Below are 288358 nucleotides of genomic sequence, written 5' to 3'. Positions count from 1 at the left end.
AGCCGCCCCTGGAGAGCTGCAGGGGCATGAGAGTCCGGTCCTGGCCTCTCGATCCCTGATGATGCTGTGTCCCGCGCCGAGTCCCGTCGGGCAAACTCGTCGACCGCTCCGGTGAAGTCCGACCTGCTGAACACGTCTTCGAGGAGGTAGATGATGTTTACTAGGCCAGGCTCCCAGGAGGCTGTGTGGGGCAACGCCTTTTCCCCCGGAGGGTTCATGGCAGGTGACGGAGGAATCTTGTAGCGCTGTGACCGTGAAAGCGGGACCATCGCAGTTTTCTGGCCGACGTCGGAATGATGCTGTGCCCTCAGCAAATGGCGCAGAAACACAAGCGAGCATTGTTTTTGATGATGATGATGATGTCCTCGGGCTCCGATCAGCGTTAGCGCGAGGACTGGTTCTTCTTTGTCGTCGCTTTGGCCACATGTGATGGCACGTGCCAGAAGCTTTAGGCGGTAATTTCTTTGGGTTGTTCAGCGGCACTTTTGAGTTCGGTGCCTTTAGAGTTTAAGGAACACTAAAGACCAAGCTGCACCTTCTGGGTGTGCGCTGCCCGATGGCCTAATGCGCAACGGCGCAGTAACTTGACTCCTTCCAAAACGTGAAGATGAAAACGCGCAGATGAAAAGTAACTCAAGTTTATTGTCATTTGGGAAGGAGAAGTTTCAGATCCCAGACCTGTACCTCCCGCTAGGATAGTGATGAGATGCCGGCCACCAGGGTAAGCATACACGTGTCATTTGAATAGGAACACATCCAATATTTTCACCGGACGCGGATGGCTCCAATGATACTTGAAAATGTATTCCTTCTTCGGGCGCTTTACATTGCATATAATCCCCCCCCCGTCTTCTCATCCCGCCGTTGGTGTCGCACCACGGTTGGCGGGTGGCAAAGAAGTGGGAGGGGAAATTCTCAACCCCCCTTGTAGTGTACAGGAGGGAGAAACCGCAAGGTACCTATCACGGGAAGAACCCTATCACCGGCCAAGGTTAGTGTACAGAAAGAGCCAGCGGCGACCTGCCACCTGCCAACCGTGGCAGGTCGCAGCTCGCTCTTCTGCATGGAGAGAGGGAAATGCCCCTCTCCATTTGTATGGTACATGTGTGGTTGTTCATGGCAGCTCGCCGCGAGGTTCTTACGCTATCGCAATGTCATAGCTAATGACAATTAGGTGTCCTACAAGTTGTTAGATAGAAATTGCCGCGACCGGCAACATCTTTTCGTTCCTTTTTGTATTCGTTCAATAAAACTCTACTACTGCGACTACGTATGGAGGCGTTTCCGGGCGTATTTCCGAATCTGCCGTTGGTTTAAAGTTCAGAGCACCTCATGGTGCGCCGCGATTTGCGTGAAACATGGTTGTCAGTACTGGAAAATGGAGACGCGGAAACGCACAAGACGAGCCCAAGACTGTCCCCGTGTGCGCGGTAAAAGACCAAGAAATGAACGAGGTGAACGAGAAGCGATAGACAGAACAGGGCAGGAAACTAAAATGTGTGTTTTCCTAAACGAAGTGCGCAAAAATAGAGAACTACAACCAGCCGGCGACGAGGTGTCGCCCGTCATTTGCCCGTAAATAAGAATGACGGACCACTGCAATGCAGGGTTCTCTGTTCCGTCACAGAGAACCCTTGTATGCCAGCACAGTGGACGAAGAAGTCGCATTTGTCGAAGGAGAACGCGAAAGGGCTTTTATTGGAATTTTCATTGCATGGCTTTGAGGGCACGCATTTCAGTAATACTCGTATTTGATTTTGCAGAGACTGTCATTACGGCCCGATCTACGCACCGCGCTAATTTTTCTAAAATGTCCAAACCTGCTCAGGAGCCCTTGAAGGAAGACGCTGAACGCTGGCGACTTGTTCCAAGAATGAAGGCTTTATGTACGCTACTTACAAAACTTATTTTAAAAAATTGCTGGTGGTTTAGCTCCGGTTCAACCTAGTAAGACGCGACAGCTTCACATGTTCAGCTTGGTAAATCTCTTCATTCAGCATACTTCATACTTTGTAACTTCGCAGCTCGACGAGCCGCTACAGCGGGGTGTTCGTCTTCTTCCATCGGGCTGCATATGGCTTGGCGGCGCTGCGCGCTCCTCCTTATATTCACAAGTTATGACGTCATCAGTCACTTATATCACGTCATGTCACACATGCGATGACGCCACTTATCACAAGACCACCCTCTTTTGACCTTGACCTTGGGTACCATGGGCTCGGGGTAGCACACTCTAGTAACACCATACGCTCTTCATGGTTTAACTTCTGGCTGGCTGCGAGGTCAAAACTGGAAGCATGACGACCTTGGCGACCTAGTGAAGCTATCGCTCCAAAATACGTAAAAGTGATAAACAAACTAAGCACACAATATGCCGTCATGAATGTTTTGGTCAGTATCCCCGCCTGTCACGCGGGAGACGGGAGTTCGATTCCCCGACGGGGCGAATTTTTTTTTTACTTTCTTTCGCTTCAAGGTCAAAACTGAATTAAAGCACGGCGACCTAGGCTCGACATGGCCCAGTAAAGCTATCGCTTCAAAACGCGGGGTACGTATACAAGCACGAAGCCTGGCGCGCCTTGCACCAGCTCTCAGTAACGAACTCCATTCCCCGTTCTTGGCCCTTCCGTGCACGGGGCAGCTAGAACTCTGCTCGAACAGCTAGAACTAGCGAACTCTGACGTGATGACACCTTTCTCTATTGTTACTGGTCCAAAGTGACATCACGACCACGAGGTGGCGTCAGAATCCTTGAACAGTCTGGTAAAGTCGCCGCTTCAGACCTTGCTCGTTGCTTTTGCGGAGGAAGGTTGGTTAGAAGGAGCCATGGGACCGGCGCCCTGCAGGCATACGAAAGCAAATGTGAGGGACCAGACAGTTATCCGAGTTTGTGAAAGCCTGTCCGATTGACTCACAAAAGGAGTGCACGTGCCCCACCACTCGCGCATAAGAATGCGAAAAAGCGGAGGCAGCCCCGGCCAGGAGACGCTGAGCCCACATTGGATAAGTTTTCCAGTGACTATACGTGCAGCTAGAGTCACTGGATAAGTTTTCAGAGTACCGCGATCCATCCTTTCCTCTCCATCGGATTTGAAAGCTTCATGACTACCCCTGCCTGACGTTCCCAGCACTGTAATCGCAACCGTGGTTCCTGTGTATCTGCCTTGTCAATGCCGTTATCATAAATGATATCCTAAACTTCTGCGTAGTTGGCCCAACTAACTTCGTTGACAGTGTGAGCGGGCACTCGAATAAAACGGGAAACTATAATTTTTGTAATTCCTTCAGGCAACAAGTTGCACATGTATGCTGGTCCTAGAGGAAAGCCCAGAAGCTTTGGGAACTCGGCGCTTTATGGGAATTCCCTGCAATTGTTAGCGTCTGCTTGTCTGGCAACTTTGGGCCGCGGCGGCCATATATCTTCCGAGCCCGGCGGTAGGGTGCCTACCGGCGGCGCGTGAACAGGGCGTTTACTCGGGCCAGCTTGAAACCTACCTCTCCTCTCTATGGTAGTTGAGAAGGCGCTGTGCACATTTTCTCGTCACCCTGGGACGAAGCGCTTTCGGACGTGAAGCCCGCTCCACCTTCTGACAATGGCAACGCGGTACTCTGAAAACTTATCCACTGACTCTACACGCACTGCAGCGCCCTCCGTTGAGATGACCCGAAAAATTGCAGCGCAGCAGGGTCGTCGAGTCGTTTCGCTGCAGTGTTTTTTTTTACGTGACCGCGGTGCGTGTTCGTCTCCCTTTATTCACAAGTCCTCAACGCCGTCGCTTTCCAAGTAAAAAAAATAAAACGACCATGCATCAACTATGGTGCGCTTTCAAAAAAAAAAAATATCGCTCTTTGAAAGCTTTTTCCGCGGCTGAAGCGTAAAGAAAGGTGAATGCCTGGCTTCGTACGTTCCTGGCGTTGAGCAGACAGTGGACAGTGGTAATGTGCTTGTGATAACGGGATGCCGCCGTCTCTTCGCTCGTTGTACGCTCCCCGACCGGCGCCTGGAGCACTCGCAGTTGCTGTGTACAAACGCGTGAATGGGTCGTCTGCGAGTAAAGACTGCACCCTTCCCTCCCCTGTACAGCAGGAACAGAGATGTCGCCGCTACTTCAGCATAGTAGCAGACGACTTTGGGCTGTTGCTTATTTGTGAACTCCCTTTCATCTTGACAACGCAAGAGATGCCACCTCGAATTCCCCAAATAGGCAAAAGGTCTCTACACTTCTACAAGAATAAGCGAGCGGAATGGACGCAGACTGAGTGTGTCGGAGACAAAAAGGGGGACAAGATGCGGATCCATTCGACACGCGATGTCCTCGGTCAAGGACCCTTGTACATGTGTGTGCGTGTGTGCGTGTGTGCGCGCGAGCCGACCAGGCGGCAGGCGCCCGAAAGGGGTTCCCGTGGCCGTCCCCTCGCGACCGTCCCTGAACCGGGCGGCAGGCTTTGAGGTCGGGCAGCGCGGTTGCCCGTCGCCGTTTTCCGGGAACTCTTCGACTGTCCAAGGTCGGAGAGGCGGGAGCGGCGGCAGAAGAGGGAGAAAGGAAAACTCGGCCAGGCATCGAAAGGACAGTGCTTTGTGAGACGCTAAACGGGAAGGTCGTGCTTCCAATCTCTCTGTAAAGTTTTCTTGTTTTACCATTCGGCCAATTAAACCAGTTGTTAAGTTTTACCGGAGTTCCTTCATTGTGAACGAAACTAACGAACGCGTACGTAGAGGACGTACTCTCTCACGTACAATAACAGAGTGAAGAACACATGACGACTCGTCGTCCTGTGTTTTTGGCCCAGTATGCGTCGATTCCGCTCTTTTTACTCTTGTAACTGCGTGCCAACTAGACCAGCTCTCTACTTTATTGAGTATCTAAGCCTTTGCGACAAGGCGTCTACGATTGTGCTCGCGACTTTTCAAACTTTTTTATTTCTAAGCGTCTAGAGCTGCTTGCACGAAGTCCGTGATGCCGGCAACATTCCAAATCCCTACTTGACAGAATGGCAGGCCTATTTCTTGGCAAAAAAATAATAATCATGAAATAAAGACGTCGCGGAGTTTTACGGTGTGCATAGGAAGTGCTGTCTGGCGCTGTAACTTTTAGTGCGAAAGTACCGCTTCACGAGGGCAAACCGGCTGACCGGTTTGTGTGAAGCTTGGTCTTGACGGTGACCTTGGATAAACCGTAAATAAATATAAATATTGCCGCGACTGGGATTCGAACCCGCGCCGGCGCGACCAGATTAGTTTCGCTGGCTGCTGCACGATAGCGCTGTGCTATTTTTTTTCTTTATTGCCTGTAGCGCTATGCTATCTCCGAGCGCATCTCGTGTTAAACTTCAACACACACTCACGCTGTGCATTGCATATCGTCTTCTTCATCAACCAATACTGCTGTCAAACTAATATTCGCGCTTTGATTTATGTGGCGGCAGTGACAGAGAGATGTGCGCTCATCGCGTTGCCGTGGACAACGCTTGGCGTGAACGTTGTTCATTTTCAGCCCTGGAAAAGCTGGGACGCATGTGCCGCCTGGTGAATGATGTCAAAAAGAGGAATATGTGCAAAATTAAGCACACAAAACCTCTCGTTAAATGTGAAGTTGTGTAGAGCATCCTCCTCGCCCGTAGCAGACGGTACATCGGACAGACGGGACGCTGCGTTAGCGAACTCTTGCTCGAGCATCGCCGGACAGCTCGTTCGTTAACTGGCGGAGGTCATCTAGCTGACCGCACTCGCCGTTCCTCACACAAACCAGCATGCAAGGCGTTTTTGGAAATGACACGTGTGATGCGCAAGTTTAAAGGACAACTGCAGAACTTTTTTGAGAATTTCGCGATATTCAAGGATTCAAATCAATACAGACTGTAGGTAAAGCATGCCAAGTGTTTTTGCAGTAGCATTTAAAATAGCGACGTAATCGACGACTGAATTTTGCGCTTTTCCTCGATGCACCAGAAGAGTGCAGAGAAATTCAGCGTGACGTCACAGAAGGTATTATTTCAAATTACTGCTGTCGTCAGCCACACCCTGCCCTGACTCACTAGACGCTGCCAAACAACTCTCGGCAGGGTTTGCCTTCGGTGACGTTGGTTTTTTTCATTCAAAGCAGGCGTTTGTGCTTTGCAATTGCATCGATACCTTCGATGACATAATCATGCGCCCCCCACTTGGCGCTGCGCGCTGCGGAGAAACTTGAACGGCGTCCGGATTTTAATCAGCGATTACTTCACTATTTGAAGTGCTAGCCCAAAAAGACTTCGCATGCTTTACCTGCAAGTTTCACACATTCGATCCTCTCAAGCTCGTTGATTTGTAAAACCTATGCAGTTTCCCTTTAAGACTCAAAAGAGCCGAGAAATTTTTGAAGCTTTCAGTATATTCAATGACGAAGAAAACTGCGTCAGCGGCCCTTCTGCGGCGCAACGCAAAAAAGAAATAGATTACTTCAAAGCAAACATGTTGGTTCAGCCAGGTAGGCTATAGATAGAAGATGCGCCGATGTGGTAAACATGAGTGGCATGGCACTCGTGCCTTTTGAATTTGTTTTGATGTTGTATTGTTATCTGGTCGCGGATTACTATCTCTGTGCGCCCCCTTTGTACATAAGTGCCTCTTTGTGGAATAAACCTCAGTTGAAGTCCGGCGGTCGTCCTGTCTCCTCTACCTTCGTCCATGTCTTTCTTCGCCGCTGGAAAGTCTCACAATTGTACTGGCAACCAACTAGCTCCACTTTCTACGCTTAATTCGTAAGCTCCCTTTCTCTGTTTGAAGCACCATAGCATCCGCCCGCTTTTCAGCGGGCTTAAAACATTCGCGGCGCAGAACCACGCAGAACCAACGGGTGAAAGATGATGAAGACGACGGTACACAGCGTAAGAGGCTACCAGTTAGAACACGCAGAGCAAGTTTTGTCGGCTAGATGCTCCGCCGGCCATCCATGTAGTGCTCGCAAAGGTACAGAATGAGGCCTTGTTTCGCGTGCACCGTGAACAGCATCACCTTGGCGAGCAAAAATTTGCATATCTGCGGAGCCAGCCGTCCTTCATATGCACGGTCTCTGCAGTTGTGACCTCTGTTACGATATGAGCCACTGTCAGGGAACGGCTGTCCTTCGTGAGATTCAGGTGTAAAGAAGGTCCGGTCACCCAGTCTGCGTGCTGCCACAGTGGCAATCCTGGCTGCCTCGGCATGTCATTGCACGATAGCCACCCGTGTTTGGGCAGTACCGCTATACCGAATCAGAATCCTGCCCCCCCCCCCCCCCCCCGCCCCTATTGCAGTAAAACGGGGGGGGGGGGGGGGGGGCTTGCCAGGGATGACGTAAGGATGATGGTGGTTCGATTGGTTATGCAAGACCTCGGGCTACCTCGGTTACGGCGCTTTCGGGTGCCATGCCCTCGTCCCGTATGACAATCACAATGCTGCGGTGACTGCGAACCGCGGTGATGGCCTACTGGTCCAAGGCATCAAGATACGAAGGTGACCTCTTTGCACTGCCACTGCATGGTTTGAATCCCACTCGGGAAATGCAAGTGACTGAGAAAAACCTTGAAAAAGTGGAAGAAAGAAACTTTTATTTTTCGTTTTTTTTTTAAAGCCCAGAATAGGAGAAAAAAACAGCAAAATTTTCATACAGAGTTATCTGCACAATCTCATCTCACTGCGACCCGCCGCGGTGGCTCAGTGCTTACGGCACTCGGCTGCTGATCCGAAAGACGCGGGTTCTGTCCCGGCCGCGGCGGCCGAATTTTGATGGAGGCGAAATTCTAGAGGCCCCTGTACAGTTCTATGTCAGTGCACGTTGAAGAACCCCAGGTGGTCGAACTTTCCGAAGCCCTTCACTACGGCATTCCTCATAGCCTGAGTCGCTTTGGGACGTTGAACCAATAAACCATCATCTCACTGCGCCCTGCAAAAGTTTTAAAAAAGCTGTTAAGGAGTTTGCCAAGCACCTGGAGCTGTCCACATAGTGGCAAGGTCTTTGCAAAAACCAACCGCTGACGTCAGTCGCTTGTCGTCATGTCCAAGTTCTCATATCATTTGTGTTGTGTGAAAGAAACTGGTCGCAGTTCGGTAATGCGCATACGAAGCTACGCAACATGCTTGCAAAAGAGCGCCTGCAATAACTTGAGCACGTGCACTCGAATCTCAACGTGGGAACAGGCGAACAAGAAAGCGTTTCCTTACCCAGCAGTGACGAGCCACACTGATGCAGTTCTTTGCGTCGACTGTATTCTAGGCAATATGTGACCAACTTTTTCTGAAAAGTCTTCGCAGCTTATCTGGTTTGCTTAAAATATAATTCTTTACTGGATTATGAGCTGCGAAGTAAATGTGCTTAATGAAATGCGTTTTAATATTATTCCAAAATTTTGTAATTTTCTAAAAAAAGGGGAAAAAATGTTTTCTTTCCGATCATTCCAAATTTATTGAAATTTTATACATCTCTACTCGGGACCGAAGTTTTTCTTCTTTTTTTCTGCTGGATACCATTCGGACCGAAAGTTTCGCAATATTGCGGATAGATTCGGCTTTATGTTCAGCTTTAGTCCTCAGCTTCACATCCAGACGTTGTTAGTCTTAATTGGCACAACCGGAGCTAAAAGCATTCAATATTTAAAAATAGGAGAATGCTTCATCGTAAAAAAGCGCATCCCTCCAAGAGAGCTTCTCCGCACCTTGATTAAGTGTGCGGGAAAGCTTTCTTACGGGGATGCACTTTCTTGCGCATACAGGAAAGCAGGGCACATTCGCGTATTTAGAGGAAAGGATTCTGTGCACCAGTTCATGCAGTTGGTATACCAGCCTCTCTGCGAAAGAAGCGAGACGAGAGAAAGAGAGAGAGAGAGAATAAAATGTGATACACATGTAATGAGGATGATGAGCGTTAGCTATGGAGACACAATTTTGTTTCATCCCATTTATTTATCGTCGACACCACTGATGATGCAGGGTGCTCCACCTTTCCTTCAAGTTTGTCGTCCTCGGCGCACCTGAATTCCGCGAAATCCAGCGCGCGTGGACTGCAGATAGCAGGGCAACAGCTCTGCTGCTGTGCACATGTTTCGAACGTCTTCTTTCGTTGCGCCTCTTTCCCTCTTCCTTATTTCACTTTATCCTTCCCTTCCCACGACGCGGTTTGCCGCAGGAGTGAAAGAGCGCCCGTTCTTTCTCCCCAAGAACAAAAACCCATTCATTTACTATTGAGGAAACAGCGCTTTGACACAGGGCACAAGAAAGTGTGCACAACGTGTCTATTCGCTGTTTTCTCATTATGACCTCGAATCTGCGCAAAGACCACATACAAACGGTCGCCGAGACCTTCACGTTTAACGGGACACTGAAAGCAATATAATAGATCGTCGTCTTTTTAAAAGTCGTGTATTTCCGTTGTGAAACTTCATGTTTTGTGTCTTTTGGCAATTTTCAGTGCGCTTAGCGCTATAGTCTGGACGCATTTTTGTTTTCTAAAAAACGTTTGTGTTTCCCGCGCTATCAAGTGGGTTATTCGTGACATCACTTTACACTGCTCTGCGTCAAGAAGCGAAACCCGAAGCGGTTGAAAGCAAAAAAAAAAAAAATAACGTGAGATAAATGTGTGAAAGTATGAGGTGCCTATGTATGAGGTGCTTTGCTGTTCCCTCCTGCAACTTGCAATCGCGCCTGTCGCCACAGCCAACGGTGAAGCTTTTGACGTTCCTGAGTTCCTCGTTTACACGAGCTGTCGACTGATATCGCCATCATGACATGATGTTTTCTGTGTGTAATCTACGTCCGCAATGCTTTCCGCTGGCGCCGAGCACGTATCTCACCGCTAAGCGAAGCAGCCGAGCCGGCGGGGTACATCGCTTTTTGCGGCTGGCGGGAGCTGCACAACAACCCAATAAGTAAAGTTAGTAATGTTTAGACTTATTAACGAAGCTAACAAGCAAATATCATTCTTACAAACTATTTTCCAAGATTGTTCCACTGTGCTAAATAAAATTCAATCACATATGCAGTCAGTACGAAGTGAAACTCGTGAGTATTTTCATCTTACAATATCCAGCAACGAAAGGGTAGTGAAATATGGTCGGCATAGACATTTTAATTTTGTAGTTTAAATCAAAATATTCCCTCACTTTACTGTGACTCTATAATTATACCAGGAACTGAAGGGTTTTCAGGGAAATTTGAAAGAATTTTGGCTACGATAATCTTTTAAATGCTATTAATTAAATTCATTTCAAACAACTTTTTAATTCCGGAAGGTTTCAAGACGCAAATAAAAAGAAACCCTTTGATATAAGTATGAATTTTCTCTGACGATAGCAGAAATATGAGGATCGACCGATGAACATTGTGAGAAATGTTTATCGTCAAGTTCTTATTCCATCGTGTCACATTATCGTCCTGCAAACTTCCCTTAGCGGATACTATCTTGGGAAATGTTTGTAGCCAATAAGGTGGCAGCTCAGCCTCGCTACGCCGTCGACACTTGCATGCTTCAACAGCTTGTGTTTCACAAGTGCTGTGACGTCGACGTCCAGGCGACAAGAACTGCACTGAGGCGGGCGGCCGTTCCAGCCGCTCTGAAGAGCGCGCCAGACATCGGTTGTGATGTCATGCCGCGATGTGGCGCCAATGTTCCGCTCCGTGCATATAACCTATTTCCACTGGAGCGCGCGATCTCGGTGCCCACAACATTCCCATCCCAGAAAAATGGGAAAACAATGGATTAGACAGGTGACGTAGTGCAACAAAATTCGTGCTCGACGATCCATACACGGTACACCCCCTCCGCGGTGGCTCAGTGGTTGCGGTATTCGACGCGAGTTCGATCCCGGCTGCGGCGGTCGCATTTCGGCGGTGGCGAAATGCGACCGCCGCGGCCGAGGCCCTTCACAAGAGGCTCGTGTATTTTGAGATGTCAGTGCATGTTAAAAAACTCCAGGTGGTCGAAATTATTCGGAGCCCTCCTCTACGGCGTCCCTCATATCCTGATTCGCTTTTGGAGCGTTAAAAACTATACTTGGTACAGAGCTCTCCGGATATGCCGAACCTCTTGGCTAAGTAAGGGCTCCCGGGTGCGAACGCATATTTTTTTTCGACATTATTATTCCGTGCCCCACGATGCTTTGCTTAGCGCGGTTATTGATGCGGCAGAATACAGCCCAGTGTCATTTCTGAACAACTCTGTACTATTCGTGCTGTCTTTCGTCCACGCCTGCCAGGTTTAAAGATTACATATTTATGATGAAAAAGAAAAAAAGTGGATGCCATATTTTCTGCTTTTATTTTGGGAATGCCCCGTGTTTTTAGATACGTAGGCGACTTTTCCATCCATCTCTGTCGCTTCAGTCGCACGTCATATTTTAGGCATATTAATGCCTGCCCCCCTGACCTGATGTTTACCATATACTACCGCTTGTCACTTCCATTAAATTTTGACACTTGTACCTTACTTTTAGACAGGACGGACGTTTATGCTGGATGCATGCACCGTGAACGATCAGCGTTCCCCTCATTATTCCTCTCAAATGAATAAAAAACAAGACACAACACCTGCTGGAATCTTAGACGAAAATGCTGATCCCATGCATACATCAGGCGTCCTATCATTTAAAGAGAGTCGCAAAGAGACACATAGTGAGGGTTGTTTTCTTGGCGCCAAGCAAACTTTCTGTCCTCACGAATTTCAGGCAACATAAAGAAACAGAAACAGTGCACTACTAAATACACCACGCAATTCATCCAGTGTGCTACGGCAGTGGTGCGTTCAATATGCATAATGGGAGAAAAATATTAATGATAGGGTTAGAAAATATTGTTTGTTTTCGTTGTAAAGGTAGATGGGCACCTGCCGTGTTACTGCTGTAATTTCACTAGTTGATTATTAGACGTGATGGCCGTTGCTCGCACAAAAATGAAGCTTAAACAGTAATTACGTGATACCTGTGAGATCAGAAAACGGATCATGCATTTTGTCTGTGAACCTTCAGTTTTTCTTATAGCAAATGATTCTTTTTTTTATGGTTTTGGGTTTTGAACATTCCTGTGATGTGCGATATGTAGACGAGTTCGACCTTTTCGTTCTGACCCATGGATGGCCTTATTCCATGCAAAATACATTGTGAAATAATAAATTTAGTTGCTAGTCCAGTGCCGTCCTGTCTACGTCTCCTCTTGTCCCCTCATGCTTTTGCTGGACTCAGCCAACCAGCTGTAAAGCACTGACTCACTCCGCAACTACCCTTTCACTGCACTACCTTCACCACAATGTGGGCGCATAGAAGAACGAAATGAAAATGTTTTATTTCCTTCATGCAACACTATATCTTATTTACGACGCAGGGAAGAGCCCTGTGACCATGGCAATAACTCTGCGGCATGTTGTGATTGTACCTCTGGCTACGTGGGCCCGATCAAGCAGCAACCATAAACAGTCGACAAGGCCGACAACCTCGCGACGGCGGCGGTGCAGTGTGGTGCTTGTGATGCCCCCCTCCTAGCCTAAGTGGATTAGGACAGCGGACTTCCTTGAGCGGAGGTGACCACGGCAGCAGCGGCGAAGGCCGAAGATGCGAAGGGGGCTTATGGGGCATTGGTAGCGGCAAAAACCGCAGCGGAAGCGGCGGCGGTGTGGCGGCGCCAGTCAGGCCGAGTGTATACCCTCGGGTCGCCGAAAGACAGAGGGGTGCTACGCACAGTCACGCTGGCTGTTAATTGAAGACGGACAGAGGTCTCATGTTCTGGACATCCGGCGGGGAAGCACGTTCGCTCACCTGCTGGTAGACTGCGGGAGATTCATATCCAGCCTTGTCGGACTAGTCAGCATCTATCCCTTCCCATCGACCAATCTGCGAGAGAGCGGAACAGCCCGCACCACCCCTGCTGTGGGTGCTAACACCAGCGTTCACTTCGGTCCATCCGACTGGACAGTGCTCTTCGAACCTTATTCCCCAGTCAGGGGTCTGGGGAATCCGAACCATCTTTAACTCCGCTCTGAGTGTGGCCGAGAGAAGCCTGCTAGCTCCCGTCGACTCCGGTTGACGAAGAAGTTCCCTCCCACTGAGAGCCATTCTCAGTAGCTCTTTGTAAATAATGTAAATAACTGTATAAAGTTTTTGTTGCCTTCCTCCTAACCCAGTCTCCCATCCTCCTCGTTCCATCACCGGTCCGGCCATGCTACCCGGGTCGCAACAGGCAGCTTTGCTGAGGTATACCTTCGGCTGTGGTAAATGTGTTGTGGTAACTGTGTGCGGTAACAGTGCCGTCGAACCCGAAAAGCTGGCTAAGTTTGAGGATCCTCGCCGACTAGATCAAGTGCTCTGGTGCTTCAGCCTTCTGACGTCTCGCCAAGAAGTATACTCAAGATGGAATCAGAAGAAACACGGACGGCGGCTGGAGACTTCGGAACCTCATCTGCCGCCAAAGAACTGCCGCAGGACAGCAAGACACTTGCAGCGAACACGCTCACCGAGGGGGGTACGTGACTCGCCAAGTTTAAAGTTTCCTGCTTCAGGCTTTGGCATCATAAGTGGCGAAGACCGTTCCTCATATGGCGCCTTCGGTGACTCGAAAACGGTGGTCACAACTCGCTGGCCTCTTGAGATAGCTGGCTCCATGACCAGAGAGAGCTTCGCGTGCTTATGCTCCTGCAAAACACATCAAGGTGCCCAGGCCAAGTGTACCAGGCCGCCCAAGTTTGTGCAGATTGATGAAGCTCTCAAGGAAGAGTATAGGGGTCCTGAGATAGTGCCGTCCTTCGTCGAAGACAGCGTTGAAAAATTCAGTGGGCACTTTGACTGTCTAAAGTGCGTAGAGGTGAAAGCGTTTTCCGCACCACTTTGACATGCCTCTGTGGCACTGGTGACGTCACCACTGGATGACGTCGCACATAATTAAGGACGAAACACTAATTAGTAGCTAATTAGTGATTAATGGCTCAACATTAATTAACTGTTAATTAATGACGCTTAAGGTTCGCCTTTAGGAGAGGAACGCGACAGCGTGTTGTAGCGCTGCCAGGGAGTCCACGGAATGCCACCACCCGTTCGAAGCGATGGCTTGCCCTTTGAACGCAACGCTTTTTGAGGAAAGGAAATGGCGCAGTAATTCTCTGTCATCTCGGTGGACACCTGAACCGCACCGTACAGGAAGGGAGGAAGTGGGAGTGAAAGAAGAAAGAGAAAAAGGGGCCGTAATGAAGAAAATGAAAATTGTATTGAAAGGAAATTACGCAGTAACTGTCTCACATATCTCGGTGGACACCCGTCAAAAGCGTGACACCTCTGCTGACAAGCTTCTGCGGACAACCTTCTGTCGACAGTGATGAGGCATTGAAGGCTTTCGCCTTAATCCTTAGTGCTTGCAGGTGCTTGGTTATGAGATCAACTGTGATGTCTTGGTGGTACCTGCGTGCTCGTCACTGGTGAGGCCTTTCCACGTGGGGGGATTTGGCCAGTTCTAAGGTTAGGTCTGTAGGCGTGGCAAATGCGCATTTGAGGGCGCGTTTGGCTCAGGTATGTCGCTGACTTGCTCGGGCGGAGGGTCGGCAGCCTGGTTTGCCAGCTTGCCCACCCAAAGCTTGCCGCTAATCTTTTCAGAAAAATGGAATTGACGTCATCTCTGTGGCTCTTGTACCGATCGGTGAGTGCATGATCAAGATGAAAAGCTCTAAAATTCTTCAGCAGGTGCTCAAGTCTCTAACGAATCACTATTTACAGTTCTCTGAGGTGCCACCGTTCGGCCGTAGAGGCATTGTCTGCAAGTCCTCTGATATTGCTTGCGCTACAGACCTGCTCTAGTGCAAAATTTTTGACTCATTGCCGGTGAAAGCCTTCATCCCGGAACAGCTCGCATGCTCCAAAGGTATTGTTCGTGGGGTCGACCCAGCATCTTCCCCGCAGGAAATACTGGAAGAGTTTCAAGATGCAGGTGTGGGGGTTCTTTCTGTCTACCGGTGCAGTATAGAAGTAAACGGTTTGCGCGTACCGACAGAATCAGTCATAACAACTTTTGCTGGCTCCTCCTGTCCTTCTGAGCTCAAGGTCTGGCCGATAGTGTACCGTGCGGACCCTCTACAGCCCCGTCCTCTCCAATGCTACAACTGCTGGCGGTTCGGTCACAGTGGGAAAGCGTGCAAATCAGCGACGCGCTGCCGTCTTTGTGGTCAAGGTCATTCAGCATACAACTGCGCCTTTGATCAGCCCCTGTGTTGCCTCTGCAATTCCAGCCACTCAGCTGATGATGTCAACTGTTCGAAACGCGCCGACGAACAAAGCCTGTTAGACATAATCCAGGTGAAGCGATGCTCGAGAGCAGATGGTTATGCACTTCTGGACCGGAAGAATAACTCATACGCTAGCCGTGCGCGATCTTCTGTTGGAAAACTCGAGTCAAGTGTGACTGCTTCTATAGTGTCCTCAGTAGAACAGGCTCTTTGTGTGGTCGTCGAGCGAATGCTGAGCACTTTTACTGAGGCTTTATCTCAACTTGTAGCAGGCCAATCTGCGCTTCCTCAATTCTGTTCAGGCGGCGACGTCTGCATCTCTTCCAACTTGTGCTGTTAGTACTAGTCACTCCATGTCGCCTCCTGACGCATCCCAAGTCCCGCCTCCCACCAGCGCTCCAGATAGTGTCTCTAGCGTAGATATTTGCACCACGGTTGTTGAAATGCTATGCCCTACCCAGAAGCGTCGAGCTATGCCCTACCCAGAAGCGTGTCCTCACCCTCGAAGACAGTTGCTCCGCAATCCAAAACAAAGAAAGGACCCTGAAAAGTAACCCCCCAGTCTGATGTGCTGAAAGAGGCTGTTGCTGCCTCTTTCATCAGTCAGTAATCATGGCGGGTCTAAAAGTTCTTCAGTGGAATTGCCACTCTCTACTTACTTCCCTTCCAGATCTTGAACTACTTCTTCGTAGACATGCTGGACCAGATATAGTGATTTTGCAAGAAACGTGGCTCTCTCCAGTTAAATCATTTTCAATGAAAAACTTTCGTGTTTTCAGAGTTGATCGCGTTACCGGCAGGGGCGGCGGTAGTAACTATGGTCTCTACAAAAATGTGTCACCGGGCCTCTATTTCGCAGAAAATTATGCTCCCTGACTGTGAACTGTTGGCGGTCGACATCTCACTTCCAGAGTGCGCCAAAGTTAATATTGCAAACGTCTACTTCCTTGTAGGCGTTCACAGGACAGACAGTTTGGATAGCTTACTGAGCAACGCAAACAGTATAGTCATCGCAGGGGATTTTAATTCGCACCACAGTACCTGGGGTAATAGTTCAGACTCCTGCGGCCAGCTTCTTTGGTCATGGAAGGCCATGCATGCAGTGCGCTGCTGCGATTCCGGAGCAGTAACCTTTATGCGAGGATCTTATCGTTCAGTCATAGATTTAACATTAGTTACTCGTGGGGTTGGAGTATCTGCATGGTCAACCGAGGACTCGGGTACATCTAGTGGCCACTTTTTTAATATTCTATCCTCTCCCCTCAGAAAAAGTGGGGCGACCATGAAATTTGTAAATCACATTTCGTACAAAAAATTAATGTCTGCCTCACTTTAGTTAGCTCGAGTCGAGCAGAAAGAGCTCAGTAGACCATTTCCTTTCTGCAAGATGCTGCTGAGCATTCTGTATTCTCCGTGTGCACTTCAGCCCCTGACAGACAGCCGTCTCCATGGTGTACGGAGGGTGTAAGAAAGCTTATCGTCGTCGCAAAGCTGCCTGGAAAAGCCTTTCCTATAATCAGAGCCCAGCTAACTGGATAAATTATAAGTTCTCTGCATCTTTCAAACGAACTGCCAAAAAATGGCCTGGCTTAGCTTATGGTTAAGCCTAGGATGCGAAGCATACCGCCGGCGGAGGCTGCGCGTCCGCAAGCGAACGCACGAGTTGAGCCCCAGATTTCACAGCTGTTGTGACGTCAGCGCCCCTAGCGGAAGGAGCGGGAGTTAGGCCGCCGGTGGAGGCTGCGCGTCCGCAAGCGAGCGCACGAGTTGAGCCCCAGCTTTCACAGCTGTTGTGACGTCATATCACGTGGTGCGCCGATGTAGGTCAAGTGGTAGCTACGCGGCCGCGCGCGGCGCAGCAACTAAGAGCTCGGTTGTGCGGCTAGTATGCTTCGCATAAAAAGCCAAAGAGGACCATAATCAAAATTTAAATACGTATCTCTCCAGTCCCCAGAATAGGAAGGCTGTATATAGATTCATGGCACACAATAAGAACTCTCTGGCCGCCAACCGCACTAAGTCAATAGTGTTGTCTCCTCAGGAGGCTAAGCAAAACCTTGAACGTATCGCTCAGGGGCTGGCTGCGTTTCCAGATGCAGAAAACAGAACCTTTATACACACTCGCCCAAAGCTCGGACTATACTGAGGTTGATGTGTTGGAGCTCTTGCCAATTGTTTCCTCAATGCAGTCTGCCGCCCCGGGATCTGATGGGGTTACTGTGGGTATGTTGAAGACTTTAGCGCAAGACTTCACCACTCACCTTCTAGATATCGATAACGCGTCATTGGAAAAAATGCGGATTCCTCAGTGTTGAAAGATTGCGAAAATAATTTTGCTTTTGAAGAATGCAGAGAATGGATTTCAATTAAACAATATACTGCCAATTGCTTTAACCTCAAATTTAGTCAAGTTGATTGAGTTGAGGCGACACAGTCGCCTCACAAAGCATGTTTATGCCGTAAAAGGCCTCAGCTCTGCGCAGATTGGCTTTCGTCGCGGTTGTTCCATATGGACCGCGCATGTGGATCTAGAAAGCCGAATCAGACTCTCAATGCGCAAGAGGGAAGTTTTGGCCTTGGTGACACTTGATGTTGCTAAGGCTTATGACAGCGTGGAACACACGGTCCTTCTAAACAAACTTGCACAGCTACATCCACCGCACTACATTTATGCCTGGATTTGTGAATTCCTAAAAAACAGATTGTTCTTCTGTACAGTCGGATCTTTCTGTTCTAATACCTATGTATACAATCCACAGGTGTGCCGCAAGGATGTGTTCTGTCACCGCTGCTTTTTAACATATTGTTTCGGGACATCCACGTTTATCCCAACATTACAGTTTTTGTATACGCTGACGATATAGCTTTTTCGCCTCAGAAAAGAATATCCATGCTCTTTACCAGTCTTTGCATACCTGACTGCTCATGAAGATTGGTTGGACCAAATTAATTTATCGCTTAATGTCGGCAAGTGCGGCGTGCTGGTTTTTCCTCCAGACACCCCTTTGTACATCTCGCTAGTCTACCGTTCCACCCTAATTCCGCAGGTGGAGTCGGTTAAATACTTATGAGTTACTTACGACCCAAGTTTGGACTGGCGCCAGCATATTAAAAATAATGTTATTAAAGGCGAACGTGCTCTGGGCCGGTTGACACGGGTAGGCAATAAAAATTTTGGCGTGCGTCGCGACACCTTACTGTTTCTCTGTAAGGCTTATATGAGGCCAATTGTGGAATTCGGTTGCGTCTCTGGTAGCGCATACTACCAGCTGCACCCCTTAGCCTTATTGGAAAGGCGTGCCCTACGGCTATGCCTCGGGCTGCCAAAATCAGCTTCAAATGCTCTCCTTTATCTGGAAGCCCGTACTCCCGATCTATATTCCCGCTTCCAACAACTCACGGTGCGTACTTTCCTCAGGTCCTTTGACCTGTCCCCCGGTGTTCATACTCCCATTTTTCTATCCCACCCACACCTGTTTTTCTCTAATCATTGGCCACGTTATGAGCTTCCGCAAGTTGGGTTCACGCAGAACCTGTTAGCCCCACTTCAGGTCGATCTGACCTCCTCGCAGCGAGTTGCTGACACGCAGGCTGATCACGTCTTCTATTACGACCATATCTTTCCGTCCCATGCAAAACACATGCCCGCAAATATTCTAAATGGTCTCCTTGCTGAACACTTACAGCATTTTCCTCATCATGCTGTTCTCTCCACCGTTGCTTGCGGGAGCTGTGAGAAGGCGGCGATTGGGATATATTCACAGGATCTGGCTTTCAGCTATTCCGTTCGTATCCCTGAGTAAAGTTGTTGCCGGTGGTGTTGGTCCGGTGGTTTCCAGCAACTGGATGCACCGCTTGAAGTGCTTCTCGATGAAGTGACTTCCAGGCGAAGCGATTCAGAGAGAAACGATGAACTTTTATACAGGCTATTTACAGATGGGTACAAGATTCAGTACGGCCAAACTATCCGCGGCCGGCCTAGCCGACCGCCTGCACAGAGGCGAGGGACACCACGTCCCAACAGTCGAACTGGCGCGCCTTGCACCAGCTCTCAACGGCCGCTACTCCGCGCTCGGCCCGACCGAGCGCCTGACAGCTACGAGTAGCTAGAGCCAAAAGCCCTCGGGCGCGGGTCTCCTCGAGACTCCACTGCGATTTTCCCGCGCCCCTTTCCACACGCAAAAATAAACAGTGCTACAGCTTCCCGCCTGACATCAGTTTTAACGAATAAGAAAGCTCAGAACTGATGTCAGCGCCTTTTCCCTCACCCCGAAATTCCTCCCTACGTGGCTGCGCAATCCTCCGCCAAGTGGAGCGGAGGCGCGCCAGATGTGTGGGGCCAACGGCCACTTTCAGCTCCTAGCCGTGCTGGCCTAGTATACCGCCCGTCGCGTAACGCGACGAAACCGAGACCGTTCTCGCTTGTTTATGGCCGGCAGCTTCTCCCCCCCGGGAGGCAGGATTCCGGGAAGATGGGGGACAGGAGCCCAAGGTCGATGTCGGCAGAGAGCCCCGCCATCTGGAGTGGCAAGGGAAAACGCAAGAACGAACGGGGAGACCAACCGAAGAGCATGGGCGTTCGAGCCGCTCCTCCCCTTCCAACGGCACGCACTAAAACAAAACAAACAAAACGAAACAAAACGGGGCGCGCAGCCTAGTCCACTCTCCTCTCGCGGAATGTTCGTAACACATGTACAAAAAAAGGCGGCAGCGTGCCGAACCCTACACCCTGATTATACGCCTGTATTTTTTGCAGAGTTTTTGGCTCTTGGTTTGGCTCTTCTTAAAATTCCGAGGCATGTAGCACCGGTACTTATCCCTGCAGACTGCCTTTCAGTTTTAGTCTCTCTCCAAACTTCCGGCACATTGACGCGTTCCCTTAGGTTTTTTGTTCCGTGCACAGTAAGGGGGGTCCGCTTTGTCTGGGTACCTGGTCATTCGGGTATCTATTTAAACGAGGTGGCTGACTTATTGGCAAGGTCAGCTCTCACTGCCCCTGTAATCTATCCCGTATCTCACCTCATTCTGTTGGAGACCTCCCGTTTCCAGCGGTTCCAACATATATCAGCCAGCTTAGGTGATCCGTTGCTGAATGCCGTGGATTTTCAACATTTAAATTTCCCATTGAGTGTCCGATCGTGTAATTCAAGGCTGTGTGAAGTGTCCATGACGCTTTTGCGATGCAGAATCCCCACCTCAACTTGTACTTATGCAGATGCAGGTTCGCTATGACAAACCTTTGTAACACATGCGGAGAAGTTGAGAGAATAGACCATTTTCTCCTTTCCTGTCGGCGGTTCGCATTTCAGAGAAAACAGTATTTGGAGGTCCCTCTTTCAAGGTTAGGACTCCCTTTGTCTCTGCCAGTTCTGTTCTCGTTTGGTGCGAGCGCCACGGGATTCTCGTTAAGCACTATTAGCGGCTACCTTCATGATTACATTATTGCAACTGGTCGCTTACCCTGTTAACTCTATATAAAATTCCACCGCATGTCCAAAAAGCGTATTTTATTTTATTCCTGGTATATCTAATTTGTTTAATTTATTTTAAAAATTTTACCACTTAATATATTTTCTAATCTCAGTCATTCTACTATTCTACTTAGTTTTTTTTTTTTCCGCCCATATGCCTCGCTGGCATTCACCATCGTACCTTGGCCAAATCCCCCGCGTGGGTATGCGCCATGCTTACTGTAAAGAAGAAGAAGAAGTTATGAAGCGTCGCAAGGCCGGCCGCAACACGGGTCATCACGGGAGTCGCGGGCGGTTTGCAACCGGCGGCGACGAGCAGTCTATCGGGTTCCAGCGCTACCCGGAGAACAGCAGGAGCTGGAACAAGATCAAGGCAGGCTCCGAGGCTTCTGCCATGGCGGCCGCTGCGGAGCGGTGCTGCAGTGAGGCCACGGCCACTGCCGCTACTCGGGCGCTCATCTACGACTGCCCCTGGTGGACGTACGACCAGGGCCCGACCGACAGCAAGGACACCAGCAACGTTGCCCTGGCCAGTTGCGGTCAAGCATCCGCCACCTGTGTGACCGCCGCCGCCACTGGAATGTCTAACGCCGCAGCCGTCTTGCATCCTTGGTCTACCACCCTCTGGGCGGCTGCGGCTGCAGCTGAGACCGGTCTTCGAAGTGCCCACAGGCCAGCGGCAATCGGTGCAGTTGCGGCGCCCGTCGACAGCAGCAATCCCTGGGCACTTTTCCTGGCCATCGCCCAGTCCTTTGTTGGACCCAAGAAAGAAGCCGCTATGCCGCCGGGAGATGACCAATCCGCCGATGAAGTGGCGCGCCAACTGGCCCGTTCGGACACCGACTTCACGACGCTCTACATGGAAGGACAGCCCCGCAAGCCGTCGCTCAAGCAGCGCTGGCCTCCTGTGACCGAGGTAGACGCCACCGGCACGACCACAGCCGCGGCGACTGCCGGGCAACAGCAACGACGTTCTAGCGGCGGAGGCACAGGTGCGGGCTGCGATAGGGGCTCCCTGTCCTTCTACGAGTTCCCCATGAACGAGCAGCACGAGGCACTACCACCCCAGCAGCATTCCCTGAGCATGGAGGCCCTCGTTGGATCCAACCGACTCGACGCCAATTCGACTGCAGCGACGGGCGATGGGGAGCGGAGGCCTGCAGAGGGCGAGCCCATGCCTGTACCGGCTGAAGTCATGAGTCTCAATGGATCCCAGGGGGCCCAGACTCCGAACGCTGAGTACTACGAGCTGGAGCTGTATGCCCCCGTGAGCAAGAGCGGACCAGCGGTCTGCGCGGTGGTGGTTCCATCTCATTCGCTGGCCGAGGGAGACGGGGCCAGGGAAGGCGAGGTCCTGGTCGATGCTGGACCAGGCGGCTGCGTTACTCCCCCAGAAGAGCCGTCGTGCGCTGACAAGAAGGTCGCGGAGGGTAGTGTCAAGCCCGTGGGCAAGATCCGCAACAGGTTCCGCGATTTCTTCTGGAAGCACAAGTGATGGACCGATTCTCAACGCTCGGTCGCTATCTTTTGTTGCCGCTTCTCATCCGCCCTGGAAACCAGCCTCTCGTGAATGCTTCTTCTCGTATTCGAGAGGCTGCTTCCAGACCAGGCAGTTCTTTTTTTCTTTATTGCTTGTTTTCTCGTTACTTCGTGGCAGTTTTCGCGTCTGCTTGTTACCTTTAACCTTTGTTTTGTAAGCTCTCGCAGAACATTTGTTTTGTTCATACATACATAGGAATTAAGGAAGCCAATTTACAATCTTAGAAACCAAGGAGAGCATTGGAGAATATTTGTTATTGTTTAAATTTATGGTGTTAATCAAAAGGAAAAAAGAGTTGTAATCATTTTGTTACTAAAATATAATTAATTAGAAAGTAGAATAAAAAAATTTATGTGGTTTATCTCTGGTTATACCTGGTTGGTTGCGAAAGCAATAGAAGCAGTATAGCAACTCGATTCAGATATATACTCTACATCGGTGACTTCCATGGCGAGACTCCTCGAGGAGCGCGGCACGACCGGCTCCTCCTGGCTGCGGGGGAGAGAGCAAGCTGACGTCACACGTCGCCATAGCAATGGAGAGGCTGACGTCACACCATCTGTTAGGCGCGGCGGCGGTTCCTCGAGGAGCAGGGGGGTCCACGGACCACGCGACGAGCGGTTAGACCTGGCGTAGTATTGCTTTCGCAATACAACAACCAGCTGACTACGAGTAGAATCCGAACACACGCCCTCCGTATGTCGCGTATGGTGCTCTGCCAACTGAACACTGGCGGCAGCCCTCAATTCTTCTAACATCAAACGTTGGACCAGTTGGTACCGATTCAGCGTGAAACAGCGCTCACCAAAAAGACGAAACAAAAGGATAGAGCAGGACGAAATAGAAGTGATCGTTTTCGTCCTGCTCTATCCTTTTGTGTTTAGTCTTTTTTTGTGCGCGCTGCTTCAGGATGAATACAATCTACTTTCGGGGGTACTATGTTGCGTGTAACCTTACTTCGAAAGTGTTCACCAGCTCCCCCCTCGTCCATAGCTGCGGACATAAAAGGTCTTGCATTACCGCGAGCGTCACGTGGAACGTAACAAATGGTGAAGGCGTCAGCTGTGCGAGTACCCCCGTACGCTACCTACGGCATCAAGACCGTCAGAAGCGAGGGCATCGACAGAATACCAGTTCCTAACCACAAAAAGACCACTCTCACTGAAAACAAAGCTGTTGTAATGTAGAAAAGAGCAAGAATCAAAATACGAGTACCGCCGCCTCAGGCCAATCTCGCAAGTACGAGCGCGATTTCGAAATAACCGAAAAACGCAACGGATCTCTGAGGCTGAGAAATGTGCATAAATGTTAAGCGTTTGATCGATAACGAAGTATATAAATATTGTTTTGAAACCGCTAGCGCTCTTTTATTACATGAGGAAGACAGAAAAAAAGACAACCTCAATGTTGGAAGCCAAAGAAAGCGCATACTTGACGCCGCAGCAGGCGGCCAGCTGAGTTTATGTATGTTTGAGTGCTTCGCGGCTATGATATCTGCGTGCCCGAGTGGTTTCGCGACGCGCCTCGATTTACAAAAGCGGAGCAGCAGAGGACCCCCCAAGTGCCCCTTTAAGTGCTCCTCGGACGAAATTCATGCCGCGGCACGCACATGCGACGAGGAATACCACCTGTGAATAGCTAATGTTACACAAGCCTCCACATTAGCAAACGCACCACTCAGCTAGTGCGCTGGGCTGCATAACCAGCGCTACGAGGACCATTATTACGGAATTTAAATATGACCGCACGTACCAAGTCTCTACTCATCAGTCGTGACTGTGGCTCGGCGGTGACAGCTGTCGCGCCCGTATCTTGGCTTGCTGCCAACGTTGGCGACTCCCCGGCGCTCGGACTATCTTGCCAGACCCGCCGCCTCAGCCTTCAGAAGCGTCACACGCTGTGTGGGGTGGAGGTCGTTGAAGTGCAGGCCGCAGTTCTTTGCGAGAACTTCGTTGTCGGGATCGGGAACGGGATCCAACGTAATGCTGGTGCAAACGTGAACGAATTGCGACGGCGGCTGATACAGGCCTTCAACGTCCAGCTGGCGGAGTTTTCATTTCGGCTGCTGTGCTGACCGCTCGACGCCAGCAATCACTAAGTCCTAGTTTAGGTCACTTTCCGGCTATTTTGTCATCAGAGAGTACAGAGTTTGATTCAGAGCAGTGGGAAAAAGTTTTTCAACTTTGAATCCAAATCTCTTAGCAATAAATGCATCTTTCGCTGCCGGAGTAACGACAACAAAGCCACGAAATGCCGAACAATCGGATTGTGCTTACAAAAAAAAAAAAAAATTGACTGAGTTGTCCTGAGTGTCCCTTCAAGCTATTGAGCAGACAACGGTAGGTAAATGAGGGGCTCTTTATGGCATATACGAAATAAGGAAGCCAACATTCACCGAAACCAAACAATGCATAGGGGAATGTTTTTAAGGCGAGAGCCTTTAATGCCTCATCATTGTCGACAGAAGGTTATCAGCAGAAGCTTGTCAGCAGAGGTGTCGCGCTTTTGACGGTTGTCCACCGAAGTATGTGAGACAGTTACTGGGTAATTTCCTTTCCTCAAATACAATTTTCATTTCCTTCATTACGGCGCCTCTTTCTCTTTCTTCTTTCACTCCCACTTCCTCCCTTCCTGTACGGTACGGTTCAGGTGCCCACCGAGATGACAGAGAATTACGGCGCCATTTCATTTCCTCAAAAAGCGTTGCGTTCAAAGGGCAACGCATCGCGCCGAACGGGTGGTGGCCTTCCGTGGACTCCCTGTCAGCGCTACAACACGCTGTCGCGTTCCACTCCTAAAGGCGAAGCTTAAGCGTCATTAATTGGCACTTAATCAGGGTTTAGTCATTAATCAGTAATTTGTCATTGCTTAGTAATTAGTCATTAATTAGGAGTGACGTCACCAGTGTAGGAGTGACGTCATCCACTGGTGACGTCACCAGTGCCACAGAGGCAGTCAAAGTGGTGGGGAAAACGCTTTCGCCTCCACGCACTTTAGACAGTCAAAGTGCCCCTGAATTTTTTGTTTGTTTCTTGAATTTATCAGTGGGAAAGGTAGGTATTGTAATTATTTAATGGCGAAATTTAATTCATTACAAAGAAGAATAAAAACACAACCAGACGCCACTCCATCAGTTGGTATAGAGCACCGTACGCGACACACGGAGGCCGTGGATTCGGGTCTCACTGGTTTCCTGCTCCTTGCCATCTTACGGAGTTCGTGTAATACCCCTGTTACACGGGCACTTTCGATCCTCATTGAGTCAATGCTCATCGAACTCAATGCAGATCGACGGTTGTCACACGGCCACTTTCAAGCGCAATCGAGCTCGATCCTGCTTGACTCGATGCCGACTCCTCAAGAGTGCTTGAGGTTCCAAGCACAATCGAAAGCACTCTCGCTCTCACGAAGCTATAAAAATAAACACTAGTTAACAAATCAAAACTACAACTGTTGTTATTGTAATTGATTAAAATGCAAGACAGAACATTTCCAGGCACTATGCCTGCTTATATGCAAACATATTTATATATAATCTCGGCACCACGCTCCAAGCTTCGCCGTCAGTGTAAACAACAAAGATGGCGTCCTCCTGCTCGTCGACGCGCAAACTGTGGAGCGAGCGCGAGACAGCCGCTCTCATCGACTGCTGGCTAGACCGACTAGATAATTTGCGGGACCAGAAGAGAAACGCCGTAGTCTACGTAGAAATCGCGGAGGCGTTGCAGACCCTCGGGTTCCATCGCACAACAGCAGAGGCACAGAGGTGCGTCGCACGTCTGGCTAGGGATTTGGCTGCCGCTGCCCCCGACTGCACAGTGTTGCCGGACATCACCTTGTTATGGCTGTTGGAGAAAAATTTGGCGCCACCTGACACACATGAAGGAAACTTCTCGAGGAGCATTGAAAATGCCCGTGTAGCACCGGATGTTTCGAGCGTGCTCGAAAATCTCGATGCAGATCGAGTTCAATGAGCATCGAAAGTGCCCGTGTGACAGGGGTATAAGTATTGAACCACGCCTCTTCTCACCCCGTATCAACAGTCTTCCCAAGTCTTTCTGCCCCGTTGTGCGCGCCCAAATGGCGCGTGCATGATGCGTGTTCGTCCAGCCTTAGGATTTCGCCCACAGTATATAGTCCGCAGCACCACTGTTCTATATTTCACTGGGTCGCCCTTTTGCCTGAACCTAAGGATAGCACGCGATCCAAATGGAAGGGCTTGAAAGCCTCGCTTACAGTTCTAGTGCCTTTCCTCTGCTTCTCGAGCAGGCGACCGCCTTCATTGTATGGTAATACGATCGCACGATTGACCGCGTCCGCATTCTGGTTCGCCTTCCCAGAATGGTGTACAGTCTGAGAATTATTCTCGTGAAGGAGCAAGATCCCGGCCACTCTAGAGTTGGGGTCCTTGGCTTCACTAGCTGGCAGTCGCTGAAGGCTTGGAATTGCGGAACTAGGGGTAGCACCAGAATTGTCTTACCGCCTACATTACTGCCAAGGAGTCCTGCTTCGCCGTCCCACATACGTTTGTTGCTGCGCTGGCACAGTATGCGTGCGATAGCGTGGCACCAACAGCGTGTTTTTGAGCGTTAGTCACCTATCGAAATGATTTGTCAAAATCTATGAGGAATGGGAATCTCTGTTTGCCGGTTATTGCCGGTGTTTGCCGGTGTTTGCCGGTTTTCGCCGGTTTTATTAGACTAGCGGCCGCTACCCTTATGAATGTCCCGTGTGATGTCCCGCAGATCGCCTTCAAAAATAGCGCTGTAGATGATATCATCGGTGTAGACGTGACAAATTTCATCGAGTGATTAACCTTGCGAGAATTACATCGGTGGTTCCTTGCCAAACATCGCGGCGCTATTCACCAGCCGCATTGGCATTCGGTTGCATTTTTTGTTGTGGCGCACAGGAAAGCTCGAACCCGGGCTCCATTTGGTAGCGTGTTGCGTCGTCGGGCTGAGGACAGTCGGAAACTTCGGAGTTTGGGAAACGGAAACAAGCGGGTTTAATGGCAAGAAACTATTTACATACTGAAATGCAAAAGAGCAAAGAATCAAGAAAAAATTTCAAGAGTTCATAACGTCGTGGAAAGAGAAGTTTATTTTTTCTAATGTCAACAAAAAATACAAAAATACAAAGCAAAACTGCTGAACTCAAAGTTCTAATCTTTCAAGCACATGCGCAGTGACGCAGCACTGAGCATGTCAGTAGGGCAGTAATGAGGCCGACACTCGACCGCAGGGCGCTGGTTAAATACCCTAAGGCTAGCTCCACCCCTTCACCAGGTGGCATTTCAACACGACGCACAGGTCGGCACAACACAACACAGCAAACGAAGGCACCTGTTGCAGAGTCCACACGTGGGAATTTGGCGAGGAGGAAACGCAAGTCTGCGACTCCTTCGCACTGCGGTGCAACATTACTGCGAACAGCACGTGTCTATCGAACACAGGTGTGGCATGATGGCGCCGCGGCCGCAGCTGCGCTGGCTTCCTCTGATCCGTTCCGGCTCCTCTCAGACGTGGTTAATCCCTTTTTCCCCGGTCATCTGTCCATCGACGGTCGCTTCTTGCGGGGACCAAAGGGACGGTCGCTCGCACCGAGCCGAGCGTGGAAAGAACTCCACAAGCAACTTCCCAGGCAGTCAGCCTTTTTTTTCTTCTTTTTTTTTTGGTGGGGTCATCGTGGGGTCAAACGACCGCAAGTGGAATCATGAGACATTGGAGCACATGCTCCTTCTCTGTACCGCTTCTGCAGTGCCGCGTCGCGAGATGCTCGCGGCCTACAGGGCGCTGGGAATCATCCCGGACAGTCTCGAAGCGCTCCTGTGGCCGCGCGGCAGTGCGCGCACCCGTGACAGAACAATGGTGAGCCTCTGTGCGTTCATCGAGCAGGCGGACTTGACTCCCCGCTTGCTCTACGCCAGGTAGTGCACGCGTGACACGAACGCTCCGTGGGTGCTACCTCGGACGGTATACGCGGCCGGGCGCCCCACCCCGGCCGCTAGTGCAGTGTGCCGCGCGCGCGATTAGTCCGAGACAGGACGCTACGTGCGCGCGGTTATGTACATACAGTTTACTTCTTGTGTGAGTGATTGTGCGCAGTGGCCGCTCGCGCGCACTTATTTTCGGACAATGCTTGGACATTAGCGTGCGAGCGGCGCGAACTTGATTACTTTTGTATTTTGTAAATAGTGTACAAAGCTCTCCCCTGTCCTTTCTTGCTGTCGCTCCCCTCTATACTTCTCCTCACTATCCTCTCCCTTTCCCTTTCGTTTTCGCCGGCTGCAGCTCGGGCGCTTAAGATATTAGATAGCAATTGCCGCGGCCGGCAACACTCTTTTGCTTCACTTTTTTTTCTTTTTTTTAATAAACCACTACCACCACTACATCTTAAATGTCCAAAATCGGTGTTAGATGCCATTGTTCGTGTCCTTGTCTTGGGGGTCCATTATGATCTGCTATAGTTGCCGCTGGCCATATCTAATACCGGCAAGTATGTGGCCTTTTCTAACTGCGCGTGCACCATGCTAGGCACAGGGATAGACCTGCATCACCGTGTTTAAATCACGGTAGTTTACCCCAAACCTGTGTCACACGTCGAGCTTCCCCAGAGTTGGGGCACCCCGAGGAGATGTTGAGTGGTCGATGATACCAGCCCTGTGCAGTGCATGCACATTATCTTCATTTGTTCTGTTTTTGAGGAGGGTATTCGGTACGCTGGGCGGTACACAGGTGGCGCATCGCCTTTGCAGATTCGGTGCTTGAGAGCCTCAAAGCAAGAGCAACAAACTATTCACGTCCTCCTCTCTCTTGACAGTGTTCACCTGCAGCACAGCTTCAGACACCTGCTCGTCCACCGATGACCCTGCGACTTTGTTCTTCAGCAAATATGTATCTTTCGGGTCCAAATTCACGACCCTCAAGGGCACTGCACCGTCCTCCTGCGGGACAGAGTGTGGGGGACCCAGCCAGCTCATTCGCATCAAGATGCGAGACCTTCACAATTTTTATTTTACCCGGTGGTACGGACGCAGTTGGTCTGCCTATCAGTAGTACTAGCTCATGCGCGCAACTAGCGTCCTGAGGGTATCTTCGACAAGAGTGACGTGAGTAATACCCTTTTCGCCAGCGGATGCAGCTAGATGCAGCCGTTGCGACAGCGTATTGTCTCCGGTCCAGTTGGAAATCGGCTCGCGCTCCTAACTTCACTGTAGGACTCATTCGCAAAACAAACGTTCGACTTATTGTTCGAGCAGGAGGTCTTGTCCGAGGAGCCCGTCCACGGGCAGCGAGAGGTCGCCCCCACAAACGACGATTTTGACCTCGCCGCTATGTTTTCTCATGGACACAGGAATTTGTTAGCGGTCGAATAGCCTCCGCTACTCCCGTGCTGCTTTCCTGAAGGCACTTTCTTTAACTAGGCTCACCTTTAAACTTGCGGCCGCTAGGCATCACTGGTGTTGCCAACGACACACTCGCCAATCGGGCTAGACTTCACGCAAAACTTCACCGCGGCAACAGTCCAGGGGGCTAGTCGACATGAGAGAAGGCAGCCGCTGCTGCAAAGAGTCTTCCGTCGAAAAAAGCTTTCTGTCTGTTTTACTGCGGATTATTATGGTTAAAGGGTGCTTCATGCGTTCCAGAAACAAGTGCAAAAAAAATATTAAAATCGGAGCTTGCTAGCGAAAGTTTTTCCACTTAGAATTTCAAAATACAAATATCAGAGGCCGCGTGCGTACCGTAGACAGGGCAGGGGCGACTGAATCAACAAAGGAGACTTCCCAATCTTTTTTTTGTTGGTAGGATTAAAAGGCTACCACCAATCTCCCCCCCCCCCCCCCCCCCCCCCTCCGAAACCTTATTTCCTGCCCGGCTTTTCTCTTTTTCTCTTCCCATTTTTGGCGAAGGTGTGTCGGCCGCCTCCACAAAAGTTTGAAGCGAAATGGAAAGTGTGGCCCCTATAGCTTTATTCTTGTAGTTTTCGTTCGTTTTCACTCCTTTATTTCAGTTTTTGTTGATGTGAAAAGCTTACAGCACTCAGAGACGACATATTTTGATTCATTTCCCGAGTATAAAGGAACTAAGGTCAAGTTAGACGCCCCAACCAATCAAAAAAGCAGCGTCCACTCCGGCTGGCACCTCATTTCCGCTTGCGCACATCGTCACTGCGCTTCGATACCATCGGCTCGAAACGAGCATTTCTCGAGAAGATTAAGATATTAAATATTACGAGTTCGGCAATATCCGTGAGCGTTCAGGCATCGCAGTGTCCCATACTGTGCATTCAAAGAATAAAAGCCATAGGCTTAATTAACGCCGCAGGGCCCCTTTAAGTGGCGATTACATCCGTGGTAATACGGATCACCAGCGCTAGCTGATCGACGTTACGCATGAGTGTATGACTGTTTTTCTATTTTTTTTTTTTTTGCGAAGGGGGGGGGGGGTTGCAACGAGTTGTTTATGGTGTGCCAATTGCGTTGGCAGCATGGACTTTAGTATCTTGCCATGCAGTGCGTTTGCGGTCAGTGTAGAGAAAGCGTTCGTCCTCTGTTTGGCCCGCCGCACTTTTGTGGCTGCGGCCTCCCGCATGCTTGCAGCGATCAGAGCACGACTCTTCGCCTCAGCTACATCCATGACCCTCCCGCAACGCGACTTGTGTGCCTCGTCGCCTCTGGCGGCTTTATCATAACTTCTGCGGCTGCTACTACTGTTGAGATCGGCGTCAGCGGGTCTCGCTTGGAAGCAGCCAGCACACATATTTCTCCTGGGTGGGTCCGAGTACCTGCTGACAACTAGACGACAATTGGCCCCAGGCCTGCCGTAATGGGCCACCAGGAGAGGGCTCGGCCCTCATGTGGCTGCAATCAACGTGCTTTGCTGCGTCGGAGTGCGGCCGTCTTCGACTCAAAGGAACGACGGGCCGAAGTTTGGACACAAAAGCGCCCAATTCCCGGTGTCACCTCACGTGCCGAAAGCCATCGCAGCGAGCAGTCGGGCGTTATCTTCCCCAGTCGACGCGACCAGGTCTGAAGAGGTGTTGTTTCCGGTGTTGCCTCACCTGCGTGCCTGCCCCACGAGTCGGGTGTTATTAAGCACAGATTGCGGCAACATATGTCGACCAGCTGGCCATGGAACAACCCGCGCTGACCTACCGCAACTTACGTGACCTCGCCGGCATTCTCCTCACTCAAGCTCGAACACGTGACGGGGGCGTGTCTACAAGTGAGAGAAAGTGTGAGATTGTGCGCGAAAGTGATCATTCAGGCTACTCCCCCCTGGGCGGGTCCGTCCTCTACCTAGGGACTCTAGTGAATGAGAACCCTATATAAGAGCGTAGCAGAGAGTCTCTCCCGTTTGCTCTTACGCTTGTAAAAATGTAAATAAATCCCACTCGTAATATTTCTCCCATCACCAAACTCTTTCACTCGACAGCACTCCTGTCCTGATGGTGGGAACGGGTGTCGACTTGACCGCGGTTCCGTCAAGCAGCAGTAGAAGCAGCGACCTCCGAACCCTCATCATCCAACACTACGCAGGCGCGCAGGACTCCGCGCCATTAAGTCAACTCCGGGTGTTTTCTTGAAAGGTGCCTCAAGGCGTTTTGGGACGACGACTCCTTTCGTTAACGCAGAAATAGGGGTTAGATGGTCGACGTAGCTTGAGTGCATTTTTTTCGGCGCATTTAGAGTTGTACGCAAGACAAGCGAGGGAAGCACATACATGAAGCGCCTTTCTGTCGGCGTATATAAGCGGCTGCCGCCAGCCCATCAGCAGGTCGCTTCAAAAGGAGTAACTCACCTGTCATTCGGCTGCTTCGAGCGTCAAACACGTCTATTTCAACAAGCGCAAGGGTGTTTTCCGCCGAGTGGAAAGAGCAAAATCGATATTGCTGCGTCACGTTCTCAACAGGATTGACCCAGCGCATGACGTCGCAACTGCTACCTTGTAGATGGCTAAATGGGAGACCTTTATAGTACTTACATTTTCATGGCTACTCAAAGGAAAGTGAGTACGTCGGCAGCAGCGTGAGATCCAGACATGAACCAGACGACAGCGCAAAGGAAAAACCTCTTCTCTGCCACTTATTGGACGAACAAGGCGCCGAGACGCAAGAAAACCTTTTTGAAGGGACATTGCAGACAACTCCATCCGATTTGTGTTCAGCAGCAAAGGACGTATTTATTGGTGAGGAATTTGGAGTTAAAAAATTGATTACTTTTTGTTTTCCCGGCTCTCTACTCGAACTCCTCCTGACGTCGATGATGGCGTCCAGTGAACGAGATCAGCGTATTGAGGGTTTGGCAGTGCCGTAGAGCCTTACAGATCCGGAAAGAAAACGCTCGATGTCGTCGCCGTAAGTTTAATACCTTTTTGTAATAAAATCCTGTGAGTCTTCTCTTAGCCAGGCACTAATTTACTTCTCTCTTTTTTTGTGTAGTTTAGACCGCAATTAGTGTCTTTTTGGTGGTTGGCTACCGTTTCGTCACTGCGGTTTGTGTGGGAAGGTACTCGTGACATTTTAAACAAGCATGTATGTACACAACTTCTTGGTTGTAAGACTCCACCTCCTTACACACACTCTTTCGTCAGCTGTATAATATACCGCATGAAACGCATGAGATCATATGTTTCATATCAAAGGTTAACGGCAACGTTCTGCAAAGGTCGGTTTTGCTTCTGGCCCCACCTCTCGGGTCAAATAAAACGCGCTTGATTGTTCTCATTTAATTTCATGGTTCCCTCTTTAGCTTGACTTATTTTATTTTTAAATAAAAATTAAGGCTTGCTCTTACGCGGGATTGAGCCCCCGCGCCCCCATTCTCTGACCATGCTTCAGTTCACGCGTGGGGGCGCCGTGGTGCGCGGTCGGAAGCTTCCTCCCCTGTGATCTGACCCGCAACTTGCACACACACACCTCATGTCGTCAAGGCTGACGACGCAACTAGCCAGCCCGGCCTTCCCGCTCCTCTGTTCGTCGGTGTGTGCGGATGGCAAAGGCTTCCTGCAAGCACCTTCAGCTTCGCCTTCCCCATTTTTTTTTTAATGCGATGTTGATTGCCTCAGGGCATAAAACGGCATGTAATCATAGACAAGGCGTGCATGACAACATGCCTCATCTGACGCCCGGAACATAACCTCGGTTCTGTCATGTAGACGCTGCGACTGTCTGCACGTGCTGTCCTCGCGCCGATTCGACAAGACAAGCCGCTTTTTTTCTAGCCTTGATTAAACTTCGCTTTGGGAGGCACAACCAAGGATGGCGCGGTTGTGTTGACAGCAGCAGTGCCCACAGACAATGCAGTGGCGTGCGCCGTAGCGCGAAGAACGTATATTAGAAATTTTCGGTTTGCTTCAACCTTCCTTGTAACATATGTGAGACAGATGGTTGCATGTAAAAATTCTTGCTGACGTTGACAAAACATAAAGACGCGACTACGTTCTGCCTTATACGTGTAAAGAAGAATACAGGAAAAAAAAATAGTACATTCAGGCGGAAGATTGCATCAGCCTCTCTCTGTCTGCTGGCCGCGTGCCCTAATGCACGCGGCCAGCAGACAGAGAGAGTGGAGACATTATATTTCATCTGTTTTGAAAAGCCAAAGCTATGTACATTCTAATAAACTATAGTACACTATCGTAAAGAAATCCGGATAAAATTTTTATCATCTGTGAGTTTTTATTGCGCACCAATATCTCGGCAGACTTTAGTGGAAGAAACAGACATAACCTCGATTTTATTCCTTTACTTATCCTTTGATTTAAGCCAGGTGCTCCCAATGCAACAGCCGCCGCGGTGGCTCAGTGGTTACGGCACTCGGCTGCTGACCCGAAAGACGCAAGTTCGATGCCGGCCGCGGCGATCGTTTTCGGTGGAGGCGAAATTCTAGAGGTCCGTGTGCTGTGCTGCGGTCGAAATTTCGCGGAGTCCTTCACTACGGTGTTCCTCATAGCCGGAGTTACATAAACCTAACGCAACAAGCCATAAATTTGGTATGGTATGGTATGGTATGGTATGGTATGGTATGGTATGGTATGGTATGGTATGGTATGGTATGGTATGGTATGGTATGGTATGGTATGGTATGGTATGGTATGGTATGGTATGGTATGGTATGGTATGGTATGGTATGGTATGGTTTTACGTCTATAAACTGCTCGTGTGCTAAACGCCATGCTGTAGTGGAGTGCCCCGAAACGATTTCGAGCACCGACATCACCCAGCACACGGCATTGCTTATATTTCGCCTCCATAAAAACGCGGCCGCCACGGTTGGAACTTGGTCGCGCAACTCCGCGGTCATGCCGCAAACCTACATGTGATCACTTCCTTATATCCCGACTCAATGATCGTCGTGTGTAAGCGAGGACGGAGGCGCTCTGAAACCTCGTTCCTGCATTTATTGACTTGCTATGTGGCCGCAATTTTACTCAAGTTGTGCAGGCTGGGAACAGGAATCTTCGCCCAGTGGTACACTATACGGGCATTTCTGTACATTTTTTTCCCATTAGAATGCGGCCGCAGCAAGAGTAATAAACGCCACAGCCAGGCTGAGCAACCGCGCCGGATAAAACTTGTTTCGTAAGAATCAGAATAAGAAATAGAAGTTGAGGTTCTATTAGCACTGATTTACTAGAGAGTCCAGCCAGCCCATCGGCACCACGACTGCTAAAGTGGCTGGAAGAAGACGTGGACAGGATCACATTTTAAATACACATCTTTATTACAATGATCTCAAGACAGGACTGACACCTTGAATGTGCATACATGGCTGTCGCCGCATTACTCGGAGCGACTGCAATGAAATCGCGCATCTGTGGTTAGTGGCACGGAAGTATTTACATTCGTTGCATGCATGCCATGCAAAGTACAACGATGTGCGATGTGTTCAAATTCTCGTAACTGCATCGGCAGTTGAGGCAATTTGTAGTGAAGCACACCGTTTGTGATAAAACAGGACGCACTACCACCTGAGCGTTTTGGGTTACGTAAGGCTCTGAGCAGTGACACAATGCATAAACAGCTCGTGCTATGAACCTGTTAAACCGATTTCCTACTTTTCAACCATGCTAATGAGCTCAGTGAACACGCGCTGCTGTTGTAAGCAACAGGGTATGCAGCTGGATGTGGCGATCTAATGGAAGTATATTCACCGGCTGGGCCCCTGCCCGGCTAATCAATGATAATGGAGTACATGCGTAGTTGTGATGAAATGTGAACTGTATGAAATATCTTGTTGGCGTTTATTCGATAACATTCAGAGGTAACAGTTAACTGAACCAGTGATATGTTCATTTAGAATTGCCATGCAGGATACAGTGATTTGAGAAATGCGAAGCAATATTTAGTTACAATATTTCGATCTGGCGTCTGATGATGTTGATGTTCTCGTTTTTTTTTAATATAAAATCGGATAACAAGAACACAGCCGCCATGGAGGTCACGGTGTAAAGGAACAAAATGACGATGGCAGATGATGAATTTGCTTTCGCAGAGAAAATGACGCACATTGTAGCCTTGCTTTTCCTGTAGCAATACAAACGCATAATCGTTAAATTAGTGTGAGCAACGCACTAATAGCCACAGCATAGGCACCGCCGAAACGTCTTGAGCAGTTTATGCGAAGCATAACGCGCTGTAAAAATGTGCGAGACACGGCGACGAAATAGCCACGACACACGAGCACAGCCAACTGTTAGGCGAATCCGTCTTTTGTTGGCACGTATGCGGGTGCATCCGCACGTATCGCGCATATTTTTACAACCCTTCGTCCTTTGCATGGAATGACTACTGCAGCTGGCCCCATTAGATGCTTTGCTAGCGTTGGGGTTGTGCCTCAGTGGTATAGGAACAGTAAGGACGGAAGAAGCAACAACCCCTCCCCGGACGTCCGAGCCAGTGATGTGCCACGCCGTAACCGAAAATTCCCTCAAAGTTCCCTATTTCAGACCTTTTTTTTTCCTGCGGCGGTGAAAACTCAGTCAATTTGGAAGAAAAGTCAAGCAATTTCGGTTCTTAAAATTCCCTGAAATTCTGCAAAAATTCTCTTTTCGTCAAATTTTACCCCCAAATTCTCTGACTGAGGGAAAATTCCCCGAATAGAACATCACTGGTCCCAGATTTCAACACCGTGGAAAAAAAATGTGATGCAGCGCCGCGAGCGGACAGAGCTCCAGAGCGTGCACTTGGTAGCTCTTCCCGAGCTCCGTGGACTCAGATGGACGTGGTGCGGTCGGCGATCACTTCTTTGTTCGCCAGCTTAGCCATGGCCGTGATCTGGGCCTTGTCCAAGTCCTCGGTGGTGATGGGCGGCGCCTGGAACACGTTCTCGTACACTACGGCGGCGATCACGCCTCCGAGGATGGGACCCACCCAGAAGACCTGCACGACAAGTGCAGCGGACGACTGTTATGACGTGAACAGGTACGCGGTCGTCAATACACTCAAGCCCACCGTCTCGCGATGAAGGTGGAACCGAATGACCCTCCGTGGCAGCCTATACACAGCCTAACGCGAAGTTCACCCCCTAATTTGGTCTTTGTAGCGTACAAGGCTAGCGTCTATGGTTGCGCTTCTTGTATATACAAAATGTACCTGGTCCTGACTTCGGCCTGCAGTCGCAGACTGAAATTACGCGTTGGTACGCGCAGAACGACTCCTGGTTATCATTTGCGCGCAGCTGTCTATAGCGTTGGCTTCGTTCGTACCCGAGGACAATTCTATTCCATTCGTTTTAAATTATGTACGCCGTCTTCGCATTTAGCATCAAGCCAGAGACTTCCCGCGCTGAGCTCCTGTTGGCAAACCGGTCCCTTCACTTGCGTTCGACAGCTGTTTCCCCCGTCTAAGTGCCCGACGATGTGTACGTGGTCACACTTTCAATGTTTGTTTGATTTTTTTTTCGACTGCTCCGAGGGCACCTTATTAAAAGATAAAGAAAACATGTGGAATTTCTGCAAACTTACAGTGGATACAATGTTCTGCCGTGGCCATTGTAAATGTACTAATAAGAATGCAGTCTAAGAAGTGAATGTAGGAATTTTGACCGCGTGACGTCAATACTACAACGTATGTTAAAGCACTTTTTTTTTTCTGAATGTTCTCTGTACCTTCCCTAATTTTACCTCCTTAAAATGATTCCAGTGAATTATAATGGCAGGTACTAGACTCTGGCGACAGTTTGGTCTGCGAACTGCGGGACGATTTACGCGACAACCACAGTATCCAGGATCGTGCGCAGAAGATATACTGCATTGAAGCCTGTATTAGACTGGAACGACAGCGCAAAAGTGCGGGCTTTTCCTTTTTCCGTGGTGAAACCATGCATGCTTCCCTGTAAAGTTTCCTTGTTGCGTCGGTCTGCACTCCCGAGTACTTTCCATCGAAGCGAGTGACAAAACCTCGGCACCAGATAGACGCACGGAACAAAGCGTTGTCTATCGATGCTGCGAATCCAGAATTGGCTGTGCGTAGAGAATCTAAATCAAAAACGTTTTCCTGCCCTCCTTTTTTACTTGCGGCTCAAAGAGCGAAGAATTCTAACACTATCCATTGAATTGAAAGCCAGCGGCGTCGCCTAATTCTGTTCTTCGTGTTGAGAAAATTGATGTTCGCTTACACGCTGCCTGGAATTCGCACTGATGTGCAATAGCTTGCACTATATCTAATTGACTTGCATGAGCGTCAGCACGGATCCGCTATAATCTGCTTTTGGCGTGATAAGCTTCAGTCTGAGCCGGCAAAGCTTTGCGTCAATTCTCAGTGAAGGCGCATCAAGCATACTCGAAAGAAAACGCCAAACAAATCGTAGTTTAGCTTATGCTGAGCAGGCAACGGCCTTGGGCGACGCTTGAAAGGCCTTGGGACTTCCCAGAAAGCTACATCTCTGGCACCGTTGTATGAAGCATGAAGCCATATTATGCAGTTTAAGTCGTTAACCGCGAAAAGGCTACATGCGTCGCCTTTGTGGTCTGTTTCCCTCGCTATAACCTATACCTTTTTTGAAAGCTGCACGCAAGTATAGCAGTACAGAAAGAGCCATTTTAGAAAGAAAGAGCGAGGTACAGTACAGAAAGAGCGAAGAGCTGCCTGGCCCCCTTTTTTCTCGAGCCACTCCGCAGAATTCTTAATTAAGGGACACCGCTGACCCTGCATCGCATTCGGCGCCGATGGCTTCTGGCATGGAAATTATCTAAGGTCCCTATAGTCGGAGCCCGGTGTCGCATAAATTGCATTCTCTATAGAGTATGGAGCAGGAACGCTGCCGTTAGTTATGTTGTCAGGTATTACTCTGAGCTACGTTTTTCTCGAATAAACGTTTTGATAGGACTGCGAGGGTAGAGGCGATTACGTTGTGGCATGATGCCAATAACAGACGAGCTGGACGTACGAACTGGCGCTTCTAGAGATCGAATGAACGGTGCCCAGCCGGGAGGATCGCTCAATAGAAACGACAGCACTTTTGCTTACCCAGTGGTCGTCGAACATTCCGGACATCACCGCCGGGCCGAAAGACCGCGCCACGTTCATGCCGGCCCCCGTGTACCGGACCTGGAAGACAAGGCGAAGATCATGAGCACCACTGCCGCGCATAGGGCGCATGCGCTGATCTTGGCGTCCTAGCTCTGACAGTTGGACAGCAGTGGCCGATTCGTGGTCCGCGAAGTGACGAGAGCATGCTGGCTGGAACCCACTACAGCGCGCGCGCAACACTATAGGCGAGACTCTAACACGCTTGCTCAGTGATGCCAGCCGAATGCCTAGCAGCGAAACAGAACTGTAAGCGTGGTATGCAGCTAGGGCGCAATCATCGGACAGATTTTCGAAGCACCGGATTTTTAGCATGCAAGTCATCAAATCAACACTGCGTTGCGGAGTTCATGCCGCCGTGAGTGCAATGGCGCTTCCAATGGGCGGTCCGGAGCAGCTCTCGGAATCCGCGAAGGAGCAAGATATCCATTGCGGTTCAGTTAGAACCTAGGACCTGAATTCAAATCGTCCATTGAGACACGCTATTCGGTTTCACGGAGCAAGGAAACTTGCTCCGGATCGCCGACTGGAATTACGCCATAAGCGCGTGGCTAAATGATCAGCGTAGAAAATGCATATACGCAGTTACTCCGGAACCCCAACTCAAATGAACGTCAGAGCAGCCGAATGAGCTGGAAGATTTTTTTTTTTTTTTTAAGCGATGAAGCGCTCAAAAGTTGGTTTCGCGACGGTCAAGTGATTTGATGGGAATCGTAGCTCGCAAAGCAAAGCTGATTGCTAGACGAGAGTTTTCAGCTCTCGTTTGTGAATGTAGAAGAGCCTGCCATTCTAGAGTGCGTTTTCTAGCTGCAGCAAAGAAGTTTGGTATAATTTAAAGATTACAGACGAGCACTATTAACTTGCTCGACCACTTTGCTCTAAATGCCATTTATGACGAAAAAAAGTATTAAACCAGGTATTTAAACAAAATGGCGGAAATTACACAAGCAGGAATTTGGATTAAGCGATCACTTTTGTATCGAAATTAGAAGACTGGAGAAAAGCGGCCCTTCGGCCCGCCATTTGGACGAAAGCAGCGGGCGCTCGTATACGATTACAAGCAGTTCGAATACATAAACAGAATACACCTTGGCCTCTAGACAGATGAGCCGTTTATGGAAAAGGCAGTCCCTGCGTCAGCATTCATTTCGCGTGCATCCCGTGATAGGCAGCAATCAATGTAACCTGTGGAGAAACCCAGAACAATTATTGTCGTGAATTCCTGCCACAAAGATTGCATTTGTTTGGTCCACATGTATGCGTGTGTGAGGCAACGAAAGAATGAAGCAATGGGTCCGATAAAACAGCTAATTGCGTCAATAAGCCGCCCACATATGACGTATGCGCAACAGCTGCATGTAAAAAGATCCTCTCATCACTATACGGTCTCGTTAGCAACAAAAAAGAAGATGGAAAGAGAGGGGCCGAGTAGAAAGCCAAGAAAAGAGAACGAATAACCGATGAAAGGCTGAATAACAGCAATTTATTAGCAATATCGTTATACCTAGCCATAAACCAATGAGGAGTCAATCAAGAGAGAACAATAGAATTCTAAGGTAAACGCACGCCGTACCCTGTGTGGGCGGCTATTTCGTCCCGGCCTGGCATTCAAAGTGGCGTACGAACGGAAGCGCGATTGATGGCGACGTCGATGGCGGAGGCTACAGCTCACCGAGTATGTGCGTGCCTAATGCGTGCGCGTACCGGTACAGAGGCACGAAGCAGACCTCTCACTGCCACAAGGACGACACCGAACGAAGCGGCGGCGGAGCTGCAGAACCGAGCGATGCAGTCACGGGAGCGATTCGTTTTGTCGTGGCAGCTCTGCCAAGGTTGCCGCCGCGAGAGTGCACGGACGAAGGTCGAGGTCACCGAGCCATCGCCGCCGCGTTCATGCCTGCCGTCTTGGAAGCTGCGCACATCCTGTACTTTGAGGTTAACAACGCGCATTGCGGATGTCGGGAGCATCATTGGGCCAGTTAAGGACAGGTCCCAGGGGCGCATATTCTCCGACCGCCCACGGAAGGCACTCGTAACCCCTTCGTGGGAGGTTTTGTTTCTCTCCGGCCTTTTCAAAAGGAAGTGAGTGGACGGAACCTTTCCGCTAGCAGTAAAATTCGAAGCATATAGGATTGAGTTGGATGCGTGATATGCCTGGCGTTGAGAAGACATGCTTATGATTATCCCTCTTATACCGATATCCGATAGATGACCTTATTTTGGGTATAGGGTATCACCGTTGTAGCACGTGGTATCTGAAAACTTCCGCGTTCGTCCGCTTGCCAATGCGAATGTTTCGTAGCAGAGATTCTCGCTGCACGCTAGGGCTTGCGAACGCCATTATAATGGCATGCAAAAAAAAAAGTGACTGACTGATTCGGATTTTGAGACTGCAAAAGTGTTAGCAGCCCGTCCTTCGGTGCCTTAGATAAAGAACTGTTATCCAGGTGTTAACCAGATTTCGCCTCGGATGACCACGTGACCCAAGTGGGTCGATCCTTGTGGGCTTGGAGTGAGCATTCTGATGGTGGGCGGAAGGGGGCTATACATTTCTCTCGGTGACCCTGAAGTCTGGGATTTTCTTTTTATATACATACGTCATCTGCTGCATGCGCTGTTGTCCGCTTGCATGCAGTTATCACCACAAACCTGTTCCCCGAACTGGCAGCCTTCGTCACTTCAGCATACCGATATTCGAAATGGAGATTGATCGGGAGCCCATTAAGAGGAAATGAAAACGAAGCTTGTGGGACGAGTATACACAACCTGCTACCGCCCACTGCTGTGTGACGACACGATTCACTCGAATTCTCTTCACGCCGTTACGTATCGAGCCTTATGTAGGCTGGCGACGCCCACAGCAGGGCAGTTGGCGCGGGACCAGGCGAGGCGGACAAGCGGAAAGCGGAGCTCAGGATCGCGTGTTACCCGAACCGATCGGGTCGCCTGCTAGGCGCTGCCAAAGAAGCAGCGACAGCCTCAAGGCAGAGAGATTCCCGAGTGGCGCAACGTGGTGACCGCATTGCGTAAACACAATTATGACCTCCGCATTATGCTTTATTTTGCGGGCACGGCTCGCTGCGTCGTTGGCACCTGATTTCTAAGATAAGCTTGCGGACGTGTGCTTGTTTTGCCGGTGTGGTTCTTAGTATGCATGTGCGCGCATGGTTCAGCCGGGCACGGTCGAGTAACATGGGCCATCCGTGGTAAACAAACAACGTCCACACAGTTGATCTATGTTGTATACGTGCAAGAAGTTGGCAACGAAGACGCGAAGGCGCCGAAAAAGCGTGTTTGTGTTCGTACCTCCAGCAGCCATTGTCTTCGCAAGACACAGCGGATCATTGGTTTTTAAAAACAGCCGTTTTTTGTTTGTTTTTCCGGTTAGGAGCGCGCATGTACCGGAGTGTTTGTGCTCAGAGTGTAGTCGTATGTCCCTGGTCTCACTTTCGTTGACAAGACTGCGCATTGACGTGACTCGAGAATTTCTTTCCAAAGGACTTGCAAAGAGCTTGGACCAGTGAATTAAACGTTCATGTCGAAGCACAATAACGGTTCATTTGAACTGGGCGCTCATGTACTACGGTTGGATAAGCGGATCATATCTTTAAACGCTCTGCACTGCAGGGGTTTGCACAGCACCTCAACTTGACGAACGTTACTGGCCGTTGAGAGAGTGTCGTTGGGTTGCCCGGGGCGAAGGCCCTCTCGTCTTCTAAACACGGTAATGATCTATGCCATGTCACTAACCTTGTATGCGTGCGTCCATGAGTAAGTGCCTGCGGCGTTTGTGCGTCACTCCATACTTAACCATTTGCATTTGGAGTCTTGCCAAGCGTAAAGCCAGGCAAGCCTTTCCAATCAACGTTACAGACTTTCAGTCTGGTTGGTTATCTGACCTGTTATAAAAAATAGAGGAGGTATAAATACCCTTAAACGTGTATCTACTTGCAGTTACCTGCTAGTGTAGCAAATGCATGCGCTTACAGACTCGAAGGGCTCAAGGGTATGTAAGGCCGCCGTTCATTTCCAACAACATTCCTTTTTTTCTAAGTATTGGAGTGCATGACGCCTGCACCCGCCGATGCTGCATTCTATTGGAATTAGGGAGCTCCCACCACCCAGTAGAGGGGAAGACAGGGTCACTGACGCACCGTCGCCGTCTTGGCGGGAATTCCTGACGCCGGAGGCACACTCTTTTCTCCCACGAGGCGCGAAGGGCGAAAACGAAAAGCGTGCTTCCATGCCGCTATCCCTCTGCAGACGTCTTTCGACATGGTTCCGAACACCTGCATGATGGTCCCGCAGTACAATGGGGCACTCAGGCGAGAGCCGGACTGTCAACGCACTGGCGCCGACTTGTCAAAAGGGTTACACTGGCTGTCTCCAGAAAGGCGCCTGACGGCGTCTCTTTGGTAAAGCTAAGCGATACGTGGGTGCCAGGACCGTTCCTTATTTTGTTCCCCGAATGCCCCGTCACCTTGATATAGCGGCTTCGTGGCTCTTTCCTCTCCTTTTGGTACTGAAGGACAACGAGCAGGGATGACAGCAGGGAGCGCATCAATGTCAACAATTTTACTAGCAACGCGAGAGTGGGGGGGGGGGGGGTGCAGAAGCAGCGCCATCTTGAATTCTCAAGGCCTGCGCGCTTTCCTTTTCCCCCGCTCTGACGTCAGCCACTTTGACGGCTGCAGGTGGCAGTTGGGAAGAAAGCCCCCAACGGGAGAGGGTGCGGATACCCTCACCGGAGAGAGTGCGATGTGGTATCTGTTTTTGATTTACTCTGTGTTGTTAGTGGGACCCTGGGTTTAATGCTGAGCCCAACCCACAGGGTAGTTCCCACCTCGCATGACATTTTTGATTGGTGAATTGATGCTCGGGACGGGCCATTGAAAATGTCCGCCCCTATTCATTTGTTAATTAAGGCTTTAAAAACACAAGTGAACGAATGAAAAAGCAGTACAGTCCAGTCTGAGCGTGGGCTCCATGCTTAACCAGTTCAGTCGACGAGCAAAGTAGCGCAAAGTTTGTTCTTTTTGGAAATTCATTTATGTGCCTCACAGGTTTACTCTCTGTATATAATATGCTGTAAACATATTTTCTGCTGCCATCTAATACAAGCACGCCTCCTGGTCATCTTCATCCACGCCGAACTACGTGATTAGAAGGGTTTGAAAACCTTCCTGAAGGATACGAACATTCAGAATTCTACTGGGCACACGGCATTTAAAGCGGAACAGGGGAAGTAGTAAAGAGGCAGTTGCTCCTACTACCAAGCAGGATTTGAACACCACTGTGCGTTATTCCTCTAGCGTTTATCGAGACAGCGACTTGTCAGAGATTTGTAATCGGTTGATGAATATGCACTTCATGCCATTTTTCCACAACAACGGAGCTGGAACAGGCGGAAAGATTGGATTATTTTCAAAGGTGGTGTTATGTGGCATGATGAAAGCAAAGGGCTGTTTTTTTACCATTCCGCGTCACCTTAGCTTGAGCGACAGCTCGGAGCATCGTAAAGGGCCGCCATTTTGTTAATTTTACCTTGACGTCGACTGAAATACGCTGAGCACAAAAGGCCGACCTGATTCGGTTACCAGAAACCACTGCTGAGACTCATGATAAAGCGCCTCAGCTTCAGTGTTCAAGGGGTCTGAGCGCCAAATTCCAGACTCGGGGAAGCGTTTGCTCTTGTGAAACTGGAAACATATTTCATGCACTTGCGTATTGCGGCCTTTTGGATTTCCTTTCCGAAGACTAAGCGGCGAGATTAATCAGCTTGTTCATCTACCCGTTTAAGGTTTCTAACTAATCACGCGACATGAACTATCCCTTCGTTGACCACAAATAGTGGCAAGAGTTCAGCTTAGCGCGCATAGGTATATACTCAGAAAAAGATCTTTGTTCTCGAACCACTTTGCGTGCCATGTCTATGCCCGATATCGAAGAGAATAAACGTTAGCCAGCAAGTTGTTTGTACCTGAGCTGATGTCATAGGGTCGCAGTGGCAACTGACAACGCCCGAGCAGCAGCGGTGAATGGCGCGGGGACTGCTCATGGGTGCTACCTCCAACGCATACGCGCTACTTACGTGGGCTCCAAATGGCCGTCTCTGGATGGTCACGCGAAAAGAACGCTCCTGACGGCGCCTGCTAAGAGGGGATGCTCACGAGACGGAGCGGATAGCAGTGATCAGTAAAGTAAGAGAAGTAAGCCCGAGCTAGTTCGAGCCCAGCTCCGCCCTATGCTGTCGTCACACGCCCTCTGGACAGATGCGCCCACCTCGTTTCCAAATGATCGAATGTGCGCACGACTGAAGATACAAGATACTTTTTCCTCATGCAGCTTGGCGGTATGGCCACGAAGTCCCGCACCCGGAGGATATTGCCTTGTGATTCCCGCTTAACACAGAAAAAAAAAAGAACTCTGCCACGCTTCTTGGATGGTCGCAGAACCGCTTTTAGAGGCGACCAGCAGGTATTTTGATGTGAGAAAAACTAAACTACGAACGAAATGCACAACCTTCTCACAAGAAAACAAAAAAAAGGGGGAGGGGGGGAAGAAAGCAGCGGAGGAAGACCGGAGCGTACACACAGCAATGCAAGCATCGAAAAACCGCAGGCGATAGTCAAATCCGACGAAAGCTAGACATTGATTAACACTGCTCTGTAGGTCTTCGAGCCGAGTAGGCTGTCGGGCTGAAAACCGGCTGTCGGGCTCATGTGTACGTTAGGGGGTCCAGCTAAGTGACCGTCGAGCCAGGCTGGACCAGCCAGACTGCAGAGGGTGGGTTGACTCGCAGCCCCAACCGCAAATCACACTTCACACTTTATCACGCTAGGGTACAGCCTTTTCTGCAGGGGAGAACAGAAGCGGGCGCCGGTTTACTACTCGTGCGGTCGCGCCTCGCAGGGCGTGCCGCGAGAGTCGACTCGCTGGTGTCGAGTTCATGTAAACCGACAGTCATCGAGTTGGTTGACCTTGCTCAACTCGACCCCTGACTCGGCCCGCAACGTCGGAGAGCTCTGTCCTGGGGAGGAAGCCTTACAGCAACAAGTCAATAAGAATGGACCCCTAGTCTAAGAGCACTTGCTGCTGGGCTAGTTGGTTTTGGTCCATATTTTAATAGGTTTTAGGCGCAAAAAACAGACAGACACATAGGTAGGTAACAGGGCGAAGGAGCTTCTTCCTGTTACCTACCTATGTGTCTGTCTGTTTTTTGCGCCTAAAACCTATGCAAACAGAATGGACCCCCACGTAAATCAAGCTGAAGAAAGTTCAGCATCAGCACACAGTGTTATGAGCCGGCCATTGTGATAGCAACTGTCACAGTTTCTCATTGCCGCTGTCGCAGCGTATTATGTAGTCTCAGTGTTACTCTCCGTATGAAGCCGCGATACCCACGTTGTTAACGCATCGCGGCAAGTGAAAGTGAGCAGAGATAAGGAGCCAGCACAAACAGACGCACTAAAATACGCGTGTGCTGCGCTCACAGAAATGAAACTGTGATACGTCCACGTCGTCATTACAGTCAGTCGCGTGCAAGCTGTCTGTATGCTCTCGCTTAGTTTCTCTGATATTCATCTTCTGATTGTCAACAAAGAATTGATGGTTCGTCGCTTCACAAGTGAAGATTAGTATACTCCGCGCCGATAATTTTGGAGGACCAGAACCGAAGCTCACGATTATCTCGCAATGAGCGTGATTAGGCGTGGGCGTAACGTTTGCGTAGGTGAAGATTTTTCATCTTTATTTCTACATCTGCCAAGCAATCACCATTCGTTAGGCTCAGCCAGTGGTCACTTCACTCGTTCGTCATTCGGTTGAACGGCGCGAACAACCAGTTCTCGGTAGTGCTTCTTTTTTATTTTCCCCCTTTCATCACTTTGTGCGCAGCACACAGAATACTCCTATTATTTTCATTCTTCGTGCACGCAATGTGGACGAGGAAAGCGCACATGACCAACCCCACCCTCCCCCATTTGCTTGTCTGAAGGCGCTTACGCATCTACAGCCACATTTGTGTTAATGCCCGCCTGTCTTGTGTAATTGTGATGGGTTGTGGCAAGCACGCCTATATGGGCAGAAACCCTCCGGTATGGAGACGGATTGAGCAAGCGTCAGGCAGCATCCCAGAGAGCAGATTCGCGAAATGCGCTAACCACAGCTTCGCTTCCCTCCAGAAGTTTCCCAGAGCGCATTCTCCTGGCACTGGTCCATCAGCAGCGACACGGCGTCATGTCTGCCAGGTGAGGAACAAAAAAGACAAAGTGGTGGCGGCGGTGACTAAAGCGCGCCTCCTCTGGCGAGTAAAAGCTACTCTGTTTGCTCACGAGACCCTGAATGAGTGCAGCCAGGAAAGAGACGCGTAACGCGGTCGGAGGGAAAAAGGCTACAGCATGTGCGACGCGCGCGCGATTGAGCAACCGACTAACGACGACGTCGGCGACGAATAGAAGCTACACCAATGAGTGAAGCCGCGGGCGCGCTTTTAGCGATTCAAGGTCGCGAGGGCTAAGCTCTTTCCGCGACGGCTAGATGGAACGTTCCAGCTATACGCCGCGGTGTGATTGAAACGCGAAGCTTTCACTATAAATTGGTTCAGAGGCGCGTCGTGTCAGCGTGCGCGTGACGTGGCCAGTGTGCCATGACGGGCTTTTCCTTAAGTGGTCGGCTCATTTACAAATGAGTTGTCGTGTTCCGAGAACCCGAGTGGGAGGGGCAGGGCCTTCTCACGCGGTTAGAGTTTGCGCCTGCAGCTTGTGGCCTTTCCTCGGCTTATCGCCAAGGCCATTTCAGCGCGTCTTTCGGAAACCACGAGAGTTTAGCGGTAAACGCTAAAGCAATACGCAAGTGATGTGTACCGCCCTTCCCTTCCCCCACCAGTTTAACTCTTCCGTTTGTAAGCGATAGAGGAGTTCAGTTTTGCACTGGCGCAGTTCTAAGAGCGCCGTCGCCGGGTGCCGCCGTTCGTCTTGCCGTTATCGCAGCTGCGTTTGTCACCGGCGTTGCAATAGCTTACCGTTGCAGCGCCGTTTCTTCGCCGCCACCGTATTCCGGAGGAAGCTATCGACTTTCGGCGTGAGCACGCGACTCGTATACGTGGAAATTTGGCAAACTCAAAAGCAAACCTGATTATCGCGAGCCCTCACTTCTCCCCTTGCTATTCTGCATTCAAGGGTGAAGAGACAAGTAACACCGTGAACGGCTTACGCTCGCAGTTTTGAAGAATGGCGCGCATTTCGCCGAGAACTGTCCCGCGAACAATTTATCACGCATGTGAAACTGTTTTTCAAGACCTATACATATCTCCCTCGTTTTTTTCTTTCTTTTTTCACATTAGTCTGTACTAACTAAAAGACGTAATTCATGATTATATGACAATGAACCCTCTGTGATTAACACGCCTGACATAAAAGACAAAAGCAAGAATTGAAGGTTATGTGAAAAGCTCCATTCATACATACGTTCATGCTACATGCACCAAAATAAGCTGTGTACACAGGATTCCCACAGCACTGGCTGGTAATTTGAGTATCACAGTAGCCTGGTTCTGCCCGTTCTCTGTGCCCCCTTCCTTGCACACGTAAAGCATGACAGTGATTGAAACTCTTCGTCGCAGCTGCCTCGAGCACGGTGCTTATCTTCGGGCGGCAAGGTTGCTTCGTAACTGGCTGTGATAAGCACGGCATATATACACTTCTTGTGCTCGGTTTCTGCAGATGTTGTGACCATATCGCGGAATCGACCACCCGCGAATGATTACGAAATTTCAGCGTGTCTTGAAATCTGCAAAAAAATTATCTTGTGGCAAAAATTAGACATTTTTAACGATACTTGGCTACCCTCTCTACAGCTGGTATTGCGTCTGCGACTTATAGCGTGCCTCTAGCACAGAAACATAGCACAGCCACTGCCCCTAGCACCAGGTGTATACGCGCAGATAGAACTTTTAGCATACAGCAGCGGCATGCCAAGAGGAATGCCGAAACGTTCTGTGAGTTAGAAGTTTACGAGAGAATTCGTATACAGGTCTGACGGCCGTGACGTGTAGGAAGAGGTGCCTGGGGAAAAATTTCACGCCGTGTACACTGCGATGTCAGTGAACGTTAATGAACTTCATGCGGTAGAATTATCCGGAGCCCTCCATTACGGCGTTCCACAAAGCCTGAGTCAGTTTGGGACGTTAATCCTATAAAGCCAAACGAATGCGTCATAATCCTAGTTACTGAACCATTTAAAGCTATGCACATTTTTCAATAAAGCGCGACTACGCTTGGAAGAACTGATAAGACGGCATAACAAGGAACAAACAAGGATCTTATATATAGATCGGTCCCAGGAACCTATTCTCTTCGTCCCTTTTATACATTCGCATGAAAAAACATCGAGAGTTAGCGCTGAGTGCGCGAGCGCAACTGCAACGTATCAGCATCTTAGGCTGATTGCGGTGCCATTAACTGACAATCGCTTGGCGATTAATATAAATAAGATGACAGCGCACGTAGGGCTACTAACGTCATTAGAGCAGTGATGGCTCGAGCACTGCCAGATTGCATTCTCCTCATCACCTTGAATACGCCTGTTTTTCACGCCTCGTTTCACAGCAGCTTTGAATACGGAATCATGTATCATTGCAAACTCTCGGCAGCTGCATGTGAGATGTCGAAGTGAGCGTGCCGGGAACGCCGCTTTGAATAAGGTATATAATGCAGACCTCGGTTCCGATTAGGGTTCTCAGCGTGTACCCTGCGGGGCGTCACGCGGGATAATTTGACGCTTGCCACGAGAATAGCGCAAAGTGAGCCAATCTTCGGGCACGTGGCGGCCGTGCGAGACTCCGAGAGGATTCCTGGGGCCCAGTGTCGCCGTCGGCGAGCCTTGAACCTCAAGCGCCCCTCTCCTCGTGCCTGCATGCGGCGCTCCCCTCGCGAATAAGGCCGACGAATGCATTGCAGCCAGCCCGTATCTGTGTCGCCAAGCTTATAGCATTCCGATGCGCGAGCAGCTCGGAAGAGCGATGCGAAGGGAGGGATGTCACCCGACGCGTAAATCAGCGGGGACCGAAGTGGCGGTCCCTGGACGCCGTTGCACGGTGTGGCATCTCCGCGGGCTCTTAGATCGGGCGGCGGCTCCAAAAGCGAATGCCGCAGCCGTGACCTACTCGGGGAAGAGCGCTGCCTGCCTCCTTGTGTGCGCACCGCGCGTTTCTGCTTTGTGCACCTTTGAGATTGCGTTTTCGGGCGCTTCCTTAATTCTCCGGCGGTCCCAAACTGGTCCCATATATCCAAGCCGGCGGCGGCAGCCTCAGAGGGCACCGCTCGCCTCCCGCAAGCGCGATTAGCTCGCCGGAACGACGTTTCCGCCAAAAGGCCGCCGTTCTCATGGGCTGCGCATCTTACTGGGTTACGCCGGTTAGGCCTTGTTGAAACGAGCTGTCATTAACCAGTGGTGGTTTTTCTTTCCGGAACCACGCAGTGGACGCGATGACAGGGCCTCTTCAACCGGCGGCGGTTCGCACGCAAAAAAAAATGAGCCGTAATGAGGCGAGCCGCGAGCTCTTTCCGCGTCTCGGGATCTGTCTTCTCGGAAAGCCGGGTAATCGCGCGCCATTAAAGGGACGCCGCGCAGGTGGATGCGGCGACCAGCGAGTGACCGCGAATCGTCGGTTTTCCCGACTGGATGACCACATTCGAAGCGTAACCATTTCACGCTATAGCTACTCAGGCGGCGTTAGGAGAAGGCGCCGTTAGTCCCTCGACAAAGAAGGGGCCCCATCTAAAGAGTATTTAAACACCGCATTGCTTCATTTGGTTACGGCACTTAGATACTCGCAAAACGCGCTCCAAACAGAATAAAATTCACTCCAAGAGGTCACAAATCGCTGTGCTAAGAGCACATATGAGCATGCTTGCACGGAATCGTGCTTCCGTTAACGTTAGACTATTCATACATACTTATATGTATAGAGAGAGACTGCCAGAAGTTCTCGGGCCGTGTTAGTTTCGTTTAAATCCTTTTTTTTTTCTTTTTTGCCGGGGGTGGGGAGTTATAGGCAGGATGCTGTGCATTGCACCCTGCTGGATCCACATGCGCCCAAGAAAAGGTGTGGCGAAAATCTGCTCCTGATATTCCCGAGCATCGGTACTGAAGTTTCTTAGCACCACCGAGCGCGCTAGGTTGGAAGAAAAAATAAAGGAAATAACAAGGAGCAGGATAGCCGGCGTGCGTGCGCGCTTATACTAAGAGTTGAACTCCAAACGATGTTGGAAGCGTAGTCCGATGCTTCGCTGAGTAGCGGGGAAGATACTAATCGCATTTTCAAGGCTCGCAGTCGCAGATGCTCCCGCTGAACGAGCGGTAGCTCGGGTTAAATGGCCCCGTTCGGCCCATCGGCTGCCCGCTGAACCATCGAGAGAAACACCCGAGAGAGCCAGTGCTCGACACTGGCCGCGCTTCCGGCGATCGGGGCCGCGCAACAATCACCCCGAAGTGTTGTGGGCCAATTTGTCGGAGGAGGGGCCATCCTCCGCTGCGCTCTTTGCCTGGAAACCGAGAATGCAAAGCGGGCGCGAGATAGAGGGAGCCGTGCTACGCGACCCAATGATAGATCGCGAGCTCGGGCGAGGACAAGGAAGCGGTCCGGCAAGGTTGGGTCCGTGACCGCTCTGGTCGGGGCGCGGCCGCCAACCCTTCTTCTCCACGGCGGCACCGCCGCGGTGCGCCCTGCTGCATGCACTGGCTCCCCGGTGGCCCCCCGCGCGCCTCCTCCATTTATAACCGAAATAATAACAGCGGAGCCCTCGAGCCAACGGCCCCGTACTCGGCCGCTTGTCCCCGCCTTTGCTGGAAATGTAATTTCGCCTCGGTAATTGTCAGTGCGTTCTCTCTTTGTTCTTTCGTTGCCTGACTATTCGGCAGGGTTCCCATCTGGTTCTACGCGTAACAGCGCATCCTAACGAAGTTACGCGCGGTCGTCACGGTGTTTTCCAATCTCTCTACTCAAGGGAAACAGTGAGTATAGCCGCTATTATTTCCCTACCGTCGCTTCTCTCTGCGCTGTAAGTATAGCTCGCAGTTTTCGAGGTTGCTAATCTTACGACAGCCTCTTGTATATACGAGGTAAAAACTACAACTTCTCTCCACTACTTACTATCTTATCCAAGTTCTTGCCTTGAAATTCCGTGACGCCTCGTACCAATTTCTTTCTTTGTTCTTGAACTAGCTGTATAATCGCTATCGCACATGACACAGAACCCCGCTCTTTCTCCAGTCATTCAAAAATGCAGTGCGCCGCTAAACTATCGCACACTGTATTTATTCAGGAAGTATTCCTCTCTGACATACTTGTTTACTTGTGCGGCCAATGTGATATTTACGGTATGTGTTGGCTGTTGAGATCATTGCACGCTAATCGCAACTTCTGCCTAATAAAACAACAATAAGGGTCATTAGCGGAATCCAGTTTGTGAATGCGTTTGGACATATACGTGGAAGCCCTGCCTAATGGCATATTTGGCAGGTATTAAATACCTGTCAAATAATTAGGATGCTACATAGTGCGACGCTGCTCTCCTGAGTAGTCCATTGCCTTCCCCCAGGCCCCTAAGTTCGCAGTTAAGCCAACGTTCGCTGATGGTAAAAGCAGTGAGCCGCCGCGGTGGCTCAGTGATTATGGTGCTCGGCTGCTGACCCAAAAGACGCGGGTTCGATCCCGGCCGCGGCGGCTGGAATTTCTTTGGAGGAGAAATTCTAGAGGCCCGTGTACTGTGGGATGTCAGTGCACGTTAAAGAACCCCAGGTGGTCTAAATTTCCGGAGCCCTCCACTACGGCGTCTCTCATAGCCTTAGTCGCTTTGGGACGTTAAACACCATAAACCAAACCAACCAACCAAACCAAAAGCAGTGCTCGGCATTATGAGAGGCAGTCAGACATGGTAGTTCCCGTGTCGGTAGAGCTGAGCAGTGCTCGAATATGCGCACCGCATGCTCGGCGCGAACCGTTACGATCAAGCCGCCGCAATACATGGATTCCGGCCGCATCTCACGAGAAAAGCTTTACGCGTAGCTTTGTCGCTCGTTTTCCTTCCTTTTCCGCTGCCGTGTAGGCTATGCCGAAATCATCGGGCTGATCTACGCGTGCTCGCCTCCAACCTGTTCGTATAATGCGCCGACACAGCAGCTTATAGGGGCTCCTATGTCGGGACCATAGTGTCTACGGCTGCCTCTTCAGGCGGAGACAGTGGGTTTATCGCTCTGCTGGGGTGACTCGACGCGCAGTCGCGACGAGATTAGATAGTGCAGACTTACGCGCAGGCATCTCGACACTCTTTCGGTGTCCAGTTTCTCGGTGGCCTGACGTCTTCACCCGCTTCTCATTCGTGTGGGGAATCAACTGCTTAGGCTGCCACGAGCCAGTGAAAACAGTAATGCGGATCGAAGTTTTTTTTTGTTTTTTTATTTGGAATGCTTGGGACAAACCTCGTAAAAAAAAAAAAGAAAAATGAGATCACACGGACAGCATTAAATTCAAATTCACGCCTGATGGAGCGAGCATCGAAAGTTTTATGATCGACAGCCGTTCCACTACATAGTATATCTAAGGGCTGCTTGCTTTTCGGGGAGGATTTCGGACCCTTTAGAGCGCTTCGGATTTTTCTGAGCGCGCTGAAACTGCATGCGTGAAACGCAGTGCGGTTTTAGTCTCCCTCTGCGTTTTCAGTAAGGGGACCTCGGGAAGGTGGGGCGGGAGGGCTCATACTAAGTTGTGTCGTGTCAACAAATGGCGACCGCGTGAAGCACAGATAGGGCAATGACTGGGGCAGTTTGTGGCACTGCGGCTGCTGGACGAAAGAACAGAGGGCCTTGACCAGCAACCACTCTGTGAGCCCTTCCTTTTGCACGAGGTTCCCGCCCTTGTATTCTGATGGCGCACATCCTGTCATGGTTATTGGACCGATTGCTGGCTGCTCAGTATGCACTAGTTCGACCATTCTTCAACAACGAAAACAAGAATATAGAAAGGAAGGAGGCCCACAGACTACAGTTGGATAGCAATGCGGTGCTCCATGTGGCTTAATAATTCACGGGGCGTAAAAAAAAAGGGGGGGGGGGCAGTGAGGGAAGGAAGGTTGGATTATACATTCGGCTTAAAAGGAGCCCCTCAAGCCCACCCTCGATTCCATTTGTCAGCGAGCACGTTTTCGTGACAGCCGGGCGGCTCGGAGACGTGCGCGAACCCCTCCGGGGTCACAGTTGGGACGAGGGAGCGAACTCTTAACGCGAGCAGCGGCGACACCCGCGGCGCGCGGTGACCCGCGCCAATGGTCCCCCGCCGCCGCCGCTCGGCTGGCAGCCCGACATTCCCGTGCGGGGTGAATGGTTGCAGCGGCCAGCGCGTATACGGCCGCGCGCGCGGACCGGTTCAGACACGAAGCACGCTTGGCGCGACTGCCGCAGCTTCACTCGCGCGCGATAAATTCCTGTCAGCACGACGAGCTGGCAACGGCTGGCTACATAACCTGCGCAGGAAGTGGCCAAAGAACCCAGCAACGACAAATGTTCCGTGTTTCTGCACGCCCCCGGACAGCCGACGTGCGAGATCGGTGCGCTCGTGCGCATATATATCTGGCGCGTTCAGTTTCCGACCTTCACCGGGGCGCCGCGGGTGCAGATGCCAACGTGCGAGGACGGCATCTGCCCCCTCGCAGCGGGCGATGCTCTCAAGCTCTGGCAGAAGCGCTCCGCGCATCGTTTCTAGCTCTCGTGGACTCGTACAGGCAGCTTCGACTTAGGCTGATGCAAACTATTCAGAGTTCACGAACTGAATTTCATCCTTTCAAGCGGCGGGCGCATGCGAAAGGAGGTCTCTCGAGATGGTCCGCTGCCTCTGCCGCCCTGCTCTGTCCCTCTGTTTCTGTCTACACACCTGGATCAGCGCCCGACCGTGTTTGAAGGCATTTCTGTCAAACAAGGCCTCCGAAGGGCCGCGCACTGCCCGCCTGACCCGGCTGCAAGCGTCGCCGTGCTACCGCTCCCAGTTTGCCCTTGTTGCTGCTGTAGTCGACCGCCTCATTTCTCTTCGCATGCGCGCGAGACGGTGGACCCCCTTTTCGCCCGGTGTTTGAACAGCGGGATTCCGTTGACCGGCGCGCAGGCTAGCGACACCCCGTGCTGGACTGCGAGAGAGAGATAGCCGAGCCGAGCGGAGGAGGAATACGCGTCATGGCTTCGTTTCCTTACAGGCACACTGCGCAGAAAGCTCCAGCAAAGAAAAAAGCTGTGCACAGACAATATAAGCCCCGTCGTTAATCGCGATGAGACTTTTTTTTTCGCACTTCACTGGCTCTGCTGTCCATCAGCGAATTCTTTGCAAGATTGACAGCGCTGCTGTAGAAAACACTTAAAATTCAAAGCCTCGAGGATTGAGAGCTAGGTCAGTCGTACGCTCACAAATCATGCGTTCGACCCGCTCCACTCGGATAAGTACCCGCTGATACGATACAAGTGGATAGCGTGCTTAATAGACAGAAGCGGAATGAGGACACTGACCTACCAAAGCTTTTATAATATGGCTGAAGCATCGCTCAGCAAGGGCAAAACATGTTCGTGTATAGAAAGAACACGTGCGATCGTTTTCGCCGCCAGCCAGCGCCACGTATGTACTTTCATATCGAGCTTTTCACCATTATTCGAAAAACTAAATAAATGTCCGATCAGTACTCTTAACGCGGAGTCTCGAGCTCAAGGACAGCACCTCTCACGCTGTATGAACATAACATAATTAGCAGTGTATTCTAAGTGGTGCGGCATGTTTCCTGCGACCATCTCATTATACTGCCAAAGTTGCCCCGTGTAGTTTCGTTATAAGGAATGCTTAATCACGCGCTAGCTGGTGTCTATCCCATGAACTATATATACAAATAAGAAAAAAACCAGCCGTCCTTGGAACCAAGTAAGACCACAGGGAATGTTGAATGTTGTTACAATTTTTACAACGTTGTTGATTAAACAAGAAAACTTCTGCCAGCATATAAATTGGAACATGCTCCTATTATTTCCCTCATTCAAAAGAGTACTGGTCTGAGTGACTCTGGCGCAGCCAATCCTCGATGCCTAGTGCTGCGTCGCAATAAAGTTTTCTCTCTCTCTGATGCCAAGCCACCCCGCCTGACTCTTGTCTGATGATATGAAATAGACTTTCAAAGCGCAGTTCACAACCAACTTGCGTAATACTCCACTCAGGATTAAAAAAATATATAGAGTCCACCACCCGCACACAGAATTTCATATCAAGCCACCAAGTGATATAACAGAGCGATGCGTTAAAATGTTTGTCGCATGAAGCACGATGTGCGAGAGGCCGCACCCTTTTCTCGGAAAAAACTAGCACTCGCTCTTGAACGTGCTGTGGAATGTTGTGCACACTGGTGTGCATATGTAGGCCTTGCGCACCATGCAAGGCCCAATCACGTACCACGAATGTCGCAATTCTCGCCGCTCAACCGACGCTCCACTATGTACGTGTGCCAGCAACTAGTCACTTCTCAATCTGGCCTGCAGTGACTAACCGTGACCCATGGCAGTCAAGGTAAACAAGCTGTGGTCTGCGCAATATGAGCACGCAGCTACCGCCCCTCCTCCACTTCCCCCTTTTCTAAACCGGGTACCAGAAGCTCCGCATTCGAGGAGCAGCATTGCACTAAATTTAGTTCTACGGCACCGCAACAGCCATGGCAGTACGCTGTAAGCACAATGGTGAACTTGGAAAAGCCAAGCCTTATGATATTGCCGAAAACTTTGCCATCTGAACTTAGCGGTAAATCGGCCATCTCAAATGGCGGGAAAGCGAAAATTCGTCGGAACAAATCCACCCAAGCGTGTGAATTCGCACGTTTTCCATCACAATACGCCGACAGGGAGGGGCGTCACTCGCGTGGATAAACCCCGCAACAGAACTAGGTCACTTCGTCTGTAACGTGTTTCGAGGTGGTTAGCTGCTGATTTGGAACGGCCGCCCCCCCAGGTTTCTCCCAAGGCCTTGGGCGGCTTTTTTTTCCCGGCGGCGTCGCCGCTAATCGCGCAGGGACAGCTCGGCGAAGGAGAGACTGAGAGGGCGGAAGAAAGTTGGCAGCACTGCTAGACAGGCAGACGAATAACGCGTGTAAACTCCCAGGAGACGTCACCTTCCTGGAGGGTCCCCCGAGTGCAAATGATGCGGCATGCGAATGAACGAGAGATGTTGGGAGAAGTGCTTTGCCTTGACGCTGACTAGCTTTGCTGGAACGCAGCAGTTGCATTCGTTTCTTCTTTTTCCTTGCTCTTTAATGCATAGCTGTGGTTCTGGCTTGCCTGACTTCGAGCATGCGCTAGCTGCCGTTGTAGATACTGTCCATTCTTTTGACCCGTTGCATTCTGTGTATGAAAATCAGCATACAAGCACCAGCGAGGCCGCGCTGCTCCGCGTGGCTGAACGTAAAAATCTGTTGTAAAACTTCCGTGACGACTGTTCTAATTTCGAAAGTAATGCTTCTGTATTTTGAATTCCTGAATAGGTGGACGTGCACGCAACCAGAAACAACTGTTTAGTGGCAGATGTTCCTTTCTTTATTTTTCGTAGACTGATCGTAGCGCCTCGCTCTATAATGGCTTCAATTATTCTTCAAGTGGACGCGTTAAAAAGCACTACCGGTTGCCCTACAGCTAACGGAACGCCTTCTAACGCACCTGAGAGGGCAGGTGTCTAGTCGTTGAACACACGTGTCAGTATGCCATATTTTTGCGTGTAGAGGAATACCTTCGAGCCTTGTTTACACATTTGAAGCGCTCCTGCGGCAATTAGACCGACCCTGAAAAAGCTCTACAAGGCCACGTACGTGCTTACGAAGAAGCCGCATTTCTTCTGGACCGACGGGCATTTGGGCGAAAGAAAGAAAAACGCAGAGAAGAAAACAACACATCTCGCATGTTTCCTATTGCACACACGCGCACAGCCCTCGGGTGTGCATAAGAATGCAGCCCAAGTACCAACACGCACGCCCCTGAATCTATTAGCTCTCTCTGGGATGAGAAAGCGTAGCACGCAGTGGCTTCCTACTTGGCCTAGCTGCCAAGGTTTGCTGTTGCAAGACTGAGTGCTTAGCTGCATGCATGCGCCCTCGTTGGTGCCAGGCTGTGGAGATCAAGGGAGTGCAAGAGCTGCTTGCATGAAGTTGCAGTTACGCTGCACGCCATGGCTCCTTCTCTTTGTGGTTTTAAGCGTTGAACGAATAAAAATATTCCTTTTGGAGAAAAGTCTTGCCCCATGCTTTGGGACGTGTCATCGGCGCGAAACTAGATTCACTCCCGAATTTGGTGACATCTAGAAAGCTGAGACTTTGTAATGCGCGACAACCACGCTTCAGGGCAACACCCGGACTTTTACAGTAAGCAGCTTTGTACTTGAGACCGGATACCTTTTGCAGGTTGCGCACCAGGGACCGTGTTCCCTAACTGTTCCTTTTCCAACTCACCCTTTCGATCCTTCATAACTGGCAACTGCCGTGTGTGGCGTTACAGGGTTCAGAGCGAGTGAGGTCGTTCGCCAGCTCTGGTACCAAAGGTGGTGCTGACAGATGGGGAAAAGACTAGTTGCAAAACATACCTGCACATACCTGCACATCCATGTTTTCGGTTTTCTTACGCCTTCAAGGATTTATAAAAGACATCAGGTTCAAGTTGTGGGTAAGGGTTCGAAGTTTACTGGGGCTATTTCTGCAGTCTAAGTCCATTGCTGCAGTAATGTACCATGGCGCTGAAGTCCGCCCCAGAAGTGTGGAACCTTCTAAGAACACTGCCAGAAGTTCAGATATTCTCTGAGGTTAGAAAAATTACCCTATTTTTTTGAGTTCCTGAAAAGTAAGAAGCTAACACGGTTCTCTAGAAACTCTTTAAATGCGAATACTTCCATCAGTATTTCCTCCGCGCCTGTGCGCTCACCACAAGCATTTTCATGAACCTGACATTATAATGTACACAAACGAGCTCGCCGATATCTAAGTAGCAACACGATGGGTCTTCGACGCCGACAAAAGTGCCATGACGGTTCATTTGAAACATCTCCTGCATCAGCGGCTACAATGTCTTCCTTTGTAGCGACTGCTGCAGCTGTATCATCAACGGCAAACACGGACACCGCATAGGAGCTCTGGAAGCGCCCGAGGAGCCTGTCACCGTGTGTGCGGAACGCGATGCGCGCGATACGGAGTCCATGGCAAAGGTTTCGCAAAGGTGTGAATGGCTCACCGCAAAGACGTGGCAGGTGGTGACCGAGAGGCCGATGGCCAGCGGCGCCGAGCCTTGGACGTCGAGCCGGTTGGCGTCGCAGACGCCGAACACGGTGAGCACCAGGATGAAAGTGATGCAGGTCTCGACGCCGAGCCCCATGAGTGGCGTGACGCCCTCGCCAAGCCCCGTGCCGCCCAGGGCCCCTTGGCGCGCCTCCGGCGTCACGGCGCGCAGGATGGCCGCGCCCGTGATGCCGCCGATGAGCTGGCTGCAGAGGTAGAAGAAGCTGCGCAGCAGCGACACCCGGCCCACGGACAGCATGCCTATGGTGACGGCAGGGTTCAGGTGGCCGCCGCTCACGTGGCCCAGCGCCTGCACCATGGAGGCCACGGTGATGCCGAACCCGATGGCGATCTGCACCATGGTGGCCTCGCCCTGCGGCTTCTCGGCCGAGCCCCAGTTGATGCACGAGCCGCAGCCGATGAGCACGATCACAGCCGTGCCGATGTACTCGGCCACCATGGCCTTCCAGAGGCTGCTCGAGGCCGTCACCTCGTCGATGCCGCAGAAGGAGCGAAACTGTCGCACTCGGCCCATCTTCTCCACGTGGCTGCTGCTACCGTCGCTCTCAGTGCAAGGGGCTCGCGCAGACTGGCGTGAAATGGGCTTTGCTGGCCTCCGACCGCCTCAAGTGGAACAGAACGCGATGTAGTCTCTGAAAGAGACCTCTCTGACAAGGTTCTCGCCCGGGGAAAAGAGCTCTGAAAGCGGTCGATGCGCTCGGCGTGGCCGCTACTTGTCTCGAGAACACTTGACGGTAGGATTCTGCGCGCGTAAACGACACCGGTGCAGATCCGATAGCGAACGGACGATTTCTCAGACAGCTTTGATAAAGCCGGAGCCTGCGAGTCAACTTTTAGTGGTTGCCCTATCTTTTGCGCTTCTTTTTTTCATTTGCGCTCGCCCTCTCCCTCGCTCCGCCGGGAGCAGGAATGGATACGCGGAGGGACGCGCGTCTTTCCTCCTCTTCGGGCTCTCCTCGTCTGGCGTCACGTGACCTTGGCAACGTCACGCCGCGAGTCGAGACACTCGACCGAGGAGGAAGACAAGCTAGAATTGATCTGAAGCGGCCGGCGAGAATGCTAATCGTTTTTTCCGTAAGCGGTGCGGCGGCCAGTCAATGGGAAGGTGTGCTCTCTCCATTTCCAGCATCGTCGCTCTCCTCATCCTCACGACGACGGCACGAAAAGCGGAGAGGAAGAAAAAAATAAAATAAAGGGGGCAAGAGACGCACTGCGCTCCCCTGCTGCTCCCGCTTGGCTGAGGACTATTCTTTATTTGCTTTCTTCGCTTCTGCCCACCCTCTCCGATGAGCAAGCGGGATGGGAAACACGATTGCGTTATAGCTGGGCTGTGGTCAGCGATGTTCTCGGAATAGATGCCGCTGATTTGCACCGGTACCTGAAAGGCGGCCGGGCTAACGGTTTAACAAGGCGCCCCGCGGCTCTCAGAACACCGCATGCGTAAGCCGACCCCAGCCTACCGCCCTTGGCAGCGTGAAGGCCTCGTTCCCCAGTCACGAGACTTGCCCGTCGAGAACGTCATCATTCCCGTGAGCTGCAGGTAATAAAGCTGAGACAAAACGAACGTCAGGATTACTTCCTTTTCTTTTCTTGCGAGGAATAATAACCAAGTCACGGAGAAAAGTGGCAATGCTTACTCTTCCTAGATTTACCATGCGCGCGTTTATGAGTCTTACTTATCTTAAAAAATACAACTCAGGGTAGGCGCTACACCTTTGCAGCTTGATTTAATGCATGCATTTCTATTATTATTTTTTTTCGTGACCTTATCCTTTATCTCTACACCTCGCATGGCTGCGAAACAAGCAAGCTCCTTACGAGAATTCCTGTGTTTATACTCTTTTGCGCAATGCTTTCCGTGTGCTGCTGACTCGTAAATTCTTGGGCGCGCTATGTTTTCACACAGATTGCACGAGCACATAAAGCAAGCGCGCAAACTTGCACTTCGCTGCCGATTTCGCGGAACCCCCGGTTCCGCGACGGCTCTAGGCGCTGTTTATTGCCGCGACGCGCAACCCTTATGCTAACTTAGAACGCAGCGACGACAGCCTCCCCAAGATGCGCGCGCATTCTGCTCTTAATATGGAAACCGGAGCCTAATCGTGTAGCTGGACACCCGTACGCGTTGCCAGTTTGTCCACAAAGAAGCGGTCAGCCTTCTCCTCTTTTTTTTTTTTTTTCCTATTCCACGGCTTTCCACTGTCCCCTCCCAGTGTTTTCTTTTTATGGGACACGGACGTAACCTCCTCGGGATATTGGGTATATGTACATGCCGCTACCTTGGCAAACTGTGCAGCATTCCCCTGGCTGTTGGGATGAGCGATTGCTTTGCCGGGTTCTTTTCTGAGCCCAACGAGAGGATACGGAGAAGACGGCATTTCCGTAGGCACACAGTACGGCGGCGACATGTATTTGCCTGTGCGTCTATTTTCCTCTCAGGGTCAGGCCGAAGCTGCGCAGGGAGGTGAGGACGAATTGCAGTGATGTAAAAATAATAAAAAAAAGAGCGATATGTTACAGAAGAAGGCGAGAAATGGCTACTTGGAAGCGTTGGAGACTGTATGTCACCTTGTAGTCATAATAGCGTTAATCTCCATTTGCAACAGGGCAGAAAATAGAGCTAGTTTGCAGTCGATCAAAATTTTTGCAGGCGTGCATAGTTTGCATAGTTTGCAGGCGTTCATCTCGAAAAAATGCATTCAAGATGGTTTTCAAGATCAACGTATACTAACTAACCCAGCTTTCTTCCCTGTTGCTGCTAACTGCTAGTACAGTGAACCCTTTCTTAAGCGCTTTGTCCTGGGGTTTCGGTCTGTTAGCACTCTGCCCTGTGGTTTTCTTGCGCTCTTGTCTAGAAATTAACGCCTTTGTTTTTTCAAGGTGAATTTCCCAATCGATACATGTACATCATGTCCCTTGTCTTGTTATCTCGGGAAGGTTTCCATGCAAATGAAGTTTTGTCTGTGAATGAAATCGATAGCGAGAAAATGGGTCTAGTGAGGACAGATAGAGAATGAGGTAGATTTTGGATTGCTTTCTTGTAGCGGACGAATGAGTTGATGCGAGGTTCTCAGATAAGCGACGGATATTCGAGTTTTGAAGGTACAGTGTTTTGTGAAGCAAGGCTGGAGCCAGAGAAAATTTTCAAAACAAGTAATTATGCGTGCGTTAAACGCTGTCCAATTATCTGGTTAATGTGGATTTCGCAGAGCAGCACCTTGCGGTGGCGTTGCCCTTTTAACGCGATAGCGTTAAAGCTCCCGTCGTGCAAAAAATCCGGCGTCGTCGTCGGCGTTGTGAGCGGAAAATCTCCGGACAAGCAACCGAGGTCACGTGACCTTGTGGCGTCATCACAACCTGCCCACAGGACTGTCAGCAAACTGACCATCGTGGCAGGCGGCAGTTAAATGAATGATTGGTCGCGAAAAGTTGCCCCGTAAGAGCAACCTGGGTCGCACAAGACAAGCCCCACAGATGGCAGCACCTGCCATCGCGTTTAACCGCTGCACCACTGCGCCGGAAGTGGCATGAGGGCTCCGAGGGATCTATGAATGTAGAGAATGACAGATTCCGCATATATGGGCATTGACACATCAAAGCTATCGCGTTATACCTTCAAGTCGGAGCTTAAGAGTCTCTTCCATTTTTTTTCTTTTCGCTACACAATGCTTGAACTCAAGACGACGAACAGCACAACAGCGACGACGTATTTTCTGCACAACGGGAGCCTTAATGATACCACATTAAAGATGCCTTCCTTTGTTCACCACTTATGAACGGTCCGTTCTCAATGTCCATGCGTAAAGGCTAAACAATGTGTTGTGGAATTCCGTTACAGCGCTCCCTTTCACAGTCTTTCTGCACAGTCTTTCTGCACTGCACAGTCTTTCTGTTCCTGCTTCTGATGTGCTAGCATATTTCTCTAGTGACGTCCTATATATAGCCCTCTTGTAGTCAATATGGCTTCCCTGCCTGTGAATTTTTTGCTCGCTGGTATTACAGATGACCTCCAGCCACGGAAGAAAGACACGTAGAATGTTTCACGTATGATTTACGTTGTATCGGCTGCCTAGGTGGCTTGATTTGAGCTTGATCAAGTTCAGTAGAATGTTAAGCGTCCCTTGTGGCGCAATTTTCTTGTTCATGGAGTAAAGGGTGCAATTTTCCATCTAGAACCACTTCTAGCTATCCATTAAAAAAAATTCAAAAAATAATAAACGTCTATGGTCGAGCGTCACCTAAGCTAACCAGTAATTTACCGATGCAGAAGACACGGCGATTCCGCGTAAAGACTGTAATGGAATTCTAATGTCACCTGTCTGAAGCGTTGCTGCAATCCGTAATTGCAGGGCGCTCGGCGCTTCTTTTGTTGTCTCAAGGACTCTTGGCCCTTGTACGTGGCGGCCGAGTGACAAATTTCGCTTCCTGTTCTTTATCATCGGACGGCCGTGCCGCCATACCCCGAAGGGCGTTCGCTAACAAGCAAACCCAGTAGCAGCCTGTACTCCTTGTCCAAACGCATCGGAGCGGTGCCGGAGCAAGACCACCATCAACATGCTCCTGTCGCTGATAATGATACCGTTTGGTCCTGGCTGTCGCGCATGAAGTTCACTCTGGACCTGCAGGTACAAACTCTTCGTCGTGAACTGGCCAGAGTTTAAACTGGCGCGTAGAAAAAGGATGGTGTTCTCGTTATTTTGTCGAGACTTTTGTGTTAACCGTCGACTGTCCAGACGCAGTTAGACAACGAACGTGTTCGCATGGCTACATTCGAACATGGGGTTTCGTGGAATAGCTCCGTAACGTTTCGCATTCAGACCGCTAATTATCGTGAAAACTATGCAATAACAGATTTAAGCCCCAAGAAGACAGGGCTTCGTTCAAAGAGGAAAGGGGGGGGGGGGGATATAACAGAATATACTTGCACCATTTTTTTCTGACGAAGCCAAAAAAAGAGCAGCTCAAGACGACTTAATTGTGCTGGAACAAACTTTACTTGAATAACTTTCATGCTACAAGGCCAAAGCTAGGGATGCCGCATGAGGTTCTTCAACAAGCACTGCAATCGCGTTACTTGGGCGTTTCTACGATGTCCATCGTAGAGGAGTGGGCTCCGCTGCCTGGAGTTGAACCTATGACGTCATGCTCAGCAGCAGAATGGCACACGCGCTGAGCCGTACAGTAGCAAGGCCTCCTGACAGTAGGCAGTGCCACAGTGGACACTCGATGCAGATGTACACAGACTTTGGTTTCTTCGAAACTGAGAGCGACTGGGATAGATACGATCAAGAAGCGCGAGCGCGTGCAATAATTTCTTCTCAGAAAAAAAAAAAAACGTTGTGAACTGGAGACGCATTTTATCATGTTTGTGAGTACTGTGATAAAACTGCTCTGATAAAACTGATAAAACTCCTCTGCTCTCTCCACGTCCTCATCCTTCCATGATAACCGCCTTCAGGACGGTTCTCGTGATAGCCACCCTCCGATTACGCCTTCCTAACCCTCCTCCTGCTTCAGGAGCAACTACCCTCCGGATGGTTCCCGTGACAAAGCACCCACTGATTACGCTGACGACGACGACATGCTTACTACTACGACGACGGCGCGAGACCCCAAGAGCAGGCGCTTAACAGCTGTCGCTGTAATCTCTGAGCTGCTCACTCTTCTTTCCTCATTTTTTTTTCTAAAAATAAATCAGATATATGAACCGGGAAGATTCAACGCTGGGGCAGTGATAATGCTCTTTTTTTTTTCAAAGTCATTTTTTTTATTTCATTAACCAATGGTATATGTGCTGAAGCAAGTTGACCTTGGACTACAAGCAACAAGGAGATTCTTAACGATCCCGAAATTTTTTATTCGTTGGGCCACACTGCAAGGGAAGTATTAAGATATTGCTGGCTATAAAAGCGAATCAATGAATCGAGCTTTACGACGTCGCGTTGTGGCAGTTCGTGCACCTTGGTGTTTCACATGCGCCCTGAGAGCGCTTTCCGCAGCGTTTGGTCCAACGCATTCATTACTTGGTGTCTGCTATCACCAAGAAAAAAATTCACATGTGCCTTGAATTCCATTTGCGGATTTTATATTTGCGTTCGACCTGTAGCAACTGCGTAGTATTGAAAGCCAGTAATTATTTTCCAGCACAATCATTCAGTTCCCCATTTTTCTGTGCCACCGCCGTTGTATTTATTGCTGCAAACTCCCAGCACCTTCTTCGATGGCCTCGCTCCTCTTTTGCCGCATTCTTTCTGGGAATAGGCAGGCGCAGCATGTCCCCTTTCCGCTGTCAGTCGCAAGCCTGCCCATTCCTGCCTAATGTTTGTGTTAGCAACAGTATCAACGGCAACAGTAATAGTATTCATGACAATAATAGCAAATAATGCGCACTCTGTCAGTTGCGTTAACTCTTCCGAACACATGCTGCGGTTATTGGGTTGGCGGCTGCTTCCGTAAAGCACAGTGGTCTTGCAACTTGGAATCTGGAAGTCGAAAGTTCTATACCCGGCTTGACCAGCTCTGCATGTTTTTTCCTACTGTGACACTTCATGACTGCGACTACATGAAACGCGTCGTAAGGCATCTCACGCCTAAGAACAACTCAACAGGAGGAAAATAATGACAGGAATACTTGGATTGTCTCTTTCTTTTTGCAAGATATTCTAACGCAATTAGCTTCAGAGTAATTGCGAACAGTTCAGGGCACTTTACTGAGCTCACTTACCATTTAATTTTTTTTTTCTAATTTCTTATCTCGACTGTAGTGATGCACCATGCAATTACTTTTCAGTGCACTGTCTGCGAAAAACTCTTGTTGCTCTTGTCTCTCATCACGGGAACACCGTGCTGCTGTACGCTGTTCGGGCATCAGACTTCAGCGAATTGTTCGCCTGTTAACTGCACCGATCCTCGGCATGTGTTACGAATGGCTGGACCTATAATATTGCTTTGAACTTATGAGCGAGGCCTGCATGCGAGGAAGACAAAAGCTGTCGTAAGGAGGCCTTCGTATACCGATTGTTTCGTACCCAAGTCCTTTTTCGGTGCTACATTAATACTCCAGTTTGGAGGTAGAAACCGATGTAAAACGTGGGTGGATAGGCCGCCGTTTCTACCCTCAGGATGACTCTAAGTCGCTGAATAGTTTGCAACGTCTTTGAACTCAGAATTGCCTCATAATGAGATAATGGGTGAATGCAGAAACAACATGATGTCGTAAGTACACCGTGGCGTTGCATAACGTGGCAACTACGTTGCATAACGCACACGGCAACAAATAGTGGCGCCAGTTATTGCCATTGTGGACTAGGAGCGTGACAACATCGCAAAACAATGGATACGTATTGTTAATCGTTAACCGGCGATGCCAGAGGACCGCTTTCTGCGGCGCCCCACAATGGGCGGATGTTGGCCGAATAATCTGCGCTGTGTTCTACCTGTGCCGAGCAAGCTCTTCCTTCCATTCGTGTTCTTGCCTTTCCCCCCGCTCTGCATTACAACGAGTTCCCTTTCTCAGATGCCGGACGCAGTGTTGCGTGGCTTTACAGCGATTGGTTATACAGGATCGCTGCTGTCACGTGTTAGAAATGCAGCGGGATCCGGGCGCCTGCCTCAGATTCCCTTACTCTTTTTGAGCGTCTAGTAACCGGTAGCAAATCCCGAACTGACTTCTTATGGTCGTTTTGCAGCGAAATCCAAAGAAATACGAGGGGAACCTCAGATATGGAATGGCGAAAGCATTGACTAAAGATTCCGTTCTTCTTTCTCGGGCGTACAAGCAGTAAATCACGGTGGAGCTAGCTATACTAATCTTAAGGACAATATAATGCATTGATGACACAGCCCGATTACCGACCAGGAAACAGCACCAAACGAGCGCGAGTGTTCAATGAGGGAGATCGGAGTGCAAAAATTAGAGATGATGGAATGGATTGATGCGGGGGAAATGCGATAGCACGCATCTTTCACTCGCCAATCTAGTTCAGTTCTGATTCTATTCCAAAATGTCTTTCATTTTCCAATGTATTCCAATCCTAACTCTAATTCAATTCCGACTACGCAACTACGCAAAATGTGCAACATGCGTAGATCGCGGCCAGTCCTCATATCACTACCTACCGCAAGCTTCGTTTTTGCACAGATAGTTCTTCGGGAGGCTGTATATTTTGCATGTAAGCCTGCTGTTGCCCGAGTAATTTTTTTTTTTATAACACTATTATTGCTTCAAGGCATACAGGGAGGCAAGGACGCCTTAGGTGTGTGCAGAAAAGCGTCCATCTTGAGTCATTTTCTTAGGCATTTTCATTTTTTTCTTAGTCATTCTTCGCCTGGCGTCTCCCTCCTCTCCCCTACAAGTGGAGATAGGGAGGGGGATGGTTGGCAGGCGGCAGGAGGAGAGAGGCAAATCACCCTAAAACACCACCTAGCAGGTAGACTTCACAAAGACGACGCCGACGGCGATGGACAGTTTTCGCCTTCGTGGCCCTCCTAATGCTGCCGCATAAAAAAAAAAAAAGTTACTGCTATACTCATCTTCTTTCGGCTTAAAAGCCATGGTTTTTGTGTGAAGCCTGCATCCCTTAGTGCCTCCTAGCGGATCGGGCACCTTCCGAGCACCCTTCAGGAGCCTCCTCTGGATCACGCTCTGGTGGACGCACCTCCGGACACCTACAGGTAAAAATGCATCTCCCACCTACGAGCCTCTGCCCACACATCCACACCCCTCTAGAAGCTTTGCCCGCCATAAAGCCCAAGCAGCAGTGGAACGAAGAGAAGGCTTTGAAATCAAACTAAAAGACGAAATGAAAAGCGATCAGTGTAAAAGCGAAACGTATACAACCACTATTGCTAACGCATATTTGTCGCATCACATTGTGTGATTGGTTGCGTATTTTTTTAATAATGAAAAACAAGCAATTCGAGTAAATGAGAAGGTTCGATAACCCAGCTCATCGACTGAAACGAGTGCGAAAACAATGCGAGTTGTTCGTGTGAGTGGAGAGAAGCAGAGCGTGCGAAGCACGGCTGAATCCCGCTCGCGCTCAGGCAACTTTCTGGGCGTTCGCGGCGGGCGCAGAAATCAGTGACTTCTCGAGCGCCCCATTCGTTCCGTGAAAGACGTGTGCGGCTGACTGTATGGTCCTCGCTACTGTCTAAGGCGGTTGCCAGTGCGTACAGACGGCAGCAAAAGTTTACGGGATGCGTCTGCTCGGGAACAAGTTTATTGTCTGAGCGATGCCTCGCTAACCTGTCGACTAGTATTGATACCAGCGGATGGAGAATGCATATCCCCGCAGACTTCATTAAGCCGGGTACACACTGGCAAGTCGCGCTGGTCGCGCGACAGGTTTCAGTTCTTTACGGTTCTTCATCGCTTTCGTAGTTCTGCGACGCCGCAACTAATCGACCCGTAATCGGTCGCGCGTCGTCTGCGACTCGTCAGTGTGAATGTGCCTTTGCAGGCATTTCAGGCGATTCGCTTGCATTACTTCACCCATAAACTTCTGTCTCAGAGAGGTAATAAACATGCACTGCTAAGGACGGGGCATATTTCTTTCCACCACCAGCCCCGCCTTACCTTTTCCTGCGTTTTGCGAAACAAATTGTAATTAAAAAAAAAAAAAAGCTGGAGAAGCGGAGTACACGCCCGGAATCTGTCACTGATGTTGGCCGGATGTGTAATTCTCCGGGAGCTGTGATAACTGCAGAGAGATGGGTGTGACGAGGTGAATGCAGCGATGGAAGGCTGCAGGAGTTACCAGCTCGTCTTGCGCTGTGTGCCAATTGGAACGACAGTGCTTCCTTAGTGCAATGGGGTTCTTGTACGGCGTAAGGGAAAAGCCAGCCCTGACTCGTCGAAGACTTCCACCACTCTTTTGCCTGACAGTACGAGCGCATGCGTAAGACTTCCCTGCCGCGGCTGTAGCGTCGAATCGCGTCGGAATTCAACGGCGCCCAGAAGACCTCCGCCGACGGCGACCTGACCGTGAAGGACCTTGGCGGTGCACTGTCGTCACGGTGCCAGCAAATGGGACTTTCGAGTGAGTCGACGTTGGCTACGCAGCGTCAGTTCGCTTAGATGCTTCTTTGAAGCTGCGCGCCAGGCTGCGAAGGCCAGCGTACAATCAATCCGGAAGACCGGACGTGCGCCCACCGTGACGCATCCTGCAAGTAAACCCGAACGTCGGACTCTTACGATCGCTTCTTAGCTATCTGCACGCAAGAAGCTTGACTGCTACGTGCTACTGCATTCCGAGTACGTAATAAAGAAAGAAAAATATGCCTTTAATTCATTCATGCGTCAACAAGTAGGAGAGGGCTCTATTGAATCGCGCATAAAAAGCAATTACGCTTGATTGTAAAAGCCCCGTGTTTTTCGCGTGTGAAATTAAAACAGTCGAGGTCAAAGTCACCGAAATTGAAGCGGAAAGATTTTATGCAGAGGCGCCGAGAGAACGTCGCACAAGGGGATACCCATCGGAAGAAAACCCGACTTATAAACGTGCCTCCAGCTCTTAAGCTCTACGCAAAGAGAGAGAAAAAAAAAGAAAAACCGAAGGAAAGTAAATGCGCTTGAAATAGAATACGGCCGTGCGATGCGCAATTCACGTAACGTAAAAGGGAAATAAGCTTAGGAAACTATGCGTCCTGTGCGGCTGCCAGCGACGTATATATCTGCGATTTCTGCCCCGAGGTATGCTTGGTCGTTGCGTCCGAGCACGTACCGAGGAATAAGAATGTCTGAGCCAACCTATAAGTCGAAGGGGTCAGAAGGCATTAACGCCGTTAAGAAGCTGCTCATTGAGTGCTAACATTGCATGTGAGGTTTAGGAGCCATGAAGGCGGATAAATGTGAAACAAACGTAGAGATAAAGAGAAGAGGTCGCGAGTATCGACAATAATCACGATGCCCACCACATCGCGTGGCTAGCTGTTCATGTATGCAGTGGACGCGCTCTAATCCTCCAGTTGGCTTCTCTCATAGTGCGTCAACACTTAGGTATAAGGATGAACAACGTTACCAGTGGAGATAACAATCAACCTAGGCTACTACTTCGACCTTTACTTATTGTGCAGGCTTGGCGTATTTTCAATGACGAATCGTCTTATATATTTAACCTCAATATCTTTACAGAGGCTCATGTACTGTTCTTTAATGAGCACAGGTGAGCTGGCCAATGACGCCGTTAGCTGTTTTAGTATCAGCCTTCGTAGAAGTATTTTGTTCATGCTACATATAACGAACACTTAGTGAAAAGCTCACAACGAGCAAAAACAGCCAGAACTAAATGTTTGTTTGTTTTTTTGGTGTAATTCCTAAATATACCAGTAAATATATTAGTTTTAATTGGAAATATAATTTGGAAGAGGATAGGGCAAAGCGTTTTGCAAACCCTGGTTATCACGCTCATCATGGAAATGTCCCAAAAATTCAGACTTCGCTGTCAACTAGATTAGCAAAAAGCAGATTCCTAAGTATGAACTCTAGCTAAATAAATAAATAAAGACCTTGTTGCGTTCTATGACACATAAGCAAATAAATAAATGAATAAATAATATGTAGCAGATATGTGAACTTCCGGCATGACGTGTATATACCGCGCGTATCTGACAATACATTCATTGGTGTTCTTTAAGTAGTTCGTCCAATGTTTCGGGGAATCAACCAAGGTGAAGTAGATATATAATATGAAAGCTATTACTGATTATTGTCCACTCAAGCTCCGCCACACGGCTGCAAAGGAAAGCTGTAGAGCTTTCACAGAAACTTCGTAGTTAAGAAAAAGTAAATGTTAATTTGCGTAGTTAGGCAAAGTGCGAATTAGGTACGCTCTATAACTTCGGTTTTCACTTCGGTTCCGGTGTTCGGATCCATTGTTTCTCAGATGGCGTTCGGATAGCGATAATGGGGTTAATGCGCATATATGCGTAATTGGTCATTCTCTACTTAACACTCATAGATCCCTGGGAGTCCTTATACCCCTCCTGGCGCAGTGGTGCAGCGATTAAGCTAGGCTCTATTGCCCTGCGATGGCAGTATCTGCCATCGGGAAGGCTTGCGAGACCCAGGGTGCTCTCCCCGAGGAACCTCTCGCGACCGGTCATTAATTGAACTGCCGCCTGCCATAGTGGGAAGGTGGCAGGCTGCCCATCGCCCGTTGGCAAGGTGGGCAGCCTGTTACAAAGGAGGCTTCAGACAAACACACAAACAAACGACGGCTTAATGCGGGGAATGGCCATTGTAAGCGCTAGCGCACCAAAATTCGTAGTGGGACTGTCATGGTTTCCTTTTCGAGTTGTTGATTAATTCACTCTCGCCCTACCATCTTTTATGCATCCTGGTTGGTTAGTCGGCAGAGCGACTGCCCCGGAGAAGCGTGGTCCCGGGTTCGCCCCCCGGACCAGAACAAATTTTTTCTGCACAACTACAAAGTTTCTGTGAAAGCTTGACAGATTTCCTCTGCAGCCATAATGCTGCGCTTGGGTGGATGGCAGTGAGTAATTACTTTCTTATTATAAAGTAATTCCATTTCAACAACTGATAAACATTTATTTTATGGTGTGTGTTAAGAATATCCGTCCAACCTCTTCAATTTCGATTACGACCAGCCGATAGGAACAGTGCTCGTCGTTGGCTCTCCCTAGTTGCTTTGAACGGTTTCCGTTGTGTTTTTCTTTTTTTTTTTCGTTGTCGTTGTTCTTAGTCCCCTGGTTACCTGAAGTCTACGTTGCAGAAGCCATCAGCATGAGATTGGAAAAGCACGAAGTTGGAACGCTTGATTGCGTTATCTTCACCGCCAACCGTAACCTCCGATGACGACGTAACCTCATCGCTACGTTGAATGATTAGCAGATTTTTACGTATTACGATTTTTACGTACCGTAGTGAAGGGCTCCGGTTTAATTTGGACCACCTGGGCTTCTTCAACGTGTGCCGAGAATTCATTACGCCGGCGGCCGCGGCGAACGCTCGCTCAGCGTGACAGTTTGAGCGTGTTTGGTTACGCATGAAGGCACTTCTGTAGCGCACTCACGAGCGCATAATGGAAGTGCCGAATGCCGCCAGAAACACGAGACCGGCAGCTCTGTTTCTGTGGAATGAACGATTCAGAACTGCAAAAATGTAAATCGTGGGGTTGAACGTCCCGAAGCAACACATGGGCTTTGAGGGATGCCGTAGCGGAGAACTCAAGAGTAATATGGACCACCTGGCGTTCTTAATGTCTTCTGACATCGCAAAACACGCGAGCGTTTTTGCATTTAGCTTCCATAGAAATGGAACTGCCGCGGCTGTGATTCGACCCCATGATTTTGGGATCAGTGGCCGAACGCCAAAGCCACTGAGCCATCGCAACAGGTCGATTCAGAATTGAGTATTTAATCAGCGCACAAACAAGAATTAATGATGAAGTCAATTGTTACCAGTTCTAGGACGGTATTTTTTAACCCATGTCTAGGACCACGCTCCCGATATTATTAACGCGTGAGAAGACACTACCAGGTGGTCGTGTATACGTCTTAATAATTATTCAATGGCCTTGAAGGGAGCCTACAGTAATTATTCAAGGTCTAGACATGTGGTGGTTCACAGGACAACCACGAAGGACAATGACGAAGGCGTGCGGCTGTGCGATAAATTTACATGGCGGCTCTTCTCCATTAGGGTCTCCGCATCGCATTAGTCGACAGGATCGAACACCATCAACGCTATGTCTACACAGAAGAAAGCGAACATCGTTCCAAAGTACAGTGGAACCTCCGAGGGCATCCCTGCAGACAAATGGCTGCGTAGTTTCGACGTAAAGACACCCAGCGGTGTGGACGGAACGGGAGAAGATCCATCACTTCAGTGCATGCATCGAAGGTGAGGCCGTCCGATGGTTCATCACTGAACTATTTGACAAAGGGGAATCTTAGGAAAGGATCAATCAAAGCATGTTGGAACGCTTCGGGCCGCCCGTGGGAGACCCATTTCGCGAGTTGATCCGCTGTTGCCTGAAGGTAAGACAAATCATCAAAAAACTTATCTGATGAGAAGTCACTTGGTCGCCTTGCTCGCCTGCCTGAAGGACGCCCACACTGTGTCGGGTCTGACAGACAGACTACCCTCGTGAAGCGGAGTTCGCTCTCACCGGAGGGAGGATGTCCACACCAGCGCAGTGACTTCCAGCAGCACGTCTTGTTGAATCATCGCTGCAGTTTGCTCGCGTCAAACATTTCTCGACCGTCCCAGAGGCGACAAAAGGTCTAGCCATGCCTACGACAGGTCAGTGGACGCCTGCACTCCCGCTACATGCTCCGGCTATGAAATGCTAGCATTGTGAAATAGCTGGTATGTCACGTCAGATCCACTGGCACAACGAATTCCACGTGGGGAAAGCATCTCTGCTCTTTTCGTAAAACATGAAGGGAAACGATTAGAGCGACCCAAAGCTATATTGGTACGGTTTCATGCATTCAGCGATGGCAACCGAGCCAAAGCAACTCTTTATATCGTAGCCAACACTACTTGTAGCAGTGAGTTAAAATATTCCCACATTACCGTACAACAAAAATAAATTTGGGTCGCGTAAAAGTGAAAATAGAAATCGCAAAACTAACAGGAACAGTTGAGGCGCTTATCATGCGAAGTATAAAAACTGAACTGTTCCTTCGCTCGGGCAGTGCTTCTCTTTTCAGCCCTTCCTTGGATCTCACCAGGTTAATACTATATCAAGGAAGCGAAGTCGTCCATCCTCCCCCACATTATCCCAAGCCAGTTTTGGAAAGCAACGCCTCTTCCCTACCAGTAGTGGTCATTGACTAAACACAGTTACAAGAATAGGAACAAGCAGCTTTGAAGAGCTTATCTGAAGCCTACAAAAACATTTTCTCTAAGGCTCAAATGGACACTGTATGCATAGCAACCGAAAAACACAGCATTGTACTGAGCAACCCCGTTCCCATTCATTCAATGACCATCGTATCGAAGCTCTTCGGCTGACAAGGCAGAGACTTAAAAGTGGAAGCTCTACCTAAACAAGGCGTGCTGCGTCCCCCTTCGTCCTCTTGTGCTGCGCCTGTTACTCTAGCAGAAAAGAAATGCAAAGAAAGTACTCACTTGTGCATCGACTATCGCAAACTCAGGGCCTTGACAGCCCCTAGACTCTAACCTATCCCACGTACTGATGACATTCTAGACCAACTGCGAACGCCGCAATATTTAACAACTTTTTATATCACTTCAGGATATTGGGCTGAGCCCGGAAGACATTGAAAAAGCAGCATTCATTACATGAACGTCGCAAGTGGCCTGTGATGTCTTTGTATCGAAGAACACAAACAGCGATATTTTAAAAGGCTGTTAAATCTGTCATCACAAAACTTAATGTGAAAAATGCTATAATTTATTTCTATGATACTGTCGTATATTCTGATACATTTCTTGAGCACTTAAAACACCCAGAAGAGGTTTTTAGAGCACTTAATGTGGAAAACAAAACTGAAACGTAAAAAGTGTCGCTTCGCTCAAACAGCGATTGGCTATCTCGGGCACAGAATTTCTAAAGGTGAGGCGACACCAAAACACCAAAGCAATGTAGAAGCCATTCGCTGTGTCCCAAGAACAAAATGCCAAAAGGATCTACAATGTTTCTTGGGAATTTTAATGTTTACAGGCAATATATTCCACATTTCAGTACATTTATACTTCCCCTAAGGGTACTGCTCCGCAAGGACATAAAACTGGAATGGGACGTTCATTGCGAACAATCGTCCAATGAAAAGAAAAAAAAAACATGCCTGGCTGAGGAAGCAATTCTGAACATCTTCAGCTCCCACAAACCATGTACGGCGTTTGGAGCTATTTTAAAGCGACCGTACGTACAACGAAGGTAAATACCAGCTTGTCACATGCCATTCTCGGAAACTACTGAAACACGAAATGAACTACGCAATAAGTGAGCTCGGATGTCTTGCCATAGTCGACTCTGGGGATTGGTGGTGCCATTACATCCATGGAAAATCGTTCACTGTCACCACCGATCATGCCGCTCTACGACGGCTTAAGAACATCAAGAACGCTCAAGGTCGCTTTTTAAGGGGTCCTGAAGCTCTCTTGACATAAAATCCACGTCAGACATCAGAAAGGTACGTAGCGACAGTATTGAAGCGGATGCGTTTTTTAAAGCCGAAAATCAAGACGGCCATCCGGAATTGAAAGAAAATATACGTTCCTCGAACTTCTGGATCTTCTCAAGAAAACTTTCCAAGACTTACAAGCTTACTAAGAAAACTTATTAAGTTGCTGAAAATCACGCGTGTTTTCTGTTGTCTGCCTGATTGTGTACATGTGGTCTTGAACAAGAATGTTATATGGCCGGAATTGGAACTCCCTTCTTTTGAATTTGATCAGCACGGTTCCATTTGTAGAGTTCCTTGGAGTGTTCACCATCATGTCCTTACTGCCTTGATCATTTTCCAAGGCCTAGCTAAAGCACAACGTGCAACTGGCACCGAGTCGCATGTTGCGCGAACGGTGCCGGCAGTCTCAGTTTCGCCATCGACATGGATATTAGATTTTCGTAGTTGTAAGCAGCTATGCAGCTGTGTGCAACATACGTAGAGTAGATAACCATGCAGCTGCCTAAAAAATAGGGTGAAAATGCGAGCGACACCGATTCGCACTCGGCGGCGCCACTCTGTCTGCAAAACCCACTCCAATTCGCACAGTCGGCAGCGCTTATTCTGCTGCGGTCCGTAGCGAGTTGGGGATTAGCGAGAGCCAGACGCCACGTAGTACATCGAACGAGGACCGCCCAGGAAATCTGTGATGCCATTACAACTACTTTAGAGGCGAGCTCTATAGCCTGAATGCTTGGGTAGCGTAGGTGTGGAAGGTCATATTATCGGTCAGCGGACGAGTAGTGCGCGGGAGAATAGAACAAGTGCGCGCACATCTGAGGGACAGGAGCAAAGGCGGGCAAAGCGGATAACGGTGGCGAGTTGGTTTGCATCCATCGCGGAAACAGTGACGCTACTTCCACGGCGGTAGCAATCCGGCGCTTTTTATGAACTCTTTTTTAACCTGCAAAAAATATTGCAGAACCAAAGATATCTAGTCGTGAAGAACCTGCGTTCGGTACACAGGCACATAGCGTGAATGCACCATGAATGAATATCTGAAGATGATTGTTTAAAACTGCACCCCCATTCCAACACACACACACAAAAAAATAAGATGCATACAGACACGCACAACAAACCTTCGCGACAGAGAAGTGCGCCTCGATGACTGCCTAAAGAAGGAAGCTGTCTGAAAGGGACTGATGTTCTCTTCAGTTGATCCGTTTTTAATTATGGCTATGGAACACTTCGTACTACCCCGGGTTTGTTGCTCACGTCAGTTGAGAAATTGTTACCTCCAAACATACGCAAAGGCATTTTCTGCATCATCAAGCTAGACTTGGCGTGGCGTTTCCTTTTATTTTCGCAGTAGTTGCTAGGAAATAAGGTCACATCCTTCTTTCTTGTACCTGCGACTTTGCATACACTTACAGTGACACCTTTCGCTGACCTCCGACGGGGATACTAGATGCAAACTATCAGGCATGAATTTATGCGTGAAGGATATAAAGCAGGAGGAACTAAGCTACGTCAAGAAAATCGCGAAACCTGTCTTTGCACTGAGAGCCCGCGTCCGCTTCAAGTTCCAGACCGCACCTCACGTAAGTTACCTCAGAAGTCAGCCCCGCCACAAGGTCTTCGCAGCCTGAGGACTAAACGCAGCGGAACAGACACGTGAGCGGGCGAGGTCACCGACCGGTATTGTTTCCGGCGCCCAAGAGCAGCCGATTCCTGCAGTGGCAACAGACGGCGGTGGTGTGCACGGCTTGCAAGACGACAGCGCTTCCGGCTTATCGTCATCGCCATCTCGCCGGCAGCCAAACCGCGTTCCTCTCCAGCGAGCCAACAATGCAGGAGCCGGAAACGCATCAAGAGGCGAGTTGGCCTCAAGGCACTCCTCGCCGTCGCGCGCATCGGCAGTAACGTTGCGCCCACATGGGTCTGAACGGATAAAGCCTCTAAGGGCCGCCCGATTGCCTCTGCTGAGGCCATGGACTTGCACGTTTACGGCAGCAACGCGGGGAGGGATCGGGGTCGCAATGCTTTGTTTCGAGCGCAGCGACAAGGAAGCCAATATGTGGCTTTTCCCTTGAGTGAAGGACCACCAAACCGGCGTCCTAGTCACGACGAGATCCGAGAGGGACCGTCTTCGTGCGCGTTGCGGCAAGGACGTTTCGGCACAGTGACTGCATATTTTTTAGGGGAGTGTTGTTCGCTCAGTCCTCTATTGTACACAGCTCCCCTTGTAACTGGATCTGCTTTTGAGTAGCCTGTCGGACACCTGCTTCACACCCTCACAGAAATTTGTTCGCACAGTCTATAGACGGTCTGCGAACTGTCTATTGAAAGTTTTGTGAGGGCGTTGTTCCTTTGCTTGCCAAACAGACAGGTAAAGGACAAGGCGAGCTCGAGCAGAAACACAGCTTCGAATGGAAGCACGGCGAAGCAGTTCGTACTACTTTTTTTTTTCTTTTACTGCCAACTGTACGCAGTACATCGTATACGGCCAGATTGCTGCCGATCGGATACTGTACGTGAACTGCAGAATGCTGGTAACTGTTTTGGCGCTATTTAGACAACGTTACGTTAAGGTGCATAAGATTTTCATTATTCGATTACGTCTTTTCAGAAAAAAACACACAAAAAAACGCCCTCTTATTTTCCTCATGTAACTGCGACCTTTCGAGCAGCAAATGGGGGCCTTTTCAGCCGTAGTCGTTAATATACGGGATGATTTTTTTTATAATTTACAAATTTCACTTGAAAAACTATGAGAGATACGTCGGTCTGGTTTGTTCAGCTGGATTGTGCAGCAAGGCGGAGATTATGTACCTCATAAGGGCCAATAATTAGGTGATTAATTAACTGAAATTAACTAATAAACTATTTTATTTTTATTTTAGGACGCAAGGTTATATTGCGAAATTGTTGGCCGTCAACATCGAAGGTGAGCCCTGTTTTAACTTTTTGAATCGGCAGTGTGGTTCGAAATATTGAACGTCAAAAATACGCATTTCAGAGCTTAGTGAGTTGGCTTTTCCGCACTATCTAACTATAAAATGGCGTCGCTGCGCGTGGTATCGTCGCCTGAGTCAAGATAACTTCTCCTGCATCGTCAAGTACACCAACTGCGCCAGTATTTGATGCATAAGAAGTGCGAGAGACGCCATTTTATAGATACGCAATGTGGGAAAGCCAACTGAGCGAGCTTTCAGGTGCGTACTTTTGACGTTCGATAATTTGAACCACAGTGCCGATTAGAGAATTCAAAAACAGGGCTCACCTTCGATCTTGACATCCATCAGTTTTTCAGTATATCCTTTCCCCTGAAATAAAAATAATAAAGTTTATCAGGTAATTTTAGTTCATTAATTGTTTAATTATTGATCAATATGAGGTACATAATGTCCGCCTTGTTGTATAGTCCAGCTCAGGCCGCACCGACGCATCTCTAAGTTTTTAAAATATAAATTTGTAAAGGTTAAAAAAAATCACCCTTGAATTATATCACACCTCTGAGACGAATATATTTTCTACAGTGAAACCAAAAAAAAAAAAAAAACACCTGTGTCTAATTTTTGCTCTCAGGTTCTGTCTTTTGTTGTTTTTTTGTCCCCACGTTTTCAGTCCATCCCTGGCCTTCACTGACCTTCATTCCCTTTCATTCACCAGAAAAAAAGATGAGAAAAGTGTCGTAAAGTTTCAGGTCAAAAAGGAGTAAACTTGCAAGGGATAACGTTTAAACGCGTGAGGCGCAGTGCAGAAGTCGCCGAGGGATACAACGGGGGGTAATTAAATATCTGTGCTCGCTTCATCCCATCAAAACCAAAGCAAAATTTCCCTTTAATTGTACGTGAGCAAGCCCGCTGCTTCGCCATGATGAAGATTGGAAGTACTGAATACCGCGTTGAAAAAAACACACGAGATAGCATGAGCGGACTTAAAAGTCTCCCCCCTCGCACGAGTAAAAAATTTTCCCTGAGAAAGCGTACTGGCCGTTTCTTTTTGCAATGAAAAAAATTCAGGGAATATTCAATGCAATTTTACCTTTCATGCATTGTCACAGAACATTTTTCACTATCTTCGTGCTAAACGACTTTCGAAGAAAATTAACTTGTTTTCATTTACTTTATGCTCTGAAATGTAATCGTAAAATATTGTCTTTTCTGCGTGTATTGTCATTCTAGTAACCTTGTATAGAGTGCAAGGGGTATACCTGTGTGTGCTAGGATGCGACATCTAGGACGTTCTGACGGTTCGCGTGCCAGCGTGTATTACACTTTCCATTCCGCGCGAGAGGCGTGAGCACACCTGAGTGTGCATGGACATGTGCATCTTCCGGGACAGTCGATGCAACTGTTTGTATTACGACACCATCACCTCCCACTTTCACTTTACCTTTCTCTTTCATTACCTTCCCCTTTCCCATAATGTAAAGTGTTGTGGTAGGGTCTAGTTTCCTCCAGCCGAGCTCTCCATCTTTCCTGTCGTTAAATTACTCGTGCTCTCTCTTTTTGTGTGGCTTTAGTCAATGCCAGAAGCAACTGTCTGAAAATGCTGTCACACACACAAAAAAAAGAGATTTAAAGGTTCGTGTTTGTGCACCCTTAGGCCACAATTATTGAAGCGGTGCTAATAAACAAACGAACACAAGCACGTTTGATAGCACACTTCCAAGAAGCGTTGGCGAACTTTTCAATTTTTTTTTCGAATTCAAAATATATTTTGGTCATTATTATGATACATACTTTCACGACGAAGTGTTGCTCAGAATTTTTTTGTATATGCTTCTTCACTGCAGAGCACTAAGGCATTGCTGCAAAGCAGACCAACACCCGCGTTTTCAAGTTCGGATCAGTGCGTTTACTGCTAATAGTAGTTAGGGTGACGTGGTAAATTAACGTGCATATAGTTTGCGTGTATTATCCTTCTGTTTTGATAATTTCCTTCGTTCCTGACTGGTTTTTTTTTCTTCAAGATCAAACAATTTGGTTTTCAGAAACAAAAATTTATAGAGCAGGCATTTTTGCATGCAAAAACCACATAATCCAGAATTTAGAAAAACAGCTTTTCACAGTTGGAGTATTCTTGGACTTTAAGAAAGCTTTTTATTCGATTAATCATGATGTCTTGCTCAAGAAGTAAGCCTGGTATGGTGTTAGAGGAGTTGCGCATGCGCTAGTTAAAAAGTACCTCGGCACTCGAAAGCAGTTCGTTTCCCTACATGGATCTCGTTCTGAGTGCCTTGTCTTAAACTGTGGAGCTCCTCGTGGGTCATTTCTGGGTCCCACATTATTTATTTTTTATTTCTTCTTTACATTAGTGACATAGTGAGCATCCCAAATGCACCGTACACTATGTTATATGCTGACGACACGAACGCTTTCTTCTCTGGGAAAAACATGAAACATGTTTTTAACGCAGCTAATAGTTGGACGGGTCACATCAAAAGCTGGTTAGCCGCAAATTGCAATTAAACTATAATAAAACGATCACAATATAATAATTAAGCTATCACAATAATAATAATAATAATAAACTATAATAATTTTAACCAGTGTGTTATAATTAGACCCAAGCGAAAGCAATTTACGAGCAACTACGATCTGAAATTCGGGGGTAATGGTATTGAAAATACCACCTGCATTAAATGTTTGGTCATAAGGTTTAATGAGTACCTGTATTGATCGATCCACGCTGAATCCCTTCGAGGAGACATTCGCAGAGCGATAGGAATTATAAACCTGTTGGAGCACTTTAATCCATTGGGCCTGAAAAAGCAACTGTATTACTGTCTAATACACTCACGTCTGCAATATTCGCTTTTGGTCTGAGGCACCACCACCAAAACAAACCTCGAGTCACTTTTCAGGCTGTAAAAATGGCTGTAAGATCCATTTGTAACCTCGACTTCCTTGCGCACACTACGCCGTTTCTTAATAAGCTTGGGATACTTGCTATAGACTACCTATTCTTACATAAATTATTGCTCGAAGCATTTTATCTCAGACAGAGTGCCAAAAAACTAGCAAGACTTTCACCACACAAAAGAAACGTAATGAGACATGAAACAATTTCTGTACCACTAATACGCACAAACTACGGAACACAGGATTGAATTTTCAAACACCCACCATATTAAACATTCACCCGACTGTTCTAGAGAAGCTGGAAACATGTCATTCTATCGCGAGTTTAAAAAGAAACGCGCGAAAAATTATTTTCTTGCAAAACTTTTCTACATGACATCCTCAAAAGGGTTTGACAAAGGCTTTCATTTTTGTTTCTTTGTAATTGGTTGCTAGATCACTGCGTTCTCAGATGTTGTTTATTGTGGTTTTCTCTCGTATATTTTGAATGAAATTGCTATTTGGTGTGCTGTTTTATTCTTCCCTTCTTTAGTTACTTTTTTCCCCCTCGGAGAGTGTATAAATGTTTCGGGTGTTGTGACCTTTGTCAGGCAAGAAATATTTCCTTTTGCCATAGCACCTGAGACTTCTGTATGTCTCAAAGGACTAAGAAGATTAAAAAAAAAAAAGATGTGGCACGGTCCGTGATGACTTTGAAGAGCCATAGCGTTAAAAGATGCAAAGCTCCGATAAAGCACGTGCACCACAGTGCGAATATCATGAGTGGAATTTCTGTCTCGCTTGTGCTGGAGCCTTCACCAAACGAAGGCGTTCGGGCACTGAAGTCCGTTTTTTGCGCGACGCTTTTGAGCTCAGCGACATCTGTCGGAGCGCGCGGCATGTAGGACGCCTTAAGCCGCCGGGACTTCCAGACAGCTTGCGTCTTATTACCCGCCTAGTTGAGAAAGCTCGTGAAAAACCCAGCGTGGTATTACTGACTGAATTCCCCGCACGAAAGACTTTCCACAGACCTTGAAAGCTGCTGCGTTCATTGAGTGGGGTGACTTTCTGCATCCATAATTCTCATTAAGAACAGCATTTTAGCGTCAAGAAATAGGTGTGGCGAATTTCTACATTTTTTTCTCTCTTACATTTCTCGAATACATACGACTGCTCTCTAATCAGAGCCACACCAAAAGACTTCGTATAAATTGTAATACAACAAGAATGAAATATCATTACAACCCTGTTGAACATGCGGCCATGCGCGAACGTTAACATCACGCTGTTCGACCGATGAAACGGGAAATTAAAGGCGCTCAGTTTAGCTGCAGCTCACGCTCAGCGGATCGGTTCGAAAAAAAGAAAGAAGCGAACGCTTAGAAGCTGAGTATGAGCTCATCAAATCTCGTTTGCTGCTTCAGTGAGAACCCTATGAATACTTGTAACAAATAGGCTACTGCATGTGAACTGTTTATTTCTTACTGACTGCTGAAGCTGGGGGACATATCCTACATTTAAAGCAGTTCAGTGGTAGAGACGCGTCGCTGTTGCCAGAAGCTGTTTAGTAGTGAGCGCAGCACAGCGGACCAGGGGACAGGAGTGAGAGTGTGACGTCACATTCGCTTGCACTGGCCCTGCTATGCTGAAACCGGCGGTTTCGTCACATTCGCTTGCACTGGCCCTGCTATGCTGAAACCGGCGGTTTCACTGCAAGGCCCGCGCGCAAAGCCTGCCTAGTGAAGAAAAAGATTTTTTTTTTTTGTAACTGCTGTTTACTAGGTGTGGCAACGTAACCCAACGCACACGAACAGAAAAACTGTTTACCCGTTCTAAGTTAATATCCTCGGCCAGATTTCACTGGTCGATGAAGGGCACCGATCCTATGGTTTACATTTCTAGTTTCGGCTTCACAGGACGGTGGCGCCATCTAAGTGAAACTTTGAGAATGTTGCAGCAGCTACAGGCCCACTGTCCTCTGACGAGGTACGCGAAGCGCCGGCATTGGATTGTATGGGTGCGAAAGCTCTCTAAAGTATTCGTTGAAAATCCTTGCTTTCTTGGGAGGTGTCTGGTCCGATTAGATCCCCGTGGTTCCCGTCAACGTTCTAAAAGTAACGCCTGCAAACTTGGGTGAGCCTTCGTTATGCTGCAAGTCGAGTTTCGATCGCCGCGTCGGCTTTCATTCATTGACACAACGTGAGCGCCGGCAGAATGAAACTCCCCAACGAGAGCAACAAATTCGAGGTGAGCAGCTCTGGTCTTCAAGGAGACCGACACAAATGACGCGCTGATCCTGTGCGTCTCTTGGTTTCGGTCTAACGTTTTTCTCCTTGCGATCTTCTGTGTAGATTGTGGCTTGGCGAACCTCAAATACGGCCAATGCAACAGCGGGCAAATGCACTGGAACAGCTTGAGTTGCGAGAAGTCGAAGGCGTTTGAACGCGCGCACACACAAAAAACTTCTAATGCTGCATTGTCCTTAGCCGCGGAAGAGCGGTCGTCTTCCGCGTCTTTTTATTTGGCGATAGAAAACGTCACCACTTTGTTCTCGAAGCGACTTTAAACAGACGCGTGCCAAAAAAAAAAAAAAAACTTATATGCGTATATACAGAAAAGAAGAATCACTAGCTCATGACAATTGCTCGATACTTCAGTTCCGTCTGCGCGATTCATTTTCTGCGTCCTGAAATCCGTGATTTGATATTTTGGACATTGGCCAGCATTACTCGTTCATTGCCATTTATGTTTAACCACAGAAAGTTCGAAAAGGGAGTTTTTTCGCAAGCAAGTTTGACCAAAGCATACAGAAGCGAGCGCGCAGATAAGTGCACTTATCCGTTTGCTTCACTTTCTATGAAGGCTAATTTTGGATAATTCCCTCCTCGCCTATAGCTGCCGGAATCAACCACGGAGCTGACCTTTGCGGAAAATATTAATTTATAGAACTGTCCACGAAGCCGTTATTTCTTTGTGACGGTAGACCGGCAGTCTAAGTGCTTTGCTGAGCCCAAAGGATGCGTGTCTTTAGCTGCACATTCTCATTTTCTACTTGTTTTTTCTTCCGGCTGGGGTGTGCTTGCAGCTGTGCCTGCAACAAAGCTGCAGCCAACCGCGTTGCCGTGATTGGGGATCCAATGACCGCATTATTTTCCACGCTTTCCGCACCGTTCACCGTGTTTCACTTCTCTAGTTATGCACAGTCTGAGGCCGGGTATTCACAATTCACTCGCCCTTTGGAAAGGCAGCCTTGCTTGGAGCGAACGGCCCAGCGAGCCTGTCTGGACATCGCAGGTTATTCCCTCATTGTTGGAGATTCGCCAAGAGGGCAGTTAGAGCAGTTTAATTCAAGAGCGAAACTGTGACACGTCAGAGCGCGCCAATTCCACGCGGGGGCAACGTATCGGGGTTGCGGCAATCGGAGGCGTTTCTTCAGAAATTAGTTTACGAATATGAAAGAAAAAGAAAAAAATGTTAAAAACAGCAACATAAAGCTAAGTGCGGCCACGCCCACTGGTTATGTTAGCAGCGTGGAAGGGCGTTAGCACCTCTCTCCGAGACATATCATGCCCGGGACCTACTTAAAGTGGGTCCTGCGACGAGGTGCATGCGAGGGCGCAGCTACGCTGTGACCCACATTGATATAGACTGCAGCTCATAGTTCGGAGCCCTTGCGTCTAACATCCATCATTGACACGAGGTCAAAGATAAAACGCAAGAACTCTCTCGTCAGCGACAAGCGCTCCTGTAACACATCGGCGCACCAATTCGCGCTTACTTCGCATTTGGGGTGTATATACTCTCCCGCATCGTGCACAGCCAGAAGGAGAGTAATTGGCGGAGGCTTTTGTGGACTGTCTTGTATTTTTTCGCCTACTGCCCTCTCGAGTGCGGGGCAGCGTGTGCCACGTTCCCACGGTTATGGCGGGAATAAGTGTTAAACCTGCAGATGCTAGAAAGGAAAGAGGCAGGACGTAGCGCGGTTGAATACTGGAACGTAAAATTCAGACTACATAAGCTCAGCTTGTAGCCCAGTATACCCTGCGGTACGGGTCGCCGTGCTTTATTTTTCATCCCTTTTATTCTGCCCTACCACAGCGTTTGTAGATAAGGCCGGAAGAAGCAACCGTCGCTCTGCGCGTTGCAGCCCGAGTCTGCGAGTGTTATCTCACCCGGTGTACGGTGTCATGGAAGCACTTCTTCCTGGTGCCGTCGTCACTGCTTTCACTGCAAGTGCTGCGACCAGCTAAGGTTCGGGCGCGGGCCGCCCCTCTCTGCAGTTCTCTGGACAGTAGCCAACGCTTGTAACGCCGCTTTAAAAAGAATCGGCGAACAAAAAAAAAAAGAGAAGCAGGGAAGAGGGGGAATCGAAACCTGAATAGTGGTCCTTGGTCGTTTGACACAGATCACACTGCCCTTTATTCTGCTTCCTTGCTGGCGTGTCCGTAGGCTGCGAATGAATGCAAATAATAGAGATTTAGCATACTGGAGACGTGTTAGCGGAGACGTATACCGGTCTTACGTACCGAAGCTGCACATGCGCAGTGGTGATCGGGCAGGACCTCTGGACCTCTACGCGTGCGCAACAAGCGTACGTAAGACCGGTATACGTCTCCGCTAACACGTCTCCGGTATGCTTAATCTTTCTATTGCTTCAATAGCTTTAGAGCTTCTTGGCTGTGAAAACCTGGCGGCAATTTCTTCATCAAGAAACCGCACCGCTCACAGGGAAAGCAGGGATGGTAGAGAGAGAAGAGGGAAAAAATTGTGGGCGAAAAGGAAGGATTAGCTTCACTATACAATAGTACAAGAAGCCGCGCGCACAGTACATGAGGGCTTCGGTTTATTTAAAGGGCACTCATCGCACCTGCGTCATCAAGTGCGCACAGCTGTTATACGCTCCTTAACGTGACATTTCATGAAAGATTAATAGTTTTTAAAGCTTCTTTGAGTTAGCGAATGTTTGCAGACGTTTCTGCAAACGCTGGTGTGGGCGCACATACAAAGCGTAGTTCGTGTGTCCACGCCTGTATGTAGTCGCGGCGTAAATGCTGGTGAATATTGCGTTTGCGATTCTATTTCTTGTGCACTGACATTTCGAGACGCAGGGTACAGCCAGTCAGTCAACTCTCTATCCCCCCCCCCCCCCCCCCTCCCTTGCATTAATTTTTTTTTTTTTGCACCAAACTCATTCCTTTCCACACTAACTTACTCTTAGGAGAGGGTGCGATATAGTAGACTTACCGCGAGCTGTCAAATTCTTAAAAGAAGGAATGTCTTAGACGAACTTTAACGCTTTAATAATAGTTGTCCGTCTGCATAACAGTGAGACGTTTCCAACCCTGCGTTTGGCGCATGATAGCCTCAGTTGTTTTTGCGCCATAAAACTCAACACACGCACATTTTTCCCTGACATGCCAGCCTGCCTAGAGAGGTGGTCGCAAATGGGGGAAAAAAATAAAGAATTTTCACGCCCTGAAGCTACGGCCGCGCCATGAGGCACCCGCAGCGATATAGAGCTTCGGATTAATTTCAGCCTCCGGGGCTCTCTTAACGTTTGCCGACGTTTAGTCGCAATGGCATTTTGGCATTATGTCAGAGTTGAAATGCGGCCTCCGCGGTCGGGATCCAAGTCGCGACCTCGTGGCGGTTGCGGAGGAAAGGCCCCAGGGGGAGGGGGATCAGAGAAAAGACAGCAGGACTGGACATGCTATTTTCGGACGAGACGCGAGGGAGAGTGCAAACATTTTGCAGAGCAGAAGCGGAGCCTGTGTAGAGTTTCGTAAGGAAGCTGACTGCGTCGAGAAAGTGAGAGAGAAAGTTAAAAAAAAAATCTTTGCGACACGAAGCGTGTGCGCATGCTGCAAGCGTACTATATGAAAAAAAAAAAAAAAAAACTTTCGTAGCAGTGTAGCGGTGCAAGAACAAGACCAAGAATCAGAACAAGGGTCAAAAAACAAGAATCAAATTGAGTAATCGAGAGGCGTACATAGCGCTCATTTCGCGAAGCGTCCACTCACGCAACAAACATATATCTAGTGGGCCAATCAGGTATCAGATGAATAATTCAGGCACCCTCCGACTGGTAAAAAACAAAACAAAAAGCATCGCTGTCATTGTATAACCTGTGCTTCGTGGACCTCGAAGCACTCGCACAAAAATACCGTGTTCCGAACTGCTTTGCACCGCCAAGACCAGTTCCACGGACCCGCCGCGGTGGCTCAGTGGTAATGGCCGGTGCTCGGCTGCTGACCGAAAAGACGCGGGTTTGAGCCCTACTTCGTTTTTCAATGGAGGCGAAATGCTAGATGCCTGTGTACTGTGCTATGTCAGTGCGCGTTCCAGAACCACAGGTGTTCGAAATCATCCGGGGCCCTACACTACGGCATCCCCTGTAGCCTGAGTCGCTTTGGAACGTTAAACCCCATAAACCATAAACCAGTTCCGCTCAGCAATGACCATTTGTAGAATTGACAAAAAAATGTTCTGCTGCGCTTGCAAGCCACCTTAGTGAGCACAGGGGCGCCCAGACGTACGAGTCAGCGCAGCGGTCACCTGCGTTACGCGACTCAGTTGCACCGACGAGGTTGCCGAAACCCGGCAAGCGACACCTTTTTCCGGCAACAGGTACACCGCCTTGGTCGCCATTCAGTTTACGGGCACGTTTTAAAGCCTGGCCTCGTAATCCGCACCGACTTCCTTTTTATTTTCTCCCTCTCTTCGGGTTTCCCAGCACTTAGCGTGCGGTTTCGCTGTCTGCACTGACCTCCGTGGATACTTGAGATGTCAAGAAGATGGGGTGATTTGCGAGGGCTTCAGTGTTTAAGCTGCACGCCTGGAGCGCCCGTGGTCAGTGCGCTCGCTGTGTGACGGCTGGGCTTCCTCGAATGGTCTTGGTGCATACTCTCTGCGCATGCCTTCGTTGGGGGCTCGAGTCCGGCAGTTCTTTTACGCTTAACACATGCTCGAAGAGGCGCGCTTTTGCTCAGATCATTTGGATTATAATCGCTCGTTTTGTGCATATGTGAACTTCTGCTTGAAGAAGTAAATTTGCTGTGCCCATTTAGGCCTTTTTACGTAACCGATTCTTTGCTCTGCTTCTTTCGAGATAGTTGAGCCATTTTTTTTTTTTTTGTATTCAGAGCCCATATCGTTGGAGCTGCGCAATCTGAGCTCTGTCATACTCAGTAAAAAAGAAAAACAGCTTCTAGGAAACTTTTTGGTCTGTATTCTGCCCTGCGTACTTGCAAGCAAACGACGGTAAAAATCACAATACCCAACGAAAAAGGCGCACTTAAATATAAACCGCGCGCACGCACGCACACACGCACGCACGCACGCACGCACGCACGCACGCATGCACGCACGCACGCACGCACGCACACGCTTCCTTGAAGACCTGAAGAAAAGAAGCAGGCTTTTCTCTTGCGCAATCAAGCTCTTTATTCACAGCAGCAGCACGTTAGACGTTAGCCTGCGTACTGGAAGGGGGTGCTTTGGCGGGGAAAAGCCGCTTCGTCCTTTAGTTGTATCGCCTTCAGCGCCCACCTGCGCTTCCCGCCTCGGTTTGTCGAGACCAAGATGCTGAATCCCTACAAGCTGCATCCTTTTCCGGCGATGTACAGTTGCCGTCTCGCGAGGGTCGCCGTTCAGTTTTTTTTTTTCTTGCATGTTTTAAAGCCTGGCGTTCGTATCCGCGCCCATTACTTTCCTTCGCCTCTCGGTATTCCCGCCGTCTATCACACGCGCAATAGACACGTATGATTTACTTCATGGTTTTTGTATATGTAAAACTAATGAACTTTGATACCGCTGGAATCATGCGAATAGTTCCCTTTAGAAAACTGTGGTGTGTCCGTAAAGCAAGCAAGCAAGCAAGCAAGAAAACAAATGATCGACGCAGTTTTTTACCGAAGAAAGTACATCTTTTAGTCATTCCGAACGCTTTTCGCAAGCTCCGAAGGAAGCGCGCGAATAATTTGCTATGGAGAACCACATTTAGGCCGCTAGGGATGCACTGGCAGCTATTCTGCGGCCGCGCTACTATAACTGCTCGACGTTTGACGTGCCTTTGTTAGCGATCCATTGTGTGAAGGGAGCGCTTCCGGGCGCAGGAAATTCAAAGCTCCGCGAATTTGCTGCTGACGTATCGGATTTCGCACGCTTTCTTTACAGTGTAGCCAAAAGCGCTTTCGTAACAAAGCTATGCCGCAACGAAATTTACGCGATTTGAAGTTTTCTTTGACGCTCTGCAACATCACTTTTTTTTGCGTGTATCTTCCTCGAATCAAAATTTCATTAGGCTTCATCGGTTCACTACAATGAAGCTTACAAGAAAACACTCATGCTTCCTGCATTCTACCGCGAGCAATAGTTTCAATAGTTACAATGCTGCAGCCTTTGCCGGTTCTTTTCACTCGCTCGGCTTACCGTTTACTGGGGGACCCTGCCCAGTGCACAGTTTGCTATTCAGAGCTGGGGTTGTATACAGGGTTGTAGTAAGAGTTTGCTGGTCCCTTTGTAATTTGGGTTCATGTAATACTGATATGGGAGAGGCCATTGTCCTGCAGTGGGCGTACTCAGGCTGATGATGATGATGACGACTCTATCGTCTGCAGGCCTGATCCGGCACTCGCTCGTGCGCATCGACACGCTATGCTTGACGCCGCGTTTATCGTAGCCCGCGACTGTGCGCTAGTCAGCGACATCCGGACAGAGCTGTGTCGCGACTCGCGGGTGCTTGAGTGGACTCGTTAGTAGGTCGTAGCATTGCTTAATTCAACGTTTGTCGTGAGCCGTTCCTAACCATTCTTTGTTTTCATTATTTCGCCATATCCTGTACACGACGGCAGCGCGACAGCTCATCTGAATATCTGCGCATGGAGCGGATTCGCGGTTGCCTCTGCTGGTGATGTGGGGCTTCTTTTCGCTGTTTGCTATCATTCTTTACACGCCGCAAGCCCCACCGACTGTGTCGTGTTCAGAAGTGTGTCCTCCTGTTGCAGGAGGTGCCATTTTCCGTGTCACTCAGGCTGTCTCTTCAAGGTGCGTGGCAGCGAACGAACTGGCTGTCGTAAACTACTCTCGCGCGTCGGCTGGACGCAAGCCCGCAAGGGCTGGAGGGTTGGGGGGAAAGGGTAGGTAGAGAAAGGAAGCCGAGCCGACGAGAGTGGAGTGCGTGACCGTCTGTCGAGCGTCCAAAGAGGTCGACCTGTCCTGTGCACTCGTGTTGCGTGTCGCCGTCTGGGTGAGTTCGGCAGTGAGCCGCGCTATCGCTGCCTATCAGCCGGCGTCGTCCCCTCCAGTTCCGGCGCTTTCAAAATAGAGGGAGGGGAAACTCCTCCACCCTCTTCTATTTTCGCCAGGGGTCATCAAGCGGCCACGACCGCACTGATTCGCAAACAATCTTCGTTGCGGCCTGAGTTATGGCCCCAGGCCCTTCCCATTTTGCAACGCTCAGGGAAGCCCTGTTTCGAAAGTGTTTTCTTTGTAAAGTGTTTTCTTTGTAAAGTGTAAAGGGTTTTTCTGTTAAGTGTTCTCTGTAAATGATTAAGTGGAGGTTATATCTAGCACCGCATACCTAACCCGATTCGTAATTGTTGGTAGCATATATCACATTCGTTTGTTTTTAATTATTATCGCTGTCCGTAATAATTATCTTCGTTGAGTTTCGTGCTGAAACGCTTCCGATCCGTGTGAGGCCGTACGAAACCTCGCGCTCAATTCATTCTCTGCTGCGTTTCTTCTGCCCTCGACAGGCAATTGAAAGGAAGACTTGGTCGCTCGATCGTTGGCGACCGTGCTGCTGAGGACGATGACATGTCGGCAGAGCGCCGGTCCCACGCAGCAGCTGCGACTCGCGTTCAGCAACGGGCATTGATACTGCCACTCGTCGCGCACATACAGCAACAACTCCATTTGGAGAGGCGGCTCTGCAGTGCGCGTAGCTCGCCGCGTCGGATTGCGGAGCTCGTGGGCGCGATTTGAGGCGTGTGGGGCGCCGCATCAGACGCGGCCGTTATATAGTCTTCTCAGTGGCTTGAGACTAGCGAGCGTGGCAGCACGCGCCAGCGGCCCCTTGATTCGAGCGCTTGCCTGACCCGCGAGCGGTGTTCAGCTCCGCCATCCAATGGGTATGAATGGAAGCGTTCCGCGTGGCTTCGCCTAGTGTGTGTTCTCTGCGCTGCCACCTCCGCTGCGTAACGCACGCACGGTATATACGCGTGCGTAACTATATATACGTGTCGGTGTCGTTTCTACAGGGAGGAGAGAGCTCTTCTCCAGATGGCAGCCGCGCCTCGTCGGCATGAGACTTCGAGTATGGGTTCATGCTCTATCTTACACACGAAAGTGCACGTTAAAGGACCCCAGTTGGTCAAAATTTCCGGAGCCCCCCACTACGGGGTCTCTTATATAGCCGGAGTTGCTTTGACACGTTAAACCCCAATAAACCAATCTATCTTACACGCGTACACGATGAGAAGCTTGACGACAGATACTCCCTTAATCACGGTTAACGGGAACACGGGAGCGTCTAGCTTCGCGTACTACCAGCGCATTCGTACGTGTCAGAGGCCGCTCGCTCCCGTGTTTCCGCTATAGCCGAGATTAAAAGACAATAAGAGCACTTAATTCAGTGACTCGCGGGCACACTACAGGTTAGCCGGATTCTCTTTCGCTGAATCATCGCTAGCATGTCTAACTGTTTTGAAGTAGGTACAAGGGAACCCATTATTCTGATCGAAACTGTGCGCAGACGGAGTGTACGAATAGAGTAGCGCATGTGTTGCGCCTATGTCTGTGCCGTTCTGCATGGACGGAAACAAATGGAAGGCAGCCAGCTCAACCGGATGCCGTGGGGCGGAGCGAAGTAGCAGCACAGGATGCGCACATGTGTCCCCGCGATATGTGAGCTGCCACGAACACGAACTCACTGATAACGGGGCAGTCTCTCCTCAACACGGCCGAAGCAGCGCAGGCGCAGGCTGCTCTCTGGAATCCACGCAGAAGCGGTTCCACGCTGGAACGAAAAAGCCAGCATGCACAGCAGGACCCGTGGTTGACTTCCTTAGATGCGCTCAGCGTTCGCTTTATTTTTTGAGCTACAAAAGGGGAGTATTTTTTGCTCCCTTCTTGTGCTGTGCGTGGCGTGTGTGCTTTTAAGCGTGCTTTGTGTGTATGTGTGTGGAGGGGGGGGGGGGGGGGGGGGGGTTGACGTCCGAAAGCGGCTCAGGCTATGACGGACGTTGTGATGGAGGACTCAGGAAAATTTCGACCACTTGGAGTTCTTTAATGTGTACTGACATCGCACAGTACACAGGCCTCTAGAATTTCGCCTCCATCGGAAATGCGACCGCCGTGGCCGGGATCGAACCCGCGTCTTTCGGGTCACCAGCCGAGCACCATAACCACTGAGCCACCGCGGCGGCAGCTGTCTTTTGAGGTCGTTACAATGCAAAAATGATAATAGTCTTGCATCCTAGCTATGCGGTTTAGTATACAATTCGCGTGATTTAATTGATTCGCTACTCAAAATCAGTGATCATTTTCAAGTGTCTAGCAAACAGGCCAGCATCATCCGTTGCTAGATGGTTCTGGTAACGTTAACGTATTTTGAACATTTGCAACATATATCCTAAGCGCATAATATTATGCGTTATCATCATCATCGGCCCAACTACGTCCACTGCATAGCAAAGCCCTCTCCCAGTGGTCTCGAACTAATCCTGTCCTGCGCCTGCCGCGGCCAGCTCATCTCGGCACTCTCTGGGCTGCTGCTATGTTTGCCCTCCTTTGGAGTCCACACTGTTACCCAAAGAGACCACCGGTTATCTTGCCTTCGCATTACATGCCCTGACAATCCTCTTCTGCACCTCAGCTAGGATACGCTAATTCGAGTTTGTAACATCCCCAACTCACTCTGCCCTCTCCATAGGTCTCTGCGCTCTTCTTAATTTGCATGCAAGCTTTTTCGTCAGCCGCTAAGGTTCTGTCTCATAAGCGAAAAAATTCAGGGGGGCGCTTTGTTGACCTAAAGCGCGGTGAGGCGAAAGCCTTAAGCGCGGTGTTGCTGCTTGTGTCACTGATGTGGGCTTAAGATGTTAAGCTTCGCCTCTAAGAGTGGAACGCGGCAGCGACTTGCAACGCTGCCAGGGAGTCCACAGAACGCCATCGCCCGTTCGGCTCTACGAATTGCTCGTCGGTAAATCGGTTTTCATGGAAAGGAAATGTATCTGTCTCGCATATCTCGGTGGACACCTGAACCTCGCCGTAAGGGAAGGGAGGAAGATGGGACTGAACGAAAACACCGTATTCACTAGACGCGCCTTGGTTCATTCCAAACCATCGAGCTGGCATTCGGCCAATTTCCTACTCGGTTTCATTTATTTATTTATTTTACTTGGAGCATCACTATACCATCCCTTTAATTTTTAGCATGGTTACTGGCCAAAGTACCATTGGCCCCGTTTGAAATTCGTGCACTGTGACGTCACGACCATTTCGACCGATTGAAAAGCGTGACATTTCTGTCAACAACTATTGCTTGCAACGATGTGGCATTAAAGGCTTGCGCATTAATACTGGCAAGAAACAGCTTCTATACTTAGAGTACTTTCCTCTTGAGGGATACTAGTGAGCTGCTATTCATGAACTGTGAGTACCTGCACTGTAAACATGAATTACCATATATGAGCAAGTGAAAAAATGGCGGACGATGTAGCGTGGTTTGGCCAAATGCTAATTAGGTGCCCTAGCGCTTCGGTTACGGTTGGAGGCTCGGTTTTCAAGATTACGCATGGCTCCGGACAAAGATCGACGAAATCGAACTTAAGCGCCGCCTTAAAGGTGCACTAAAGAGGAGTCTGAGCTCGCCTTTTTACCGCGGGAACTCGACCTGCACGTTCCGAGCATTCTTAGAAACTTCCAATTATTGCCATGTGCGGCCAATTTTCCTAATTTAAATCGGATTAAACGTACCGACTCCCGCCTTTATTTGAACTCGCCGCAGACGGTAGGAGGAGTCAACTAACGCGTGGAGTGCCTTTCAGGAAGTCGCGTGGCGGCTTCGCTTTCGCTTTTATTTTGTTTTTTTTTTTAGGTTTCCGTGAATAAAGAGATCCAGTCAGAGACATGAAGCTGTGCGATTCATGTTTTCGCAATACAATAGAACTGCTTCCGTCTCTGCATTAATGCAGTCGAATTCCATACCAACCCTTCAGTCCTGGCGCAAGTTTCTTCGTTTGAAATTCTTATTTTTGTTATTTAACCATAAACTTGGAATTAATTCTTCGCCGTATCTTAATCTACAGAACACCAGACAAACCCGACACTCCCACCCTCTTTCTCTGACCCCGTACTTTGGAAAGACTAACTTATTTCAGCACTCTTTCTTTCCGCAAACCATCAGTGACTGGAACAGCTTACCAGCTCTGTGTGTACGGTCTCTTTACCTGATACGTGACCATTGTTAGTTTGTTTTGTTAGTTTCTTTTTCTTTTCCATGTCATTTCGCGCTGCTCGTTTTCTGCTTGCACTTTGGTATTATTGCTCAATTTGTGTTCTGTTCTGTATCCACTCCTGCTTGGGCCTCACGGCCTGCAGTAAGCCATAAATAAAATAAATAAATAACATAGTTGCACGTTATGCCCACGGAAATAAAAATAGGTGTGGACTCTTTGCTTTCGCCAATCGCTACGTATCACTCCGCTGATGACAGAGTGGCAAGGCGACACGGCACTGGCTGAAAGCCACTCCACGCGTTGGTTGACTCCTCCTACCGTCATCGGTGAGCCCAAAAAAGGCGGTAGTCGTGACGTTTAATCCGATATAAATTAGGGAAATCGGCCGCAGAGAAAAATAAATCGAAGTTTCTAAGGATGCTCAGAGTGTGCAGATCCAGTTCCCGCAGGAAAAAAGTCGAGTTCAGATTCCTCTTTAGTGCACCTTTAAGGGTATGACGCGGTGGTGTTGATGGGTTAATGCTCACACATGCGGAGCTGGCCATTTTCTACTTAGCATTCATAGCTCCCTGGAAGTCCTCATACCACTCCTGGCGCAGTGGTGCAGCGGCTAAGCGATGCAGCTCTGCCCTGCGATGGCAGGTGCTGCCGCCGGTGGGGCTTGTGAGACCCAGATTTCTTTTCCCGAGCAACCTCTAGCGACCAATCATTAATTGAACTGCCACCTGCCACGGTGGGCAGATTGTGATGGCGTCTCAAGGTCACGTGACCCAGGTTGCCCACCTGCCACTAGGGGGGCCACCTAGTTGGAAGGTGGACCACCTAGGTGGAAGGTGGGCCACATATAGGGCAAATCGCCCATAACCCGATGGGCAGAGGGACATTACAGACACCGGCTAAGCGGCTGAGTGGAACGTGTAGTGCTAACTCACTAATAGGGAGTAAATAGTTTTTAGCGCACTCCCTTTTAGGGCCAGGGTATGTTGCTGAAGTCCCGGGGTAGATTTCGATCACTAAATATACGGAATGCTTACCGTTGGTTACGACGGCATACTCCCAACTAAAAGTATAGTGACTTGTTCTATTTGTCAACGGAAGGAGACTTTTAAACATTGCACGAGAGGACTTGTTTGTTTGTTTACGGGGTCTACCGTCCCAAAGCGACTCAGGCTATGAGGGACGCCGTAGTGAAGGGCTCCGGATAACGTGCTCTGACATCGCACAGTGCATGGGCCTCTAGCATTTCGCCTCTATCGAAATGCGACCGCCGCGGCCGGGATCGAACCCGCGTCTTTCAGGTTAGCAGCCGAGCACCGTAACCACTGAGCCATCGCGGCGGCACCAGATGACTTGATGTTAGCAGTTAAGGGAGATTGAAACTTCGGTTAAAATCTTGACAACTGCAAAAACTTCCCATGTTTTGAAGAGGGGATCTTTTTCCGTTGCCAACCTAAAGTATTCCGTATTTTTAGTGATGGAAATGTACCCCAAGGCTTGGGCAGCATACGCAGCCCCTATAATTGAAAGAGAGTGCGCCAGATTGCCGTTTACTCCTTTTTACTCCGTTATTGGGTCATTCGTGTTCACAGTGTACCAAATAATCTCCACTCCGTTTTCAACGCGATAGCGTTCAGGAGCTTATGTCGCAGAAACTTCGGTGTCGTCGTAGTCGTTGACCATGAGCGAAAAATCCACGAAAAGTCGCCAGAGAAGCAACCTATAGGAGGAATGTGGCCCACCTATGTCGCGTAACTATAAGGCGTCATCACAACCTGCCCACCGAATTATGTGGAAACTGAGCACTGTGGCAGGCGGCGGTGTAAAACAATGATTGGTCGCTGGAGGTTGCTCGCCAAGAGCAACCTGGGTCGCGCAAGCCCCACCGGTGGCAGCGCCTGCCACCGCAGGGCAGTGGCGCATTGCTTACCGCTGCACCACAGCACCAGGAGTATAGTATCAGGACTCCCGGGGGGTCTATGAACGTAGAGTATAGAATGACCAATTCCGCATATGTATGTGGGCATGAACCCATTAACGTTATCGCCTTAAGTGTCCCCTCCAATTTTATTCTCCTGGCTGTTTTCTACCATGGTCCGAAGCGTAATTGTAATGGAGCTTTTATGCCGGGAGCAGCCCGGCATCACAGGCTTCAACGAGTTGTACTAGCTAGAAAGTTACTCTGTGGCGGCCACTTTATGAAAACAGTCGATTTCTAGTTTGTTTCCTAGGTTGGAACGAAGTAGGCATCTTGAGCAAAAGGTCTTTGATGAGGTGTTTACCGCCTTTGTTACAATGAGTCGCATCCGTTGACGGCGAGCAGCGTAATTTTCGTGGTCATTTCCTACATCGTGCAGTCGCCCGTGCCCGTACGGGTTTGTGGTTGTTGGACTGTTCTGCCCAAAACTGCCGGCGAGAGCCGCTTTGGTCGCGACGGAAAGGAGGCATGTCGTGGCGCGCTAAGCGCGGCCGAGTCACGCGGACGCGCGTTACGTGCGGCTTCGACATAGCGCGGACACTCATGCGTCATGATAAGCGATGGCGGGTGGCGCCATCGCAAAATATCCACGTGTTTTGCGGAAAGACGCTGCTATCAGTACGGGGAGTTGTAGCTTCAGCGCAGGCTGCCTGCTGACACCCTCATCTATTTTGTCAGCGTGGCGTATGAAAATGTCAAATCACATGTGTCGCCAAAAGTCGAATGCGAGACCTTTTTGTAGCATGTCCTGTTTACGGGCGCTGCCGGTGGCATTTCTCATATTGGTGGCAGGACGCCCCTTTGGAGGCCACCGCCATGTCGTGTGGGGCTCTCATGGATTCTGTGTTTGCGCAAGACCTCCCTTCGGCAGCATATCTCGGAGGAAAAGCGTTGTTTTGAAAACTCTCTATCCGCCTATGCCGCAGCGTCCTCGGTGCTACCGCTCATGAATCTCAAGGTTCGAAGAAAGAAAGAATGCGAACGCAGCTGTGGCGCGCTTGTTAACCCGACCGCGCCGAGGGGGGAATGGGTGGCCGTGACTAGTGAATTGAAAGCCACCTGCATCGGCGGAGAACGCGAAGGCCTCGCCTCTTCGGGCGCAGAGTGCGTTCGGCCGCGTTTTAGACACGCTGCGCACAGCCAACGCTGTTTTTAATCATGACGTCGTCTTTCGCTGGGACAGCGCGAGATGTGAGAGGAAACGACGTCCCGCAATGCGTCTCCGAGTACTGCGCACAGGCTGCTTTTCTGCTCTTTCTTTGTTGTTATTGTTTTTAATTTTCTTTTTGAACGTTATGTTCATACGTTTAAGCCGGTGCCGAAGCGCCAACCGAAGACAACCACGCAGGAGACGAAAACAGTACTGGTGCTAGTTCCGTCTTTTCCCCCCTACGTCCTTGTCTTTAGTTAGCGCCGGTGCACCTCTCCTCTTGGTATACAGTGCGCGAAAAATTCCTTGCAGGCTGTTAATGCCTTGCTTCGCCTATGATCGCTTCTGGCGGAGAGCCTCCGTGACGTCGCTGGTCTTCCCCGAAAGGGGTCACCTCCACTCAGCGCTTGTGTTCGTTGCAGTGATTGCGTGGTCATTGCGTCGAACATGTCTTTGATGCGCCCACTTTTCTCGGAGTGCGCCGGGTTTCCACCAGCCGTAAAAAAGCCCTCCCGTAAGCCCTTGATAGCCAGCTCTGTGCTTTCTTTTTGTTCCCTCACCACCTGCGCTCGCCAGCACGTACGAGGGGAGGGTATACTCGAAGAGGGGCCGCAGCCTTATTGAGGTCGCCAAGGAGAGGAGGAACGCGTCGTCTCGGCTTTTCCACCTTGGCCCATCGTCACGTCTGGCGCCTCGTTTACTGACCGAGCGTGGGCGCCGGGGAGCCCATTCGGGAGAAGGTGAACTCCATCGACGCCTTCCTTTTCCTGCGAGAGGGTTCGGTGACTGGGCTTGATCGTTCATTTCCGTGGAAACAGTGCAAAGCCGGCCACTTCGTGCGTGGACGTGGCTGTGTCGCAAGTGCGTGTAAGCGCCATTTGTTTCTGTTTTTTTTTTCTTTTCTCCTCAAGCGTGAAATCGTTACATGACCCCACCGCGGCGCCGCCAAGCGTCTGCGCGAAATTCTGTTCATCCTCACGTGATGTCATTACCCTTACGTGCGGCAACGTCCCAGGTGGCGTTTTCTGCGGGGGTATTATTTCTGTGCACTCTCATAAGTAGCAAAAAAAACAAAAGCCCTTACGTTAGGCAAATGTATTTGTACTGCACCGCCAGTGAATAACGTGATCAGAAAGTTCTAATAAGCAGTTGCTTATAGAGATATGGCAAGATTTGCAAGTAAATCTTTCTTTCTTTTTTCGTTTTGTGGGTTTAGCCAAGGGGCGCTCGCTTCATGTGTGCGTACCTTATCATATGACGCGAGAATGCATGCAAGCAATGCGTCGGAAGCGCGACACAGCGCGATATGTGTGATTTCTCAACGCGCGAGGAAGCCTAGAATGAAACGGACGTCAGTGGGTGCCTGTCAGCTCAAGCTGATATCTCTGAATGATGGAACAAAAAATGCGGAGGCGTGTCTGCTGATGCTTCGATGGTGCAATTAGGCGCGGAGGATGGACTGCGTTCTTTTAGGATGAATGTGGTATAATGCTGTAATCGTGATATATAGGCGAATAGCAGTTATTTAGAATGGTGGTGTGCTTTCGCGGCGTAGTGTGTGTCGTTTATAAAGTGTGTGTGCAGGCAGTATGCTTGCCATATTTGCGCCTGCGCTCGTGTCCTGGAACCGTCCACTAGCGGGCATGTCCACTTCGGTCCGCGTCGATTGGTTGGAGCCCCAGGAAATGAGGAGACGACTGCGTGACGACAGCTGATCCGTCTTTTCTATCACGCCATCTCGGCTGAAACCTCACTTGCCAGGCTAGTGTAGATCGCCATTCACTTCTAAACGTTGGTCACGGAGTGCTTTTCGGACGTAACGTCACGAGTTTGAATCGGGTGGCGGTCCATTTCTTTTTTATCCGACGTTATCGCCAATAGATGCGTCTTTTGTTGCCACACAAATATGAGCACAGCCAGAAAGCCACAGAATTGGTTTTCACTGAGAACAGAAATTGGATGGACCCTGTACGCAACTAACGCTATTCGAGGCGGCGGCGGCGTTTCCCGTTCTTTGTGGCGGGAAAACGCCCGTTTGGACATGTCCACTTCGTGGGAATTTCTATAGCATGGACCCAGGTGTGGAAGGCGAGGTAAACCAGAAAAAAAAAGAACAGAAGGCGAGGTTTCTTTTGTTTCTTCGCACTTTTCCTTTACTCACGTGAAGTTTTATCGTTGCGCGTTACGGAATCTCCATTTTCCGGGTGTACTCTGAACAGCTCATTTGTGCTGACAGAAACGCACGAGCACGAAGCTGCGGTATGTATAGGATATCGCGGGCGCATGCAGCTTTCCAGTTTTATCAAAACGCGTTCAGCACAAACATTCATGCTCAAGCATGTAGGAAATCAAAGAAGATAATGAGCAGCGCAGAGGCTGCTGGCAATTGCGTGAAGTTAAATAAAAACAAAAGAAAGAAGAGAAGCATGTTAGAACTGTCCAGTGGTGACGGAAGTACCGTGAAAAAAGGTGTTAAGTCTGCGCGAAACAGGAAAATGAACATTTTTTCTCATATTAATATAATTTCAGCGCGTTGATACGACGTATTGTAAAATAATGCGGGCACTGCCGGCTCAGGTTTTGAGCTGACACAAATGTTGTATACCACGTCGGCTGAATCATTCCGCTACTGTAGCAAACTGCTCTTTTTGGAGTTCTGTGCCTCTCTCCGCTTAATCACTGAGACTCCTTGTTTAAGTATCACACGAAAAAAAAATCTTTTGTGTGGCGCTGATGTTATTATTCTTGAAGGTTTACTAGACCGCCGGCCTTCCTTGACGTCGAAAAAATTGTTCGTTTGTTGAACGCGTAACGCATCAGAGTGCTCTGACGGTCTTGTCGCTGTTGGCGTAAGCAGAACTTGCGGAGTCTTCGTTGAATCTGTTTCTTTTTTTTTCCTCTTCCAATGCTTTAGTTGAGTTTCTATGGCTTGTTGATTCATCCATCCATTCATCCGCTGACGTATTACAAATGTGAATAATGGAGAACGCGGCCTGAGGGGTGACATCCGCCTCGGTTCACCACGCCGGCTGATTGGCTGCATGCTTGTGTGAGCTCGGTACGAGACCTTGCGTCGCTGTTGCGCTACCCGTCGACATTCCCGGACACGCACGTGGTGGTGCTCAGACCCCGGCTCGGCGCGGCCTGCTGTAGCCTGCGCGCTGCGAGCGGGAGTTGCATCGGAGGCAAGCGGCACTGCTTATACGGACGGTCGTGTGTCTTCGTGAAGGGACGACGCGGTAAATATACGCTTCGGCGGAGTTTATTTCGGAAATACTCGTGAATTGTGCTTCAGATTTTTCGCTAAATGGTTTTGACGTCGACTCGCACGAATGTAACGAAATGTTAAGAAGGAGAAAAGTAGTCAAGCTCTTGGTGAAAGGTCTGTATTTCGGCTCAAGGCCCTAACGTACGTACGTACCATTTAGCGAGATACGTGAGCCGTTAAAAAAAAAAACAAAACTCTACGGCGCCAGTCATTGCTTAACGGTCGCTGAAATTTCCCGCGTGTAATTCTGGCATGGCCTTCAGCGCTGTATGTACCGGTTATCGCCGTAACACATACGGCGGAGTTTTTGGTTACGTAATTGCGGGTAGCGCAACGTTCTTGGCGTAGTGGGAGGGTAAAGAAAGGGACACCTTGCAGCGTCCTGCGTTTGGGACCAATTATTGCTGGCGCTGATTCAGTGTTTCAGTGGGGGGGGGGGAGAGGACGGCCACCGTCGGATGGTCAAGGCTTTAGTTCGCGCGCCGTTTCAAGGCCGACGCGTTCGGCAGTTGCGCAAGGTGGCTAGGACTGTGTTGTGTGACGTCACTTAAGCGCCGAGCCAAGTGACGCGCATCATGCTGGCTGTGACGCGGCGGTCTGCGTCACGGCGACATCTTTGAATGCGCCTGCGGGGTTCTGGCGTCAGACCGCTGCAGCTGTCGCTCGAATGCAGCCACAGCTTGCCGTCGTCTGGCACTGGCTCATGAGCGCGCGTAGGTTACGACGAGGAAGATTTTCATTCGAAGCTTTTTTTCCCTCTGTGTTACGACAGTCTACCTACGCACCGTTGCACGAAGCGTAGGAGACGCTTAGCGCCTTCCTCAGAAACGAGAGAAGCAGCATTTGAATGCTTGACTTCCGTCACTGAGGATGTGGAGGAGGAGGGAGAGTCCGGCTCAAGCGGAATTCAGAGACGTACAGTCTTTGTCAAAAGTAACCAGGCTGCATAATTTGCTTCTAGCTCGAACAGTGGAGCCCTTACAGCTTCCCTGAAGCTGAAATTGTCGTTAAAGGTAAGGACTGGGAGTCTTCTTACCTTCCAACACCTTTCGATATTTAGGAAAGCCACAAGGGCTCTACTATACAAGCCAGACGCATACCATGCAGCCTGGTTACTTTTGACAAAGACGGTACGTCTTTTGTGCGCACTGTGGACAGTGCGCGCGCTGTATACTTACGGATGCGCGAATATGCGAAGCCAGCAATAATTTTCCAGGCGAACAACGCGGGCAGGAAAACATCATGCATCCAGGCTTGTTGCGATGCTTGTCGGGGTAACCTGTGCGAGCGTTCGGAACATAGCCCACTAGATGGGGCGAAGGGGTTCGATAGTGATGATGGAGCATTGAACTTTGCATTCTCTGCAACACCACCAAGTGTCGAAATAATGAACGACGACAGGGTCAGCATTTTCAGTTGCATTGTGCAGTGAACGGTTTCGCCGATGAAAGCCGCACCTGTTCTGATTTTTCACTACAGTGAAATAATTGCACTTCGTGCGTAATAATTCAAGATGAACGCATTGCCCAGTGAAAATGCTCTACCTGATTTCTTCGAAAAGTTTTTGTTATCTTATAGTGTTGTGAAGAGAAAGGAAGTCGTAAAGTAAGTCCGCATTTAATGTTTTCACGGGCGCCACTTTCTCGAACAAAAGTAAATGCAGCTTTGGTGATGCCATTAAGCAGACACACATGACGGAAGCCGACAATCACCGAAACCAAGGAGCATACGTTTTTTTTTAGTTCGTGTTGTTAATTATTTGAAGGTTAATAGTGTAATTATTTTATCGCTTAAAAATTATTGATAAGAAAGCAGAAAAAAAAACAACCACATGCGGCCGCTCGGATTCAAACCCACGACCTCTGATTTTCGCGTCCGCTGCTAGCTATACCAACTGAGCTACGGCGACGGCTGTCCATTCGGCTGCTTTCGGGGGTATTTGTATGGTGAAACAAAGCCTTGAGAGTGTTCACCAGCGCCACCCTCGCCCATAGCGACATTTCTTTGTAGAGAAATCTTGTACTCAAGGACTAGTTTGCAGACTTCATGTGCATCTTACAGGGTATGCGCGTCATCTCTGTCTTGAGTTCACCACCCACGAAGCTGAACTCAAGGCTTGCTCCTCTACTTGCCCTTTTGGAAACCATCCTTGGTGTTCGCACATCTGACCAAGTACAAGGGACTGTGAATACAAATGATTGTTCGGCTCACTGCACTAAGTGAATCATTCGTAAGGGAGAAGGAATACATTCAGCCCCCAGTTTCGCTACAAACGTTTTCTCTTCCCACCTTTTCCCTTTATTCCTCTCTCCCAGTGTAGGGTAGCCAACCGGGCACAAATCCGGCTAACCTACATGCCTTCCCTTCCTTCTTTCTCTCTTCGTACCACCGCGTCACAGCGGATAATCGAACGGGGACATCTGTGCGCCAGCAAGCCAAGGAAAGGCGAACACGTAGCAGGGGGTGGCAGAGAGTCACGTGGGCAGGATAGGGTGAAGAAGTCTGCAGGGATAGGCTGACCCAGCTGGCGCGGACAAGACGGACTGGAGATCCATGGACGAGGTCTTTGACCAGCTGTGGATGCAGATAGGCTGATGATGACGACGACTGTGATGATGATGATTAAGTGATAGTATACAGGAAGACGTCGCGTTCTTAAAGTCCATCTCGGCACGCGTTTGCGCAGGGCGACCATCGGAGGCACGAGTCTTGCTGGAGGCTTGTGTGGCAGCCTCGCTCCTGGAACGTGGCATCGGCAGCGGCTCTTGTTCCCGGGCGTAGCACGGCGGTGGGTTCCCCTAGGAAGACATCGTGTTCCTGGACCTGCCTGCTCTGAGCGCGCCTTCAGAGTCCGCTGTCATCCGTGGCACTCCAGGGACGCCACGTTGCTCCGCCACGTCGCCGCTCATTAGGTGAGGAAATGAGGTCATACAGTAGTTCTGTGGCGCTGCCATCAGTAAGAGATCGGGCTGTCACTGCATAAGTTTTCGTCATTGGCTGCGCTCTGCAGCGCTAACGCTGCGCTTTCGTGCGGACAAAGCACACCTCTGTGACAGTTATGATATTGGCGAGTTAACCATACAATACCATGCATAGGCTGGCACGGTGAATATACTGTTGTCCTGACAGCCCAGAATCGCAGCACGTGGAGCCGAAAGGTATAAACCCGCCTGTGCATCGGGGCGATTTTTCTGCCCGGTTTGAGCACCCCGTCAACAACCCGATCAATCAACACTGTCGTCCAGACTTGTCCGGGACACTCCTGAGAGCTGAGCTCCGCAGCGCTGCGGTTTTGGGGGGCAGCGCAATTGTCTCTCAGCGTGTGCACAGAGCGTGCCGAGTGGCCGCCTTCCGCTGTGCGCTGCGTTCGCTAAGTCGTTCGCTAGGGTCTGTTCCTGGCGTAGGGAGAAATCAGCGCTGTGCGTGCTGTGTCGTGCACGATGCACACAAGAGGCATGGCACGTCGTTAGCCAACGGCAGGTGTCACTGACGCACTCAAGTGTATTGACATGCCTACTATGCTGAGTCTTCCTTTTCATATACATATGGATTTTTACGAGGGACTCGAAAACTATACCGTGCATGCACGACGTATGGTCGATGTCCGCCTGCAGCGGGATAGGCACTCCCGTGAATGGGCACTTGCTGTCCCCATGTACGGTGGCCCGAAACGAGTGCTTTTTCGGCATTGGGTCGTAATGCGACAGCAAATAAATGTGGTTCTTTCCATATAAACGTTCGATAAATTACCGGCTATTGCGCGCGAGCCTAACAATTGGAGACGCTATTGCTACCGCTCTTTTGCGTAAGTGGATCGCCTGACACCGCTTTTCAATGGCGTGAGCGGCAGGCACGGCTGCGACTGGTCGTTTAACCGCGCGGTTTGTGTTGTTTATTTTCTTTTCCTCCGCAAGTGAGTCTTTTCCGGTCGACGCTTATTGTTATCGGTATCCGCGACGAAGTGCTTTTCGAGCCTTGGAAACGGCCGCTTTCTGCGAAAAGAATGAGGGTTAATGGTGCAGGCAAGCTGGTTTTCTTCTCATATTCGATGTTAACGATCGAGTCGGCGTTTGCTGAGCTAAATGAAGAGACACTGTCCTTTTATTTTCGTGTACGCCCTTTACCCAACGGGAACTCGTGGCTCGCCCTTCTGTTTATCGTTTCGGAAGTCATCTTTGGTGAGGTTTTCAGGATCGAACTTGCGCTTTTTTCCTCATTTGACCGAGTGAGCTAAAAACCCTGAATACTAGTGCTTGCATGTTTTGCACAACATAGTAAGCTAATGATTCGGAGCATGGCGGGTATACATGCAGCCTCCGAATTTCGCTACTCTTTTTTTTTTCCGTTTTAAGGGGCACTAAAGGGAAATAGCAACCAATGCAAGACACTACTCTAGACGGGTCGATTATTCATCGGGGACGCTACACAGTTTTTTTTTTTTTTGCGCGGAAAGGTGGCTGCGTTGCTGAGAAAATTGCAGATAAAATTCCCGATATCCCCCCCCCCCCCCCCCCCCCCCCGATTCACAGGCCCCTATACGGGGGAATGTTACGTCATTTTGATGACACGCGTTCGTCAGAGGTGGCCGGCCAATCACAAGCGCCACTTCCGAGCAGGAATGCCGTTGACGCGGTTTTTCACTTGCTGCGTACAGCGCCTACACGCAGGCTGAGTGCACAGCATGCGCTCACGTTTGTGTCTCGTCTTTCTGTCAGTCTTCTTGTTTGCGCTGTTTTTATTATGAGACTCTGCGCATGCTTGATTGCGCTCACCGCGCTGTTTTCCTCATATTTCGGCTGTACTTGCCCATTGACGGCGAAATAGCGTTGCACAAGAAAGCGTTGAACCAATCGTGGCCGGTGAAGAATTTACGTCATCAGGTGCTGTTGCTGGAACCTGCGAGGGGTGTCGCCACAAGTACTTCGCTTTTGCGCGATTTTTTTTTTTTGGCTTATAAAAACTTTATTTTTGGTTCCAACATATTTGCTATCACGCGACACTAACCTGTATTAATCTATCTTGACTTACATCCCTATTATTAGTAGCCGCCGCGGTGGCTCAGTGGTTATGGTGCTCGGCTGCTGACCCGAAAGACGCGGGTTCGATCCCGGCCGCGGCGGTTGAATTTCTTTGGAGGAGAAATTCTAGAGGCCCGTGTACTGTGCGATGTCAGTGCACGTTAAAGAACCCCAGGTGGTTGAAATTTCCGGAGCCCTCCACTACGGCGTCTCTCATAGCCTTAGTCGTTTTGGGACGTTAAACCCCATAAACCAAACCAAACCTATTATTAGTGCACATGGGAGCAAGCCATGATATAACGCGATGATTCGCCGCTTGTTGGCAAAATAGCGAGATGACCGTATGATGCGAGCCTGAAATCTACAGCGTTGTTCTTAAAGGTCAATAAAACCCAGCGGAGCTCAGAAAAACGATTTATGACTGTACGCTTTCGGGACAAACACGAAAAAAACGGCGTTTGCCTTCAAGTATCATAAAATTGCGGAGATGATTCCACGCGCATATCCCAGCGGACATATCATGGGGATAAACTGGAAGAAGTAATTCACTTATGTGCAAATTATCTGCAAATGATATGAAAGTTAGAAACCTCTTCAGAGGCCTTTTATTTGCGAGGGTTCCACCTTGCCTTTCTTGTGCTGTATTAATTTTAATGGAACCTACAAGCCACTGAAAATTGTCCCGTCGGTTCGTACACAAAGAACCGTTTCTCCGTGTCTTTAGTTTCCTCTTTTGGCAGATGCCGGCGCCACCTGTCCAGTTGCTCGGCTTGCTTTGCGTTTCAGAGCCTGTTCCCCGTTTCGACGGAGTAGTTTACATAGCTCTCACGCGGACACACAGTCTGGAGATGCCAGGGTTGAGTTGCGTACCAGCTCGTTTCAGATGAAACGCAGAGGTTTTCCTATAAGGAGATCAAATTGAAAGACGCAGTGCGGTTGCTGAAACGCTGCCGAACTTCTCGCCTTGCTTGAAAAGCATGAAATATGTCGCTAGAAGCACATGTCTGTCGCACTGCGAGATTTTGATGTCGTTTTTATCCATCAATAACAGCAGTCACACTCAGAGCGCGTTCTGAATCCGCCTAGCGTGCAACATGGCCGACACAAGCCGACGTATACTTAGCATCACGTGTCCGGCGTTGCAGTAACGCAACATCGGACGAGTGGAGTCACGATAACGATTATGGACTTTGTACTGTCAGCCAGCAACTGTTGCTTTGTCGTCACGCAACACAGCGGCACTCCCTCCGATACACTACTTGTCATCAGGTAACGGCAACGCAACCGCCTTTCACACGCAAGCCCTCGCCTTGTCGGCGCCGGTATCTGCCTCTTTCCGCTGCGCTGCCCAACGGCAATGCTGATGCTACGCGCTTTTTACGGCATATCACGGTTCCGCTTGAACCGTTATAGCTTGAACGAGTCGCGTGTGTAGCGCGCTGTGGGCGGGTAAGTTTCATCGTAAGTGGGTCAATGGATTTTTTCGCGTCATAGGCAAGCGAGCGGCCATCAGGCACGCTGTTGTGAAGGGCTTCTGATGGGTTTCGACCGCTTTCTCTTTTTTCTTGGTGTTCGCTTTTGTATTCTGTTGTAAGCGTTTTCTATTCGGCCCACCAGGCGTTCTCTTTTGTTGTGGTCGTAGTCTTTGGCTAGACTGACTCATGAAACTTCTGTGATTTGCAAACTGCTTTGCGAGAATCCTACGCATTTGCTTTTTTTGTTTTTCAAGGAATCGTAGAGCTGGCAACTTGATTGCGGGCAGCAGCGGGCGGGCAGTATATAGGGGGTCCGAAAATACTACTGCATTAAACAATGAATTTCCGCGATGCCAATGCATGTCTAACGAGGCGCGGTTACTTATTAGTCAGCCAGCAGAATATGCACGGTGCGTGAGTTTTCTGAACTGATGGGTTCAGGCAATGTATGCAAAAAAAAAAAAAAACCCTCTGGGCTCTTTAAGTTTTTTTCCTTAAGCTATGAATGTTGCAGCGCTTAGACTCAGGGACGTATTCGATCTCGCCTTCGCCCCTGTTCCAAAGCGCTACTTCATTCATCGCGAGACACCAACTCGCCCATGCAGCTAGCCTTTATAGCGGTCAAACGCAGCGCAGAAATCACAGGTACAAAATTTCTCTTTCGCAGTGTCCGTCATCTGAAATTCTCCGCCGTTTTCCGTCTGCTTGCTCCTACGAGGACCACCGGATCATCGTTTCTTTCGCTTGGTAAACCTATACTTTCGACACTTTCCCGAAGGGGCCTGCATGCGCCTGCGGCAGCGCGATGAGTGTGTGGACGCTGACGTCACACGGGCGGCTGGTGTAAGAAAACACCAATCAGTCGTAGAATCCGCCGTAAGAGACGATGGATACTTTCTTTTGCGATTTATTTTTCGTCGGCGTAGACGTTTGTTCCTGTTTTGGAACACACTGGTTTTTCGGCTAAATGTGCGCGTGTTCGCGACAAAACTTCGCCCCGCCAGTGTTGGGATTGGATGAAGAAAGTGCGCCTTATAGAAACTAATGTAAGCAAAGTGTTCCAAAATTATTCTCTCATTCCACGGTGCACCTGTGATGGTGCCTATTTGTTGACCACTTGCGACTACTTGTAAAAAAAAAGAAAAATTAGGGGCCATCAATTGGAGTGACGCGGAGGAAATGCGATAGTATTCTTGTTTCACTCAACAGTATATTCCAGTTCTGCTTAGATTCCAATTTCGATTCCATTGTCTTTCACTCCCCAATCTATTCCAATTCTGATACAATTCCAATTCCGACTATGCAACTACGCAAGCCCTGCCACATTGTTAGATCACGGCGAGTCCTCATACCACTACCGGCGCAGTGGTTAAGCATTGCACCTTTGCATCGGCGGGTATCATATTCGGAAAAAAAAATCAGAACTGGATAACTTAGCAAGTGAAAGAAGAATGATATTGCATTCAATTCGCATCAGTTCTATTGGTCGCCCCCCAAAATTTTATTTGCTTACTCATTCTTGATCCGGCGTCTCCCCCCTTTTCTCTGCAAGTGGAGATGGGGCAGGGGGACGGTTGACAAGTAAGGCAGAAAGGTAAATCCCCCTATACACCGCCTGTTAGGTACGCGAAGGCTTCGCACAGACGCCGACTCCGTCGGACAGTGTTCGCCTTCATGGCCCTCCTAATCATATCGCGTTAAAGTACGCAGCGTAACTTCGATGTTGATACAGATTTCAAACTTCACGTAGGTGAGTGTTATGACGTCGAACGTACCACTCGCAGCGTCTAGGCGCTCAGTCAGCTTGGTGTTTCTCCGAATCGCACGAGCTTCTCGTGTAGTTCGACGCACTGCTGCGTGCGCTACATTTGCCCACAAATACGGGCGTTCAAACTAGACAGCTGTACATGGAAGTCAGTTCTCAATCGGCACTATACGAGGTCTGTTAGACAAGTATCCGACCTTTGGCCGAAGAAAAAAAAAACTGGCATAACTGTAGCGTTGAAAACCTGGTCATCTTCAAAGTAGTCTCCTTGGGACTCCACACACTTCTCTCAGCGGTGCTGCCACTGTTGGAAGTATTCCGAAAAGGCCCCTTTCGGAATGGAGTTTAGATGAGCTGTCGTTGCAGCCAAAATGTCCTCTCTTGTCTGAAATCGCGCTCCTTTCAATGGCCTCTTGATTTTGGGAAACAGCCAGAAGTCGCAGGGGGCCATATCAGGAGAGTAAGGACTCTGTTGAACTACAGGAGTCTGGTTTTTCGCCAAAAAAGCCTGAATCAAGAGCGAGGAATGTGCAGGAGCATTGTCGTGATGGATGCGCCAATTTCCTGTTGACCTCAGCTCCGGTCTCTTGCGCCGCACAGCATCACGTAAGCGACGGAGGACATTCCTGTAGTACTCTTTGGTCATTGTTTGACCCTGTGGGGTGCGTAGTCGTGGTGTGCCACACAGCGGGAGTCAAAGAAAGCAGTTAGTATCACTTTGACGTTGCTGCGCATTTGGCAGGCCTTCTTTGGTCTTGTTGACGTGGAATGCTTCCACTGTGACGACTGGGATTCGGTTTCCGGGTCGTCCCCGTACGCCCAAGTCTCGTGACCAGTGATTATGGTGTTGATGAAGTCGGAGTTGCTGTTTGTGGAATCCAGCATGTCCTGTGGGACTTCAACACGAAGCTGCTTTTGCTCCACCGTGAGCAGTTTCGGCGCGAATTTCGCCGCAACTCTCTGCATGGCGAAATCTTCGGTGATAATGAAATGTGTAGAAAAAGTGCTGATGTCCACCTCTTCCGCAATTCCTCGGATAGTCACACGACGGTCCCTCATCGCCACAGCGTTTACTTCGGCACTGACCTGGTCATTTCGGCATGTTGATTGCCGACCGGAGCGTGGCTCGCTCTCCACCGATGTGCGGCCGTCTTTTAACCAGTTGTACCACTGCTTAATCTGTGTGCTGCTCATAGCATCGTCACCGAAAGCCGTCTGAATACTCCGAATGGTTTCCACTTGGCTGTCGCCCAGTTTCTGGCAAAATTTGATGCATTAGCGCTGCTCCAGTCGCCCCGTCATTTTCCTTGCAATAAAAAACCGACGAGAGCACTGCGCTCTTCCTCGGATACTTTTCTAACAGACCTCGTATAAGCGAGCCGCGCATCGTAACAGCTGGACGATGGCGCAGGTGGTACCCCGGCCGGCTCCAGTCGGCTATGTCCTGCGTCCGCGGGCGCCCCGTATATTTGCAAACACATGAAGTTTGCCTTGTCGATCGCAACGCCGTAACACAGCCTTGTGAGAGGAGCAAGCGTTTTTTTTAGGCGCACCCGTAGTGCTTTTCCACGCCAGTTGCCTGTGCATGCGTGCAGGCATACGCGTCGCAGGAGTGAGCTTCGGAGCTCCGTTAGTTCACTTTAGCTCCGTCGAAGCCACACGTGGCATGCGTCAGCTGACCGGCCTACGTAGAGAGCACCTAGGCAAGGAATGCTGTCCGTCAAACATGCGCCTCTAATTGTTCAGAGTGTGGTCTCGCGTTTGTCGCGGCTCAAGCGGCTAGCGGCGCGCACTGAAACAATTGAAGCGCCGCTTGGGCACTTCCTCCATCGACGCAGTCGCCAGGCCCAAGGATACGCGCTTACCGCTTCTCTGTAGTACTCACTGGCCACGAGTCATCGGCTGGCCGGTGAGCTTCTGCATGTGGCGCTGGTAGCGGCTAGAGACGACTTCGGGGTCGTTTTCGCGAAACTTATCCTGCCTACGTGGAAGATCGTCGTTAGCTACGTGACCATTCCGATTGGCCAGCGGTGCGCCAAGTTGAAGTTTTAGAATACAGCTTCTGGTAGTCGGCGTGCTCGCTGTAGTGCAACAACAGCCGAGAAGAATGACAGGTTTTATATTATATGGAATTTATAGAAGCGAAACATTTGGCATAACTTTTTATTTACTCCGCTACGTTGCGGTCTTAGAAGCCGGCAAGCCGAAGCACCTTCTTAACTAAGTCAGGTCGCACCTCTTGAGCTGAAGCATGTCGCATCGCTGAATCCGATCGCATCGGTGACTCCGATCCTACCTACGCACTCCGGTCGCCCTCAGTATGGCGCCACGCGCTGCTGCTACTGTCTTGTGCTCAGCTTACCGAGTACTGTTCATCGTGGCGTTGGTTTTTCTTTAGCGCCTACCGCAATTACCGAGTCCAGAGATTGAATCCCGGCCGCATTTTGCCTGCTCTGTGCTGCGTATTGTCAGTGAAAAGAATCTGCAGCCCTGCACTGCGGCGCCCATCATGTCCCCGCGTGCAGCTTCGGGAAGTAAAGACCCACATACCATACCATACCATACCATACCATACCATACCATACCATACCATACCATACCATACCATACCATACCATACCATACCATACCATACCATACCATACCATACCGCCACCGCGATGGCTCAGTGTTTATGGCGCTCGGCTGCTGACCCAAAAGACGCGGGTTCGATCCCGGTCGTGGCAGTCGAATTTCGATGGAGGCAAGCTAAATTCTAGATGCCCGTGCACTGTGTGATGTCATGATAAAGATCCCCAGGTATAGTCGAAATTTCCTGAGCCCTTAACCACGGCGTCCTTCATAGCCTGAGTCGCTTTGGGACGTTAACCGCCCTAAACCTAAGTCAGGTCTAAACCTTAATTTCTACAAAGTGGCCTCAGCATATTAATCATGCACATGCTGCACATACGAGATATCTCTTATAGGGCTGCAGGCTTAATATACAACAATATATGTGAGCGATCTGCGCTCGTGTATGAAAGGAAAATGAAAAATGCTTTGCACTGACACGAGTGTGGCACTCTCGAAAGCGCGGGTCGGAAGATGTGCTGCTTGGCTCACATCGGTTCCGGTGATAACGAAGTGAAGCATGTGTGATCAGGTGGTTTTGGTGCGGCGCACGCCCCATTTATTTAGTTACGCGTCCATTTCCATGGACGAATGTTGTACGTGATAAGGTCGTGAGAATGTAGTGTCCTTTTTCAAGAACTAAACGAAGAATTAAAAGCTGTTGTAACGGGCTTACCTTGGGTTATTTCTCAAGAGCTCCGCCCTCGTCCACTTGTGGCAAGTTCATCAGTCGCTTCTCCGTAGAACAATCTTGCCAGATATACAGCTGTTTGCTTCCTGAAATACGTTGTGGAAACGTTCATGTGCTTTGTCCTTGATACCAGCACTCTAACGTCAAACCTCGCATACGACTGTATACCAGTTTTTCTTTCGACGCCGAAGTCGCGGTCTTTCAGGCAGTTTTCAAATTGTTGCAATTTCCATTCCTGTTTAGTAGTGGGACATTTTGGGCCTGAAAACTGGCTGCAAAATGTTCGGTTCGTGTTCGCATTTATTGCCGTGCCATCGCTGTTCTAATCGTCTTCTTTCGACTTCGAAATGTACTATATTTGCGTGAGCAAGGTGTGTTGCTGGGCGATTTAGTTGGGGTACATCTTGAGAAAAACAGCGCTTGCAGACAAAGGATCAGAACAAGAAGGACACACAACAGCGCAGTTGTGTGTCCTTCTTGTTCTGGTCCTTTGTCTGCAAGCGCTGTTTTTCTCAAGATATATTCGCGTGCTCCTGTAGGTACCCTTTGTGCCGCGATTGCAGCTTTCTGAACAGTGTAATTAAATCAATAATTAAAAAGCCGCGTTGACTGTGTGGTACGAGCACATGTTGTTTAATTGATGTGTGTCAAATAGTGAGCTAGTTTATGCATCGATATTGATTATTTGGTGCTGGTATGTTTGTCCTTGGCATCAAACACCTTTACCATACCGTGTACCGTGTTGCCGTTACCGAAGTACCTAGAGCCCGCCTACCACTGTTGAGCACGCGCTGATTGGTCCCGATGCTGCAGGCGCGCGCGCAGCTGCCTACGTACCTGGCGCCATCTGGCGCCGGAAAGGCAATTTGCGCATGCGCATTGGCTGCGTGCGGGCTCTCGGTACTCCGGTACCGGTAACGGCAACACGGTACGCTAAAGGTGTCTATTAACGTTCGTCCAATAATCGCTAAGTGAGATATCCATGGTTTCAAGCTGCCGTTTATTTGTCATTGAAGGCATTGCTGCACTGTGCAGCCTCGTGCCTTCATTCAAACTAGAGTCACCGTGTTAAGCCAAGCGGCAAATGGGCTATATCCCTGCTTTGAATTAAAGCTTACTCGCGGGGCGGATCCGTACGCGCCCCAGTCCGTCGGTCTCGCATTGACGCTTCAACTGCACGCGTCTTTGTTTCCGAGCCACTAGGCGCGCCAGCGGCTTTGTTTGCACACGCTTTCCTGTGTTTGCACAATGCGTTTTTGTTTTGTTATTCTTTGCCGAACTACGCGCGGTGCACCGTGTCCCGGCCCATCCATCGATTTATCGACGTCAGCGAATATTCCTGTCGTCTGTGCGGCAGAGCTCGGAGTCACGTGACGGTCGTCGGCGTTGTTCAATGACAGCGTGTGCGTCTCGGTATTGCCCGGCAGGCTGGATCTTGTTACGTACAGCCACACACACACATACAGACACACGTAGCATATGCATGCGAAATCTACCAGGTCGTGTCCTGCATTCGCTCAAGCTGCATGGTCGCGGCTCGTCCCTGTCCGGTGCGGCGAATCTCTGTTGTCTGGGTTCTGGTGGCTGTGACCCCGTGTGGTGAAACTCGGTAACCCCGAAACTGCGTCCTTCGCACAGTGACACAAAAACGGCCCTCACGCTCTTGCTTTCCCTGCTTTTTATGTGACCCGTATGACGCAACAAGCATCCTGTGCGTCGCTGTATAGATGTACGGATAGATTGGCTGGACCAATGACGTCTCCTTGACAACGGTATGATTGTTTCCTGGCACATTCGTTTTAAGCGGTAATTCACGGTGATGTGCAGTACTCTTTTTGCATTTTTTGTTCACAACTTTAACGCCCCCTTTTAATTTCATGTGTGTGTGCGGCTTTCGAGTGGTTCGTCGCAAAGAATTGCCATTTACGAGGTAAATGTTGAGAGCTGCGGCTATAGCTTTACTGGGGTCGACAACTTTGAGAGCGAATACGCTAAGGCTTTGATCAGCGATTAATTTCTTAACTTAATAATGGGTCTGTAGTCATCCTTCGTGCGAGGAGCGTTTTGTCCTGCTCCCATAACTTCCTGCATTTCTCTTGCGCATGTAACTGATTACGCATTTTCGAAGGAACGTACCACGCAGTGCTGACACGGGTCTGAAACTGTCGCTGGCAATGGGTTGTGAATTTTGTGATGCGTTGTAGGGGAATCGCATTCGGTGCTTGACAGCGTTTTCTGCAGCACAATTATGATCAGTATTGGGTGCAGCTCCGCGCGATTTAAGTCAAGTCGGCTCTCTGACGTTGCGCTTACAATGCGCCCGGAATACTTGTCGGCTATCCGTCAGTACAGAGACGTGCAAGAGAGGCGTGGTCGTTTTGGCCGGTGCTGAAAGGAGCATCTTTGAAAGGGCTCCGAGGACAGCTACATTCAATTTTTGTTCTCTAGTGAAAGTCTGGTGTAGTGATGTTCGCTTGGCACCAAACGACTCATTTAATGCCGAGAAATATGTATTTCAGAATTTTCTCGCTACCGGATTCAATGTCGTGACGTCCACAGGGAAATGAACGCTGTGATCACCGTTTTGAAGTGAATGGCGGCACAGGCTAGCCTCTGGGATCCGCATAAAAGCATGTTGACGCAGCGCAGTTTACTTTCGAAATTGTCCGGTGATGGCGACACCTGCATCTCATTTTGTGGTGTTTGGTTTAGTTTGGTTTATGGGGTTTAACGTCCCAAAGCGACTAACGCTATGAGAGACGCCGTAGTGGAGGGCTCCGGAAATTTCGACCACCTGGGGTTCTTTAACGTGCACTGACATCGCACAGTACACGGGCCTCTAGAATTTCTCCTCCAAAGAAATTCTAGCCGCCGCGGCCGGGATCGAACCCGCGACTTTTGGGTCAGCAGCCAAGCACCATAACCGCTGAGCCACCGCGGCGGCATTTTCTGGTGTTTTCCAGCTTGTAAAAGCCCCGTTTCGAATGAAGTACCATCTTTTTTGTTACAATGCGGTGACCTGTCAGCACAGGTCAACTTAATTTGTCCTCGGTGCTTTTTATGACTCCTTTCTGTGGCAGACGTGAGGCCTGTGATAATCGAAGACGAATCGATTTTGCAAGCTTCCCGAAACGAACACGGCCTTGGGAGATACGCATCACCCGAACGTTCCTTGTACCCGCGTCGTTGCGAAATCGAAAACCGATCTCTCGAGTGGCAGCAGGATTCGGCGCATGCGCTCTTCCTGCGGCCTCTGTTCTCGAGCGAGCCCAAGGCTAACTGAGCACGTGGCTGCCATGCGCATGCTTTGCCGCCCCCTGCGCCGGGCTTCAGTGAACGGCATGCGTTCCACTCTCAAGGCCGACACAGGGAACGCTTTGTCTTGCAACGCCTCCCAGCCGGATGCCGGCTTCGCGTCATGTATGTTCGGAAGCCAACCGTGATTCGTGCCGAATTGATTGGCACGAACGCGTGCGTGCGTACGCGCCCGAGCTCCGGGCGCGAGTTCTCGGAATTTCCGTGCTTTACCTGCCAGGGGACCCGTAATTCGCCGCAGGCACGTGCTGTGCACGGCGCGTTTCTTTGTTTTCCATTTTTGCCTTGATTGCCTCATCGCGTTAGACAAACACTGGTGTGCAAATCGAATTTCTCGCTTTGCCAAATGCGTTTCGCGGTGTACAACTTTCCCTTACGCGCCGCCCTCTGGTAGCTCGCACGGGAAGCATTAGTGGTGAGCGGTGATCACTGCTCTCGTGCATGCAGTCTCTCGGGCATCGCCGGTCGGGCTGCGTTCATTGGCTCTCTGTCGGGGAACGGTGCAGCAGGGAGGCTCTGCCCGAGGCGGCATTCCGGGAAAGGATTGTTGAAAGTTATCTCGGCGTGTCGACCAAGTTGTGGTGTGACTGCTCGTCAACCGGTTGGCAACCAAGGCTTATCGGTGAGGTTGTTTTGCTGCGCTGCTCTTGCAAACACTGTGTGCGTGTACTGTGAAGCGATTCGATCTGAGGTGGTCTTCTAATCACCTTATAGCCGATAACCTAATCACCTTATAGCCGATAAGAATTGAGGGCTTTCGCCCTCAATTCTTATCGGCGTAAAACCACAGCGCCGACAGGAGTCGCTCAAGGCGGACAGAAATAACGTAGAGGAGTGGGTGCTTTTGTAGTGCATCTGAAAAACGACTGATTCCAAAACCGACTGTGGCTTATCGCACAATAATGGCGCTTGGGTTAGATTAGATCTTTTAAGATCACTTACGAAGTCGAGGGTTTGACGGAAATCCGTCTGGTCGGGGGTGTACATGAAGAAGGCAGAGCACCGACCAAAAATGAACGTTTAAATGACGTTTGAATGACTTACACAGCAGCTTGTCTCAGGTCTTCACCCTTTCCTTTGCAAACAGACAAGGTTCCTTCGCACGAAGAGTTCTCTCGCTAGTCCCTGAACCATCTTTCCGTTGCCTTTAGCTGGCTGTATATTTTTTTTTTATTCCACTGGCCTCAGCGGCCGCTCCTCTTCTGAGCAGACAGCATCCGTGCGTGCTTCAACGAAATCTGTGGTGCTGATGTGTCACTACGGTGCAGTCCTGTCAGAGTTACTTGAGTCTGTCGTACCTGCTCTTGCCCTTTCAGAGATGCTACAGATGATTTCGTACATTGCGTTTTTTTTTTTTTCAAGAAACCGTAGCTCAGTCTTAGACTGCGTTCACTGCTTTTTATGCACATTGAGATACATTGTTTCCTTCTTATCCTATTTTGAGAAAAGAACTACATTGCGGACACCATTTCCTACCTTCCCGAGGCAACTGGCAGTGTTACCCACGGAATTATTGTGTGAAATAAGAAAGAAAAGAAACCTTACGGCGTGTTCCGGGTGGGATGTAAAGGTCGTACGCGTTACTGGGTTTGGTCATGCTGGCTGAGCTACTGCGCGACTGAATTAAGTTCTTACGGGAAAATTCGCATCCGTATTGAAATCACTTACGTCGTTGCTTGCTTCATCAGACGCCTTAACAAAGTCAGTTTTCCGGATGAGTTTATTCATGGCACAGCGCTGAAGTTTGAAGCTTAATGAATGTTTCGATACGATCAGACTAAGCACAAAAAGTCTGACAGACAAAGGTGAGGGGGTAAAGGGCTCGTTAGGGCACGCGTACGGACGAAGCCAACTGTCAGTGAAAGCGAGGTGAGCATAGGTAAATGTTTTTTTTTCTTTTTTTAATGGAAATGTTGGTTAGAGGAAAAAATCATTTCCGTAATCATTTTTAGGCAGGAGTAATTTAAAAAAAAAAATGTATGCCCAGCTGTCCTGGACATCAACTAGTGTCACCTGTTGGCCGCCAGTATCGAATACCGCGTAACTCATTATTGCCGCATGTCACGTAAATTGTTTGGTAACGTAAATCACGCCGTGATTATAAAAATAAATGCCGCTTCTAATCAACACTTCCTTACAAATGAAAACATTCCCCCTATCATTTCCCTGGTTTGAATGAGTGTGGGCCTCTTTCGTACGTACAAAGGTTTTTGATACTAGTACATGAGGTCCGTGCGTTACCTACCATCAGAGGAACATCGGAATTGTCTAGCCTGACTGCTTCAGCGCTTGTGTCGTGTGGCTCTTTGTCTCTGCACCTTGCGTAAGTGACAATATTCGTATCCAATCGTGCACCAATTAGCTGATCTCAGCGCTCTGGAACCGTGCTTAACGTCAAGTAGTTTATAGTGACTTTCTTGGTCGTTAGATTCTCCAATTTTCCTGCAAATCCCTCTGGCTGCATGCAGAGAAGCTGACAATTCGTCACTGTTCCAACTTCATTAATGAACGCGACAGAACGAGGTGAAAAACAGCATAATTACAATGTGCACGCACATCTCCCATCGCCCTGCTGTGTTTCTGAGCTAGATGAGCGTGTAATGGGAGGCAGTTATATTGGGATAAGGTTTGGAGAGGCATTGCGTTGTGCCCACTATGTTCCCAACGAATGCGTTCACATGTGCACGGAAATTGGTTCATTGGCAGCACTTCTCGGTCACTGACGAGCCCGTCATGAACAGGCTATAGTTTCTGAGAGCTTGGTCGTGAGCGCTGTTTCAGGGCTACAGCTGCTAAAATCTTCGCCATTCGTGCAGTGAAGGTTCCCTAAACGTTTATGGGCTTTTGGTTAGCTCCAGTGATGTCTGTTAAGCGGCTTATCATTCACCGTTGTCGACTCGCAGTGTCATTGATCTTTCCCCGCACGCCGTCAGGAAGCTGGCGGCAGCGCCGTGCGCGGCGACTCTGGAAGTGAGCGCACACTGCATGGTGCGTAGCTAGCCTGTGCAAGCGCTCCCTTCTTGTATGCTTCCCGTGTTTTCGGGTAAGGCGACGGGTTTGTTTCTTTGTTCCTTTTTTTTCCGACTTATCGCCTGCGGTGGTTTTTGTTCCGCTCGAGCCGCCTTCTTCTTGCTGCTTACCGCTGAGCTGGCGTTTTCACGCCACTGACTCAAAGCCTCCTCAGCAAAACAAGGCTGTTGCGTTATCGCGAGGAGGAGGCTAAGCGGGTTTTGCAAGTTCCAGACCACGCTTATATGTATCAGCGGCTTCCGTAGATGTCCATATAGGCCCGCAATCCTGACTGCACAGCTAGATAGCAAGTGCGCGAGTCTTGGATCGTCTTGCGGCGTCGGTTACGGCGGTCTCTATTGAAAAAGGAAAGTCCTCGGACCGAAGCGTGGCCACCAGCAGCCCACGGTGAGCCCGATGCTTTTTAATGCGAACGCATTACTAGTCCCATCATGAGAAAATCCGGCGGCGTGCGTGTGTGTGTGTACTCGCAGATGGTGCAGAAAATCTCATGGAGCGATGGCAAGAACAGTAGGGTGATGTCATCAAGCGGCTGTATAGGACGCACACAGCAAGCGCCATATCAGACAATCATATAGACGCTTTACAGCGGCGTATCATGGGGGCTGCCATCTTTGATCACGTGATCACGCCGCCATTACTCGCCTCCTGACCGCTCGGCGCGCGCCTCGTCGCGACGGCTGCTGCGTCTGATGTTTCAGTTCCGACAGGCAGTGTTTCGGCTGAAACAGTTTGGAAAGGAGTGAAAAGACGACACTGTGTTTGGTCCGAAGCTTCGAAGGACATGTGAAAACCCTAATTTGATGACTTTAGGCGTGAAAACGTGATCGGGCTTCATGTCGCGAAGAGCCGCTGAGCTCTCCGTCTGTTCGAGGCAACGGGTGGATCGCCTGAATGCCGCGCAAGGCTTTGCTTAATATTTTTTTAGTGTTATTATCTAAAACAGCAAGGTTTAACGACCCTGCGGCTGCGCAGGTCGTTGTCGTATTGTGTACATGCATGCGGAGACTGCTCTAAAACGCTCACATGCACATCGTACTCATTTGTTTACAACCTGTTAAAGGTGCTTAGGAAGCCTAAAAATATTTTCTGTTGGTTTGCTAAACAAAGGAAGGCGACAAAAATAAATGAACAAAGAAATGTTACCCAATCATGTAAGCAGTACCATGCATCAAAAAACCTTCACAAGCCTGCATGCAATCGTTTACAAGGATTCCGCGATATATTTGTGATAACGCGCTCATGGCAGAGCGTTCACTACAAGAAGTTCACAATTATGTCAGCCTCACATAGTATAAAATTGTGGTACGCTCCATGCTCGATATGCGGACATGAAAATGCTCGAGGTCTTGTTGGTTGTAAGCAATCAGCCGTAGTCACTTCTAGTGACTGTCTCGCATGGATCGTGAGGAAGTGACAACCGCTGAGCACAACAGCCGTAACACAAATGCTTTATTCCGGTTGTGGTCCACGAAAACCACGCTATTTGGAGCGAAGTTCAACAGTAGCACCAAGGCGGTGTGTAATACACGAACTGACGGTAAGCGTTGTCCGCTCGCACGGCTATGCACTGCACAATATGCAGTAGCGTTAGCCGTCTTTTTTTTTTTTTTTGTGACGTTTCGGTGGCGGGACAGCTTGTTCATGCGGCTATGTTGCGCACTTACCCTCGCAGATTTTCCAAGATCGAGACCTTTCTTTCTATATTTGCTGTCTAGCGCTGGCGAACATGTGTGCTGCCTTCGCCCGTTCGGAAAGGGTGGATGTCCAACGGGCGCGAACAGGGGCAGTACGTCCTAGTGCAGTTCGGTTCCGTAAAGCTCGCAAACGATCGCATCCCGCCCCTTTAACTGTTTGTCGCAATTCTCGCAATCCACAACAGAGCACGTATTTTCTCTTTCCACATTTCCACTGCTGCGTCGAGGCATACACGCCGGCGACTTACGAGGAAAGTAATGGCGCCGTGTTATGAGCGCACCTGTGGCGCCATCTGGTCTCAAACAGAAGAACTGCGCGCTGTAAACGGTCTATACATGTCGGTCGTCTATATATACCCCCCACTGGCCGACCTCCATGTGGCGCCAGTTGCGCCAGTTTTCTCGACTACATTCGTACCAAAATTGTGACGTAACTGTGTGTCGTACAGCGTTCCGGGTGGTGTCATATACGATTTCTCGTTGCATATGGATTACATGTGCTAGTCAAGTTGGAGGCTAGCTAACGACAACGATTTGAGCCGACGATGTATGTACTTCAATTGTATGCGTTCCCAGACTCTTTGTCTCTTCCTTTAAGGCGCGGATGAGGTGTGCACCGAGATTTGGGACAGTTACGGCTCCGTTTCCTTTCCTCAACAACCAATTTTCGTATCAAAATTGCGATGCAGCCGTTCGTCGTGCAGTGTTCCGGGTGGTGTCGTATACGCGCGCGCGTTTGTGTGTTTGGGTGGTATGTGTGTGGGTGGGTGTCAATGCACCCAGGGACAGTAATGCTTTCAAATTCCCACACGTAAGCAGTCTTGGGTGTTTCTGCCGATTGTTTTTTTTTTTTTTTTTTTTTGAGCCATCAGGGGCGCGTCATTTGGAACTCTCTTCCATGCCTTGCAGTGCCGTGGCGGTTGATTTGCTCGGGTGTATTACAGTAATTCGTCAAGCCCAGTGCTGCTTCTCACGATGGTGCAGCAGAGAAGATTAAGAAAAAAAAGGTGCTCACTTTTGCTTCCATTGCTTTTTACCATTCACACTACCGGCGGCCACGTCCGCGGGGAGCGGTATAGCGCAGACGAAAAGTAATTTCTCAATGTGCAGACGCTCTTCTCTAAATGCAATCACGGCTATCGAAGCAGGAACCAATAAGCATGGTGTGTCCGTGTGAAATCACACCAGCGATCATACAGCCTGCGCATGCCGTACCTCCACAATTGTTCGGCAACGCGTACAGCGGGTTAGGACGGCACAGCCTGCTCCGTTTGCTTCTGTCCGCACCTGCAGCTATTTTTCGAATTCACGTAAAAATAAAAATATATCCGCTAGTGCAATTTCTGTGCAGTTGTGTTGTTTACTGCCTGGCAGCTGAATGGAAGTACAGACATTTACAATCCACGCTGGGGCGCGGCGCGTTGTAGCAGAGTCGTTAAACGTTGTAGCAAAAAATCGTTGCAGCAGAATCACTAAACGGGCAAGTTGGTCAGGATAAGAGGTCATGTGTATGAACACCGCCACACGAATGGATCGTGTCGCGCGGCGCTGAACTCTCCTTCCCTCACGTACCGATCGCAGCAGCATGCTGTGGCGCCGTCGGAGTGGGTCCTGTATTTGAAATCGCCGTCGACAAAAAACTGCGGCATGCCCTATCGAGCTCAGTGCCAATCATTCGACAAGTATTCGAAAACTGTAGAACTTATTCGATTAGTTTCGAATAACTTTGAACATGCGCTGTTTGATTAGTTCGCCGAATCGAACAGAAAGGTATTCGGTTCGCTATTCGGCACTTTCGAATATTTGCGTACCCCTAGACTCCTGATGAATCCCGGGAGAACCTCTGCGAATATCAGTTTTGTGCACCACAAGGTCAACTTCGCGTGCATCACGTCGCCGGGACGTCAAGCATCTTTTGTGGTTATGGCGGAACTTTCACTTACGGACTACGCTGCGATGGCTGTTCAAATGCTGCGTGCTCATGAGTTTGTTTGAAGCCTGGTTAGTGAAGCAATATATGCTGGCCCGATATTTACGAATTATGCAGATAAAGCGGGGCGCTTCGCAGCAGCAGGCGTGTGTAGTGTGTGGGCGTTGGATCTTGGGCACAGCCGCATTTCTATGAAGGCTGGGCGTAAAAACACCCGTTTGCGGTGCGATGCCGGTGCGCCTACACATCTGCAGGTGGTCGACCTCAATCGCGAGCCTTCCACTACGGCGCCTGTCGTAGCTGTGTGCAACTTCGGGACGTTAAAGTTGTACAGACACAAAGTTCAGACTCACAAACTACGGCGTAAGGACATGCCTTCCAGCAAGGTTCAGTCGCTGACGCTAAGTGGAAAATAATACGATTTTTTTTACATTTCCATCGGCACAAAAATTGACATCGAGTGACGCGTTTGCGTGAACTGCCACATATACTGTGACATTTCCGTACCCGTCTGTCAACAATCGGTGACATAAAGGCTGTTTGTCTGCGACGCCGACGGGCTGGCCGGCCCAGTCTGTCACTGTGTGTCGACAACGACGCCAGCACAACCGATCGACGACTGTTATCTAGCGACGCCGACGAAACCGGTCGCCCAACCAGTCCTCGGCAATCGAAACCTTTGAGCCGATGAGGTGGCGGACTGAATAGCTGCGCTTGTACGCCCTATGCGTATTGGAAATAAGTGGAACGAGCGACTACATTTCATAAGTTCGCACTTCGACATTCACCAGCCCTCTTCAGCTAGTAGTGTGTGTGCGATGTCAGCCTTTGTAGAGTGCGAATTCTCAAGTTTTAGCGAAGGCAAGTGGCCATCGAGTGTAGATTTGGCAACAGTGACCTGAAATTGGCGATCGCTTACGTCTTAGGAAGCACATACAGTGAGCGGGAAGCGCCAGTGGTAGATAATGTCACCTGGTCTGCCGAACAATGCTGAATGGGGCTAGTAGGGGTTGTCGACGTCGCTTATGGACAACAAATTAGGCCATTTTAATTAATGCAAATCGTCGCCGATTATACTTCCGGATAACGCATTGGTCACATCGCAGAAAGCGGATACAATGAGCGAGAAGCACCGGTCGGTCTGAGTGGCAAACCCGGCCTCTGGCAGGTGGGCGATCGCATTCATTAGCGCTTCTTGACTGCTATCGCAATGCGTAACCAATTGTACAGCTGCAACAGGTGCAAAATAGTAGATACTACCTGACGTAAGTAGAGTACAGCTTCCTTTCAGTATGCCTAGCAAACGAGCGGTAGCTGTCTGTGCAAAGCTATGTACACAACATGTAATAGCTCTGCAGTGCAGTCGGCAGAGGTGCATTCCTGGTGGACGTTCGTACTCACTCAGTAATTACTGAATCGTGCAGTATTACCTTTAAGCACTCATTTAGCCAAGAGTTGTAGATGTGGCGTAGTGAAGGCGGCGACGGCAGTTGGTCACTGCGGACCGACGCTTGTGCGGCAGACACAAGAAGTTTGCAGACGACCTGCCGAGTAATATGTGAACGCATGCAGTGGGAGAGGTTCTCCGCAGTAGCTTCCGGTCCCACTGCTCTGCGCATGCTCGTAGACGCTAGCGGCATTTGGCTCACCGGGATATTTTTCAATATTGCTAATAATACGGTACACGTTCCGCGGCGTCCTGTATTACTCGCTGACCAATTACAAGAGTGAACAAAATCAGCTTTCTTAGGTTTTGGAGAGCATCGCGGCCCAGCTGCCGATTCAGAGGCAGAACTCGCGTTTTCGGCCAAACACTAGCCAAACTAAATAGGAAACCTCGTCTTCCCGGCATTCCCGCGGTGGTTGAAACGCTCTTCCAAGAAACTCGCACAGACGGCGGCGTCCCTCTAGGTATTATGGAGAAACTCTGTGAACCCTGGTACCCATCCAGTATCCCCGTCCTTGCTGATGATGGTAGTGGGCGCGTCCTCTGAGTCACGTATTGCTCTGCCGCGGGTCGAACCTGGAATTATTATTCGGTCCCGCTGACAAAGCTGGAGCCCGGGGTTAAAATTTATTGTCTTACTCGGAAGACGGGCAGAAAGGCGACGACGACAGTGACATATGACTGCGCGCCGCTAGTTGGAGCGAGCGACAACAACGACCTGTTGGTGGCGCGAGCAGACGTACTACACATGATAGTTTTCCGAGCCCACGTTATCATTGCGCTGCAGCCGGGTGAGGCCGTCATTAGACACCATCCCGGTGCGCTGACCGAAACCGAAACTGACAGTGAAGATGGGCTTGTTATTTCTCTTGCTATTTAATTTCATTGACATGATTGCTATATGCGTGTGTAGAGTTTTTCAAGGCAAAACTAGTGCCACTCAAAAACTGCATGTGTCTTAAACCCTGAATTCCATACCAGGTATGCAGTGTGCGCGGTCAGCTGCTAGAGGTTGCCTTTCACCGCTAACCGCGTCGCGCTGCTCGTCTGCGGTGTCAGGGTAAGCAGCAGGACCTTGTAAACAGCGCAGGACCATAGCAGCTTTCACTCTTGATTATGTTCCGCATGGGCAAGCTCCAACGCTGACGCAAAGCGCCTGTTGCTGACAACGGCTCGGCACAGCGCACTGACGGGCGCGTGTGTCCATAGGCTATCTTCACGGGGATCTGTTAGGGGGCGATGAGTGGCTCACGCTGCCGTGTTCGCCTCCACTCTTATTGAAGCTGTAAGTATGCCATTATTGCAAACTATAGACGCAACAGAGCTAGATGTGTACTATGTGGGAAAGTTTTACTGCAAGCAGTGTCGCCCTAAACCGCAGCCAGTGTAGCGTTACTTCTAGGCTGCATGTTGGGTTGATTAGGCTCTCAGCAAACGGCGTCGGCTTAGGAACGTTACGTTGCACTGAAAAAGATGGTTATATATCAGGTCGCTTCGCAGATGTCTCGTATTACCTCTGAATGCTTTGCAAAAACGTCATTTCCTCATGCATGTTGTCGTTAACCTACCTTTTTTACCCCCGTTAGGCCCTCGAACCAACCTTTTTTTTTTCGATGAATTCATTTCTCTCTCTCTCTCTCTTGTTAACCAGCACAGACGACGTAGCCGTAATGCAGAAAGTCAACACAAGCTTGCGCTGCATGGTAGCTGGTCCAGACACCACTCTTTCATTTATTGTTCTTTTTAACCTTGCTCGATTTGTTCCCATATTACCTGCGTGGCCAGTTTCCTCGAGGGAATGGTGTCATCGAACTCGATGCGACTTGTAGCGTTCGTTACACATCAAAGTTTTCAAAGCAGGACGACTGCCGGCTGTCCTTTCCTTGGCGAAACCGAAGTTTTCCTTGGCGAAGTTTTCCTTGGCGAAGTTTTCCTTGGCGAAGTTTTCCTTGGCGAAGTTTTCCTTGGCGAAACCACAATACTGACCAAACACAGTGAGGCATTGTAATACGCATCGGTATTCTCACGAAAATCGCAAGTGTGCTAACTGCGAACACTAGCAAGATATCACAGCTGAACTGAAAATTCTCGATTAAGCCACCTTATGGTATACGCGTTGGGGAGTGCCAGTGTCTACTGGGTAGGCGCTCCGTGTTTCTGTCGTCATTATGCACCGCCAAATTAGGCCATCGCTGCATGCTTCCAGCAACGAGACTTTCGATGTTGACTGTTTATACTGTACCAGAGTTTCTTTCCCTGAAGGCAAAGGAATATAACCTGTACTTTAGCTTCCATTTACTGGCAGCGGGGTTACCTGTATGGAATCATTGTAACGCGCTTCTACTTAGTACGTGTCCCGCAAAAATTACAGGCGAAATAGCCGGGCGTCAGACAGTGAGGTTACCCGATGAAATTAGGAAGTTTGCAGGTATATAGGGAGGCTGGCAGCTGGTACAGGACAGGGTTAATTGGAGGTCAATGGGAGAGGCCTTTATCCTGCAGTGGACGTAGCTGGGCTGCTGCTGCTGATGATGGTGATGTGATAGTAGCGAAAGAAATTGCAATTTCCGCGGCCTGCGTTCTTTCGCACGTATGCATTTCCTTTGTCTCGTTGTTCATTGCGGCCAGATAAATAAGCAGGTTGCTCACGCCGCGTAGTTTTTGGCACAGTGTGCACGCGTGTTCTCCAGTCTTTATGCGCCCAGTTTATCTGTGGCGCACGTTGACCTTTCTGTTCGGATAAACAGGGTCGGGTGACTTGCGTAACAGGAGGGAAAAATCTATCGCCTGTTTTCGTTGCATTGTGTCTTTGGACTTCGCGCTGAGATAGTGACACTCGGCGGAGTGTTGGTAAACTGTCGCTTAGTTGGTTATTTCCGTCTGAAAAAAGAAAAAAATCCTTCATTTCCCCTCGTGATGTGAAACGGCGGCCACCTGCACCATGTAGGTTTTGTTCCTGTAGTCACATTGGGGACACCCATGGAGTCGCGTAACTCTAATTTAATCAGAAACTGAGGGTTTAATCCTTCCTGTTGAGGGTAACTAATGGTTGCTCTCATGCGTAATGCGGTTCCGTTTACAATATGCCGTTGCCGTTATAGACTTCATGGACGCTGATATGGCGAGCGCTAATCAGGGCTAAGAAACCCTTTAACTGTAGTGGGTAAAATGTTCTGCGTTCTGCTAGTGACAGTGAAAGACACGAAGCGTCATTGTCAAATTTACTCCATAGTCTCATTGGTTCTTACTGTTCGCTCGCACGCACGCACGCACGCACGAACGCGCGCGCGCACACACACACACACACACACACACACACACACGTACATACGTACATACATACACACATATATATATATATATATATATATATATATAGCATATATATATATTGCTACATATGTATATATATGTAGCAATATTATATATATATATATATATATATATATATATATATATATATATATATATATATATATATATATATATATATATATATATATATATATATATATATATATATATATATAAACGTAATTCGGTTGACACACGGCAGAAAAACAACAACTTTATTCTAACGTTTCGACCAGGGTCTGGCCTTCGTCAGAGTGATGGGGTACAGGCAAAAGACAGTTTATAAGGGAATGTACGCGGGGAGGGAACATTCTGATTGGCGCATCGCAGCGGCAAACACCTCAGTATGAATCGCCAGTGAATGATAAATGTAGTAAAGAAAGCACAGTCAAAAATTACTAAATCATCGTGGAGTATAACTGCAATCACATTGTGAAAAAAATGTAAATAATACAAAAATGTTTTGGTCGTAGCTGAAATGCACAAGAAAAGGCGAACAGCAACAACAACAAAATAATAAAAAATATAACAAAATCATCAGACACGAGGACACGGGTGAATACCACTTTTGATTAAACAACGCCTCTTGTGAAAGGGTATGGTACGTACTAAGATGCGGTGCTATTTCAGAGATAAGCCATTTACTAAAAAAGAAAAAAGCGGCGCTAACAATAAAAAGAGGACGAAAATGATCAGTGTAGATGAAACACGGCATGATACTATGAAGTGTTGCGGTTATGATGATAGACAAGTCAGCTTCCCAACATTTTCATTGAGACCGCAAGAAACAGTATTAAATTTGTGTATAAAAAATGATTCACGAACTTCGCGTTCATGATGGGTCTTGAAGCCTGATTCCAGTAAAGTTACTTGAATTTTTTCGAAAGGGTGCTTAGTGTTGTTCACATGTTTAGAGATAGGAAGGCTAGGCACTGTCTTGCAATGAGCTTTGTGATTATTGAAACGATATCTGAATGGTGTTTCTGTTTGGCCAATATACTGAATTTTGCAGACTGAGCATTTGAGCATGTAGATTACGTTTCTGGTATCACATGAGTAGTTTCCCCGAATTTTCACTTTGAAGTTCGATGCAGTGCTGGAAGCCGTTACTGATGTCATCATCTGTGAGCAGACTTTGCAACGTGATTTATTACATGGATGACAGCCGATCGACATACTTGTGCTTGTTTTAGACGAAGTGAGAATGTCACTGAGGTTTTTGCCACGGCGATAGACGACCCGGGGAGCTTGTTGAAAAATGTGTTTGAGTCGATCACTTTGCATGAGAATGACATGGTGTTTTTTCAAAATGCCCGCGACGTTTGGAACCGATGCTGAGTGGGTTAGTACCAGGTTGATATGCGAGTGATGGGATGGTTGGTGCTTTGCTTTGAGGAGTGCCTCACGGTCAAGAAGGCCTGCGCGTTCTACAGCGTCGTTTATTAATTGCGCAGGATATTTTCGTTTAGTCAGGGCGTTTCGGAGGTTAGTACAGTTTCTTTCGAAGTCGCGCTCGTCAGAACATATCCGTTTAAAGCGGACGGCTTGTCCATATGGGATGCTAGTCTTCCAGTGTTTAAGGTGGCTGCTTTCGAAATGTAAGTATTGTGGTCTGTCACTGGGTTTCCGGTATAAATCTGTGCTAAGTTTGCCATTCTTTATTGAAACTGTTACATCTAGAAAACTAATTGTGGTTGCCGAGTAAGAATGAGAGAATGTAATGGCCTCATGCGCGTTATTAAAACTAGAGATGAATGATAGAAGTTCAGCTTCACCATGCTCCCAGATAAGAAAAATGTCGTCAATGAATCTTTTGTAGTAGAAGGGCCATCTTCCAACCCTCCGGATCGCAACACTCTGGGCTCTGGAGCCTCCACTTCTAGAGCAAAAGCTTCCAGGACCAACGCTACGTCCGTTCCAACTCCAGCCGACCATGCCTCGACCGAGGACAGCTACAACCTACGAAAGAAACGCCCAAACACCGTAAGAAAACCCGCCTGTTGACTAAGAAATTCGCTTCCTGACGCCAGTTTTTGTCCCATATACTCAGACAAATTCCTACGCATTAGAAAAGTTGTTGAAAAACGTATTCGTTCGCAACTTCATGTTAACACTTTAGAAAGTTATGTAGCATCCTCAACTGCTCCGCGTGGTCTCCGCGTAAATGTCAATCCAGCAACGTCAAAACTGTCCGTCAGCAACGCTGCAAAGTGGGAAAACATTTCAGCAACGGCTGCTTTGGGATTTACGCGTGTTGTTCTCGATCACCACCGATCAACCCTAAATTCACTAACAAATACAGAGAAGCAATTGCTCAACCACTCTAATCTGTCTTCCGAAGAACTAACCGCCCTTGAAGTCTACAAAGACAAGAAGTGGGCCGAGATAAATGCCATCAAATCAAGAAAGCTTTCGCGCGACAAAATATTTCCCTCCACGCAGTGCCAGCCTCTGCTGCCACTGCCATCTCTCTTGCAAAACTCAGTTATCAATCTATCAAACTTCACCTTGACTCCTGATGACGAGAGTGCCCTGTCACATGGTCTAAATTTCTGCCCCGCGTCCGGTGGGTTTAATGAGTTTCAACTGTTCAAAGACTTAGAAAATTTTGCCCGCAATATGAGACTTAAAGAATACTTCCATGACCGTCCCCAAGATCCGAAACGAGATGAAAATTTGCCGTCGCAAAATCACTGGACCCCCCCTACTCAGAGAGAAAACTGCCTTGACATCTACATTAAGGCAGTTCAAAAGGATGTGCTAGAGGCATACAACACTAAAAAGAATTTCCGTCGCAACCTTTCCGGAAAAGAAACCGCAGCAATAAAAAGACTAGCTTCTCAAACTGACATTGTTATCAAGCCGGCTGACAAGGGTGGTGCCATCGTGGTGATGAACAAAACCGATTATGTCGCTGAAGCCGAAAGGCAGCTTGCAGATACTTCATTTTACCGTCTCCTAGACAGCGATGCAACTGCTCAGTTTAAAACCGATTTGGAAAAAACTTTGTCCGATCTCATTCTCAGCAACAAACTTGATAAAAGTACAGTAAATTCAATAATTCCACTAAGCCCTGTACCAGGCAGGTTTTACTTATTGCCCAAAATTCACAAACCCAACAACCCTGGCCGACCGATCATTTCCGGAATAGGAACCGTGACTGAAAGACTGTCAAGCTACGTTGACACCCTTATCAACAAAATTCCTGCAACATTTCAGTCCTTCATAAAGGACACAACACACTTCTTAGCCGAGATAGCCGACATCAGCATCCCCCATGGTGCTCTGCTTGTAACCCTTGATGTTGCGTCGCTTTATACTAACATTCCCCATTTAGACGGCATCCGGTCAGCTGTGGAGGCTTTTGAGAAGCAAGACTTTGATTCTAACGTGGATGGTCCCACGCTAGCCATACTTTTGAAATTAATACTCGAACTTAACAACTTCGAATTTGATAATAGACATTATGTCCAGATAAACGGGACATCGATGGGCACACGGATTGGTCCCAACTACGCCAACATATTTATGGGTGTATTAGAAGACAAGTTTCTTGCTACGCACCCATTTAAACCCTTCTACTACAAAAGATTCATTGACGACATTTTTCTTATCTGGGAGCATGGTGAAGCTGAACTTCTATCATTCATCTCTAGTTTTAATAACGCGCATGAGGCCATTACATTCTCTCATTCTTACTCGGCAACCACAATTAGTTTTCTAGATGTAACAGTTTCAATAAAGAATGGCAAACTTAGCACAGATTTATACCGGAAACCCAGTGACAGACCACAATACTTACATTTCGAAAGCAGCCACCTTAAACACTGGAAGACTAGCATCCCATATGGACAAGCCGTCCGCTTTAAACGGATATGTTCTGACGAGCGCGACTTCGAAAGAAACTGTACTAACCTCCGAAACGCCCTGACTAAACGAAAATATCCTGCGCAATTAATAAACGACGCTGTAGAACGCGCAGGCCTTCTTGACCGTGAGGCACTCCTCAAAGCAAAGCACCAACCATCCCATCACTCGCATATCAACCTGGTACTAACCCACTCAGCATCGGTTCCAAACGTCGCGGGCATTTTGAAAAAACACCATGTCATTCTCATGCAAAGTGATCGACTCAAACACATTTTTCAACAAGCTCCCCGGGTCGTCTATCGCCGTGGCAAAAACCTCAGTGACATTCTCACTTCGTCTAAAACAAGCACAAGTATGTCGATCGGCTGTCATCCATGTAATAAATCACGTTGCAAAGTCTGCTCACAGATGATGACATCAGTAACGGCTTCCAGCACTGCATCGAACTTCAAAGTGAAAATTCGGGGAAACTACTCATGTGATACCAGCAACGTAATCTACATGCTCGAATGCTCAGTCTGCAAAATTCAGTATATTGGCCAAACAGAAACACCATTCAGATATCGTTTCAATAATCACAAAGCTCATTGCAAGACAGTGCCTAGCCTTCCTATCTCTAAACATGTGAACAACACTAAGCACCCTTTCGAAAAAATTCAAGTAACTTTACTGGAATCAGGCTTCAAGACCCATCATGAACGCGAAGTTCGTGAATCATTTTTTATACACAAATTTAATACTGTTTCTTGCGGTCTCAATGAAAATGTTGGGAAGCTGACTTGTCTATCATCATAACCGCAACACTTCATAGTATCATGCCGTGTTTCATCTACACTGATCATTTTCGTCCTCTTTTTATTGTTAGCGCCGCTTTTTTCTTTTTTAGTAAATGGCTTATCTCTGAAATAGCACCGCATCTTAGTACGTACCATACCCTTTCACAAGAGGCGTTGTTTAATCAAAAGTGGTATTCACCCGTGTCCTCGTGTCTGATGATTTTGTTATATTTTTTATTATTTTGTTGTTGTTGCTGTTCGCCTTTTCTTGTGCATTTCAGCTACGACCAAAACATTTTTGTATTATTTACATTTTTTTCACAATGTGATTGCAGTTATACTCCACGATGATTTAGTAATTTTTGACTGTGCTTTCTTTACTACATTTATCATTCACTGGCGATTCATACTGAGGTGTTTGCCGCTGCGATGCGCCAATCAGAATGTTCCCTCCCCGCGTACATTCCCTTATAAACTGTCTTTTGCCTGTACCCCATCACTCTGACGAAGGCCAGACCCTGGTCGAAACGTTAGAATAAAGTTGTTGTTTTTCTGCCGTGTGTCAACCGAATTACGTTTATGTTCTACCGGATCCATCCGATCTTCACCCCCTTCTTATATATATATATATATATATATATATATATACATATACCGTATTGTGCGTTTTTATCGTAAAAATTTTCAAAATTTTTCTTACCTCAACCGCTCGCTCGTTTGCGGTGAAACTGCGCACAGAGCTTGCGTATTATGGTAACTTTTGTATCGTAGCAAGTTTTACAACGGTACTTACTTAGTTAAGCCGCGCATGATGCAAAAGCGTAATCGTCTGCGTCGAGATCGTCGTACCGAAACCCAAAACACCGAATTTTTGCTGAAGGTTGGCAGTAGCGCCATCTGTCTTCTGCAGTGGAAAGCGTCACAAGGCGCCAAGGAGAGCGTTGCAAGAACTGAAGCGCTTCGAACATTTTCGGCCAACTGAGCGGAAAAAATGCCAGAAACAACTATTTTAACGAGGCTGTGCCGTTAAAAAAATATTGTTTGACGTCTTTTTTTCGTCCAATGACTTTATTCAATTCAGCTTATATCGTCTGCTTTCGTGGCTCGTCGGAGGACGACGTCGCGAAGTCCTGAGCTGTGTTTTTCTTGTTTAATTTCGTTGTGGAAAACAGATGGCGCTACTGCCGCCCTTCAGCAAAAACTCGGTGTTTTGGGTTTCGGTACTCCGATCTCGACGCAGACGATTATGCTTTTGCATCATGCACGGCTTAACTAAGTAAGTACCGTTGTAAAACTTGCTACGATACAAAAATTACCATAATACGCAAGCTCTGTGTGCAGTTTCACCGCTAACAAGCCAGCGGTTGAGGTAAGAAAAATTTCGAAAGTCTTTACGATAAAAACGCACAATACGGTATATATGACAGAAGCCAACAGCCACAGAAACCAAGGGGCACAAGGGATTTTTTTTATAATTAATATATTTATTTCGTGGTGTTGATCAATTTAGAATATTACTGAATATGTTATCGCTTATATATATATATATATATATATATATATATATATATATATATATATATATATAAACGTAATTCGGTTGACACACGGTAGAAAAACAACAACTTTATTCTAACGTTTCGACCAGGGTCTGGCCTTCGTCAGAGTGAACTCTGACGAAGGCCAGACCCTGGTCGAAACGTTAGAATAAAGTTGTTGTTTTTCTACCGTGTGTCAACCGAATTACGTTTATGTTCTACCGGATCCATCCGATCTTCACCCCCTTCTTATATATATATATATATATATATATATATATATATATATAATATTGCTACATGCGACGCAGCGGCACAGAAGTGGTGCGGTAGTTTCCACGATCATTCCATTGGCCTCTCTTTCAAGGTCTCGATACGCCAACGACTTATCGGTGTTCTGTCAGAGTTGAGACCCCCGGTGTATCATATCATCGTTATAAAAGACAAAAGGAGGCTCGTTGGACACCGTAAATACGGCTGGCATTTCCCGCTCGTATTACGTGCAACCTCGGACTCGTTTAGGTGTAGTTCATCGCCACGTGACGAGATTGCGCGCCTAGAACAGTCAGTTGCACCATTCCAAGATAAAAGACGCTCACGCAGTGTTGATGATCTACGTACCGCGAACATCAGCACGTGATGAGTGCTACCTCAGATAACGGCACAAATCTCGGCGTTTGGTCTTTGGCAAAGTTTCTGATACTTTTGCAAAATCTTTTTAGATCGAGAGGTCGCTGTTTCATGGGGGTAGCCGCCTCTTGTGATACGCTTGTTATTTCTGTTATACATATGCTTCGGGGTGCGACGCCCAGCATCCGAAAGTGATTTTGAGATGACCACTGCAAGTAAAAGTTGTGCTCAGTGCGTATTTTGAGCTGTAGTTAGCCGCATCTCTGCTGCTGGTATTTCTATGGCATGTTCCTGTGGCGTTTTCTTCTAGCCCTTATTTCACAAGACAACTGTCCCCCACCCTCCTCTCACCCCCTTTTCACTCAGTGTTGTCCATGTTTCAGGTGCGGGTTCGGACGTCACTGTTATCACATTATCTCGCTTGTTACGACTTGGAAAGCGAATTCCCGTTGTTGCTGCGTTCAATTTCGAAGTCTTCAAACCCGGAATTCGTGTCGTCGAAGGGCCGAGGCCTATAGGAACAACCATGCGCATCACTGCTGCCGTGGTTGTGGCAGCGCCGAGATAGCACGCATCAAGCGCAGGAGTTGGACTGTCGCGCACATGACACGGGACATTTTTTTTTTGTTCGAAAACAAGGTCACTGGATATTTCTTGTAACTCTGAGAAACTGAAATTTTTCGTTTTTGAACACCAGGTGAGAAATTCATTACCAGCTGTTAAAGTGGCAGAGTCACCAACTTCTTCGTGGAGTGTTTGTGCTCGGGAATGATGCGCAATACATTACTAGACATGAATCACGAGGGAAAACTCACCAACGCCCAATAAATAATTTATCGAAATTCTTTTCCCATGAAGCTTCGGTTACGGTTTCAGCACTCGAACAGTGGTTTCGATGTCACTAGTAGGTATGAGACCATGTGAGGCATACAAAAACTGCAATAACTGTTTGCTTAGCCGCTGTCATTCCGGCCTTTGGAGCAGGCTTGCGTAAGACCTGGAGCGAATTAAAACGACGAAGCAGTGATTGTACGTGTTGGTGTTTTTCAATGTCTTACGTGATCCTATGCGTCCTTGTGACGGCGCAACCACCGTTCTGCTGATTAAACCGAAACCGAAATTTCATGGGACAAACAATTCAATTATAGATTATTTAATGGAAACAGGCGAATTCCATGTGGTGTTCCATGTTTGATAATGTCACACCCGTCATCAAAAAGATAAATCACGCAACAAAATTTGTGGCGCCTCCAGCTCTGTAATCACCAGTTCGAGGAATTAAAATACTATTCATAAGTGCGCCAGGCTATCATATCAACCATGCATGCTTTTGCAACTTTATTTTTGCAAATCTGAACACTATTTTATTGACGTCTGGTTGCAGTGACGTGACGCATCATCACTGCGGATGCATCACTCCACTTCACTCACTCTCACTCTCTCACTCACTCTCTCACTCACTGTATGTGCGGACATGTTGCGTGGAATGGATGCGAGGCGGAGATTAAGGGGGCAGATCGGAGACTGGGGTGGGTCTGGGAAAGAGTTGGGTGCGTAGAGAGTCTGGGAAAATATCCACCGCCCAGGTGGTGAGCTGGACAGGCGGATGATTGGTCTCTCCCTGTGCAAGTTAAGGAGGGCTTGAAGGGGGTGGAAAAGGCCTTTTCTGGACAGGGTGTCTGTAGAAGCCTGAGGGGGGAGTCCTAGTGTTGCTTTGTATAGTGTATTGAGAGCCCGGATTAGTTGTCTTGTTGTGTGCCTGTAAGGGTGCAGTAAGGAATGTAATACAGGAATTTGTTCAGGGCCAGCGCTTGAGCGAGGTGGCTGGCGTGTCTCTCCATAAGGCCGGCATGTTTTATGACTACGCGGCGGAGTAAGTGTGTGATTGAGTTGTATGTGCGTATGGACTGATTGATGGCAGAGGTGAAAGTGTTGGAGGTCAGTGGCATACCCAGGGTGCGACAAGAGTCGACGCGGGGGATGCGCTGTCTGGTGAGGGAGATGGAGGGGCTCATCGTCCATTGGTATTTACTGCGTGTTATGAGTAGAAGTTCAGATTTCTCCGGAGCGGGTTGCAGGCCCGCTTGTGAGAGGTGTGCTATCAACATATTTACACAACACCCCCTACGCAAGGCGAAGGTGCGACACACTTCGTGGTCAGACTTTCGCCGGTTCTTACCCCCACCCCCGTCCAACCCCTCCGACTACACTTCATGGGTCGCTGATCTAAGAAACACCCAGTCACGGGCTACGCGGGAAATTTCCAATCCTAGTCCCCGTGTCAAACCCTGATCCTCCCTTCTTACGACTGTGGAAGCGGAGAAAACGTCTCCAACGCGCATTAGCTACACAACCACACAACACAGCTCCGCGACAGAATACAAGCACTCCGCAACGACATTATCTCCCACTGCAAGAGACTCGACACCGAACACTGGACACGAACATGCGAGCGCTTAGACGGAACTTCACATCAAAAATCATTCTGGTACCTTCTCCGCTTCCTTCTCGGACCTCAGCCTCATCCCGCACCCACTCTCGAACGCCTCTTCGCCTCCCATACTCCACCACAGGTTTTCAGTAACCTCCAACAACTGTATTTCCCACCCTCACAATCCTCTTTAAACTCACCATATCATGACCCAGCCCTTCCCGCACTAGACATCCCCTTCACACACACAGAACTTGACACAGCATGCGCACGTTGTAACACACACTCTGCTCCCGGTGCAGACAAAATCACATGCACAACTCTAAGAACCTTCCCCCCCGAAGCCCACATATTTCTTCTATCAACGATGCCTGGACCTCTGGCACCCTGCCAGTGGACTGGACATCGTCCCTAGTCTCATCCATACCGAAACCCAACAAACCCTCCACCATCAATAACCTCCGTCATATATCCCTCACCTCCTGCGCGGTCAACCTCATGAAGCACATGGTGCTTGCCCGCCTTACTTCCCATCCTCAGACCACCGACTATCACCCCCCCCCCCCACACACACACACCTTCATTGGCTTTCACCGAGCACTATTCACCCAAGACCTTATGCTTCTCTTTCAGCCCACCTTTTTTAACACAAATGCTCCAGACGATGCGCAGGTCAAGGCCTGATTAACCGTTGACATACACAAGGCTTTAGACTACATATTACACGACCACATCCTCACCATACTAGCTGACACACAGTGCGGACACATCATGTGCGATTACATAAGAGCTTTGCTCTCCCACCGCTCCGCCCGTATCCGCTATCTCGACAAACTGTCTCACCCCATCCCACTAACTCGTGGGCCTCCACAAGGTGCAGCCCTCTCTCCCATTCTCTTTAACCTAGGCATGGTCCCGCTCGCCCGGGTCCTATAGCCGATATTCCCGACCTTCATTTTCTCTTCTATGCAGACGATCTCACCTCGTGGGTCACCACTGGCTCACCGGGAGAGGTCCAAACCACACTCCAACAAGCACTTGACATTTCCCCACACCTCTCCCAAATGGGCGGATGAGATTAAGAAGTTTGCGGAGATACGGTGGCCGCAATTGGCAAAGGTCAGGGTTAACTGGAGAGACATAGGAGAGGCCTTTGCCCTGCAGTGGGCGTAGTCAGGCTGATGACCTTTTAATTCATCTCTCGGACTGTTACTATGGATTATTGTTAATGCACATGTTTTACTGATTTTGTTTCCAGCCGGTTGTGCATTTATCAACAATCTCAAAGTGTACAACTTGAACACAGCTTACGTTATTGACCGCGATCGGCGCGTTAATTCGTCACCACCCATATTTTTGCCACCTCGGACCGGCCTTTTTATACATGGACCCCATAGAAAGGAAGTTCCGCAACTGGCAGTATCAAAGAGTTCTCACGGAGACAGTGTCGGTTTATACTCTTGTCTAGCCACATCTGTGTACGCCGCGGACAGACGACGAGGTGCGGAGGAACACGTCCAACGCGCTCCCCTGACTGACGGAGGAAGACTCTGTGTTCTATAGTGCTGCAAAGAAGTTATGAAAGGCAGTATGTTCCGCTGCAAGTGCATGCATTGCAGTTCTGGCGGCGAAACTGCTCCTTGATTAGTTGTGGGGGTGATTAAAATGTACTCAAGGGCGCTCGGCAGACAGGTCAAGTGCCGTGCACGCGTATATTTGGTTTATTGGTTAATTGGGGTTTAACGTCCCAAATCGACTCAGGGCATGAGGGACGCCGTAGTGAAGGGCTCCGCAAATTTCGATCACCTGAGGTTCTTTAACGTGCACTGACATCACGCGTATATTTCTCGTTTCAATAAAGCAAATATAAAAGAGAAAAGGGAACTTCGGGAAATAAGCCGAATGGTTAGAACTATTATAGCAGTAAAAAAGAAATTACAACAAAGGGGTGGGGAGGCTGTAGACAGTGCAAGCACACCCGCAGAATGGGCGCAGTGGCTTCAAAACCAGCTGAGGCAGCTCGATGCGATATGGGAGAAAGCTAACTAACATGCACGGCCACACGAAAGCCCCGTCGTAAGCTTTGCGGCTGATGGCAACAAGCGGAAAGCATGAGTAGATGCTTGAATAGCTGTGCATTTTAGCGTATTACATATTTAGCATTTCCATTTTATTTAAAAAAAGTGTGCGGAACCGACCGCATAATTAAAATCTGAAGTTAATGCGCCAAGTAGGAGCGAATGCCTTTTATTTACCATTGGAAAATGGAAAACTACATGGAAAAAGGGAAAGTGCAAAAATACAAACTGGGCGAAGTACAATGCCACTGTAAGCCAATGAACGGGCGATATTAAAACAGAAATTACAATTGGCAAATGGAAAGTGCAAAAATGCAAACAGGAAGAAGTACACTGTCACTGTAAGCCAATGAACGGCGGATATTTAAGCAAAAATTACAATTCGCAAATGGCAAGTGGAAAGATACAAACAGGGGGAAGTACAATGTCACTGTAAGCCAATGAACGGCCGATATGTAAGCAAAGATTACAATTAGCAAATGGAAAGTGCAAAAATACAAACAGGGCGAAGCACAGTGTCACTGTAAGCCAATGAACGGCCGATATTTAAGCAAGAATTGCCATGGGCAAATGAAAAGTGCAAAATACAAACACAGCGAAGTACAATGTCACTGTAAGCCAATGAACGGCCGATATTTAAGCAAATATTACAACTGGCAAATCGAAAGTGCAAAAATACAAACAGGATGAAGTACAATGTCACTGTAAGCCAATGAACGGCCGATATTTAAGCAAAAATTACAACTGGCAAATCGAAAGGGCAAAAATACAAACAGGATGAAATACAATGTCACTGTAAGCAAATGAACGGCCGATATTTAACCAAAAATGCAATGAACAGCAAGTAAAAACAGGGTCATTACTTTGCAAGAATCACTACAATGTTAGGAAACTTTACAACAAACTCATTGCCAGTTTGAAGCTTGCCGTAGCGTAGACAAGTCATCTAAGTCGGCGGCACTTAAAGGTGCACTAAAAAGTGTTCTGGAAAACTGGGTGTTCGCTTTTATTTTTTTCGGGGGGGGGGGTCATTAATATATAGTTTCAGTCATTAACATATAGTTTCAAATTAAGCCCGCGAAAATAAAAAAAATACCCGAGGGCTGTTTGCTTTCGCGAGACCCCTGCCGAGGGTGATGCGCCCCACCGCCTGCTCCGGCAGAAGCGTACGCTTCACATTCCTTGTGGTGCGTCGTTGATCACGGTTCCCCTTTTTAGAAGGCCCCGTGTCCGCCCCACTCACCAGTTTTGCAATCCCACGACATGCATGAACCTACACTCTTTCGTGCGATCTGTGGGAAAGCTCAAAAACTAAATAAAAGCGAATAAGTTTTCCAGAACGCTCCTTACTTGCAACTTTAAGTACTGGCTTGCACCGGACGAACATGTCCTCGTGGGAAGATAGAGCGGAAGCGTTTGGCCCAGGCCTTCGCATTGGCTACTTCAAATCGGGGCATTGTTTCGAAAACATAATTGCTCCATTCCTTGTAGCGGGTGCCGTGTGCGTGGCGTCCCAGGAAGCAAATGATTTTGAGCGCGTAGCCGTGGCTCTCCTCTATTTCAAGCCCCCTGAAAAATGATCGCTCGATGACCCGACTCCACGGAGCCGACTCCTGCTCGTTCCCGGGGGTGGCCACGTTGGTCAAGTAGAAACTCATTAGTCTCCTAACCCAGCCGCTGCTGTCTCTACCGCTTATCATTCTGTTCAGGGAGTCCATGTCGAGACCAGTTTTTGCGGCAAGCCTTTCCAGCAGAGCGACAGACTCCAGCCAGGTATATTTTGTATGAACCATGTATGCCTGCTCTAAGAAGAAGACATCCTCCTTTGGCGCTTCTTCCTCCGCCTTCAGATGGAGCGTGTACTGTCCTACGGCCAGGGCAGCAACATGCGGTCTGAGGACGCCCAGGCGCGTCTCAGACCTGGCACGGAGCTTCTCCAGGTTGACCATCCTGAGGCAGGGCAGTTCTCCAGTGAACGTTGTGGGAATCACTGACGCCAGCCCGGTTTTCTCGAGCTCTCGATAGAGGTCCATGAGGCGGTTGACGCTGACGACTGCTACTGTGCTCAGTATAAGGCTCAAAAAGCCGATAATAAGCCCAGCTTCATAGAGAGCCTTCCCGTCTCCAACAGAGAGCAAATGGGCCAGGTGGGCCACGAGGCCGGAAGCCGACTCGAAGTCGCCGTCCCCTCGTCCGACGTTTTTGAACAGTCGACGAAGCTTGCTCGTCTCCAAGAAAGTCCCTTCGGGGTGCGAAATTTTAGCCGCGACTGTCAGCAAGTGACCGAACAGTGGCTCTGCCGGGTCTGAGAGCGAAGGTGTGGCCACTACGCATTCCATCAAGAGATGATCGAATTTTTCTGGCCACTCTTGAGCAGCAAAAGCGGCGAGCCACGTCTTGTAAAGGCGTCGACGAATTCTCTCCTCCGGATATCCTCTGCAGCGGCTTAAGGCATCACAGCCTACTCTAATGGCCAAGTCATCCGTCCAGTCGGCATAGTTGTCGACGAACATGTCCAAATAATTTTTTCCTGGCACGAAGACTGAGCCTGCCCTCATGGCGGAGTTGATAAAAGTAGCGAAGTAAAGCTGCGGATTTTGCATGTAGTTTTCCATGCGTCGCCTCACGCGGGACATGGCTTGGATACTTTTTTGATCACCTGCGATAAGTGGAAACGACTAGCTGATGTCACCAACATTAGATGTAGAGTACGCGTTAGAAGAGTTACGCGAAACTTGCATGCCCATTTTCAAAGGTGTGCGAGAAACCTGCGCTAGAGGTTTCCGTACTCAACACGTGCACAGCACCGTGCCGCATGGCAGAACGAATGGACCAAGCATCTTCTGGTAGCAAGCGCAGCGGTAACACATCAGCCAGAGGCGCGTCTCTCGCCACATAGAATGTTGTGACCAAGTGTTTAGTAGCACAGTCGAACAATCGCAGGCTCCCTTTACAAGGGCTGACCGTAAGGTATTCCATATATGGCTTCAAGAAATAAAAAAAAGTCTCATTTTCATTTTTTAGCCGTTAGCAGAACCCTTATTGAAAAATCCTTTTTCTCGCAGAATACATCCTTAAGAGGGGACACAACAGAAAAAGCTGCGGCAAGCAGCTTAGAATACCATTGTGCCCACAGTTCCAGCACCAAGCACAACACAAGGGCAAGGCATACACGCAAAATTTAATAACCCTATTGGTAACCCTATGCGTTGTTTTCGTAGTTAGCTAACAATTCTGAAAGGACTGCTGTGAAATGGCTCCAAGCGCCCCGACCGTTCCCTGGGTTTCTCTCGGATGCAAGACCTACCGAGCTCCAGACCTGCACAGATAGCGGGGTTCCACAGAGCAGCGTGCGGCAACTTTCCTTAGTTTCTTTGCCGTTTAAGCCACTAGACTCCCGCAACCGTTTGATCACCATCATCGTCTGCTATTTGGAACATGCTCTCTCACTCCGTCCTCTCTGCTTTATTCGTATCAAAACTAGCAGTGAAAACAGTCATAATTGCAACACTTCTCTCTCTAACACCCGAAAAAAAAAAAAGGTTGATACGCGCATGCATGCGTCAAAATGTGAGTAGTTTTGCATGGTTGCGATAAGAAAGACAGATCGCTCGTGCTCAGTTGTTCACACTGGCGCAGAGCCGCCGGCCACCATGATTGAGGTGCGCGTACCAGACGAACTCAATTTTCTTCGCGCGTCGCACTGCCGCTTCGAATCAGTGTGCAACGGAGATTCGGCCGGTAGTCGCTGGGCACTACAGCCGCACGAAACGACGTCGTAAACGAACGCCACTACGATTGAGCAACTGCGCTTGTCAGCGCTGCTCGAGCCGGCCAACAAAACAGGCGCAGCGGCGAAAGTTGGTCGCTGGTTTGGTTCCCCTAGAGCCGGGACGCGGGTTCGATCACGGCCGTGGCTGGTTTGGTTTGGTTTATGGGGTTTAACGTCCCAAAGCGGCTAAAGCTATGAGAGACGCCGTAGTGGAGGGCTCCGGAAATTTCGACCACCTGGGGTTCTTTAACGTGCACTGACATCGCACAGTACACGGGCCTCGAATTTCTCCTCCAAAGAAATTCAGCCGCCGCGGCCGGGTTCGAACCCGCGTCTTTCGGGCCAGCAGCCGAGCACCATAGCCACTTGAGCCACCGCGGCGGCACACGGCCGTGGCGGTCGAATTTCTATGGAGGCGAAATTCTAAAGAGGCCCGGGTACTGTGCGACGTCAGTGGACTTAAGGAACTCCAGGTGGTCGAAATTACCGGAGCCCTTCACTATCGCGTCCCTCACAGAACTAAACCGTACTCGTTAACTAGCCAAAGAACGTTTCGGGAGCGCAAAACATCCGTGTGTCCATCCCGGCAGTGTCCCAGTTTCAAGGGCAGGGGTTCTGAACGAGAGGAACGAGGGAGAGGTGGGTCGCTTTTGGACGCTAAAGCCCCATAAAACCAAGATTCTGGGATCGAAGCTCAGATAGTGGTCAATGACAGAAGCGTTTCCGTGAAACCAGAGAGCTGCATTTAGTGGACACATTCGCCTGGAAGTGATCGGCGATCCGGCCTCTCGCTACGGCGTCTGCGATGCATGAGCACACCGGGTAAATCTCTGACAAAAGGCGCCGATGAATTATGTCTTGTGTGGGAATCCACAGCGCACAACGTATACACATGACCGGACTTGGGAAGTCCTGTTACCATTCTGGAGCAGTCGTTCTTTTGCACAAAGGTGATCGTAGATTGTCACAACGGCCGCTGATAAGACAGCAAACTGGGCTAGGTAGTTGCTCACGTTTGCACTGTCCGCGCCGTGTTGACAAATTTCGACACGAGTGTAACTGCTAGCTGACACTTGATAGTCCGCGCTTCGTCAGTGTCGTGTCTCTTTTTCGTGACGGCATCTGACAACACAGCGCACGGTGCAAACATGAGTGCGCGGTTTTGGTAGGGTCCGGTACAAATTTTTCGTTATGCCCGGATATCTACTTTTTGATGCCGACTTATACAGCGCAAGAAGACAAATCGTTTGACACCAGTTACAATGGCCTACGCCAATTAGTTTGGCCGTAACGGACGTTTGAAGTATCAAGAAGTCACGGTTTGAGGAACCAAAGGTCGTCGGTGCGAATCCGTGTGACATGCTACGCTTTGATTCGACTAGTAATCTTACGCTCCGTAACGCGCTGAATGGTTCGATACATCTCCGAACATTCTACGCCAATTAGGTGGTCCTCAATCTGTGTACCAATGGTACCACCCACTGGTCCCACTTGAATGATCTTGTGTTTCATGCTAACACGACCTTTAGAAACGCGACCATTAGAGCTAACGCTTTAAAACGGAGTGCATGCCCAAGAATTCATTTCAAGGTCAAAGAAAGCACGAGGTCACATCCTTTCATTCAACATTTAAGCAACATTTAAGCAATCAACGGTTCGGCGCAGATACGCAGTTTACAGTTATGTAAGGAGCACCGCAGACGCGTCGTCGTACGCCGCCGCGGTGACTCAGTGGCTATGGTGCTCGGCTGCTGACCCGAAAGACGCGGGTTCGATCCCGACCGCGGTGGCTAGAATTTCTTTGGAGGAGAAATTCTAGAGGCCCGTGTACTGTGCGATGTCAGTGCACGTTAAAGAACCCCAGGTGGTCGAAATTTCCGAAGCCCTCCACTACGGCGTCTCTCATAGCCTTAGTCGCTTTGGGACGTTAAACCCCATAAAACCAAAACCAAACCAGCAGACGCGTCGCAGCTATCTGGTGCTGCCGGGACACCGATCTCTTCCGCGCGAATGTGCTTGAACGACATGCGGCTATCCGGTTTCACGGAAGTGCTGCTGTCATTGACCAGTATCCGAGCTTCTATCCCAGAATCGGGGAGAACCAAACCCGCGACCAACTGTCGTCGCTGCGCCTGTTTCCTCGACAGGCTCGAGCAGCGCTAACAAGCGCAGCTGCCGAATCATAGTGGCATTCGTTTACTACGTAGTTTCGCGCGGCTATTGCGCCCGGCGTCTACTTGCCGAATCTCCGATGCAAGCGGATACCAAGCCGCAGTGCGACACGCGAAGAAAACATGCTTGCGGAGCAGGAGGTCGTCTGCCATGGCTACGTCCACGTCAATAATGGCGGCCGGCGGCGGCGCACTGCAGCGCCGCGGCGCGGCATACCACCTATGCGAGCAGCTGAGGTCAGCCATTTTGAGTTTTTAAAGACAGACATTAGATATCTTTTCAACTAAGTTCACCTAATTCGGGCGCAAATGGGATAAAACTATAAACGTGCACTTTTTATTACACTACCAGCGTCGCCGCTGCTGCCCCTTTTCATCGGTGGCGCTGGGCAGGTCTTGAACCCGTGCAGGTCTTGCCATAAAAGATGTAAGCCTAACCAGGACCATGGCCCTTACCGGAAGAAAAATATTAAGGCGGAAGCCTTTAATGTCTCATCGTTGTAAGCAGCAGTTGTCGACAGAAAATGTCACGCTTTTCAATAGGTGGAAACGGTCGTGACGTCACAGTGCGCGAATTTCAAACGGGGCCAATTGCACTTTGGCTAGTAACCATACAACCAATTGAAGGGATCGTAATAGTGATGCTCCAAGTAAGTGGGACGGAGCTTAGTTAATTGCTTAATTACTCCATTAGCCTAATTAGCTTTACTAGTCAGGCCATATAAATAAATAAAAGCGATTAAGAAATTGGTCGAGCTCAGGAATCGAACCCCGGTCTTCGGCGTGAGAGACGAGCACGCTATCCACTCCGCCATGCCCGCTCGATGGTTTGGAATGAACAAAGGCGCGTCTAGTGAATACGGTGTCTTCACTCACTCTCATCCTCCTCCATTCCCTTCCGGCGAGGTTTAGGTGTCCACCGACAAATGAGAGACAGATACATTTCCTTGCCTCAAAAACCAATTTACCGACGAGCGAGGCGTACAACCGAATGGGCGATAGCGTTCTATGGACTCCTTGGCAGCGTTGCAAGACGCTGTCGCTTTCCACTCTTAGGGGCGAAGCTTAACATCTTAACCACACATCAGTGACCACACTTTAGGTCAAAAAAGTGCCCCCCTGAATCTTGACGGGTGTCCACCGAGATATGTGAGACAGTTACTGCGTAATTTCCTTTCCTCAAATACAATTTTCATTTTCTTCATTACGGCTCCTCTTTATCTATCTTCTTTCACTCCCACCTACCTTCCTCTACGGTGCGGTTCAGGTGTCCACCGAGATGACAGAGAATTACTGCGCCATTTCCTTTAATCAAAAAGCGTTGCGTTCAAAGGGCAAGGCATCGCGCCGAACGGGTGGTGGCGTTCCGTGGACTCCCTGGCAGCGCTACAACGCGCTGTCGCGTTCCACTCCAAAAGGCGAAGCTTAAGCGTCATTAATTAGCAGTTAATTAGTATTCAGACATTAATAAGCAATTAACAATTAATTAGTGATTTGCCATCACTTAGTAATTAGTACTCAAATATATGTGACGCCACCAGTGCCACAGAAACAGCGGAGGTGGTGCGGAAAACGCTTCCGCCTCTACCCACTTTAGACAGTCAAAGTGCCCCCTGAATTTTTACCCGAGGTTGGCAGACTGCCGGCATCCGTTGAGCTCTTGAAAACTCGGGACATAAACTGAACCACGTTAACTGCTTTTGAAGGTCCGGTTCTCTCCAAGATTTGCGGTCGCGGGAGTACAGCGTGGTTCCATGCTTATGACTAGTGCGCAGCGCTTGGGAGATTGTGGGACGCGCAACCAATAAGGATGAAAATCAAGCAAATGGAGTGCAGAACTCACCGCGGCAATTATTTTAGGCTACTAAGCTGCTATAAGCACGTGTCGAGCAGCAAATATAGCCTAAAATACTCTGTGAGGTCTTGCAAGAAGCAGAGGCTAGCCACCAGGATCAACACACAATGGCGATGTACCGATGTCCCTTCTGGTCCGACCTAACACCGCCTGGTGGCGTTTTGCGTATTTAAAAAAAAAACGCATTTTGTCAGAAAGTTTTTCAAGCAATAAAATTTACTTTTGGGGGGAAATATCAAGTAATCTGTTATAGTTATGCGTGAATACAAGACTGCACAGAGTACGTCCGACAGGAACGCAGACGCCACGGGAACGCTTCACCTTCGAGAGTGGCGATGAAGAATCAAGCCAGTGCTGTGCGGTTCATGTAATGGCGAGGAACGGTGAAAGAAAGAAAGCGCATTGAATCGCCTCGTTCTTACTCGTCTGCTATGCCGAGTGCGGCAGTGCAACGAAAGGAGGGCAGAAGCAGGCATTTCTAGGTGTGGCCTCCACTGATCCCCACTAGGGGGCTGGATGGCGCATCGGGCGCCCGAAAGTGAAGGCGCCATTCCGGAGCTCTCCACTACGGCACCTCTTTCTTGTTTCGCTCCCACCGTCCTACCTTCCCTTACGGCGCGGTTCGGGTGTCCATCGAGATGCGGGAGAATTACTGCACCACCTCTTTTCCTCAGAAAACCAAAGTAAGCGGCTTCGTCCGAAAGTCAACCTTTTACAGTGCACGAAGTGGAACATCAGCGCGGTTTTTCAGTTTTCATCTTGGTATATCGTACTTTTTCGTCGCTCTCGTCTTTTTCCACGACAGTACCTACCTGTTGCGCCGTCATCTGGATAAGGAGGCCAGCAATGTTTTCGGGAAAGAGGTTTCAAGAAGAAGAGACCTTTGTATCTCAATGGGACCTAGCAGACGACAGGACGTCGCTACACACAACACGTATGGAGCCTTGTCTGCTCAACTCTGTGTCGTCACGTTGCGCTATCGAACACTGGGCTTTATTGTAACGCACATTCCTGCACTCTAAGCCCAATTTATAAACTAACACCGATCTGTGACGCAAACAAGATGCGATGGCGCTGATATCGCCGGCTCGGACTACTCAACGTTCTTTCGCAGCTCCGCTCGCTGAAGTGGTGGTCGCGGGAACTAGTGGCGCTGAAGTCTAGCTTTTCTTAGTGTTCCTGTGTATGCTCCTGCAGGTATGTGCTTCCTGTAAGAGCATACACAGGAACACTAGCTTTTCTTAGCTTACCTTTTAGCTTTTCTTAGCTACTAGTGAGATCGCAACGGTGGTTGCGATGTCACTAGTAGGTATGAGACCATGTGAGGCATACAAAAACTGCAATAACTGTTTGTTTAGTCGCTGTTATTCCGGCCTTTGGAGCAGGCTTGCGTAGGACCTGGAGCGAATTAAAACGACGAAGCAGTGATTGTGCGTGTTGCTGTTTTTGAATGTCTTACATACGTGATCCTATGCGTCCTTGTGACGGCGCAACCACCGTTCTGCTGATGAAACCGAAACCGAAATTTCATGGGGACCTCCAAGCACAGGAGAAGAAGCTGGGAAGCACAGGCACACCTCAGGGATCGATCATCTCACCGGTGCTTTTCAATCTCGTGATGATAGGAGTGGCCGAAAGGCTCAGGGACATCAAGGAAGTCTGACGTACGATATACGTGGACGACATAACGCCGTGGGTGGATGGGGGCAGCGATGCCCACATCGAATCCACTCTACAGGCGGCCGTTGATGCGATCGAAGACCAACTCGACGGAACGGGGCTCCGATGCTCGCCGAGTAAGTCGGAGCTCCTCGTCTACCCGCCCGTCAAGCACCGCAAACCCAAGAGCAGCCCGAGATAGTACGAGGCAATCAAAGTCAAGACCAGAGATGGAAACGCGATCCCAAGAGTCAACAAGATCAGAGTGTTGGGAATGACGATCGAGACGCACGGCAGAAACGGCGAGACCGTCACCCGGCTCATTGCGAAAGCGGCGAACGCCACGAGACTACTCAAACGAGTCACGAACAAGAAAAGCGGAATGAGGGAAGAGAGCCTGATCAGACTGATCCACTCGTTCGTCATATGTCACGTAGCGTACGTGGCGGCCTACCACAAGTGGAAGAAGAGCGAGAGAAACAAGATAGATATACTCATCCGCAGAGCCTACAAGAGGGCACTGGGACTGTTCGAAACAACGAGCACCAAACGCCTCCTGCAGCTGGGGGTGCACAACACGCTAGAGGAGAGAGCGGAGGCCCAACGCGCCGCACAACTCGAAAGACTGTCTTCGACCAAGGCCGGCCGGAAAATCCTGGACAACCTGGGAATTGGATATCAAGGCAGGGAGCAGACGCAGCTCCCCGTCCTCGATGAGATCAGGCGCAACATCAGAGTGGACTCGGTACCGAAGAACATGCACCCGGAGTATAATAAAGTGAGGAGAGCAGCGAGAGCCAAGGCGCTGATAGACCAGCACGCGGCCGACACACACGCACGCTACGTTGACGCGGCTGAGTACGCCAAGATACACGGCTTCACGACGGTCGTCGTCGACGCGACCGGCACCGTTCGCACGACCGCCAGCACGAGATGCCCCAAGGCAGAGCAAGCGGAGGAGGTGGCCATCGCCGACCGCGACTGCCGCACGGTGCCATGCGACTCGAGGCAGGCGGTGAGAAATTACGCCAAAGGCAGGATAGCGAAGGAAGCGGTGCGCATACTGCAGGCAACCAAGAACGACGATGGCAGCAAACAAGTGAGAATCAAGTGGTTCCCGGCGCACGCGGGCGAGGCGTCAGACCGCAACGCCAACCACAACGAGACGGCACACGCCGAGGCGCGCGCGCTAACGGACCGCGCCTCGGTCGACTGGCCGCTGTGGTTCAGCACCAAGGACCGAATGACCGAATACAACGAAATAACCAAGGCGTTCCGCCTAGCTCGCAGAACCCTTCCACCCCCTTGCTCGGGGCTCAGTCGAGAGCAAGCCGTTTTATTCAGACAGCTACAGACGGGCTCACTCCCCAGCCCGTCGCTGTTGCACAGAATGTATCCCGAGACGCACCCGACAGACAAATGCAGAGTCTGCCGAACGGAGACGGCCGGCTTCGCACACATTCTGTGGAATTGCAGCAAGTACCAGGAAGAAGCTAAGACTGGGAGGATCCCGCCGCGACTGGAAGCAGCCGCAGGGAGCGACAAACAAGAGGAACAACTTTGGGCCGTCCAGCAGGTCATCGAGGCGCTGGCCCGGCAGGGACCCAGCGAGCCGGCAACGGCGAGCGGGGACCCAGGCCGCGCGGCCGGCGCCCAGAGGACGACGTAGGCCCCGTCCGGAGCGCGCGCGCGCGGGCGTGCCTTCTACTGCAGGCCCCAAATAAACGTTTCAACAATCCATCAATGGGACAAACAATTCAATTATAAATTATTTAATGGAAACAGGCGAATTCCATGTGGTGTTCCATGTTTGCTAATGTCACACGCGTCATTAAGAAGATAAATCACGCAACAAAATTTGTGGCTCCCCCAGCTCTGTAATCACCAGTTCGAGGAATTAAAATACTATTCATAAGTGCGCCAGGCTATCATATCAACCATGCATGCTCTCGCAACTTTACTTTTGCAAATCTGAACACTATTTTCTTGACGTCTGGTTGCAGTGACGTGACACATCATCACTGCGGATGTATCACTCCACTTCACACACTCTCACTTTCTCTCTCTCTCTCACTCACTGTGTGTGCGGACATGTTGCGTGGAATGGATGCGAGGCGGAGATTAAGGGGGCAGATCGGAGACTGGGGTGGGTCTGGGAAAGAGTTGGGTGCGTAGAGAGTCTGGGAAAATATGCACCGCCCAGGTGGTGAGCTAGACAGGCGGATGATTTGTCTCTCCCTGTGCAAGTTAAGGAGGGCTTGAAGGGGGTGGAAAAGGCCTTTTCTGGACAGGGTGTCTGTAGAAGCCTGAGGGGGGAGCCCTAGTGTTGCTTTGTATAGCGTATTGAGGGCCCGGATTAGCTTGTCTTCTGTGCCCATAAGGGTGCAGTAAGGAATGTAGCACAGGAATTTGTTCAGGGCCAGCGCTTCAGCAAGGTGGCTGGCGTGTCTCTCCATAAGGCCGGCATGTTTTAAGACTACGCGGCGGAGTAAGTGTGCGATTGAGTGGTATGTGCGTATGGACTGATTGATGGCAGAGGTGAAAGTGTTGGAGGTCAATGGCATACCCAGGGTGCGACAAGAGTCGACGCGGGGGATGCGCTGTCTGGTGAGGGAGATGGAGGGGTTCATCGTCCATTGGTATTTACTGCGTGTTATGAGTAGAAGTTCAGATTTCTCCGGAGCGGGTTGCAGGCCCGCTTGTGAGAGGTGTGCTATCAACATATTTACACAACACCCCCTACGCAAGGCGAAGGTGCGACACACTTCGTGGTCAGACTTTCGCCGGTTCTTACCCCCACCCCTGTGCAACCCCTCCGACTACACTTCAAGGGTCGCTGATCTAAGAAACACCCAGTCACGGGCTACGCGGGAAATTTCCAATCCTAGTCCCCGTGTCAAACCCTGATCCTCCCTTCTTACGACTGTGGAAGCGGAGAAAACGTCTCCAACGCGCATTAGCTACACAACCACACAACACAGCTCCGCGACAGAATACAAGCACTCCGCAACGACATTATCGCCCACTGCAAGAGACTCGACACCGAACACTGGACACGAACATGCGACCGCTTAGACGGAACTTTACATCAAAAATCATTCTGGTACCTTCTCCGCTTCCTTCTCGGACCTCAGCCTCATCCCGCACCCACTCTCGAACGCCTCTTCGCCTCCCATACTCCACCACAGGTTTTCAGTAACCTCCAACAACTGTATTTCCCACCCTCACAATCCTCTTTAAACTCACCATATCATGACCCAGCCCTTCCCGCACTAGACATCCCCTTCACACACACAGAACTTGACACAGCATGCGCGCGTTGTAACACACACTCTGCCCCCGGTGCAGACAAAATCACATGCACAACTCTAAGAACCTTCCCCCCGAAGCCCACATATTTCTTCTATCAACGACGCCTGGACCTCTGGCAGCCTGCCAGTGGACTGGACATCGTCCCTGGTCTCATCCATACCGAAACCCAGCAAACCCTCCACCATCAATAACCTCCGTCATATATCCCTCACCTCCTGCGCGGTCAAGCTCATGGAGCACATGGTGCTTGCCCGCCTTACTTCCCATCCTCTGACCACCGACTATCACCCCCCCCCCCCTCAACCTTCATTGGCTTTCACCGAGCACTATTCACCCAAGGCCTTATGCTTCTCTTTCAGCCCACCTTTTTTAACAAATGGTCCAGACGATGCGCAGGTCAAGGCCTGATTAACCGTTGACATACACAAGGCTTTAGACTACATATTACACGACCACATCCTCACCATACTAGCTGACACACAGTGCGGACACATCATGTGCGATTACATAAGAGCTTTGCTCTCCCACCGCTCCGCCCGTATCCGCTATCTCGACAAACTGTCTCACCCCATCCCACTAACTCGTGGGCCTCCAAGCCCTCTCTCCCATTCTCTTTAACCTAGGCATGGTCCCGCTCGCCCGGGTCCTATAGCCGATATTCCCGACCTTCATTTCCTCTTCTATGCAGACGATCTCACCTCGTGGGTCACCACTGGCTCACCGGGAGAGGTCCAAACCACACTCCAACAAGCACTTGACATTTCCCCACACATTTCCCAAGTGGGGCGGATGAGATTAAGAAGTTTGCGGAGATACGGTGGCCGCAATTGGCAAAGGACAGGGTTAATTGGAGAGACATGGGAGAGGCCTTTGCCCTGCAGTGGGCGTAGTCAGGCTGATGACCTCTTAATTCATCTCTCGGACTGTTACTATGGATTATTGTTAATGCACATGTTTTACTGATTTTGTTTCCAGCCGGTTGTGCATTTATCAACAATCTCGAAGTGTACAACTTGAACACAGCTTACGTTATTGACCGCGATCGGCGCGTTAATTCGTGACCACCCATATTTTTGCCACCTCGGACCGGCCTTTTTATACATGGACCCCATAGAAAGGAAGTTCCGCAACTGGCAGTATCAAAGAGTTCTCACGCAGACAGTGTCGGTTTATACTCTTGTCTAGCCACATCTGTGTACGCCGCGGACAGACGACGAGGTGCGGAGGAACACGTCCAACGCGCTCCCCTACTGACGGAGGAAGACTCTGTGTTCTATAGTGCTGCAGAGAAGTTATGAAAGGCAGTATGTTCCGCCGCAAGTGCATGCATTGCAGTTCTGCCGGCGAAACTGCTCCTTGATTAGTCGTGGGGATGATTAAAATGTACTCAAGGGCGCTCGGCAGACAGGTCAAGTGCCGTGCACGCGTATATTTGGTTTATTGGGGTTTAACGTCCCAAATCGACTCAGGCCATGAGGGACTCCGTAGTGAAGGGCTCCGCAAATTTCGATCACCTGGGTTCTTTAACGTGCACTGACATCACGCGTATATTTCTCGTTTCAATAAAGCAAATATAAAAGAGAAAATGGAACTTCGGGAAATAAGCCGAATGGTTAGAACTATTATAGCAGTAAAAAAGAAATTACAACAAAGGGGTGGGGAGGCTGTAGACAGTGCAAGCACACCCGCAGAATGGCCGCAGTGGCTTCAAAAGCAGCTGAGGCAGCTCGATGCAATATGGGAGAAAGCTAACTAACATGCACGGCCACACGAAAGCCCCGTCGTAAGCTTTGCGGCTTATGGCAACAAGCGGAAACCATGAGTAAATGCTTGAATAGCTTTGCATTTTAGCGTATTACATATTTAGCATTTCCATTTTATTTAAAAAAAAGTGTGCGGAACCGACCACATAATTAAAATCTGAAGTTAATGCGCCAAGTAGGAGCGAATGTCTTTTATTTACCATTGGCAAATGGAAAAGTACATGGAAAAAGGGAAAGTGCACAAATACAAACAGGGTGAAGTACAATGTCACTGGAAGCCAATGAACGGCCGAGATGTAAGCAAAGATTACAATTAGCAAATGGAAAGTGCAAAAATACAAACAGGGCGAAGCACAGTGTCACTGTAAGCGAATGAACGGCGGATATTTAAGCAAAAATTACAATTCGCAAATGGCAAGTGGAAAGATACAAACAGGGTGAAGTACAATGTCACTGTAAGCCAATGAACGGCCGATATGTAAGCAAAGATTACAATTCGCAAATGGAAAGTGCAAAAATACAAACAGGGCGAAGCACAGTGTCACTGTAAGCCAATGAACGGCCGATATTTAAGCAAGAATTGCCATGGGCAAATGAAAAGTGAAAAATACAAACACAGCGAAGTACAATGTCACTGTAAGCCAATGAACGGCCGATATTTAAGCAAAAATTACAACTGGCAAATCGAAAGTGCAAAAATACAAACAGGATGAAGTACAATGTCACTGTAAGCCAATGAACGGCCGATATTTAAGCAAAAATTACAACTGGCAAATCGAAAGGGCAAAAATACAAACAGGATGAAATACAATGTAATTGTAAGCAAATGAACGGCCGATATTTAACCAAAAATGCAATGAACAGCAACTAAAAACAGGGTCATTACTTTGCAAGAATCACTACAATGTTAGGAAACTTTAAAACAAACTCATTGCCAGTTTGAAGCTTGCCGTAGCGTAGACAAGTCATCTAAGTCGGCGGCACTTAAAGGTGCACTAAAGAGTGTTCTGGAAAACTGGGTGTTCGCTTTTATTTTTTTCGGGGGTGGTCATTAATATATAGTTTCAGTCATTAACATATAATTTCAAATTAAGCCCGCGGAAATAAAAAAAATACCCGAGGACTGTTTGCTTTCGCGAGACCCCTGCCGAGGGTGATGCGCCTCACCGCCTGCTCCGGCGGAAGCGTACGCTTCACATTCCTTGTGGTGCGTCGTTGATCACGGTTACCCTTTTTAGAAGGCCCCGTGTCCGCCCCACTCACCAGTTTTGCAATCCCACGACATGCATGAACCTACACTCTTTCGTGCGATCTGTGGGAAAACTCAAAAACTAAATAAAAGCGAATAAGTTTTCCAGAACCCTCCTTACTTGCAACTTTAAGTACGGGCTTGCACCGGACGAACATGTCCTCGTGGGATGATAGAGCGGAAGCGTTTGGCCCAGGCCTTCGCATTGGCTACTTCAAATTGGGGCATTGTTTCGAACATATATTTGCTCCATTCCTTGTAGCGGGTGCCGTGTGCGTGGCGTCCCAGGAAGCAAATGATTTTGAGCGCGTAGCCGTGGCTTTCCTCTATTTCAAGCCCCCTGAAAAATGATCGCTCGATGACCCGACTCCACGGAGCCGACTCCTGCTCGTTCCCGGGGGTGGCCACGTTGGTCAAGTAGAAATTCATTACTCTCCTAACCCAGCCGCTGCTGTCTGTACCGCTTATCATTCTGTTCAGGGAGTCCATGTCGAGGCCAGTTTTTGCGGCAAGCCTTTCCAGCAGAGCGACAGACTCCAGCCAGGTATATTTTGTATGAACCATGTATGCCTGCTCTAAGAAGAAGACATCCTCCTTTGGCGCTTCTTCCTCCGCCTTCAGATGGAGCGTGTACTGTCCGACGGCCAGGGCAGCAACATACGGTCTGAGGACGCCCAGGCGCGTCTCAGACCTGGCACGGAGCTTCTCCAGGTTGACCAGGCTGAGGCAGGGCAGTTCTCCAGTGAACGTTGTGGGAATCACTGATGCCAGCCCGGTTTTCTCGAGCTCTCGATAGAGGTCCATGAGGCGGTTGACACTCACGACTGCTACTGTGCTCAGTATAAGGCTCAAAAAGCCGATAATAAGCCCAGCTTCATAGAGAGCCTTCCCGTCTCCAACAGAGAGCAAATGGGCCAGGTGGGCCACGAGGCCGGAAGCCGACTCGAAGTCGCCGTCCCCTCGTCCGACGTTTTTGAACAGTCGACGAAGCTTGCTCGTCTCCAAGAAAGTCCCTTCGGGGTGCGAAATTTTAGCCGCGACTGTCAACAAATCACCGAACAGTGGCTCTGCCGGGTCTGAGAGCGAAGGTGTGGCCACTACGCATTCCATCAAGAGGTGATCGAATTTTTCTGGCCACTCTTGAGCAGCAAAAGCGGCGAGCCACGTCTTGTAAAGGCGTCGACGAATTCTCTCCTCCGGATATCCTCTGCAGCGGCTTAAGGCATCACAGCCGGCTCTAATGGCCAAGTCATCCGTCCAGTCGGCATAGTTGTCGACGAACAAGTCCAAATAATTTTTTCCTGGCACGAAGACCGAGTCTTCCCTCAAGGCGGGGTTGATAAAAGTAGCGAAGTAAAGCTGCGGATTTTGCATGTAGTTTTCCATGCGTCGCCTCACGCGGGACATGGCTTGGATACTTTTTTGATCACCTGCGATAAGTGGAAACGACTAGCTGATGTCACCAACATTAGATGTAGAGTACGCGTTAGAAGAGTTACGCGAAACTTGCATGCCCATTTTCAAAGGTGTGCGAGAAACCTGCGATAGATGTTTCCGTACTCAACACGTGCACAGCACCGTGCCGCATGGCAGAACGAATGGACCAAGCACCTTCTGGTAGCAAGCGCAGCGGTAACACATCAGCCAGAGGCGCGTCTCTCGCCACATAGAATGTTGTGACCAAGTGTTTAGTAGCACAGTCGAAAAATCGCAGGCTCCCTTTACAAGGGCTGACCGTAAGGTATTCGATATATGGCTTCAAGAAATAATAAAAAAAGTCTCATTTTCATTTTTTAGCAGTTAGCAGAACCCTTATTGAAAAATCCTTTTTCTCGCTGAATACATCCTTGAGAGGGGACACAACAGAAAAAGCTGCGGCAAGCAGCTTAGAATACCATTGTGCCCACGGTTCCGGCAGCAAGCACAACACAAGGGCAAGGCATACACGCAACATTTAATAACCCTATTGGTAACTCTATGCGTTGTTTTCGTAGTTAGCGAACAATTCTGAAAGGACTGCTGTGAAATGGCTCCAAGCGCCCCGACCGTTCCCTGGGTTTCTCTCGGATGCAAGACCTACCGAGCTCCAGACCTGCACAGACAGCGGGGTTCCACAGAGCAGCGTGCGGCAACTTTCCTTAGTTTCTTTGCCGTTTAAGCCACTAGACTCTCGCAACCGGTTGATCACCATCATCGTCTGCTATTTGGAACATGCTCTCTCACTGCGTCCTCTCTGCTTTATTCGTTTCAAAATTAGCAGTGAAAACAGTCATAATTGCAACACTTCTCTCCCTAACACCCGAAAAAAAAAAAGGTTGATACGCGCATGCATGCGTCAAAATGTGAGTAGTTTTGCTTGGTTGCGATAAGAAAGACAGATCGCTCGTGCTCAGTTGTTGACACTGGCGCAGAGCCGCCGGCCACCATGATTGAGGTGCGCGTAGCAGACGAACTCAATTTTCTTCGCGCTTCGCACTGCCGCTTCGAATCAGTGTGCATCGGAGATTCGGCCGGTAGTCGCTGGGCACTACACCCGCACGAAACGACGTCGTAAACGAACGCCACTACGATTGAGCAACTGCGCTTGTCAGCGCTGCTCGAGCCGGCCAACAAAAAAGGCGCAGCGGCGAAAGTTGGTCGCTGGTTTGGTTCCCCTAGAGCCGGGACGCGGGTTCGATCACGGCCGTGGCGGTCGAATTTCTATGGAGGCGAAATTCTACAGAGGCCCGTGTACTGTGCGACGTCAGTACACTCCAGGTGGTCGAAATTACCGGAGCCCTTCACTACCGCGTCCCTCATAGAACTAAACCGTACTCGTTAACTAGCCAAAGAACGTTTCGGGAGCGCAAAACATCCGTGTGTCCATCCCGGCAGCGTCCCAGTTTCAAGGGCAGGGGTTCTGAACGAGAGGAACGAGGGAGAGGTGGGTCGCTTTTGGACGTTAAAGCCCCATAAAACCAAGATTCTGGGATCGAAGCTCAGATAGTGGTCAATGACAGAAGCGTTTCCGTGAAACCAGAGAGCTGCATTTAGTTGACACATTCGCCGGGAAGTGATCGGCGATCCGGCCTCTCGCTACGGCGTCTGCGATGCATGAGGACACCGGGTAAATCTCTGACAAAAGGCGCCGATGAATTATGTCTTGTGTGGGAATCCACAGCGCACAACGTATACACATGACCGGACTTGGGAAGTCCTGTTACCATTCTGGAGCAGTCGTTCTTTTGCACAAAGGTGATCGTAGATTGTCACAACGGCCGCTGATAAGACAGCAAACTGGGCTAGGTAGTTGCTCACGTTTGCACTGTCCGCGCCGTGTTGACAAATTTCGACACGAGTGTAACTGCTAGCTGACTCTTGATAGTCCGCGCTTCGTCAGTGTCGTGTCTCTTTTTCGTGACGGCATCTGACAACACAGCGCACGGTGCAAACATGAGTGCGCGGTTTTGGTAGGGTCCGGTACAAATTTTTCGTTATGCCCGGATATCTACTTTTTGATGCCGACTTATACAGCGCAAGAAGACAAATCGTTTGACACCAGTTACAATGGCCTACGCCAATTAGTTTGGCCGTAACGGACGTTTGAAGTTTCAAGAAGTCACGGTTTGAGGAACCAAAGGTCGTCGGTGCGAATCCGTGTGACATGCTACGCTTTGATTCGACTAGTCATCTTACGCTCCGTAACGCGCTGAATCGTTCGATACAACTCCGAACATTCTACGCCAATTAGGTGGTCCTCAATCTGTGTACCAATGGTACCACCCACTGGTCCCACTTGAATGATCTTGTGTTTCATGCTAACACGACCTTTAGAAACGCGACCATTAGAGCTAACGCTTTAAAACGGAGTGCATGCCCAAGAATTCATTTCAAGGTCAAAGAAAGCACGAGGTCACATCCTTTCATTCAACATTTAAGCAATCAATGGTTCGGCGCAGATACGCAGTCTACAGTTATGTAAGGAGCACCGCAGACGCGTCGCAGCAATCTGGTGCCGCCGGGACACCGATCTCTTCCGCGCGAATGTGCTTGAACGACATGCGGCTCTCCGGTTTCACGGAAGCGCTGCTGTCATTGACCAGTATCTGAGCTTCTATCCCTGAATCGAGGGGAACCAAACCCGCGACCAACTGTCGTCGCTGCGCCTGTTTCCTCGACAGGCTCGAGCAGCGCTAACAAGCGCAGCTGCCGAATCAAAGTGGCATCCGTTTACTACATAGTTTCGCGCGGCTATTGCGCCCGGCGTCTACTTGCCGAATCTCCGATGCAAGCGGATACCAAGCGGCAGCGCGATACGCGAATAAAAAAAAAGCTTGCGGAGCAGGAGGTCGTCTGCCATGGCTACGTCCACGTCAATAATGGCGGCCGGCGGCGGTCGGGTGCCTCGATGCCAGCGCTGAACGGCGGCGCTGGCATCGAGGCACCCTAGGCGGCGGCGCACTGCAGCGCCGCGGCGCGGCATACCACCTATGCGAGCAGCTGAGGGCAGCCATTTTGAGTTTTTAAAGACAGACATTAGATATCTTTTCAACTAAGTTCACCTAATTCGGGCGCAAATGGGATAAAACTATAAACGTGCACTTTTTATTACACTACCAGCGTCGCCGCTGCTGCCCCTTCTTTTCATCGGTGGCGCTGGGCAGGTCTTGAACCCGTGCAGGTGTTGCCGTAAAAGATGTAAGCCTAATCAGGACCATGGCCCTTACCGGAATAAAAATATTACCAGAGGTCGGCATACTGCCGGCATCCGTTGAGCTCTTGAAAACTCGGGACATAAACTGAACCACGTTAACTGCTTTTGAAGGTCCGGTTCTCTCCAAGATTAGCGGTCGCGGGAGTACAGCGTGGTTCCATGCTTATGACTAGTGCGCAGCGCTTGGGACAGATTGTGGGACGCGCAACCAATAAGGATGAAAATCAAGCAAATGGAGTGCAAAACTCACCGCGGCAATTATTTTAGGCTACTAAGCTGCTATAAGCACGTGTCGAGCAGCAAATATAGCCTAAAATACTCTGTGAGGTCTGGCAAGAAGCAGAGGCTAGCCACCAGGATCAACACACAATGGCGATGTACCGATGTCCCTTCTGGTCCGACCTAACACCGCCTGGTGGCGTTTTGCGTATTTAAAAAAAAAACGCATTTTGTCAGAAAGCAAGTTTTTCAAGCAATAAAATTCACTTTTGGGGGGAAATATCAAGTAATCTGTTATAGTTATGCGTGAATACAAGACTGCACAGAGTACGTCCGACAGGAACGCAGACGCCACGGGAAGCTTCGCCTTCGAGAGTGGCGACGAAGAATCAAGCCAGTGCTGTGCGGTCCGTGTAATGGCGAGGAACGGTGAAAGAAAGCACATTGAATCGCCTCGTTCTTACTCGTCTGCTATGCCGAGTTGAGCAGTGCAACAAAAGGAGGGCAGAAGCAGGCATTTCTAGGTGCGGCCTCCACTGATCTCCACTAGGGGGCTGGATGGCGCATTGGGCGCCCGAAAGTGAAGGCGCCATTCCGGAGCTCTCCACTACGGCACCTCTTTCTTGTTTCGCTCCCACCGTCCTACCTTCCCTTACGGCGCGGTTCGGGTGTCCATCGAGATGCGGGAGAATTACTGCACCACCTCTTTTCCTCAGAAAACCAATATAAAGTAAGCGGCTTCGTCCGAAAGTCAACCTTTGACAGTGCACGAAGTGGAACATCAGCGCGGTTTTTCAGTTTTCATCTTGGTATATCGTACTTTTTCGTCGCTCTCGTCTTTTTCCACGACAGTACCTACCTGTAGCGCCGTCATCTGGATAAGGAGGCCAGCAAAGTTTTCGGGAAAGAGGTTTCAACAAGAAGAGACCTTTGTATCTCAATGGGACCTAGCAGACGACGGACGTCGCTACACACAACACGTATGGAGCCTTGTCTGCCCAACTCTGTGTCGTCACGTTGCGCTATCGAACACTGTGCTTTATTGTAACGCACATTCCTGCACTCTAAGCCCAATTTATAAACTAACACCGATCTGTGACGCAAACAAGATGCGATGGCGCTGATATCGCCGGCTCGGACTACTCAACGTTCTTTCGTAGCTCCGCTGGCTGAAGTGGTGGTCGCGGGAACTAGTGGCGCTGAAGTCTAGCTTTTCTTAGTGTTCCTCTGTATGCTCCCGCAGGTATGTGCTTCCTGTGGGAGCATACACAGGAACACTAGCTTTTCTTAGCTTTTCTACGTCGTCTGCTGTCGCTGGAGTTTCATTCGCTGCAGTAACGATAGGCTAGTCTGACCTTCAATCTAGCTTTTGCGTGGATGGGGCTAGTAGTGATTGTGAAAACTTCTCTGTGGTGAAATCTGTGCACTTTGTGACTTTAAGCAAGACTTACACATGCCATCCCGCTTTGCGTGCGGCCGCCTGCACAAGTGGCAACAGAAACAACACTACCGGTATCATTTTTTCACACCGCCTCGCGATGACAACCAGTTTAAAGGTGGGAGCAGATAATGCGTCGCAAGAACAGTTGTCTCGCGCGTCGAACATACGCGGGCTTCATTTTGAGGATGAAGATATTAGAGACACAAACATGTTGTTAACAAGGTAGAGGTTCGAATTCCTCACAGGAATTGCGCGCTGCAGCGCTGCTGTTCGTGGACTCCTCCCTGTCTTCCGGAACGAATCTAAAAACCGAAAAAACGTGAAAAAGGAGGCGAAAGTCACCCAAAAAGCGTGCGTTCATGCAGCCTTATAAGTCGGGAGATACTTGCATCGACAATATGTACTAATACGTCGTCTTCAAGCGAGCCGTTCGTATACACTCATTCCGCATGAGTTAGTGCCGCTTTCCTGCTCGACTGAGACCAGTTTTACGTCTGCACTGACGCCTGGTGGCCTGGCGACTGTGATACTACCCTCTACAGACTGGTGACATGAAGCTACATGCGATGGAATAACAGGGAAGGTGTGTGGAGTTTTCTGCCGCAGAAAGCTAGCTGCAGGCCGTATAATAATTTCAAAGGCTGTTTTCAAGAAGATGGTAGCTGCGTCGTGGATGGCTACAAGCTGCACAAGCAGCTGTTGCAAACTGCATCCTCTGTCACCTACCTTGAGCGAATCCTGATGGAAGCAGGTGGCTTAAATATCTCTGCAGGTGTAAAGAGAAATCTTGGTGAACAGGCAGTGAAGTCGGAAACTGTTCATCACAGACAACTGCCGCGTGGAAGAAAAAAAAAAGAGTAAGGTCCTGGCACTGAAGGCAGCACTCCCAGGAGTTACAAACCAAGGAATTCATAGAGCACTGGTTGATCTCTTACCTTTGCAGCGCCTGGCGTTCATGTCATCAGCGTATGACATGATAGTGCTCAGCTCAATGACACTGAAACAGTTCTGTCGTTACATCCGATTGGAGATAACTGCTATAACCAACGAAAAGAACACAGTGAAAAACTAAAATGCTAACCACAGCGCGAACAGCTGCTTCGAAACTCCTGCTCCGCAGTACCCCGAGCATGCCGCCGAGTATATTGGTCGCTTCCATGAACGAAGGTGCCTCTGCGACGGTTCCGTCTGAGCCGGAGAGGGATCGGTGTAGACGCGACGGTAGCGCTGAGAGCCACTCGAAGCAGTCCTTTCAAAAATGGCACAGAACTACGAAACCAGCGGTTAGAATTAGCGGATAAAGGTGTGCTGACTCCTGCGTGAAGAAAAACGAAAACGCTGCGCAATTTTTTTTATTGTTCCTTGAAACCATACATCGCGTACTGACTGCCATCGTACTGAGGATCTTCGCTGCCACCGGTCCTGCGTGCGTGACTGAAAGATTGGGTCGCAACAGAAACAAAACAACACGCTACACTACGAAAAGCACGCGCCTGGTTCGAAGCGCTTTTCGTCTTGGTACACGTGGCTTCAGCAGAGCGGGGACGCTCGCCCACAGGGTCCTCTACTGTCTGCGCATGTCGATGCGGCAACTTGGTGCCGAGGTATCAACTCAGCTCCCCACGCAGTCCGCATTTACTGATTTGTGTCGGAAGGGCGCGAATCATTCGAAGAAAGCGAAAAGTAAGCCAGAGCAGACGAAAGTAAATGCAAGCACAAAAACAAAACCGAGTAGGTCAGAAGTTCCGACACAGAGCACAACTGATGTACTAAAAATATTCTTTTTCTCTTTTTTTCCCCGGTTCTTTTCCTGTCGTATGCTCAAGCTTTCGGGACCTTTCTCTCAAAGGGCGTTTTTTCACCAAGGCAGAAATGACCGGGCCCTGAGCAGTTACTTTACGGCTGTAGGTCACCTCCGGACTTAAAAGCCTTCCGGAACATATGCCGAATTTTTGGGGCCAGAGGGCCGTGTGTGAGACAGTACGTGGTATGTGCCTGTACATCTTTCACCCCATTCATGCCTTATTCCCTCAGTTACCGTGCTTTTCCGTTCTTCATTACCTCGCTCTCCGGTCGTGCATCGGCATATGCCGGTACCGGTGGGCGTCGTGAAGACAGTGCGTGCGCTGCTAGAAGGTGCTGCCTTCGCTCGCTTGCAAGGCCGGTGTAATATAACCGTTCTGCAACCGATTGAATTCCATTTTTCGCATTTCCCGGCCCTCACCGCTGGCTGAAGCGACACCACCGATCTCCACTAGGACTGGGTGCCGCATTTAAAGTCCTATACCGCATTTCCTCTTTCCGAGGGTAGTGCGAGTGAAGCCACCGGAAGTTGGACGGCTTGTACCGGAAGTCGAGTGGCTGCTGTATATTTCAATGCAAAAATTCGTGTTTTTAGCCCTTTCGTTTGCAGTTTTTTGCGTTTTTCTGGTGTAATATCTGCAGTTATATCTGAGGCATAAGCAAGCTGAGCTGGAGAACGGTGGGTATCGTTTGGAGAACCCTGTAATTTCAGACAAACCGAGAAAAACAAGCATATAAATTTCACCCTGGGGCGATGAAGGATACGTGCAGAATACACTACGTTCTTGTGTTCGGAGTGTCAAGGAGCTCTAGCAGAATGATGTGAGGCTGAAGCCACCTTAAAACCGAATTTTAGCTTCGCAAAGAGAAGGCGAACGATGGCGGTGATTCGGACACCCTTCCCTCGAACGGCCGCTAGTTATGCAGCTGTAGTTCGTTTCGAGTTGTAGGCAGCCGATGTCTCGTCGATGGTGGGTGAAGATGTTTATTGCTTTAGGGCATCATTTACCTAGCAGACGTGATTTTAACCTAACTCCATAGCACAGGCACGTTTGCACAGCTGCACTTACAAGAAGCAGGCTAAAGAATTTTCGGGCTACTCATTAGCATATATAGAGGTGCACCGCGCTAGAAAAACGACTGACGAGAACAACGAATGCTGCAGCGCTTGCCTTTTTCGATGTGCACAGTACAAGAGAAACGGTCAGCGAGAAAGAGGAACGGAGGACAAGCGCTGTTAGAAGTCAGCTGCACTAAGCATCACGAATAACATCCAATTCAGGCATAATTTGGTACAGTACGAAACAGTACTTGATACACTTCGTTGGAAAAGCAGTAGCATAACTTTTGGAGGCGCTGATGTGAGCCAGAACACTGTCGGCACTTCACCAGTAGTAGCCGCGCCCTCGCCCCGGTTCGACCGAAACTTAACTCGGTAAAGTGGTCACTGCAAAATCGGCTGCCTGGACAAGGTTTCCATGTATCACTTGAATTTATCTCCCATTGGTGGTATAACTTGAGCTTAGAGCGCTGGAACGTGCACCACAATGAAGCACAGCATTGGCGACGCTAACGCAATGCGATGACACAAAGCTGAGCAGACAAGGTTCCGGAGTGCTGTGTGTAGCGGCGCCCTGTCGTCCTCTGTAGTGCCCCAACGAGATGCAAATGACCCCCCCCCCCCCCCTTTTTTTTTTAAACGTCTTTCCTGAAGACTTTGCTGGTCTCCTTATGCAGTTGACGGTGCTACAAGTAGGTATCGTCGTGGAAAAGACGAGAACGACGAAACGACGAAATGCAAAGGGGAAAACAAAACAAACAGAAAAACCGTGCTGATGTCCCATTTCGTGCACTGCCAAAGGCTGACTTCTGGGACAAGGCCGCTTACTTCCAGTGGCTCTACTTCCGAGTGGAGATTAGCGACGCTACGTCCCGCCGCGGCCCGCATTCGCTCTCTGAAGTCAAGTAATAGCCGGTACGTGGCGCCACAGCCAACGGCGCCAAGGGCGGCAAATACGAAAACGGAATAGAATCTATTGCAGAACTCCGACTGGTTGCTGGTTTTTTGTAATTATCACGAACGAATCACACAGCATTTCCTACGAGTTGGTGATATTAGCTGATGGCTGCGGTTGTCGCAGGTGGCCAAGAGCGCAAGAGCCATGTCCCCACATGAAACGACAGCGCGATGACTACGCGAAGTGACTGCAGATGCTCGCTTCCTTTCCCACCGCGGGCACAATTACCTGGTTGTACGTGCCGGATGGCAAGCACTTACCTGTGCTGAGTAACGGCTATGGCTACGGGTCAGGCAGCGGCCGTAACGATCGGCTCCGATGCGCTGTAACGCTGTGCTTAATACACAGGTTAAGGGGTACATGGGCGCCGTTTGCTGACTGGACGGAACTATTTGACCAACTCTTGCTGAAATCCGTGGGTGATAGCAACAGCCTTACCTCCAAACGCGGCTTCACGGCTGCACAGTCAAAGGAGCCCTATAGTCTTATACAACTCAAGAACGAAGCGGCAAATGCCGTATCAAAAAAGGCCTTCCAGATAAAGACGTCGAGCGATTGTCATGACGTCGTAGTTAATCCGTGTTTAATCCTAAGTCACGCTAGAATAATCCCCTGTAGTAGGGACTGACGGCTTGTGTAGCTTCCTCGGGAGCATCGGTCCTGGCGACGGCGGCCTTCAGTCGGCTGCCGGTCTCGTGGCCTAACCGGCCTCTTTGGCATCCGCTGACGAAGCGGCTATCACCGCGGCTCGAGTCCCCTGCTTTGCCGTGAGAGTCAGCAGCGTGACGCCTGCTCTCTGGAGCTTGTGAACGCCTGCTCAAAGCATGCCAAGTGCAGCGGCTTGGAGGCCGCGGATATATTACGCGACAGCGTATACAGCTCGTTCGGTCGAAAAGCCGTCGGCGTCGTAGTTGTAATTGCCGGCACCGCGCGTCGGAAAAATTCGTATCATTCCAACCGTTTTCTGCAGAATGTTCCAGATGGTGTCATACGATTCAGCGTTTTCTTGCAGTATAAATCTACTAGTTAAGTTAGAGCCTAGCTTGCGGCAAGAATTAGAACCGGAGTCCACCGAGATATGTGAGACAGTTACTGCGTCATTTCCTTTCCTTAAATCCAATTTTCATTTCCTTCATTACGGCACTTTTTTCTCTTTCTTCTTTCATTCCCACCTTCCCCCTTGCCTTACGGTGCGGTTCGGATGTCCACCGAGATGTCAGACAATTACTGCGCCATTTCCTTTCCTCAAAAATGCTTTGCGTTCAAAGGTATTTCCAACGGGCAAGGCGCCGCGCCGAACGGGCGATAGCGTCTCTGGACTTCCTGGCAGCGCTGCAATTCGCTGTCGCGTTCTACTCCGAAAGGCGAAGCTTAAGCGTCCTCCAATTTTTATTTGTGTGGATATTTTATTTACTCTCACAAGCATTCAAAGCGGAGTTCTAACGGCAGTGCAGAATCGTTCCGCTTCACGCCTGTCACTTAAGGGCTCCACGCGGCACTGGGGCAGCATCGTCGCCATTTGAAGCACGCTCCTCCTCGCTTTTAAACTCGAACGGGCCCTGAACACAGCGCCGCGTCGACGCACTCGTGATTCCCGTCCTTTCACTTTGCGCCGGCCGTGCGTTACATATAAGTGTGCCGATTCGCTTGCCCGAGCGTCTGCCCGGTCTACAGAAGAGCTCGGCGCCTAGTTGCACTTCGCTCCGGCGTGTACCATGGCGGCTGGCGCGCTCCACGCCGTCCCGTCTCGTGTTTCGCATCGCTGTTTTGCCGGGCGATGGAGTGCAGCCGTGCCCATGTACGGACTTCGTGTACACATTGGGGGCGAGTAGTTTTCCATGCCTGCACTCGGTCCCTGCTTGCTTCTGTCGAAGTGGCGGTTTCATCCCGCCGCCTCTTGCCCGCATTCCCCCCCCCCCCCCCCCACACACACACACACACTTTTGAGAAGCCTCGGTCTCATGTTGCTTTCCGAAACGCGCTGCGTAGGAACGTGATGGTACGTGAACGTGTTTCAACCAACAAGCAGTACTGAAAGACTGCGAGCTCGTGCGCATCTGACTTGCTAGGCTTGCGGTAAGTGCTGCTATACTTCTCAAACGAAAGGACCAGGCAGTTGTTCGTATATGCTTCCGGCTTGCGCGGCCACGTACACGTGCAGTTTTTTCACTGCAGGATTACTGACTATGCGCGTTACCCGCCTTTCCAGTGTGACGAACAGTCAGGCCGGAATGAAACGCGAACAGAGCATGTCAAGAAAACAAAATATTTTACCTGCCTACTTTCAGCTGAAGTGTACAACTAGCCTGATTCATGTGTCTGGGTAAAGGGTCTACTGAAATGCATAATCGAAAATAGGTTGCAAAGGAATATCTCGCTGCAAAGCAGAAATGTATGACATATGCGTGTTCGCGTTTCATTCCGGCCTGACTGTACCTATGAGCGCAGCGCACTTGCGTTTGCACTGTTCTCAGCCCACCCAGAACATCGCCCTGTCTTTGGAGCTCAGGTGCGTGTTCCGGTGAATTTCGATGACGCCGGCCGCGATTTCATCAACGTACTCGACTGCTTGGCTTGTGCCCTCGATAACAGGTTGCGACGCCCCTACAGTATCCCCGGTAAAGATTTTAACCGCTGCATGCCAGCGTTTATTCTTTCTTGTTGGCATGACTGCATTGTAAAGTACTTCTCCATTGTCTTGGATATCTGCGTTGTCGGACAACCGCTTGTGTTCACGGTTCTGGTCAGCACACTGTCCACATACTGCTTTGTTCGGAGTTCTTTACAGATAAAAAAAAACGAACGAAAACTGTAAACATAAGCTGTAACGTGAACTTTGTGTTGCGGTTGCTTTTTTTTTTTGTTCGCGGGGACAACAACAAATGTCCAGAGGACGTCCTGAAATGGTCAAAACATTCTCATCCCAAACAGGACATTCTGAGTACTTTTTGAGTGCAACACGCGTCCAAATGTAGGATGTCTTCAGTTTATACTTTAGTGGACAACTCGGGAATGAAAACAAATGCCCTACCGCAGGACAATATTGTGGCATTTAACTTATATAAAACCAGCTTTATCTCTCGCACTCGGCTTTCATTACTTATGAATGGTAGGTTTATTAAAAGATACTTGTGATCAATAGCAATATAATGAAGGAAACCATAGTAACTGAAAAGATTATCTGCCTTGAGGAAATATTTTAAGATACTTTGGCTTTTAAACCTGGTCTTATGTGCCACATGCTTCTGATGGGGTTGGACTGTTTAGATTTTTGGGGCCACTCGTCTTAGTGGCTTTTCCATTCAGGTGGCAGAATTCAACTCCAGAAAGAGTTATAGTTGTTGCTGTATGAAAAGATTGCATGAAGAACAACCTGTTGGTATGAACAAATGCGGTGAACGAAGCAGTTAACTGTTGAGCATGGTGAAACTTTTGCAAAGTTTGTTTGCCAGAATCCAACATAAAAGGAGCAAGAAGAAAGCTGTTTCATAGCCACCTAGCTCTCCACTCTGCCTACAATAAATAAGCAAATAATAACCCACATTCTTTTGAGGTAAATCGTAATCTGACAACCAGAAAATGGACCAAGAAGGTCCTTCACAGAAAATTTGAGGATGTCCTGAGGACATACGGAGGCCAGACAACAGGACTAAGTGTGGGCTTGTTCAGGATCAGTAAAGGACATCCTCAGGACAACACAATGTCCTCAAAAATTAATCCTCAGGATGTCCTAAGGATGTAGTTGTGTTATCTTGGTGCACTCGCTATGGCTGCTGCTGCAAAAAACAGTCCAAAGATATTTTCTCAGGGAACATGCCCTTCGAGGGCTTGTTGAGTGAGCTAATCTTTGCCCTTATCGCCTCATCCGTCACACTTTATCGGACATTCAGCCTGTACCTTCAATTTGACATTCTGTCATAACCGTTTATGCTGAGGTCCTTGTGTTATCACCTGCGTAAATATCACACATTCAGTCGTCCAAGCACCCTTGCATGGTCACCTACAATACATCACTGTTTTAGTCATACTCTTCTGTACTGCAGTCTACCGCACCCTACTCTCATATTTTCCTGCTCTGGTAAATGCATAAAGTATACTATAAGCTGAGCTTCCCTTTTAATAAAACCTCTGCCTCAAGTTACTGACCACTGTAGCCCATTTGTATCTATTAGTATATTATTTATTTTATACTGCAGAACCAATACAGAAGTACATATTCCAGATTCAAGGGCAACAAGTGAAATTAACTAAAAAGAAGCATGCAGTATATCACAATGTGCTGTCAGTTGTTGTGTCAGCAAATTCCACTCTCTTATGGTACGTGGTAAAAAGGAAAATTTAAATGTGTCAGTTCGAGCCAAGTACGGGGTAAGTGCACCGGGATTCTGAGAGATTATGATCGTGATATGCGAGGCATGCAGCCAAAAATGCTACATAGAGTGCAGGATCAAACACCAGTAATTCTCGACCAATATTTTTTTTCCTTGCCTCAAGGGGTTGGATACTGTTAGATTTCATTAGCTCAGACGAAAAATCAAACAATGGAAATTCGGAATAAATAAATCTTACGCTTTTTTTTATTCTTTCAAATTTTTGAATATTAGTTTTAGTACATGGATCCCATACTACGCATGCATACTCATGCATACTCGAGCTTAGGCCTGATTAGTTAATTATAGGCGAGTAGTTTAACCTGAGTGGGGACCTTTGAAAGTTTATTCCATAAAAAACAGCTAGCGAAAGGCGGACGAGCAGATAAGATTTTCTACATGCGAATTCCAGGACAGATTATTAGTTAATGTTATATCTAGGTATGTGAAACTGGAGACTTCATGTGATGGTGATTATCCAAGCTGATACCTGTTATCAAACTGAATTTTTTTACATGTCACACAAATTAGCTTTGTTTTTTCTTTGTTTAGGATCATGCCCCAATTCTGACACCATGCAAGAAAGTTAAAAAGATATTTAGATCAGTCTAGAGGTTAGAACATGTAATGCCATGATACAGCACACAATCATCTGCAAAGAAATGAATCTGTACACAATGTACAACTGTGTCAACGACAGGGGCGGATTTACAGGTAACTCCTGGAGGGGGCAGTCCCATTTGAACCATGAATTTCTTTGACTTTTTTAGCCAAAAATAGGGTTGAGCATGGTTTTATTAGGTAAAATTTCTCTCTTGAGGGGGAAGAGGGTGCCCCCACCCCCCATAAATCTGTCCCTGGTCAATGATGTCATTATCATGAAGCAGAAATAATAAAGGCCTGAGTGCACTCCCCTGGGGCACTCCAGAAGTGATTGCTAGAGCAAGAGCATCCGGTTCTTCTCCATCAATTAAAACATATTGCTTACGGTTAGTTAGTCTGAAATATAGATAAATAGTATCTCAGGAGGGTCAATACATGTAAGCTTTAGAATTGATTTATCATAAGGGTCTTTGTCAAAAGCTTTGCTAAAATCTAAGAATGAATATTATATCAACTTGCCCACTATTGCCTAGGTGAAGCAAGCCAATGAACAATTGTATTAATTGGATTAGTGTTGAATATCCTTTATGAAAACTGTGCTGAAATTTCGATAGAATGGAGAGCTGATTGAAAGAATTTGTTTCTGTGATTAGCAACAATGTGCTCAATAAATTCACAGCATGATGAAATTAGAAAGACTGGGATGAAATCTAGGGATGCAGTATCGAGGCTAATTTAAAGGGGTCCTTGAAAGAGCTCTCAGTAAAAGTGCAGTATTCCTGGAATGTTAAAGGACGCCGCTTCATGAATATCCTCTAGCAAGTATTAATGTGTTTTGTAGAAGCTGAGTTATCTGCAGTCAAAATTTGAATTTCAACATCTTCGCACCTTTCCCTCTCGTCAATTTTTGCATGCTGAAAGGGCGGTGCTCCTCCACCGGCTACCGACGCGCGAGGGAATTTCCCACAAGGGTGGGAGGAGAGCTTCCTGACCTGCCGTAGAGGCTGACTGGCAGTGGCCATGGTAGCTGCATGACGCCTGAAAGAATCTAACCAATAGCATCTTAGAACAGCATTACGCAGCAGCATGCGATGGAAGAGGGCGCAAGCATGAGAAAGTCACTGGAAAGCACTCGCCAACTTTTGCGTGCAATGGTGGGTTCTGTGCTGCGCGTAGAAGTGTATTATTTGGCTGAGGTGTTCATGACAAGGGAATGTAGTGATTGAGCAAGTTTATGATGATGATGATGGTGATAATGGATTTTTATGGCGCAAGGGCATCCATGGCCAATAGAAGGTGCCATGGCACAAGGTATTTTTCTTCTACTCAAGGTGGGGTCAGAGACCTGTTTCCCAAGCATTTCACCCTAAATAAGGCGAGCACCAGACCAGGGGAGCTTGTACCCATTGTATCACCGGTGGGTACACGGCGGCACTGGGGATCGAGCCCCACACCTCCCACATGTGAGGTGGATGCTCAGACCACTAGGCCACCGCTGCGGTTCGATTGAGCAAGTTTATGTACTCTCCTCAGAAGGTGTTTGAGCTCCTTTAAACACCAGGAAAGTGAGCAAGGAACGGGCATAAGGAAGAAGCAGAAAAAAAAAAGACTTATTGGAAAGATTTATCCCATAGTGAGATGAGATCCCGCTGTTAGAAGAAGTTGCATGCCTCATCTTCAAAATGAAATCAGTATTTATTTTTATGGTTGCTTCATCATGTAAAGCACTTTGAGCCACTTCCTTATAAATCAACAAAACAACTAATAGATCATCAAATATATATCACAGCAACTGTCTACAGCATATGTAAGAGCACTTTCTTATGACTGCAAAACTGACACCACAACTGCATCACTGAGAATGGGCTCGTGAGAAAAAAAGGTACAGGTGTGAAACACAGGGCACCAAAGAAATGTTTAAACACCATCTGAACACACAGGACAGACGGAAACAGTGAGAACACAACAGCGACTCCTAGTAAAAAAGTAGCAACCAAAGTTTACAAGTCGCATCAGTTCAGTCTGATGACTACATTAACAGGTGAAGGTGCACTCTTTGATCACTGGCTGTCTCTATAGCAGTTGTTCCTTTGCCATTGCTGTGGTCATAAGTTGCAATGTGCAGCACTAAACTTGTACACACTAGCTAAGTTAACTTGTAAAATCATGGCTTCAGCAAAAATGTTTTGACTAATGGGTACACATATGTAAGTTTAGTTTGGAGCAGGCGAGACATTTAGATAGCTACGATTGTTACTTGAAAGAACAGCTTAAAGAGGAAGTAAAAACAGATTTCTCAATGGAGGGAACAAAAAACTGGATCTTTGAAATATCCTTAGAGCATATTTGACTGAAAATCTACAGATAACGAAACATGTAGCTGTGGCTGCACTCCAGAGATCTTGCTCAGCGTTGTGTCCTTACTTGTGTTAGGAGGCACATCTACATTAGACATTACATCAGTTCTGTAGCCTAAGTATCATGGGAAATCAGAGGTTACTCACTGTGCTCCCACACAGTCAATGTTGCAGGATTTGTGTAGCAATAGGGTCACTCTGGACAGGCTCCCCAATTGGCTGCTTTGTCTAAATTAGCTTACTGCTCCCATTAGCCAAATAACTTACAAGTTTCTCGACGTTCACTGAGAGATTATTTAGAATTTGGTCTAAAATGCATGATGAAGATGAACTGTTATGGTGCAAGGGCAGCTTTAGGCAAAGAGCGCCATGGTACAAGGTATTTTTGTCTACACAAGGTAAGGTCAGAGACCCATTTCCCAAGCATTTCACCCCAGTTAAAGAAGACCACCAGGCCAATGGAAAGCTTGTATATTACCGATAGGTGCTCAGCAGCACTAGGAATCAGACCTCATACCTCCCGCATGCCAGGCGGATGCTTAAACCACTACGCTATTGCTGCAGCTTTGGCTAAAAAGTTATGTACTCAGCCATGTATGTATTTCACTAAATATGCATCATAAGGAGTTGCATTTCTCAAGGCAGATACATTGAGAAAAGTCTAAGAACTATTGGACCTGTGGTAACAAGAATGTTTGTGTGCATTCATGGTAACACCCAGGTTAGAGAAATATATTTTGAATCATGCTAACAAGTCTAATTTCTCTCATGTCTCAAGTGAATATAGTTACACTTTAGCATCACCACACACTGCTTAGTAAATGCTGAACATGAGAGCTGGCACATTACCACATTACTCTTTAATCTTAATGATTGGGCTCTGCAAGTTTGTAAGCACACCACACATATCAATTATTTTGGAAGCAAATCAGCAAACACTTTTCTGACAATATTCTGAAAAGTTTCATGCGTTGCATACATAATTCACATGAGTTCTTGTACTTGCCACATTCTACACGGCGAAAGCTTCCTCATGAGTAAAAGGCTGGTTTGGTCATGCAAAAATGGGCGCTTGAAATTGCACGCCTTGCTTCACAAGCGCACTTCAGACTTGAGGAAATCCCTTGTCTTCTAGCACAAAGTCTCCTGGGCTAAGCAAGTGCAAAATACCACAATCAGCTGTAGTGAATGAATTGGTGGCACGCCACCACAAGGCACCTTGATATGAAGATCACAATTCCATTAGGTGTTATTCCTACAAGGAATCTGACAGTGTATGTGCCTTCGTAGTTTGAAAACATGACCACTTTCTCATGCACAGTGTTCGACGCTGAGCAGAAAACCTTAGTGCAGTCTATAATGACGGCATTTTGCACTGTCCGGCTTGGAGCAATCAGGCATCATGAGCTCAATGGTCAACCATGAAGGCCGATAGATAAGGTGGTGCATTTCTTCCTATAAAAGATTCAAAATCACAAAAAAAATGCAATGAACATGTTGTTAGGAGCTTGTTTGAAGCATTTAAGACTTCGTCTTCCCCATGCGCATTAAGTGTTTCTGCAACAACAACACTTTGCAACTTTGAAAATACTGGCAATGACACACCAGCGATAGATTTTAAAATGTCTGAGGCTTTTTCATTGGAGCAGGCATACACACTTGGGCAGCCACGAAAGCCAGAGCTACAGGTGAAGCTGTTGACATTCACTGGGTCACATGCAATGTCCTTGGTGCCAAAGGAGGGGCCCCATGCGGCATCCTTTGTTTTAAAGAAAATTATCCACTCAACCATTTGAAGCAGCGCTTATTAGAAGCTTACAAAGCTACTATATGCATACACTAGGATCAAGTGCTTCTTAAACGTGCCTATTTCATTAAACACTGACAAAACTGAGGAAGAGCTTAAGTTCTAGTGCATAGTTATTTTCCCAAACTGAAGCATTTTTTCTATCATACACACTAGCTGCTAAATGCCGTAACAAAACAGCCCAATATCGAGCCTACATTGTGAAAATTTGGAGTGCCGTGAAAAAGTATCAGTAGGAAAAGATATGTAATTTCAGGTACAAGCCTATTCATTCGCAACGAAATGCTAGCAAATATCTGTACTAATTCCCATCCTACCTGGGTCTCGGCATTGCATTCTTGCAAGCAGCAAAGGTACAGACTTGGCATATCTGGCTCCAAGGTCCAAGTACAAGAGTGTTTCTACCTGCATATATAGAAAGGCACAAGCACCTTTTTTTTTCTACAAAATTCTCTCCCTACATTACACAGTGTAACCATTAGGTTTTGTTGGCGGTAATATAAATTGCAACCTTTCCAAGAAAAAAAAATGTGCATTACATATATGCAAGTAATTTCAAAGAGCACTGTAAATATTAAGTCAGGCTTAAGCTTTGTAATATTCTTCAACACACGAACTATTGCAAAAAACTGTTTGGTAACTTCACTAAACAACAACACAATTTGATTACAGCGCAAAATAATGTTGGCATGCGTCTGGCATGTGACTAGAAACTAATGACCAGAACGTTATGCTCAACAGATACAAGCATACTTGAGAGCAAACAAACTGGGAGCAATCATTAAATCTAGCTTGCCAGAGATTCCAAAGCTTTGTTGAACAAGTCAGCCCCACAGAAATTCCTAAAATCAGTTCTGTAATGCGATCTTATGAGAGCATTTAATGGTGAGTGTGTGACGAAACATACACTTTTGTGTCCATCATTTGTGCCATCGCAGCCCCCTTCATCAGGATCCGCTTCGTGCACGCAGCTCAATGTGAGTTGTCTACACTGCTTGCTACGTGATCGCATCTTGGATTGTGATTAATGCTTGAGGGCCATTACATTGATGAATTCATGTTTACTGTGAACAGACATTAACTAGCACAAGCAACAAAAACAGTTTCTCAAAGTTACCAAATTTTGGGTACCACTGCTGCATTTGCTTTGATCAGCACTGGTTGAATCAGCTTGATATTGGCTTCATTATGGGTATGTAATTAAATGTAATTGAGGTTATAACAGCAGAATCACGCAATCATAATCCTACCATTCATAACTGAAAGCCACTGGGACCCATAATATTTTAAAGCCACCATAAGGTTTTCAGTGCCACCTGCAGCAATACAACTGATCTAAGTGCAACAATGCCAAGAAAGCCCTAGCATGCAGGCAAGCTTGCCAAATACAATCCTGCAGCAAAACAAAATAACTAGCAGCTTGCCAATACAATGAACTTTGTTCAGAGCTGTCACAGCTGATCCATTACAAGTTCCCCCTTATTAAAATACCTTTCACTAAGCACACTACCGGATAAATTTTACTAGTCTGTCTTACCTTTCATATCCTTGAGCAGAAGTAGCTTTGGTGCGTCTGTATGCACTTGGAAACACAGTCGGCAGATATGCAGGACTCGGAAGGTCATTCAACTTTTCGCCGTTCATGAAATGATGACTGCACATCCTGCTGTGTTAGTTGGGCTCTCACAGGCTGCCGTCTTTTCTGGCAATGTTATGACAAAAGCACACATCAGAACAGCCGTTACAGGAAAGCATGACAATGAATGAAAATTGTAAATTGCATGGTTTGACGTCCGGAGGAACACATGAGCTATGAGGTACGTTCTAGTGGAGGGCTTCGAATTAACTTAGACCACCGGAGGTCCAAAACAGTTAACTGTTGGGCTAATTGGCTGATATATATAATATGCATCTTTCTGCGCCAATGACAGGACAGCGTGCCCGTGTTCTTTTTACTGTTGTCCTGTCATTAGAGCTAAATGAGCTGAATATGATGTCACCTGGGGTTCTTTAACAAGTGCCAACGTCGCACAGCCCGCAGGTGTCTTTTCTTATTTAATTTTTGTGTGTGTGTGTGTTTAGCCTTCATCGAAATACGACCGTCGTGGCCGGGATCGAATCCATGACTCAGGGGTCAGTAATTGAATGTCAAAGCCAATGAGCCATCGCGGCGAGTGAAACCTGAGAATACAATGCCCAGTTCCGCTTGTAGAGACAATCAGTGTAAAAGAATGGACACAAAACGCACAATAAAGCAGACTGCGATCGTGAAACCGCGCTTATCGTCAGATCAGCTGTTTTGGTTGCAGCCGACACGTCACAAACGTAGCGCAGACATCATCCATCCAAAACCAGCAGCAGTCTTGCATGAGGTAGGAATCTATCGGTTCAACACGCGAACACACAGGCCCAAAACAAGACACGAAGCATCAACATGCGGGTGATGAAGAGCAAGTTTCGAGCAATAACGAAACTGTCTCCGTGACACCAAGACATACTCATAAGTTCCAACCACACAGCAGTTATTAGACATGTCTTCAGGCTCTGGTTCCAATGCAGATGCGATGGACAAACGTTATTTCTCTGAAGAAACGCCAAGAGAAAAAAACGCCACGTCTCAACAACACTACAACACGAAAGTGACCGGAGAACGGCGGGCTTCCCTCCCGGAAGTGCTGGCGCTGAGCAAACCCGCCACCCGCGACTCTAGGGACTTTACCCGCGACTAAAGCAAACAAAGTCCCTATAAAAAAAGAAAAAGCTGATTTCATACGCGACACATCAGGGCCATTTTTTTTTTTTTTACCTACGCTTGCTACACTAGGGTAGCCAGTGTAGTAAGGCTTCATTTCTTTTCTTTTTGCTAGTGTATGCCGATATTAACTCTATGGTGTATGCAGAAAAAGTGTAGCTCCCAAGACCTACTGAACTACAGACCTGCACATTTGGCACTGCTACAGTGTACTAGCACTGCTCCAGCGCGCATGTTCTAGTTCATGCCTTTTGCCGCTAGGGAAGGACACCTACGGGAAGCGTGGCGCCACATTATACCTGTTGAACAAGATGGCCTCCTCCATCATTTTATTTCAAAGAAGGCAGCTTCGTCGTTTGTCCACGTAATCATTAACATCCATTTATCTATGCTAGGCACGGTGGTGCTGACGAAAAGAAAGCGGTTAAAAAGAAAGACGCTTTTTGTACTCATCCAGAGCGGAAAAAGTCGTCATTGTGGATATTTTTATCGTTGATGTTAAGATAGCAGAAGAAGACGAAACAAATGTATCAAATATCTTGCTCAAATTGGCAAACGATGATGATGATGACAGCAGACGAACAGGTCAACCGAGCGCCCTCAACGGCCAATAAGCTAACGAAAGTTGGCGCACGCTGCTCCATAGGACCCCGCCAAATGTGCAGGTCTGTAGTTCAGTAGGTCTTGGTAGCTCCGCTCACGTGCACGAACGCATTTCCTTTACGCGTAGTGTAGACCATAGAGTTTCTTACTATTACCTAGAGGGAGAGCTGGCGGCGCTGCACTTCAGCCACCAAAGCATCATGGAGCGGTGAGCTACTTGTTGCGGCACAGTCGTAATTTTTCGGAAACACGGAGTGGCACTACTAAGACGTTTGATTCCGAGAACTCCGTTCGTGTGTGCGCCATCATAGAGTTTCTTACTATTACCTAGAGGGAAAGCTGGCGGCGCTGCATTTCAGCCACCATGGACGCTCAAAGCATCATGGGGCGGTGAGCTACTTGTTGCGGGACAGCCGTAGTTTTTGGGGAGCACGGAGTGGCACTACTAAAACGTTTCATTCCGAAAACGCTGTTCGTGTGTGCGCAGACGACTTTCGCGCGAACGCAGTGTGCAAAACCCATAGTAGTGAAAACGCTACAACACACGACGCCAATAAAAGGTTTTACTTTTATGAAATGCCATTAAAAACCTCTTATAGTGTTTAAGCAACAACATTTTTTTTAATATATTTACTTTTAAAAGTACGCTTGTTAATTACGAAATATTAGTTTTTGTAGTGTTCATCACTGGGCCAATAGGAGAGCTAGCCATGCCTTATTTTGGGCGAACTTTGCACTTAAATGCTTTTCTGCTCGTTTGTTGCAATTTACAGACAGATTATTGAATGTTAGGACATTCTTGATTATCGAATAGCGCTTATTCTTGCATTATTTTTTGGCCAAAAGTTGAAGTTCCGCAACAAGTAGCTCACCGCCCCATGATGCTTTGAGCGCCATGGTGGCTGAAGCGGTCTCGAGGGGTCTCCATGCAAACTCCCATAGACAGGCTGCCAGCTTTCCCTCTAGGTAATAGTAAGAAACTCTATGTGCGCCATAGAGGGTGCGTTCCAATTCTCTAGACGTCCGACAAGACGTCTAGTGTGACGTCTAGGAAGCCGTCTACATGTCTACATATTGCATAGAGTTTCTTACTATTACCTAGAGGGAAAGCTGGCAAGCCGTCTATGGGAGTTTGCATGGAGACCCCACGTGACCACCTCAGCCACCATGGGCGCTCAAAGCATCATGGGGCGGTGAGCTACTTGTTGCGGAACTGCAACTTTTGGCCAAAAAATAATAAAAAAATAAAGCTGTTTGATAACTACAAACGTCCTAACATTCAATATCTTGTCTAATGATTGCAACAACCGAGCAGAAAAGCATTTAAGTGCAAAGTTTGCCTAAAATAAGAGATGACTAGCTTTCCTATTGGCCAAGTGATGAACACTAAAAAAACTAATATTTCGTAATTAACAGGCGCACTTTTAAAAGTAAATATGTTTTCAAAAAAAAATGTTGTTGTTTAGATACTTTAAGAGGTTTTTTAATGGCATTTCGGAAGAGCAAAACCTTTTATTGGCGTCGTGTGTCGTCGCGTTTTCACTACTATGGCTTTTGCACACTGCGTTCGCGCGAAAGTCGTTTGCGCACACACGAACTACGTTTTCGGAATGAAACGCCTTAGTACTGCCACTCTGTGTTCCCGAAAAACTACGACTGTGCCGCAACAAGTAGCTCACCGCCCCATGATGCTTTGAGCGTCCATGGTGGCTGAAGTGCAGCGCCGCCAGCTATCCCTCTAGGTAGTAGTAAGAAACTCTATGACATATTGGAACGTGTCTACTTCACGCGCCGCCTTGCGGCATATAAACTGAACTAACATTTGCGAATAGTTGCACTCCTATGTTCTTAAAAATTCTTAATAAAGTAAGTTAAAAGGGCGCTGTTAGTAGTTTGCTAGTTCTTATTTTATTTTTTGTACAATAATGGTGCATTAATCGCTACCGCTTCAGCAGACGATCTCACCCGCACGATTTCCTCTCGCGCGATTCACAAATATAATCGTAGGTCCACAAAGACGGCTTTATTTGCCGCCAGTTCCTATAAAAATCAACTTAACGGAATGACTGACACGTGAAAGATGGTGCGTCTCCGGGCTCCAGTGCCCGCCAAGAGCACGGCTCACTCAGCTTTGACCAATGTTACTAGATTATCTAGTAACGTTGGCTTTGACTGTACTTTGACTGCACCAACTGCTCCGCCATGTTTAGACAGGAAGTTAGCCTGCATCGATGTGGACTTCGGCGAAGCAGTCTTCTTGGATGGCTTCGTGAAAAATGGAACGCGTCTCAAAATGGCGGCTGTCCGGCAAGACGTCTAAGTCATAGAGTTTCTTACTACTACCTAGAGGGAAAGCTGGCGGCGCTGCACTTCAGCCAACATGGACGCTCAAAGCATCATGGGGCGGTGAGCTACTTGTTGCGGAACAGTCGTAGTTTTTCGGGAACACAGAGTGGCAGTACTAAGGCGTTTCATTCCGAAAACGTAGTTCGTGTGTGCGCAGACGACTTTCGCGCGAACGCAGTGTGAAAAAGCCATAGTAGTGAAGACGCGACGACACACGACGCCAATAAAAGGTTTTACTCTTCCGAAATGCCATTAAAAAACCTCTTGAAGTATCTAAGCAACAACATTTTGTTTTGAAAACATATTTACTTTTAAAAGTGCGCCTGTTAATTACGAAATATTATTTTTTTTAGTGTTCATCACTTGGCCAATAGGAAAGCTAGTCATCTCTTATTTTAGGCAAACTTTGCACTTAAATGCTTTTCTGCTCGGTTGTTGCAATCATTAGACAAGATATTGAATGTTAGGAGGTTTGTAGCTATCAAACAGCTTTGTTTTTTTATTATTTTTTGGCCAAAAGTTACAGTTCCGCAACAAGTAGCTCACCGCCCCATGATGCTTTGAGCGCCCATGGTGGCTGAGGTGGTCACGTGGGGTCTCCATGCAAACTCCCATAGACGGCTTGCCAGCTTTCCCTCTAGGTAATAGTAAGAAACTCTATGGTCTAAGTAGACCATAGAGTTTCTTACTATTACCTAGAGGGAAAGCTGGCGACCCCTCTGCCAAGAAAGCAGACGACGGTACTTCAGAAGAATGGCCTGAGGGGCGAGTTGGTGCATGATGAAATGAACGGCGGCGCAACAAGAAGAACACAACAAGAGAGGGGACACCACATGCGCACACTACCAACCTCAATAACACCATCTGCCGGGCTAATTGGTTGCGATCTGTACTATCTTGTCCTCCTTCTTTCTGTGTTGTGTTCGCGCTGCTGGTACATACAGACGACGGTATTCGCAATTCCGGGCCAACGCCACCTACGCACGCAAGGCGGCGCTCGGAACGGGCACCAGCGCGATGCAGTTTGTATTCGATGTTGCCCCGGCTTGGAGCTCCACTACCGCGGGTCCTTGAGCACCACAGTGGTTTTGGGGCAATTCTGGTGCGAGTTTATCGAAGATGCCAATAGAGTTTCTTACTATTACCTAGAGGGAAAGCTGGCAACCCGTCTATGGGAGTTTGCATGGCGACCCCTCGAGACCGCTTCAGCCACCATGGGCGCTCAAAGCATCATGGGGCGGTGAGCTACCGACTGCAGAACTTCAACTTTTGGCCAAAAAAATAATGGAAAAATAAAGCTGTTAGGTAACTACGAATGTCCTAACATTCAATATCCTGCCTGTAAATTGCAACAAACGAGCAGAAAAGCATGTAAATGCAAAGTTTGCCCAAAAAATGAGATGGCTAGCTTTCCTATTGGTCAAGTAATGAACACTACAAAAACTAATATTTCTTAATTAACAGGTGCATTTTTAAAAGTAAATACGTTTTCGAAAAAATGCTGTTGCTTAGATACTTTAAGAGGTTTTTTAATGGCATCTCGGAAGAGTGAAACCTTTTGTTGGCGTCGTGTGTCGTTGCGTTTTCACTACTATGGATTTTGCACACTGCGTTCGCGCGAAAGTCGTCTGCGCACACACGAACAACGTTTTTGGAATGAAACGTCTTAGTAGTGCCACTCTGCGTTCCCGAAAAACTACGACTATCTCGCAACAAGTAGCTCACCGCCCCATGATGCTTTGAGCGTCCATGGTGGCTGAAGTGCAGCGCCGCCAGCTTTCCCTCTAGGTAATAGTAAGAAACTCTATGGTTTATCTCACTGATCTCCACTAGGGGGCTGGGTGGCGCATTGAGCGCCCGAAAGTAAGGATTGGTAAGGATTGGTAAGGACCCTTAAGGATTGGTGGCTGAAAAGCAGAGATGTGGCATAGGGTTAGAATTGTAGGAAACCGTAGGTAAAGATGAGGGCGCATCTTAATGAGAATTGACAACACAGTAAAAAAATAATAAAGAAAGAAAAGCTGAGCATGGTGGCAATTGCCACCACTCAGTTTCAAAGGGGGCGCTCCTATCCATCTATCCATCCAGTGAAGCAACCGGAAGTGGCCTTGTCCCGGAAGTCAGCGTTTGGCAGGGCACGAAATCGGACCTCAGCACGGGTTTTCAGTTCCAGTTTTGTTTTCCCACTTAGCATTTCGTCTTTTTGCCGTTCTCGTCTTTTTCTGTGACAATACCTACCTCTTGCGCCGTCAACTGAGCGAGGAGACCAGCGAAGTCTTAGAGAAAGACGTTTCAAAAATAAAGGCCCATTGCATCGCAATGGGACGACACTAGCAGACGACAGGACATCGCTACACGCAGCAAGTATGGAACCTGGTCTGCTCAGCTCTGTGTCGTCCCGTCGCCAACACTGCTCTTTACTGTGATGCACTTCCGCGCTCAAGCCCAAGTTATGTTGTCAGTGGGGGATACATTTAAAAAAGGATAGATGGAAACCTTCACCAGGCAGCTGACTTTGCAGTGACCATTTTACCGAATTGTGTTTAGACCGAACCGGAGGGAAGGCTAGGTTACTATCTGGTGAGGTGTCGACGGTGTTCGGTTGGTTCGCATTAGCGCCGCCAAAAGGTATGGTACTGCTTTTTCGACGGAGCGTGTCATGTACTGTTTCGTATTGTAGTAAGTTCAGCCTGAATGGGCTTTTATTCGAGGTGCTTGGCGCAGTTGTCTTCTAACAGCGCATCTCACGCGCACTGCAGCATTCGTCTTTCTTGTCAGTCACTCCTCTCGCGCTGTGCCTTTTCTTTGCTACACGAAAATTCGGTTTTAAGATGACCTAGCCTCATCGTCATTCCACTACTTCTCCTTCACGCTCGGAAGAAAAGAACCAGACAAGAACATAGTGTTTAATGCACATACTCCTTTGCCGCGACAGGGTGAGACCTGCATGCCTGTTTTCTTCAGTTTCTCTGAAATTACAAGGTTCTGCACACAATGCTCACATTTCTCGCGTACAGCGTGCTTGTTCCTTTCATACAACAGCAGCCATTATACGAGAACAACGCAAAAAACTGAGAACGAAAGGTCGAAAGTCGCGACTTTTTTCATTGAAATGCACAGCAGACACTCGACTTCCAGGACAAGCCGTCCTACTTCCGATGGCTTCACTCGCGCTCGTCTCGGAAAGCGGAAATACGGCATCCAGCCACCTAGTGGAGATCAGTGGTTTATCTATGCTAGGCACGGTGGTGCCGACGAAAAGGGGACAAAAAGGAAGACGTTTTTTATACTCTTCGAGAGCGAAAAAAGTCGTTATTACGGCCATTTTCATTGCTGATGTTAAGATAGCAGAGAAAGACAAAACCAAGACCTACTGGACTACAGACCTGCACAAATGGCCCTTCTCCAGCGCGCATGTTTTAGTTCATGCCTTTTGCCGCTGTGATAGAAACGTTACGTGCGGCGTGGCGCTAATATATACCTGTTGAAAAAAATGGCCTCCTCCGTCATTTTGTTTCAAAGAGGGCAGTTTTGCCATTCCTCCACGTAATTATTATCATCCATTTATCTATGCTAGGCACGGTGGTGCCGACGAAAAGAAAGGGGACAGAAAGGAAGACGTTTTTTATACTCTTCGAGAGCGAAAAAAAGTCGTTATTATGGCTATTTTCATTGCTTATGTTAAGGTAGCAGAGAAAGACAAAAAAAATGTATTAAATAGCATGCACAAAATGGCAAACGATGATGATGATCATAGCAGACGAACAGGTCAACCGAGCGCCCTCAACGGCCAAAAAGCTAACGAATGTTGGCGCACGCTGCTCCATAGGACCCCGCCATAGTTTTCCTTCCTCCATGGACCCCGCCATATGTGCAGGTCTGTAGTTCAGTATGTCTTGCTTTCTACACCGCTTTCTTTAAAGGTGTAGGCTAGTAGACGAAAAAAAAAAAGAAGGCGCGCGTTTCAAACGCACAACGCCATTTTCTGACGGTAAATGCCGCGACCGGTTGCAGTGCAGCCTCGCAAGTCTGTGAGGTTCGTCCGCCTGGACGACGGCAGCATTATGACAGTGCACCCATGCGTCAAAGACAGTGGCAACCTTACCTTCTACGTTGCCTTCTACGAGAACCCGCTTTCCCGAAATCGCTTACACGTCTAAAATTGCGTATTTTAGTCTGTTTAACGCTGCTTTGCGTTTAGGTAAGCCGCGTTTGTTTGGTTGGTATCGATGCTTGGCGACGCACGTGAAAAATGTATTTTGCATACATGTCATCTACGTATGTATGTACGTTAGTGCGAAGCTCCCTATGCTTACAGTATCGTCTGTTACGTCTGGGTGTTCATACGGCGGCGTCTCAAAGCGGTAGGTCAGCCCGCTGGCTGAGAACCGAGAAAGCCACCGAAAGTCGCACCCCATATGCCGCGGAACGCCGGTTTCAACGCGAAGCAGAGCGCTGTTCCCCTAGCCACGACAGCAACACAGATGCTTTGTATTTCGCACGAGGAACTTGTCGTCGATCCTTCATCCGACAGTGAACTTTCTGTACAAGAAATTTAGCGAAAATTTCGTGATATGCTCTATGCATATCCGCTGTGCAGATGATACAAGTTGATGTGTTGCGCTCCATTTGAGAGGAAACAAAAATGCCTTTGCATTGCTTTACCGCAATAAACGCCACGCAAAAACCTTTTGCAGTATATAATTATTCATTTCATTATATAATATATTACTGCGGCTCAAAAGCTTCAGAGGTTGTCGTTTGTCGTCGGCTCCCGAGGATGACGACGCATCGGTATCACCCTACCACGCAGCGAGCGCAGCAGCGCCTTTACGTCATAGCTATAGCCCCGCCCTCCACTCGTCTACACGCGCTTGCACGAAGTGTAGCTCAGTGTAGGCTAAAAAAACAGCCTTATGGACTCTTTCCTTTGTATTTTTTATGACTAGATTTCAAGCAGCTTCAAGGTTATCGCCGGACGCTCTCTCCTGAGCTTTTTTTTTTCTTTCTTCCTCCATGCGCGGCACAGTCGACGGTGGAAGTTAGCAGAAAGCGATTGGAAGTCTGGTGCCTAAGGAGCAGTGAAGTGGTATAAGGTTAGAAATGTAGGATAAAAAAATGTATTTAAAGAAAATTGCAAAATTATAAACCGATTTGTTACACTGTTTAAGAAATAATATTAAAAAAAAGCCGACCACGGTGGCAACTGTCACCACCCCGTTTCAGGGGACGCTCCTATCTTCCATCCATCCACGGGGCGTCTTTAGCAGAGAACCATACAGTGCTTAGATAGCCATACAGTTTCTCATTGGACGTCGCTGGAACTAACGGCGCTGCAGTCGCACTTTTCTACACATCTCGCGCGTCGTCCGCTACACACTCGTAATGAGGGGCAGCGCCGCGCCCATACCTGCAGGTAAATTAATTTTTTCCGGCGTGAGCAAACAAGAACATGGCATAACTGCTGTTGGCACGTGGTGAAAAGCTGTTCCGCTTGGAGGGCACAAGGGTACAACCACTGGGGTTGGGGCGAACGATATCTGAACGAGGCACTGCACGAGGCGCACTGCCGTTTTCTTCCTCGCTCGAACCTGTCTTCGCAAACGCAAGCAACGCGCACAGATTAGCTGCTTCGAAAAAAAAAAAAAACATAACAGTGTTTGTGATGAACACCTTCCGACTTCGTCGGCTGTTCATCAATATTTGTATATACTCCTGTACAGATATAAGCCATCTGTTTCTAGCAGAATGTTTTCAACGTCAGTGACAGAAGCTACAGTTTTGAACAGCTGCTTGTGCAGCTTGTTGTAGCCGTTCACGAAGCAGCTACCATCTTCTTCCACGACAACAGCCTTGGGAATCACTAGACCGCTTGCCGCTAGCTTTCTGCAGAGAAAACTGCACACACCTTCCCAGTTATTTCGTCCTGTATAGATTCATGTTGCCACTCCGTAGATGGTAGAGTCGCAGTCACGAGGTCACCAATCCTCATTGCAGTCGACGTAGTACTGGTTTCCGCCGAGCGGGAAAGAGGCATCAGTTCATTCGGGTTGACTGCCTCTACGCAAGCCTCGCCTGTGGAGGACGTATACTGTCGCTTCAAGGATCTTCACACTTATCAGTCTACATGACAGCACGCGTTTTTGGTGACTTTCGCCTGCATTTCACAATTTTTGGCTTTGAGAATCGGTCTGGCAGGCCGGGAAAGAGTCGACGGACGGCACCGGGCACTAGCGCCCTGTTCCCGCGGGGAATTCGAACCTCTTGCCTGTTCACAACGTGCTTGTGCTCCTTGATAACATCTTCGTGTCAAAATGACGCTCACATATGTTAGACGTGTGAGAGAGCCGTTTGTCCTTGCAATGCAACATCTGCTCCCACCTTTTAAATTTGCTTTCATCGCGAGGCGCTTTGAAAAAATGATCGGTGGCATCGTTTCTGTTGCCACTTGTGCAGCCGGGCGCAAAGCAGGATGGCATGTGTAACTCTCACTTGAAGTCATCAAGTGCACATATTTCACCACAAACACGTTTTCACAACACTAAAAGCACCATTACACGAGAAATCAGCTTGATGATGATGATGAAAACGTTTATTAAAGAAATCAGCTTGAAAGTCTGACTAGCCTGTCGTAACTGCAGCGAGCGAAACTCCCGCGACAGCAGACGATGTAGAAAAGCTCGACTGCAGCGCCACTAGTTCCCGCGACCACCACTTTAGCCACCTCCCGAGAGTAGCTGCGAAGCTGAAACTGTCTAAGAACGTTGGAGTTTCTTACTATTACCCATAGAGTTTCTTACTATTACTTAGAGGGAAAGCTGGCGCCCCTTCTATGGAAGCTTGCGTGGAGCCCCCTTAAGACAACTTCAGCCACCATGGGTGCTCAAAGCATCATGGGCCGGTGAGCTACCGACTGCAGAACTACAACTTTTGCCCAAAAAATAATGCAAAAAATAAACGTTGTTCGATAAGCAAGAATGTCTTAACATTCAATATCCTGCCTAATGATTGCAACAAATGAGCAGAAAAGCATGTAAATGCAAAGTTTGCCCAAAATAAGAGATGACTCGCTCTCCTATTGGCCAAGTATTGAACACTACAAAAACTAATATTTCGTGCTTAACAGGCGCACTTTTAAAACGAAATATGTTTTCAGAAAAAAATGTTGTTGCTTAAACACTTTAAAAGGTCGAAATAATTCCGGAGCCCTTTACTTAACCACTTTCTTCCTTCCCTTACGGCGCGGTTCCGTTGTCCAACGAGGTGTCAGACAATTACTACGTCATTTCCTTTCCTCAAAAACCAATTTTCGTTTTATGAGGCGCGCAGGAAGCTCGGTGCTAACGCAGCGTCCGCAGGTGACTGGTTGCATGCCTACGGCGCCGGATGCGAACGGCCTGCTCCATTATGCTATGACATGCACGAACTCCCTATTTTCATTAAATTTCGAAATTGTTTCGGCAGTAGTGCAGCAGTGAAAAGGGGAAACCAAACAGCAAAAGCAGGCTCGAACTGGCGTGTAAATTCGGCTTTAATGCGGCGTGAAGAACGAGTGGCGGGTATGGTAGCTATTTGAGCACTAATACGGCATCCATAGTTGCTCCTGATTTCATTTGTTTTCCATTATTTTTCGACGTCATTGCACTGCAGTTAATTAAGGCGTCCAGGGAGGTCGTATTTTGGGTTTTTTTTTGGCCTCCACCTGCTACCTTCGGTTTCCTGTAGAACATCATACGGCTTCATCGCGGATTTCGTCGCTCGTTGTATACCAGAAACCTTTCTCATCCACCATTCTTTATAGTACTTTTCACGATCGCCATCCGAACGCCGTATATCTTTCATGTTACGATAGTCATCACTATAGAAGGGATCTTTAGGCACTGAAAGCAAGGAGTTTTAGGCGTTAAAAATAAGATACTTAGAGGAATATAGGCGGCATATTTTTTTTGCTTGTTAATCCTTCCTTGAAATATAAACATTAATATACATTAAAAAACAATTTTTTTTCAAGTAAAATTCGATAGTTCGGCTTTTGTGGCTTTGTTACCGCTTATCCGTCAACGAACGTCGCATTTACTGCTAAGAGATTTGGATTCGAAGTTGAAAACTTTTTGCTGCCGCTCTGATTCAAATTAGCGACTCTCTTATGACGAAATAGCCGAAAAGTGTTTTAAATGGGGACTCCGTGATTGCTGGCGGGTAGCAGTGCAGCCTAGCAGCAGCCGAAATGAAAAGTTCCGCCGGCCAGATATTGAAGGCCTCTATCAACTGTCACTACCGTCGCTTCGTTTACGTTTGCACCAGCGTTACGATGGAACCCGTTCCCGATTCCAAAAACGAAGTTCTCGCAAAGAACTGCGTCCTGCACTTCAGCGACCTCAACCCCACACAGCGTGCGATGCTTTGGAGGGCTGAGGCGACAGGTGTGGCAAGACAGTCCGAGCGTCGAGGATTCGGCAGCAAGCCAAGCGCAACTGCGGACGCCGTCGCTGTCACCGCCGAGCCACCGTTCACGACTGATGAGTAATCCTAGAGACTAGTACGTACGGACGTATTTAAATTCTGTAATAATAGTCCTTGTAGCGCCGGTTATGCAGCCCAGCGCCTAGGCACGTTGACGAAGCGAACACGCCGACCGGTGCGTTTGTTGACGTGGAGGCTCGTGCAGCATTAGCTATCCACAGGTGTTTTCCTCGTCACCGGTGCGTGTCGAGGTATGAACTTCGTCCGAGGAGCACTCATAGGGGTGCTTGGAGGTTGTGCCTCTGCACTAAATCGAGACGCGTCAAAAACGAAACCACGCGGACACGCAAATCGCGTAGCCGCGAAGCACCAAAATACACAGAAACTCAGCTGACCGCTTGTGCAGGTTGTCTTTTTTCCGTCTTCCTCGCGATAAAAGCGCAGTAGCCGTTTGAAAACAATTCTTCAATATCCAACTTCAAAATAAAAAAACATCAGATATATCAAACAAAATCAAAACATCAATCGAAATATCAAAAACAAACTTAATATCGATCAAGCGCGTAACCTTCATGCGTATTTGTCAGCCTCAGAGATCTGTAGTTGTTTCGGTTATTTCGTCATCGCGCTTGTACTTGCGAGATTGGATTGTGGCGGCGATACCTGTATTTTATTTCTTGCCCTCTTCTACCTCACAAGAGCCTTGTTTTCAGTTAGAGTGGTCGTGTTAGAGGGTTAGAAGCTGGTATTCTATCGATATAAGCCAACTTCAATTTCTTCTTGGCGTCCCTTTAATACCAAACTGCACGCACTTGCCGGACAGGAATAGGCGCTATAGACTATTCTTAAAATATGAATTTCACACAGAGGGAATTGACATATACCCTGCCACCACCCTCCCCCCACCCGTTTTATTTTTTAGGGGGAAAAAAGCTGGTACGCTGGTGACGAACGTTCGACTTGGGCAGATCTTTAAAGTTTATGGCTAGTGTATGTCCGGCTCGAGCTAGTTTGTGGCACGTATTGTTGTGAACAGCGCGATCGGGACGACGAACCAGAGTTGGCTTTTCTTATGACCCTCGTTCTTCTCCATTCGTTCTCTCTTTCGCGATGTTCGCTACAGCATAGCGCGCTGGCCAGCAAAATTTTCAGAACGACATATTCATGTTTCTGCTACTCAGCATGCATGGAAACGGGGCGTTCTGGCATGCAGCTCTCGTCGCGGTATCGTATAGCGTCGATGCACTCGGTGCCTGGGAGCTGAGTTGGCGTCATGCTCACCACGAGCGTCGGACATGACGCCCCCAAATTGCTGTTTCTCTCTCTCGCTTTTGAAGGGTGCAGAGGCCACGGTCGACCCACTAAGATCATTTTGATCTCCATGATGAGTAAAAATTTTGCCTGAGCTTTCGGGCCCCTTGATACGCTAAGAACACGAAACCAAGGCGTCAGTGTGCGACGTCATCTGTGAGGCTATCCTCACTCACAGAGGACAAAGTGAGATTTCCAGAGGGCATTGTTCGCCTGGAATATTGTTGACGGTTACCTTTGCAGCAAAAGGGTTAGCTTCGTGTCGTCTACTGTGTCAGGAAGTTATTTTTTTATGTCGCTTTTTTTTTTCTCTGTCTTTGCCTATACGATGACTTGCATAGATTCTTGCCATACTACGAAAACAAAAACATTGCTTGCGCTAGCGTGAGCAGTCGAAGGTGTCACGTTTCGTGGCTCGCGAAACCCTAAAGGCTTCAGAGCTTGTGAAAGGCCTCCGCCCCCACCGTTTCTTCGAACCTTGCACTGAGGCCAGAGAGCGAGCCAACCTTGTTAAGCAAGCGCTCTTGTCATCATCGTCCTCTCTCTTTCTGTCACGCAGATACCCCCCACGCTGACTTCCGACAGCACGGCGGTGCAACAAATTTTTGTCCAGTGTATGGCGCGGCTGGCAGCGGATCACCAGCGCGATACGGCTACTGCTCATGATCACGTAAGTGACCGATTTCGGTTTCCTCATTCTGGGGCCGGCATTCCGCGACTCTGCCGTTTTCGACGGCGGGTAAAATGTGACGGTCATGGTCCGTCGCGGTGCCGCTTTCTGACGAGGAAGCGAAAGGATGTGGAGAATGTGCCCCGACGTACACTGCGTTTCAGTTCAGCGCCGATTTAAAAGGGGGAGGGGGGGGGGGGGGGGACTTTTGCATTTCTGCACTCTGGGACATTTTTCGTCAAAACGCTCGGTTCAGCGTGGTTCACCTGTTGAAAATTTCTCGCTCCCCTCCCCTTCTTAATTCCACCCCTGTTTCAGTTCCTTGTTCTTTGGAACACGTCGCGGCCGTTAAGGGGCGCATGAACTATTCAGCTTGCCTTCCGTAGCCGGCTGTAGAACTGAGCAAGTGCACGACCGGCCATTCTGCCACTTTCGCCGAGGTCCATCGTATCGTCCATTACGCTTCTCACTGCGTCGGATCTTCGTGCTCATACATGCACTGTCCGCCCCGCCAGCAGCAACGTTACCGCCACTGAACGCATGCTGGCGCCGGTGGATAGACCGCTGGTGCGTGATCTCTGCTGTATTATACCTGAAGAACCCCCAGCGTACCGCCGCCAGTGAAGCCTTATTTACACCGCCATTTATGAACATTTCACGGTTTATCTTTCTGTGCGGCGGCTGAAATTGGACGTTTCGATTCTTTTGGTGGAAGCTATATAGTGAAGATTGCTCACTCCCTTGACATTAGCAAAAAGCACGGCACAGGTGTGTGTCATCGAACTTATGACGCAGATATGGAGTCCCCCCCTCCCCTTTTTTTTTCATTGTTCACCTTTAGCGGCGCCTCAGTGGCAGATGTGTTCTACTCCAAAGCACGAGGTCGCGGGATCGAATCCCGGCCGCGCTGGTCACATTTGGATGAAGGCGAAATACAAAAACGCTCGTGTGCTGTGTGTGCATGTTCAGGGACCCCAGGTGACCGAAATGACTCCGGAGCCCTTCACTACGGCGTCTCTCACCGCCCAGGTACAGCTTCGCCGTTAAAGCCCATGCCATTTTCTCAAGTTAACGACGGTGTGTCAACCGCACTTCACGTCCTGGAAACACTTTGCGCTATTCGGAAAACAAAAATGCCTTTGTGGTTCGGGTGGCGCCGTTGACGCTCTCCTTCGCCGGGGTGCCGAACCAATTCATGCCTCCCGGTGAAGACCGGACGGCGACTCGAACTGTCCCCAAAATCTCCGAAGGGCTGAGCTGCTTAGTTTCATGATATTGCCGACGTTCAGAGCCACCTTCGTCCTGCTCGATGACGTAGTCGCCAGTTCTAGAAATGAATGTTTCGAAGCATAGTCGATCCCTTCAAAATTGCAATACTGGCTCGGCAACTTAGTGACTCAAGTAGTATAGTTGCTATAATGCACTCATTCTCTCCGTTGACTTCTGAAAATGGCAGCCAGTTTCAGTGACAGTGCATACGCTCTCCATTCGCATTCCATTATGTTCCACCAACGCAGTCTTTGCCCGTCAAATGGAGGTGCGAAGCGCAGCGCACCTTTTCTGTTCTCCGTCGTTTTCATGTTTGTTTGTTTGTTTGTTTGTTTTTTCACTTTTTTTTTCGTCGCTTCTGTTTTACCATTCCTAGCGGCATAAGGTTGTTCTTAAAACAGGCATAAGCAAAGCCTCCTTGGCATCAGGCAGCGATGAAGTGGCACGAGCACGACTCCCCCCCCCCCCCCCCCCCACACACACACACACACACACGCACACACCCTTCGTAGCTCGTCGTCTGCTGTCCTGCAAAAACAATGCAGATTATTAACGCGATAGCGTTAGGGAGCTCGTCTCGCAGAAAATCCGGCGTCGTCGTCGTTGACCGTGAGCGAAAAATCCCCAGAGAAGCAACCTAGGAGGTAGGTAAGCCAGCCAGGTCACGTGACCTTATGACGTCATCACAACCTGCCCACCGGATTGTCAACAAACTGCCCACCTTGGCAGGTGGCAGTTAATGATTTGTCTCGAGAGGTTGCTGGGAACAGCAACCTGGATCGCGCATGTACCACCGGTGTCGGCACCTGCCGTCGCAGGGCAGTGGCGCATCACTTAAATGCTGCACCACTGCTCCAGGAGTGGTATGAATACTCCCAGGAATCAATGAATGTTAAATAGAGAATGCCCAATTCTGCATATATGGGCATTAACCCACTGAAGCTATCGCGTCATATCCTTAAGCCGGAGCTTAAGTGTTCACAAAGTGTCCACAAGTGCCACAAGAATCCACTTGGGGTAGTGGATTCTCCTTGCGAAAGTTTTTTAACGCGGTGCTTCGGCGAGGAATGGCCCAGCGCACGATGACGTGACGTGCGCCGCTCGCTCACGCAGTTGGCACAGCATAACTGGTCTATTCTGCATGGCGCCGTGCAAAGAAGGACCGTGCCACTATAAGAAATCACGAGGAAGCCCTCTCTGCCGTCTCTGCATACTTTTTTCAGCTGTTAGAAGAACTGCCCGGAACACAGGATAAGGTGTCAGATCTTTGCGAATCTTCTGCATACGAGCTCTTCTTTGTATGGTGTCGTATCTTCTGCATAAGGTGTCAGGTCTTCCAGATCTTTTGTGACAAGCGGATGAAGGCGCTCATGTTCCTCTCGCGTGACGCGACTGCTCGCGTGGACCCGAAACGGTTGCGTGTTACGAGTTTCCGGCGCAGAGGCAAGCGCTGACAATGTTCCAGCAATCCTGCAACGCAACTTCGAAAGTTTGGAGCGTGGCTGGCTTCGATCCGGTCGCCACGCCTGTCTTGGCAGCATTCTTGTCGAGCATGAAAGAGAGGAAGAAAGATGAATTGCTCTTCACGCGCAAACAAACGAGTCGGAGTTTGTGCTTCATACGTGCGTTCCTAAGTAAAAGTGAGGTTTGTAATTGTTGTTTTTCTTTGTTTGTTGACTGCAGTGAATCACCAGGACGCAGTGTTTGCGTTCTTCGTGTTTTCCCTTGAACGGCAGGTCGACGAAAGAGGGTTGGCCATTTATAACGGACAGGTCTACAAACATTGTTACCTTATGCGTAACGCGCGAGTAAAAAAAAAGGAAAGAAAGCATACCGAGGGCTCAGATGTACGAAAACGTTTTCATGCGTGTGAAGCCTTTGCGTCCATATAACCACGATTTTTCATGACACGCACTTGGGTTTTCTAGTTATTTTCGCGGCCGATTGCGAAAAGCGCGCCTGGAAATGTGGGTACTACGATTTCTGCACAATGTAATGCTCGTAGAGGCGGTTTATGAACTGTATTTGATCTTTCTTTTCTCTTTAATTTTTTTGGAATTGGGGGGGGGGGGGGGGGTTATTTTGCGCGATAACAGTACTACCTGTTGCATGATACGAAATGCCGCCCATGTCGTTACAAGGTCCGATTGCCCTCGGGAGCAACGATTGCCCTCGGGGAGCAACCACCTTGCCTTTGTGCAGATTTCATGTAAAGGCCGCCGTGATTATTGTGTGATAATTCGGGCGATAAATCGTACACTCAGGGGCTTCTCGCGCCGCGTGTCGGGGTCGGAGTTGTGTTCACGCTACAAAAGGGACCCTGCGATATGGCTGCCGCCTATTTGCAGCGTCGCGTTTTTACTCCCGCGATTCCTAGCGCTGCATCCGGGCAGCGCCAACGCCCGCGAGCTTCAAGCTGTCGCGCAGAGCGAGAGACGGCGAACTTTGTCCGACCCAAACCAAGTCTAATCTGACCAGTCGATAAGGGGGCCGGTGCGTTCACGTCGATTGCGAACACAAGGCCGCACGTTTGAATGGCGTGATCGATTAGGCGTCGCGATGCGAGCCGATGCTGTGAGCGCTTGCACCGCCGCCCGTCCTTGGCGTGTGATTAGATTGCGTTGGGTTGATGGCGCCGCCTTAACATTTCATGAGGCGGATATCGCTGTTTGAGCACTGGAGTTCGTGAGGGGATAGCCTGGCGCTTGTCACTGCGCGCTGTGCCTTCAGAAGCGTCGCCAGACCGCCCGCTCCATCTGTGCATACGCCGACGACGAATGCCGGTGAGCTGAGGTCAGGCTTGTTTCCTTCTGACGTGGTACAGTATAGCCATACCGTGGCAAGTGATAATTAACTTGCATATGCCGGACCTGTGGGGTTCTGCAGCGATAGCGTTGCAAAGCACTTTCTCCGGGGTTTGTTGTGGTGTCTTTTAGTGTGTTCGTCGCTACCCAGCCATCTCGTGTTTCCCCTAAGCAACGAGCATGTGATCCATATCGCCCTGGGCTGCTGAGATCATCTGGGCGAGAAGGGGGCGGAGGCCATCGGGAATACGTGCCGTCCATGGTCACGTGATGTAGGTGGGGGTTGGCCCTTGAAATCCTGGATTCCGTACAGTCATGTCTGTCACTTTTATAGTGTGTCCTTCCAACCCCCATCGCTCTTCTCCCATCTGTCTATATCGTTTCCATGTTTTTCTTCGGCAGCACTGGTTAATTTCATGTATTATACGTCAGTTTCTGCAGACATAATGAGCTGTGTTCCCCCCCCCCCCTTTTGTTTTCTTTTTGTCTTTTTGTAGCATCCCAGACGTTGAATGAATGAATTATAGTTCAATAAAACGGAGAGTTGAGCTAGTTGGTACATATTTCTTGGAAAAAACAGCGCTAAGACGAAGGACAACGAAAAAGAGTACAACAGGACCGGCGCTGACTATCAACTGAAGGCTTTATTAGAAACAACACGCAGTATATATACTCCATCGACAACCAAGAACGCATGGCAACACCAAAAGCTACAATGATGCATCAATCACCTGGATCAAGATACTTCAGTTCACAGTCATGAACTGTTACAGAGGGGATGCTCACGCACGTGTCACTGTTTTTTTTTTTTTGGATATGAAAGGCTTCACTGATTTCCTGTGTTAGTTTATCTTTGTGCTTGTACAGAATCTTAGTTTCATTAAAAATGGGGGTACATGATTTTTGAGAAGAATCAGGTTGGTTATTCATTTTTAATGAAACTAAGATTCTGTACAAGCACAAAGATAAACTAACACGGGAAATCAGTGAAGCCTTTCATATCCAAAAAAACAGTGACTCGTGCGTGAGCATCCCCTCTGTAACAGTTCATGACTGTGAACTGAAGTATCTTGATCCAGGTGATTGATGTATCATTGTAGCTTTTGGTGTTGCCATGCGTTCTTGGTTTTCTATGGAGTATATATTGCGTGTTGTTTCTAATAAAGCCTTCAGTTGATAGTGAGCACCGGTCCTGTTGTACTCTTTTTCGTTGTCCTTCGTCTTAGCGCTGTTTTTTCCAAGAAGAATGAATTATAGGTTAAGTGAGTGCGACTGCGCGGATTAATGAATAGGGAGGGATGGGATAAAGGAGTGGAGAACTGCTTAGAATGATGCCTTCGGTCGTTGTCCTTTTATGTGGGTGTCGAGATCGGAGTGCTTGCGTGCGGCCCAGGTTCACGCTGAAGCGGTACGCAAGTTCACCAATACATTTCCAGTCCATTGTGTGCGGTGAGTGTGGAGCAAAATATATCATGGTCGTTTATTGTTTGTCAGATTTTCGCATCCGGTGTCAATATCTGTTCTCCCTGTCCTGTGACGCTTATGCGGGTCATGGTCGTTCTCCAGTTTCCTGCGCTTTACGAGAGAGAGAAAAAAAAACGTCCTGTGCTTTACGAGAGGGGAAAAAAAAAAGCGTAGTGAAAACTTGAATGTCCACCTTTTTGAAGCGCTCGTGCGTTATGCTCTCGAGCGCTGCTTTTTGTGCTCCTGTTCAGAGAGGTTTTACCGATGAGGAACTTTGTCCTTGTGGTGTAATAACCTGCACACTTTCTTATCGTTGCCTCTCGGTGCGGCCGCGTGTTTTTCTTTTTCTTTTTTTCCTCGACCGCCTCTTGAACGGGAGAGGCTATAGGCCGCTATCTCTCGCCAGTTCGCGTGCTCGTGTCCCATACTTCGGCGCGAGAGCCACTTTGAAAGAGAGAGAGTTCTTCTTGCCAGGCTTTGACGTGCCTTGAACGCATCGCAGTCGCGCTCGCCTGGTGTCCCCATTTGGGCACCTAGTCCCACTCGCCGATCGCGATTGCGAAGTCGCTCATTCTCAATGGTGCGATGGCTGACGCACCCATAGGAAGGAGATAATGAACAGACGCGAGGGGGCGACCCCGCCGGGTATCAAAGCGCGCGAGTGCCGCTTTTTGCGGAAGACCGCCTGGCGCGCGTCGACCTTCGCGGAGGATATAAGAAGGCGTGTGTCGCAACGGCCGGGACCCCCGGCGTTCCTCGTAGTCACGGATAGGCGTCTTCCTTTCCTCATTGTCCGTCTGACGCGCACGTGGCGCGTGAATGGGAGGCGACGGACGCTGAGGCTGATAGGAATCTTTCGCGCGGTCGTCTGAATGGGAGAGACAGGGGGCCTCCTGACGCAGCAGCATTTTTCCGCGCTGGCGTGTCTGCCGGCTTGCTCAGTCTGCTTATCGGCCAGGCAGATAAATTTTTATCTCGATATTTCGCAAGTCGCAGTTTTTTTGTTTTTTAGGGCATTTAAGCTTCTTCCGGCAGCGATCTGCTCAGAGGGAAATGGCGTAAAGCCGGAGCTTCCACCCTGAGAGAACTATAGCTGCGTTTGTATCGGCTGCCTGCGATACTGTGTAAATTCGGACGTGGTCATCTGGGCTTTTTTCTTTTTTTTTGTCAAACAGCGCTGGTGTGCAGGTGCGCAAAGAAGTTTTACGTACACGGAAGCCATGAAGGAGGCGTTTTCTTGCTGTCCGCTTGGAGACGCGGTCTGACATAAAGCGGTGCGCTGTTCAGGTCGCACAATGGAATGCAGAGCACACCCGCACTTCATGACTGCTTGCTCGAATTGGAAACCTGTTAAACTTTTTCGTGGCTTCCCGGCTAAAAGTTTTGCGAGCACCTGTGCGTCGCCTCGTAACCGTGCCCAAGCTTCCAAACAGCAAGTTGGGTTTTGAGATGCATGCAGACCTTCCCATCGGGCACACGCACTTGCCAGCACACCTGCTACCTCGGCTGTTGCGAACAGTTGCGGAGAGCTCGCGCCACCGCTTTCCACCTTGCTTGCGTCAGGTGCACGCATGTCTGGCGAACTATATGACGACGCCCAGGGAGCGCTGATTCGGTGAAGCTGGTTTGTCCCCAGTTATTTTATACTTGCGTGAGGTTTGGGCCGCTGATTGTTGCCGTGATTATAGATAGTTTCGCATGAGCCGTACGATCGCGTCCTGCAGTTTTGTCAAGGGTTCCCTTCGCCTTTTGTTTCTACGGAGACATCGGAAGCGCTGTAGTTGTAGTCATACGCAAAATTCTTGCTACCAGCTGGCTCAGAGTAGCATTTTGAACGCAGCGCTCGCGGTCTTGTCGCTAAGAATAATGAGGCCGGAAAGACATGCTGCGATCTTCAGTTTGTCATGGATTCAGGGCGGCAGTCACAACGTCCCGCATCAATATTTAGTTCAGATCCTGGCAGATCGCTTTCCGATTGGCGCCTTTTCCTCCTCTGACAACACTCGCGGCACCAACTTCGCGCACACTTTCCTCATGGCTAAGTTTTCTTTCACGATCTCAAAGTCTTGGGTCTGAGGAATGCTAAAGTCATCAGCAGTCATTCTGATCTCATCCTACGATCACTGTTAAGTAAATTTTTCACTCCCGACACATTTTCGTTGGTCTTGCTGGTCGAAGGCCGTCCAGAGCGGTCGTCATCTTCCGCTCTTTCCCTACCTTCTTGGAACAGCTTATGCCACTCAAGAACACCTGATCTACCCATGGCAGCGTCACCGTAGGCCTCCTTAATCATGTCGTGAGTCTCTTTGCCCGTTTTACCAAGCTTTACACAAAATTTGATCGTGTATCGCTGATACAGTAAACGCTCCATGATTCTGCGTGACGAGGCGTTTCGACAGGGTTTCACAGTACAAGCGACCTGCTCTCTTCAACGGCCGACTGCCGATTTTTCCCAGCGTTCCCAATATCCCCCTTCACCGATCCTGCACGCGCAGACCGCCTCTCGTCCGCCCGTTCGCCCAGGAAAAAACCAGTCCTACTACTTTCAGAACAGACCCTGTATGTCTAAAGCCCTCGGGGCCTGGAAGTATGAAACTAAGTTAGTAAATAACAAAATTAATGAGCGAACAAATAAGTATGTTCGTCGTGTTGGCGTCAGTATGCTGGCTTTAACCACCGGCCCGTGTCCTTAGACAAAGAGAAGGCTGCCACATTGTAAGAAACACTCAATACTCATCCATCAGCGGTTTCAAAGTGACGTCACGTATGACCTCACCAGTCGCACTGAGAACGCGGGAAATTGACACTGGCCCGATTAAAAGCTCTTTTCTCGCGACGCACTGCACGTAAATGTGCACGGGATGTCAGCAGTGTGTCTGACCCTGAGCTCCGCTTCGATTGGACAACACCCTTCCAGTGGACTGCGCTCCCGTCGGTGAGAACCGTTGCGTAAGCAGAGCGCTGCGTGCAAGGCGACACGTGCTTTGGCCACTTGTTTGCATGGCGAGTGCTCACGCGCGAATCCGGAAAACGGGAGTCTGCGAGCACGTGACGACTGGCGAGGGACGCGCTCCCGACTGCTCTGTGCCGCGTGGTCGCCCCTGAGGGACGCGCTTGCGCTGGTCGCTGATTTCGCAATGAGTAAGCATAGGTGTTCGTGCCGTTTGATAAAGCTGTCTCCTTATAGTTGGCGTGCTCAAAATAAGCCCGAGAAAAGAGCTCATCCTAAGTTTTCCTTATGATACCCTTAACTGAATATGTCTCGCAAAAATAGCCTGTGCGGCCGCGTGCCACAGACACGCATTTTGAGAGCAAGAAGTCGGGTGAGGGAAGACCACGCCACTGGCGCCAGCCAGTGATCATAAAAGCGATTTGTCATTTCCGCTGCGCAGTATACCACTCGTGCACTCGACGTCCTTTATTATTTCTTGTGTGTGTGTGTTTTTTTTTTACCTTTAAATTCTCTTTGTATCGACGAATTGATTAAATGCAAACAAAACGAAATTGCGGAGATTTTCTTTTTCTTGCTACTGCCTTCGCAAAACGCGGCCGATTGTGAAGTGGCTCGAGTCTTAGACGATTTGTAGTGTAGCTTGGCAGGAGTCCATTTTGTTTCTGCCAAAAATTCATCTCCTCTTCTGCCTCCAAAATGCCCAGCCAGCATTTCCATCAGTACTGGTGGTCGGAACTATACGGAAGCGTAGGGCTGTGGAGCGGGGGCGAGCACTACTCGGGAACTAGAGCAACAGGTTTTCAATGGGCAGGTCGTCTGTCTTGTGTGTCTGGCGGCCGCACGAGTTTAAAGCTCCTTGGGCAGCCAGGCCGGGTGCATGCGAAGGCGACTGCCGCAGGTCCCCCACCGACTCGGAGGGAGGGGCGCGCCCGTGAGACGCACTCCAGCTGAACTATCGCCAGCGCTGACCGTCAATTCGGCCACCCGAGGCATGACTTTTGTGCGCCGGGGCGCGCCCGTGCCTTGCCAAATAACCGCCCGCTTTGAGCGGATTGGGCTGCCGTCAAAGCGCATGTTGTACCCCCGCATTATCACGGTAATAGCCCAGTGAACGCTTTTAGAGCTGGTAGATTTTTTTTTTATTTTGTTCTGCGAAAAAGCGCTTCGTGCGTCACTGTATTTATTGTTTTCCGCATCGGTCATGCATTCGCAGGGCCCGAAGGCGAAAAATAAAGTTAATAAATTCTGCGCTTTAAAAGCTCCCTCTAAGAGGTTGCGAACGGAAAGCAGAAGGAACGCCTGTCGCTAATGGTCTTCACGACGCTTGCCGAACAGCACTGCGGCGCTGAGTGAAGGAATATAAGGTTCACATTCGAGCCCACATCTAGCATGCGTAATGTTTGGACGTCAGCGAAGAAAGATCCGCTTATGAGCATCATAACCTAAATGTCGCGCTTGCAAATAGTGAAGGGAAAAAGACAGTTAAACAAATATACGTCTCAGGAAGTGGAGTATGGTGGTGTTTTGCGAATTTTGAAGACCCGCCGTGCATGGACCTCATACGCCTGTATTGATCATTACAAAGTGTAGACCACGCTTGAAACTTGTGCCCGTATTCTGACGTCATTTTTCTTATGCCGCTGGCCGCGGCCTTGTCCACGGGAAAGCAGGAACTGAAAGAAAGAAGTGAGAGCTGAAAGCATGGATGAATTATTTACGAGTGACATGAGACGAGGATTCAGCGCGGCAGTCAAATAGAGACGGGAATCCTGAGAAGCCGCCATTCTTTACTCCGCGCTCAGTTTGCGAGCTCAGTGCATTGTGCAATGGTCGATCGTGTTGGCGCAGACTGCCGGAGAACTCCGCCTCTGATACTATACTGTCAGGAAGGAAGTACCACTTGTTGTGTTCCCATCTTTTACGCAAGAAGGTCGCGCATAAACGGAGCAATGCGAGGAATATAGCTATGTGTGTCTTTAGTATAGGTAGTATCTGCTGAAAAACGATAGGCGGTTGCTGAAGCGCTCTCAGCAGGTGACGAGGCCGTTGTGGGGACACATTTACGCCGAGTGACTTTCCGCACATTTACAAAAAAAGAAAACAACGACCAAGCTGTATCCCTTCACACCTTCGTTTATTAGCTCAGCAAATGATACGTTCTCGTTCTAACCACGTCAACGTAGATCTTCCCCGATAACCTTGTGAAAGTTCGTCGACACAAGTTACCGCGCGCCCGCCTACCGGCATCGTGTCGTTGCCCTGGCAGGCTGCTGTACATGCATCGTCATTGGTCTTTGCAAGCTTGCTCGTCATTGCACCAGGAGTGAATGACGGGATGGTGTCGGGCAGCGTACTACAAGTGAATTCCCGGATGCACGGTGACAAACCAACGTGCGCACGCCTTTGTTTCTGCCACTGGCGGTGAGCGAAACGCGATAATGCGAGTCGTGGCGATCGGCGTATACATTCTGCACCTCGATAATCGAGCTGCGCGCGTTTCGCGATGTGGGCTCTGCGCATCGAGCGGCACAGAACGCATACTTGAGGCGGTGGGCTCTCACTGTCTCGTTGGTACAGTCGCGGTCAAAAATACGCGGCCCACGGCTCCGGCGCAAGGAGCGGCTGTCGGGCCGCGTCGCGGCGCTGCTATCTCCGTCGTGCTCTTGTGCGAGGATGCATCGGGTGACGGTAAAACTTCGCCCTCACTCTCTTTCGGGCACGTCACACGACTGATGAACTTCAAGTGCGCCATTCAGCTGTTTCGCGGCTGACGGTTAGTACGAAAGAGCGCGCCTCCACTTTGCCTCATTTGCCGCGCGGCTGTACTGAAGGGGAGTGCGCACGGTTCACCGTTGCCGCCTCGATACTGCTTCGCTCTCGTATGTACTGCGCGCCCACGAATGATGAGCCTTGGTGCACGGTGCATGGGCATTAGAGCGCTCAAGAAATAGGGCAGAACAAGTTAATGTCGCGTCAAGACCTCCTCTGTGAACTCGGTGAAGCCTTGTTTTGTTCGTGGTCGTGTATTAGTGCATTCTGTTGCAGCCGGAGCGTGCTTTGATTTTTGTAACTTTGAATACATGATCTTAAAGGAATGAGCTCTTAACTTCCAGCTGTTAATAAGGGCTAGCCACACACTGCTGCGCACTAATTTGGATGTGTATTTTATGCGGGATCACGTGCAGAAAAGCGAGTGCGATACACTGTTGGTAAATTAACATTAAATGGTTTTCCTGCTTTTTCAGCAATCCCCCGCAACTAATGACGGTGATTTGTGCCAGAAACCATCTTCATAGTCAGCGTGACTATTCCCACTGTACAACAAATGTCTCTTCCATAATTCTCCAATTACCCGGTCTTGTGCCAGCTCCAACCGCTGTGTACCTGTAAACCTCCTAAACTCATCCGCCCAACAAACATTTTGCCGCCGTGAGAGAAATATTGTAGGCTATAACGCGCTGTCTAGTTGTAGCAGCAAGTGAAGGCCGAAGGGGTCCTTGACGGAGGACTGCTCTCAAGTTTCTCACGACTTATCACACTTTGCCAATAAACCCTTATTCACTCACTGACTTGAGAGCCTCAACGCACGTGTGCCAACCGCCCAAGCGCCGGGCACTGGAGCGCGGCGTACACGGACGCGAGACAAGCGTAAATGTCGAATGCGAACTGAACTCGGACACTTCGCAACAGCACGCGCCATAGCTGGTCTGCACATAGGGAAAACGAGATATTCGAGCAGGCGCTGGCGCGGCGCCGAAGGTCGCACGCAGCGCGAATAGACCGATTTCACAAAGCCTACTGCGCATGCGCGCGTTTACCGGAAGTAGCCAGCCGCCATCTTGGCTGTAGTCCTTCGTGGCGTCGTCTGCACGACAGCCTACATTACTTTGCGCCTTGACTGGCATTATACCCGGCCGCAGTAGCTCTCCGCCGTTTCGTTTATTGTGTTGAGCTCTATAAAGGAAACAGAGGCTCCACGGCGGAGTTTCGAGGGGTGCAATGCTAATCGCGGTAGGAGCAGCGCAGAGAGGGTGGTCAGTTGCCGCATGAAATGGAGTGGCCGCGGTGGCGAGGCTGCGTTTGTTCCTCGAACCTTGCTTTGGAAAATGCTGCCGGTGGCGATAAAAACGCGCTTGACCGCCGCTTTCGTTAATTTTGTCAGCAGAACATTTGAACGCATAGCGATGCACGCGATTTAATTAACGTCTTCAGACAGTATTTACATTTCTTGCCACCTCATTTTGCTGTTTCAGTATTCGCTGTATTCATCTAGGCATTCGCTATAGACGTGTCACACAGCGTTTGTTGCCTTTATTTTTTCATCATAGCCCTTGATCAAAACCGGCCATGCGATTGTTTTTTTCTTATTCACGTAAACACATACATGTATTCACGACGTGCTCGGCGGGTCAGCAGCAGGAAAGGTGAGCGATTCGAGCGAGCTATGCCGTTTTTCTAAATGGAGATGTGACATATGCTTGTGTTCAGTACAAAATTAGAAAAGAAGCCAATCGGGGAGCTTTTGAGTACGCCTAATTAGGGTTTAGGGGATTTTAATTTCGTGACGAATAGTTTTATTTTGATTATTGATACACTAATTACTTTTTTATTTCGGTTAACATAATCTTCTGCTAGGGCGTCTCCCGTACGACTCACTTTCGCTATTTTCGTAGTACGAGTCTGAACAGGTTGACTGATTGGTAAACACTAGATGGCCTTCTTTATCCAAAACAACGGGCAAAATGTGGATGATATCCCGGCATAAATGGCATGTGGCTGTTACTGGAATACCATGTATACTCAACGACCAGTGAGCAACAAAACGATGGAAATTATTCCACATTTCGACAGTTTTATAGCCTCGCTTTCTCATTCCGTGAAATAAAGAAAGCATTATCGCTAGTATGGGAGCTCGAGACATCAGGAGTGCATACGTGCATCAAGCTAACATTGTGGATTCCTGAATGTAACAATAAATCTTAGCGCACTTGTTCCCTTACAACCCTGCACCTGGCAGAAATCGCTGCAAAGAAGGCTTGACGACGCAGCACGAAGGCAAATCCGATTGCCTTCTTTTTAACAATTTAAGGGACTGCCTCAAAGCTGAGAGCCGCGTAAAAGGCACTTAATACAGTTCAGAACTTGAAAATTTGCCATTTGTCATTGTGCACTGATCAACAGGGACAGTACGGCTAAATGTACTGAACAGCACTTCTTCAGCTGCATCTCGTGAACAGCTTCTACGCAATGTCTTGGCTACTTTTTCTCTTCTAGAAAACGGAAAATCCGGGACGCTCTGCTTCGCACAGTTGTCGGAGCTCACGACACTCCTCAGGTGAACGCACTTGTCCCGCAAATACAACATTCACGCAGAGAAACACCGTGTGGCGACGCAAACAGGGCTGCTTCTCGCGCTGCGCCACGCACCGCGCTGACGCGGCCGCCGGCCGGAGTACCACAACTCCCAGAGTGCATCGCGGCGGCGGTGGCGTAGCGCAACTGCTTGTGAAATCGGTCTAATCTTTCGTACTGAGCTCAGCCATGCTCAGCCGTGAAACAGCGGAACGCCGCACTTGAAATTTGTCAGTCGTGTGGCGTGCCCAGGAGAGAGGGTGGGCGACGCGCTTTGTCGTCACTCAGTGCACCCTCGCTGCGAGCGCCCGACGGAGATAGCAGCGCCGCGGTGCGGCCCCGCAGCCGCTCCTTGCGCCGGAGCTGTGGGCCGCGTATTTTTGACCGCGACTGTACGTCCTTTTTAGGCGGTCTTAAAGGTTGCCAAGCCACGGGATTCCTAATCGCTGCAGGTCTTTGGAAGGCGAGCAGAACTTTCTTTCTCATCAGTGCTAAGCGTGTTCCTATAGTGTTCTGCTACTTGATCAAGGAGCGAACCCGTCGACCTGGCAATAGGGGCATGTTTGCCGTGTCGGTTACAGCGCCGTAAAACGCTACAGTCTAGCGAGAGGAGCAAGCATTTTTGGGGCGCACCCGTAGTGTTTTACCACGCCACCTGCCTCGAAGCCACACGTGGCGTGTGCCAGCTAACTGTGCTACGTCGAGAGCATCAACCAAACCCGCGTTTCATATCGTTCGGGATGGGGTCTCGCATCTGTAGCGGCCCAAGCGGCTGACGGCAGCAGCGTGGCAGCAGCTTTTAGGCGTCCAGCGCTGCTTGGACACTGCCGGTTGCCTACTCGCGAAGGAAAACTGATGATGCTGGGCGGGAATGGGTCTAACACAGCAGCGTGTAGGGAAGGCATAAAACAAATATCTCACTTCATGGGGCTCCCGAGTACACACCAGCTGGCTTGATGATGCGGATCGTTGACGTAGTACGCCGCAGCTTCGTGCACTTACGCATGACGTGGAAAGATGAACACAAGGCGCAAAAGACACACAAAAAAGGTGCCTGTGCGGAAATTCTCATCACGTGTTGTCTGTGATCTGCAGCTTTTCGTATGCACTGTTTGCCGTTCCTCCAGCCTCTGAAAAAAAAAAAAAAAGCAGTTCAGTAGTCATTCTGATTGTTTGGCAAATTGAAAAGTAGAATATGACGCGTGGTAAATTCCAACCTCAGTGTGCTAATGTGATCCTCGGACAGCGCTCGCATTCGGCTAACGATCTTTTCGAGCATTATTGTATTAAATTAGCGCGACACCGTATGTGCGGTATAAAATGGCAGTGATTCAGAGTTTAAAAGAAGGTGGTGTATGCTCGGGATGTGGATGAGAAGTGGCGCATTTCTTAAAGGGCCCCCGAGCATTTAATTAATTTTGGCTTTTTTTTTTTCACTCTCTCTGTTATGCATACTCGCGCGTGTGCCGCTCCGCATAGTATTTATATGCGTCTGTCGCGCATTGCATATATATTGTATTTGCAGCCGTTTGTAACGTTGGCCATTATTCGTACGCTTTATGCGCCCAGGCTCGGCGACTATTGCGTCGTAATGTGTCCCTTGTGCACATAATGACTCTGTTGACGAATCTTCCGTCGCAGCACATAAGCTGACCTGTGGTGTTATTGCTAGACCACTCGGATCATTCCTTCTTATTCAGTACTTGCAGCACACGAATGTATGAATTAATGATGTGTAATTGCCCCAGGTATCTGGGCGTTGGTTCTCGCATAGATGACCTTGCAGGACTCGCGTTGCAGCCGTATTGCGCTGGCTCCCGCAAGCGCGCGGCTGTAAGCGGGTCGTTTAGAAGGGCGTGCATGCTCGGGCATATGGGAGTCGGAGCTTCTCGATTTCATTCAACCAAGAGCAATTTGTCGCGCGCGTGGATCGTTCCTTGCGAACCTTGCGGACGATGTAGCCCCGTCGTGCGCTTTCCGCCTGGCTGAGCGGTTCGTGCCCCCGTTGCGCGCTCTCTCGCATTTTTGTCCGCCGTGTGTGAGGTCCGCGCTGCCGCTCTCGCGCCAAGGATCATTGGGTCGTTTTTCATCGGCGCGTCTTCACATGCCCGCGCACGGGCCTCGTTCAAGGTCGACGCGGCGGTTGCCCTGAGGTCGCTATCGGGCGGAGGAAGAGCGCGCGTCTTTTTATATCGCCTCTCGCGCATCTTGCCCCTGTTTTATCAGCGGCCGGCGGCTGTTCCGGGCGTAGTTTTCCGCACCTTTGGCTTCGGGGTCGCTCTCGTCCACTGGTCTCGTCCGCAGTCCCGTCCGGAAAAAAAGAGGCGCTTGTGAAATTCACGCTCGTACGGCGATCCGTCCTTGCGGTCGTCTCTTCGCGTGCGCCGCCGCGCGTGCCGGTGTCTCCGAGGGAGAGGAGGAAGCGCCTTCGGACGGCGGCGCGCTGAATGGAAGAGCGGTGCTGTCGCTGCCTGCTCAGCAACCGGCCGGCTCGCACCGCGGACTCGCTGCTCCTTCCCGCGCTGATGGTGCGCGCGTGAAACCGCACTTGTGCACAGCCGCTACACGCCGCGCTCTTCCCCTGGACGGATTGGACGCCTGCAGGTAAATTGGGGCGAAAGCGTTAATCGCGATCCAGCGTGGGGTGTTTGTGCCAACTTATTTCGATAGAATACCGAACGGGAAGGGAGGGGGGGCTTTTGTATTCAGGAAATCAAGCGTTAGCCTTTTGTCCTATTCTGCCGAGAGTATAGCTTGAACACTAGTGTGTCTAGTCGCGGAGACCCTGTCGTTGTCACTGTCGCGCTAAAACCCTCTGTGAAAGTTGTTTTCCGTGAATTACTTGCATAAAAATTCTCGTCTTTGCAAACGTCACACCTGAGTGTGTTATAGCGAGGGAAAGCGGACTGTGATTGGTTCGAACGTCACGTCGATTTGAGAGCCTTGTATTGTTATTGCTGTCAACAGGCAATAAGCTGCAGCGTTTTGAATGTGTTGCGTCTGACAGCATTTTTCGTGTCTTGTGTGGTAATAAATGTAGCGGTCCAGGCGAAAACGGCCTTAGCGAAACAAAGCGTCACTCTCCTCGTTTTAGAAAGAGCACTAACGACCTGGCATACTTAATCATATTTGTCTGGAACAGTGCGCCGCGCAACAACGAATACACGAATTTTGACAACGGTTTTATGGCTAGCGTGTGCCTTTACAGCTATGTGAATGCACCCGCACGTGGTTGTTGTGGTTGAAATGTAGGTTGGCCACGGTCAGATTATATTTGCTGGCAACGCGACGCCCTTGCTCCCGAGACGTGGGATCGGTTGTGCACAGAACTAGTGCGCAACTCAACAGCTTCTTTCTTCATTGCGGCTGCGGGTGTTGTTCAGGAGTCCTTGCAGTGCGACGTGCTTAAATATGTGTCGTCAGACCTCTTGCTGCCTTCAGCATGCCTTCGTCACAAGTGCTTTCTATCTTTCCTGCACATTTTATTATTTCTTTGCCTCTCATAAATGCCTGCTTGGTAGTTTGGAAAGATAAATGTGGCTGGTATTTTAGGGGTGCATTCTTCCTCTTTTCGCCCGTGCATCGTGCACTTGGGCTTTCTCGCTGCGCGTTAACTCGCTGCTTTGCGCTGAGTGTGGCTCAAATTGCGGGGCATATCGCAACCTTCCACTGCGAATGGTCGTCCTTGAATATTATTGCGTCGTAAGTTGTTGGCCGAGAGATAACAGCGCTCTTACTTGGTGGCAATTTCGCCTTCATTTGAGGAGTTAGTGACGACAGGTTCATTCCATCGACAGCGCTAGCAGTGTGTTTACATACGGCACTGTTTGGCATAGTGTACCTGGTGGGCGTCAGTGTGTGTGTGTTTTTTGTTGTTGTTGTTGCGTAAGAGCGTTCTGCTTTGTGTCGTGTGTCCGGGCTATAGTGAACTAGAATTCTTGTTCACTATAGGCGGGGCTCAGCCCGAAACTTGTGTATTTAATGGCGCTGAAAAACAGTTCGCGGAGCCCTGTGTATGGACCTTCTCCTGCAGTATACAGTCTTCCTTCTGGATATTTTGTGGCAGATGTATACTGCACGGCTGAGTCTTGTCACATTGTGGAGTAATGCGAGAACGTCGGCATGTATTGGACTTTCTCTTTCTTTCGGGTTCTAGTCTGTTGTCACCGATAGTTCAGGTTACTAAGGACATTGTAACGGTGAGCGCACACATTATGTATTTCTGTTTTATAGATGGTGCCGACATCAGTGTGGAATATAGTACCGATATATAGAAACTATACACCAGCGCTGTATGGACCGAAGAACGGCGCCTTTGCTCATTTATTCTCTGCTTTAAGAGCATGCTGTCGGTTATACAGGGTGTTTAACCTAACACTTTTCACAAATTTTAGAAATAGACCCTTTGAGTTGTAAGAGCGCTTTTTTTTTTTTTTTGGAATCGCATTGTCAGTGGGGAAGTACATCAGAATACAACTGAGGCGGGCTTACTTGCGGGCTGGTTAACTAATAATGAATAGTTAACTCTTTAACTATTACTGTTAGGCTCCTTAATTATTGACAGGCGGGTAGCTCACCGCAGTTAATGTCCATATCAATTTTTAGAAGTTAGAAAACGCGGTCACTGTCGGCGCTGTGGCCCAACAAATTTTCTCTATTTCGACGAGCTACGCGCTCTGGGGAGGTTGCTTTTCCCGCCGGGCTTCTCGAAAGCGCATTGGAGCCGACATTTGTTGGGCCACAGCGCCGAGGGTAACCGCGTTTTCGAGGTTCTAAAAACTGATATGGATATTACTTACGGTGTGCTACACTCCCGTGATTAATTAAGTAGCCAAACAGTAGTAGTTAAAAAGTTAACTATTCTGTTTTAGTTAATCGTCCTGCTAGTTAGATTGTCTTAGCTTTATTCTGATGTTCTACACCACTCAATATGCTGTGCCGAAAAAAATAGCTCTTCTAACTGAAGAAACCTGTTTTTAAAAAATTCTGTAAAGTCTTAGGTGAAACACCCTGTATAAAGCAGTCCAGCAAAGGGAAGCACCTGCATTAGCTCGCATCATATTGGAGGCCGCTGTGGCCGGCACAGTTATATCTTTGCTGTGTCGTCTCAGGTGTAAGCAGTCAGTGCAGTGACCTGCATTCCGTGTGACAGTGGTGGAGGAATGGATATCGCGTGTCGGTTCGTTATCTTTACGGCAGCGCCATCTCGACCGTGCGCGTTCACGTGATCAGTTCAACTGTGTGAAGACCGGGTTTTTCTGTCTCTTTTGGCTTGCTCGATTTCTGACGCTTGTACGATTTCAATAAACGCTTCAAAAAACTGGCTGAGTACTATGGCGTACAGTTAATGATTGATAGCTCCGCCCGGGACTCTTTAATATACTGTACGGCAATTTGCTTGCGCTCTGGGGGCGACGTACGATGTAGGGATTTTCTCAGTGGCTTGAGCTACAGCCCTGACGTTTGAATGTTATGCCTGGCTGTGGTTTATTTGCTCCTGGTCAGGCGCAACTAAAGTACCATACTCTAGTTGATCGTGAACTAGCCATTTCGCGCGTAGTGATGCGCGGTATAGTGTACGTATACGTATTACGTATTGCGAGATCTCTCACTTGATTGCCTGACACGTCTGTTTCGAACCATATGCCAAGTCTGTTTTGCTCACTAAGGTCCGTAGACAGAGATGGGAGAGAGCTGGTGCAACCATTTTTAAGCAGACAAATTTTGCGGGCAGTACTGAACCTAAATGTTTTGTTTTTCTCAATTTCGACATCAATGTGCGTCTTATAAACTGAAAATAACACCACGATTCTTCAGGTGCAGTCTCGATGTTGATATTTACAATTGAACATCCCTGTGAATAGTTAACTGCTGGTATTTTGCGCTGCAAAGCTACCGGAATGTATTCCTTGAGGTCTGATTATAATATTAAGGTGGAGAAGGGAAAGAAAACGCGGCGCCTGAAAAGATGTCTACCGCATTCAAGGCTCTGATACGAATTACGAATGTTAACTGGACATTGGTTAGATTTTCGCTGCTATGCAGGCTATGTAGAGATTAAGGACGCCTCGCTTTTTGGCGTTTTTATCCTTACATTATATTTTTCTGCGCGAGTTGTGGCTCGCGAGGCGGCCGTTCGCGAAGCCGGCTTACTCTGATGCCAACAGTGCGGCAGTCGATTACGGTACACAAACTACTCTTTTGGACGCCGTATACCTGCGTTTCCTGGCACGGAACTCGGGCTCAGTGACTAAATCGTCGACCAACCACCTTGTTTGCTGCTGTGAAGCATTCTGTTGCGTGCTTCTGCGTTGATGGCTGCGCTCCGGAAGAAGTAATAAGGGAGCAAATTACTCACTGGCATCCACCCAAGCGCAGGCACGCGGCTACAAAGGAAAGCTATACAGCTTTCACAGAAACTTTCGTAGTTGAAGAAAAATACATCCTGGTCCGGGGGTTTTAGACATCGGCAAATACGTTCTCGTCAAAAACGCTCGCGCTCTCCTTGCCAACGGCGAGCATAGATCGGCACTGTTGTTTTTTTTTCCCCCTCTCTAATTGGTGTTTGCGGGTGTACAGTTCGTTGTATAGCGCGTTATGGCTCGTTTATCCCCACTTCCAGTTCAGTATGGATCTAGCGCATGCCCTTATCGCGAAGTTTCGTGATGGTTTCACGAGGAGAATGTCGGAAGGTGTGTTCCTTTTCTTCCGCCCTGTGGAAGGGATATCCCGGCAATTGGCGCATCGCGCAATTGCTCACTTCCGCCGAGAAACTCGCATACCGACTGCCGCTCATCTTCCTGTCCTCATTCCTCCCGATCCTTATATACCACTCCTTGCGACGTGACAGGCGAAAAAGAACGGCGCCCGTACGAAGCGGAACAGGTGCCGCCTCCGTTTCCGCGCGCTCCCACTACCCTCCTGGCACGGCACCGCGCGGCTTGTACACGCCAGTTGACGCGCGGCGTTGCGTCAATTATCGCCCAGACTATGCAACAAGTGCTCCGCGAACCTGCTGGCGCGCGTCGGTTTTCTTGGCACGGTTGTACGCTTCCTACGGCCGTATCGGAGCGCGCCTCCGTCGCGCGATGCCAGTCTTCCGAGAACTATTCTTGGAAGTATGTCCATGGCGCTATTCCCATCGTGCTCTCTTCTTAGTCATTTTTTGCTGCCCACTTGTCAGCAGGAGATTTGATTTCGTCGCCCTCTTGGGGAATTGAGGGGGGGGGGGGGGGGGGGGGGGATGTAGCGCCGAAACACGCAGTCTGGACTGGATGGACGGAACCAGTGCTTGTCTCTTCCGTTTGCGCTTGCGTCATCTTTCGTGATCCACCAACTAGCCCGCTAACAGCCCCCCGCGAGCACTTCATGCAGTTTAGTTATTCTCGGCGCATGCACTGCACGTTCTGTTCGGGGCTCGAATTGGATCACGCTCGTCCATTGTTTCCGTCGCTCATATTGGCAGACATGGGCCGGCTTGCTCAAACAAGGTAGACAATCGAACTAATGATAAGGGAGTGAGCGGTTTAGTTAATCTTCCTTTCAACGATTCCACTTAGAGCGCGCAAATTCGTGGGTGGTTTCGGGTCATTGTAAACTCCCGCGTAGTGATATAGTCTGGCGGAAATTTTTGTTGATAACGAGGAACAGCCACTGATTATGCAAAGAAAAAATTATTTTCCAATGTTCGATGAATACGTTATTCCCAATTAACCGGCCTCGAATATAACTCCGCTGGTGGAGAAATTCTGTCTCCGAAAGTGCGAGAGCGGTGACATTGAGTGGATTTGAAAAAAAGGCATCTCCGTGCCTCCGTTCCCAACTCCCCCACTCAGAGCCGCCGCGGTGGCTCAGTGGTTATGGTGCTTGGCTGCTGACCCGAAAGGCAGGGGCGAACTTCGATCCCGGCCGCGGCGGTCGAATTTCGATGGAGGCGAAATTCTAGAGGCCCGTGTACTGTGCGACGTCAGTGCACGTTAAAGAATCCCAGGTGGTCGAAATTTCCGGAGCCCTCCACTACGGCGTCCCTCATAGCCTGAATCGCTTTGGGACGTTGAACCCCGATAAACTAAACTAAACCAACACTCCACTCTTCACACCTGAGCGAGAAATTTATTTCGAAAGCGAAGCAAGACTTGACTTTAAAACTTGAAAAACATAGTAAGGAAAACTTTTGCATGTATTCCGTCCACAAATCCGCCCCATGGCGTTCATCGAAGCCGGTTCACAGCCATGACGCACGTGCATTGTTCGCTAGGTGTAATTTAGGCGTCAGGAAAATGTTTGTGCTATCGCTCCAAAATACAACGAAGGACGCTTACCACGAGTGTTCAGCAATTGCGCAACGCTGTTAGTCTTCGCTATCACGATTGCCGTGCAGTCGCCGAACTACGGGCAGCGGAATTTCCTCGAGCTTTGGCAATCGCGGCGACTCTTAACTTCTCTTTTATCACCAGCGTCGCAAGAATCGCGGAGCGATAATGCTAAATTCGGCTGGAGTCTTTTGTACCACGGAAAGATAACGCGGCACAATAGCGTCTGCCGCGAACAGATAAGGATAGGAGAATATTACTCTGCCGTGACTAGCAAAATGCGCCTTGCACTAAGTGTGAAACTAAGACCAAAACAGGCATACTTGCTTCTCCTTACACCTTTGCGCCTTCGAAGTCGCGCATATATGTACCGGGTTGGTCCCTAGGCCGCGGGGTCTGCTTTTGAGCCTCGTAGTGGGGCATTTGCGTCAACACCAAATCTCATCTCTGGAGAGTGAGGAGGGGTGGTATCCTCGCCATTTATGATCGTGGTAGGTTCAGACGCCATGAGTGCCCGCGGTTATGCTGCTCACAAGCAACCCTGTGGGCTGGGGGCTTTTCACCGACCCCGTATACGCTGCGTGCCTAAAGATGCAGAGACGTCAGGCGCTTCAGGGATCAAAATGCAGTCGTTACAACCTTTCTGCAAGCGCACGAATGCGTGCACGCCGTATGCGGGAGTGTACGACCACTTGTCGACATTGCACCGACATTGCAAACGGCGCACGCAAGGCGATCGTATCGCGCGATGTCCGCCTAAATTCCCCTCTTCTCTCCACTGCTGTCCAGCCAGCTGGCTTGGTCTCCTCGCCCTGCTTGAGGGTGTGAAACCAGTGCTCCGCGCGGCCGCTCCATCTAAAGCGCACTCGTCGCTAAGCCCAGCACGTTCACCTCGCCGCTATGCGACGTCGCCTCGTCGTGAAAGCCGAGATGTCGGTCGGCTGCGCGGTGCTGGGGCCCTGCGCAGCCGCCCTCTGCTCGGGGCGATGATCTCCGGGGTGCAAGGGGGCAGAGCATCTTGGCTTGTGCCGCAGTTTAGGGGCAGGCAGTTCATATAGGCTGGGCGAGTTTTAGCTGCGCAAGAAGTATATTTCGTTTTCTCTGTGGCGTTTTTAAGCGTAAAAAGTTTTGTTTTTTTCTTACTCGGTCGCCACGATCTTTCAGCACTTATTACGGTCCATCTAGTCCTGATTTGTAACGCCGTGGATAGGTAGATTTGCCACTCGTTCGGAGTTGCTGTGTAGCATTTGTGTCGAATTTTTTCCTTTGTCCGAAAGCACCGAAAGCAAAACCGAACAGCTGTCAATTAATCCGTAGGGCTGCAAACAAAACTAGCACGTTGAACGAAACCGAAAAAAAAAATGGCTATGTAATTGCCTCATGCATGGCGAAGTACAACGCGTGGACTCTTTGCGCTGTCTAGTGAATCGCTATTGAATCAGGGGCTTTGTTGTTGTCCTTGTTATAAAATTACAGCAGGCTGCTTGCTGGACAGTGCGCAACCGGTCCCTATTGTAGTTAGCCAGGTCTGGTAGTAAAAGGTGGTACTTTGGCTCCGGACCGCCTCGTAATTGAACACATTTCCGTGCCGTCTGTCGCAGGAAAAAGAAAAGGCCACTCTGGTGTTTAGGCGGTACTATTGCCTGCTGCAGAAAAGGGCAGCATCAGAAGGAGGACAATATCAATAACGTTGTCCTCGACATTAATGGTTCGTATCCACTATGAGGTATTTGTCAAGGATCGGGTGGCGCCGAAGCAGTGCGCAATAGACAGAGAGAGAGAGAGAGAAAAAAAACAATATTCTTAGCCGTCAGCTGGCCGGCTCTTGGCCTGCTATCCGCTGGTACTGTTTGTTTGTTTGCTTGCGTGTTTATTTGTGTGTGTGTTTGTGTTCTTCACTGCGGCAAGTATGAGCGCGGTGAGAAAGCGAAAACGCGCTGTGTTAGCTAGCAGTTCTGGTGGTTCATTAGCTGCGGCCGTGCTGACGAAAGTTGGCAGAGCTGAGGGCTGCGTCAATGATCTGCGTGCATGCACCCCATTTGGCCAATCGAAAGGGTTGGGGAGGGGGTGAGCGCCTGAGTGCAGGTTCGATGCGAATGAGTTGGATGCTGAACGAAGCAATCAGCGAATGGGCAAGCTGTATCCGGCTAGCCGACTTCGTTCCAACATTTTCGTTTCCGGTACGCGCGTTAATTTCCCGGGCTGTATTTGCTGCTGTCGAGCGTATTGTTTTTCTACAGCGATAACTCCACGAGGGTCTCTGCGGAGTTTATGCCGTTGTCGGTTAGTTAACGGTTTTTTTGTGCGCTGGGAGGAAGGCGTAGTGGAATGCTCCGAATTCATTTCGACTCACCTGCATTTTTGCTTTTCGTCGTCGTCGAAAAGCGGCTGCCGCGGCGGGGGTCGAACTCGTGTGCGGGGAGGCGACTATGAGCGTTTTACATCTGGCTTTCACGCTGCACGTGACAGCTGCACTGCGGAGTGCAAACAATAGTTTAGTGCTGGTTGCGCCGTGTTACCGGATATTCGGGTCCGTCTAATTTTTACGAGTTTGTAGCTTCAGGCACTGGGGTGGTTTTTTTGGACCACTCTAGGAAGGGGCGCAGTACTTCGTTTCCACAGTGCATTTCTTGGACTGTTTTCGTCGAAAAAGTATGGGTTGAGGCGATTTTTCTATTGAAAATGCTCGCTTTCCCTCCCTCCTTAAATCGGGCTTGTTCAGGCAGCGCAAATACGAATGTGTTTTTACTGTGCGTCCCATAGACACCTCGCTAGGAACTTTCCGCTACGCGGCTAAGTGCCGTTAACGGAATAGAGGAGCAGAATTAGCATTGGTTTTGTTATTTTATTTACGGAACCTGTGAGTCAGTTCAGCAGAGCAGTTTTGCGGTACCACTGTACCTTGGTAACCGAATCTCGTTTACGTGTGCCCTATCTGGCAGCACGAAACATGTGAGGCTGCATGCCTTTCAGCCTTCGCCCTCACAAGACGATGTGAGCGCGATGTGCTGCTGTGCCTTCTGTTTAGGCGCTTGCGGTGCCCCAAACTCACGAATCGTTGTTTTTCATTTTTCTAGGACATTCGAGAAGTACCTGCAAACATGGCCATCTACAAGGATGTGGTAGTTATTGGTAAGCCTTTTTATATCTTTTTTGTTCTGTCGTTCCGAATCGGTGCGCTACTTCCGTGCGCATGCGCTTTTCAGTTACTGGCGCGGTAGCGTATTTTTGTAGATCACGGGTTAGCGAAGACACGGAAGCCCAAATAGGTGCTTCCGACGACTGGGCACAAGCGACGAGGCAGCGAACAGCGAAGAAAACGCATTAATTTATATATGACAGGCGAGAGTCTGTGCTTTGGGGGCTGGATCTTGTACTTTTTCGAAAGTTGGGGCGACGCGTACTCTCCCGGTGCGAGGTCGCCGCCGCGGGCCGGGTGCCTGTTCTTGAGCCGTTGGCTGCCCCCAGGCTGGACCGCAGGAGTCCGTGCCGAGAGGGAGGTGAAGGGAGCGTCCTCCCGAACGGTAGACAAGTGGTAGGCAGCGGGCGTCGGGGCGCGACGTGCTCCAACTGGGGTGGTATTATGAGGGTGTCGCCTTTTTAGACATGTCCCCTTCGGGCTACCCCTGGTAGGAACTCTCAGACATTGCGAAGATAAGGAGGCCGCGAGCGCGTTGTTGGCAGAATTGAGAACTGTACAGTCTAGCGCGACTTGATGGTTATCGCGTTCATTCCGGCCGATGACGGGGCAGGATAGAGGAATCATTCGGCTAACTAAGCTCATATATTGTTTTCAGCCTTCTTGCCAAAATCAACGTTAGAGCAGCTTAACCCGAGTTTGATAGGCCTGGAGTGACCCGTACATGGCTCGAAGTTGCTCGGGCGATAACGTTCTCCTGAGCGGGCTTTGCTACACCAGCATAGTCTTAGTGGCGAGATAGAGCACGTGATAAAGATTAGCTATATAATAGCCCAGTGAATAAGTAAGGTGTTTTCGTCAGGAGAAGGATGACTCGAGGGTCCGTGTAAATTCTGCGCTCTATTGTCCGATTGTAGGTGGGGGCTCGCCAGCTGTAGCGAGAAAGCTCGAAACGGCCATCTCCCTCTTTTTTTTTTTTTTGGCATTTGCCCGTTTTTGAAGTTATTTCCTTGGCCCACCATAGTATGTCACTTATCCTGCATTGCATATGCGCACAGCGCTGATGCAGCACGACTAATTTCGTCACCAAGACACTATAGTGTTTCGCGAGCGTTTTCCTCGTTTTGTGGCAGTCAAGTTTACGTTTACTTTAGGCATGTTAGCAGCGACTTTTTGAAGGACTACGCGCATCAAATTTTGAATGTGTGTCGTTTCCTTGTACTAGTGCGCTAGACATTAGCAAACATGAACCTCCGCGTAGAATTCTCATATGCCCGGTAAATAATATACAGTTGAATTTTCCATCTCATTGTTTCGGTTTCAGCAGCTGAGCTGTGCCTGTGAAGTCGAAGTTTGGGTCCCGTGAGACATGCAAGAACAGCCATAGTTTAGCTGCTTGCTCATTCGGTTTCACCTTAGCTCTTGCAGCAGGCTGGCGTAAGGGTCGTACTGAATTAAAACGAAGATGCAGCCATTGTATCACACTTTTTTCATCCTCACGTGACCGAAACTAATATTGGACGTCATAGACCGTTCTTCTGTTGAGAACGAAATATGAGGGAAAAATTCAGTCATAAATTTACTGCGTGCAGGCGAATTCCACGTGGTCATCCATACGCACCGTTGCAAAGAAGACAATACATGATCAAAAATTTGGTGCCTGTACCAATTTAAGGATCTAAACTGGAATTGAGAGCGGTGTTCCAAGGTTTAAGATGTCATTTTCACCGAGAACGGAGCAGGAGCCATAGTTTTTCGTTTTCCCTACGCCGCTACTGGCCAAAAGCAATCACATGGTTCTAAATCATCCATGCATTGCGGAAAAGCCAACACTTCCGCATCGTTTAGCACTCGACTGCTGCTGAAAGCTGGCTCACCCACTCTTCTCGTGTTTTGCGCAATTTCATTTCGTCCCAGTGCACATGCTGATTGAAAAGTCGTTTTTGTACGAAAAACGCGATTTTATGACAAGTTTTCTTAAATTGTTCAAAAGAAAACGCATGTGATTTGTAGCATTTACAACAGAATGCGCCGCATGACGATTATTCTTTTCGTACCTCATTTAAATAAGTCTTGGTGCAGGCGGCGCATTACTAAGAAGCTGTGTTATTCGCTGTAGCAGCATTATGGCTAGAATAAAGCATGCTCGGCAGCCGAAAATAAGAGGGTTGAGTTTGCACCCTCTTTAACCACTGAACCAAGTATGCCTCCTGCATGCAAGAGTTGCGCCTTCTTCATAACTTGGATGCTCTGGCTGCCGTAGGTAGCCTATCCAGCAACTCTAGTCAAAATACATCGATGCACCCAAGTAAAAGCGAGACTCTATACATGGTGACGTGAATTCTTCGCCCGCCACGATTGGTGCCGATGTTCTAGCGTCGCCTGTTTCTTATGCCGTTCGCTCGGCCCGCGTGAAGCTCACGTGTGCTGTGTGTGCAGCAACTAAACAAGTGAAGGCCAAAAGCTGGGCTTCGTGATGATGATGTGATGGCTAGTCCCTAAGTATATTCTTAGCGCTATACCAGGAGCAACACTATGGTGGCGTCCTCTCTTGGCAAATATTGTAACAAATGACCGTCTGATTGGCGCTCTGTCTCAAGTGGTTTCGTTTTTTAGTTATCAGTAGAGCTCGCAGGGATGCACATAAACATGTAGCACCGCCCGCGTTTCGAGGGGGCTTAAGTTTGGAGGAAATCCGATACTTCATTTGCGATTCACTTAATAAAGCAGACACCTTTTCATGCCGCGAAAACTTTGGTAGTGTTCCCAAAGGGTCTATCAGTCTAGCTACGCGCTTCTCGTTTCCATTGATATTTCCTTTTACTGTCCCTTTAAGCGCTTGTCTTGGGGCATAACTTGTCCCGCTGCCTTCTTTGAATTGAAAATAACTCTTATCGACATCCAGTGGCGACAAAACCGATTCATATACACCTGCCTAGAACCACAGTGTAGATGACCGAGTAGGCTAGATAGGTCTGTTGCTACCGGTGCTTACAATACTGGGTGTTTCACCTAAGACTGGCAGCAATTTTTAAAAGAGCTTTTTGAGTTAAAAAAGTCGCTTTTTCCAGCATATGGTCGTCAGCGGTGTAGTGCATCAGAATATCGAATAGTTCATTTTTTAACTATTACTGTTAAGTTTCTTAATTATTGAGAGGCTTGTAGCCAACCGTAATGTCCACATCAGTTTTTGGAAATACTGAAATTCCATTTTCGTCGCCTATGCAACGCAGGCCATTTTGGGGCCGCACAAAGCCGAAACCGGAACCGCGGAAGTTGCTAGCCACGCCTACGAGCGGGCGCGCCTGTCACATGCTCTCTGCCCGCTCACGATGCCGCTCCGCTGGCTCCGCTCCCAGTCGGGCGCTGCGAAAGGAGCACGTGACACCCGCACCGCTGTGTGACGCGCGCTCGCAGGCGTGGCTGTAGACTCTAGCTGTAGTAGGGTACAACGGTACAACTATAGGTTTGGTTTATGGTTTGGTTTATGGGGTTTAACGTCCCAAAGCGACTAAGGCTACGAGAGACGCCATAGTGGAGGGCTCCAGAAATTTCGACCACCTGGGGTTCTTTAACGTGCACTGACATCGCACAGTACACGGGCCTCTAGAATTGCTCCTCCAAAGAAATTCAACCGCCGCGGCCGGGATCGAACCCGCGTCTTTCGGGTCAGCAGCCGAGCACCATAACCGCCGAGCCACCGCTGCAGTGAAGCTCCGCCCACGCCCATAGTCACGACCGCCGCACAGTTTTTTTCCACTACGAAAAAATAGGCTGTTGCTAAAACTTTTCTTGTCACCTAAGCAAAAAACTAATCAGAAAAAAATTATAAGCTCTAGAATTGTGATACCTGGTTTGTTTAATATAGTCAAACATTAAAAAGTTAATTTCGTTTACTATTGCATATGGCCTGTGAAGTAATGCAGTATGCCAAGGACCGTGGCCATGGAGGAAAAAAAACTAAGGAGGGAGAGTGACGTCACGCGGCCAGCGTTCGCAAGCCGAGCGTTTACGAAGCCGTTTTCTCCCTCAGTTTTTCGCTCTCCGAGACAGTCCTTTATGTTTTGATTCTGGTATGTTTTAGGCGCGCGTCTGTGCGACCCGCGGCACGGGCGTCTACAGCAAGGAGGTTGATCTACAGTCAGTCTACCGCGCTCATCCGCGCATGCGCGCGCGCGCGCAGCGGGGCTAGATTTTACCGCACGCTATCACGTGGTGTGATCACGGGGGGGGGGGACACTTTCTTTTTTTTACTATATCTTTTCTTGTTAAGACTAGGCTTCAAGGTTGTCGCCGGACGCTCCCTCCTCAGTTTTTTTTCCTCCATGACCGTGGCCCACTGTTAGCAGCTGCTGTTTATTCAAGTTCTATCCTACTATTGAATATAACGTAGTGGCACAAACGGCTCCCCGCAGGCGGCCCATTTGCGCATGGATACCACAAGATGGCGCCACTGTAGCTTTACCTATTGCTGTGGTGCGGCCGTCTATGGTTTCTGGGGCTTTTCCGCTTGCAATAATTGTAGATATCAAAATAATCAGTGCTGCTATGTAAACACTTTCACCTTCGACGTGCGATTCTTCATTATTTTCGCACTTCAGGTAGTGATAGAGAGGTAAATCAGTTTGAGCGTTGCGTACAGCGTGCTACAATGTGTTCAACCGCATATCCCATCACCGGGTGGGAGTATAAAAAAAGTGAATTCGCCTTTCCACTTCAGTGAAAATTGGCCACTTAGCGTATATACACATTGCTAAGAAAAGTACAAGCTGTCCATAGACATAACAAAGCTTAAATGACTGATTCTGTGATATCTAGCTGTGCCTGCATCCTTTAACAACGCTATCACGAAGACCAGTGAACATTCTTGATGAACAGTTTGTCAACACGCTTAACGACACGCATGTTCATTTCAAAGCTGGGTCGAACTACAGATATATAAGCGTTCCACCACCATGCACTCCAGATTGGCTCAAAATGACACACAGAACTTCAAACGATGGAAATATCTTTGACATGTATAAAGTTTCAAAATTAAGATTTACATATTTCTACATATTTACAGATTTTCATTAGTGATGCGTGAAAACCAGCTCGGCACCTAAGTTATCTGACCAGGGGGAGTGCACAAAAGTGAGATGGTAATTGTCACCGTCAACTCAAATATATTAATGAGCTTTTTATCCACTGTGGCTAGCGCGAATCTTTATATTGGAAACACAGAGGCGGTCGCATTTCTGACTACTACATTTGGTAGCATTCTTCTGGAGCATGCATGTTCCGAAATATTTTCCCCTGACGTTTCCACTGATTTCGTGTAATTATGCATTCAAGGCAGAAGCAATTGATGCGGAACTTCTCCCTAGTGTGACGCAGCAGTTGCGTCGGGCGTTACTTCCATTTCAGTAGCCGAAAGTGAAAGGGAAACAGTTACCAGCTACATTGGTCACTGTAAGCCATTGGCAGATGAAACGGCCCGTCATGCCGGATGGAGTGTCGCGCCGATCTTCTGCATTAGATGGATGAAGCTGAAAATGTGGACGTGAATATCTTGGAATACACGTGTGCTAGAATTCTACAAAATTTAATTGTGTAGGTATAGACTGCCTCCTAATTTACAATATAAACATCTCTGTTTACTGGGGTCACTAAAAAGGTCATTAATCAATTTTAGTTAGTTAGGTGCCTGACGGTGAAAAATGTCATCTCACTTTGTCTCACCCTGGCCGCATAACTTATGTGCGGAAGTGTATTTCATGCATCACTCAGTGCAAATTTCGTTTTAGAAGTCTGTAAAGCTTAATTCTGAACACTCTGCATATTAAAATTTATGCCTGATGATGCAGGCAATCTGTCTTTTCAAATGTGCGCATCAGGTTAATTTTGGTGCCTTTTACTGGTAAAGGAGCGGTAGCGGCACTCCTCTTCACACGCCAATAATTTCTGTCGTGTGTGTAAACCTCAACGCATAGTAAAAAAATTTTTTAAAGTAAAAGCATCTAACTAATAATTGAGGGTAAATCCAACTGCTTTCACATAATTGTCACATCAGATGTCGTTCCATAATTTTTCACATGCAGTTCAATATAAATGCAGTGCTCTACACATGGTATGCCCAAGAATCGAGGAGCTAAAGGGCAGAAATGTGGTTTATTAAATGTGCACTAAGCAGTGTTTTAGACTGGCATTATTTAAGGGGCTGTGCACCTTCATGACTCTCAGTACTAGCCTGGTTCATTAAAGGAACACTGAGTACAGTTCTATCCAACTTTTGTTCTCGGTAAAAAATTACTCTGTGGCTCTTTCTGAATTTGTCCAGCAGCAAAAGACGCATTTATTGCCAAGAAAATTGTATTCTAAAATTTTTCTACCGCTTGATTCATACTCGTGATGTCGAAACCAAAAAAGACTCCACAGTCATCATTTAGAAGTGATTTGATCGCACATAAGAAACTATCTTGACGCACCACAGTTTGCTTGCGAAAACAACTGGTGATGCATGGCGTCACCTGCATTTAATGTTTTAACCTTTCTAGCTTATAAAAGCTTCATTTTTAGTGAAAGTAGCAGCTTGTCATTAGAGCATGGTAATGTATTGATACAATCCAACTTCAGTTCGAGCTGCTGCGGTGACGCAGTGGTTATGGTGCTCGGCTGCTGACCCAAAAGGCGCGTTCGGTACCGGCCACTGCGGTCGCATTTCGATGGAGGCAGAATGCTAGAGGCCCATGTGCTGTGCATTGTCAATGCACGTCAATGAACCCCAGGTGGTCGAAATTTTCTGGAGCGCTCCACTAGCCCTCCATGTCCCTCATAACCTGAGTCACTTTGGGACGTTAAACCCAATAAATCAAACCAAACCAACTTCAACTTATCCTCAGTGTCCTTTTAAGGACTTCACAGCTTTTAAATCTCTTCGTTGCATGGTATGGCGTCAACAGAGCTGCTTTAGGAACAGTCGACTAGTGCATAAGCTGCATGAGGCCTTATTCAGTGACGTTTAATGGCGCTCAGGTTTGGATTTTCACTATTTGTCTGTATCACACCAAGCAACAGTGGTTGGAACCTTTGCTGCCTTCAGTATGTGACACTATTCTGTGCACTCATGCAGGCAATGGGCCATCGGGCATCACTATGTCATACTTCCTGGCCGGCAACTGGCCATACTATGCACCAGGCACGTGCCACCCAAACCCATACCTGCATGCGAGGCTGGAGGATAACAGAAGTCTTTCCCTTGTTGAACAGGTGAGTGGCATCCAAGAACCTCTCAACTTCCCAGCAAACCAAAAACCTCTCAGAGACGTCTAGCTAGACGTCTCTGAGAGGTTTTTGGTTTGCTGGGTTGTTGCTTATGCCATTATGGGTATGGGTAAAGATACCTATGCATCTTTCAGCGACTGCAGTGATGTGTACTTGCAATTTGTATATAGTTATTCTTTGTATTTGTTAACTACTGTGTGCCAATAATCTGTATTGTGTTGTTTTCATGCCCTCCCCCCCCTATGTAATGCCCACTTGGGCCTTTAGGGTATTTAAATAAATAAATAAATAAATAAATAAATATAGTGGTCTTTCAATGTTCACAGCTACAATGAACTAGGATGTTGCAACAGATCACCTGCTAAGTGCCCAGTAGATTGGCATGTGCAAATCACGAATGAAGCCTCAGTATTTAACTGTCACTTTCGTGTGACCATGGCTGAAAGGCTCTTTTGCATGTTACTTAGCAGCATACAGGAGATCCAGCACTGCTGTGGAAAAAATGCGCAGCTTCATAATTTCTGAACACAGCTAGAAGCTATGCATAGTATGAGGTATTATGTTCATCATATCCGTTTTCGTAAAAAAAAAGTTTATGGTCATAAAAAGAAAAAAACTTCACTTGGGTTTGTGCCTAACTATATAAAGGCATGCATGAGATTATGATCTGTTTTTATGTAAATATAATTGCTACAAGCCTTGTAATCACTCATAAGATGATGGATAAAATAGGATTGCAAAAGCAGATGCTGAAGTGATAGCACATATGTCCAGCTTTTAACATCAAGAGGTCACTTGTGAAAGACAGTGCCGCTGCTATCTTGAGTGCCAAAATGGTGCTATGGAGCTTAATCATAGCAGTTGCAAGTAATGACATCACAGCGAGCTGCTTCAGCGGAGTAGCATACTGGTGTGAGACACCATGCCGTACGAGAAAAGCTCTGGAGCAAGTGAGGAAGAACTCACTTTTTCCTTTTGTGTACCGTCTCCGTTTAACCTTGACACCCAGTAAACGTCCTTGCAGTGAGCTTTCCAGACATGGTCACATATGGGCTGCTTGCTCTAAGTGGCAAGGGAGAGTTTTGTTTGAGGGAGAAGCACCAAGCTTAGTGTATAATTGGTTATTTTACATGGGCTCTTTTTGTCCATAAAATTGATTAAATCACACAAGTGAACTGACCAATCACTCAGTTGATTATTTTTTTTCACTTAAGAGTATAGTAAAAGAATGGGAGTGGTCACAGACTGGTAGTATGTATTTGCAAATAAGATTTTTGTAGAATTCTTTCACTCCTATCTTTCTATAAGTGGGGAAGAGAATTTACCAGTAATGTGCAGTTTGTGTGTTTTCATTAAGGCCAAGGCAGGAAGAGGGAAATGGGGGGGGTACTCTCCTTGTGTATAAAAATGGTTAAATGAATGTCATCTTTGTGTAAAAAAGTTTTGTCTTGTCATCATTTTAAATATCTGTCTGCATGGCTACACTAAGTATGCCCTGCTTCCTGACTCCAGCCATTGCATTGGGCCAAATTGACGTACCCGTCCCATCTACAGATGAACAGTGAGAATTCTGTGCGCATGTCTGTGCATGCACACAGAATACTAGTTATCTGTGAAACCTCCATTGGAAATGTTCACTCACCAGCCCTGCTATGCTTCTTGCATCCCACACCATGCTGGTGTTAAGTTTGGCACTACACACACTGTTAGTTTTTATCAGCTGCAGCAACAGGTGCAGAAGCTAGCGTATTTTCCGTATATAAGATGCAACTTTAAAAAAAAATTTTTCTACAGCCTCCTATACAGCGATGCGTCTAATATGCGTTTTTTTTCTTTCTGAGTGCAGAAATAGTTCTGTTCAGGCTTGTTTTACCATTTAAAATGGGTGGCTACAAGTATTGCACTTTAGCCATGATAAAATGAGCCATTAGTAAAAGAAAAAAAAGTGTCACTATCGATCATGCGGTTGTAACATGGTTTACACAGTTTAACCACAGCTTTAAAGCCATTTTGTGGCATATTTGGGAGGCATGACTGAAAGTGATCACAGCTGTACCATAACTGGATGCGTGAGGTGCGCTTCGTTTAGCAAAGCTGCGAAGTGGGTCCATGAGGCCTGGAGCGCAGTGGCAACGATAACAGCAGGCTTCCGCTAGGCTGGCCTGCTAGCTTCATCGGTGCCCGAGCAAGACAACGATCAGAACAGCGATCCTGAGTGCAAAGAGGATGTCTCAGCAGCGCTGCCGCCAGAAATCGGCTAGCTTTTTTATAGCGCATCCAAAGATGAAGCTTTTGATGGCTTTGAGTAAAAATAAAGTGTTGCTGTTGTGCCTATGCGAGAGTTTATTTTGGCCGTGAGTGTTGCCTCTTCTTTTCAATCATTTCATGCCACGTAAGGCGTGTTTTCACAGGCACTGAGCATTTCGCAATGGTCGCGCAAGCATGTATACTAGTCAAGTCTCATTTCCTTAACAGGGTAAATTGAGGTGCATCTTATATGAGGGTGCATTTTATATACCAACTTCTTCGTTGAAAGCCTGTATATATGGGGCATGCGTCTTATACAAAGGCACGTCTTGTACACTGGAAATTATGGTGCGCAGAGGCACTGCATGCTAACACACATGTGTGTGGAAATGGTAGTTGGGTGACAGGCGCGTGATGTCATTTCATGCAACTGCCACAAAACTAACATTTTGTTAATGGTGCCACAAATTAATGGTAAATTGGCCACGCGGAGGATTTTCGGCACATCTTGATCCTAAAGCAATGAGCAGAAGGCGGAGTGTTGTGCAAGCAAAAAACAGTAAAGCACTAAACCTTGATATCATGTTGTTCCATTGCACATTAATTCAACTGCACAGGTGCATCCCTGTATTAAAGGGATACTGAGGAGAAATTGAAGTTGGCTTGTATCGACAGAATACCAGCTCCTGATTACAAAAACGCCACTCATACTGACAACAAAGCTCTTGTAACGCAGAAAAGAGCAAGAACCAAAGTACAGGTATTGCCGCCACAGGCCAAACTCGCAAGTACAAGCGTGATGACATCATAGGACAAAACAGTGTTGCTAGAACCATTGGTTCTAGCAACACTAGGACACGAGAAGTCACGAATCACTGAGGCGCAGCCAATGCATGTGCAAATGTCCTTGACGTCGCCAGATGGCGCCACGTACCCGGCAGCTACGCGCGCGCCTGCAGCATCGGGACCAATCAGCGCCTGCTCGCCGGCGGTAGGCGGGCTCCCGGTATTCTGCTAATGGTAACAAGGTACACAGTATGCTAAAGGTGTCTATTTGCGAGAACAAATTCGTTGACGACTTCGACAGCGGGATCCATCGTAACTCTGGCAAAACGCCGGTGCAAACGTAAACGAAGTGACTGTAGCGACGGCCTCAATAGCCGATAGATGCCTTCAACGTGCGGCCGGCGGTAGCTTTCTTTTCGGCTGCTGCTAGGTCGCACTGCTGGGCGCCAGAAATCACGGAGTCTGCGTTACGTCATGTGCACGCCATGTTTCACATCACTTAGCCCTGTGTCGTCATAAGAGAATTCCAAGTTTGAATCAGAGAGGCGGGAAAAACTTTTTCAACTTCGAATCCAAATTTCTTAGAAATAAATGCATCTTTCGCTGCCGGCCAAGTGGCAACAAAGCCATGAAATGCCGAAATATCGGATTTTGCTTCAAAAAAAATATTAATAGAGCTCTCCTCACTGTCCCTTTAACTATGCCAATGACATACCAGCTTTCTGATGCCTGTAATGCTTTTCTGTGAAACCACGCAGTATTCTTTCTCTTGGTCATGTGCTAAATGGCTGATAATTGTGCAGAGTTATAGGATATTTTGGCAAGTATATTTTTTGGGGTAAATTTTCTCCTTGTATACAAGCTGTTCAGCGCAGGCGCACTCACATGTTGCAACACCCATGCTCATTCATTATTTTCAGCCGCATTTTCTTACTGTGCTGCTTAAATATGACTAAACTGAATGGATTCAGGAAACTGAACAATTCTTTCTCAATTCACATGTGATAATTCTTTATGTGCAGCACAGGCAATGCAATATGTTTTCAGTGACCTGGATCGCTAATGTGCCCTTTGCAGCTGTTGGTCTTGCTTGGAGCAATGAAACTTCTGGAGTTTGACAACTGCAGTTGAAAAATACTCACAGTATGCTTTGAAATAGTGGATCCTCGAAGCATTTTTCATGCATATTATCGTGCTGTAACCACATATTTTTCCTCCAATGTTACTGCATTTTCCAGGACCTCTCGTTGTTGAGCTCGGGCCTTGAGGGACGCTCATGCAACCCGGTGTCTCTGCTTCTGGACACCCTCTGCCACCCGGATGCTGATCTTGGCTCTGATGAGCCTTCTGCTCTTGCCTGGGTTCATGATCCATCCAAGGCACTTGATCACATTGTCCTTGGCAATGGTCTGCCTGGAGGCAGCTGGCAGGTAATTGCGCTGAAGCTGGGAAATATACGTTTAGTGGCATCAATATTAGTGCTCCCTGCTTTTCCCTGGAGTCATTTAGAGGAATACATGCATAAGTTAGAGTATCTTATGAGGCTAATTCTGAAAATGAGTTTTGTACTCTGGCGTTTTTGTAGCTCAGAAACATTAGCCTGTATTGATTGACTGCTAGCTGGTTGCCTACATGAATATAAGACGTGCTTGCTCAGAATGAGGTTAAGGTGACTGGTGTCCATGTGAAGCTTAGCTATACCCGGTGTTTTTTTTTTAGAAGGTCCAAAATAAAAAAAAAAAGGTAAATTGCTTTAGATTTATTTTAGCACTGGGGCTATACTGGAGGCTACGGCTGGCACCAGGCAAGAGGAAAACTGCTTTAATTAGCTCGCCGATTAACTAAATATGTTAATAAACTTTTCTAATTTTTATTTTAAGGGTTATGTTGTATTCGCAGAATTGGAGATCATCCTCCAAACAGTCCAACTGAGAAAAAACAGTTTTAATTAAAAAATTTTTGAGCACATTACGGGGCGCAAAAATGTCACCCTGGTAGCCATCTTCACACTGCAACTCAGCGGCGGTGAGCGCCTCTGACGTAGTTCACTCCGCCCTGCGCATTGCGTCACACGGCTGATATCACCTGAAGCCCGGACGGGCGGCCTGCGCTATCGCTGCTTGTTTCGCTTCGCTCCGCGGCCTCACGGAATGCCGCGTTGGAACAAAAACGCATTGACACAAAGCGCAGGGCGGACCGAACTACGTCACAGGCACTCACAGACGCTGTGCTACAGTGTGAAGCTGCCTACCAGGGTGACTTTTTCGCACTTCGCAATGCGCGCAAAAAATTTTTTCATGAAAATTTTTTTTCTTGGCTGGACTGTTTGGAAGATGATCTCCAATTCTGCTAATACAACATATCCCCTAAAATAAAAATTATGAAAGTTAATAACATATTCAGTTAATCAGCAAACTAATTAAAATAGTCCGCCTCTTACCTGGCGTCCGCCGTAGCCCTCAGTGTAGCCCCAGGGTTAAAATAAATCTCAAGGAATTTACCTTTCTTCAAAAATTTTGGACCTTCTAAAAGAAAACACCCGGTATATAGACCTTTCCAAAAAGGGCTCCCTGGGCGCTGCCATATTGTTGCCTGGACTGCAGTGGGCACCTCGCGCTAGCACGGTGGAAGCGGCGAAACGCCTCCTCTCTGGACTGCTGGAAACCGGTTCCGCCGCCGCTTCCACCGTGCTAGCACGAGGTGCCCACTGCAGTCCAGGCAACAATATGGCAGCGCCCAGGTTGGAAAGGTGTATACCAACAGGAAACAGACACATATTGCTGACAGAAGCGTGCTGAAAAATGGACGTAATATTTGGCATATCTTGACAGTCACAAAGTTGAGAGCCTAATTTCCAAGAAGCTAGGCTTTGTTGTCAGCTTGCATTACCTTGCAGGATGACAGTTCTCAAGTGTGGCAGGCACAGCTGTTCTGAAGAGTCCAATGAGAGCACATATCTGAGCTCCAGCTAATCGTTTGTAATGACCATCTCTATACAAGCACACAGCTAGAATAGAACTTCTAGAACTTTCAATATGCTTTGCTGACCTCTTGCTTTTTTTTCTTTTCCAAGTTTGATAGGATGAGACCTTCCAAATCTATTAAGCTTATCAGGAGTGCAACTTAACAGAAGTGCCAAATACACCCATGTTCTCAAAGGTCATATATGAGCACTGTTAATAAACCAGGATTAATGAGCCTGCAAGGAGGCATTTACTAAGCACTTTGGAAAGAAAAACGTTTTGAATTACACTCCTCACTTGCAGCCAACGATCAGTTTTTGCAGATTTTAGTCATTTGCAAGAGCAGCTGCGCAGTGTTTGCTAATGACTGCTAACAACTCTCATGCACTTGAATAACTGCTGTGGTGCTTAAAGAGCATAACATGTCTAATTATGGGTCACATTCAAGGTCACTCGCAACTCTCCACTGCTCTTGCTAGGCTGGAAAAATGTGTGCATGTACAAACACACATTCACAAATTATCATCCTCAGTATGAGCTTCACTGCATAAGGTGTGGTGGGAGCTCAGTCTTCTGAGCAGTGTGAGGCCAGCGGTGCACGAAATTGATGGCACTAGTCATCAACGCAAAGAACAAAGTACACTTAGCCTTTGTTCTAAGTTAGGTGCTCTGTGTGAAAGCACACTGATTTACTGAAATGCAGGAACCTCAGTTGTTTCACTTCAGATGCACCACATTGAGCACTGTAGTACATGCAAACAGAGGGTAGATGTGTCTGCTCCGATAAATAAGCTAAAAGTTGAACATTTTTCAGTTTGTTTAAAGAATTTGCTTGTTTTAAGAATCTGTGATCCATTTGAGCAGTGCAGCTGAAGCATTTGAGAAGAAAGATTCAGCAGAGACGCTTAAGACTGCTTACGTGCGAGAATGTGAATGCATTAAAGTGCGGAGTCATGCTACCTTGCAGAATGATTGAGTCATAACTGTGGTTGTGTGTCATGACTTTCATAGGTCATAGTACGTTTCGTTTCATCATTCATGACTATACATGTTCACTTATATGTGTTGTGACATCATACACCGGCGTACTGCATCATCTGAATTTCGTGCCATGGTCAGCGATGGACGCTGGCTTTTGTTCTAATGGGATGTATATGCTTTCACATTAACACACTTTAATTGCCCACTCACTACTTCATCTCAAAACACTTAGTTGCCTGTGCAGTTCAATTTATGGCCAAAAAATTATTGATATAGGTATATTGTACTATGACAGGACAGCATCAGTGAAAGTGTGAATTTGTGGAAAGGTTGTATTTTTGATACACCATTGAATGCCCTATCTAAGCAGCTCAAAGCTAATCTGAAACAATGGGCTTTACATTTTAAGTCTTGTCTATTAGGGGTCTGTGAGAAAGTGGGCTTGATGTGGATAAATGCTGACCATTCTTAAAGAAAGGTGTTGCCTGCATCCTGATCGTATCTGAAGGAGGATGTGTTATTTTTTTATTAATGTGGGCTGGTATGGTGCTGTCTTGCAGAATTAGGCTTCTGGAAAAAGTGAGCTGAGGCTCATAAAAAAATATTGCTTCTGCACTAGAAAAATGTTTAGTATAACTGTGCTTGTGTGCACTCATTTTATTTACTCACTCCTTGTATTACTTGGTGCAGAGGATGGATGGCGGCATCTTGACCATAAGCCTAGGCTCGTGGATGGAGCTGCCAGACCTGACTTTCAAAGAGTGGGACTCCTCAAAGCCACAGCCACCGGAGGGCTCCCCCAATTGCCAGAACCGTGTGTCAGTACAGCGAGTGGCCCAGTACTATCGGGACTATGTTGACCTCAAGGGTCTGCAACGCTACTTTCAGAATTTTGCCTGTGTGCAGTCAGTGCGGCCCATTGATGACCCTGAAGGGGGTCACCTGTGGGAAGTTAAAGGCATGAACAAACAAACTGGGACCTCTTTCTGCTACATCACGCCACATGTTGTGCTGGCAGCTGGCCACTACGATGCACCGAGGAAGCTTGGTGTGCCAGGCGAAGATCTGCCTTTTGTGTCCCATGATCTGGGCCAACTGGAAGTTCTGCTGCGTGACACCAAGAGTTCCATCACAAAATTGGCTGTTGTAGGAAGTGGACTCTCAGCTGCAGATGCTGTGATTGCAGCACGCTTCCATGGTGTAGATGTCTGTCATGTGTTCCGCAAGAAAGTGGATGACCCGGAGCTAGTGTTTAACCAGCTGCCACGGTCTATGTATCCAGAGTACCACAAGGTACACCAGATGATGTCCTCAGCTGAGCATTACCCAGGATACAAAGCATATGCCCACTGCCAGGTACGCTGCATCCATGCTGATGGTCGAATGGAACTGGACTCCGGCTCAGAAATTCGAGACATCTCCCACGTGTTGGTGCTTATTGGGTCCCACCCCAACCTTGACTTTCTTCCTTTGGCAGGTCAACAGCTAGGCCTTGTAGCAGGACTGCTGGTAGACTGTAGAGCCAACCCAGTTCAGATTGACCCCTACACACATGAAACTGTGGCCCTCAAAGGCGTCTATGCTCTTGGGCCTCTTGTTGGGGACAATTTTGTACGCTTTCTCCAGGGGGGTGCTCTGGCTGTCACAGCAAACATTTGGAGGGGCCTGGGTGGCACTTAGGTATTTTTGGCCTGCAAAAAGAAGGGTCCCAAAAAGGGCCGCCACACAAGGCCCCCAGAGCTACCAAGCTGCTGCAAATTGGGCTATGGCACGTCACTGTACATTTTTGTGTATGACCATGTAAATGGGCCCACAACCATGGGTTGGCTCTGCCCAAATGGGCGCAGCCCATTCACGGTGCAAACAGTACTTGACCAATGTAGAAACTAGTCTGTACATTTCATCTAGTCTGCTGCTGTTTTTTGGCAGTTTTTGCTAAAAGGCCACTGGAACTGCTTTTTTCATTCTTGTGCTTAGTCCAGTGTGCTGTCTACAACTAGCCTAAACACACTGAGTCATTCTACTCTTCTAGTGGGACATTTGAAAACTATAGTAGGTGGTCAGCTGGACAGATTGACAGTTCTCTTACAGTTCTATGCTGACAGTTCAGGCAGCAAAAGCTTGCACTGTGACACATGTGAAGGAATCTAGGTAGCTGCATTTTAAACAGCGCCTTGTCAGAAAAGGGTACTCCAATTTTACTGCTTGCTAGTTGTTTGTTCTCACTTCCATGTTTATTTATTTTACCATCTTTATTATTTTTTCTGTATACGTCCACTTCGTGATTTCCTTAACTTTCAAAATATAACTTTTGGGGTATGTCTATGAGTTTGTATTCTTAAATGAGTCACTGGTCTCATAGTTCAACAAAAAAAAAAAAACACTGCACAACAGACAGTCTGGTGGTAATGCCACTGATAAAGCAGTGCTAATTTTCTATAAACACATATGCAAAGGGAAAGGTTTACATGTACACACGCGCACACACACATATATATGTACACACACACACACACACACACACACACACACACACACACACACACACACACACACACACACACACACACACACACACACACACACACACACACACACACGCTAGAACTGTCACTGACAGTTTCAACAGTTTATATTGGATTTGTGTTCTAGCCTATACAAGAAATCAAGTGTACAATTATCTGTAGTCAGTCCTGAAAGACGTGTTGGTTGGCTACTTGATTTATGATGCATTTGTGCCTCTTTGCCATCTTTTGTCCTGGTGAAATGTATAGTAAGAGAATTATTGAAACTTTCATTCGTTCTGGATGCTTTCACTCGCAAAGTGAATTTATGCTCTGAACAAAAATGAGCATTGACTGTTTTCTTGAAAATGCATGTTGAGTGACTACAGTTGAGATATTGTCCTGGAATGGCTAGCTGCTAATGCTTGTCTCACCTGCTCAATGTATATGATGTAGTTGCACTATGATGCCAATTCCAATATCACTTGTGTCATACTGAAGTACTTCACTGGTCAAATTGCTGTATCTTCTAACTAAGCAACAGTGGAAAGAGCAGCATAGTGTCAAGGAAAACTGTGATACAACTTACAATATCATTTTTGTAATATTTCAGTCTATTGGAAACTGCTGTGTGTAATGTCATGCGGCAGCAGTAGTGCTGATTCATGTGGTGTGCTGCAGGTAAAACAACCATGAAGGGGCACACAATTTCTTCATGCAATGATTATCCACAGATGCAGTAGTGAGTGAGTTTCTCTGTTGAGCTGTTATACCTGAAATTATTTTAAGTTGCCTTTCAAATAACAAAAAGCAGCTGTTTCTTTCACAAGCAGTTGTACATAGCAGTTGTAAAAAGCAGTTGTACACAGCTCAGGAGCTGTGAAGAGTAAAACATACTTCCCATGAACTAAAGGACTGAAGCAAGCTGAAAGCAGACGTTTATAATGGATATCGCCATTTAAATGTTTTGATAATGCACACATGTGCACACACTGAACAGCTAGCAAGAGACCCTTTCTCGAAATTATAAGCAAGCTTCTACTCATGGCCGCACACAAATACTTGCTGCATAGCCAATACCTAGAGCAGCAATTACATAAACAGCTCGAGTGTTTTATCATGCACAAGGTGTTGGTATGGATGCCGTGATAACATGGTGCATAAGCATTGAAGATTAGTATGCAGATTCAGCTCTTTGTCTGTTACATTTGAATAGGAAAAGGGTCTGTTAGAAGTAAACACTCTGTGCTACATCTGTACTGTGAACAGTATGCCACATGACAGCTCTGATACTTCTAGTTGCTCGTCTGCAAGAGCCTCCGATTCAGCTTTTTGGTGTCTTGCGTTCCTGTGCAGATACCAAAAAGGCTGTGGTGAATGCAGTGTAGCTTCACAACTTAGATCGCAGTGGTGTGACATCTTGTTGTGCTTGGGGATGCATTTTCATGGTCATAGTAGAGCAACAACAGTTTTTAACCTATGTAAAGTCTTGAGCTGTGCTATAGTAATGCCCCAAAATGTCATTAACACATAACTGCACTTGTGTATTGCAATGCACTGCAGTTGTAGCATCTCCAGCAAGCCTCTGTAAAGGTGCTGCACCTCAACTTCTCACTACCAAAAGTGCTTGACATGTGAAGGGATGTGGATTTCACTATCAACAATTTAGAAAATATGGCATTATAGACTTGACTTGACCCTTTGTTCTTGCGGAGTCCTGCTCATGGTCTCAGGTAAATAATTTATAAAGAAAAAAATGGGAGCTTTAATCATTCAAATCATGCTCATTTACAGTGTGCTGTCTCTACTGGTCATGCTATGTGGCTGAATGAAAAAAAGAAACCTGACAAATTTCTCACAGCCTCAATTGTCGCGTTCTGCTTCAGTACACAAATTTATGGAACTCTGAAGTGAATTTCGATTATGGCTTTGTTATATAAGAATAAAATACACTATTGTTACACAATAAGTTGTACAAGGTGTTATGTATACCTTTTGGTCATGCTTCAAGGCTTTTATTTGATATGCAGAAACAGGAATATTTGATATGCAGAAACAGAAAAAACCCTTGGAAGTTCTATCTGCTATCATGTGAACTACTGCATGTGTTGTATAATAAAGTGCATGTTATTTTAGTCACATGATTTTGAGTATCTTGGCTTAAAGGGAGACTGAAGCACTTTTTTTGAAAATCAGGCTGGCAGCGGCGTCCTATAGTTTTTCATGCTGTATGCTCGAATATCGCATCCAAATAAGGCAAAAACAAGCGCGAATTGCCTTTTTTAGCAGAAATATGCGGCCTCTGCCGCGGGGAACGCCGCGCGGCGCGCCGCCGCCCGTGATTGGTCAAGCGAGGTCGTGACGTCACTTTGAGGACTGGAGAAGCTGCCGATGCGGATCCAGCGCTGCGCTGAGTGCAGATCGCAGCTTTCCGTGGAGTTGTAAAAGCGAATATGGCGACTATTTTTTTACTGACCTCTAAAGAAAAGGATACTACAGTTTGTTCATTCCACGCATCACCTGAAAGCAAAAAAGACACGAGCAAAACATTCTACGCCTAGCACAAACATACGCTAGCGTGAAAGACACGTACGCAGATCATGCGTGAAAGGTGCCAGCACAACCTCGGCTGGTATTCTCGGAAAGGAAGGGGTGAGAACAATACTCAAGTCAATTACCACCACCGGACGACTCCTGGCTCGCCCGAAAGAGCGTCATCCTAAAGAAAAGGCCCAAAGCGCCGTGTACAAAAAATCCTATTCTCACTACCCGGCGTAGGTTGGGGCAAGAAAGTATTTCAAGGAAACGATGAAGCAGCACAAAGCTGATGTCAAAATTAGCAAAGCGCAGTGGCCAAGCACTGCGAGGCATGTGACCACAGGATATTGAAGGAATCATTGTGCGCTGGAAACCAAGCTAAATACGCGCACAAGGCTGCTGCTTCACTCGTGGCGCGTTCAGCAGATGCCAGAAAATATTAATCGCTGGCTCGGAAACGTTTGCCCTTCCTAGATTTGCAGTTTATGTTCAGTGAAGTAGTGGCCAGCTATATGTGTGTTTAAAAGCCAAGCTAGCTGCAACTCGTTCGTTGCCACAACTTGAAGAAGAAACGGACTAAGGTTGCGAGACATGTTTTTTTGCAAAAACTTGGTTGGCATTCATTTCTCTGTTAAATTTGCATCCGAAATCAAAACGTCGAAAGCTTTCATTTTAATCGCTTAGATACGATTAAACGAGATGCCGCATATGAAGAGCTTCAATGTTTGCTTGCTTTGCTTTATTGTGTATTGCTTTGCTTGCTTGCTTGGACACGTCGAACCGAGTACAAAATCACTAACCGAGCCTTGCTGAGCACGCCTCAGGTAGTCTGGCCGCACCTATAAGCTGAGAAGAGCAACACATGCTTGAGCCTCTATTAGGTTTCTGCAGGGGCGTGTTTCTAGTGAGCATGTTTCTGCTTTTAGAAGAGGCGCTTCTTCGAAATGGTGACACGCCTCTCATGCGCGAGGAAATGAAAGGAACTGCGTCATGGTTCAGCCGGGACCAAAATCTCCAGAGATCACATTAGGGACAAGCTCTGCATGTAGCCGGTGTCACGAAAGTGCTTCGAGCAGAGTACGCTTGCTTTGGTCGGCTTGAATTCTTCGTCAAAGCAGCGAGCGCTTGCGCTGCGAGCGTATGATCTTGCGGAAAACAGTGGAAGACGACACAGTCGCGGGCGTAGTTGTTCGTGGACACGAAAGCAGAGTAGTACCTCGTGTTGAATCTGATTCTCAAGGTCGGCTGACACACTTTGTACGTCACAACGCACGCAGTACGAGGAACAACGCATGCAGCACGAGAAACAACGCGCGCTGAAAGCTCTCTCGGGTGCGCCGAAGTATCCCCGGCTCCTCAACGTGACGTCACGTTGGCTGACATGGACGAGGTTTCCCTCTCCGCTGTTCTCCTCTCCTGCGGTCGCGCGCGGCGCGGGAGATTTAAACATTGCGTTTTTAATTGGTGATTGCGCCACTGTTTTGGCCAAAATCGAAAAAATAATTTCACAGACGTGATCAGCAATGACATTACTTCAAAACCCTAAAAAATTAGCTGATTCGAAAACCGCCTCAGTCTCCCTTTAACCAGCATGTAATGCTGTTAGTTAAGCTAAAATTGCTTAGCCAAGAAAATGGAAATGGCTTCACAGTAAATGCCACTTAGAACTCGCCTTCCAGGATTTTTATAATGTCCAAAATGATGTTGCCAATAATCTTTACAGCATGGAAAATGCATCTAAGTTCACATGAAATGCAGTGAATGAGCTTTCAAAGCTCTAAATTGAAGCCAAAACCAAAAAAATTCAAATCAAATGACTGAAGAGTTACTTAAAGCATGTTGCATCAAAAGCAGTGCTAGCCTTCAATGAGCATTTGCCTCAATGTGGCCATGAAGCCAGTACTTTACTTTGAATCTCATCTGCAATTTGCCAGAATACAATTCAGCAAAGACTTTGTCCAACTGCTTTATGAACCAGAACACTATTCAACTTGATTGACTGCAGCTGGAGTAAATGAACTGATTTGAATGTGTTTTAGGACATGAACAGGATGGATCCACTGGACCTCTTTGAATAGAAAAAGAGGAAGGCACGACACACGGCTAGTTTACTCCAGGATGTTTAGTAAGTGCACGTTGAATGGGGGAGGGGGGGGGGGGGGGCTCACACTGGCATCTTGTTTTGCAATGTCGAAGCCGTTTGGTTTCATCGAAAAGCAGACAGGTCTTACTTGAAGCAGTGCAGGTTGCTTGCTGAAACTACAATGAGCTGTCTTTACTTCACAGCGGCATGGCACTGCTTCCCCCCTGTAGATGCACTTTCACATAAACGTTCAATATTGCTCTGAAAACACTGAAGCATTAAATTGGAGAGCACACTCCACGGCCCACCTAGAGAACCACAACCGTGCAGAGCCTTATCAAAAGCCCTTATTTCGTGGCCCATCTGATAACACTCTTGTTAGCCACCTAGGTGAATGTGGCTGTTTTCGGGCTCAACAACATGTTTTGTTGATGCTATTTACCATTGAGAAAGTACCATGTTCTAGCTATCACTGTGAAATGGTTATGAGAGGGGCAGCACAAAAATTTAGTAGTACCCTGGAAACCTTTTTCATCCATAACAGCTGGGTCTAAGGATTAATGAAAAACATCTCAGGAACAACTCATTTACCAGCAGTGTCGTGACATTAAGCACCTTGGGAGGTAAATTACAATGAATGATTTTGGGCCTAGATACGAAAAGTGCAATCATCATCAGCAGTATAAATATACCAACCAAAAGAAAAAAGCCTTTTCCATGTCCCTCTAATTAACCCTGTCTTGTGCCAGCAGTGACAACCTTATCTCTGGGAACTTCATAATCTCGCCCACCCTCCTGACTCTCTGCAGCCCCCTGCAGTGCTTAAAGTTAGGGGGTTTCAAGGGGCCTTAGCCTTAGCCCACCCCCCCCTTGCAAACAATATTGGCAAGGGACCCGAGACCCTCCATGCTAGAATGTTAGGGACAGCATGATTCCGAAGCAAGCAGCCATTTTTTATTCTTGCCAGTGGTGGTTGAAACATACTATCGTTTTTAGTAAGAATCATTAATGTGTTTTCTAAAACTCGAGTCTGAAAAGAATACAAAGTTGGCAGCAGTACACAACGGGTAGAAGAAAAAGGGAAACCCATGCCCTCGCACCACGAGTCAGTCCAGAGCTGGCCGCTCATCTCCAAGGCTACATAACGACGAGCACACTGGTAGGGCGTGGGGATCACTTGTTTCAGGTCTGTGACATGAATAGAGCAAACAGCAACCTTTAAAAATAATTTCTCACCTTCGTATAAAACGATGTTTAAAACAGGCCACCATCCACTTTCTCTCTTTATTTCCCTGTCCACCTGTGTTCGAATCATTAGTGACCCCGCTTCAGTGGAGCCTGATTTTAAGCAATGGCCCCCTGCTAGGCTTGCCTTCTCTTGAAATCAACTCCATTACACTAACGAACCATCAGTTATCACCCCTTGGTATTACATTTATGCCCATTCCCATTTCTTTTTTATTTTAACTGGGTTATCATCAACTTGTGTTTGTCCCCTGACCCACTCTGCTCTCTTCCTGTCTCTTAATGTTATACCTATCATTTTCATTTCCCTAGCTTACTGTACTGTCCTCAATTTAAGTTCCGCTCTTTTCATTAGCCTCCAAGTTTCTGCTCCATAGGTAAGTGCTGGCAAGGTACAAGTATTATATACTTTCCTCTTGAGGGATACTGGTTACTAGCTTGCTCTTCATGACCCGAGAGTACCTGCTAAATGAACTCCACCCCATTCTTATTCTTCTAGTTATTTCACTCTTGTGGTCCGCATCTTCTGTCACTGCTTGCCCTAAAGCAGATATACCCTCCTACTACTTCCAATGCTTCACTGGCTATTGTACACTCTTACTGCCATCTGAGATTGTTGGACATCACTTTAGTTTTCTGCATATTAATTTTAACGCAAGAGCCTTAGTACCCCCATGTCAAAAAACAATTGTCTGGCATCAGCATTGGCATTGGCATCAGCGACTGTTTGAAGCCCTGCAGCCGGAGAGGCTGGTTTCTCCGGCCGCTTCGGCAGTCGAGGTGGGGTACCTAGGTCACGTGACTTTGTGGCGTCATCACAACCTGCCAACCTGATTGTGACAACCATGGAAGGTGGCTGTTAAATTAATGACTGGCCATGAGAGGTTGCTTGGGAAGAGCAACCTGGGTCACGCAAGCCCTACTGGTGGCAGCACCTGCCAGCACAGGGCAGTGGCGCGTCGCTTGACCGCTGCACCAGGAGTGGTACGAGGACTCCCAGGGATCTATGAATGTAAAGTCGAGAATTACCAATTCCGCACATACGGCCTTAACCAATTAAAGCTATCGCGTCATACCCTTAAGAAGGAGCTTTAGTGTCCCTTCCAGTTTTTTAGACCCACCATCCTGCTTTGCATGCTTAGGTGCTCAATCATGTGCTGCAGTTTGTTCCTTGAGTTACTTAGCAAGGCAATGCAATCAGAAATTCAGAGGTTACTAAGGTATTCTTCAATAACTTTTATCTCCAACTCTTCCCAATCCAGTTTTCTGAATGCGCCCTGTTCACACGTGGCGAATACTAGGTGAATGTGTCCAAAACCAAAGTAATTTTGAACAGACTGCCAAAAAAAAAAAGATGTGCGATGAGTTCTAAGGATTACACCTATTGGGGCCAAGCAATCATGGCAGATCCAGATAATGAGAGAGGAATTAGCAAGCAAACAAGAATTGAGGCTGTCACTCCCAAATTATGAACAACAGCTTACACACGCCTGAAAAGGAAAGTATATGACCAATTTATCTGGTAACCACGAGGCTGAAACTTGGAGGCTAAAAAAAGAAAAAAAGACTAGAAATGAGGCTAAGAACAGTGCAGTGAAAGATGGAAAGGAAATTGGTCAGAGTAACATTAACAGACAAATAAAGACAGTGTGAGAGACAGCAAACAAGGTTTGATATATTTTCTGAAATGAAGCACATGGGCTGGACATCTATCATCCATCTGAGTACAGTTTCTTGCAGCACTGACAAAGCTATGAAGTGTGCAGATGCAGTGTTCTTGCAATGCTGACGTAGTAACAGTATAGAAGTTGTCTCTATGATTGCATAATCACAATATGTATAAGCGGCATTTAAAGGGGTGCTAGGCTTCTATGTTTGCGAACAAAATGACATTTATGCAGTGTAACAAATTCTCAAAATAGCTTTTTAGTTTATGAGCAGTAACATTAAAAAATAGTTCTCTACCTTCTGTATATCCTAATAAACAACATCACAAAAATCACATCATTTCAGTTCAGTACATAGGCATTATCAGAGCAAAATTTCGCACTCTTTGATGAAAGAACCAGTTAATACCTGAAGCACTGTGAAGGACTGCGAGAGGGTAGCTCACATGCTTTCGTAAAAATGGCATTTGCTGTACCATCAGCACTGGCCTTAATGGTACTTGTGGCTTACAGTTTAAAATCTAGATGGTGCCACACACCTAGGTGCACAGACACACTTTTAAGGCCTCTGTGCTCTCCTGATTGGTACAAGAGGCCTGTAACTTCCATAGTGCAGCAAGAAAATGTCACGATGGAGTATAGTGTGCAGAACTGAGCACTGCTGATCTAGATTGTGCTCGGGCAGATGCCAAGAGGAGGAAAACTTAATTTAGGGCAGCCAAGAGTCGGAGTGATGACCTTGGGAAATTTGTAATACTAATGTGGTTCTGGGTGGCACAAAACAGCAAGTTATGAATTGAAGGCCATCTGACAGGCATTTTTCCTGCAGTGGCCTCAACTTGGCTGATGATAATGGTGATAATGATAGGCCACTTTTTTTTTTTCAACTATTTTATTACTCTTGTAATGCACCGTTTTAGCAACATCCCACCAAAAGAATTTTTAAAGCATAGATGCTGATGCAGGCCTGCAAGTTAACTTTCCTCGTGTGCCCTGCATTCTAGTATACCAGTGTGCTTCATTCTTGTTTTTTTTTTTTCGCTGCATTGCAAAGGAAGCATATCTTGAAGTGGCCTTTACTCCACTGACTTGCTCACTTTCTTGCAGTGCTCCCTCCTGCATCGTTCATGATCTTTCAAACAAATGCATTCACACACACTCCAGCTGCTTCTGCCTCCCCCCTCTTGTTTTCTGTGAACTACGAGTGCTAAAAAATTTGCAATTCTGCAAAGGTCTATGGGGGTATTATGATATTATTTACAGCTTTTTATTACCTCGCAGCTTTCTTGAAGACATGTGCAGACCTGAGGGAAGCAAGCATGTTTTGTTTGCTCATTTTCATACTTTCTACTATGTGTAGGAGAAGAGTACACCTAGAGAAGACGGCTGGGGCCATATGCCTCACCTAGTACAAATATTTTAACAGTCGTGTTGGCACACACACTGACTGGGAAAACCTGTTTGGCAACTTCAGCCACATGTAAAAATTTAAGAGAAATTATCAACCCTATCATGCCCTGCATTCCACATGTGATCGGCTACTTATATTATATCAACAGTTCCGATTCCTGCATGCAAAAAAAAAGGTGAGGTTCTCCAGTACAGCATTCACTCGCATAATGAATTCATTCTCACAATAACACATCCTCACATTAGTCATTAAAATAAGAGAACATTTTAATTGTCCACAATGCAAGTATAACATGCAAAATAAATGCCCCTCCCTCAGCCCCCGGCCAAGACGGGGTACATAACAAGGCTCTCAGGAATCTCGATGCACAATCCATTTCTGCACTTACAGAACACTTTGATGAGTGCTGGCAACTGGGCACCCTCCCACCGCAATGGAAAGAGGCCAGAGTCATCTTCATACCCAAACCTGGCAAACCTCTTCTCACCTCTAACCTCAGACCCATCTCCCTCACATCTTCTGTTGGCAAAGTCATGGAGCATGTACTCCAGAGCAGGTTTTGCTAATACCTAGAAAACAACAATCTCATGCCCACTAGCATGTTTGGATTTCGACCAGGGCTTTCCACACAGGATGTCTTCTTGAAGCTAAAACATCACATTTGACTCACAGACCTCCGACACCAAAGCTATCTTAGGGGTGGATCTCACTAAGGCATTTGATAACATTACACACTCAGCTATCCTAGAAAACCTTACAACCCTGGGAGTCGGTGCCAAGATGTAGAACTACATCCGAGACTTCCTCAGCCACTGCACATCCACGCTTACCTTCGGCGACCACAGACTACCAGGGATCACGCTGGGAGCACGAGGTACGCCCCAGGGAGCTGTCCTCTCCCCTATTTTATTCAACATAGCACTTCTTCACCTACCAGAACAGCTAGCTCAAATTCCTGACATCCATTTCAGCCTCTACGCCGACGACATCCCTGTCTGGGCAAACCGTGGCAGTGATGCCAAAATAGAAGAACAGCTACAATTGGCACTAACCACCACCGACACATATGTACGGGAGCATGGCCTGACCTGCCCCCCTTCAAAATCGGAGCTCTTTCTCTACCGGCCCAAGCAACACGATTCAGTCAATGCACCTATCTCCCTCACCCTAGATACCCATCCCATCCCACTAGTACAGAAAATCCATGTGCTAGGCCTAGTTCTCCACTCCCACAGTGCACATGGAGAAATCATAAAGACACTTCAAACACACACTCAAAACACCACTTGACTGATTCGCTGCATGGCAAACCATAAGGCTGGTCTACACGAGCGAAACATGACTCATATCATAAGCCGCATCACATATGCCCTTCCATACCTACCCCTCAAACAGAAGGAGAGAGACCGGGTAAATGCGCTCCTACGTAGTTGCACGAGAACGGCTCTACATCTTCCCCCCAGCACATCCAACGACCGACTCCTCAAGCTCGGTGTACAGAACACCTTTGAGGAGCTCAAAGAAGCTACCTTTACGGCACAAATATCCCGTCTATCCAACTCAGAGGCTGGTTGTAGTTTATTGTCCCAGTTAAGCCTCTCCCCAATTACAGAGCCTACCGAGGGGGTCCCCCTTTCTGCTACCCTCCACTCTAACCTCAACGTAACCCCCATCCCCAAGAACATGCACCCTGAGCGAGACAGGGAACGCAGAGTAGCAAGGGCTCAGGCCCTCCACAAACAGTATAGCGAGGACCACGAGGTGGTCTACGTGGACGCAGCGGAATATACGACAGGCTCCCGTATAGCCCTGGTGGCAGCCGAAAATAATGCAGAGCTTCTAACCTCCAGCTCAATCATTACCAATTCGACCAGAGAGGCAGAAGAGGCAGCCATCGCGCTTGCTCTCTACATCTTCCACAAAAATTATCTCTGATTCCAAATCTGCCATTTTAAATTATGCCAAGGGCTACATATCCAGCACCGCTGCTCGTTTACTATGCTTCTGGCAACCCTGGCGCCTCATAACCCTCATCTGGACGCCAGCACATGCTGGCCTCCCTGGCAACGAGGAGGCTCATTCCCTAGCCCGAGGTCTCACATTCCGGGCAGGAGTCGAGCCCCCTCTACGGGCCTCAGAGCGCCTGCTCTCCTTCCGTGATATTCTCTAGTACTACCGAGACAAACGAAGGGAATACGCACCCCCAGCTCCATCCCTCACCATAGCGCAGGCTGCACATTGGCGACAACTACAAACCCGGACTGCTCTATACACAATACTGCTGCATGCCCAAGACCACCGACCAATCCCCGTCATCATGCAAACTTTGCGGCAGACCAGGAGGCTTCTTACACACCCTCCTCACATGCCCCACCTTCCCTCATCCCCCATCACCAACCGCGGTGGGGTCTTACTGGGATTCTCTTCTGACCAGCTCGTCCGCTCAAGACCAGCGCCGGATCATCTCCAGCACTCACAGAAGGATTGCGCTCCAGGGGCTATCCTTCGCATTTTAAGGGTGCCTCCTCACATTGAGGGGGCATCCAAGTGCCATGTAGGGGGCTTCGCCCCCACAATTTACATCACTGGCAATAAACGTTTTCACCACCACCACCAAATTTGCACCAGTTTTGTTGTCAAGAGGGTGCATTTAGTATGGGAGTATTACACATACCATATTCTCCAGTATATTTCTCAAAGTAAGGTGCGATAGGATGGTTCGACAGGATACCGGCAAGCTATCTCAGGAGACTAAATCTGATTAAGAAACGCCAAGGCATCAGGGTGTCTAACTCTACAGACAGAACAGAACTGGCACAGCTATCAAAGTAAATAAATGAAAGGTCTAATGTTAAGAGATTGGAAGCAGGCGGAGTGGGTGGGGAACAAACGCGGGTTAAGGACATCCTAGTCGAAATCAAGAGGAAGAAATGGGCTTGGGCAGGGCATGTAATGCGAAGGCAAGATAACCGCTGGTCCTTGAGGGTAACGGAGTGGATTCCAAGAGAAGGCAAGTGTAGCGAGGAGCAGCAGAAAGTTAGGTGGGCGCACCAGTTAATAAGTTTGTGGGGATACGGTGGCCACAACTGGCAAAGGACAGGGTTAACTGGAGAGACATGGGGGAGGCCTTTGCCCTGCAGTCGGCATAGTCAGGATGATGCTGATGATGTCCCCTTTCACAGATGCAGAAGGTATGCTATAAGGTCATTCAACGCAAAAGCTGAGCCTCTAAGCAAGACAATCTGGAATTTCATTGAGCATACTGCTATATCAGGACGCGATGAAATGATATTAAATTTCGCTATTCATTTGATATATATATATATATATATATATATATATATATGACAGAGCATGTCGGCCATGGTTTATTGTTTTAGGATGTTCAGAAATTAGCCTAATTTGCTAGTTTTTGTCATACATTATTATTTCTGTCAATAAATTTTTTTTTTCATTTCTGCAATGTAGAGGTCAGCAACAACGAAATGCTGGATGTTAGACTTGCACCTCATGCTTTACAGGACACTACAACATGAATAAAAAGGACCAATTAATTTAAAAAAAACCACTTCATAATTTCCTTATTTTTGCTCGACTCTTCACAGGGACTGCAGCAAAGCAGCTGACATTGCATTAAATGCAAATAGCCACTGGTGCACAAAATGTAAAAATAACACTTTAGCTAAATATTTCTATTAAATTCCTAAATATTTACTTTCTGTCACGGCGACAGGATCGCCTTCTGCAAGAGTAGCACATAGTGTTTATTACTGGTACATGAGCTGCTGATGTTAACAAATAAGCCAATATGAACTCGACTATATCACTTTTGAGCTCTTGGGGAAATTGCATATTTCACCGGAACAAAAAAGCCAAGGATTCATACATACAAAATAGTATTTGCCCCCCCAAAAAACAAATTTTATTCTCAAATAAGCAACTATAAAAGTCTCCTGAATTTTCAAAAAATAAAAGTGCAAAATCAATAATGTACTTCGGGATGCTCGCTAGTTCAATGATTCCCCAGATAAATGCGTCTGAACATTTACTGCCTATATATGCCATTTTTGTACTCAAATCTACAGCATTCACATTAGTGAAAGCAAGAACGATGCTCCGAAAAGTGTTATGCTGCAGATAACAGTCTCTTGCATTGACACTGTTACACTTGCCAACTACTTACCAATGCACCAAAGTTGTTAAACAATAATCAAATCACTGCAATTTCTCTGGAATAGAAATCTCTTTTATTGAACTACTAATGCAGTATTTATAAACCAGCCATTTTTGTGATTTGCTGTTACCAAAAGCAGTCAAAGGTCAACATTTAATGATTTCTTCACACCAACCACATCTACAGTACCAAATGGCAAATGCTATAATGCAAGCCTACAAGTATGTGACATGGGCTGTTTTGAATCTTGTGTTCAGCAGACATAAAAACTAGCACGAAATACTAAATCTATTACATTAAACTTGTATCACAGCACTTAAACACCCGTCATTCGCAACCTTTACCCAGATGTGATATCATCTTGTATTTGATGTTCCACCAGCTTTCGAAACAGTCCATCAGTAATTTCCATCAGTTGATCATATGTTCCAGACTCGACAATGGTGCCCGCTTTCAATACAACAATCCTATCTGCCCGGCGAATTGTGGACAGTCTGTGGGCAATAGTCAGCACAGTGCGCCCCATCATAAGCTTTTTCAATGCCTCCTGCACTGCTCGTTCACTGACAGCATCTAATGAACTAGTTGCTTCATCCAGAATTAAGATGCTAGGGTCTCTCAGAATAGCTCGAGCAATGGCAATACGCTGCTTCTGGCCTCCAGATAATAAAACTCCTCGTTCCCCAACCATAGTATTAAAGCCATCGGGAAGGCCTTGGATGAATTCCAATGCATTGGCTTCACTTGCTGCTCTCATCACATCGTCTTTTGTACTCTCCTCTAGACTTTTGGCACCATAAAGAATGTTGTCGAAAATGGTTGTAGCAAAAAGTGTTGGCTCCTGGCTAACAATCCCAACATGTAGCCTCAAAAAGTTTGGGTCCAACTTTCTTATATCAATGCCATCCAGCATGACAACACCATGGCTTGGGTCATACAACCGAAGCAGCAGAGAAGCCAATGTAGACTTTCCTTGGCCACTGGGACCTACAATTGCCAAAACTGAACCTGCAGGCACTGCAAGGTTCAAATTATTGAGAACTGTGCTATCTGGTCTAGAGGGGTAAGCAAATGTGACATTGCTAAACTCTACCTGTCCCTGAAGGTTGGGAAGGGTGAGGCCACCCGAGTTTGGCAGTGCTGGAACACGATCAGCAATTTCCCAGACTTTTCTAGAGGCACCCAAAGCTTTAGTTGCTTCAGTGAAGAAGCCGCCCAGACCCCCAATTGACACACCTACATAGGCTGCATACAGCAAGAAAGAGGATAAGTTTCCTACAGTCAGTCTGCCATCCGACATCAGGACACCGCCATAATAGAGAACAGCCAACACAATCATGTTTCCTGTGGCGCCAGTGCAACCAAAGAAGACTGCCTTCAGCCAAGTCTCGGAGTTAACCATTTCTAGCAGACGAGAAAGCGCTTCAGCATATCTGTTCTTTTCATAACTTTCTTTGGCAAAAGCACGCACAGTTCGGATATTTGACAGCTGTTCTTCTGCAATGGCACTAGACTGAGCAAGCCGCGTCTGTACATCTGCTGCGACCTGCCTCAGTCTACGGGCGAAAGCAAATGAAATGAGGGCCACTGGTGGTACAACGCTCAGGCCGACCAAGGACAACTGCGGAGATGTGTAGAGCATCATACCTACACCACCAAGCACTGCGACGGCAGAGCGCAAGCCGTCTGATATATTCTGCGTTAGAGACATTCCAACCAGAGCAGTATCACTTGACAGCCTAGTGATGAGATCACCCGTGCGGTTACGGTCAAAAAAGGCTACCTCCTGCTGCATCAATGAGGCATGAGCTTGCTTGCGGAGCGCGTTGATTATCCGCTGCGCTGAAGTGTTCATAAGATACACACGACCAAAGTTTGCGACACCACCGATGACAACAACGCCCATCAGAAGCCTGCAAATCCAGCTGAGGTTCTCGCGAAGTTCTTCGGGGTTAGCAGCAGTGTAGATCACGTCGATCACTTTACCGATGCAGAATGGGAAAGCAATCATAACAGAGCTGGACACAAAAAGCAATATAACAGCAGCACCGAGACGAAAGCGTTCGGGCTTTGCTTGTCGCAATAGTCTCTTCAGTTCGCTGCTGTCCGTGCTCCTGCTGCCTGAGCAAGCTCGGCATAGTACAGCAGAAACAACAGGTTTCGGTGGAGGTGTGCACAAGCGCAGGACATTTCTGCTGCTGCAGCGGACGGCACTATTCACGGTTGACAAACACTTGGGCAACAAGTGCTTCCGCACCCTCACTTGACGAAAAAGTTGAGAGCTCACACCCAATATGTAAGCATGCATGATGTCCGTTTGTGTATAAAAGTGACCTTGTGCAGTCACCTGGGTGCAAAGCAGCAACTATGGCTCAGCTTCTGCGCTCATTTTGCAGAGAGATACATATTAATAACCTTCTACAGTAACACATTGCGAAGCGTACGCGCGGTCGATGCGGCTCTTCGGAGTCCAAGCTCACCGCCCCCACAGCCTACAGCAAGCGAAGATGCGTGCGAAATGAGTTCACGTGTTCCATGGTCGTCTACTCGTGATGTTTTCTCGGCTAACCATGGTGATGCCAGGTAGCAAAACGAAAACAATGTTTCTTACCAACTTAAACTGTAATATATATTATTAAATATGTTATATTTTATTGCTAAAACAACTTTTATTTTATTATATTAGGCGAATTATATTGATACATTTTTTTACTTTGGCGCCACCTATCATTATCGTCCTTGGGTTGCAGCCGCTCGCGACACTGCCCAGCGGACCAGCGGTGCACGTCCTCGCTGGAGGCTGAAATTTGTGTCACATGTTTGTTGTCTTTGCGAAATGGATCTGAGGGACGATTCGGCTGAGCGAACGCCACTGCTGCAGGAGCAGTCGGATTCATCATTTCCTAGTTACAATGTCCAGGCGAGGGGTACGTAAATTTAGTCAAATTCGAGCTCGCGCATCAATTGCAAACGCAAATGAGTGTAATCAGACCCAGAGACCATCACTGTCGGCTCCCAGTATGCCACCCATTGGCGTGAAATTTCCGCACGTAGTTGCGTAGCCTTCACACTATTGCTCTTGCATTTTCGGGCGTATAGGAAAGATCAAGCAGTGCTGTCGAATGAGGTTGTTAGTGAGGCTTGCGTTGCTGTTGCAGGCTGCATTGGTGGCAACGTAAGTCGCGCGACTTCATTTTCTTGAGCCTTATCAAATTTCTCGCATGGTCTCAACTGCGTACGCTGTACCCAGCTGCGATCAAGAGAGTCTGACCGCGTAGCATGTAGTTGTGGGCTTTTATTAGCGAATTAGCTCAAAGCTTCGCAGCTACCGTCGGTGCGCCGAGCGTTGCGCGTAAAGCACGTCCGGCATAGCTCAGGCAGTGACGTACAGCCCCTTCTCGTATTGCCTGAATCATTTGTCAAGAAGACCGTGTGCAAAGGAGTATGTGTAGGCTGGTCATGTTTCGCCGTTTTCTTTGTGCACGTTATTTCTGCCTTCTTGCACCGCGCTTTTGCATAAACGTAGCATTATTGCCTGACAAGCTGATGGGCCAAGTTTCATAGAAGGCTGCGTTGGCGTTATGTTAAAAAATCTAGATATCGACAGGTCTACCTACGCCTGACAGCCTCGTGATTAAGTTCTTGCGGATTTTGGCACTCGTGTGACAAAAATGTATGGTAGGTTTTGGTAATGCTATTAGCTGCTGTTTAGCGCGACATGCAGTTTTTTCCCCCGTATTTGCAAAACTTGCCTTAAATTATGTTCTAGGTTTGAATGAGTCGGCAATTTACTGCAGTCGCGAAGCCCCCTCATGATCAGCTTTGAAATTCGTTTTGCCTTCATACATCACTTGGCTATCTGCTTTTCTTAATATGCGTACACCTGTCATGTGAATTGATTTTTTTCAGCATATATTGTGTACTTTGGGCTAGCAAGTAAAACTAGGTTTCTTTTGTTGTTAAAACAGACTGGCTTTTATCAGTCCTGTTTACACTAGCCAACACAGCCTTCAATAGCGGTCAAGAATTTCCCAGCATTTATCAGCATCACACCCTGGTTATTCGCTCATGGGATCAGAAAGTGCTTTTACAGGTGCAGGAGCACTGAGCTGTCCCCTCTTCAGTGGCTTTGATCATGAGAAATGCATCCCCCGGCTTGTGCTCAACAATTTCATGCATTAGGTTTCAATGTACCTCAGCATGTGGCAGTGATTTTCTGAAGGATATTTTATTTGATTGCTATTGCTGTTTTGTTTCTGGTTTGCACGCTTCATTTCGCTGTGAATTCGCCGTCACAAGGCTTCTCAAAGTATAATGGTGCAGTTTTTCAGAGTTCAACCAGTGCTTCATGTAAGTGTTGAGAACCTGGTCTTTCTAATCAAGGCTCCATACATTGAGGTGTTGCATGCAGTATGAATGACAAGTGGGGCTGACACATCACTCTCTTGGTGCGTGTGGCTGAACATGCGATGCGGAACAGAGTCATGCATTATGAAGAAGCAGAGCTGATGCCTGACAGAGCCCTAAGATGCTTAAATGTACACTGACGCAAAATTTTGCAGTATCAGTTTTTGACACAGAAAAGAGTTGGACTGCTATAGCTGACATATACAAGCTTTTTTGTAGAAAAGGTATGGAACACATTTCTTTTATCGTACCACCGCACCTGGAAACTGGCTTTGAAACTGCAAATATGATGTTACAACACAATTCGAATTGCTATTTGCACGTGGTCAATAGGTTAGATTTATCCATGTGCACGCTTTATCTAACCCTCCGTTTTCCTGTAGTTACTCATCCTGAAGCACATGGCATGGCAAAAACAAAATTCTGAAGTACTGTTGCGTTCAAGGCTTTGTTTGTCGAGGCCTTTGCATCCGTTCCTGAGATATTGAAAGGTGTGAAGTCTGTGGATTTGTGCTGTGCAGCCATCACAGCCAACCTGGATGCCTTTGAAAGGCAACTTAATTCTTTCGGTGCACTTCTTCGACAAAGACTAAGCAGCTGGTCCAGCTGTGTTGAGAACCTTCAGCATGCTGCTCAAAAGACAGTGCTCAAGCCTGACATTGTGCCCTTCATCTTCTTAAGAAAATGCTAAGCAGATAAGGACAGCAACGTCTTTGAGAAGAGGCAGCCGTGCCGTGTAGGCATAGTCGTGGTTTGAAAAGAGTTAGGCATCGTCAACCCAGAAAACTTCTTTCATTAGCACCACGCCTATTCTACTAAAGTAGCATCATAGGCACGTTCATGCTAAGATATGGCAGTGTGGGTTGTATTTATGCAGGTAAATGACAACATGACAAAGACAGCTGCTGCCAATCACAGAGTGAACTATTACAGGTGTACTCGTGTTTGTGTCCGTGATTCGTGTACTCGTGTCTGTATATTAGCATATTAGCATTGCACAGCATCCAAAAGAAGGCAGAATTATGCGTATTTCAATCAATAACATGCTAAGGTGCACTTTTTTTTAGCATGGTATTCTTATCAAATCAGCCTTGCCATGTTCACTTACCTGATATTTTGGAACATATTGTTTCCTCTGAACGTCTGTCTAGTGGTGCAATTTTAACAAAGATAAATGCATCATGTTCTTTACCTGATCTGCAGTGTGCTCTGCATTCACATTTCGAAGTGCATCTTTCCGTGTATTGCGGCGTGTATTTAATGTCAGACTGTACTTTTTACCAGCAAGTTGTGTCTTAGTTCCACATGGAATCGTGCCATGTGGCACCCACTGTATCAGTGAGGGGTTTAATGTGGATCTTCATTTCTTCCCCTTGAAGATGAACTTCCACCACCGTACAGTACTCAGTATGCCGCCCAAGGAAACATTGTTCCATGCCGTGTCTGTGGGAACGTCATAGACATCACCAATCGACGAGATCAACACGTGGTCAAGTGTTCTCATTGCAATGAAGCAACGGTGAGGAATTCGATCATGAAATCTACAACTTGAGGCCATTCCTTGGCTGTTCTGTGTTGCTGGGCCTTTAGTGGCCATGCATATGTGGAAATGTTTATGCTACCATATATTTATTAAAGGGACACTGAGGAGAGCACTATTAATATTTTTTTTATAGTAAAATCCGATAGTTCGGCATGTCATGGCTTTGTTGCCACTTGGCCGGCAGCGAAAGATGCATTTATTTCTAAGAAATTTGGATTCGAAGTTGAAAAATTTTTTCCCGCCGCTTTGAATTCAAACTTGGGATTCTCCTATGACGACACAGGACTAAGTGACGTGAAACATGACGTGCGCATGACGTACCGCAGACTCCGTGATTTCTGGCGCCCAGCAGTGCGGCCTAGCAGCAGCCGAAAAGAAAGCTACCGCTGGCCGCACGTTGAAGGCATCTATCAGCTATTGCGGCCGTCGCTACAGTCGCTTCGATTACGTTTGCACTGGCGTTTTCCCAGCGTTACGATGGATCTCGTTCTCGAAGTCGTCAACGAAGTTCTCACAAATAGACACCTTTAGCATACCGTGTACCTTGTTACCGCTAGCGGAATACCGGGAGCCCGCCTACCGCCGGAAAACAGGCGCTGATTGGTCCCGATGCTTCAGGAGCGCGCGTAGCTGCCGGGCACGTGGCGCCATCTGGCGACGTCAAGGACATTTGCACATGCATTGGCTGCGCCTCAGGGATTTGTGGCTTCTCGGGTCCTAGAGTTGCTAGAACAAAAACACTGCTTTGTCCTATGACGTCATCACGCTTGTACTTGCGAGTTTGGCCTGTGGCGGCGATACCTGTACTTTGCTTCTTGCTCTTTTCTACGTTACAAGAGCTTTGTTGTCAGTATTAGTGGCGTTTTTGTAATCAGGAGCTGGTATTCTGTCGATACAAGCCAACTTCAATTTCTCCTCAGTGTCCCTTTAATAGATTTTCTTTTTATTTATTTCATACACTCTCAATCACCAAAGCATTGTGGAGGGGTGTGGGTTCATATAACAAAACATAAGACAAAAAGAAAGCTACAAATTTTACAAATATGAATGCAGTATATATTCATACATGAACATACTGTAAACAGTGGAACCATAGCGCTCCCAAAACGTGATTTTTTTTTTTACCTTGGTCAGTGGCCTGTGAACTTCATCAAATGTATTGGTTTGGTTTGGTTTATTGGGGTTTATCGTCCCAAAGCGACTCAGGCTATGAAGGACGCCGTAGTGAAGGGCTCCGGAAATTTCGACCACCTGGGGCTCTTTACCGTGCACTGATATCGCACATAGTACACGGGCCTCTGGAATTTCGCCTCCATCGAAATTCGACCACCGTGGCCGGGATCGAACCCGCGTCTTTTGGGTCAGCAGCCGAGCACCATAACCACTGAGCCACCACGGCGGCTCCATCAAACATACATCAAAATTGCAACCTTTGACTCAGTCATAGCACTTCCTTTGAAGCAAGCTACTACCATATTGTTTTCATGACTCTAGATCAGAACTTAACGCCGTTAAATGTTATTTCGATAACTTGAAGCTGCGATTGAACAAAGTAATGTCCTTAAGGTCCTATTGCACAAAAGATTGTGAATCTATATTGAAAGTATGCAGGGAACTGATACACTGTGAGCTGAAATATGACTCTGTTGTAGTGAATGACTGCATGCCGCGCTATACTTAGCAGGTTAGACATAGCTCATTGTGTCAGATTGACTTCTGGCCAATGCCTGCCATACATCTCTTGAAAGCACTTATGCTGACTGTTAGGAACCTTCATTAGAAAGCTGCTGATATTTCCGTGAGTCTCTCATACACCACCCAGTGTATTTCAACATCCTCACTACTGAGCGCTTAGGAGATACCACTTTGAAAAGCTCGCCAGAGCCAGAAATCAGCATCACTACAATACATGCCACCGCTATCCCTGTGATTTTGACAGCTATAGTCTGATACAACCCAAGAACGCTCGGGGATTTTTCCCATCAAAGGACCCCTTTCCAGCCATTGGTGTCTGCTGATTCTCATGACCCTACTAGCATGACAATGCAGGGAGCAGTGCAACAATGGAGAGAGGGGTCTATCCCCGACCATAGAGGGAAGGGATTATTCCCTTCCATCTACATCTCCCTACTTTATCACGCTAGCAGGGCCACGTGAATCGGCCGACACCATTGGCTGGAAGGGAGTCCTTTGACGGGGAAAAGCTATGTTCTTAAGTTGTATCGGACTATAGTTGAAACCCATAACTTACAACCTTTTTACTGTCCTTTTAAGGCCACTGCCCCTTGAGAATGAGAGCTGACCCACTATGATTTAACAACTGCACAAAACAACGAACGGAATAATGTGTGCTGAGTAACACAAGGTACTTTCCTTGAAATCCTCAGATGTTATGACAGGTATGCTGCATACTACATGCAGGTGGTTCAAAGACTAAGAACTTGGTAACAGTGGCATTGGTGCATAGTCCTACTAGGACAGGTGCTGAACTTAACTCTAATGCCTCTATATACACAGGTGAACTGCAGTTCACTCTTGATAATAAGAACAAAATGGGGACTGAGACTTTGTTAAAATTATGTGGAGTTGAATACCCTTGATGCCGAGAGGACAAGCATTAGTTTAAATAAATCATCCGTTTGAATTGACAAGAATTCACTGTATACAGGGTGAATATTTTGAACCTTTATGGATTTTTATTTTAAAAACTGTAAGGGATACATCGGTGCAGTCTGTGGAGCTGGATTGTACAGCAGTGCGAACATTATATACCTTATATGGATCAATAATTATGCAATTGATTTACCAAAATTACCTGATTATTTTTTTATTTTAGAGTACAAAGTTATACCCTGCAAAATCGACAGCCATCAAAATCAAAGGTGAGCCCTGTTTTTGAATTTTCTTAATTGGCAGTATGGTTCGAAATATTGAACGTCAAAAATATGCATTTGATAGCTTGTTCAGTTGGCATTCCCGCATTACCTAGTTATAAGATGGCATTGCTGCGCGTGGTATCGTCTCTGAAATCAAATGAACTGCTACATCGTCAAATGCAGGCGTGATGGTGTATTCATCAAATACACCAACTGCTCCTGTATTTTGATGCATAAGAAGTGCAAGAGAGATCATTTTATAAATGGGCAATGCGGGGAAGCCAACTCAGTGAACTTGCAAATGCATATTTTTGACGTTCAGTATTTTGAACTGCATTGCCAATTAGAAAATTCAAAAACGGTTCACCTTCGACGTTGACAGCCATCAATTTTTTAGCATAACCTTGCCCCTAAAGTCAAAAATAATAAAGTTTATCAGGTAATTATAGTTCATTAATCGTGTAGTAATTGATCCATATGAGGTGCATAATGTCCACTTTGCTGGACAGTACAGCTCAACAGACCGCACCGACGCATCTCTCAATTTTTAAAGTAAAAATCTATAAAGGTTAAAGAAACATCATCCATCCTGTACAGTGCACACTTTGCAGTAAAGATGCAGGTAGGAGCTGAATAAAAAAATGTAATAGTCATCAACTCTCGTTTTGTGATGGTTGTAGCGGGCATTCTTTCAAACAGAAACTTGTAGTGAGCCAGCTGCAATTTGAACTGCAAAAAAGGCAAGTGCAAGGGGACAAACATGAACATTCTGCTGGCCATGCAGATGTAAAAGAAAAATCAGGAAGCTGGTTATATATAGGGCCCTTCATTTTGGGGTTTTATTTTTTCCAGAATTTGAGGGGTAAAAATCAGGTTGTATGTTTAGCTCAAATTTGGGTACAAATCTGGTTATTCAGAAAAACTTTCATAATTCCAGGTTTTTGAGGTTGTTTTTTGCCTTAAAAGACAATTAGCTATGAGCACTCGTTTTTTTGTGTGGGACATAAAATAAAATACTGTCTATTTTGCTAAACATTTTCATAAACCACATGGAAATGCCAGGTTTCACTACATTTATTTATGCACTTATTTAGTGTGTTGTCATCTGTTGCACAGCACTTCCGTGTACGTGCAAGACTCGCTTACCTTTGTACTCTGTGAAAACGTTAATTCAACATCAACCATTTTAAGGGGGGACACTGGTCTTGAAAAAAAAATTTTTATTAATGAAGTCACAGTTACAAAATCTTCAGGGAATATGTATTTTTGTGTGCTGATTCTAAATATGGCATTTAATTTCATGTAAAACAATTCCTTGAGCACTTATGCACTTTTTATGCTAGTATTTTGCAGAGAGTTTTGAAGAAATTTTGCTGCGGGAAACTCGCTGAAATGTATGCCATTGGGTTCTCTTGACATCAAGGAATACAATAAGGGTGAAATTGTCTTCCTGCCTATCATAGAACTTAAGTTATAGAGTTTTGAAGTTGTCGCTTCAGAAATGAGAAGGAAAATGTGTATTCCTGTTTCTGAAGTGGCAGCTTCAGTACCCTATAACTCAAGTTCTATGAGAGCCAGGATGATAATTTTACCCTTATTGTATTCCTTGGTGTCAAGAGAACCCAATGGCATACATTTTAGCGAGTTTCCTGCAGCAAATTTTCTTCAAAACTCTCCGCAAAATACTTCCATAACAAGTGCATAAGTGCTCAAGGAATTGTTTTACATGAAATTAAATGACATATCTACAATCAGTGCACAAAAATACATGTGCCCTGAAAATTTCATAACTATGACTATACATTAATAAAATTTTCTTTTCAAGACCAGTGTCCCCCCTTAAATGCACAAGAACCTTGAATCAGGACGTTGTTAGCTGGGTGCTTGATACTATGATACCAGTAAGACATTTGGTCAGTATCTGTGCTTTGGCCTCTCACTTCTGAAAAATACTTTTCAAACTTATCCGCAAATTCAGTCACATCATGAAAAATGAGCGTCAAGACGTTTGTATGTGTAGTTAATGGAAAAGACCACTCTGGGTTAAACACAAAACATCTGCAGATTTTCATGGAACGTCTTCAACTTAGGGTACTGGAAAAGTGCATTCTATAGAAGGCACATTTTCAAGGAGAAATCGGGTTTAACACGACAGGTTTTGCCCAAAAACAAAGGGTCCTATTTGTGCAGCGCATAAGACTACATGGTATGCGTTGAAGGCAACGGAGGTACCTTTCGAAGACAGATTCATGCACATTTAAAAAGCTAAAACAACTAATTATCAGTCTGGCTGGAACACAGAAGAAAACAACAAATTACACCTTGTAAAACTTTCATTGCAATGGTTGAAAAACTGCAGGTCTGAAGACCCTTTTATGAAGTCATCCTAACAAAACTAAGAACCAGGGATACGCAACTGACACAGCATGAGTTCCTTCTGCACAACCTGGACCAACCTAGCTGTGAGGGAATGTGGAGGAGCTCTTTCTGTCTTATGCATATTAATTTCATGTCCATCTCATGAACCAAAACATTATTTTTGCAAGGTTCATAGAGAACATCCTGTTCCATGCCGCATTTGTAATTGGCAATGATCATTACACATAAACAGACTTTTAGTAGTTCCTTAGCGACATTGGTTTCCTTCATTCACTCCAGCTACATTTTGACACTCTCTGTGACGACCTAGTCTGCGCCCCATGATTATTCTTACTCTCACGGTATGTTATTTTTAATCCATCATCTAGAGTGTTATCCTTAATAGCCTTAAATAACATGTTACCTTGTGTTTGGTATTTGTCATGTTATGGCCTCATTTGCCACTGCACCACCTCACCCTTACTACTACTAATGCTACCGTATTGTTTTTTGTATAAATACTACAAGTCTATCATGGTCCATGCAATCCCTAGGGTATTGTTAGTCCTGGTTCAATGTCCATTTGTGAAGAGTATAGCTGCCATGGTGGCTCAGTGGTTATGGTACTTGGCTGGTGAACTGCAAGACGTTGGTTTGGCCGTTGCGGTCACATTTGATGGAGGTGAAATGCTAGAGGCCTGTGTACTGTGTGATGTTGGGGCACGTTAGAAAACCCCAGGTGGTCGAAACTTCCGGAGCCCTTCACTACAGCGTCCCTCATAATCTGAGTCGCTTTGGGACATTAAACCCCATAAACCAAAACCTTTCGTGACTCAGTCGCTTACTGCCCTTCCAGGTTGCCATATTGCAACCCTAGTACTGTAATTGTAGAGTGGTAACAGCATGCTCAGAGGCCCTCTAGTCTGCCGCGAGCTCTCCAGAGTACTTGTGGAGCAAAAGCTCCACTTCTCATGTACAAACCTTGAAGGTCATGTTCTGTTAAAAAAAAACGAAAGAAAATTATGGTGTAGATGGGAATCAAACTCCGGCATGCGAGACAGAGACGCTTCTACTCCGCCACGACTGTTCGACTCTTGGAAGTGAAAGAAAGCGCTTCTAGTGAATGCACAGATGTCTGAGGAACGTGTCTTCGAGATATGTACTGTGGCATGCATGAATATTTAATTATGAGCATGTAAGTTACAGATGTTGCGACTGACCTATCGGTCTTTCGACAAAAGCATTTGTTGGGCGAGTTGGTGTTTTTGATGATCCGTAACTACAGCGCAAACGACAGGACAGAGATGAAGAAGGGACACCACACAGCGCTGACTCACAACTAAAGTTTATTGGATGCCAGAAGGTATAAATACCTCCCTGGCGGCCAGAAAGAATGCAGTCGACACTTACATGCGTGACTGACATGATAGTGTACCAGTCAAATGCCGCCAAGCAAATCACATGCGCGAGAATACAATATAAGCAGTGACAGAATACAATATAATCAGTGAGCAAGCACTTGTCAAAATTCGCAATCAAGGTATCTTCTTTCTTTTTCTGACAACGCGACAGATGAAGCACTGATGCATTCTTCCGAGAGCCTACCTATTAAGTGAGCTTCAATGATCTCCCTTGCTAACGAGTCACGGTTCTTTTCTAACACTGCACTTTCCTGATAGTTTGGCGCACAGACGTAGGTGTCATCGTCATCTTCATTGCCTTTGCAGTGCCTGCAATGTTTCGCCATGTGGCCAGAGATAGCGACACGGGAGACATTATACTCATGCTCTCTGAGTCTTTCGTTTAAACATCGGCCGGTTTGGCCGATGTATCGCTTACCACAAGACAGTGGCAGCGAATATATCACCCCTTCCTGGCAAGGCACGAACTGTTTTGCGTGCTTTATCGGGCACTTGCGCGATTCTTTAATCTCTGAATTGACATTCTTAATCAGGCTGGACAGTCGTTTGGGCGCCGAAAAGACGACATCAACGCCTGCATGTTTTCCGATTCTTTTCAGATTGTGCGACACTTTGTGAAGATATGGCACCACAACAATCTTCCTTTTCTTCGTCTCTTTCGTACATTTACTATTTCCTTTTGATTTTAACTTTTCCAGTAGTTTTCCTGCCACGGAAACTAATAATTCAGACGGGTAGCCTGCCTTTGCCAGGCGGTCTACTTGGTTGCTGAAGCTATGCTTCAACCTGTGTTCACAGGATTTGTTGACTGTGTTGCTAAAAACGGTATGTACAATTGCTCTCTTCACCAGCTTGGAGTGAGCTGATGAAAACGGCAAGATGGGCTTAACAGCACGGGGCTCATAAGCCCAACAAACATGAGATGGACTGAAATGAAGCGAAAGATCTAAAAACCTAATAAAATCATTCAATGCTACAGAGTTTGTAGCATTTTTAGATTTGTTGATGACTACCTTGTGTTTTTAGATTGTGACAACCTCGATTTCGAGCAGCAATTCCCTGACGTCCTTTCGGTGTTCTCAGAATGCCTCACACCATTGGTTTTAACACACGAAGTACCATTGAATGATTTTATTAGGTTTTTAGATCTTTCGCTTCATTTCAGTCCATCTCATGTTTGTTGGGCTTATGAGCCCCGTGCTGTTAAGCCCATCTTGCCGTTTTCATCAGCTCACTCCAAGCTGGTGAAGAGAGCAATTGTACATACCGTTTTTAGCAACACAGTCAACAAATCCTGTGAACACAGGTTGAAGCATAGCTTCAGCAACCAAGTAGACCGCCTGGCAAAGGCAGGCTACCCGTCTGAATTATTAGTTTCCGTGGCAGGAAAACTACTGGAAAAGTTAAAATCAAAAGGAAATAGTAAATGTACGAAAGAGACGAAGAAAAGGAAGATTGTTGTGGTGCCATATCTTCACAAAGTGTCGCACAATCTGAAAAGAATCGGAAAACATGCAGGCGTTGATGTCGTCTTTTCGGCGCCCAAACGACTGTCCAGCCTGATTAAGAATGTCAATTCAGAGATTAAAGAATCGCGCAAGTGCCCGATAAAGCACGCAAAACAGTTCGTGCCTTGCCAGGAAGGGGTGATATATTCGCTGCCACTGTCTTGTGGTAAGCGATACATCGGCCAAACCGGCCGATGTTTAAACGAAAGACTCAGAGAGCATGAGTATAATGTCTCCCGTGTCGCTATCTCTGGCCACATGGCGAAACATTGCAGGCACTGCAAAGGCAATGAAGATGACGATGACACCTACGTCTGTGCGCCAAACTATCAGGAAAGTGCAGTGTTAGAAAAGAACCGTGACTCGTTAGCAAGGGAGATCATTGAAGCTCACTTAATAGGTAGGCTCTCGGAAGAATGCATCAGTGCTTCATCTGTCGCGTTGTCAGAAAAAGAAAGAAGATACCTTGATTGCGAATTTTGACAAGTGCTTGCTCACTGATTATATTTTATTCTGTCACTGCTTATATTGTATTCTCGCGCATGTGATTTGCTTGGCGGCATTTGACTGGTACACTATCATGTCAGTCACGCATGTAAGTGTCGACTGCATTCTTTCTGGCCGCCAGGGAGGTATTTATACCTTCTGGCATCCAATAAACTTTAGTTGTGAGTCAGCGCTGTGTGGTGTCCCTTCTTCATCTCTGTCCTGTCGTTTGCGCTGTAGTTATGGACTATCGGTCTTTAACAGCCGAATTTTTTTTATTGTGAAATTGATTTTTGTTCGGCCTGATTCTTCATTTTAGCCCATCCGGCATGCACCTCCTGGCAAAAAGTATGTACGCTGCCCTTGCAACTGCTTGCTGATCTGCAATGTAACATCCCAGCGGATAGGCTGCCCAAGAGCCAATTGGTGAGTCATTGTGTTGACATGTAGATGATCTTATGAGACCACGCTGGGCACTGCCATCTTAAATGCTGAAGCTTTGATCTTTCTGTATGTTGTGTTGCAAACATAGCATGTTCAGCCCTGTGTTCATTCTGGCAGCATTGCAAGTTACACATCGCATCATCTCGCAGTGTACCCATTCTGTGCTTCATTGAGCTCACGGGATATGATTGAATTGTTATGGTTGGTTTCTCTGCATATTTTGCTGGCATCCAAAGTGACTCAGGTGACATTAGTTTGCATAGAAGAGTATGGGCTGCTGCTACTAGAAGTAAACATCCAGACTGTAGTTATTGTGTGTCAACTTTGTTGATGAATGTATATTGGAGCAAAATTGTTTTGCAGTTTCAGTTGTAATGGCTTGCTGCCAGGTAATCTGGAATTTCCGCAGCTTTTTCTAGTAGTACAGTAGAATCTTGTTAATTCGAACTCATCTAATTCTCATTTCTGAGCTGTATATGCACGAAAAGACCTATTGCATGCTGACACATCCCCAGTTAAGTTACCCCCTTTTTCTGATCAGGCTCCACTTAGTTTGAACAAGGTTAATTCAAGTAAATTTTCTGTCCCCTTTGAGTTTGCATTTTTGAGATTCGACTGTACAATACCGGATAGATAGAAATTTTGCGCTAAAAGATTGCATCCCCTGTTAGCCAGTGTAGAGAAGTTGCATTTTCATAAACCTGCATGTTTGCTGTAAAATGCAAGTGAGGTAAATATAATCTGTCTTGAATTTCTTGTTTAATTGAGTGAGTTCCATTCCTTTATCATATGTATAGAGACAACATGACTGCTAGTATGTTAGAACTATAGTGATTTTGAGATCTGAATTTCGCCTTACTTTATTCAATTCAGACAACTAAAAAGTTCTTCAAGCTTACTGTGTGTCACTCTTCATAACTTATGCACTTTGACTATTTTTTCCCATTATCATGTTCTCTACTTTTTCATCGCTTTGCTTAATACAGTAATCAGTTCTGTTATTAAAATCACTATTTTTTCTTAGCTGTACTGATGCACTGGGTAGTTGCATAATGCCAGAGTTATCAAAGGAAAGGCAATTGGTATGAGGAGACTGAAAGCGTTGAGCCCAATTTTGATTTAGAACTGCTCATTTCAGCCACCGAATCATCAACTTGGCTCCGAGCACTACCAACATTCCACCAGCCTCTGTACCTGGGCTTTGTCGAGTGTCTTGTGTTCATTGCCATCAGACTTTTCTGGTGAGCCAGCATGTACACCATCTTTTTTGAGGATGTTCATGTTCCATTGAAAGCTATAGATTCGGAAAATGGGGGTCACATGTGTTATTTGAAACACAAGCCTTACAGATTACTTAGGTGCTATTCAAAGGCTCAGAATATGGTGCGACATAAAGATTTAATGCAGGACAGTTAACTTGAGTTTACCGTATGATGTCTTCAATGTTTTTTTTTTGTTTGTTTTTTCATAGACTTTTGAGGCCTAAGGTGGCGATGCTTCAGTTGATCATAGCTGATCAGTTGAAGCTGCATCTTACCGGGACTCGCCTATGGGGCAGAAATGTGGAGGCTAACGAAAAGGCTTCAGCTTAAGTTAAGGACAATGCAGCAAGCGATGGAAAGAAAAATAATAGGTGTAGCGTTAAGCGACCGGAAGCAGCCAGGTTGGGTGAGGGAACAAACGCGGTTTAATGACATCCTAGTCGAAATCAAGAGGAAGAAATGGGCTTGGGCAGGGCATGTATTATGAAGGCAAGATAACTGCTGGTGCTTTAGGGTAGTGGAGTGGATTCCAAGAGAAGGCAAGCATAGCAGGGGGTGGCAGAAAGTTAGATGGGCGGATGAGATTAAGAAGTTTGCGGGGATACGGTGGCCACAGCTGGCAAAGGACAGGGTAAATTGGAGAAACATGAAAGAGGCCTTTGCCCTGCAGCAGGCGTTATCAGGCTGCTACTGATGATGATGATGTAAACCATGTAGCCACTTGAAGGTTTGTGAGTGCCTTTTGTTATATTTAAGGTCCCTAGTTTTTCGTGATACAGCGATAATAGAGGGTTTACAAAAGTAGGTCTGGCAACAGTGACAGGCACGCTGACCTCGCCTGACCCCACGGTGGCGGCCATCTTTGGATCGCTTCGTCCATCCGCTCCGTGTCCGTCGTTGTGTCCGTGCTTGTAACGTCGCCAAGTGTACTGTGCGTGGAACGGATTTTCAATGTCAAGCGAAGTCCTTTCCTGGTCTAGGGACCTCTCTTTTGTCCCTGAAGGTTTCTGCCAGCGACGGCTAGAGGCATATTTTGAGAGCCGAGGCGTGGTGTGATGCGTTATAGTGAAGTCTTTCCCCACATCTCTGCGTATTGCAATAATCCACTTCTTTCTCAAAGCCGGGTTGCTTGGGAAACCATGGAAGGAGACCTGCACAAATAATAAACAGGTTTTGTCAACAAGCACCACATTATAGCTGATCAGAAGAATCTGATCACACGAACTCTTGCGCGAAGCAGGCATGGCGCGGTGATAGCTGATTTTTAAAATTCCTTATCATTTCAGCACAGTTCCCTTTTTCCGAGGCCGCCCATTTCAGCTCTTGCATATGAGGTGAAAGCTTGAAATGTCTATATACTAAAAGAGGAAATAAACAAGAAATCGTCATCTATACAAAACCAACTGACTTTTCGGGAAACCATCATGGGATTCGAGAAAACCCACTAGAGTGAAACGCAAGCTTCATTATTTTGTGGATCGCGCTGGCAAGTATTCATAGGCACAGACTACAAACCTGAGCTGCGCGCTCTGGACGCGTACCGGACTTCGCACGCGTCATCAGGCGATAACATCTTTTGAAACGGGCTGGATGTGAGCATGACGCTACACGTGTGATGCCTCATCTTTTCCTGCTTTACAGGACGCCGCGGCTTTGGCAGGCGCTTTTGTAGCGTGAAACAGACAGCTTGGGCGCCCTAGGCAACCATTTTGCCATCTGCACAATGCACGGCCATTTCACACAATGGTTTGAAAACTAGCTTCGGTAATCATGCCCTTGTAATAAGTCAAATAGAGAATGGCAAATGCAATCCACGTACAAAAGGCTCCAATGGATCTATTCGAGCTTTAGCGTTCGTTACACATGTATTGCTCCTTCTCCAGTGTCATTTTCCATCTCAGCACAAGCTTTCGTGAAGTTCACAAGGCTCCATTGCACCCAAAATAACCTCGCTGTTTCAGGTGATCGCGATCGCGTTCTATGAGCTATCTCCCAGTCAGAGGTACATGCCGTAATGCCTGACATGCTGCAAGTGACACTTGTAAAGCCGATCAAGAATGCAAACGAACGGTCGTATACACACCTTGTTTCCGTGCGCGTCTACGACGCTGCGCTGGCTGCAGAAAGGCACGCAGCAACATGCTGGCATTCCGAATGGAGCTTGGTGCTAGCACCGACTATTGTGATGCCAACAAATGACGCAATCACTTGCGGGAATTCCAATGAAGCTCGCTGTGCGTGCACGAGTTCCACGAGGGCTCACGTTGGCGCGTACTCTCCGGGTACAGTGAACTGTCCTCCGAGTACTCCGGGCGGCGCGGACGGACTGAACCAAACATGGCCACCGTGCGCTGTTCATGTTTTTCTCGCTAGATGGCGCTAACTTTTGTAAAGGGTCTATTGCAGATTTTAGCATTTTTTGTAGAGTTGGATGTTAGCAGCTACATTTTTGATATTGTTCTTGTGGGCTTCAATAAGAATACTAGAACGATGGAAACTTAGTTATTTAATCATCTAAATTTTCTTGAAAAGTAGAATTTGGGAACAATAGAATTTCTGCTGCTGCCTTGACATGCTTGCTCCCCCATCGCAAGCAAGCTAGCGCGTCAAGTGCCGCATCTCTGGCAGCAGCCAGCTCCCACACTTCTAAGAAACTGAGTAAACAAGTGTGTCAACTCTGAATTTTTGGGTGTGGATCCCACAAGCTGTGCAACACCGCTGTTCATATTCACTTCATTACAGCGGCAGCCAGTGCTTCTCAGTGTGGATGTCACAAGTTTGAATTGAGTTGCAGAAAAAAATTTTAAATTCAATTTTCTCCATCGTGAATGGGATCTTTTTCTGCTGGACAAACGGTAATGCACCCAGAAAGAGCCGTAGGATCAATTTTTACTGAGAACAATAATTAGACGGAGTTGCCCTCGGTGTACCTTTAAAAATTTGCGCCACGGAAAATTAGGGGCCTTAACTATACTCGCTTATATGTTCATTTTGGTATAGTCATACTGAGAAATCGATTTGGTCGCTTATGAGGCAATAATTATCAATAACATTCACCTAACTGCAGATAGTGAACTGTGAAGTTGGCTACACAGCTTCCTTTATAGCCATGTGGCTGCACTTCTGTACAGTAGTCGCAGTTGTTCTCTTGTTCAACCACTGGAAGCTTACACCAACTTCCGGGTTTCACTGCACAGTGGAGCTTTTCTGTTTCTGTGATCAGAAGTGTTGATGTGTTCACCGTGTTTAACGCGTCTGGGCTTGTGTTTTTTCTGCTTTGTCCATAAATTGGCCTTACCATTGCTGCTTAATAGTGCACCAGGCAGCGCTTGGAGAAAGGTGAAAGAGGTAAATCAAATTGATGTCAACAGCAGCAAGTATGAGGCTGGGTCAGAGTAGAAGATGTCACTGTTTAGGCTTTTACATGTTGTAAGGATTTTTTGACACTGTTTGTAAACCTTGCCGCACTTGCAGTTTCTATGAGGTAAGGTTAAATTTTTCTTATTCATAGTGGAAAGTTGCACTGCCTGGGCAGGATCAGTGAGCAGAAGAGCATATGTTACTTGCAGTGCTGAGTATATCAGTGATAATCACACCTGATATAACAGTTACCAATAACGACTAACAAATCTTTTATTACAGGGAGGAATCTGGTTGCAGTAGTTTAAAAAAAGTTAAAGGCCAACTGCAACAAAGTTTTACTTGGCTAGAATTGCTCTTACTGTGCTTGGGAAAAACGCTAATCACGATAAAATTCCATGCCAGTTGGGAGAAGCAGTACGGCTGTTAGAACTATTTAAAAAGCTCTGTAGCAGACGTGTACATATGGTGGCGTGTCGCACAGTTAGGCAACTTACCGGGTGTGCCATAGGTTCTGAAAATCAAGAGTCGTCCTCAGGCTGATCCCATTGGGTGTGAGCAGGTTACGGACGGCATGGAGTGAAAAGCTGGAGGCTAAAATGTGGCTTGGTAGTCCTAGGTTTGGTACTGTGGTAAAGTTTGTCGAAATTTCAGGTGCTATTACCATGCTGAATTGCTTTGTAACCATAGGGAGCACGAATGCACACGCCACACATGAACACACATGAACACTCGCACCGCGGGCATTTCCAAATACAGCAAACAGTGAAAAATATACAGCTATGGCGATCTGTTTTCTTTCATGTGGCATTCTGTTGGGGTCCTTGCCTGGTGTGGTCAGAATGAACCTAAAGTCTGCATCACGTGTGGCGATTCCGGCTGAAAAATTGAAATTTCGCAAACTGTACTAACAGTGCCATCTCTTATTCGTGAGGTGACAGAAGGATGGAAGCAGTGGCCACAAAACAAAAAGTGGTCCCTGTTCACCGGTGTTCATTCGCAGTGTTGTAAATTCACGCAATCGGTGTTAGTTTCGTGTCAATCAATGCACACCTGTGTACCACAGTGCAGTTTGCACTGGCAGCAATAAGCTGTCGAAACACTACAGTTATGGGGCCAAGTGGTTCTGAGTGTTCCTGTTTATACATTATTTTCGGCCCCGCTGTGGTGGCTCATTGGTTACGGCGCTCGGCTGCTGACCCGAAAGACGCAGGTTCGATCCCGGCCGCGGCAGCTGAATTTCGATGAAGGCGAAATTCTAGAGGCCCGTTTGCTGTGCGATGTCAGTGCACGTTAAAGAACCCCAGGTGGTCGAAATTTCCGGAGCCCTTCACTACGGTGTCCTTCATAGCCAGAGTTGGTTTGAGACGTTAAACTCCAATAAACCAAAGAACCAACATCATTTTCAGCACTTGGTAATGGCCACCCTTTTTCTGGTTTCAGTTATAAAAACAACTATTTTTACGAGCAATTCACAATGCACTTACCTCTGTTACGAATGCCCTCTCTTGTTTTTAGAACGCTCTTAAGGAAATAATCTTTTTACATGCCAAGAAATTGTGTTACAGTTGGCCTGTAACTGTAAGATTTTAAGCAGCCTACTACTTACCACATCTTAGGTGGTTTCTGATGTCTGCCATCAGCGGCAGTACTATGTCAAAGAATTAGGGGGGAAAGAGGGCCTTAGAAAAAATTGTTTATTAATGAAGTCAGAATTATGTAATCTGTGGGGAACATGTACTTTTGTATGCTGATTCCAAGTATGTCATTTTAATTTTATGTAAAACAAGTCCTTGTGCACTTGTATATTATATGAGGTAACTTTTTGCCAAGGGCAAGGAACTTGCTAAAATACACGCCATTGATTTCTCGTGACTTCAAGGAATGCGATTAGGGTAAAATTATCATCCTACCTATCACAGAAGTTAGAAGGTTTTGAAGATGTCACTTCAAAAGTAGCAGTACAAATTTTTCTTCCCGTTTCTGAAGTGGCAACTTGAAAACCTTATAACTCAACATCTATGATAGGTAGGATGATAATTTTACCCTTATTATATTCCTTGATATCATGAGAAACAAATGGCATGCATTATAGCGAGATTGTATTACATAAAATTAAATTACTTGTTTAGAAACAGCACAAAAAAATGCATGTTCCCTGAAGATTTCATAATTATGACTTTATTATTGACAATTTTTTTTCTAATACCCACTTCCCCCTTGAATATTAGGCTCCTTGCTACTGTGAATTGTTAACTTCCTTTTTGTTGGAACCAAAAAAAAAATAGCATGCATGTTTTCAAAGTAAAAAGGTTCAGCACTGAGCGAGACGAGCCCGAAACACACGGCAGGACTGATAACTTGTATGTCTCTGACCTTGAGACTTAAATGACAGTTCCGGTCTTGGTTTATTGTCATGTGTTATTGGTTGTACAGTGGACTCTTGTTCATTTGTACTTGCTCCATTAGAACTTGATTTATTCAAACTGATGCTTTGGCCCTTCACCACTTGGTGTATATTACAAAGGCTCCCCTTAATTTGAACTTCACTTCAATTAAACAGATTTTTGGTCCCCTTCGAGTCTGACTTGTCGAAGGTCTGCTTCAATGTGACCTCTCTTTTTGTTCTTAGTTTCAAGCGGGGGGTCATTTAAGCGTTTAAAATCATGCTTTGCCAGGTATTATTGTGGTGTGTAATTGTTTAGTTTTGTTGCTGTGGCTCTTTAATTTTGGTACTGTGTGCATGTCTTTGAATGTACCACACCTTTCAGCTTAACGCAAGTAAGTGTAGGTAAGGTGCTGATGATTTCATGGTGTCATGGAAACTAAGTCCTCTAGGACTTTCTTCTGTGTGTTAATGATCAGAAGAATGGTTGGCTGTGGAGTTGGTGACACAGTTACTGGGAAGCAGAGCGCAAGGGACATAAACAGCTTGTGCCATGTGCCTCTTCTCTCTCTCTCTCGGTCTTATTTACTGTTTTCCAGGTAGCAAGGATAACTACTGCAATTTCCGGTATGCAGTCTGCAACCAGTGTATAGTCTTCAGCGCTCAGTTTTGGCTGAATTTTTCTAGTGTGCTAGCACCAGAGCCCCCACTCACAAATTTCGTCTGTTTGTCCGGTCCTTCAGTGACTTTGAAGAGTTGGATGGCAGATGGGCTACCTAGGTCACGCGTTCTTGTGATGTCATCACAACCTGCCGACCATGGCAGATGGCAGTTAAATTACTGATTAGTCTCGAGAAGTTGCTCGGGAAGGCCAGCCTAGGTCTCACGAACTCCACCAGTGGCAGCACCTGCCATCGCAGGGCAGTGACGCATCACCTAACGCCTGCTCCACTGCACCAGGAGGAGTATCAGAACTCCCTGTGATCTGTGAATGTAATGTAGAAAATGATCAATTCTGTGTATATGGGCATTAGCCCATTAATGCTGTCACGTCATACACTTAAGGTGGAGCTTAAATGTCCCCTCCAGTTTTAGTGCGCTAACATTAAGGCTCCCACCGATAGTCAATTTAAACTCAGCAGAACAACCAGTGCTAATACACCTGTGTTGGATATTGGCCTAACAAAGCTAAATTTTCTGACATGTTTCTAGATTGTCTGCCGCCAGTACATAGATTGCAGGAGCGAGGTGTGAAACAAGTGTTTGGAATTTTTAGTTATGGTTGTCTATATTGAAAAAAAAAAAATGGCAATGGTTTAGCTCTGGTTAAACCTGGAGGATTGCGAAAGCAATGAGGAGAGAAAGAGGCGATGGAGAGTGCGTGGCGGCGGCCCCGGCACGCTAGCTATGCGCAGCTGGCGAGCGCTGCAGCGGCACCTCTGAGTCACCCGCGCAGCGACGGCGTCGGCACGCGAGCTGTGTGCCGTGTGACGTCACTGTTCCTCACGCATGTGCAGTCTGTCCTTTCGTCAGCTCCACAAAATGGCTCGGCGACTCACGTAGTGTTGCGTAACAAAAAGTCTACACCTGTAGATCATCTGCCAAGCACGAAATTTCAGCTTTTAAAGGTGCACTGAAGAGGAATCTGAACTCATATTTTTACCACTGGAACTTGATCTACATGTTCTGAGCGTTCTTGGAAACTTTGAATCATTGCCCTGTGCGGCCGATTTCCCTAATTTAAATCTGATTAACTTCGGGCTCCTGCCTTTCTTTTTAAATTCCCCACAAACGGTGGGAGGAGTCGACCAACCTTTCACCCAGTCCCGTGGCGGCTTGCCGCTATGCCATCCGCGGAGTGATATGTAGTGATCGGCGAAAGCAAAGAGTCCACGCATATTTTTATTTCCGTGAGCCTAATTTGCAGCTATGTAGTCTCTGACTAGACCTATTTATTCACAGAAACCTGAAAGAAACAAAATAAAAGTGAAAGCAAAGTCGCTATGCGATTGCCTGAAAGGCACTCCATGCGTTGGTCAACTCCTCCCACCATATGCGGAGAGTTAAAAAAAAAAGCTGGGAGCTGGACGTTAATCCAATTTAATTAGGGAAATCGGCCTCACAGGGCAATAATTCAAGGCTTCTAAGAATGCTGGGAACGTGTAACTCGAGTTCCCGCGGCAAACAGACGAGTTCAGATTCCTCTTCAGTGCACCTTTAAACATATGTAGCCGGCGGACTGTATACCAGAAATTACGGTGCTATCATTTAGTTTTTTGGTGCCTCTCTTTGCGCGTGTCTCAGGCAGGTCTGTGGCCATATTGTCATTGCTCACTGCTCATACGTTGCTACTTCTTGCCTTACAGTTCAACACGCTGAACAACGCCCTTTCTCGGTGCCCTCACTGCAGGAAAGTGTATGTGTAGTCTTTTTCATTTCTTGTTTACAGACACATTGGGAATAAGTGAGAAAGTTTGAAGAAACAAAGCAGTACAGTGTGAATGGCAATAATCGGTAGTGTTTAAGAGTATGTACTGTAATTTTATTTCTGTGGCTTTCCTAATGGCGTCATCTGAAAATTATTACTATGGCTTCTGCAACATGCCAACAAGTGTGATGTCATGCAGTACTTTGTCACATGCAAGTTCGCGGACTGGAGGCCTCTTACACAAGAGAACGAGTAGTTCCAATCAGGCATCATGCAGAAGCCAGTTTCAGCATTGGTCCTCAATTAATTTGCTGTGCATATGCCATTTTCCTTAGCCTGTATGTAGTGGGTCATCTTTGCACTTTCCTCACTGTATTTCATGATTCAGGGAAGAGTTGTAAGTAGGACATTGCATCCAACAAGGAAACCTAGTGTACCATATTTTCCATTGTATAAGTCTCTGTTTCGTTGTTTGTTTTTTTTTTTTTTTCTGGATGTTTATTTAACACATTTTATGTAGCGGTGTCGCTTATATACGGCGAAAAAATGACGCGCCAGTGCACGCCATATTTACTGATTCCAATAACTATGTTTGAAAAGAAAACCAATGTGGAAAGGAGAAAAAAATAGAGTTATTAGAGTTTCAGCGCAACACGATCCGCTGCAATGATCCACTTCCACTGGGATCGAGCTGTGCTTGCTCTGTGGCAGGTGTGTGCTCCTCGGGGCTATCACATGTACATATAGCTCCCCACTGAAGTGGTTCGCTATAGCAATTCGCACTGTGCAAAAATGTTCAATTCTTGAAATGTTATTCTAAGGGTAGAGCCACATAATCTCTCAATAACTTGACTGAATGCGGTGATGGCATGAAATGCGCACCACTGCTGTATCCAGTCCAGCCATCATGGAGGAAGGAGAGGCTAGGAGAGACCCTCGCCATAGCATTTCTCAGTATAACCTAGAGGGAAAAGTGGCACCACAATCTATGCGAGTTTCTTAAAGAGCACTTCATCCACCACGGGATTGCCATGAAGACGAGGTTTCATGTTTGGCTTGGCTATTGTTGGGCATGAAATCTGGATTCAACTATAACAGCCTTTAATAAATTTAATGCAAGTGTTAGGCTGGTGTGCAAACTTTAAAGCATTTTTTCAGGGTTTGCCTCGAGAAGGGTCTTATTGTTGCAGCAGAATCTGTGTTTCGCGCCCAGCAGTAACCCAGCCTAATACGAAACCTCATCTTCCAAACATTCCTGTGCCTCTTCCATAGTGTCACATAACTGTCACAGTGCCAGCTTTCCTTCTGGTCAATATTGAGAAACTCTATGGCCCTTGCTCTCCGAGCTGCATGACAAAAAGTGTGCCAGAAGTCACATGTTTTCGCAAGGTCTGTTGGTAGACTTTGGCTCATTGCATAGTGGCAGCGCATGCATCCCCTGTCTGTCAGCTGCCGGTGGCACGGCACACTTTGATCATCGCAGTGCATACTCAAGCACACTGAGACAACAAGCTAACTGGTGAGGCGGAGCCCTCACTTCCGACTTCAAAAAATGTGACACAGTGACCTCTCCTAAATTTTTTCCTTCTTCCATGACAGCCATGTTCTCGAAAGTTTCGATTTCGGCGTCGCATCCATATAGCTTCTTGCTCGTCCTGCGTTGTTCTTGCTCTGTTCTTACTCAGTATGATGCTGACTGCAAATCAAAGGAACTGTGATGCAAAAATAAACACTAAGAACTGAAACTGGGCAGCAGGGAGACAGTTTGATGTGAGTGAAAAAATTATCCAGGAATGGCACGTACCGGCTAGAGCATTCCAGTCGATGAAGCTGTCAAAAAGGCAGGTTGAGGGGAAAAGGTACACTCGAGGATTGTCTGCTCGTGGCAGTTGTCGCATGCATGTATTTTCTTCCAACGAAGAAACCTTCAGTGCATTTTTGTAGCGCTTACTGAATGAATAAGTGCGTCTTATACAACGGTGCGACTTATATATAATTTTCTGGAAAAAAACTGCTGTTTGCAAGTGGATGCAACTTATAGACCAGAAAGTACGTACGGTAAATGGAACAAGATGCAGTGACCTAATAGTACCAATCTCAGGAATGCTTATGCTTGCGCAGAGCAGACCTCCTGAATTCCATATGAGCATAGATTGATGATAGATTTATGTATCAAATCTAAAAAGCATGTTCTGTTCACCTTTGATTCCATAGTATGCCTTGGAAGAAGAATGTCATTTGTTCGATACAAGCTGGCTTGTTGTATTGTAGGGGTAGCTTGATATAGCATGATCATGATTTGGGTGGCATGAGAGTGGGCTTTGTCTTCTCACTTTTATTTAGCTTTTGCATGTTCTTGCTTCGATAAATGATGAATTGAGTCGTCGCTTTCAAACAGTGGACATTTTTGTGTTGCCAACTAAAACCCTAAAGCAGCTTGAATATGGGAAGTGTAGACCAACAAGAGCTGGAAAGTGGCAAAGTGTGAGTGCCATATGAACTATGATGAATAGGTTATTAGGTGAGGGAAGGATCTTTGCCTGATTGTTGCCCTTTGAAAAGCAACATTTTTTTACTCAGAATGTCGCACCAGTGTCACATAGCTTTGTTCTCTTTATTTCTCTCTTCTTTTTGCTTTATGATTTGTGGCTCAATCTCTCACGTTACGACACCACCATAGCTTAATTGAAATCTGGACTTAGATTTCTTTGTAGTAGCAATAGCTCAGTAACGAATTTTTAGACTGCTCTGATTACTTAAAAGCTGAAAAAAAGCTGACCATCTCAGTGGAAGGGTTGTACTATTTATTCAGAATAACTTGTTTATGTATGTCTTCTATTTTGAGTTCTGGTAAAAGGAGTGTGGGTGAAGGCTCGAAGATAGGTGCTTAAAAAATCTTTGGGTCACATGACAAAGATATGCATGGTACGAGCATGGAGTAGGTTACATATATTGGTGTTTACTGCTTGCCTCTTTTTAATGCCTTGTCTGTCATATGTAGGTCATCTGTAGGACCCCAGTTTGCCCGCACCAGAGGAATATTGTCACTTGTCTTGGCTCTGGTGATTTTAGCCATCACACTTGGGATCACAGTGAGTGCAATTGTCTTCATAACTCTAAATGGCTGAAGATAATCTGGCGCTTTTCACTATCACATCTCGTTCATTCATTCATCCATTTTATTTTTTTGTAATGGTAGGCCAGCTACCTCTGCTTGTTGTTGCCTGAAACACTATTACAGATCATGCTGGCTGAACTTTTTATTTACTCATGAACTAAAGTCCATGTACTAAAATTCTGTTTTCTCCAATTGCTTAGTTTACTTGGTTCTTCATGCAGGATGAATTTTACAGCTTGTACTCCGCACATTCATGTTCACATAAACTGTCTTGTTATCAGTTGGTGCTTCAATGACCTTGCAAGAAACCAGGGTATATTGGTGTACTACACCATTTGAAAGGCCTTATTCAATGCCTTTTAATAGCGTTAGTTTCGTGGGTCCACCTGAAAATTTCGGAGTTACTGCCCACCATGCCTCCCATATGCTTCACCATGTCTGGCGTCCCCTCTTTTCTGAGCTATGCACTGCGCCAACAAAGGGTACATTTTTATGGGGATGGAAGGAGTGGCCATTGTCACAGTGTGAGGGAAGCGGACTGAAGCAAAAGTCACCCAAACGCTGAACAAAGAACAGACTCAGAGCAGAGGTGGTGCCAACTGGAGTGAGAGCCATTAACCATCCACTGCATGCCCACATTGTCTTTGGCTGCCTACAGATCGCTCATGGCTGCAGTTTTTGAGATTAATCACAATCCAGGAGTGAGTACAGCCAATAGGTTGGTTTGTCATCAGAGTGTTCATTGTGGCAGTCAGCCCAAGCCTTGCATGACTTTTTCAGTTCAGAGTAAAGTATTTCATTAATATGAGCACTGTGAGCAAGATAGGGCACATTTTGCTTCTTGTATGGTGCCTCGCTTTAAGAGCAACTGCCGATAACAACTGTCCTGAAGAGATGTTGTTTCTTTCCAGCTCGGGACATACAAGTATGCTGAAGAGAAAAAGGGTATTTACGTCGTTTATGCTTGTGAGTAGACTCCTTTTCTTTTTGATTCCCCTCTAGCTTGAAACTTTTCCTGTTGTATAATGAGCAGTTCCAGTTATTTTTTTTAATAGTCTTCATGGTTAGTTTCTCTGATTTGCGAGATATGAGTGTTAGCTTTTTAATGCCCAAATTATGAAGTAAGGTAATTGTTATATTTGTGAGTGTAGGGGGTGAGGGCGGGCAGCAAGTCAGGTATTATTTTCTTTTTTTGCCTTTGCATAGATTGCTCAAACTTTCATATGCTTGTAAAGTGTTTTTGATGTTTGCAAATGTTCACCCTTACATCAAAAGATGGGGCTGTTTCTGTGACAGAAGTTTCGGAATCAAGGGTGAAAATCCAATTATATGGCACAGTTGAACACTGTCCAGTAAGGGACGAACACATCGCAAAGAAACGGGGACACACACTTGCCCTTGTGAAGGGAGCAGAGCATTTGATTTGTAGATGGCATGTGTGAAAGTTCTTGCCTGTCAATCAAAAGGAAAAAGTTACTGCTGCTTCCTGCTGAGCTCTTTCACTATCCCATTCTCACAAAGAGGTTAGCTGCCTCATAAAATTGGGTTATGGTTACATAGGTGATTTGTGAAGGAGATTTGTGCAGCATTAACGTGATGCAGTGGGTTTCCAAAACACGAAGCACGCTTGCTGCAGTATCAGAATGCTTGTAACACTTTCTGCTTATGGATGATTATTAAATAGTGAACTAAATGCAAAGTTTTTGGCCCTAAAGCACAATGTCTTGCCGTTAAGCATTGTGAGCTCATCGACCATTTGCATCTTGCTTGTGAGCCGAAGACACCGTCCAATGTTGCTGTTCGGTCACTGAAGACTGCGAGTAGCTTTTTCAAACTGCTGCTGCAATATACCAGCTAGCAGACCAGCATGCTGATTGCGTTGGCGCATGCTACTACACTTTTTCCTCTTAATTTGCATTCCTCTCGGGAAGCAGTGCAGACATACCAGGTCCCTGTGCTCTACCAGAAGCTTTTGTAAAGCAGCCAGTGACCGCAGGAGCACTAGAAGTCATGCACAGCTGAGCACTGCAACCTGTTTGTGTGCTTGTTCTGACTCTAAAGTTTGAAACTATATTGTAGCAGCGTTGTTGGGAAATCCTAAATACATTATAACCTCCTTACGACAGATCCGGTTTCAATGGATATTCGGATATAACATACAAATCAGCCATTTTTGGCTGGTCTTCCCATCTCTGCCATTGGATTAATTTAATTACTACGGATTCGGTAACACCATGCATTCATCTACGATTGAGTAAATTAGCTGGCCATTAAGCTGGTTTCCACTCCATTACAGCGGGCTTTCCGGCACCGAACAGTGCTTAACTTCATGTGCCTTGGCTACGCATTGCAACAGCACCAGCAGCAAAAAAAAATAAATAATAATAATAATAAAATAAAAGTAATGGTCTTAATCGTAAGCCGTCATAAATCAACGATTCTTTGGTTCTTGCTGCCCTGGCAGGTCCAGTGAGCATCTGTGCCCTGCTTGACCACTCGTGCAGTTTCCAACTTTTCTCTGAGTGCTGTGGCGACGTAGTACATAATTTCCACGCGACGTTGATATCGCAGCAGGCGCACACAATAGGATGTCTTAAAGCAACAGTGATGAAAGTGCCAACATAATGGCAGGGCAACTGTTGGAGGCCAGTGTAGATCAAGGGCGATAAAACTGCAGACCTTCCACGTTCATGTGATCTCCATGTGATCTCCCCTGAATTCTTAGCATGTTGAGTGGCAAACTGAACTGACAGACTGCAAACGTGCCTGTGGTTTCGGATACTGGTGTGACGCATTCGACGCACACTTTTCAAGTTCGTGCTCCAGAAATGCAATGGCTAATGAGTAATGTCGAGTGAGTGGCTACAGTGGCGCACAGTTTGAAATGTCAGTGGCAGAGCCGGGTTACCCTCATGTTAACAAGGCTTTTTTCAAATGGAGCTCTGTGCAACCTGGGGGGGCTGCAGGGCTTTGGTTCAAAATCTTGAATTAATGGCGCTTTCATGTACATAATTATGCATATTTGGGGTGTGCTACTACCCGCAGGTAGGCCGAAACTGCCTTTGGCCGCACAAGTAGCACAGATAGGTCGCCTCCACTGGTAGATCCTTTGTTCACTCAATTCTGGGTGGTCACTTTCAAAAAAAGAAAATAAAGAGGCTAATACACAGCAATACACGCTACGCTTTGTCTCGCGTGGCCCACGAGGAAAGGGCGATCAGCCAGCACGGTAGCCGTGGCACAAGTTTTTCAGCCCCGCCATGGTGGCTCATTGGTTCGGGTGCTTGGTTGCTGAGCCCAAGGATGCGTGTTAGATCCTGGCCATGGCGGCCCTGTTTCTCTGGAGGCGAAATGCTAGGTGCCCATGTACTGTGCGGTGTCATTGCATGTTAAAGAACCCCAGGTGGTCGAAATTATTATTCTGGAGCCCTCCACTGCAGCATCCCATGTAGCCCATGTCGCTTTGGGATGTTAAACTCCATATACCATGCCAAGCCCTTCGTTCCATATGTAGTCCACGAAAAACACATGCCTCAGAGTAAAGTTCAACTCTCACGCCTTAGCAGCCTGTAACCAAATGTCAGTTGGTTCTGAGCATTGCCTGCTCTCATGAAGGTGAACCTCTCGAATGGCGGTGCACCACATGGATGTGCAGTGCATTCTCCACACGCTTGACTTTTGCTTGGCTCAGGTCGCTGTACACCAAAAGCAGTTAGCCATACAGCTCATTTTAAGCTTCCTACCTTCTTTCAGGGGTTAAGATTGAATAAACCAGTTCTTGTTTGTAGCTATGCATATGGCTTGTGCCGCCGCGGTGGCTCAGTGGTTATGGTGCTTGGCTGCTGACCCAAAAGACGCGGGTTTGATCCCGGCCGCGGCAGCTAGAATTTCTTTGGAGGAGAAATTCTAGAGGCCCGTGTACTGTGCGATGTCAGTGCACGTTAAAGAACCCCAGGTGGTCGAAATTTCCGGAGCCCTTCACTACGGCGTCTCTCATAGCCTGAGTCGCTTTGGGACGTTAAACCCCATAAACTAACTAACTAGCATATGGCTTGTAGATCACTGTGGTTATAACAGGCTCTTCTTTGGCTGTGGATCAAAGTCTGTTATAACAGCATTTTTATTCTGCAGACTTCTTTTACAACAGTCTGAAATGTTGAGCATTATCAAGGTTTGTTTGAACAAGATTATACTGTATTATTTGGCAGTCTATAATTTGTTGAATGGCGCAATCATTCAAATTTATTATCCTTTGTAGTAGTGTGCTGTGTTGAAGTAAGTAAAAGGTGTGCTGTTCTTTTTTCTATGCTTTCAGGTGGCCTGATTGCATTCCTTCTGTTTCTGCTTCGTTCCCTGTATTATTTCACCATGAGGGTGTCGCACATTGAAGAGCCTGCGTGAAGTGTACCCTTCTGTGGTGCACGTGACGGAGTGTGGGAAGTCTCTTGAAAGTGGCTACATCTTATGGTCTGGTATATTTCTTCTGTAGCCTGTCCCACACTTTACTATCCCACTTTGGATGTTGGAAGAATTTCTTTTCAACACTTTTTTTTACACTACTTTTGTGCTGCAGTTGTGTACATACACGTATGTAACATTTGACTCTTAAGCAATGGTAGGGGTAGCTTTCTTTTGGACATGTTTTAGTGTTCCTTTATAAATGTCCTCACAGAAGCACCCTATGGAAGCGTGAATGGATGTGTTGTGAAGCCTGCTGCTTTTCTATGTAAATCCTAAGTTGCAAACTATTTTGGAGCTGGTTGTTGGATGGGAAATAAAGCAGTGTGCGTTTCCCTTGACTCTTGAGTTTGGACGTGGGTATGACCAAATTATCTTTTGGTTCTTTGGAGAGGCCTGTAATCCAGTCTTAGTTTATACTCTGCTTGTGCAAGTAGTTAAACGTGTTATTATAGTGCATCATAGAGATCGGGGGCCCAAGTTTTGTTAGGATTCCTGCTGAAATTAGTTTTGGCTGTTGTCATTTTGCTAGAGGTACCTGCTGCTATACACTAAATTTTCCCACGCACCAAACAATGCATGGGTGGTTGTAAGTAGTCCCGTCCAACTTTGGAAGTTTAATCCTGCATATCGGATTGTCAAGGGATCTTGTGCTTTCATTTTTAGAAGTTCTCAGGTCACTAGGTTTGCTCCTCGACCCTGCAGTGCAGCTTGTATTGCATCTGTCACACTCCTTGAGGCATGAAAAGAACTTTTTTCCCAATACCTTCAGAGCTTTATTGTGCCTTGTGTAGCACTAGTACTGTGGTTCTGCTACAGTGCCCAACAGCAAGCCTTGTGGCCTAGAAAGCTTCAAAAAGGGCTACTGCTTTGCAAGAATATCTGTGTGTATTTGGTAAAAGAGCCTGTTGCTTTCATCAGTTGTAAACAAATGCTCTCAGTTGCTTGCCAGAGGCTGTTCAGTTGGTGCGAATAGTATGGCTGGAAGTACTAATGAAACGGGAAAAGATACTTCAGCTTTAGTTAACCGAGCTTGCTCTTGTGTAGCTGCAGCTGCTTTAATCCAGTGTCAATGCATTAATATTCAAAGCAAATTATGCTTATTTGGTTGACAGAGTGAGCATTGAGCACTGTTTCAGCACCGTTGCGTAGCATAGCATTAAGACTGCAAGTTATTTTACTGGAACTGTTTTCAGTTTGTGTTTGATTCTTTAGTGTTATGTCCTCAGTATGTAAGGTCCAGAAGTTTGATATATTTCTTGCTGAAATTTTGTGTGGTTTGTTCAGGTTTGAATATTGTGTTCTGGTCTTTATCAGCAGGCTGCGAAAATATGAAATTGTGCATGAAACTAGTGCTACAGAAATTTGAAAGGCATTCTTTCTGGAAGCATTGTGTAGTGTATGGTGTCCAATGACCGTGCTTATGCAGAATATTCAGTTGACTGGGAAATGAGTGGTTTTTGCAGCTTCTGCATGAAGGACATCTCTGAAGTACCTGCTGGACAAATGTGCGAGATTTAGTGTGCCTGTACCTTGAATGCATGAAACCAGTAGCAAGACTCTTGTGGTTAGATGATTGCTAGCTTGATACTCAAGCTTAGAGAAAGATGTTTTGTTGTTTTTTAGTAATGTGCATGGTTACCTGACCACATGTTGTAAATGTTCAGGCCTTAGGTTTACTTGGATTTGTATAGACTTGCGTGCTACTGCTGCATGATGAAAATGTGTCTGTCTTTTAGTGGCGATACTTGCTTTTTATTTGCTTATTCTTTCTATGTACTGAATTAGCACATATTTTTAATAAATTTACTTTAGGCTGTATGCTGAGTGAAAGTCAAAGCACGTAACTTATTCTGAATTCCTCTTTTTCTCTCACTTTATTCTGTGGCTTCTATGTGCTGACATGATCTGGCAAAAAAAGCATGCTGTTATGTCACTTATACCAGCTTATGCCGTGTGGTTCCCCTTACTACAGTGCCACAGGACAGTGTATGCGGACCAGTGGTCAATAGTGGCTCACTCTTTGTGTCACTGCTAGATTTTGTGTGTGCATGTTTGTGTGTTCACTGTTTGAGAATGAGCTTGCTCTGTTTCAGTACATTTTCAAAGCTGAGAACTGAATTCTGCAGGGATTTCGGAAGCTTGTCAGATATTTGTAGGAGAGAACAAGAGCTACAACTAAATTCTCTGGTTCACCGTGACAACTCAGAGGGCACTGCTTGTAGCTTTAAGCTGTAGCGTCCGTTCAGCTGGCTGTGTCTACCCAATGCTTCAGGATCAGTGGTTAGATTGGAGGCACGATTTTCATGGGGTTGGATCCTTGTTTGATGGGTAGTTTTCATTCTCTTTTCATTTTCTGCTGGAAGCAGTAATAGCAACACTGGTCATTTGCTACGCATTGGTAGCAGGATGCTGCAGAAGTTGTCAGCCCTCTTCTTCTATCGTATTTGGTATGTTTGCAGAGCACTTATTGCGGGGTTCCTCTGTGGTGGCCCAGCAGCATAGTAGTAATGGGAAGTAGACCCCCATCTGGCCGAGTGCCATCCTTTATAATAAATTTTCCTGTCTGGTACAGGCATTTTAACAGACTTGGTTCATGGCTCCATCTGCAACATGAGTTACTATTCACAGTGGTGTTGCTTGTCACAAAATTGGTGCACAAATTTGTGTGTCATCACAAGTGTAAAAAAAAAAAATTGAGGGACACTTATGACACGATGGTGTTAATGGATTACTGCCCATATATACGGAATTGGCAGTTCTCGACTTTACATTTATAGATCCCTGGGAGTCTCATACCTCTCCTGGCGCAGTGGTGCAGCGGTTAAGCGATGCACCACTGCCCTGCGATGGCAGGTGCTGCCACCAGTGGGGCTGGTGGGACCCAGCTTGCTCTTCCCGAAGAACCTTTCGCGACCAGTCATTAATTTAACTGCCACCTGCCACGAAGTTTGCTCACAATCCAGTGGGCAGGTTGTGATGATGCCACAAGGTCACGTGAGCGAGGCATGGGCTGCTTTTCCGGGGCAGGGCTGGGGGGGAACTCTCACCCCTCCTCGATCAAGGCGCCACATTCCATCTGTGTGCTCTGGCTGCGAGGCTTCAAACGGTGTTAATGCCGGCGCCGGTGATTTTTTCCGACATGGGGGTGCCAACGCTCTCGCGTTAAAATAAGTTCAACTAAGATGTATGTAGTTGATGAAGCAATGTGACGACAGAAGTCCCAAAAAAGATATTGGCAGTGTGGAAGTTGGGCCTCTGCACTGAATGTGCGGCCACGGACGTAAACCCCCATAAAGCACAGAAATATCTTGAAAAGACTGCTTAATAGCGGAGTTACAAGCATCGCCACGCTCCGCTCCTGTTCTCTTTCCGAGGGTCTTCTTTGCCGCCTGGTCGACTAGCCTCCGCAAGCGAAGGTTCCCCCCGCTCCGATTTCAGCGGAAGGCACGGAGTGAGTCATATATGTCAGTGTCTTGGCCCCGCCTTGCAAAGTATTTTCCTCGCTTTTTGCTAACCTCTTGCCCGCGACTGATTCGTGCCACCACGTGGTAATCATACCGCGCGTAGGGGCAGCTGCCTGAACGTCGCCATATTAATGCGAAAGCATTGTATGCATGGAGGAAGGAAACCGCGCGCTTTCGCAAGGTCTACTGGGAGTATTCGGCCGTCTGCGCAGCCAATGGTAACGCTGGGCGCAGCGGCGTCGTCTGCTCCCTTGCCTTCTGCGCAAGCGCGCTCAGACGGCGGCCAAGTAGGGGGACGCAGGTGGAAGCGGCTGCTAAGAATGTGACGTAACAGTATTCTACATTGAAATATACCTGCGCTTAAAAGACACGGACTGAAAGATAGAGACACACACACACACAGCGCTGGTATGTGTGTGTGTGTGTGTGTGTGTGTGTGTGTGTGTGTGTGTGTGTGTGTGTGTGTGTGTGTGTGTGTGTCTGTCTGTCTGTCTGTCTCTATCTTTCAGTCCGTGTCTTTTAAGCGCAGGTATATTTCAATATGGTAAACCAACTCGCCCAACAAACCACTCTGCAGTATTCTACATACACGCTGTAACGTAACCGCCTCCCCGGAGTTTTTTCCTTCCTCCATGATTATTTTGCTCATGAGGCGGAAAATCCGGCGTTGTAGTTATCCACGCCGGACTGTCCGAAGACCTACGTGACCTTTTGACGTCATGGCAGTGCCTACATCATCACGAAAGAAAGTTTTAACATTTCACCCGAGGTGGGTTTCGAACCCAGCACGTAAGTAGTCTTCAGTGCCTTTCGTATTTTGCTCGTTGGATTTGTGTGCACCTCGCGCTAGCACGGTGATAGAGTGACTACGACCCTTTAAAACGGCTAGGTAGGCCGCGGGTCGTATCGCGCAACCAAGCCAGAGAAAGGAGAAGAGCAACCAGTTTGTGACAGCCCCTGTAGAGAAGCACAACACACGAAGCATACACGGGCTGGAACAAGAAATTGAATATCTTGATTTCGTGTGCGGAAATAAAGGCGCTACAGAAAAGCGCGCGCGCAACGAGCAGACGACGCCACGTAGTAAGAAGCATCATTACGCGCTAAAGGGGCTGTGAAAGGGGCACTCTATAAAGTTCGGTACGCCTGGAGTGATGGAAGGCGCCGCTTCACGAGTAGAAGCAGAGTTGTATATGTAGTCAAAATTCGAATTGACACGGCGAACCGATATGATAGCCCTCCACTGCTGACTTAACGAATGATACATGCGGCTTTGCGCGCTGGGGCGAAAGCCCGGCCGCCGCGAAGCGCGGAAGCAGGAATTTTAAAAGTGCATTGCAAATTATCAACTCACGTTTCGGGTCTTGTACGCGGCGTTCCGGTCGGTGGCCTGTACTCTGCACAGTGCACGCAATATATATCGCCAACTTCAAGCACCCTTTTCAGGGACGCTGTTATCCCGCTAGAGCAAGTCACGTGATAGCACTGGGTGTCGTCACACACACCTGCCAGACTGCACTCCGAGAGAGCTCAAGGTCATGGCGACGGAGATGAATGGGAGATATGGCGTAGTAGAGCTTACGCTCTAAAAGCAAAAGCCGTTCGTGGGCGGAGCGTAGTATGGGCTTTCTTTTCGGGACCAAGACGTGTTAGCAAATTTGTCCGCGTTTCAGGTTGGTCGAAATAGTCGTGACGTCACTGCGCGCGAATTTTGACGGGTGTCCACCGAAATATGTCAGACAGTAACTGCGCAATTTCCTTTCCTCAAATACAATTTTCGATTGGTGTCCACCGAGATATGTGAGACAGTTACTGCGTAATTTCCTTTCCTCAAATACAATTTTCATTTTCTTCACTACGGCCCCTCTTTCTCTTCCTTCTTTCACTCCACTTCCTCCCTGTACGGTGCTGTTCAGGTGTCCACCGAGATGACAGAGCATTACAGAGCAATTTCCTTTCCTCAAAAAGCGTTGTGTTCAAAGGGCAACGCATCGCGCCGAACAGGTGGTGGCGTTCCGTGGACTCCCTGGCAGCGCTGCAACACGCTCTCGCGTTCCACTCCTAAAGGCAAAGATTAAGCGTCATTAATTGGCAGTTAATTAATGCACCAACAGAATTTGAAGTGAACAATCGCGTAGCAGAATGCAGCACTCAGGCTTTAGCCTTTCACCACTTTAGCCGCTCATTGACTCCACCCGAGCGCAGTAATTACTCCCTTATTACAATTCTACTCCCCCTTGGGAGATTCCCCTAAAAATTTGACCAACACAGTTCCCACTTCGAGTTATTGATCAATTCGCTCTCGCCCTACCGTAAGCTTGCCGTCCCGGTTAGCTCAATTGGTAGAGCGACTGCTCCGGTGAAGTGGTGGTTCCGGGTTCGAACCCCGGACCAGGTCGAATTTTTCTTTAACTACCAAGTTTCTGAGAAAGCTGCATAGCTTTCTGTTGTGTCCCCTTATTGCTTTTGTGTGTGTGCGCCCCCTCCTAACGACCACTCGCATTCCCCTCCTAACGACAGTTCGCATCCTCCTCCTAACGACCACTCAATCCTCCTCCTAACGACCACTCAATCCTCCTCCTAACGACACTTGCCCCTCGTCGCACGCTGTCACCAGATGCCCCCCCACGGTGCGCCCCGCACCCTCCTCCTGTTCTGGGAAGCCACTCCCTCCCGTGGACGCTTCTCAGCTCCCTCCTTTCTTCGGGCGGCCAGTTCGGCCCCTGCCTCGGTCGACGCTGGTCGCACCCTCATCGGCTTAAAATAAACGAAGTCTAAAAGTACCGTGTGCGTCTTCGCTGCATTCAACACAGCGACCGGACACGACAGTGGCGACGAGAAAGTGGATTCGACCCGCGCTACGCAACGCTATTGACAAGCCATGGCTACGCGAGGGTTTCCCAATCAGATACCAGAGTTCAACGGCTCATCGTGGTCATCGTGGGTTGGACGCCTTCAGTTCTACTTTGAAGCTAACAACATCACAGACCCAGCCTTGAAGAGGGCCAACCTGCTGACGCTGTGCGGGGAGCAGACCTACGATACTGTCTGCGCCCTTATTCAGCCAAGCACACCAGCGGCAGTGTCTTACGACGACATCGTAAAAGCGCTGCAAAAGCACTACGACCCAAGGCCATCCGAGGTCTACAGCCGGGCTCGCTTCCAACGACGAGATCAACTGGGAGGAGAAACTGTGAGCGCCTACGTAGCCGCGCTCAAGAAGCTCGCTGCCGACTGCAATTTTGGAACGCTGTCGACAACAGCTACCGGGCAGGAGGGAGACGCAGCTTCTTCTGCTAACACCACCATGCTTCCCTTGGACGTGATGTTACGCGACAGATTTGTGTGCGGACTGAGTGACGAGTCACTGCAGCAGCGCCTGTTCGCTGAGAAGGACCTCACATTCAGCAAAGCTTACGACATCGCCGTTCGAGCGGAGAGCGCCGGTCACCAGCAGAGAGGGATTCGCCGGAACACCGAGCCGGTACACCAGACAAGCAACCAGGTGCGCAAGCCTTCTGTTGTTGTAAAATCGGTCAAAAAGGCACAACGCTGCTGGCGGTGTGACGACCAACACAACCCCCAGGGATGTCGATTCCAGTCAGCCACGTGTAATTTTTGCCACAAGCGAGGGCATATCGAAAGAGCATGCATTACGAAACGGAGACTTGCCAAGATAAAGTCACCTTCCCAGCCTAATCACAGCGTCAACGCCTCAGAGAATACGCCGCTATCTGATCTCCATGGAACAACATCAGCAACACCATCTGTGTTGTACGACCTGAACACCATGAATCTCGGCACGCGACCGAAGATTTTTACAGAAGTAAGCGTACATCACCAGCTGATTAAGTTCGAGGTGGACTCCGGCGCAGCCTGTACTCTGATCAGTGAGGACACGTTCCGAACTTCATGGCCATCTGACGCACCCGCCCTGCAACAAGACGACACGCACCTGCGAACGTGGTCAGGACAGAATCTGCCACTATTGGGCTCTGCCAACGTGCAGGTTAACTACAACGGCCAGACCCATACGCTACCTCTGCTTGTTGTGAAGGGCACAGGATCAAGCCTTCTAGGGAGAAATTGGTTTTCTCCACTAGGCGTGATGATATGCGGCAAACATCAAAACGCCGATGCGCTAAGCCGTCTGCCACTAGACGCAACTGTTGACGAACCATTTCCACCAGGAGACGTTCTGATGTTCGAAGCACTGCCAGAACCTCCGCTTACAGCAGGCACAGTTGCAGCATCTACGCAGAAGTGCGCAGCTCTCCAGCTAGTTTACACAGCTGTTCAACAAGGCAACGTGCATAAACTCAAAGGGGACAACTTCGACGCTTACCGCAGGCGAGCTACAGAGTTGAGCACCCATCGCGGCTGCATCATATTTGGGTCCCGAGTTGTGATGCCGAGAGAACTACGCGCACAAGCTATGTCTCTCATCCACGCCGGACATCGGGGCATCGTTGCAATGAAAAAGTGTGCCAGAAGCTACATGTGGTGGCCTGGCATTGACAACGACATCGAAACAGTGGTGCGAGAATGCAAGCCTTGCCAGAGCAGCCGGAGCGCCCCGCCGAAAGCTCCTGTCCCAGAATGGGAAAAGCCAGACACACCATGGCACACACTGCACATTGATTTTGCAGGACCAATTGAGGGCTGCACTTTCCTTGTGGTCGTAGATGCCTACACAAAGTGGCTTGAGATAAGGCAAATGGGACAGACGACTTCGGCAGCAGTCATTGACAACCTCCGATCACTATTTGCAACGTTCGGCCTGCCGCGCAAGGTAGTGTCGGACAACGGAACACCGTTTGTGTCTGCGGAGATCCTCAAGTTTTATCGCGACAACGGGATCTCATCAGTTACATCGGCCCCCTACCACCCAGCGACAAACGGACAAGCCGAGCGCTACGTAGCCGAGCTAAAACGCGCCCTTGAAAGAGATCAGACAGGCTCGCTGCAGCGCCGCCTTGCGCGCTTTCTCTTCAAGCAGCACACGACGGTTCAGAGCACAACAGGCGAGACCCCCTCGAAAATGATGTTCGAGCGTGAAATGCGAACCCAGCTCACAGCCATCCTCCCCGAGCCAAAGGCAGAGACGTTCCGGGAAGAAAAAGCAATTCCGCGCTGCGGCACGCTTAATGAGGGGCAGCGCGTCCTCGCCCGACAGTTTCTGAAAAAGCCACGCTGGGAGGAAGCTACAATTGTCAGACGCATAGGCCTGCGCTCTTGGCTCGTCAACATACATGGCACAGTAGCACGCCGACATCTCAACCAGCTGCGTAGATTTACGACGCCGTCTGAGAGCTGTCCGCCAGCGGAGAGAACACGTGCACCATTTTCCCACATAGCCTGGCACCTCTTCCCGGAAGAAGAGACTTCGCCCAGGACAGACCCAGGAGACACAGCGAACAACAGCCAGCCTACAAGTGTTTCTCCCCCGAGCGCACAAAGCCAGCGCGCCTCCACGCGTGAGCGCCGACCCCCTGCACGATACCAGGCAACTTTCTAAGGGGGAAGGAAGTGTTGTGTCCCCTTATTGCTTTTGTGTGTGTGCGCCCCCTCCTAACGACCACTCGCATTCCCCTCCTAACGACAGTTCGCATCCTCCTCCTAACGACCACTCAATCCTCCTCCTAACGACCACTCAATCCTCCTCCTAACGACACTTGCCCCTCGTCGCACGCTGTCACCAGATGCCCCCCCACGGTGCGCCCCGCACCCTCCTCCTGTTCTGGGAAGCCACTCCCTCCCGTGGACGCTTCTCAGCTCCCTCCTTTCTTCGGGCGGCCAGTTCGGCCCCTGCCTCGGTCGACGCTGGTCGCACCCTCATCGGCTTAAAATAAACGAAGTCTAAAAGTACCGTGTGCGTCTTCGCTGCATTCAACACAGCGACCGGACACGACACTTTCCTTTGTAGCCGTATGGCTGCGCTCGGGTGGATGTCAATGAGTAATGACCCTTAAAGGTGTGGAGGTAGGTAGGTAGGTAGGAAAGACTTTTATTGCTCTAGAAAGGTGCTAGTAGCAGACGAGCAAGAAGAGGTCCATCTTCCTTCTTCTCACAGGGTCGGTGCCCCTATTCCAGGGCTCCGCTGAGCTTCGCTGCTCGTTGGGCGTGCTGGATCAGACCTTGTTGGCAACCCAGACCACCGCTGGAGAGCCGGCTCTCCCACTGTTCTGCACTCGGTTCTTTGCGAAAGCTGTCGTTCTTACTGCATTCCCACGTGATGTGGTACAACGATGGTTTGCTGCCACACCACGGGCAAGTGTCCCGATATTGCGTCGGGTAAATCTTGCTAAGGATATGCAGGTTTGGGAATGTTCCTGTCTGCAATCTTCGCCAATACACTGCCTCTGTAATAGCTGATTTAGATCAGGATGAGGCGGCGGATAGCGGATCCGTACCCCCTTATAGTAATTGAGAATGTCTGAGTACGTAGGGCCGACTCGGTCGGGTAGATCGTCCGATTGGGGGGAAGCTCGGCTCTCGAGCTACCTCGTCGGCGCGTTCGTTCCCCGCTATGTCGGTGTGTCCTGGCACCCAGTAAATGCTATGTGTGACTTTTGGCGGGGTCGCGCTCTGGAGGAGCCGGAGCGCGGCGCGACCTATGCGGCCGTTCATGTAGTTACGGCACGCTTCTCTCGAATCTGTAAGGATGGTAAGGGACATGTTGCTTCGATAACCGGCTACCGCCGCTAGAGCTACGGCCAGCTCCTCCCCTTCGGTTACCGTGCAATCCTTCACTGAGGCGCTAGCTAATTCCTTTAGGTTGGAATCAATAACTACCGCCACTGTGCTGTTATGTGAGCTTCCTGTATACGGAGCTGCGTCCGTGTATACCGTTGTGGATTTTGTAGCTAGATTTTGCTGTACATACCTCGCCCGGGCTGCCCTACGGGCCGCATGCAAGTTGGGGTCCATGTTCCGGGGAAGGGAGCGAACCTTTAGCGTCTGGCGAATTGCGTCCGGTATGCTTGCAGTACGATTCTCGATTTCCGCAGTTCCGCCTAGCCCCAGTCGCCTAAGAAGCGAGCGCCCCGTAGGAGTCTGCTGGAGCCTAGCCAACTGAGTGACCAGTTGGGCTTCTTTGATCTCTTCGAAGGTGTTGTGAATTCCAAGAGCCAGTAGTTTTGCGTTGGAGGTGTTCATTGGTAGATGCAGGGCTGTCTTGTAAGCTTTGCAGAGTATGGTATCTGCACTATCCACTTCTCCTTTGTTGAGGTTGAAGTACGGGAGGGCGTAACCCACGCGACTGACCACCAGGCTCTGAACCAGGCGCAGGGTATCCCCCTCTCGCATGCCGCTCCGCTTCTGCGACACGCGCGTGATCATTCTGGCGACCTGAGTGGTCGATTGCTTGAGAAGGCCGAGCGTATGGCCGCATCGCTGGTTGCTCTGCAGCCACATTCCCAGGAATCGTATCTTGTCTCGTTCGGGAATTAGCTGTCCTTCGAGGGAGACATTGAGGGACCCTTCCTTGTGTTTCCCTTTGTGGACTCGCAGGAGTTCTGATTTTTCGGTGGAGCAGGCGAGGCCTCGTGCACTGACATATTCTTCCACGCAGGTAGCCGCTGCTTGCAGTCGTTCTTCTTTCTGGCCGAGCGACCCAGTGGTAACCCAGACCGTGACGTCATCAGCGTATATTGCGTGCTGTATGCCTTCGATCTTCTCGAGTTGTCTCGCGAGTCCGATCATGGCCACGTTGAAAAGTAGTGGCGAGATGACGGACCCTTGAGGTGTGCCTTTGTTGGGGGTCGAAAATTTAGCGCTGCGAAGGTCTCCGAGCCCAACCGTTGCAGTGCGGTTGGAGAGAAAGGCCTTCACGTAGCTGTGAATCTTCTCGCCGCAGTGGAGGTTGTCGAGTCCTTCCATT

At 48.1% G+C, this 288358-nt stretch overlaps 7 protein-coding genes, 1 long non-coding RNA gene and 1 pseudogene across 19 annotated transcripts; 4 read left to right on the top strand and 5 right to left on the bottom strand.

Annotated features, from left to right (window-relative positions):
- The first annotated feature begins 13159 nt into the window (after nucleotides 1–13159).
- On the top strand, nucleotides 13160–22175 carry LOC149350330 (uncharacterized; annotated as a pseudogene).
- Nucleotides 22176–34923: 12748 nt separating this feature from the next.
- On the bottom strand, nucleotides 34924–60079 carry LOC149350329 (aquaporin AQPAe.a-like). The gene is made up of 3 exons (XM_089579351.1): nucleotides 59037–60079; nucleotides 38694–38774; nucleotides 34924–36605 (listed from the first exon to the last, which is right to left on the bottom strand). Exons 1-3 carry the CDS (start codon nucleotides 59613–59615, stop codon nucleotides 36438–36440), a joined length of 828 nt encoding a protein of 275 aa, XP_089435477.1. The 5' UTR covers nucleotides 59616–60079; the 3' UTR covers nucleotides 34924–36437.
- Nucleotides 60080–83041: 22962 nt separating this feature from the next.
- On the top strand, nucleotides 83042–233825 carry LOC149350324 (oxidative stress-induced growth inhibitor 2-like). Of its 12 annotated transcripts, XM_089579339.1 has the most exons (8): nucleotides 83042–83301; nucleotides 103594–103819; nucleotides 108068–108147; nucleotides 189689–189799; nucleotides 215031–215085; nucleotides 222204–222340; nucleotides 226627–226818; nucleotides 230023–233825. In XM_089579339.1, exons 4-8 carry the CDS (start codon nucleotides 189746–189748, stop codon nucleotides 231010–231012), a joined length of 1428 nt encoding a protein of 475 aa, XP_089435465.1. In that variant the 5' UTR covers nucleotides 83042–83301; nucleotides 103594–103819; nucleotides 108068–108147; nucleotides 189689–189745; the 3' UTR covers nucleotides 231013–233825. The 12 variants fall into 12 exon arrangements, with proteins under 12 accessions (XP_089435465.1, XP_089435464.1, XP_089435473.1 ...); XM_089579338.1 differs by lacking the exon at nucleotides 108068–108147; XM_089579341.1 differs by lacking the exons at nucleotides 83042–83301; nucleotides 108068–108147 and adding an exon at nucleotides 98390–98506.
- On the bottom strand, nucleotides 138716–147682 carry LOC149350328 (uncharacterized). The gene is made up of 2 exons (XM_089579350.1): nucleotides 146349–147682; nucleotides 138716–141221 (listed from the first exon to the last, which is right to left on the bottom strand). Exon 2 carries the CDS (start codon nucleotides 141196–141198, stop codon nucleotides 139921–139923), a length of 1278 nt encoding a protein of 425 aa, XP_089435476.1. The 5' UTR covers nucleotides 141199–141221; nucleotides 146349–147682; the 3' UTR covers nucleotides 138716–139920.
- On the top strand, nucleotides 145741–150230 carry LOC149350327 (uncharacterized). Its single transcript, XM_089579349.1, has one exon. The coding sequence runs from the start codon at nucleotides 148294–148296 to the stop codon at nucleotides 149686–149688; it is 1395 nt and encodes a 464-aa protein (XP_089435475.1). The 5' UTR covers nucleotides 145741–148293; the 3' UTR covers nucleotides 149689–150230.
- LOC149350326 (uncharacterized) lies at nucleotides 153271–159439 on the bottom strand. Its single transcript, XM_089579336.1, has 2 exons — nucleotides 159287–159439; nucleotides 153271–155773 (listed from the first exon to the last, which is right to left on the bottom strand). Exon 2 carries the CDS (start codon nucleotides 155748–155750, stop codon nucleotides 154473–154475), a length of 1278 nt encoding a protein of 425 aa, XP_089435462.1. The 5' UTR covers nucleotides 155751–155773; nucleotides 159287–159439; the 3' UTR covers nucleotides 153271–154472.
- On the bottom strand, nucleotides 171165–176429 carry LOC149350325 (uncharacterized). Its single transcript, XR_016290328.1, has 4 exons — nucleotides 176153–176429; nucleotides 175192–175356; nucleotides 173972–174059; nucleotides 171165–173302 (listed from the first exon to the last, which is right to left on the bottom strand). It is a non-coding gene; the product is annotated as an uncharacterized LOC149350325 (long non-coding RNA).
- Nucleotides 233826–245004: 11179 nt separating the features above from the next.
- On the bottom strand, nucleotides 245005–247477 carry LOC149350323 (ATP-binding cassette sub-family B member 10, mitochondrial-like). The gene has a single exon (XM_089579335.1). It carries the CDS (start codon nucleotides 247260–247262, stop codon nucleotides 245295–245297), a length of 1968 nt encoding a protein of 655 aa, XP_089435461.1. The 5' UTR covers nucleotides 247263–247477; the 3' UTR covers nucleotides 245005–245294.
- A 232-nt stretch (nucleotides 247478–247709) lies between these two features.
- Nucleotides 247710–278867, top strand: LOC149350322 (type I phosphatidylinositol 4,5-bisphosphate 4-phosphatase-B). The gene is made up of 8 exons (XM_089579334.1): nucleotides 247710–247881; nucleotides 250741–250880; nucleotides 259873–259979; nucleotides 261136–261238; nucleotides 269372–269421; nucleotides 272435–272525; nucleotides 273463–273517; nucleotides 276867–278867. The coding sequence occupies exons 1-8, from the start codon at nucleotides 247791–247793 to the stop codon at nucleotides 276950–276952; spliced, it is 723 nt and encodes a 240-aa protein (XP_089435460.1). The 5' UTR covers nucleotides 247710–247790; the 3' UTR covers nucleotides 276953–278867.
- The last annotated feature ends 9491 nt before the right edge of the window (nucleotides 278868–288358 follow it).

The sequence above is a fragment of the Amblyomma mixtum genome, chromosome 3 (assembly GCF_055824585.1).
Source record: "Amblyomma mixtum isolate Tamu chromosome 3, ASM5582458v1, whole genome shotgun sequence".
NCBI classification, from domain to species: Eukaryota; Metazoa; Arthropoda; class Arachnida; order Ixodida; family Ixodidae; genus Amblyomma; species Amblyomma mixtum.
The sequence above is the reverse complement of the archived record's forward strand: the minus strand, read 5'-3'. Positions and strand labels throughout refer to the sequence as shown.

What these genes read in the sequence shown, in the direction of transcription:
- LOC149350327 (XM_089579349.1), top strand. Translation starts at nt 148,294, where the DNA reads ATGACGATCGAGACGCACGGCAGAAACGGCGAGACCGTCACCCGGCTC.
- LOC149350329 (XM_089579351.1), bottom strand. Translation starts at nt 59,615, where the DNA reads ATGGGCCGAGTGCGACAGTTTCGCTCCTTCTGCGGCATCGACGAGGTG. An exon ending in CCACCTGCCACGTCTTTGCG is followed by an intron (nt 38,775 to 59,036) that starts GTGAGCCATTCA and finishes CTTGTCTTCCAG; the next exon opens with GTCCGGTACACGGGGGCCGG. An exon ending in GAATGTTCGACGACCACTGG is followed by an intron (nt 36,606 to 38,693) that starts GTAAGCAAAAGT and finishes CTTGTCGTGCAG; the next exon opens with GTCTTCTGGGTGGGTCCCAT.
- LOC149350323 (XM_089579335.1), bottom strand. Translation starts at nt 247,262, where the DNA reads ATGCATGCTTACATATTGGGTGTGAGCTCTCAACTTTTTCGTCAAGTG.
- LOC149350324 (XM_089579338.1), top strand. Translation starts at nt 189,746, where the DNA reads ATGGCGCGGCTGGCAGCGGATCACCAGCGCGATACGGCTACTGCTCAT. An exon ending in CAAGGATGTGGTAGTTATTG is followed by an intron (nt 215,086 to 222,203) that starts GTAAGCCTTTTT and finishes GCACTCATGCAG; the next exon opens with GCAATGGGCCATCGGGCATC. An exon ending in GTCTTTCCCTTGTTGAACAG is followed by an intron (nt 222,341 to 226,626) that starts GTGAGTGGCATC and finishes TGCATTTTCCAG; the next exon opens with GACCTCTCGTTGTTGAGCTC.
- LOC149350328 (XM_089579350.1), bottom strand. Translation starts at nt 141,198, where the DNA reads ATGTCCCGCGTGAGGCGACGCATGGAAAACTACATGCAAAATCCGCAG.
- LOC149350326 (XM_089579336.1), bottom strand. Translation starts at nt 155,750, where the DNA reads ATGTCCCGCGTGAGGCGACGCATGGAAAACTACATGCAAAATCCGCAG.
- LOC149350322 (XM_089579334.1), top strand. Translation starts at nt 247,791, where the DNA reads ATGGATCTGAGGGACGATTCGGCTGAGCGAACGCCACTGCTGCAGGAG. An exon ending in TTACAATGTCCAGGCGAGGG is followed by an intron (nt 247,882 to 250,740) that starts GTACGTAAATTT and finishes TTCCCCTTGAAG; the next exon opens with ATGAACTTCCACCACCGTAC. An exon ending in ATTGCCATCAGACTTTTCTG is followed by an intron (nt 261,239 to 269,371) that starts GTGAGCCAGCAT and finishes CTTGCCTTACAG; the next exon opens with TTCAACACGCTGAACAACGC.